Source organism: Giraffa tippelskirchi, chromosome 10, assembly GCF_054371585.1.
Source record: "Giraffa tippelskirchi isolate mGirTip1 chromosome 10, T2T-mGirTip1v1.2.pri, whole genome shotgun sequence".
NCBI classification, from domain to species: domain Eukaryota; kingdom Metazoa; phylum Chordata; class Mammalia; order Artiodactyla; family Giraffidae; genus Giraffa; species Giraffa tippelskirchi.
The window spans coordinates 114,299,750-114,550,000 of record NC_137284.1 but is presented as its reverse complement, the minus strand read 5'-3'; the positions used below and the strand labels follow the sequence as shown (position 1 = coordinate 114,550,000).

The following is a 250,251-nucleotide window of genomic DNA, read 5'->3' as shown; positions in this document are numbered from 1 at the left end:
GATGATCAGCACCACGCGCTGAAGCCACAGGGATGCGCGTGGATTTCCGAGCGCTTTGTAGAATACAAATGAATGATCCTCATTCTTTTCCTAGCAGAGCATATAGGCCAGGCCTCATTAGAATTCAATATCACTCTGCTTTTCTAATGTTAATGTACCAGCTATATAAGAAATACGGGGTGTGGGGGGTGCTTCCACAATTACGTTCAACATGATATCGTAATTCTGAAAACTGGACGTAATTTTTGTTAAAGGAAATTATTGCATTTTACCATTTTATCTTTTGCTTCTAATGTAACTTAAATTCCCATTCTAATAGTGGATTATAAGAAGCCTTAATTCTTTGTGTCTCTCTTAAAGTCACAGTGACTACCATACTGGCTTTATGGGTTTTGTTTTTTTTTTTTTAATGCCATGACTAAAGATCAGACTGTGAAGGCTCCAAGGCCATCTCCCTGTGAAAGGAAACACAGCACATTACATTAATAAACAACTGTAGGAGTTTTCTTCATCCAGGAATAACTCAGGGCATTAAGGCTTAAGGTCTTTTGTCTAGAGTGTGGCAAGAAGTGTAATGAAAACAAAAACACCAACACATAAAAATACAATTTATGCTCTTTTATCAAGCAAAGAAAAAGTTGGTTAACGTTTGAAAAGGGAGCAGTAATGTAAATTTATTGACAATTTTATTGTAATAATTAGATGTTTACACAGTCTGGACATTGTGGCTAAATCACTTCTAGCATGTTTATTTGCAGGGAGCTGTTTTCTGGGCATTGCAGCAGGTTCATTAAGAAGACATACTGTATTAGGATTCAAGGAAACACCCAGCTCCCATTCTCCCCTTCTCTGTTTTATATTTATAAAAAAAAAATCTACAAATAGTGAAGTAAAATACAGAATTCCCTTTGTAAGGAAAACAATTTCTCTCATGGCCCTGAAATAGCTTAAAAATAAATCTTGTATTGAATATCTCACTACACAGCATTAGACCACCTTTAATGACTGCAACTGGCTTTTAATATCTAGTGTGTACATGGCAATCTATTTTTGACTAAGAATAAATTACAGCAGAATATTAGGGAAACTCTTCCTTCACTTTTAAAGAAAAAAACCTCTTGAAAAACAAAATTTTAAAAGTAGTATTTGTTTTAGATGAGAGACTTTTCAATGTGTTTTGAAAGAGAAAAACCTCGTTTAGAGAGAAATCTCTCTCTTAAGCAGTCTCAAACCAGATTAATGGATTAAAATTGCACACTTGAATAATTTGACTAAATTTAAAATCTCTACATGGCTCTCTTCCATTAATTTTTTATCCTTCATACTAATCTTTAATGTGTTGCTCTGATATGGTTTTCATATTTCCAAACTGAGCTAAAATGGAAATGACAGATTTTCAGTTATATAAAAATAGCAATGAAGTGCCAGGAAAAATACATTGTGAACAAAATAATCTTTAGAAAAGATATGAAAGGAGAATATTTTTCAAAGCATAATATGGATCCAATAATAGAAGCATATTTGGGGCAATTATATAAATTTTTAAAATTTAAAAACTGTTTAAAAATTAAGGCACCAAATGCTAAGCTATAGTGTGTTTCCAGCCTTAGTATACTTCCATTAGAATTAAATAGTAATCAATATAGAGTATTTATTGCTATAAAACACAGCCTCAGAAGAAGTAAAGGAGGGTATGCTTAGAACTCAAAATTCTCTCCTATCTTTTAGGAAGGGGGAAAAAGTTTTAGGAATAGACTGATCTTTACTTTAATCACAGTTACTACAATATACCATATTCCTTTACCAAAAGAGTACAGTAATGAAAATATATTATGAAAGCAATAATTTTCTAGTAAAGTTTAAGGTGGCAAGAGAAACTTCTGTTGTAGGAAACAAATAATAACAGGTATGTAATATGACTGTTTTTAAGTTAATGGAACTGATTAATGGCTCAAAAGAATCAAGGAATATTACAAAGCACTATTTTAAAGAGAAGTGCTAAAAATTAACTCTATACCATAATGACATTATCAAATACACTATTGGAATTATATATAGCATAACACTACAGATGATAATTGCTAGGCTAAATAATGCAATCATCTATGATGCTGTATGATAACAAATATATTTAATAATCTTAAATAAACTCAAACTTACTCTGATATCCATACTTCTAAGTAATTCAAGACATGAGAAATGAATTTTTAAAAAATCAGATCATGAAAGCCATTATTATTTGAAGGAATATGCTCAATTTTTTTAGATAATTTTAATTATTTAAGAGTCCTTTGCATTTTTTATTAGCTTTGCCTAAAGTTATAACATTAAAGCATTAAGGTTACACATAATGAGGTTTCTGCTTTGCCCTTATTTCTAAGTCCTATATTTTCACAAACTACAAATGAACATTAGTGCTAAATTACAAGGCTAATTCAATCAAACAAAATCGTCTCATTCTTAGATATGGATCTGAAGAAAATATTTAACTACAAAGTATGTATTCATAGGCAAACAATCACATATAACATCTGGGAGAAACAGTTCATGGAGGGAGTGGATATTGGTCTAATGTACAAACATTTTCATTAAGGTGTCTGTTAAAAAAAATTTTCTGCTAATTCCAACCAACTACATACAATACTTAACCATAGTCTATTATTCAGATGGATGGTTTTAAATAGCAAAAGTTCATTTTAAAAATTCACAGACAGAAGTAACATCTCTGCTATTGAAACCTCCGGTAAAGAAAATGACCATAGAGACCTTGGAAACCAATCAATGGCTTGATTCAAAAATGTATTTAATATCATAGAGGAATTTAATCCCAAACTCCTCTAGGATGTCTGACATTAATGCTCATTAGAAAATAACGAAACCAACAGCTCACTAACATTACTCCAAGCAGCATTACAGCTAATACTGAGCATCAAAAAAAATTTTTTTTCCTTGCTTGCTTTTGGTGTGAGGGAGAAATTTTTATTTCCACCAATCGTTGCGTATCTGTTCTCATATCCTCCAATGCAGAAAAGCCATGTTTACACTGTTTTGGGGTTTTTAAGGCACCTTCAAATATAATCTCACTTAAGCGTAACCACCCCCTGTGAGGTAGAGAGAACAAGGCTGCTGGTATTTTGCAGGTGAGGAAACTTATTCTAGGGCACAATGCATTCTAGAACTGAAACTATAAATTTTGCTCGACTTCAGTTCCAGGGGTCTTCTACTACCCACTCTCAGCTGAACACCACTGGTACAGCCCTGTTCCTGACTAAAGGTAAAGGGTACTTTCTCCTAAAGGGATAGGGATATAATTTCTCCTAAAGGGATAGGATATAATTCCAGAATTATATTTACCATGATTGGCAGCAACTCTGTGAATATGCTCACATTACGCATGCACATCTCTTTGGTTGCCCTCGCAATTCAGTAGCTATAATCATTTCAGAAAATTTCAAAAAATGAATCTTTTTATCTGAACTAGCATTGAAACTCTTACACCTGCCTTCCCTTCTGCACATTAAAAGATACATATATGAGAAAGGATCCCAGTTTGCTTCCCAGGTAGTCTCCTGAGTTCAGATGTAACAAAGTCAGAGAATATTTTCTTTCATGTCTTGGGACACTGGTAGTGATCGAACTTGCTAAGAATCACACAAGGAGGAGGCTAACTGGGGCTATTCCTTTCCTGAGTTTATGTTCTGTCTATTTCTTTTAGGCTAAGAGTCTGCCTGGGAAAGACTGTGTCGAAGTCTATGCTTAAAATGCCCCTAGCACACTGTTGGCACTTAAATGTAATTATTCAAAATGGAATCATTTAATTAGATAGAAAGAGAAACAGAAAGCCTTGAGACAATAATAAAGAATAAAGCAAATATGCTGACCGACTGAAGCAAAGCAACAGATACATACCGACACACACACAAAACAGTTACATTTCAGCTTTTCAACTCAAGGTGCATATAACGAGATAAACATATGGTTATATGCCTTGCTTTTGCTGGGTTCATAGAAAACAGAGACCACGACTGATATCCATAACTTCCTAGAGGGATAAGAATTACCTGTCTCACGCCTCATGTGACTTAGGGAAGCCGGGGGAGGAGGAAAGTGGTGGAAGGCAATGGAAGCAGGGAGCGATGGAGACTCCACAGGCCACAGATGCTTGAACAGGGAATTAGGGATGAGTCGTGTATCCATCTAGATGGGACAGGTTACTTTACACCAGCAAAATCTACTTGGTGGGAGACCAGGACAAGGTGAAGTCATTTACTCCCCATCCCTTAGCAGCATGATATTTTGGGTACCAAGCATGGAAATATTTCAGGGTACTCTATAGAGTCAAATACACCTTGGAAATTGACCCTCAGTGCCCCCTCTACTTTTGGGTTATAAAACAGCCAATACCTCAGGATGCACTTTAGATAATGAGAAGGTCCAATCTTCCTCTGGCTAAATTCCAGAGCCCTCTAATGAATGTTAGTTCTTAACTTATTCTGCCCTCCCACTCCCAGCCCCCAACCACTGAGGTACAAAGACTTAAATTTTTTTGTTGTTCACAAAACACAACAGAACACTATCATGTTATGAAGGCTTGCACAAGGCACCATGGTAGATGCCTAAGTGATTAGACGTCATACTCAGGTGCCAGATATTCCAATAAAAGTTCTCCTTAAATAAATTCACATCTCAACAAGTAAAAAATGTCTTATGTCAGACACTGCCAGCATCTCAGTTACAAAATTACTTAAGTTTTATAATGAAATTTGCTTACTGATTGTAAAGGGCTGAACAATTTAATATTTTTTAAACTGGTTTTTAGAAAAACTTATCCATCTAAACACCACCTCACAAAAAGCAACTAACTGAAAACTTTGAGACAGAAGCCGCCAGCTTTGAAGTCCTCTCCAAGGCTTCCTTGCCTGCTCAGTATCCTTGGGCTTGACTTGAGGAGATGGAAAGAATAGAAAAGATTATTCAAAAAAGGTCTCTTCTTTTGGCATTGCGTCCTCTCTCAACTCTCTGCTGCCTTGACTTTCTAATTTGTAGACTGGAGGCTCACAGACAGAAATGTTTCAGCATTAAAGTTTCTTCTCCATTGTGGACTAACTGCTCTGGATTCAAAAGAGTCACCACGGTCTGCTTTACAACTACAGAAATAAATTCCAGCTGTCCAATTCTTGAACTATTCTTTTCACGCTCCAGACTATTTTATAAGAATGGTGCCATCATCAGTGGTCAATGGGTTTTAATGAGTGCCTACTATATGCAAAGATTAGAATTAAGTATTTGGTCTGAAATGACTGCAGTGTTTGGAAGCAGAATGGCACTGAATTCAAGTGAGGGAGGCTGGGTAACTTGTTAGTCCTGGACCTTGGGACAAATTGCTTAACCATAGTTTTCTAGTCAGGAAAATGGGAATAAACAACAGAACTTGCCTTCTAGGGTTTTTAGAAGGACTGGATGAAAAGGACACAGCATAACAAGTAGTAAACACTCAGTTCATATTAGTTGTTCCTATTACTATCTTAAATTATTTTCATCATTTTGACATGACAGTGAAAGAACACAGGTTTTCTAAGTGGACTCCCAAGGGAGCTGGGGAGGGGGAGACGGTGAATGGGAATCTGCTTATTTGTTGGATTTCTCTTCCTCTAAAGCAGTCACGTTTAATTGGCATACATTGGTAGCATTAATTTTCTCCTTTGAGAGTACCTGTGTAACACTTTTCTCAAACAAGAGCTAAATTGCTGCTCAAGCCTCAAAACGGCACCTGCTTTTACTCCAGCAGGAGTGATGTTTTTATATTACAAAGCTGAGGTCAATAAACAGAAAACACAAGTGCTGTTCTATATTACCTCTCTGAGTAATGGATAATAAAAAAAGGAGTTAAAATGGAAGAGAAACCTAAGGAAACACTTTCCAAGGTTCCAACACTAAGAAACACACTTACCAGATGGGCTTTTGGGGCAATTTCTATTTTCACATCTTCGCACATATTCACAAGATTTCTGACCGCTCAACTTCCAGCCCCTTTCCCAACCTTACAGACCTAAGCTGAGCACTGGTACGACTACAGCGACTCTCTGCACTTATGGTTCCTATCAGGACTCAGAGCACTCAAGTTAACATAACCATACAACTTAAAAGAAACAGAAATCAAAGTTTTTTAAAAAGACAAAAATTGAATTGTGGTTGGACCTGGCAACAACTGTGAAATTTCCCCCTTTCAGAAATTCCTTTTTGATTCATCCAAGGCAACAGCTAGAATGCTTCCAAGATCAGAAGGCTTCTCTGTTATTGCCCAAGTGGATGCAGGGCAGCAGTGATGTGGGGAGTGTAACTAGATCACTTGCCCCACGCTGCCCATGCTGCCTGTAACTTCTCTGAAAGAGTGAAAACATTGAACCTAGGAAAGGAACGGAGGAAACATCTCAAAACTGGCTGCTACGTTCAACTTTCCTGTTACTCACTATCTCGCTCAATTCTGTTACCAACAACCTAATCCAATTCGCTTATTGATGGTATAATGAGAACAATGAAATTGCTTTTAAAGAATCAGTACAAGGGACTGATTTTTTTTTTTTTTTGACTAAAAGAACGCTGTCAGTCAGAAAGTGGATGAACTAATGATAAAAGGATTTTTCTCCACCAGGTATAGAGAAGTCAAGCTCTTTTCTTCTTAAATCTCAGATACTGTGGGATGGCACACCAGTTAATTAATAAACATTTACTGGATACACACCATATACTATGAAGTACCCCGCCAGCAATAAATCATGTTTCTGATCAAGCAATGATAGAGCAGATTCTGCCAAGGAAAACAAGAAAAAGCCCCTGGAAAGTAGTGTTAATGAAATGTCATTGCAGGTTATAAAATTACAAATAGTAATTACAAATAAATTACAAATAAATAAATATTTATTTCATCATAAGCAAAATGTTACATTATCAGAGGTCCTAACAAACATTCTTGAAGAATTCAACTACAAGGCAGTGGATGACATTGTTGGCTGAAGCTGAGGATGTCCAGAAATTGCTTGTTCCCAATCCAGAGGATCAACTGTTTAAGTTATGCATTTGAATGTAGGTTACATCCGTAGAGAGATCATTTAATAATATATACCACTTATTTCTCTGAATTTCAGAATACTCAGGATTTTTCAAACTAAGCCATTTTAACAAATGTTTTTATGTTATGTATCGATTAGATTCCTTCAAGTTCTGAGTGAACCTATGTTTTCTATGGTATGGTCATATTTTAATCTTCACCACCTCTTCCTTTACCATATGATTGTTCTTCAATATTCCTGAGTCTACTGAACTCAAGAGAAGTAAAAGTGACCTCTATACAGTTTGTGTCTATAATTCTGTTTAGTGACTGAAATATAAATAACTGATTTATCTGAAATGTAGAAGTACTTTGCATGATTCAAAAATTCTTACAATGCTTTACTCAGTCTCATTGATGAAAGTTCAAGATTTTAAACTACATGTATGTTAGGGTAAGTTTTCTTATAGTGGCTGAACTTCAAATCTGGATCTTTAATATATAACATATATAACTCAGCTCTGGGTTCTATTTTTAATCATGACCCTGGCTAGGGGTAGGAACCAGACTCTATGAAGTGAGTAGCAATAGCTTACACTGAAGAAATCATAGGAAAAGTGAAATCATAAGAACTACAAGAGTTTTCTCTAGAAGTATTTTAGAAACAACTGAATGGAATCTCTGAGACTATATTCAATACTAATAGCAAAAAAACCTCCATATACAGAGATTTCACCTACAGATGGTTGAAAAGTGATTTTCTATGATCCCATAATACTTTATATAATTATCTGTAATTAAATTAGCACAAGATAAAAATAATCTACTTAAAATAATATAAAGTAGTCAAAACAATTGCTAGGCGAAACAACATTCTTTTTCATATAAGGAACTGTCATATATAACCAAGTGGCAAAAACAGAATGGAGTGAGCTGTGGTTAAATGTGAATCCTATAGCAATGAAGTCATCTGTATTATCCTTACTTCTTTGAATAAATTCAGATGACAGTCCTATTTCATTTCTTCATTCAGTTTGGAGGCCAGATGGCATCAGAATCATTTACTTCACCTTGTTGTGCTTAATTACTACAATCAACACACTATTTTCCAAATTAATCATAACAAAGTAATTTCATTAGTAACACAGCAGGCTGTTGAATTATTAGCATCATAACAGTTTGCAAACAATTAAACTTTATTTGAACCTTAAAAATTTGCAGAGTGGAACATTATTGTAAGATCTAATGGCAATAGAGTACAAATTCAGTACAGAGCAAATAATCAAGCAAAATGCTATGTAAAATATGACTTACAATCACCTTTGAAAAAAATTAGCTCTCTAAATGTTCATAGAAAAACAAATAAAAGCTAAGCAAACATAATGAGAACATAGCAATTAGCACATTTTCTAACAAGCAATGTTGTTTAAATTCACATTAATGATATTATGATGATCTTGAAAAGTGTGTGATATATTGTCAAGGGTGTAAAGAAAACTTTCTCCCTCCTATGATACAAATGACTTCACCAGATGAATACAAAGGAGTCATGAGTTGAAAGTAATGATTGTTTTTCCTGTCATTCCAGTTAAAATTTTTTTGTTTCTTTTCTTATCTCCCACCTATATGCAAGCAAAAAGGAACAAAGGCCAGAGGAGCTCTGGACACAAGTAACACTTGTTTTTTCTGTATTGTCACCATTCACAGAGACTATCTGGCATCAGTTGGCAAAGGACTCCCTCTCCTGGATTAACTGTAAAAGGAGGCAATAATCTTCTAAATACTTCATGTTTGGAGTGAGTCTGTGCCAGAGTGGGGGAGGGGTTTCCAAGTGGGTTCCTATGCAATGAAAAGCTGCTGCCATCTACTGGCCCAGGACTAAAATCTTCACTTGGATCAGAAGCACAAAACGTATACCTTACAAGGAAGTCTACATTTTCAGTGGAACCCACAATTGCTTTCACTTTTCAATCTCTCAGGTCTTGAAAACCAATCCACTACATTCATCCTCTGGAGTCTCACTTTTGCCAAGACGATTTCGATCTATTCTAATGGCTCTATATTAGAACAAGATTAACAAGTGCACAGATTAATTTCTGAAAGCTTTAACTTGACAATGTCTAATTTACATAACCTAGAATTTACCTACAATCTCCCAAATTGATAGATATATTTTTATATGTGAAATCAGATAATCACATGGAGGGGATAATCACATGGGTTAGGGAGGGGATAACAGTAAAATATAAACTCTGAAATATTACTTGTAGATAATTTTTATAAATACTAGAGGTTTTTAAATATTATCAACTCATTTGCATGTTTAGAATCTTTATCTTTAAAGCAAAGATCTGAAAAGTTCCATAAAAGTAGTATCTTCTAATTAAGGATTCATTATTAGCAGATTATATTTACTCCAAATAATTATCCAATCAGTAGTATATTTTGATATATATACATCATACTGGTACCTTGTAGACATTTAAAATACCTTTGATTTCAACCATACATAAAAAAGTAATAATATAACTCCACAAACCTTGCTCTGGAGTACAACGTACACCTCCTGTGTCAGACTGACATCACCCTTCCACTCACCTGTTGGTAGATGTTCCCACCATGATTTCCACACCCTCCTCTCTGAGCCTTCCTTCTCTTCTCATTGCTTTGAGAAGTTCAGAGTTGTACTTCTCAAGTCTGGAGTAGTAGTTTTGTGGCTGGACTTTAATAGCATAGTAAGGATCAGGCAGGGTAAAAGTACTCGGTTACGCCTTCTGATTTTGAGAATACGTTGAGATTCTTTATGCCATTTCATTCGTGGCAGAATGGGGCCTCTCATAAATTTTTTGTCTTATTAAATTTAAAGAAAACTACAGTAGAAAATGTTGGCAAGCCCATTATATAACCAGGGTATTTATTACCGGTAAAGGGCTTTGTACAAACCATGGTTCTGGTCTGCACATGTGTTGCAGAAGGTGATAGCAACTATCATTTGCAATTCTACCATTCTTCTTTCTCATGGCTATATTTAACATAAAGCAAAAATCAGTAAAATTTTTGCCAATCAGTAAAAATTCTTTCATGAAAACATGTTACTACTGTGTGAAAAATAAATACTAAGGTGACTCATCTGGAAAGTTTTAACAAAGCTACATTCTTTAGATAGCATTTATCAAAAACTTGTGAGATATATTCTATCAAATTTTCTTGAAATTCTATTTCACATTCTAAAAACACTGATATCCAGTATTAAGAGAAATTACAACTCATACTAGTAGTAGCAATGACTATGTGATACATACAAAATAGTGCTGAATTCCTCACATAAATCAAATGAGTAAATAAAAACTATCAATTTATTTCTTTGCAAAACAGCAACAGGTATAACTTTACTGCTTCCTTCTAATTTACATTAATATCCTTCATTTAATTTCACATCAGAGGAATATTATAATGAATGCATAAAACAACAAAGACAAATGATTCTCAACAAAACAAAGAAAGGCTATGAACTGTCATTCATATTTTTACAATGATTCTCAATCCAAAAGATTTGCAGATTAGCAGAGGAATCTTCCTTTTTTGCGAGCAGAAAGAGAAGGCTGCATTTTAATTTTTCTCTTCAGACAAAATGTTGATTTTCCCTGCCTAGAAAAAAATTACATGTTTAGCCAAGGAAAGAAAATGAATGTTTACTCAATATTTTGTCAATTCAGCTCCTCAGAAAGACCATAAAAGTAGTATTTTACTAAAGAGGAGGAGGTTGTGAAAACAGCTGGTTATTAACAAAGGGACTTTCTCTAAATAATCTATTTCCAAAGTAAATTCTATGAAGTTATTTTAAAAACTAAACCAGATTTTGTAAAAGAAGATAATGATTTGGAAGCATAATCTTTGTGTTATCAGAAAACTACAAAGAGTTTTAAAAAAGCAAAGACTCATGACGCAGAGACCAAGAGAACATATGAGCTATTATAGAATATTGGATTAAAATGTACTTACCCAGGACTCTCAAATATCATACATCTCCATTATGTAGGCTTTCGGCACCAGGCCAATGGCTCCCTTCATTTCTCCTACCCACCAGCCATATCTATTGTATTCCTAATTGAAAACAATATGCAATATTAACCTTTAGACTGGTGTAAGTACAATGTCATTTGTATGCAACTTCTTAGAAATGTTATTTCTTTTTATAAAGTTATAAGAGCTTTAGCTGCAAATTGAAACATTTTAATCTTTTTTGTTTTCGGACACTTTAAAAATGCTGTTAAGCAAAGGTTTAAATTAACATAGAAAACAAAGCCTGTTTATTTCACGGTGTAGAATAGAAACAGTCACTTAGGATAGGAACCTGGTAAATGAAATTACATAAGGAAGTCGGCTCTCTGGGCCCCTTTCCCTTCTCTCTCCCCATGTCTGTCTGTCTGTCTCTCTCGCTCACACACACACACAGCCTGGGGGACACCTTTTTATATGCAGACCACAGTGCTAGAGGCTCCAAGATCACTGCCAGAATCCTTAGGAAACTATCTTTGCCTTCAAGGAGCTTATCATCTAGCAAGGACAGTCTTTTTTTTTTTTCTTTCACAAAAAAAAGACTTAATTCCTAGGTAAATTCATACGACCAAAAATGATTTAGATTGTAAAGGTATGCTCTTTCTCAGGAAAATCTAATACATGAGAGTAGCCATTTTAAACAGATAAATTAGAGAATTAGGAAACACTAATAAGATATCCCCAAACCGTCTTTCCAACAGAATTCACAAAAGGGCTCCTTTTCAGAAGCTTCCTGCAGGCATTTATTGTTCCTCTGATTGATTACAAAGTACACTAGGTAAAGGATGAGTAGAAGGAATTTAAAGGTGGCATTAGATTCACCCTTACGGGGAGGATCAATAGGAAATAAAAGTATCTCAAGTTATAACGGCAAAATATTAATCCAGCTGTAAAAAAGAGTGACTGATGAGTCACTTTTGCGTTTATTTTGCTTGTGAGCTGAACCTGGGCCTCGTTTTCTTCCCTTTGCTAAACTGAAGACACACCACTGGCTCCAGGCATCGTGAAAACTGTACCTAACGTTCATTTGTCTGCCAGATTGACTAATGTATTTTTATCTCAAATTTATTTATGTTTAGTGAGATACAAACAAAGTAAAATGAATTACAAGTTTCAAGAATAATATCTTCCAAAAGCAACAGTCTGAAAAAGCACCGTAGGACCCAAATTTAATTTTTCATAGAAGATAGATTTTTAAAATCAATCCCCAAAGTAATTCAATAGGCAATGATTTCTAACATCTGAGTCATAGATAAATGTGCATATGCATATCAAGTTATATGTGGGGAGGGAATGTTAATACCCAGGACAGACTTAATGTTTGTATTGATGACTAACTATTATATTGTATTGTACTGATGACTAACTATGCTATTGACCATCAGAAAGGAAAATCATACAATTCTTCCACACAAATGTAGAAATTCCTAGGTGTGTACTGATATGTAGTCTATCAATAAAGAGATTACAGGATTAAAATTGATAAGTACTTTTAAAACAATGGGATGTATCAGAATCAGGTTTTTTCTGTAACAATAAGATGGAAGGAAAAGGCTGGGGAGAGGGAGGGAAGACCTGATTCTAATGAGGGCACAGTCTAATGAAACAGTAGACTCAAGATTTTCAGTTCAAAAGTTTCCTGATAGTGTGAACTTAGTTGACAAAATTCTCTAAACAATGAAAATAGTCTGAAGCCCAGAACTCAATGATGATGACTATAATCTGTGCAGAATATATTTATCAGAAGAAAATACCAACTTACTGAAAGCTATGATTAGCCATCATTATAGCAACCATTATATCCTAATAGGTACCTAATAAAACTGCCCTTTTCAATTTTTAAGGCAATGAATACAATTAGAGCCTAACGCTTAACAAAACAAATGTATTTCACCTTGCAGAGGCCAAAGGCCCACAGTGTAAGATTTCAAAATGAATACTTAACAGAGTAAGTCTAAGCGTGAAAGCTCTTATCCAATGCCCATCTAAGTTTTTTCCAACTGATTATTTGGAAAGTGTAAAGGAACTAGGCCTCCAAAGGGTGGAAACAGAAACAGAATACATTTAGTGAGACGGTACAGGACGACTCAATCCTGCCTTCAGAGAATAGCCTGCAATCTGGATTTCAATGTTTAGATTCAAGCTATAAACCAGAAAGTTCATATTACTTTATAATATTCTGCTTTGAAATTATAATCTGTACTCTCATTTAAGTACATATTATTGTTCTCAAAAAGCTCACTCACATTCAAATTTAAGAAGCTGATTTCCAACAAATCACTTCAACAAAGGACTTCACACATGAGAGAATTTTACATGACAGTAACTGAGAAGATTCATTCAATAGAGTATAGTAGTAAACATCAGAGGAGTTTATTCAGCTGTAAACATATCCCTTACAAGTCATATTCTAGAAAAAAATTAAGTTTTAGGCTAAAATAATCCTAAATGCTTCACTTAATTAATTTAAAATAATTGAAAAGCCTACGAAATACACACCTTGTAGAAGTACTCTAAAATATCACAGGTTTAAATCAGAAAAGAGTAAAAATAAAAAACCAGAATGTTTATTACTCTACATTTGTAAAGAATTCCATATAGCACTCCTGTGTGGAATTAAGAGGTAAGATAAAATATAGCGAGGTAAAAATCTAGTAGGCAAATTTATGGATTTACACTGCAGCCATTAGAGTATGTCGGTGAGACTGCAAACACAGAAGCTTTTACTTTTATCATTACTATCCTCTGTATGAGCCTCCTGAGCAACATGAATCCCAATTAAACCATTTGCAGCCTATAAATTGGAATGAAGATGCTTCTTGGAGTATGGTATCCTAAACTTCAGCCTGCAGATTCAATAGCACACATGATTTCCTTGGGAGGAAGAAAATATGCCTTCCTCTGCCTTCCCTGTTTGCTGCCCCCAAACAAATGTGATTATGAATGATATATTACTTACAGTGGAAAATAATGCAATCCATACAATGTTGTCTCGCTGTCCACATACTAACTGAAGTACTGGTTTAAAAGTCACAGGTGGGTCATGAAAAAAAAAACAACAGCCCTCAAACCTCACCTTGTTAATAAACAAAAAATAAAGAGACAAAAATCATACCAGGCTGCCATCTAAATCTCTGAAAGGTTAGGGAGCATCATGTCATCTTGATGGCACACGAACGAGATCTCAGGTACAAGAAGGTCTGCCATCTGGTATCCTTCACCCTCTGCAGCTCTTAATATCAACTGAAATGCTAACATAGGCAAGTGACTGTACTTCAGGAGGACTGATAAAATAATGAAGAGTCCTTTAATCTACAGGAAACCATTCTAGTCAATTTATAAGAAATATTGCATCCCTTTGTAGGACGTGTAATTATTTTCTATTAATCATGTGCTATAAAGCTACATTATGCGGTTATTCTGTTATCACTAGAAAGAGGCCTGCAGTCAGCTTCTGACAATGTTAGGTAATTACTAACACAAAGCTTCTTTCTCCTCCTGCGGTAATGCTATCAAGATCCAGAGGTGTAGTGATGCTTAGTGTATAAAAATAGTACTCAAAAGAAATTCAATATCTGTAAAACGGATGGCTTCAAGGCAAAAATGTAATGTGGCAGTCACAGAAGCAAAAGCACCAAACTTGCCCAATAATTCGAGAAAATAATGAGAAAGCAACACTGAACAGTTGTGATCCAATGCCTCTGTTTTCAGTTTTTGCATCATTAAAAGAGTTTTTATTTTGTAGTTAAAATTTTATGCCTCAAATAATCATTATTAAACAATAAATTAAAGTGATTATGTAGAAAGGTAGGAAAAAAGGACTAGTTTTGATAAAAAAAATAGAGACTTTATCCAACACAATAGCAAAGGTATGTCTGTGTTTAATTGTTAACTAAATCTTCTCTCTCTGCTGGTGTTTTATTTTACACTTAAATAAGGACACCATCAACCCCCCCTCCCCGCCCCAATAAGACCCCAGCATTTCCTTAAATCCTTTTCAGCACCATGATTCTCATTTCTCAAGCATGCTAATCCACTTTCTACAAACCATATGGTAAAAGAATTCTGTCTTAACAGAAACTTGGAACATTAATAAGATTTTGTGATGTACCACCCTTTTCAGAAGGAGTTACCAATCTGTCTGAAAGCAACAGGTGTTAGAAAGGTTAAAAGACTATATTCCTTTCTCCAAACATATATCTGTGCTTAAAAGCATACCAGTCTTCTGCAGAAATAAAGGTAATTTTATTCACAAAATATAAACTACACTGAGTTTCAGAACGAGTGGACTTTACCATCGTTTTCCAACTACTCACTGTGATACTTTCAATTTTTCAAATTGTTCATGAACACTGTAGTATCATGAAAACTAGATAACTATTTAAAATATGGAAACATTTTTTCTTCAAGGCTACCTCTTCAATCTCTTCCTTTTTACTGTTTCTGATTAGAAACTTTATAGGAATCATTTCTTGTACATCCATCATTTCAAAAGTTCTCTTAAAATGCACAACAGGAACTTGACAACCTCGACATTTTACTCTTATTATTTACACAGTAATTGCTTGACTCTCAGTCTCCTAACCTCATTCCTTAAATGAGGAAATGGACACTAACAATCTCTAAGCTCCTCCATTATGTTTGAAAATCACCATTCATGAACCTGCTTTAACACCCTAAGTCTCTTAGCAACTTACGGAAACCAACCTCATTACTTTATAATTTACTATGCAGCTGTGAGTCTGAGTTACTCTAACTCAAAGAATTCCTATTTTTTTCTCCAGGCACTGCAAATCCATTTTTAAAGCAAGAGAGATAGAAGATAAGCAAGAAAGGTGATAGTAAGGACTTAATTCCTGTGATCAATTTTAGTTTATGTTCCAGAGTCAAGACACATTTAATTCAAATTTCTACCCAGTCAACATTTACAATACCATAAAGCAATAACTGATACACAGACTGATGATTTGTAGATATTGTTAGGCAAAGAAAGAGCAAATCACGCTCAGCAGCAGGTGGCCTTGGTACTCAGTGTATACACTAACTAATACATGACTCTGTTAACTGTTCTAGTTCAGACCTTCATCACCTTACCCTGGATTACTGTGTCGTTGACTCTGCTTCTCTGTTCTTCCTAGAAATTGCTTTTGTCAGCTCACCTGGCTGCTCAAGAATGTATACTAACCACTGCCCCATCCAATGCATTAACTACAAACCCCTCAGCTTGCTTTCTTCCTACCCTGTGGGATGAAAGGGTGTGGATGTGGATGTAGCCACATCCTCCTCTCACCGCTCTGGTCCTGAAGCCCAACCTTCCATGCTGTACTCAGTTCCGCCTCTGTATGTGTTGCTCCCTTCCCAGGGGATGTCTCCCCTCCCTCATCTAAAACCTATCTAGCGACTAAAGCCTGACTCAGGTTATCAAGATTTCATCAATTTTTCTTTGAATTATCTAATCCATACTTACATCCCCCATTTCAAGCTGAGCATTTATTCCTCAGTGGAGTTTATATACTTTAGCTTTGTCCCTTCAACTAAAAAGTACAAACTCACTGAGATCATGGCAATGTTTTACACCTAGTCTGTGTGGCCCACACTCCAGGACATGTAAATGATGTTCAATAAATATTTACTGCATGATGAAACATGCTTTCCTTCATTGTGGATGACACACCAGTTGACTCTCCTACATGTTTTCTTAAGATGTGTCATTTCCAATAGGAGTATCGTTTCTTTGTGTACACAGGACATACTTGAATAAGTTTAGTGATGACTAAACAAATATCTGTTCTGAAGTATGTTTAGCTTCACAGTATGAAGTCTGTTGTTTCTACTTATGGCTGGCTGTTGCCTATGACATTTTCCAATGTGCTATATAGGATATCTTGTTTAAAGAGCCTAAATTTCACTTGCAGAAAGAAAGATACCAATTCCCCTGCAGAACTGAGACCACATAATTCTAGTTCTTTGAAGAAATAGCTTCAGTTGAATTTACTGTAAGTACTGAAGAGGTTAAAACAGAAGCCTAAAAGGCAGAAACAGTGTGGCACATCTGAGGGAAAGTCTGCTGTTTTTTCAGTTTCTTTTTCTTGTGATTATTTTTTCAGAAGATCCAGAGTCTCCAGCTTGTTACTAACTAGGTATGTGACCTTAGGCAATCTCCAAGTTGTTTAAGGGAAGATTTTTTTCACATATATATCACTTTTGAGACTCCACAATAATTCAGTTAGATACTTAACATAAATTAATGTCTATTTATTATACATTTGGACCCTCACAGAACTTTTTTTTTTTTGGTCGCTAAGTCATGTCCGACTCTTTTGCAACCCCATGAACTGTAGCTCTCCAGGCTCCTCCGTCCATGGGGTTTCCCAGGCAACAATACTGAAATGGGTTGCTGTTTCCTTCTCCAAGGGATCTTACCGACCTAGGGATCGATCTCACATCTCCTGCACTGGCAGGCGGATTCTTTACCACCAAGTCACCTGGGAAGCCCTTCACAGAATTACCTCTATGCAATCTCTTGTTATGTTATATTTACTATAAATTTTTTTGGTTGAGGGTAATATCTGACACTGTCATTCTTATTACATAAAGTTGTTGCAGTCAGATAATCAGTGAAGATTCTAGAAATTCGTCTGATTTTTTTAAAGTAGCCAGTGCTGGGAAAAGCCAAGCTTCCTCCTTTAGGATTAACATTAGCTCCTTGACTCTCCCCTTTCCAGTCTGACTGCCAAGAAGCTCAGGAAGTTCAAGTACAGAAACTCCATTGTCTTTTAAGATCTCCACAGAGGCAGTCTTTTTTCCATTCGTCTTTTATTTATTTTCCTCCAATTATGTGGAGCCTCAAGATCTATAAAGTTGGCACTAAGGTTCCCCTATCTCTACGATTCTATGATTCTAAATTCTTTCAAGAAGTTCAGGATTATTTCCTATTTTTAACTATATTTTCATAAACATATATTAAACATCTATCTGTCATGCTGTTAGATATTAGGATTCAAAAATACTTAAGACACAGTATCAACCTCAAGCAATTGAGAGAGGGAAATGAATAATCCCAGTCATGGCCCATTTACTCAGGTGGAGCAAAATGGAAAGAGAAAAGCCTTCAGAATCAGATCTGCATTGATTCCAGGAGAAGGTACTCCCTAGCTGCTATCCTTGGGTGATCTACATAATAAGCTTACTGAGCATTAGTTTTCTCATCTGCAAAATTATAATACTTTACCCTTCACAGGGTTATCATAGGAATCGGAGGGTATTGGAGGTATGCAACGAGTATTTTTTTATCCCCTCCCTCTGCCTTCCCACTAACTGGTACAGCAAAATACCAGGATAACAAAAAACAGCATTTTGGAGCATGCTCTAAGCAACCTAGGTTTCCCTGGTGGCTCAGACCGTAACGAATCTGCCTGCAATGCAGGAGACCTGGGTTCTATCCTTGGTTTGGGAAGATCCCCTTGGAGGAGGGCATGGCAACCCACTGCAGTATTCTTGCCTGAAGAATCCTCATGGACAGAGGAGCCTGGTGGGCTATAGTCCATGGGGTTGCAAAGAGTGGGACACAACTGAGCACAGCACACATAACTCAACCTGATTACTAAGGGCTGTTCCAAAGGGAATCGGACCTTTAAAGGGGTCAGGTGGGAGACATCTCAAAGAGTAAAAGTGTGCCATATAGACATTGAGTGGGCTCTTGATTTTTTTGTGTGCGGAGAGCAGAAGGGTGTAACAATTCATGGATTTTTCCATTTGAGTTTTTTTTTAATTAACAACATGGCACTTTGCTTTACTGTTGTTCTGTTTTGTCCTTGAAAAGCCTTTGCTTATTCCATGCAGAATTAAACCACGGCAGCCCTTCCACTGCCATCTCTGGGTACCCTGCCTCTCTGACATGGCCCTCTGGTTTCTCCTTTACCCCTCAAACCACTACTGGGGCCTGATGGCCTGCCTCCTGCAGGCACCTTCCCCTTTCATCTGTCAACATTTTCCTGGAATGAAGGATAAGAGAACATCAGGAAGTACTGGAGCATGGCTTTTGCAAGTCGGTAACAAGAGGAGTCCCATGAGTGGAATGAGAACATCTTCTGACGTAGTGTGTTTCCATACACTGCTGATCACCACTAGGGAGAGCTGGGCCTGCCCATGAGACAGCACGGTACCCCAGTCCACAAGATGCCCAGACGGACAGCACAGAAACTAAATGCCACCAGATCCAAACAACCAGCAACAAGTACAAATACTTCTCCTCCTTCCCCAAAGACTGTAAGACACGATAACATTTGGGGAACTAGCTCAATATCACCACATATATCCTATATTGAGATGTCCTAGTTACTCTTTGACAGATAACGTTTGGGGAACTGGCTCAGTATCACCATGTATATCCTATATTGAGATGTCCTAGTTACTCTTCAGCAGGAGTTTGCTATTTGTGGCACACCGGGTCAGATAGTCACAAAGGAAAAAACTAAGAATGCCAAAAAGTAACTCTGCATTTCCCTCTGCCAGTAGAGCTCAGCAAGACTTTCATTTTATTTATTTTTCTGGTAGGTCTAAAGCCAAAATAGCCCTAGTAACAGAATCTTTAAATTTTTACAATATAAAGCAAATGATCAGTGACAGTTACAATTCACCAATCACTGGAAAAAGTCATAGTTACAAAGGGAGGCAATGCTTGAAACTCTGAACAATGAATACTAAAAAACGCCCTTTTACTGTATATTAGTGAACACTGACAACCTACATTTCCTGTTTTTGACTTAATAAGAAATGTCTCAAAAAGCCCAAGTCACATGTGTCGTAAACAAGATGAAATATTCCAGGATTCTTAACTCTCTTATTTTTCTGTTAATAGCAGACAAAGCAGCATGCCTCTTTCCTGCTGAAGCATAGCTCTTCTGTCATTAAGTCTCCAAAAATAATTTATTGCCTTAAAAGTAAGAATAGGAATGTGGTTAGCAATTTACTGGTGAGTACAGATTGAAAGATAAACTAATAGCGATGTAAATCCAGAACAGCAAGTAGAATAACATAACCCAAGAGGTATGCAGGGCTATGGAATATGCTTACAGCTATATAACCTGGATCCTGCTATCAAAATTATAAAACTTTATATATAAATACAATTTTAGGATAAAACTATTAATTATGATATTATGTCTATTTAAGGTGATAACAAAATTGAAATGCAAACCAGTAGAAGGATTTAGCACAATTTTAAACAAACTGATTCATAAAAAATAATAAAAAACAAAAAGATTTTCAACCTCTAATATTATTTTCCCCATCTAATAAACCTGAATCTAGGCTTTGTGTTTCAGAATAACTTCACTAACAAGGCAGTTGTCACTGTTGTTGTCCAGTCGCTAAGTCGTGTCCTACTCTTTGTGACCCCATGGACTATAGCACTCCAGGCTCCTTGTCCTCCACTATCTCCCAGAGTTTGCTCAAGTTCATGTCCGTTGAGTTGGTCATGCTACCTAACCATCTCATAAAAATTACATATTTCACTTTCATTCATCCCTATAAATATCTTTCACTTTAGGGAGGAGGGAAAAAGATTTCTAAATCTCCACTGAACTACTGAAATATATAAAATGTTTTAACACATTAAAAAAACAGCAGTGATGTTATATGAAAAGAATTGTAAGCAATAAGTTATAGTCTTGTGTTTTTAGGCAAACAGTACTTGAATTTATTATTAGTGAGGTTCAAAGGTTAAAACTAAGAAAATGCCAGACACTTTGAAGGAGGGCTGGCTCAGCCAGGGGTCACGTGACAGCTACTAATTGGAAAATGTTAAAAAGGGAAGGGGGAAGGGCAGAGGATCTGCCTTCTCTTCCTTCTTTATTGTAACATTTTATTTTCACCAGAAGGAAAAAAGAAAGAAAGCTAAGATTTGTATAACTCTCAAAAGAGGCTTGAAATAAATAAATCACCCACAGCAGACTGAGCACAGCAGACACCCCATCAAGGCTTCCTTGCAGTAATAGGAAAAAAAAAAAACCCGAAAAGGCTGAATTTTAAAATCAAACTATATTAGAGAATTTTAATAAAGCAAGCCTGATTATCAAACTAGCTAAATTGTTTTGTCATTATATTTACAAAATTAAAATACTCTTTATTATAGTACATGCCATTTTATTTCTTGATTTGTCTAAATATTTATATCGAAAAGAATGAATCTTTTCTTAAACTACCTCGTGTGCCTTTTTTTAAAAGACTGTCTTCAGAACTGACAATCTACCAGAAAGTAAGTCAAATCATTGATAATTATTTATTACAAACTATAGATCAGTTAATTATAGAAAGCAACTTGTATTTCTTTGAAATCTTTTAAATGGTATTTTTTATTACACAAGTCATGGAACTAATTTTTTTAACTAAGTACACATTTTTTATGTCTCTATAAATATTGTTAGACCCCTTAAAATGCATTCTTCCTTAAGTATACAATTTTTACATTTAATTCAGAATGATGAGAAGAATTTTCATGATTAATGCTTATACTTTATTGACATGAGATAGGAAAGTAATAACCCATAGCTAGATTTAAAGTTGGATTTATGACATCATTTTGCTTGTGCACATTAGCTGCAATTACCTGCACCACTCATTCTGAGCCACTAGATGGTGTAAAAAAATAAATTTAATTGGTAAATTTCATTTCATCACCACGAAATCTAAATATAACTCTGAGAAAGATTAAACAAATTTCTAGGTATATAATAATGCTAGTGATTTGTATTATCTACTGTACTTAAAAAAAAAAAAACGATTAATTCATAGCATCAGCTCCACCTTGATCTAGAGACTAGTCCTTTCCAGCAATTTTTTCTCTCTACTAAGGACCTTGAGATCTGAATTTATAATGATACTTAGCACTCAAGCTGCTGTCATCGTTCACCTATTAAATAAATTTACGATATTAAATTATGGTCTATGCTTGCCAAAACTTTGATAAGAACTAGAAGACAAAGCAAATATAAAATTAGAGAATAATCAGAGGTTCCTATCTGAACTCATCGAAAGCCAAATGAGGAAGTAAAAGTCTTCACAAATATATCCTGAACCTCAAAGCAACCTGACAACAAATAGCTAAGATGCTCATTAATAGCCCTGAATGTGTTCAAATTCCATTGAGAGAAAACTAAGTGTCCTTTCCTTCACCCTCACTAAGACCAACCTGGTTGATTCTACTAGGTCCACAGCTGGGTAAATATGGATATTTACTCATCCAGCCAATGGTGACAATGTGCTAGCTAACGAAGTCTTGTCTCTTCTTTCAAAAACCAAAATGAGTTCCAGAAAAAATGCCCACCTTCAGAAGGCATCTCAGGAAATGCTGACAGTGGAACTTTAAACTGTGTGAAAGGTTGATAAAGGAAGTATTTTTGGTCAGCCCAAATAACAGCATTTAGAAATTTTAGATGGGAGTATATTCTCCCTATGCATGAGTTTGAGCAAACTCCAGGAGATAGTGAAAGACAGGGAAGCCTGGAGTGCTGCAGTCCATGGGGTCACAAAGAGTTGGACACGACGGAGAGACTGAACAACAACAACAATATTCTTATGAGCTGGACTTTAATCACCTAACAGCTTTACGACGTGAATGCGTGTGTGTGCTAAGTCGCTTCAGTCGTGTCCAACTCTATGCGACCCTTATGGATTGTAGCCCACCAGGCTCCTCCGTCCATGGGATTCTCCAGGCAAGAATACTGGAGTGGGTTGCTGTGTCCTCCTCCAGGGGAGTCTTGCCAACCCAGGGATGGAAACTGCGTCTCTTCTGTTTCCTGCATTGGCAGGCAGGCTCATTACCACTAACACTACCTAAAATTACCATCTGCACACCACAGGTTTGGGAGAAAAGGAATGACTTCCCCAGAATCCTAAATATATGATACACACCCATAACTGTACTTTCAATTTCACATTCACAGAAAATGATTTTCTGAGGCAATGGCAGAAATAAGACAAGCCTATGGGGGCGCTGCTTGCTTCACAGCCTGTCCCAGAGGCTGGTGCTCTGAGGCTTTCAGCAACAAAGACAACTTGATTCATAAAGAAAGCTTCAGGAACAAACCCACATGGGCTTTGTAAGTTTCATATTTTACCACACAAATATAATGGCTGCATGCCATTTATCCCTATAGTCTGAAATTCCAAGTGGAAGCTAATCAACCTTTTAATTTTATATGCAATTTTACACACAATTGAATTTTATGCAGCTAAATTGGTGAAAGAATCTGTGAGCTAAGTAAATTTGAGGAATGATTCCAAGAAAGTTTCTTGTCAAGAACTGAAACTAATCAGTTTGCTTTCTATATTAAGTAACTGACTCAAAAAGCTGTCATTTTAACACAGGACTATTGAATGCTCTGTAGTAGGCTTAATCCAACAGTTGTGACATGGCTGTTTATAGCTTCCAAGAACTGAAAGCATCCTTCTATAAAAACAAAAAACTTACACTAGTGAGCAGAGGACTGTGAGAAATAAGGAACAGGTCTTACTTGGGCACGTGAGCTAGCAATGATCACAGATGGCTGTATTTACTATTTTCATCCAGTAATCTACAAGTGTTTATATCTCATTTCTTTTGGATTCCGGGTGCCTAGAATGGGCCTTTGCATATTTTAGGTACTTTATGATGGTTACAAATTAAATACAAGTAAGGAAAGAAGGGGAGTGGGGGAGAAGAAAGAGGGAAAGGTAGGAAGATTGATAAAAGCGCAAGAAAAAAAACAAGAGCAGAAAGCCCTGGTCTGGGAGTCAAGACGCCTGGTTAAAGGACTGGCTCTGGCACTTTCTTGACGCAAGTTCACTTATCTGTGAAACCGAGGATAGACAGACGAGCCCAAAGGTCTCTCACTCAAATGTTCTATGATTCTCTGTGTATGATTTTACACACCAATCAACTAGTGTTTAAATTCAATAAGTGATCTTATTTCCAAATTCTCTTCTGTATCTAATAAGTCATACTACTACCTTGCCTAAAGGTTAAAAATATTTCTCCAATAGGGACCGATGTTGAAGCTGAAATTCCAATACTTCGGCCACCTGATGCGAAGAGCTGACTCATTTGAAAAGACCCTGATGCTGGGAAGGATTGGGGGCAGGAGGAGAAGGGGACAAAAGAGGAAGAAATGGTTGGATGGCATCACCGACTCAATGGACATGAGTTTGGGTAAACTCTGGGAGTTGGTGATGGACAGGGAGGCCTGGCGTGCTGCGGTTCGTGGGGTCGCAAAGAGTCGAACATGACTGAGCGACTGAACTGAACTGAATAAACAAAGAACACTAAACTTCTAAACTTCTAATTTATATAATATTTCTCTATCTATATTTAAATAGTTTCTATATATTGTTTGTTTCTAAAGTGGCCTCATGAAGCAGACTGTGGGAGATCATTTTAATCCCCATATTACAGCAGGCAAAGTTAAAATATGAAAACTAAAGGAACCCACGCATGTCTTTAGAAGTATAATCAATTAGGAAACTCGACTTTTAGATAGATCTAAGGACAGAAAGATTTTGAATAATCCAGTATCTTAAGAGACAGAAACAATGATTTTTTTTTAATACATAAGGATGAGTTCATAGCAATACACTTTGCTATTACGTTTACAAATACAATTATGCTAAACTTAAAAAAATTACCTACACCTGTCTGAATAGAAGAGTATTGCTTTTAAATTGTCGGAACACCCGATGTATTTACATAAAGATGAAAAACTTGTTCTATAAACACAGTGTTTCCAGTAGTGAATGGCAGACGAAATCAGAATAAGCACACATAAGAATAAAAAGGAAGAGAAAAGAAAAACATAATAAATAACCTAATACCTTACAATGTTAACTTTCACATAAGTATATTGTTTCTGGAGAAGGCAGTATGTGGATGGGAGCCAAAGGCTGAAGTGATAGGTAAACACACTGTTAAGTTGAATCCTGTTATCTGATTGTGTTTAAAACTTGATTATATTTCACTTGACAAAATAATTAATTATGGTGAACTCCCAATTGTTAACAGGGATCTAGAAGAATTCCAGTTGGCAATTTTCCCCAGTGTCCTCGATCCAAATGGATAAAAATCCAGCTTTGTATTCACCCTTTACAGTTGTCATACTGGTGTATCTGCTTACCTTGCTAAGAATGTAAATCACATCACCACGTTTAAATGACAGTTCATCAGAAAAAGCTCCTGTGCAGTCCCACAAACCCTGGTAAAAATTAGCATAATCGGTGCTTTTATCTCCTGGGAAGAAGAAAGAGAAAACAAGAGTTAGTTTTCCTGTAATGGGCCCTCATTTTTAAATGAACCAATAGTAACTAGAGGGCCAAAATGGTCTTAAAAAAAAAATCTGTCCTTATTCAAAGAACACTTTATTACATCCACACAAGAATCCTACTTCTTGCTCTCATCTAAGGACCCTTTTCAAAAAGATGTGATTTTGAATGTCTCTTTTTCCTCTCTCCCTCTCTTGTTCTTACCTAAAACTTGCAACTGCAGTAAGTTTCTTCAAACCAGCACCGAAGTCACTTCCCACTTATTTTCCATAACAAACCTAAGCCCACTTGCAACATGTTTTGAAGGTAAATCAGCCTCCCTGCATAATGAGCAATATGCATGAGATATGATAAACAGGCTGTGAAATAAGCACAGAATTTGTACTGAAACTGCAGAAATAAGCACTGGGCATAAGAACAATAATAATAAAGGAGATAAGATACAAATATAAACAAACAAGATAACACAACAAAATTTTTTTTAAGTTTTTTAAAATGCAAAGCTAGTTAAAGGAAGAGAATAAACTGAAAGTAGTCTAACAGATAATTCTGGCTCTTATCTTTGAGGACTTTTGTACCCAAAGCCTCTCAAAGTTATTTCCAAAATATTTTAGCAACTTTGAAATTGTCAGTGCTGAAGGTGCATTTTTCAAGATTTCTGTCAGCCCTAGTTTAGGACATTAGACTCTGAATAAACATGCAACATACACTGGAGTTATCAGCTCATCCTTCTCACAGCATAAGCACAATGGATGTGATGTGCTCAAACTGCCATACAGACCATTAACTGATTGATTATTTAGCGCTCTCCATTCTGTAATACCACAATAAACTGGGTAATAAATGCTTTGTCACTTATACAATGTGGGTTGCCTGAAATAGCGCAGAGTTAAATACACTGGCTGCTTTTGTTACACTGAGAACTGTTTCCTGTTTTTAATTTCATGATAATTGAGTTTTGATGAGTTAACGCAAAAAGAATGCAAGTAATATCAATAAGATGTCCGTGTATTCACTAACCAGGCAGAACATACACGTGCTGACAACTTCCATCACTGGAATGTCATCTTTGAATTCTGAGGGGATAACTGTGGAGATGCATGGTGGATCGGGGTTGTCATCTTAGTTTTGTTATATGACTCTCAAACAGCAGGCTCCCTGACAATTCCAACACAGTTGGTCATATTAGCATGTCATGAAGGCATTCATCTTATTACACAGAGTTTGTGATTTACACAAAGTCTTAGGTTTACTAGAAATTTAAAAAATTCTTTTTAGTATCTGAAACATTTTTTTCAAGCCCCAAAGAAAATCTGAATAATACGGAGTCTATTTAGGAAGTAAGACACTACTTTTCCATTATATTTATATTATAAATAAGGACCAGAATACACAACCAAAAAAACAATCCTCTTATTAAATTTTTTCCCTTGTTTTCTAAGGATTAAAAAAAGGGGAAAAGGAAAGGTGGGAGAGAAGGAAGAGGGAGACAGAGAAACAGACACCTTACTGACTTCTCTCTTGCATGGGGGCACTCATCACTGAAGCCAGCACGGGCGTACACGTGCCTAGGAATCCAACCAAGAACTAACCATGCTCTGTGGCCACCCTTATTACATTTTCCCCCTCAAAGCATGTATTAAGGAAATTCTATGAATGGACACTAGAGGGCACTCTGGCTGGACAGATCACTCCCAACATTGTCAAAATTTTTTTTTTAGAAAAAATTACTTAATAATAAAGTGACTGATTTCCTTTAAAAACCACTTATTTAGACAAATAGGGATTTAGAAGTTGAAACATTCTAGTCAGATTAAATCAACTGCTAACTGGGTCAAATGTTGCGCCCTGTGCAGTCCGTCAGTGTCAGTTTAAAAGTCAAGGAATTAGAGCAAAGAGAGGATGACATCATTTCACAGGCGAGGCCCTCCCCGACAGCCACTGGCCAGGAGGTAAAAGGATCTAAATAGCTGGTTACTCCTGTGGAGGCTCCTGTGCGTTCCCCATGCTGCTCAGCCTTAGGCTCAATCCCAAAAGGTTGAAGAAAGAAAACCTGGGCTAAAAACAAGAGAAATTTTGGCTTAGCTGGAGCATCCCAGTGGGTTCTTCAGCTGTTCAGCCTGCTGCCTGCTCTTTCCTTTTTCAGGTTCTCTCAGAGCTGTTTTTCATTCAGTAGATTTTCAAAAGGTGGGGTGGTGGGGAGAAGGAGGAAAAAAAAGTATATGGTGATTTCTAACACATAATCCTTATCACTTTGGGGTCTTTCTTCCCCTCGATGCACTTTGCGAAACCCCCATTAACACTAATGGGAGTTACAGGAGCGCAGGAGGGGAAGAGAGACCCCCACCGTGCGCAAGATGCATTGCTCCCGAGACGTGCATCATGGGCATTTCATTAAATCTCGCTGCTGTACAGAGGCAACAGAGCCAGCGATCTGGCAATCCTGGGAACAAGAGGCACCTTCTACTTTACTTTCTGCAATCTTGATGATGATGTTATCCAAAGACCAACCTCAATTCTGTGTCCCATATGTGAGCTCTGTTAAAGAATAATAAGTTGTTTATGTCACATGGCTACATGCACACACAATTGACTATTCTTTCTATTTCAGCATGCAATATTAGTTATGATGTAGAAGAATCACAACTGGGGAGAAAACCTGGCAGTGTATGTTAATTAGCCTTAGTCTCTTTAGGAAAGCAATGTCAAAATTCTTAGTATGAATTCTAGACATAAAAATTAAGAACTATGTTGTTCCTTAGAGAGCAGCAAGCTCCTCTGGTTTACTTTTCTAATTTTTTTTTCTGTACTAGATTTTTATTCATTTCCTCTTCAGTGCATTTTTTTCTTTTTATAATTTATTTATTTTTAATTGGACGATAATTGCTTTACAACATTGTGCTGGTTTCTGCCTACTATTCTAAATTTTAAGTGTGGCTAAACATACACAAAAAATTGCACATCAATATCCTTGGAAGCACTGTGGGTTCACAAAGGTTAACACCATTTGTACACTGAAAAAATAACCCATGTGAGATGTGTTTTTTACAAACAACAACAAAAAATGGAATGGAGTACAATGTCATAAACCACCAATAAGCTTACTTTCTGAATACAACTTAAATCTGTTTAGTTGTTTTTACTACATACATTAATTTTTATATTCTAAATTAGTTTTTCTATTCTATCTACGTCATGATCAACATCTTCAAAATTACCAAAAATAATCATCTCCTTATGTTTCTTGTCCTGAGAAGCATATATGGTTAAAAGAAGAAGGTAAAGAAAGAAAATAACATTCTAATCTAGCCAGCTTGTGAAAGATTTAAACAATGTACTTGCACCTGTAAGTTAAACTAGCAAAAACAGAACATTGGGCAATAAAAACAGAACTGTTATGAAAGTATAAGCTAAATATTGGAGATATTTAGTTTTGAAAAATGAAAAGATTTTTAAAACATGATGACAATAGATGAAACACACAATGATAGATAATGAATGTCTTCTTGAGTAGTGTTAAAGGTTTAAAAACTATTTTAGAAAAGTAAACATACAAAGTTCAAAAAAATCACATGGAATCTTTTTTTCATATATATAAAAATATATGCAAGCTCTATAAGTTTAAGCATGAAAGAACTTGTAAAAAATATAAGATTAGTTCTGTTTTTGCTTACATATTTCACATTAGTCTGATTTTTTTTTTTTTTTACTAAAATCAGTCAATGTGAAAAATATATAACATTCTTGAGTAAGGTTAGAAGTTCACATCATGTGATGCTCAGCAAGATAGTAATACCCTTGTCAACTCACTGCCCTGCACAGCAAACAAACTTCTAGTGTTACATCTTTGACAGCCTGGGGAGAGCAAAGGTCACTGCTATGCAAAAGCATTAAAACTGTTGCTTGAAAAGAATTTCGTGTCACTAAAGATAAGAATTATTGCAGGGCTTTACAGCTATTGCATGAAAAGCTAGATCTCCTTATTGCATTCCTTTGAGGAAAAACTGATTTGTTTTTCCTTCCCTCAAAGGAAAAAATTGGGGAGAGAGTTACTTTAAAAGGATTTTTGAAAAATACAATTGCTTTAAACCAAAACACTTATATTTATGGGAAGAATATCTGTATGTGTCCAGTTTCGACACCTGCACTGAAATTCAAAAAAAGAAGATGACATGCTTTTAGCAGAAGCTTCATAATAACAAAACATATGTACTTCCACTGCCATTGAATGTCATCCTCAAGGTTTTGCTCAGACATGGTGTTTATAGCTGCATTTTGCAGGAACAGAGGACTCACATCTAATGACTTCGTCCTCACTTCCTTTCTGAAAAAAGCACACCCAAACCTCATGCACCAACCTGTTCCTGCTTTCCTGTCCAGGTCCGGAAGTCAGGCCTGTTTCCTTTCCACATGTCACAGTAGGAAGGACTCTGGAAAGCTACTTCCTGAACACACACTTCTTGTCCACCCTGCCCCTGACAGCTTGAAAGAGTGATGTATGGCCGTATCAGCAAGGGGAGGCGACCCCCATCTATAGCTCTTTGCAGGACATGGGATGATATGGCAGACCTTGCCCCAGCTGACATGTGGCTATGAAGAGGTGTAAAGTCCTGATAAGAAGGCAGTCCTTCTCTTCTTTTCGTGTAAAATAATTGCTGATTTATCAAAACTAACCTCATGCCTGCACTACAGATACGGTTTATCTCCTGCTATTTGGAAATAACAACCAGCAAGAAAAGTTGCTTGTATCATGTGATTCTGTACAGAGCATATATAGCTATTTTTCCAGTCTCAGTCATAATTAGCACTTGGGGCCATGTGCCAAGTGGAAATGGATAAGTGGAATATCCTTCCTAGCCTTCTAGGCCACCAGTGTCCTTTTCCCATTTTTAAGCTGCTGTCACTGGACTCTGGCATTTCTTACCCAATTCATTTGCTTTCTGTGTTAATCATATGCAATGAAGATATGCATGGCCAACATTTAAACAGGCTGCAGATCAATTAGCGGTCTTAAGTTTATCTGATTTTTATCAAAGAAGACAGAGCTGTGGGTCGATTGTCAGAGCCTGTGTCAAGTTGACCTTTTCAGAGATGTCTACATTGCTAGTCCCCCGGGCAACTTGTTGTCCCCTGTTAGTCTCTGAATGGCAGAAGTCTGTTCTGCTCAAGCACAAAGTATACACAGATGTCTATATTACATTCTTATAGGTTTGACAGCAACTGCATGTTGTATCTATAAACTGTCCTTTAGCAGTGACACTTCCTCAATGATGATAAGCTAATTTATGCAACTAAATCTCCTTTGTGCAGAAATGAAAGCTAATTGAGTCATTACAAAGTAATTCAGGAAGGAATACCTTGTATAAATTGGCTTACTTTATAAATCCTTCTCAAGTGGTTTTCATGCATCCTAAATGGGTCTAAGCAGCTTATCAGCCATAAGGGATCCAGACCCAAGGACCCAACCTCAGGGAGCTGAGGACACATCTTTAGAGTAGGGAGAAAGTGATGAAAAGGAAAGTGAACAAGACCAAAATAAGCTTTTCCCATCAACTCATTACCTGTGATGTGGTGAACACTTTCCTGACTCATCTTCCTTTGTCCCTCCACTTTCACCAGAACTCCGTCCTCCTCCTCTTCTGTAAATAAACAACAAATGGAACACTGAAGTCCAGTACAAACAACACAGTACTCACCCCATCTTAAGAGCAAAACTAAAAGTTTATAACACATAAATATTCCTTTTCAAAGAATGAAACCACTCAACATCCGCATTCCTTTTTCAATAATCTAAAGTTGAACAAATGAACCTATAGCTATATCCAAATAGCAACCTGACCAGTTGACTTGATAAAATTTAAGGTATGTACTAAAGTTTCACATATTTTGTTTTAAATGCTCACAGAAATTCATCTGGAACAATCTTAAATCCAGAAAAGCCCTAAAAATCCAGTAAAATGATACCCAGCATTATATGGATTGATGACATTATACTGTGGCACGAATACCACACATAATAAAATCACTGTCCCTAAAACATCAACAGAACAGAGAAAATGTGTGATATAAAATAGTTAACTTATAAGTCATTTATTGAGTATCAGACACTTCATACTTCAGATACTTACAGAGAGATACTAGAATGATCTTCACCCTTCAAGGTAATTCCCCCCAAATTATACTCAGGACCTACTACGTGTCATACGCTATAACAGATGTCAAGATTTGGTAGACAAACCATTTTAAATCCTTATTTTACAGAGAAATAAATCAAGGCTCAAAAAAGGTAAAGAAACTTCCAATGTTTGTTATTCAAATTTAGATTTGTGATTCCAAAGTTCATATACTTTATCCTGATATGTTCATATATATCCTTATATTATTTCTACACTCCCCCACCACACTCCTTCTTCAAGTTATAGGAGGAAGAAAATGATATAAGATTAAATCAGAAGTGTTTTTTTTTTTTATTTTTTTATTTTATAAATTTATTTATTTTAGTTGGGGGCTAATTACTTTACAATATTGTAATAGTTTTTGCCATACATTGACATGAATCAGCCATGGGTTTTTAACAAAGTCAATAGACTATTTAATTCTTTAACTCACAAAGGAATATTTATTACATGACCACTTCCTTCACCGAAAGATTTATATGAAATTTAGAAATATTTAAGGCAGTATATAGGAACAAAATGGCATGTCAAGGAAAAAAATGGGGTTCAAAAAGAATCACAATTTCAAGAAAAATCAAAACTTTAAAGAAAAATATGCAAAAAATACAAATATAATCATTATCACTATTAAATAATTCAGCTAATAAATCTTCACTGAGCATTAAATACTTGTAAGAGAGAGGGTCTATCAGACAGAGGGAAAGGCATGAACAAAAAACAAGGAACTGACATATCCATTTTGGATAAAGACTGTGGTTCTTGTAGAGGAAGAGCAGGATAGGAGACAATGGTAGTCATTTGGGCAAATTGTTGAAAAGTTGCGAACATTCAACTACGGACTTTAGACGTTTCCATGTTTGGTGAGGAATAAGAGCCCCCTGCCATCCCCTCCCACCCCTCTACCAAATTTCTGAAGTGAGAAAGGGCAGGACTGAAATTGCTTGAGCGATGTCCATCTGATCTCATTGTCCCAGACAACCTAGAGAAGGGGCACGGAGAGAGACCAGTCCCAATCTGGCTGAAGGGGAAGTTAGTCCTGAATTGGAGGGGCAGAGAACATGCAGCGGAGATGATTACAAGAGGGGAAGGAACTAGAATAGACAAACTCTGCCTGACTGGATGTGGAGGGCTAAGGGAAAAGAACAAGCAATCAAGGATGACTCATGTTTTGAGTTTAGTTAACTGAGAAATGAAAACATCATTACTAAAAAGAGTATAGCCAAGATAATCTGTTGTGCTGGGTGGTGGGGAGGGGGGAACCACAAGGAGTTGTGTTTCTGACACTAGAGATTTAACACAGGGGCGGGGCAGCCCAGGGGAGACTGGAAAATTTGGTAAAGAGATCAAGAATGCATATGTGAATTGAGACAGCTCATGCAGATTTTAAAGTGGTGATAAATAAAAACCAGCATTTAAATCAAGCTTGAGAGTTACTACTATACAATTATAACTGTTTCAAATTTTTGTAACTCAATTCCAACTAAAGAATGAAAGGTCCAATATAGAACAGCTGGAAATCATTGGCACCATATACGTATTAATTTAAACCTAATATTGTCAATTTAATATAGTTCAGTCAAACAGTAATGAGTACACAAAAGACCTAATAAAAACTCTAATACTAAATCCTGTCTCTTTTCAACAATTGCCTCACTTATGCTAAACCTCAAGGACTAGCTAACATAAATGGATTAATAGGGTGTTTTAATATAAAATTTAAAGGTTTTAGGGACATTTACAGTCATTTAGTCCAAGCATCTCATTTTACAAATCATTCATGTTTTTAAGGTGAAGGAGAAGGCTTTCTGTACTCTTCACACTTTCTCTTTCCCCCAGTACTCTTTCTCTTCCAATTTGGTCACGAATTCAATAGTAAGAAGTAAATTGAAAAACAGTTAAGGGAGCTTATCCTGAAGTCAAAAGCTATAACCATATCAATATAGAAAGCACTATTCCTGGCTCTTAAGAAGACATTATGGGATTTAGAGTCACCACCCAAAGTTAGGGTCAAGATATTATAAAAACTAATTACAATAATTAAGCGGGGAAAAACTCTGCTCTTGGTGAAGTTGTCAATGAATTTAGAATTTACTACTAAGAACTGTTCTTATTTCATTAAAATGTGTCTATAATGTGTGCAATGTATTCTAAATTATCAGAATGATATTCAAAATATTTACTTAACTATCAATATTTTCTGTGAAGTATCCAAATTGAAATCCATGTGAGATGTTTAATAAGAAGTATTTTAGAGGACAGGATGCACATTAAAAACATTTCCTTTCTCCTTTTCAAATCTAGTACTGATAACTTCAGGGCAGAGCCTTCTGTGTTTCATATGTCAATTTTTCTTAACAATAGTCAAGCAACTCATTTTATCTTGGGCTAACAGTACAGTTTCCATATAAAAGACAACAAAATCAAATTTGGGGTGTGTGTGTTCTTTTCTAACCTTACAAAAAAACAACTCAGACTGAATCTTGAATAGAATCTGGTACAAGGGAGATGTTCAATAAATATCAAGTAAAAATATGGGTTCCAAAATCACAAAAATAAATCTTACTACTATAATCATTTACTAACAGAGCAAAACTCTCCACATAATCCAAAAAATATATACGGACAAGTGACCAAATTCTAGGTTATAATCAACTTTACAATATATTAGATATATACATGTTTTATTTAGGTTTATTATTAAACATATTTTATTTGAGGGTTGAGGCACAATGTCATTATACAATACTAATTAATATCTCAAATAGTCAATGTTTGTGGGTTAATATATTCCATTCAACATTTTAATAACAGTAAACAAAAACAGCTCAGCTATGCACTAAAATCCATCAAACCACACAGATGGTTATAAGGTTTTCATTAAGTGGTTTCCATAGCAATCATATTGCAAATCTGGAAGCTTCTTGCAAATAAGCAGCTTGTATTTACATGCCTTTCAGCTGCAGCACAAAACTCTTCAGCATGTGAAGTTATTATTCCAACCACACATTGTTAGAAGAATCATTGGGAGATTTTTTTTTCATCAGACAGGATGAAAATAATAATAAAGTGAACTAATTGCAGAAGATAACTCAAGCATGGTTATACATTTACTAAACTAACCAATGAGTCTTAAAAATATTCTGATATTGCTTCTCAGCCTTCTGGCTAAGATCAAGTGTAAAAATATTCTGATAGTCACTGAAAGGTTTTAACGTTAAACCCTGTCAAAAGTATGAGAACTCCAGGAACAACCAGACCCTAGTGAATCTAAGAGCTTGAACTCTACTCTCACTCTTTTTTTTTTTTTTTTTGATAGATATTTAGTCTTTTTTCTGAATTGAGCAAAAAAAGAAAGAATAGCAGAAAACTGAGTCATCCCAAATCTTTTTTTTAGGATGACTACCATTTGAGGAAATGCTTACTGTGGGAAAAGTCAAGACCCTTTTTTTTTCCCTGCTAGATTAATCAATTTAATTTACAAATTGATCCAGTTCTATAACAGATGGATTATTACCCTAATAAGGATCAAAGATCTGTCTAGCTATGCAGTTTTTACAAAATGGGCTATTTCTGGCTTGCTAATGTTCTTTTTTAACGTTAAATAACCAAAAAAGAAAAGTGATAAGCCAATGACATGTTTATCTGACATTGCTTGAAAAAGGCTAAAGACAATTTGTCAGCACCAAAACAGGGTGTGTGATGTTCACAGCAAGGCTATAGATTGATAGTATCACGTCTTCCAGGAAGAAGAGGGTAAGTCGACTTATCCTCTGAGTCAGTCCTGTCTGACTTTGCCATCCTATGGACTGTAGCCCGCAAGCTCCTCTGTCCCCGGGAGTTCCCAGGCAAAACTACTGGAGTGGGTTGCTATTCCCTTTTCCAGGGAATGTTCCCGACCCAAGGATCGAACCCGGGTCTCCTTCATTGCAGGCAGATTCTTTACTGTCTGAGCCACCAGGGAACACTATATACATTTATATCCATTATGTAACTAAATCCTCCTAACAATTCTATGAGGCAATAATAGGAACTTTCATCCTCTTCATGTATGCAAAAGCGACATGTACAGAGCTTAATTAACTTGTCCAGGTTCTAGCCAGTTAGAACAAGAGTTGGGATTTAAACTTCCACATCTGTCACTGAAGCCCCAGCTCTAAGCCATGGCACCATCGCCTTGATTTTCATTAAAATCTTTAGTTTATAGATATATTGTTTTGCTAAAATTTCATTTGAATATTGGCTGCTTAAGGCTATGGTTTTTCCAGTAGTCATGTATGGATGTGAGAGATGGACTGTGAAGAAAGCTGAGCGCCGAAGAATTGATGCTTTTGAACTGTGGTGTTGGAGAAGACTCTTGAGAGTCCCTTGGACTGCAAGGAGATCCAACCAGTCCATCCTAAAGGAGATCAGTCCTGGGTGTTCATTGGAAAGACTGCTGTAGAAGCTGCAACTCCAATCCTTTGGCCACCTCATGTGAAGAGTTGACTCATTGGAAAAGACCCTGATGCTGGGAAGGATTAGGGGCAGGAGGAGAAAGGGACGACAGAGGATGAGATGGTTGGATGGCATCACCGACATGATGGACATGAGTTTGGGTAAACTCTGGGAGCTGGTGATGGACAGGGAGGCCTGGCGTGCTGCAATTCATGGGGTTGCAAAGAGTCGGACACGACTGAGCGACTGAACTGACTGACTGAACTGAGATTTGGAAAACATTTTCACATAAGTGGGTAGGTTCTCTCCTACCATAGCACTGTATTTGAGGTACATCTTAGGTTAAGCAGTTCTCTCAGTGATGATTTAGAAACCAAATTGCAAGTTGGGATGCCCCAAACATGCATCTTTTCCATTCTCTTTCCCATTTCTTTCTAACCTTTAACATTCTACACACTCAACTGCCCCTAAAGCCAGCACACAGTATTTGATACTTTGTAAAGGTCTCTAAGGCAACTCACATATTTAGAAGGCTGGAGTAGGTACTCTTTCCCTTCTCCAGGGGATCTTCCCAACAAAGGGATCAAACCCAGGTCTCCTGCATTGCAGGCAGATTCTTTACCAGCTGAGCCACAAGGGAAGCCCCTTGTGCTTATTTAACTTATATGCAGAGTACATCATGCAAAATGCTGGGCTGGATGAAGCACAAGCTGGAATCAAGATTGCCGGGAGAAATATCAATAACCTCAGATACGCAGATGACACTACCCTTATGGCAGAAAGTAAAGAAGAACTAAAGAGCCTCTTGTTGAAAGTAAAAGAGGAGAGTGAAAAAGTTGGCTTAAAACTCAACATTCAGAAAACTAAGATCATGGCATCCGGTCTCATCACTTCATGGCCAATAGATGGGGGAACAATGGAAACAGTGTCAGACTTTATTATTTTGGGCTCCAAAATCACTGCAGATGGTGACTGCAGCCATGAAATTAAAAGCCACTTGCTCCTTGAAAGAAAAGTTATGACAAACCTAGGCAGCATATTAAAATACAGAGACATTACTTTGCCAATAAAGGTCCATCCAGGCAAAGTTTTGGTTTTTCCAGTAGTCATGTATGGATGTGACAGTTGGACTATAAAGAAAGCTGAGCGCCAAAGAATTGATGCTTTTGAACTGTAGTGTTGGAGAAGACTCCTGAGAGTCCCTTGCACTGCAAGATCAAACCAGTCAATCCTAAAGGAAATCAATCTTGAATATTCATTGGAAGGACTGATGCTGAAGCTGAAACTCCAATACTTTGGCCACCTGATGCGAAGAACTGATCCATTAGAAGAGACCCTGATGCTGGGCAAGATTGAAGGCAGGAGGAGAAGGGAACGACAGAGGATGAGATAGTTGGATGGTATCACTGATTTGATGGACATGAGTTTGAGCAAGCTCTGAGAGTTGGTGATGGACAGGAAAGCCTGGCATGCTGCTATCCATGGGGTCACAGAGTTGGACACGACTGAGCGACTGAAATGAACTGAAGGCAACTCACAAATGAAAATGGATTTATTTCTGAGGGCAGTCAGCTTTTCTTTTTCAATTCATTTCAGTAAGAAAAATGTGGTTAAATGTAGATGGTAAAGATAAGCCTTTCTACATAGAAGATCTGAAAGAGATTCACCTACATTTCAGAGCAACAGACTACCCTTCACATTTCATCAGGACTCAGGTTCCAGGGAGTTGCAAGCAAGATGCCCCAGAGTAGGAGGAGATGGAGCAGATGGGATGGGGAACTGGAGTCTAGTCCTAGCAGTAAGATGAAAATGCAGGAAGGATTTATACAAATGGCCCCTTACCCTCTCTTCTCTCTCAAGACCTGACCAAGTTCTGAAGTTGGTGGAAGAGCCAGAGAAGTAGAAGAGGAAACGCAAAGGGATATCAGTGAGGGAATTAAAAATTGTGACAATGCAGAAAAGTGAGCTCCTTAAGGGCCTATAGATCCTGGACTACTGAGAGCTTAAAATATGGCACTTCTAAAGGATTAGTCTATCTATTTAATAGCCTGACATCTAGTTTATAGCAATAAAAGATATACTTTGATAAAGATATAAGCAAGTGCCTTTTAGTAGTATCAGTCAGTTAAATGAACAGAAAGATAAAGATGCTTGAAATGGCATAAAATCATGTTTACTACCCTGGATATTAGGCAAACTAGGTCCTATGCTTAAATGTCTAGTTATTTATGCAACCTTGACACTGTTTCTTAATTCTCAATGTCTTCTCTGTAAAGTAGAAAGAATAATGTCTGTCCTATAGCACCCTGACAAGATTTGGGGAGGACAATGGGATAATCAAATTTCTCAGGGGAAAAAAATGCACAATTAGCATGCAGTATCAAGTTCACTACCTGAGGAGCTAGGTGTTTTACATCCACTTATTAATTTAGCGATATGATTAATTATGCTTATGGTTAATAATATATTAATTAATATGATTAATTATTAACATGGTTAATATCATATATGGTTAATATGATATAAAAGACAATAAAATAAGCAATGGTTGTCTAATCATACAATCTAATTTTCAACTCTGACATTCTATTCTCATGGTTTAACATGAAAAGGTTATCAAAAGTTATTGATATCAAAGGTCATTCAAAAGCAAAAAGAAATGCCATTAGAGTACAGGGAATTGCTTTACTAGAATATTAAAATTCACAATTTATATACAAACCTGAAAATGCAAAAATAATGATTTTTTTCACAGACATCAAACTTGTTAACATCATGGTTGGGATTTGGGGGGAAACCCTCAATTTCAGGCAAGGGTCTCTTTTGACAGAATTGGGGGAACTCTTAGAAAGGAAAGGTACCTTAGCTACCATCTAGTTCAATTTCCTTCTTTCATTAAAAGGGAACTGAACTGGGGTGCTGAATGTAGACCAAGGTCATGGCACCTCCTCCCTGCTCTTCTCTTCCTGCACTGCCTTCTATGCAACACACACTGCAGACATTTCTGCTGCTCTAGATGTACTTCTCTACTCAGGAGCAGAAGCAGTCTTACAGAGACTTGATCATCTACAGGCAACTACGGCAGGCAAAGAAAGCAAGTAGGTTAAAAATTAAGCTTTACTAAGCCAGATTCCATCAGTCCAAAGTGACTGTGAGTCAGAAAATGACTGCGCTCCTAAAGCATACCAGACATGGGGAAATTACAAAGGGTGACTCTGCCTCTTACTATAGTCAGTGATAGTCTTCTATTTCACAAAGTTCAAATCCTTAGCTTTTAATTAAAGTGTATAATAAATTCTGCAACATTAAAATTCTTTTAACCCTCAAAAGGTCCAAATTAAATTATTTCTCGGTTGTAGTAACCTCTACCTGGCTGTGGATTTCTGGTACAAATAAAGTTTGCGACATGTAAGTTCTTCTTTTACTTTAGATTAGATTTTTTTCTTATTATTCTTGCTACTAAAGCACTATCTGTTCATGGCTAGAAGCCAGAAAGTAGACATAAGCAAAAAAGAAAAAAAAATTTTAGTCACCGAAGATCTATCCATAAACACTATTAGCATCTCCTTTTAGACAACCTTTATTCAGTTTCTGCTTTTTCTTTATTCTCGTTTTTAATAAGAATATCCCAAATGTATACGTATTCATTATAAACTGTTTTGAAGCCATCTCATTTTTAGAAATTAAAATTTTTCATCTCAACTTAGATTTTGGTTTGTTTTAAATTTCATTCTGTAAAAAATGCTATCTAATATACATAAGCTGGTGTTAAGATCACTTAATTGTAACATGGCTGTTTTATAAGGAACTGTCTCCCATAGCCTCAGGAAAAGGCAAATCTATGACTGCAGAGCTCATTTGTTATAGGCTTGGCTCTGTTTCTGCTGCCTGCTTATGCAAATACACTCCTCCTCTTCAAGTGTGGTGCACCTTAACCTCATTTTCAAGAATCCAAGAAAGAAAAATCACAGGCCTGTAAGAGGAACCATCACCCAGTTGACTTATTGGTTCTATAATCCCTTATACCAGCAGTGGTTTCCAAGACCCTTTCAGGGCATAGAGGATCTATGAGGTCAAAACTATTTTCATAATAAAATTAAGATATTTGCTTTTTTTTATTGTGCTAACATTTGCACTGATGCTACAGAGCAATGATGGGTGGTAAACTGCTGACACCTCAGCATAAATCAACACAGTGGCACCAAGCTGTCACTGTATTCTTCACTGCCCTGCACTAGCATTAAAAACAAACAAAAAAGCCAGTTTCACCTAAGAATGTCCTTGATGATCAATTATTATTTTCAGTTAATGTCACCCTTGAGTACATGTCTCTTTAATATTCTGTGAGACAAAATCAGAAGACTGCATGAAACATGGCTGCTGCATCTCCAGATGGAAGAGTTCGACTAGTAAATGTAACTAGCTGTCTTTTTCATGGAACACCATTTTTACTTGAAAGAACGAATGACTGACAGACAAACTATGGTTACTCAGACTTAAGAATCTGGTAGACATTTTCCCAAAACTGAATCAAGTGAGTTTGTTATTTTAACAAAAACAACTGACATTTATTGCCGATGATAAAGCTTGAGCTTTCAAGCAAAAATTAGAATTTTAGAAACTTCTGTCTTGGGATATAGCTTGACCACTCCTAGTATTTAAGGAAACTTTTCTAATGAGATCAATGGTGATATTAATGAATGTGGTGTTTTAATTGTACCATAATTGTGTCAATATTTGGAAGTTCTGCATAATGTAATGAACCAGTATTTTCTAGCTGAGCAAAGCACACATGGGTAAAAGATCCATTCAAAGTACAAGACAGTCCTTTGAATTTTGCTGTAACACTGTATGAAAAGTTCATTGACACAGTTTTGGATTCTGCATTGCAACTAATCTTTACCACCTGTCAAGTTTGGGTATAGTATCAAAAAACAATCTCTATAATTACCTGCAAGGACTATTAAAATACGTTCTTTTCCCACTAGTATATATCTGTATGAGGCTGGATTTTCTTCACATGCTGATTGTACTTAAACTAAACAACATATAACAACAGAGTAAAGGCAGAAGCAGATATGATTGTTTAGACATCTCCTATTAAGATAGACATTGAAAAGATCTGCAAAAACATAAACCATGCCACTCTTCGCACTCGTATTTTGGGAAAATATATCTATTTTTCAAATAAAATATGGTATTTATGTTCACAGGTAGTGGGTTTATCATTCTAACTTTAAAATTCATTAATAAACATTTTTAACATTTCTCAGTTTTAATTTCTAACATGCGAAATATTAAGAGGCATAATCCTCATACACAAAAGTTTTTGGGAATCCTCAATAATTTTCAAGATTGAAAAGGGTTCCTCATTACAGGGGGCTTGAGTTCAATCCCTGGTTAAGGAACTAAGATCCTCCAGGCTGTGGTGTGGCAAAAAAAAAATACCACCAAAACAAACGAAAAAACAAACAGAAAAGGCCTCTTGAGATTAAAAATTATGAGAATCATTGTCTTGTACTTTCTAGGGTAGTTTTAGTTAAAAATCTAAATATTGTTGATACACAACATGAAAAATTGACATCTTGCTAACCCAGAACACTGGTTGCTAATTATCTTATATTTCCGAAGCACACAGTCTGAGAATTGAATCCAATTACTGTTGACTCATATTGAGCTATTGATGGAAATCCCTATGTGTTTTTCCCATTTTCTGTGGAGCCAAGTCTTTCAAATACTTCTGCAATTAGATTTTTAGAGCAAGTAGGATATCCTATTTTATCTTGTTAGATTTGATCCACCATTTTGGTCTACTGAGAGTATAAAGTGAAGTCGCTCAGTCATTTCCAACTCTTTGTGACCCTATGGACTGTAGCCTAACAGGCTCCTCCGTCCATGGAATTTTCCAGGCAAGAATACTGGAGTGGGTTGCCATTTCCTTCTCCAGAAGATCTTCCCAACCCAGGGACTGAACCCGGGTCTCCCGCGCGGTAGGCAGACGCTTTACCATCTGAGCCACCAGGGAAGTCCATAGCCTGTTTATATTTACTGAAGGCATTCATTCATGAATATGGGGGCTTCTCTGGTGGCTGAGACGGTAAAGAATCTGCCTGTAATGCCAGTGACTGGGGTTCAATCCTTGGGTCGAGAAGGTCCCCTGGAGAAGGGTATGGCAACCCACTCCAGTATTCTTGCCTGGGAAATCCCATGGACAGAGGAGCCTGGCAGGCAACAGTCCATGAGGTTGCAAAGAGTTGGACACAACTGAGCGACTAACACTTCATGAAAATGATAGTATGATGATGCTGAGAACTAAGCCCTAAGGTATTTACAAAATCAACTCGTCAACACCCTACGGCCACTGCTGTATATAGTCAGTTATCCAGTGGTCTTTAAACTACAAAGACTTCATAAGAATCCTGGCCAAATGCCTCACTGAAGGTATTATCTTTGTTATATGTCTGTCATTTCCTTGCAACCATGTTGGGTTCGAGTCTATAATCATTATTTCATCTTCTAGATGGCATAGAAAATTCTCTTTGACACCTTATTTTAGAAGCTTCTCTGGAGTCCACTTTAAAATATTATCTGGGTCAGAAGACAAACTAAATTCCTACTTATCTTGAAGACAGGGCTGAAGTGTGTCCCCCAATTTAGAATGCTTTTCCCAAACCTCTCCAGACAGCTGGCCACTCTCCCTTGTCTGCTCTCGCAGCCTTAGTTAGTACAGAGTACTACATATAAATATTTGTCTACTCATCTACTTTCCCCTAAGTGTGAACTCCCCAAGGGCATATTTACATTACAGCAGCCTAACACAGGGGCTGGAACAAAAAAAAAAAAATGTTTTCCATGAATATTTGTTGAGTAAAAACAACTGATTTTGGTTAGTTTTTCTAATAGAATCTCTTTGTATTATAGTAGGATCTCTTTGCCCATCCTGGGCTTTTGTTATCTCTTACCAATATTATCAATTAGAGGATATTTCTTGACAGAAAGGGAGCAAATAAAATAGAAATTAAATTGTTTTCTTTGAATTACTGCCCCTAATAAATTTCAAAAACAACAAAACCAGATAGCAATTATACATCTTTTGTTGTCTTTAGTATAATTTATACATTTTAACTATTTTCATATTTTCTTTGCTCGGAGCAGGCAATGGCAGCCCACTCAAGTACTCTCGCCTGGAAAATCCCATGGACGGAGGAGCCTGGTGGGCTGCAGTCCATGGGGTCGCTAAGAGTGGGACAAAACTGGGAGACTTCACTTTCACTTTTCACTTTCCTGCATTGGAGAAGGAAATGGCAACCCACTCCAGTGTTCTTTGCCTGGAGAACCCCAGGGATGGGGAGGCCTGGTGGGCTGCCGTCTGTGGGGTCGCACAGAGTCGGACACAACTGAAGCGACTTAGCAGCAGCAGCAGCATTTAGCCATTTCAATGGCTAATATATGTCCCTTTAAAAGTTATATTTGTTGGATAGATTCTAGCACAAGAACATGACATAGTTTTGTTTCTCTCACTTCTTTTCCCCACTGAGATCCTTTGAGATTAAATGGTCTTTTAAAATACTCATCTTTTTTAATATTTATTTGGTTGCATCAGTCTTGGTTGTGGCACACGGGCTCTTTGATCTCTGTTGCAGCATGCAGAATCTTTTTAGAAGCATGTGATGTGAGATCTAGTTCCCTGACCGAGGATCAAACCCAGGCCCCCTCCATTGGGAGCGCTGAGTCTTAGCCATTGGACCACAAGAAAAGTCCCTAAAATACTTATCTTTAATACCACACATTGTGTCTATTCTCTTCTCCGAGTTTTCTGAAATCTGCCTTCCAAAATTCCAGCCAAATATGTCTAGCAGAGGCCAGATTTTTCCCTCACTGGCTGTGATGAATTCAAAGATGACAACTACTTTTGTCTAATTTTTCCCCACCATTAAATCTGAGTATAGTAGCAGTTTCCCTATTTACTCCCTATGTCCTTCAGTCTTCCTCATTTTTAAATGTACTACTTCCACACTTAAACTATATCTGAAGAAAGAAAAAGAGGCAATGGTAATGATTGTTTATTGCTTTTCCTCCTGCTCCATATTCTTGATGTCAGTGCCTCTTCGTTGAAGATTCCTTATTGTTAAATACTCAAAATAAAACCAACCACCCTGGCCCCTGGCTCAGTGTATCCCAGGCCTAAGAAGCGGAGAGGCTGGGAAAAGAACCATCCTCAATCCCCCTCATCATTTGTCTTCAAATATCACTTGCCTTTTAAACTTCTAAATATAGGCGTATTTCACTAAATAATAATATAATTAACAAAATGAATTATAATGGAATCAGAAATTAACCCCGTATTAATCCCAGAAGATACAATGGAACTACAGAAATGCAAATAAAATTCATATTCCAGAAGGTTATATTCTCCTCTTTCACCAGCTATATAAATGGAGACAAGCTAATTAAACTCTGGGCCGCAATTCTCAATCTGGAAAATACAAATATAAAATATACTTTAGATAATTATTGTGAGAATGAAAAGCTGAAGTGACCAATACAATACTCATTGCATATTGATTTTTAATAACAATGATTATAATAAAAATCTAAGAATTTACTGTGTATGAAGCACCATGCTAGCCATGACACTATACACAGAAATCCCACTCATCTTTAAAACCCTGTGAGGAAGGTATTGCTGTTATTCCCATTTTCAGATGAAGAAACACAATCATAGAAATATTTAAGTTAATTTGCACAGCATAGCACAGCCATAAGAAGTTGCATCAGGGGATTTCCCTGGTGGTCCAGTGGTTAATGCTTCACTTTCCAACGCACAGAGATGGGGTTTGATCCCTGGTCGGGAAGCTGGGATCCCACATGCCTTGTGGCCAAAAAACCAAAGATAAACAACAGAAGCAATATTGTCAGAAAACTAAGGTCATGGCATCTGGTCCCATCACTTCGTGGCAAATAAATGGAGAAACAATGGAAACAGTGACAGACTTTATTTTTTGGGTTCCAAAATCATTGCAGATGTTGACTGCAGCCATGAAATTAAAAGCCACTTGCTCCTTGGAAGAAAAGTTATGACAAATCTAGACAGCATATTAAAAAGCAAAGACATTACTTTGCCAACAAAGGTCCACCTAGGCAAAGCTTTGGTTTTTCCAATAGTCATGTATGGATGTGAGAGTTGGACTATAAAGAAAGCCAAGCACCAAAGAATTGATGCTTTTGAACTGTGGTGTTGGAGAAGACTCTTGAGAGTCCCTTGGACTGCAAGGAGATCCAACCAGTCCATCCTAAAGGAGATCAGTCCTGGGTGTTCATTGGAAAGACTGCTGTAGAAGCTGCAACTCCAATCCTTTGGCCACCTCATGTGAAGAGTTGACTCATTGGAAAAGACCCTGATGCTGGGAAGGATTAGGGGCAGGAGGAGAAAGGGACGACAGAGGATGAGATGGTTGGATGGCATCACCAACTCAATGGATATGAGTTTGAGTAAGCTCTGGGAATCGGTAATGGACAGGGAAGCCTGGCGTACTGCAGTCCATGGGGTCACAAAGAGTTGGACACGACTGAGTGACTGAACTGAACTGAACTGAAATAAAAACTTAAAAAAAAAAAAAAGAATTAGTGTCAGGATGACACTTTGGACCCAGGCTGTCTTCCTCCAGAGCCCAAGTTCAGAAGCACCCTAAATGAGAAAAAGCACACTTTTTTGTCTCATTCAACAAAGACCTTGCAGACATCACTTCTTTCTGTATTTGTTAAACAGCACTTTAACATACTGCCTGTTACTGCATGTTATTGCAACTTCTGAGAAAGTTAATATTCATGATGTCATACAGACATATATGTTTACTTCAATGACAAAATAACTTGGCTAAGTCTGACATTCTAAAAAAAGAAAAAAAAAATAATTCCCTTGAAAAATAGTGTACACTGCTGAAAAACAGGAGAAGAGTCATGTTTGTTCACAGAAAGTGAAAAGCTTAGCATTTGCCTCCTCCATTTTTCTTTCAGTTGGAAGGCAGCTTGCAAATGGAAAAATCATTTCCCATCACCTCCCTCTCAGAGACTGAATATGATGAAAAAACAGAATAGGGCCAACCCCTGAAGCAAGCAGAGCTGAGAGTTGTTTCTGTCCTAGCCAGGAGTCCAAGAAGACTGATTAATCCTGAATAAGATAGCTATAGCTCCTCACCAGATCTGACTGTGATAATGAATGAAAAATGCAGCAAATTAAAGCACTTTACATTGTACAGACAGAATGACACTCCCAAAATACAAACTTTCATGTACCCATGAGGGGCTGTGCACAGACATTCAGAATTATGTTTTTAAAGCATTTTCAATTCTGAGGTAGGAGGGGTTTTTTTGACACACAAATTTATGATAAAATATGTTACAGGGTCTAGAAAAGAAGATATCTTCTAGAACTAGGATATTTCTATAGAGAGGAGTTGCCAGAAGAAGCAAGGTAGAACCTGCAGGGGAAAGAGAGGTGAGGCACACAAAGTTCAAGTCATGGAGGTCTTGATGTTCATTACTGCAAAATATTGATAGTATTTAGTGTTCCTCAAAGTACCTAAGAATAAAAACTTGAGCTTAAAAAAACAACATACTTGCTCAGTCTGCGCCTCCTAAAGGTATGAATGAACTCTCATTTGCAAAGTGTCTCTTACTGAGATTGCAAACCTAAGCCAGCATAAACAAGATGTCTGCTCTTATGTACAAGAGTCAGGGTGTTTTTAATGTACTTGTCAGACAAACCAGATCTTACTCTTTTAAGGTCTCACCCAACAGCATCCCAGCATAGCAGATGGAGTAACTATATCCATTCTGAAAAGACAAATCCCTGTCACTATAGGGGCCTAGAGGCCAGGCAGGCAGTGTCAGTGCTCCAAGACTAACTCCTAGCCTGTTCTCCAGTATGACAAAGTATTCTTGTTTTCTCATCCCCAATCTGCAACTACTCAGATTTTTTTAAAGTTAAATATGACATTTTATAAACTTTCGCTGGTGATTTTTAGTTAAGATTGATGTTATGCTGTAACTGTATATATTAATAAGGCAATTTAGGGTTTATTTCTATCTAATTAAATAATACAATCAAACATGTAAATTTAATGGCATACTCAACTATAGTACTTAAAGGGTCACTCAATGTCTGTTGTGCTTCCTTAAGAGTAAATCATTGATTTAAAGAGAGAGTACATGAAATGACATATGAACTTTCCTGAATGGTCTAATTAGGAGAATAATGTTAACTATCTAAATGAAGTTTAACTAAATGACTTATTTACATCTACTCTAACTAAAGAGAAGTAATTCTCAATCAGCTATTGTAGAATTCAGGTAGTTATACACAATTTTATCATATGATCCTCCCTTAGCTTTGAAAATAATTTCTGAATTTAAAAAATTCAAGAAGAAAAATTATCTCAATATAGTTCCCTTCAGTGAGGAAATACAATACACTACTTGGCATGTGTCCACAGGAAAAGTCTGGCTCCCAGATGCTTCTTGCCAGACCACAGTGGATTCAATAATGTTTAAACAACTGACAATGTACACTCATAGCACTGATGACACAGTGACCAAAAATTCAGCAGGAGCCTGTCTCATGGGTGTATTCATATATCGAAAACTAATATCAAAACAAAACAAATCCTAGACATACTTCACAAATGTAAAAGATTCAACTCAATTAAGTTAGGTTTTTAAAAAATATATGTCACCAAACTTACATAAAAATGTGTAAATAAGACTTTTTATGCCTCTGCAAGAGATGTAAATAAACAAATATCAATTTTTTATTGGTGTTCTTAAAAATGGGGAATATAAACTCTAATTTGCTTCCTATATCTAAAGTCCAACAACTCTTTCCAGCAATCAATTAGCTATTTCCAAAGCTCATTCATTATAATCACACAATTTAAATTAATATCCATGATTTCCTAAATCCATATCTGTTGGTAACAATTGTCTCCATTAGTTTGGTACCAAATGAAATTTCCAATAATTTACCACTTCTGATCTCCAAAAACAATAACTTTATAGGATTCAGGGGAAAAATAAAACTTCAAAATTTTGACACCAAAGTGGTAGCTCAATTTTCTTAGATACATAGCATCTATTGTCTTTATAACTGGCCTGCAAGTGTATCATTTATTGCAATGATACATTTTCTAACCAGAAAGTTTCTGAGTAAAATCTACATCCTACTGTAGCACATTCAAGCATAAATAAAATACTGTTAATATTTAATATGAAATCAGCTGTCACAAATGTAGCCAACAGTGAAAAAGCCATAATACAAATAAAATTACTTTGTGTGATTTTTCCTACTTCCAGACAACAAGTTACTGTGAGGTGATATCCTCTCTCTTAATAACAAACAACTTCTGTCACATAATGTTTATGTCATGTAAGTTTTGTAAATCAATAGTGTAAAAACTGGTTTGACTTTCTGGGAGAGAAAATGATTGATTGGCACAGGGAATAAAATACATTATTTAAATTAGAAGGACTTCATTTGACGGGAATGCCAACCCCATTTTTAAGTCATATCCTCATACAACCACATCAACCTCACTTGACATGACCTCAAATGCAAATATGTACTATTGTTAGCTTATGAAACCAAATTCTACATTTGGATCTTGATGGAAATCTACCTTGAGTACTTCTCCACGTATACAATTGTCATTTTTTCCCTAAATAAGAACAGGATCATTAACTTCATAGATTCAACAGCCATTTAAAATCTCTTTTGTCATATATTCAACAAAATTTCTTGTCAAGAAGTAATTAATATTGAGTATAAAGCCCAGAAGGCAGGATATTAGACTCCTGCATGGAATCTTGCCTACAGTATATACTCAGATTTTTGTTTATTCGACCTGAATTAGTCGATAAATCAAACACTTAAAATTAAGCTAAGTCTCTACTGTAGTGGTTTTGGAGTAACTGATTACTTATAACTGAGAATTCAACCTCTAATAACATGACCAACCAGGCTGAAACAGACCTGTCTCTCCCACTTGGTCAAAGGGGAATATTGACCCTCTACAGGGTGCAGTGGAGGCTGGAGTTTTAACCACTTCACAGATACAGGAGACACGGCCTTGGGCCCGTGGAAAGCAAGGAGCTGGAAGCAAGACCCCCACCAGTTTGGAGAAGCCACAAGGAAGCTTTTTGTCTTCCCAGGGCACTGGATGGCTGTGGTCAGAGGGGGAGGGGGAGGGTTTCCTGTGAGAAATCAAACCTCACGGCCTGTACAATGTGAGATCCAAACATATACTATCCTCAAGTAGTATTTTCAAGCCAAGAAATTTAACATAAAAACTGTGAAACTCCTGGGGCTCTGCAAAACCATTGTGTAGGAGCATTTCCACAACCCAGAGCACAGGGCATTCCTGCAGGGGCAGGAAGAAAAGCCGGTAAGCCCGCAATACTCGAAGTTAGCAGAAAGGACGCCCGAGTAAACAGGCAATCCTGGTGTCGCCGGCTCTGACACAAGCCAATACCGAGTGCTGCGGGAGCACGGAGGAGAGCTAAGAAATTAAGGAAAAGTTCAGAGAAAAATAAATCTCCTAGTGCTGCGGAACTAGAGATTCAAAACACAAACTGCAGTGGTCTGGTTCCTTTGCTTTCACCCAGTGAAGGATTAATCCCGCGTGAATATTTTCCAGGGCTTTGGACCATCTGGTTTTTAATGTCTCAAGCAATGGGGTTTCTTCTACCACTTCCTTTGAAAAGTCTTTTTTTGTTGTGGTTGGGGAAAAAAAAAAAAGTTTAAATGCTAGGGGAACTTGGCAATTGTTGTTAAAGGTCTTTTTATTTCTTGTTAACTCTTTCTAAATCCTTTCATGAATATAAATTCTCCTCTTTCCCTATGACATGAATACACTATAATCTGTCCTCTTCCAAATAAACCAAGTTACCCAACTGAACATTTTTTAAGAGTTTGTTTACGGTCTCCCTTACCGAAATCATTTTACTTTCATCTTCAGAATCTTCTTTAGGTGGTGTTCAAACCACGTTTTGCTCCTTGAGTTTGATAGCAACGAATGAAGGGGTGGGTCTTTTCTGATATTTCTTCTATTGGCATAGACTTTGATCTTTGCTTCTCATCAGTTTCTTTTTAGTCTCTGATTACTTTTCAAAATTAACCTTTATTGAATATTAGCTATATTTTATAGTTCTATTTAACAAACTCTGAGTTATACTGGTCAACACTGCACTCCCCAGTGCCAAGCACAGTGCCTGACATATAACAGCTGCTTAATTAATATCTGATGTACAAATAATTAACAATTTCTTGAAAGAATAATGACTAGCTTACATGAAAGTTGGAGGTGTTTTTTCTCCTTTCATGTTGCATTCTCTTCACCCTTTTCAGTTCTTTCATTAAAAATTTAAATGATTTGAAAGCTTCAGAATACCTCCAAATTAATGCTGGGCTCCCAAGAAATAATAAACAACTAGGCTAAAAATGCACATATTTTAAAGTGTCTACACATGTATATCTACATGCTTGGGGGTTACTGTCTCTTACAGTTATGTCTTAAGCCATATAGGGAGAGATAATGTTTTATTATGAGTATAGATGACCTTCACCTTGACCCATGTAATCAAGCTAGGTTTCCAGGAAGAACTGAGATGTAAGGTAATTTGTGAAAGAAAACATAAGCTGCCCAGGGAAGTGAAATGAGGTTATCTGGTGTATGAGAGAGCGTAATAGGCAATGTGAAATCGGGAGCAGGACATGTAAACAGTGGGCTGAGGAAAGGAGCTTGCTTAATTGAAGGAAAGGGTGTGGAATGGAGAAGGAAACAAGGGTAATGTAAGTCACAGCTGGGACTAGAAGTGAGCAAGCTGAATGCTGACCACAGCCGTCCTCTGGGTTCCTCCTCCAAATGCCCACTGAATCCAAGTAGTGGCTTGAAAGATAATTTTTAAACACTTTCCCCAAGCATCTGCCTAATCATTAATTCTTAACTTTTGTTCCCCCATCCTTTAAGCTGCTTGTGCAACTTTCCAGATCTGAGATTATTTTTAAACATGAAGCTCCTCATTTTTTTTTACCAGTTACTCTGGTTACCAGTCCTCTAGCTTTTTGTCTTTGTGGATGTCAGCTTTAAAAAAAAATCATAGTTACGATCCTGTGCTCTTTAGACCTACTTTACCTGTGGTCTTTAATGAATGAGTGCAAGCAAAGGAGAATGTCATTTCCTGGGAAATGTCTTGCTTAAGATGACTAACCTACCATAGGGAACTGGTAACTCAAGTTGGTCCTGTTGCTCACAGTAGATGATCTATCTTTAATGGCACAAAAGATGGATAATATTAGAGCTTTTCATCACTCAATGTATTACATTTCACAAGTTTATTTATTTGAGACCATGCTCACTGGAAAAGTAACGTTAGATTTTAATGAGGTTTTGGAAGATTGGTCATACTTCAATATACCATTGATAGTATTCCAAGTACAATCACTCTTAGGATTCTGTAGTCATTGGTGTTACTAGGAAAAGAATCATCACAGAGAAAGAATTTCTCTGACTTTAACTAATGGGCCCCTCTAACTGAAGACTACAGTATTCAGGTATTATTTATTGACTTTGAATGAGGAAAACACTGGCCTAAGTACTCTGGGGGATGTCAAGACACATGAGATTTGATCTCTGCCCTCGAGGAGTTTGTAAAGGTAAGTTATAATGATCCATCCATTTGCTTGTTTGCCAGATAAATAATCCCATGAAAAGTAAAATATGAATATAAGATTTACAGAACAGTAGATAACAACTTTGGGTAAACTTTGGGAGTTCGTGGTGGACAGGGAAACCTGGCGTGCTGCGGTCCACACGGTTGCAAAGAGTTGGACACGACTGAGTGACTGAACTGAACTAACAAGATTGTCACAAAGTTTAATGTCATTAATTTTCAAATGTATGGTGCTACAGTAATTCAGGGAAGCAGAGGCAACTTCATGCTGAGATGGACAGAAGAGGCTTTCTGGAGAGACAGGATTTGACATGGACCTGGAATGTGGCAAGGAACGACTCAGAAACTGAATTAAGAGCACTCCATACAGATGAAATATAAGAACAGAAACATGAGGCAGGAAAAGTAGTGGATATTTGGGAGAATGAAGAGTAAGTTGTCTGTTGAAGTAGGAGAGTTGGTGCAGTGTAATAGGGGCTGACCGAGAATGTTTCAGTGAGCCTGTAGAAGATCTTTGAATGTCCAGTTATGGAGCTTGGGCCTTATCTATCCTACAGAAAGTGAAGAGCTATTCAACATTTTGAAACAGTAGAAAGATATGACTTAAGAAACTTCTGAAATCTGTTTTTTTGAAAAATATTTTCTTCATTAAATGAAAAATGTATTAATTAGCTTAAAAAGGAGGTTTTGAATTCTTTTATAAACATTGTCTCTTAATATCAAATAAGATATTCCTGATAAAAGTATTAATGCTCAAAAAGGTGGAGGACATAATAATACTATATTGTGTTTAGTAATATACCATTCTATACTTATAAAAATACTGTACTGTGTCCAATAGATAGACATAACCTTCAAGGGTTTTTTGTTTTTTTATAGTTAAATATTCATATACCCATTTCTCTGATTAAATCACCACATATTTGAGGATGGCGGTGTTCATCATCTCACTATCCACTCTGCATCTTGTAGATAATGAAATATACTAGAAAATATGTTCAAGTTGATCATGGACTCTATGAATGGAAAAATGAAAAACTTAACCAAAAGTTTTGTCTATGTTATTTTTGTCCTTTAATTACTTCATTAGCTCAGCATATTGATTTAGACAAGGCATCTAATGCAATGTAGGTAATGAAGGCACTAAGATGGAGCACAGAGCATGAATAAGGTGTGGTTAAGAGTTCAGTTTGCCTGGAGCATATGGAGTCTGAGCAGCACTGAAAAGGTAAACATGAGTCAGATGAGAGAAGGGGTCTGGGACTGACCAAACTTGGCAGTGGAGACCCATAAAGGTTATTGATCAAGGGATTAATTTGACTATGCTGTGTTTTAGGAAGATCAATCTGCTGGCAGGGCACAGAACAGATTATTGGGTTAGTTGATGAGAGAGAGAGACACACACAGGAAGTGGGGAGAGCACTTAGGAACTTTATAACACTGCAAGCAAGAAATCATAAAAGCTTGATTGAGTGGAGAGCTGGGTATGAATGTGGCTTTAGAGAGAGAATCACTAGCTACTGAGTGAAGATGTTTCACTTTGCTCCAACTATACGCCTGTAAGTGTAGTCATACTTGAAGGTATAAAGTTGCCCAGGGAGAGAGTGTAAAGAGAGAAAGAACTTTCAAATCCAAATTTTTCATCATACGGGACTATTAAATGGCATTTGATGTACATGGACAACCTCACATAATTCAACACTGCAGCCTTATGTGAGTAACTCAGCACACATTTTCCAGGTGCCATTTGTGCACATAAGATCGCAATAAACATCAATTCTGGTATGCAGGGGTCCTGCTTACCAGAGACCTGGCTTTTGCCTAGCTCTCCAATTTCATTCTAACCTCTCTCTGCAGGGCTATCTTTGGCCTTCCTTTCTGGTTCCTGAACACCCCAGCATTCTCCAGCCTCAGGGTCTTGGCACTGTCTCCCTTGTGCCTAGAAGGTGCTTCGTTTAGCTTTTTGTATTAATATTTACCAGTTTTAGCCAAGAGTTTTCAGTTTAAATGTCACCTCTTCCTTGACCACAGAGTATTAAATAGTTCCTTTTTTCACAGATCCACTTATCTTTGTAGCATCTGTAATTATTTTACTAGAGACCAGGTCTGTTCCTTTTATGTCTAAACTCTCAACAGCCAGAACAGAATCAAGCATGTATTGGACTTTCAAAAAATATTTTTTCAATCAATTAATTAAATGCATAATAATAAGAACTTATAATGAGAAAATAAGAAAAGATAAGGTAGAAACAAAAAGCTCCTCCATTAAAGAAATAAAGGGTAAACAGGAAAACAATTTGAAACAATCAGCAAGCATTAGGAAATGAGGAAATCTAAAGTAGGGCCAAGAAGCTTAATTATAAATATTATATGTAACAAGAAAATATATTTTATTTATAATTATATAATAAGAAATTATATAAGAAAAGAATGGGAAAGGCCAAAGGATAAAACAGTTTCCAAAAGAAAGGAGTGTCCAGTCAAACAAAATTTCCAGTAATGCATTTGAGGACAGAGACTAATGACTGGGAGAGACTAGTGACTCTGAGGGAGCTGTTTAAGTTAAGGGACCAGAGCACATGAACTCAGTCCCCCAACTGTGTCCAACTCTTTGTGACCCCATGGACTGTAGCCCACCAGGCTCCTCTGTCCATGGAATTCTCTAGGCAAGAATATTAGAGCAGGTTACCATTTCCTACTCCAGGTGATCTTCCTGATCCAGGGATTGAACCCACGTCTCATGTGTCTCCTCCATTGGCAGGAAGAGAAAGAAATAGAGTTAAGTTGTGGCTCCTTGAACTGTGATCAGGAATGTGGAAAGAGGCCCAGACTAGGAGGCAGGAGATTTGGGATCCAGTTCCAGCAAGAGCTCCACAATACCACTCTGCAAATGCATTTTCTTATTCATCTATGAGAAAAGTTTTCTGCCTCATCTCAACTCCTGTAATAGGGGATAAAGGGGTTAATGGATAAATAGGTATAAGGAGTTGTCATTTCTTGGTAAGAATTCTAGTGCAGTTCTAAAAAGGAGGAAAAAATCTACAGAGGACTGTTTTATTTGAAACAAAATCAAGGTCAAATTTCACTTGAGCTTAATAAACTCAGACTGGATTTTTCCCCCTGGTTTGTTAAAGGCCTTGCATTGCTCAACTGCAGAAATTGTGAGGCCAGATATGAAGACTGCTTATATTTACCACTGACATTTTGTTGAACCTGTCCATTCTTATTAATCATAGCTTTAAACTAAGCAGCTGAGGGCTCTTAGGAAGTTGATTTTCCCAGCTGCTGCTGCTGCTGCTGCTAAGTTGCTTCAGTCGTGTCCGACTCGGTGCGACCCCATAGATGGCAGCCCACCAGGCTCCTCTGTCCCTGGGATTCTCCAGGCAAGAACACTGGAGTGGGTTGCCATTTCCTTCTCCAACGCATACATGCATGCTAAGTCGCTTCAGTCGTGTCCGACTATGCGACCCTATGGACAGCAGCCCACCAGGCTCCTCTGTCCACAGGATTCTCTAGGCAAGAATACTGGAGTGGGTTGCCATTTCCTTCTCCATTTCCCAGCTGACCTATCTGCAAAAGTAGTGAAGCCTGATGCTCTCCTGTGACAGACTGTCTCTACAGATGTGTGCCCATGGAGAAAAATGCTTGTGTGTGTATAGTTCCCTAGGCAATGGAAATATAAATAGATGAGTCTGAAAATTTGGTTGTTAAATATTCTAAAACATCAAGAATTTCTAGTAATTCTATTCGGTTCTTTAAAAAAGAAATCGGATCTTTTTAAATAGGGCCTTCTCTTGTTAAAAGTTTCTATTCCTTCATTTCTTTAATATTAATAATTTTAAATGATTCACTTTATAGTCTTTGTTTTTCAAATTGTTCTCTCATTTCCAGTTCACTAGGGATTCTCTCATTTGTCTTATTCCTCATCGTATCCCTCCAAATATGTGTTAAAGTACCATGCCACAAGTTTTTATCTGTACTGTTTTCATCATCTTTCTGAACTATATATTTTGTAATTTCCTTTGTGATTCTTTTAACTCAAGAGCTATTCAGAAATTTATTTTTTCACCTCAAAACATAGGAGCTTGGGTATTTTAAACTATCTTTTTAGTGCTGGTGTCTAATTAAATGTCATTGTAGTTAAAGAATATAGTCTATATGATACAGATTCATTGAAATTTCTTGAGATTTCAACTATGAACTTATATACTATAGTCAATTCCTACGAATATTCTATGTGCACTGAAAAGAACATATATCTTTACAGATAGATAAGTAAATCAAAATATTTTTTTGGTTCAAATCTTCCACATAGTTACTAACTTTTTGCCTCCTTGGTCTACCAGTTTCTAAGAGTGGTAAGTTAAAATCTCCCACAGCCGTTTAGGGTTTGTCAAGTAAGTTTTTTATTTATAGATTTCAAAGTTATGTAGTTAGAGATGCATTTAAACTTTATCTTCTTCTACTATTATTATACACTGACAACTGCAGTCCTAATATTGCTTTATGGCTTACATTCTATATTATCTGATGTTAACACTACTGTAGTAGCTTTCTTTGCCTAGGATTATCTGGTATATTCATTTTCATTCCCTTACTCTGAAAATTTTACATGGTTTGTTTCAGGAATATCTTCTCTAAAAATGCTGCTATATTTTTTAAAAAATTTGATGTGATAATTTCTTTTAATAGATTAGTTTAATCAAGCTACACTTTTATTATAATTATTTTTGTATTTGGGCTTTTTATATTTTATAAAATATACAACCATCTTTTTATTTTTATATTTTCTCTTTGTTCCTTTTTTTTTCCTGCCTTCTTCTGAACTAAAATATTTTTCTGTGATCACCTTTTATTTCCCTTCTGTTGCTTTGGGAACCCTAAGATTGTATTCCTAGGCTTCCCTGGTAGCTCATCTGGTAAAGAATCCCCCTGCAGTGCAGGAGACCCCAGTTCAATTCTGTGTCAGGAAGATCCCCTAGAGAAAGGATAGGCTACTCACTCCAGTATTCTTGGGCTTCCCTGGTGGCTCAGATGGTAAAGAATCCACCTGCAATGCGGGAGACCTGGGTTCGATCCCTGGGTTGGGAAGATCTCCTGGAGGAGGGCAAGGCAACCCACTCCAGTATTCTTGCCTGGAGAATCCCCATAAACAGAGGAGCCTTGCAAAGATATCCATGGGGTTGCAAAGAGTCAGACATGACTGAGGCACTAAGCATAGCACATTGTATTCCTACTTGTTTAGTACTTATTCTGAAATTTTAACACACATTTCCTAACAAGGACTACTGTTACTCAGTATTTATCTCCTCATTCCTCCTGAATGAAAGAATACTTCCCTGGTGGCTCAGATAGTAAAGAATCTGCCTGCAATGTGGGAGACCTGGGTTCAATCCCCGGAGAAGGGAATGGCAACCCACTCCAGTATTCTTGCCTAGAGAATTCCATGGACAGAGGAGCCTAGTGGCCTACAGTCCATGGGGTCTCAAAGAGTCAGACACGACTGAGCGACTAACACACTGGCAAACTTTCACTACCTCACATCTCTATCTTACCCCAGATAATTGCAAGCTAAATTTAGCTTTAACTCTTTTCAAATTAAAATACACTCATTTAAAAATAATAGTTAATTAACATTACTGATATATTTTACCTATTGCGATGTTCACTGTTGTTTCCTGGACTCTCCACCTTACCTCTGTGTTCACTTTTATTTTGGCTAAAGTCCATAGCAAGGAGCAGAGCCAGGATTCAAATCAATGTGTGTTCTCCAAAGTCCTTGCTCAACCACAACAATTTACTTTTCACAGATACAGAGAAAGATATTCTGTGTGTATGGGGCAGGGAGTGGAGCCAGCAGATAAGAAATAGATGGAGAGGAATAGGGGAAGTGAAGGACGCCTTAAGAGAAGGTGTCATGATAGTTTTGACACTGCCGGAAGACAGGATTCATATATCAGAAAAGCAAAGACAACTAACTCATGAGAATTGAATAATATATATATATACAAGGGTTTCCCTGGTGACTCAAATGGTAAAGAATCTGCCTGCAATGCAGGAGATCCAGGTTCAATCCATGAGTTGGGTAGATCGCCTGGAGAAGGGAACGGCAACCCACTCCAGTATTCTTGCCTGGAGAAATCCATATAAATATGTATGTATATGATATAAATAAACATGGGGAATTAGGGTGTAGGCATAAGTCAAGGGGCTTGGGCTAGAATAGGAGGGTGTAGCTGCACCCATTTAAGGCCTGTGTAAGAATGCATAGGGATTTCGAGGACCTAGGTACAGTATCTGCCACAAAACAGGTGTTCAAGGATATTTATGGAATGAAAGAAATAAAGCAAGGAGGAAAAAATGGAAACGCAAAAGGGAAGGCAGGAAAATAAAAGAATGAGAAAAAGAAGAAGGTAAAGAGGAAGCAAGAAGAAAAGGAAAGGAAAGCAATTAAAAGAAAAGGCAGAAGAAAGTAAATAAAAAGAAGGATCTCTTTTTTTAAATTGTAAGCACTGTATATTTGTAAATGGGCTAAAAAAACAAGACAAAAGATTTGTATCAAGCTGTTAACAATGTGTACTTAGGGTAGAAGGTGAATGATTTCTACTTATCAACTTTATGCCCATCAGAAATATTTAAGGTTTTTCCAGTGAGCATATACTGTCTGTAAGCAAAGATTTAAAAATTAAGGGAAATGTGCAGAGAATAATAAAGAACCACCTGATGCGGCATGGTATGACTCACCCTCAGGTGAGTGCATCTCCCCAGTTCCCCCAGCAGGGCTGCCTCAGTGGCTCCCTGATGACCTCCAGGAGCAGAGAACATTTTTCCTGCCATCTCAAGCCCATTAATCTCCTCAAAGTCCAGGTCCCAAAAGGGAAATCCCATTATTGGACTTCCTCTCCTCTTAAAGCCACCTGTCAAATTCCAGGTGGCCTTGGAATTGCTTAGCCCTGCATTCTCCCAGGTGGCCTGACTCCCTTTAAAAAGATGCAATCCTTTGCCCACAGGTCTTTCACTTCAGCCTCAAATGATAATAACCCTATCAGAACCGGATAAGCCAAGTGTCTATACAAGAAAGACACATATTTACAAGTCAAAAAAGCCTCTCCTGTCACAGACCGCAGCTCATGATAATAGAGAAAATGCTTCCTTTTTTTTTTTTTAAATCTTTCATGGTCTTCTCATTTTTCTCGGACTGAGAGTCTTGAAGACAATTCAGTCCCTTGATGAAAACTGTTAACAGACAAGTCCAGCTGATCCCTTATAACCTAGAACCATTCTATGTAATCCTAGTTTTACTTTTATAAGAAAACCTGTGTTTTGTCCATAAAAATAAACTCATGTCAAGCACGGGTGACGGGTTTTTACAACTCATGAGACATAGATAAAAAGGTGATAAACCAAAAGCCATCTATTATACCCTTGTAACAGTTTTTCAACCTCGGCACTATTGACATTTTGGGCCAGATAATTCTTTGTTGTGGAGGATGGCTGTCCTGTGCTTTGTAGGATGTTGAGCAGCATCCCTGGCACCTACCCACTAGATGCCTGTAACTAACACACACACACACACACACACACACACACACACACACACACACACAAACACACCCTAGTTGTGGCAACCAAAAATGCCTCCAGGAATTCAATCATTAAATGCACCTATGGGGCCAAAGTCTCCCCTGGTTGAGAACCACAGATGAACTACCAAATTGCAAAAATAGGTTAATTTATTTCTCTACAATTAGAAATATATGTTTTGCACACACACCAGTATTTGCAGTTTTAATATGTGTTAAAGCATCTCTTGTAATGAAAAGAATTTGTTTGCAATGCCAAAGGCAAAGTAGAAAAAAGCAACGTGACAGGCAAAATTATATCCCAAAGCTTCATGCTGTATTATGAAATAGGCAACATGAAGAATCCTAAAGTTACATTTATATTCAGCAAAGATAAAAATACAATTAGATGTGTGCAGTGACCTGAATTTATGGATGTTTTCCTTATATTCGATAACTTTAGATAATCCTCTCAGCACAGTTCAGAGCTTAAACAACACCAAAATTTGACTTTAGTTATGTATAATACCATATAACAGGACATCATATCACCACACTTTGTAATTCAGTACCATAGTTTAAGGAAAAAGAACGCCAGCAGGCTGTCTGGACTAATGATATTAAAATGTTGAATATATGTGATTCTATGAAAGTCAACTGGCATCTTTCCATTGCATTCCAAAGGAATGAGAAAAAATTGTTTGGTTAAATCAGGAATGATGTTAATACCAGAGACTCTAAGGTCCTCTATAACCTTATTAACTTGGTAATATGAGTAATAATTACCCAGCAAGAAAAGAAAGCTAAAATGTATTTGGGGGGGTAGGTTGTAATTAATTGATTAAGTTGACTCTCATTTCATTTTCTGGTGATTCCTTTAAATTTAAATACTCAAACACTTCTTTTTTATGTATATACATTAGCTTCATGGGGAAAAATTTTTAGCTGCATTTCACTTTATATTCCATTTTAGATGCAGATAGTTGGATTGAATAAATTTAAAATGTAATTGAATGACTAAAGAATAAAAACACCCTTTTCTGGCTTGGAATAGTTCAATCTATCACTACAATATTTAAAAAATGGAGTTTTTTTAAAAAATAGGTTAATGGGATTAGAAATTTATCTTCCTATTTTATGCTACCCTCTCTCCTCCAGTTCACTTGCCAGAAGAATTTCAAATGCAATTCCCCTGAAATCTACAGATTTGATAGGCTAACAAGCAGTTATCATTCTTGTTACTAGCTGATTCTATTGAGTCTACATCTTAAAAAGTCTTTTTGTTGTGCTGTTTCTGCAGAATGTCTTGATGTTTACAGAAAAAAAAAAAATCCGGTGACATGGTAACTAGAAGAGAAGAGCAAGCTGGGTTGATTTCTGCAGGAGTTTCCCAAGTATTGTTTTCCCCTTTCGAGATTCAAATTAAAACAAAACATTCTCCTATATTTCTAATGAAAAAATGAACAATAACTTCTGGAATTTGTGCTAAGCCAAATGAACTCATTACTGTGTTATGAAACAGTTAACACACTTTGATCAAATAATAATTTTGCAAATACAAAGATGCTATCGTAATATCATCACTTATTTAACATGACTGGCCTATGCTAATAGGTACTAAGACATAAATGATATCAAAGCATTAGGATATTCAAAGAAAAGCCAACTGTCTTCAATATTCCCCAGAAATGGCATTGTCTCAACTCTTCTTTACATATGTATAAATACCTTAAATGCAAAAAAAAACTTACAAATTTATTCTTATTCTTTTGTGAAGTTAAAATTTAACAAACAAGAAATTAAACAAAAGCTGCTGTAATAAAGTTAGAATATTCTAACTGAAAAACAATTACAATGAAACTATTTACATTCCCATAAATTTATAAACATTTTTCAAGGGATATTTTGCAATACAATTTTTAAACATGTTTTCTTATTATGATTCTTGAGACTAAACACTGTAGGTTTATTTCATATTTTAAAAAGACATTTGAGCAAGAGTTTTACTTTCTCAAAGGGCTCTGTGCTTTAAAGGAACATGTTGAATGCTTGGATTTTTCTCCAAAAACATGTTACGCTTCATCTTTCAACTAAGAGGATTAATTTTCAACTAATTGACAGAAAATCGTGTTGAAATGGTGAAAAGAAAGTGAAAGTCACTCAGCTGTGTCCAGCTCTTTGTGAGCCCATGGACTATACAGTCCATGGCATTCTCCAGGGCAGAATGCTGGAGTGGGTAGCCTTTCCCTTCTCCAAGGGATATTCCCAACCCAAGGATTGAACCTAGGTCTCCCGCATTGTGGGCGGATTCTTTACCAGCTGAGCCACAAGGGAAGCCCAAGAAATCTGGAGTGGGTAGCCTATCCCTTCTCCAGCGGATCTCCCCGACCCAGAAACAGAACCGGGGTCTCTTGCATTGCAGGCGGATTCTTTATCAACTAAACTATTATGGAAGCCCGTTGAAATGGTAGTATTAATTCTGGGAATTTACCAGTCAGATTTCTGATACATACAGCTTTTAGTACAGAGCTGGAAAAATACTAACAGTTTGTAAGTATGCTCACTGATTTTCCACTGTTTTAACCTCCTCTCAAACTTATATTCATAATTCATAATTCACAGAAGTGAAAGCAATTAGCTTAATTCTTCTCCTGAAAGAGACAGCATTTTTGAAAGAAAAAAAGTTACCTTCCTAGTTTTAGATATTTAATCCATCGAAAACTCTAAGAGCCAACTTTAGGGTTTTCACTAAAAAAAAAAATTCCCTCTGTAGTGGCTGGCTCAAGCTTGACAAACTTGAACTGTGTGGACACTGAAGTGGCTCTCGGTTACACTAGGGAAGAAAGAAGAACTAGACATTCCACAGCTGCCTACCCCAGCTTCTTCCCAGGGGTACAGTTGCAGTCTTTATCAAACTCAATCACTTTGTACAGCCACTGGGATCCCAGGCAGGGGCGAGGAATCCTAGAGCAGCTTAGATTTCTTCCAGTACCACAGCAAGAAGTAAGACTACTTCAAAAGTAACCTGTTATTTCCAATGATTATGTGGCCCCAGGCCAACAAAAAAAAATGTGATGAAGACCATCTGCAGTGAGGGAAAATAAAAGATGTTTCATATTTTTAAGATTTCAAGATACTTACAGGCGATCTTCCTTGGATCTTTAGCATGAAAATGCTATAAATATGTGTCCTTTATTCCTGACCAATTTTTTATTTGAGGTGTAGGGAGAGGATGATCAACTTGAAGAAACCCAGAACTTAACTGACAGTCGTTGCAGCATTTGTAATGAGACCCACTCACTGCAGGGTTTTAAAGGAATGAAGTATATATGACAACAGTATCATGTTTAAGGTACAATAAATAGTCTTCCATTTTACATCAGTACACATTCTCACTCACTCTTCTGAACTGTTTAAAGACTAATATGACAGTATTAGTGATATGGTGTGACTAAAAAAAAAGTAGTCAGAATAAATATTCTCTCCTACTTGAGGATAGCTGATGCTATGGCAGATGCCATTTCCTTGGGATAAATCAGAAAGGAAGGTGCTATAACCATGTAGTTCTATTAAAATAATAGAAATGTACAAATTACCATTGCCCATAAAATCATGCTTTTATACTAATCATCTTCTTCTAAGGTAGTAAAAGATAATACACAGATGCATATTTTGGTAATTTTTGTAATATCTTGGATTTATAATCCCATTACAATCATTAATTCTTACTTGGTCAGAAAACCATTACTGTAACTCCATATAAGCCTTTTCAGAATTTACCAGATATAATAATGAAAACAATAATGATGATGTTACAATTTATTATGGGCATGCTATGACTCAAGCACTGTGCTGAGAGCTTTTAGATACATGACCTCGTTTACCATCATCCCCCTCATGAAATTACCCTTATTTTATAGATGAAGAAATTGACTTTTAAGGTCACTGAGCTAGTAAATGGTATAGGCAGAACTTAAACTTTTTGACTCTAAAGTCTCTGTGCTAGTTATTGAAAATCACATTTGTATATTAATTTTGAACATTTTAGGTATTTTTAAATCATTTTTAAAGTTTATACTGTTGTTAAATTGTTCGAGTTAAAGAAAAATAGCTTCTCTATATGTGATGTCAGTTAAATATCACTTCTATTGCTTATAATCCCTTTTTCTTCTCCAATGGCTGATTTTTTTAATAACCAGAAAAAGGCTCATTTCAACCTAGAGTATTAGTAATGCAATAATTCCCTAAATGTTTTCATATTCTAAGTATCTAAAGTTCCATATGCCTATCTTTCTGTTTGAGGCTGTCAGATTGCAAGTCAAATTAAGACAATTAAACTTATATTAGATAACAGATATTGAGGCATATAAACACTGTATCATGCCTGAAAATGTAGAATGATAAAATATCAAGTAAGAAAACTTCAAGCCTCAAAAGGCCTTTGTTTACAGTTCAACAATATTCCTCCAAGACAGTGCAATACCCTACAGCAAGGAGGAATACACGAGGCAGAAGTTGTTGACATATGGGGTATGCACAGAACTTCTGGTTAATGGAAGTTCCAAGATGTATAAATAAAAAGTGATGTGTGAGTTGCTGGAAAAAACTGTAAGGCAAGTCAATTTTTTAATTAAAAAATTATGTAGCATAAACAATGCTAATGAGCCAAAAGTCCCATGAGATTAGGACTGTATCTGCTTCATTTTAACATTCCATTCACTTTTCATAAATGTACATCTACTCTAAACACTTCAAGCAGAACCTTTTGTAATATAGAGTTTTAAAGATTTTCTTTGTCCTCGTTTTTAATATTAATAGTTCACCATTTTCTTCTCAAGTTGTCAACTTGATGATATATGGCATTTTTTTTTAAAGCCCTAAAATCCTTAAATGAATCACCATAAATAAATACCTGGAAGTTCTTCATAAATTTCATCATCGATTGGCAGACTCCTTGTTGGTGAACTGCTTGGGAGAGGATGATCGACATCATCGTACAGTTCTCCTCTTTCCTCATCATCCTCAGGAATAACATCAGACCCCATATCTACAAAACACGTTTCAGGAAGTAAAACTTTAAAGAATGCGAAAGTAATTTTCCAAACCTTATTACCTAAATTAATGCAGCCCTACAGAGTCACAATATTGTTATATGTTACATCCTTAACTTGAACATTTTAGAAATTGATTGATGTATAAATATGTAAATTTAAAAGTTACTAAATGGTACTTGAAGAAAAGATGCTTTTATTAATCTGAAGTGATTGGTATGTATTACCAGTCATGTTCTGCCGGTCATTTCTCACAGAAGTCAATAAGCTTCTATATATGAAACTCCAACTTATTCAGTTATTCAGTACTCAAAGACTGTGATACCTTGTTCAATGGGTTGCTCTTACCTTGTAACACAAATTTCAGCTGCTGCACCCATTCTTCAGCATCTTTGGGAGAAGCTGCTGTGAACTAAGGAAAAACAAATAATAGCAATAAAAAAAAAAATCACCACAGTAATGAAAAGTATGTTGTCTCCTTTTCGTTTCTTTAAGACCATTAGTAATTCTTTTCATGTCTAGTACTACTTTTCTTGCAAGGATGCTTCTTATAATGTACAGTTAATTTTGACAAATTTACGTAATTGAAGCAGAGGATGATGGATTTGAAACTCTGATCAGCAGCTGGCAGCTGTGCAGGAAAAAAAGCTGCTTCTCTTCATCAATGTCAAAGACAGAACTGATGAACAAAATTTGCCCTTGACAATTAGAAGACACCCATGAATTTCTTTAGACTGCTGGGTACAGCTTTCTTAAAAATGTTCTTGTCAGATTCCAACACACTAACTGACAACTTAATTAACTGGCTTTCAACTGCAATCTCAGATATTTAAAACTTATTAAACATACATTCCATATTGATGCTAGCTGATAGCTCTTGACTTGCAGAGCTGATACATGTCTTTACTTTCATTTTCTCCCACAACCCTAAGCAATACAATATGCATTAACACTCTGATATTTTTCTCTTGATAATTTCACTCTTTCTGCCATGTAATCCTTTTAAAAAATCACTCAGTTCTATTAAAATAGGTATAAAATGCAACATGTGAAGTAATTGATAAATTACATATTCTCCTGTTCTGTTTCAAGAAGATATCACTTGAACTAATCTGAATTTTTAAAAAAATCTATTTCCTCTTATATGAATCTGTAATGTTTAAAACCCAGTGTTTTATTATTATTATTATTAACATGTCAGGAAGAGTTGTTTTAACAAAATGTTGATGTCTTCAAAAATGAAATCAGGAAGTCTTATCAACTTAATTTCAAGGCAACATAAAAACTCCAACCTGATAGATACGTTTATCAGGAGCAGAGATTTCAAAACAGCAATCTTTCTTTCCATCCTTCCTAAGAGAGTTATTCATCCTGACATTGTAGCCGTCTATTGCAAATTCACCTTTCTGTTGTTTGTCTGTTTAAGATGAAACAAAAGTTAGAATTTCATTTACTATAGTGAATATAAATGTCAAGTTGATTATATTTCAAGAATCACCTATCGTAAAATCATCTCGGATGCCTGTTAAAAATGTAGAAATGGCTACCACTCTGCACTTCCTGCACAGGATTCCCTGGGGGTGTATCCAGGAAAGCAAGTTTTTAGCAAATAACCCAGATGATTTTTGAAACACGATGAGATGGCTGGATGGCATCACCGACTTGACGGACATGAGTTTGGGTAAACTCCGGGAGTTGGTGATGGACAGGGAGGCCTGGAGTGCTGCGATTCATGGGGTCACAAAGAGTCGGACACGACTGAGCGACTGAACTGAACTGAACTGAGTGTTTGCAAAACCACTGTTCGAGGAGATAAAATTTATGAAGTCTCAGTTGATATGATAAGTGTTACAGCTTGCATTTCCTCCTGCAACATGGGCCCAACTTTCTCAGCTTGCTTTGCCCATCTCTTAAATAGCCATGATGGTTATCTGTAAATTCTGCTCTTTCCCTGCTTTAAGGTACTCACTGGGCAATCTCACCCAATCCCAGGGATTAAATTCCTATCAATATGCTTGTGACTCATAATTCTCTATTTTCAGTCCAGCTTCAGAACTGAATATCCAAATCTTCACCTTCTCATTATCCATGTTTTATCTCTTGAATGTCCTATAGCCACAATGTATATACCATGCCCATAACAGAAATCATCTTATCCTCATTCATGCTTTACTTGTGATCTTTCCTGTTGTGTCCTCCTACTCCATAAGCAGTACCTCCATTAAGTGAAGCCTCCAAACCAGAAAACTGAGCATCCTTCTTAATTTCTCCCTTTTCTTCATCAACTGTTGCCGTCTTGTCTCCCTCTACCTCACTGCCACCTCCCCAAAGCTAGCCAGTCCAATTTTTCTAGCAAATATGCTTGCTTTTTCTTTTTTGCTGGATCTCTAGAATATATGCTTAAAACACCAGCCACTCTCCTACCATTTAAAATACAGTATAAATATAGCAACTAAATAATTCTAAATCATTTAGCACCCCTATGAGTTGTGAGCATTTGTCATTTGAGGATCTCTAGCATCTAAGTATCTTTCCTATTTTTAGTCCTGAGATCTTTAGGGGGCAGAGCCCACTTCCTACCACAGAAGCTGGAGGGAGGTTAGATTTTCCCTCTTTCAGATCAGTCAAGCAGATGCGCCAGCCTGGGTCCTAAATCTGAACTGAATAACAAAAGAATCAGAGAGGAGCTCAGAATCCATTTCCATTAGCAGCGCCTTCATCAACTGGCAGCAGTGTACAACAGCAACATCACAAGTCCTGGCTGGCTGGGCCAGCAGTGTGTCCCAATCAACTTGCCCCTGGAGGTGCGGATTGGGCTGAAGTTCCAGCCACCTCACCTCATTTAGTCCCTGCCTGCTTTTCTGAGCCCAGTTGTTTAGCCTTCTCATTAACTCTGTCTGAGAGCTGATATTCTCCCAATAACTTATTTTCTTGTATAAACAGAGGTGGTTTCCACTGTTCATACCAAGAATGCTAATTTGGTACAAATGGTTAGGAAACAGAAAGATGTGACATGTGTTCAGAAATTTTTGATAATATTTGGTTGTTATGTTTAATAAGGCTTTTCCCTCTTAGTCAATAACTCATGCTATTTCCATAAGTATTAAGGAAAGAGGGAAATATACCCCTTAACACTGTGGAATTATGCCCACTAAACTTTATCCAACTGATTAGTAAGTTGTTCTATGCCCTCAGTTAAAGACATATGAACATTTTCTCTGTTTACACAGCTCACATAAATGAGTTATACCATGAGGAAATATCAAATTATACTATTTAAAGTGAAAAATACTATATGACATATATATTTATTACTTAAGGCCCCCAAATGGCTCTGAAAAACAAACACAGGCAATATGTATAGGTCCAAAGGGAAGTACTTTAGTTAGAATTATAAGTTTGACTCATATGGTCTGGTGGCAGGAAATTTTAGATATTTCTAAAACCTTTTTTTTTTCTTTAAAATAAAAGTACATTATAAGCATAAAGATCAAGTGGGTTTTGCATGCAGCCATACACTTTCAACCATAGCAATAAACCTGATTAAAAAAACAGTGCAGTATGAGGTAGCTGTTAATTGAGAATAAATAAATTACAGGCATTCTTGTAGACTGGAATTTAATGTTTCTATTTTTGGGGGGCTATTCCTACTTTTCCTCTATGGCTTCCCTGGTGGCTCAGTGGTAAAGAATTTGCCTGCCAAGGAGGACAAGCGGGTTCCATCCCTGGGTCAGAAATATCCCCTGGTGAAGGAAATGGGAACCCACTACAGTATCCTTGCCCGGGAAACCCCATGGATAGAGGAGCCTGGCGGCCTCCATGGGGTCGCAAAGAGTCGGATACAACACTTTTCCTCTACAACTGAAATTCAGATAAAATTATAGTCTATTAGACTACTGTAACATACAGGTATTGTTAAGATAAATATTATATAGGGAATATCTTAACATCCTATACATATTATCCTCTTAGAGCCTTCTATGATAGAGAATTAATGACACTGCTGCTACATAGACAACAGGAAAATGGCTAAGAACACCTGAGATAACTTGTGTCTCCTTCATGCACTTACAGTGGTAAACAACTCTCTGGATTCTCAGCCACTCTCAGCTTCAAAGCACATCTTGCCTCCAGTCTCACTTTTTCTGATAGCTGTCAACATGATCTTTCTAACATCCAATCAAAGTTTGTCATACCATCTACTCACCTGCAAGGCTTAGAAACATTAACTTAGATAAAAAAGGCCAAGCTCCTGACTAGGGAATTCACCAACTTGGTCCCACCCCTTCCCGGCTCACCGGCCCTCAGATACATACTCACATGTATCTTCAGTCTATGTGCAGACGAATGTGCTCAACTGCTCAGTTGTGTCCTACTCTTTGTGACCCCATGGACTGTCGTTCCTGTGTCCATGATATTATCATGGCAAGAATACTGCCGTGGTTGCCATTTCCTCCTCCAGATATACAGATGTATAGATATATTTTAAATCAAACCGTGTCCTATTTTACTGCAAACTGACCCATCATCATCAGACCTTTAATAAGACTTAATTTGTACATGAATATTTCCTCATATTGAAGAAATCCTACTAAATATCAGATGTACATTTTAACTTCTCTGTATTGCTACAGGGTAATACAGGTCTTTTATTTAACACTTATTTTGATAGATTTTAAGCTAGTATTGTATATCAAAATTATTTCAGTTCTATCAGGTCAAATTATTTCTATTTCTTAAGGAACAACAAAGATACCATCTTTCCTTATACAAACCACATTATAATATGAATTTTTAAATGCCAGATTTGATTTACACATTTTATATATATTCATGATATAATTATAAAATGCTAATGCTCTGACCCAACAATTTGCATCTATCAAATGAATCAGGAAGAAAGGTAAGCTTTTATGGCTGTTACTAAAGTTGTTGTTATAAAATAACAGAACTTCCAATTATACAAATAATATTCTAGCAATATTTTGTAAGTACTAAAAGAGAACTATGATGCTATTTCAACATCAAAACACTTTATAACTGTCATTCACACTGACTGAACAGCCATGTCCTATTTTTCCTATCAATGGTTAAATTGTAAGGGAAGTAAGAGAGCAGAGAGGTCAACTTCAGTGGAAAATTTTATTTCCCTGCCAAGATAAAAAATTTGTTATTTTAAATTATCTGTTAAAAGCCTGATTTGCTACTGACTTTCATTTTTATATTGAAAAGATACTAGAATGAAAAAGTTAAAACCACTGATACACTAAATAATTTTTGGTGTACATTTAGAATGACTCTTGTTTGAACGAAGGCTACCTGCAGCTGCCACATACTATATGGCGCTAGGGTTTTCTTTAACTGGGGAATGGGGGTAGAGAGAGCAAAGCCTCTTAGGTGGAAAGAAAAGAGATACTCTGTACAAACTAACTACTACCTCCTTAAAAGTGGGAGGAGATAGGTTCACAACACTGATCCATGATCTCATAGAGGTTAAACGGAAAAATTTGAGTGTGGAACAGGTTTCTAAATGAGCCATCACTTACAGGCATGTTGGAAGGGCTGGTAACTACCAAGTTAAGGAAAAGAGCATGGCTTTGGAGCGATAGGGACCTGCAGTAAGTCCTCAATGTGCCTCTCAGCAGCCTGTGATAACCTCTCTTGCCTGGACTAGTCCAGTGCTCCCCCACTAAAACCAATTCTGGTCATAGAGCCCTATGCTTAAAAGCCATATTCAAGATAAAACACTTAGCAGGGCCCTTATTCTCATAAGACTCTTGTCAATCTGATCCTAACCCACTTTTTTAGTCGTTTGTACTCCCTCCTTTCACTCTCTGTGACAGTCTTGATAAATGAGTTGAGCCATGACAATCAAATGAAGAGGAAAGAGATGAAAACGAGGATATGATTTCACAAAGTGAGAAAGTATGTTATATGAAAGTATGTTTTATATATATATATATGTATTATCTTAAATGTGTATATATGTATATATACCTCATAAAGCCCCCAAATGATCATGAATGATAAATACAGATAATATTTACGGGTACAAAGGTAATAGTATTATTCACCCTAGAGGCTAGAACTAGTCTTTCTAAGCCATGATTATCTTGATGGGTCCAAATGTTTTTTGGCACACAGTGAGTTAGAAAATGTGAACCACATAACTGTCAAAGAGTAACAAAGTACAGTTTAACCCAGTAAGTGGTATCAACTTCTCTGCGCCTCTGTAATCCATTTATCTAAATCCTACTTAGCTGGAGGATCATAGTTCTCATATATCTAAATAGCTCTTTCCAAAGTTTAGATTAATGGTTCAAACATACAGTAAGCACTGACATACAAATTAGCTATCTGATGTCACATATAAAAATAAAAATTTCATGTGACATATACATTTTCTTGGGAAGAAAACAACACTAAGGAAATTAGGATCATGTCAAACAAGTAATTAAAAACTGTCTGAAGATACCTACCTCCCAAGTCCCTAAAAGCCAGAAGTGGCTAAGAATTCCAAAGAACTGCTAGAAAAAGATCTGAAATCTCAGTGGAAACAGGAGGCTTCATCGCGACAGGGAAGAGCTTAAGGAAATGTAAACCAAATCTTCATAGATCCATAAAAAGGGAATGAGAGAATAGTAATTTTTAAAAAGCTATGGCAGTGGCTAGATGGATCACAAAGTACTTAAAACACAAATTAAAAAGAATGTTATTACCTGAGGCCTCATGAGTTAAGAATAGAAATGGGAATTTAACTAACCTGGGTTTGATGCCTGGGTTGGGAAGATCCCCTGGAGAAGGGAAAGGCTACCCATTCCAGTATTCTGGCCTAGAGAATTCCATGGACTGTATAGTCCATGGGGTTGCAAAGAGTCAGACACGATTGAGTGATTTTCACTATCACTTTCCCCTCAAATAACTAGATTTTATTTAGAGTTTTAGCTTTTGAAATAAATATAAACATGTCTTGGGGATTATATTTGGGGATAAATTATATTAGATTTGGGGAAGACTCTTGCTAATCTTTGACCTAACAGTTCAGTTCAGTTCAGTCGTTCAGCCGTGTCCGACTCTTTGCGACCCCATGAATCACAGCACGCCAGGCCTCCCTATCCATCACCAACTCCCAGAGTTTACCCAAACCCATGTCCATTGAGTCAGTGATGCCATCCAACCATCTCATCGTCTGTCGTCCCCTTCTCCTCCTGCCCCCAATCCTTTCCAGCATTAGGGTCTTTTCCAATGAGTCAACTCTTTGCATGAGGTGGCCAAAGTACTGGAGTTTCAGCTTCAACATCAGTCCTTCCAATGAACACCCAGGACTGATCTCCTTTAGGATGGACTGGTTGGATCTTCTTGCAGTCCAAGGGACTCTCAAGAGTCTTCTCCAACACCACAGTTCAAAAGCATCAATTCTGTGGTGCTCAGCTTTCTTCACCCTCCAACTCTCACATCCATACATACCACTGGAAAAACCATACCCTTGACTAGACAGACCTTTGTTGGCAAAGTAATGTCTCTGCTTTTAAATATGCTATCTAGGTTGGTCATAACTTTCTTTCCAAGGAGTAAGCGTCTTTTAATTTCCTGGCTGCAATCACCATCGGCAGTGATTTTGGAGCCCCCCAAAATAAAATCTGACACTGTTTCCACTGTTTCCCCATCTACTTCCCATGAAGTGATGGGACCAGATGCCATGATCTTAGTTTTCTGACTGTTGAGCTTTAAGCCAACTTTTTCACTCTCCTCTTTCATTTTCATCAAGAGGCTCTTTAGTTCTTCTTTGCTTTCTGCCATAAGGGTGGTGTCATCTGCATATCTGAGGTTATTGATATTTCTCCCGGCAATCTTGATTCCAGCTTGTGTTTCTTCCAGCCCAGCGTTTCTCATGATGTACTCTGCATATAAGTTAAATAAGCAGGGTGACAATATACAGCCTTGACGTACTCCTTTTCCTATTTGGAACCAGTCTGTTCCATGTCCAGTTCTAACTGTTGCTTCCTGACCTGCATACAGGTTTCTCAAGAGACAGGTCAGATGGTCTGGTATTCCCATCTCTTTCAGAATTTTCCACAGTTTATTGTGATCCTCACAGTCAAGGGCTTTGGCATAGTTAATAAAACAGAAATAGATGTTTTTCTGGAAGTCTCTTGCTTTTTCAATGATCCAGTGGATGTTGGCAATTTGAGCTCTGGTTCCTCTGCCTTTTCTAAAACCAGCTTAGTATATGCCAGTTAGGACTATGACTGATGGAAGCAGATATTAGTATTCATTGATTTTTACAGAAATTACAAATGAGAAGCCTAACTAACCGAAGTCACAAGGATTTGAAACCTCCCTCTCCTGGTCTTATGAAATAGAAAACATTTCTTCACAGAAAAGTAAAATCTTGATCTCAGTTCACACTACTGTACAAAATTATATTTCTATAACAGTGACACATTTATTATTTATGATAATCATAATTTAACATGGACTCTAAATTTTCTGATAAAATTATCTACTTAATTAAGACTTAGCAGAAGAAAGAAGACGTTGATAGTTGTTTATAGTTTATATTTCATGGATACCATTATTACATAGAACATGTAAATTAGTAACAGAATGCAAACTAGCCCCTAAATTAATTTATAACTTGATAATCCCACTAACCAAAAGGTAGGACCAATTTCTAGCATCATGCATTTATTTCAAATTTATCTGAAATATAATAATCATATCTGCCAATTTGATAAGGAAAAACCCTAAAAATTGCAAATAATGTTAAATGAAACATAAACTTTCAAACAACACTGATAAGTAACAATTTCATGAGAAAGTTTATATGCAGTGATATTGGACTTTTATGCTTTTTTTACTCCTTAAGTGTTCTTTCTGGAAATGAATGTTAGCTATTTATATACAACCCTTACTTTATAATATTCAACTTCTGACTTGTTTTTCCTAGATAAGAGCAAAACTAAGAAAGCTTACATTCTTTAAATTTTAGTATTTAATGGCTTTATTTGTTCAAATAATGAACTTAAAATTAAAATTATGTTAACTACGACTAAGATAGTTGTTAATCAGCAAATGAAGTTACAGAATGTTATTTTATTGTTTCTAAATTAACACAGTGATAATAGCAGTTAAGAGCATGGACTCTAAACATTATGCTTTAAGGTTCAAATTTCAAAACTGCCATTACCATCTCTGGGACCTTAAACAAGTTACTTAATCTCTCTGTCCTCGGTTTTCTAAAAACTAAAATAAGTGGGACTAATAATGGTAGCTATCTCACAGAGTTGTAGTTAAATGAGTTAATATAACTTAAGTGCTTAGACAGCTAAGGTGCTTAGAACAGTAACACACCAACGTTTGTTGTCACTTTAATCTGTAAAAGAAACTGAGAAAGGAGTTGCACAGGTTTCATTGTTATCTAAATTTTTCCTTAAAATATTTGAAGGACAAAACATATTTTCTTCCCTTCAAAACTTGGACAACCCTAATGGTCTTAACTTTTCAGATATTCTACAATTATAGCCTGGAGGTAAACAATTCCTGAGGTAAAAGGCCACACAGATGAAAGTTTTCTCTTTCCTAATTCGATTAAACACAGTTCTGTTAACTTTTAAGGCACTATGAAATTTAGAGCATTTGTCAAATAATAGAATTATTAATTACCCTTAGGCTGTAATATTACAATTCTCAGTTATTTCTTCTCTATTTGTCTTCAGCTTGTTCTGTACCAAAAAAGGGAGGTGGCATAAAATGTCCCCCAAAATCCTCATTCAATAGAAGTTTATATAACTGAACATCAATACTACCTTTATCACTTCCATAATAATAGAACACTGTTTTACTGAGAGCGCACCACCGTTTCTGCCATTCAAATCCCAGAAAACTGTGATCTACAATAAAGGGAGAAAAGAAACAGTTTAGATGATATACATTACCTTTATAAATACAATGTGATTTTCCTACTGTAAAAGGAAAAGTTAGTTAATATGATTTCTAAGGTTCCTTTTAGCTGTAAAATTCTATGATGAATTAGTTTGTGTCTTCTTTTCCAAGACATGAACAAAACATAAAACAAAGTTAAAAGGAATACACTGAAGCAGAGATGGGGCTGCTATATTTGTGGGATCAACTACATGGCTAACAAACTTTCCTGATAGGAACAGTCAAAAAGGCATTTGACTATAATGTCTTAAGATAATTGATTCATCTGGGTCACATTTTCTCATCTGTCATAAAAAGGAGGGAGGAGGAGTTGACCTAGATTATTTCTGTTATCTCTTTCGGCTTTAAAATTCAGCTAGGAAAGCTAAGAAAAGCAAATGGAATATATATAGGAAGGCCCAAAGGGACTTCCTGAGAGATAAACTGAATGGTAATGAAGAGGCTTTCTGCTTTTCATTTCTTATATCATAATACTACCTCCATATTTCATTTCTATTATATATTGGTGTCGAAAGAGTGAGACCATATGGTCAACTCTCAATTATCATAGCCAACAGAGAGGAACACTGAATGAATAACAGAAAATGGCAGAAAATATGCTAAGCTTGATCTGAATCATAGCAAACATGGCGTATGCCAGGTCAGGAAAAGGATAACCCGCTGCTCAGCCAGGTGGGATAACAGTGAGAAGTCCCATCCTGGAGATACAGTCAAGGCAGGAAGAGGCAGGAAACAGCTCCTGAATCATCTACAAATACCCAAGGTTGACAACAATAAACTTGATCAAATGTTTTATTTTTTCTTAGAAAGTACTCTGAGCTGAAAGCTGTATTTTGTAGTTGGGATAATGTCATTAGATTTTCTTAGAGTCTTAGATTTTTAGGTTTTTCATTAGAATCATATAATTTACCTTTTCTGCGTTTTTCAAGGTAGCCAGCCTTTAACACAAAAGGAAGGTCCTGGGCTGCAATTGGAGGAAACTGGTTTCCTACGGAAGGTAGGGAGCAAAAAAAGCAGTGAATAATCCCTTTTAGAAAAATCAAGTATCAGATCTCATTAGATTCAGTATACTTTTAATTACTCAAATTAATTAAATCCAAGTCTATTAGTTTTATTTCATATGTATTCTATAGACTAGTCCGTCTCCACCTCCTGTCAATCTCATGAGCAAAAAATTGTTCTGTACTGTTACCTCTTAATAGATTATGCTCCCAAATACACAATAATATTATATAACTGAATGATCTCTAAAGGGTAATACTCTTTGACCTGCATTCTATAAGGAATGGACTACGACACTGTTATAAATATTAGTGTTCAATATCTTTATAAATTCATTAGAAATATACTACAGTTGCTTCAGCATTTTACTAAAATGCTAACAAGTGAAAATAACCAGTTCATGACAGTTTCCATGGAACACACCAATAAAAATAGTCTTAAAATATTTATGATAAATGTTTTGATAGGAAGCTTATTATATACAAATTAATCACAGAATTACCAACTGGGTTTTTTGTAAATATTCAGTAGCTATAAAATGATGTTATTTTTCCTTAAGAAACAAAAATTCAAATTAAAGTACTAATTTCAGTTTCCTGGTGGGTCAATTTTGTTCAGTTAACACAAAACAATTATCACTAAAATATATTTAAAATGGAGTAATAATTCTGAAATACATAGAAAATTTTAAGGAAAGTCAGTGGGAAAGTTTGAACAACTGTCCAATCAATGTATCCATTTAATCCATTGAAGGTAAAAGTTATTTAGTATAGTATTTTTGTACATAAAATAAAAGTAACATTAAGAATCTTATCTCTGTGAGTAAGTCCTGGTTAACCACTAAATTAAAGATGGTGACTACAGTTTGACTTGTTTTTTTAAAAGAAAAGAAAAAATGATTAATAGCATCTTTAAATTAAACTAGGTTACACTGACAAACAGAAATATTATATCACATAGAAATATAAAATTTTAGCTAATATAAAACCATTTAGAAAAATTTTCTTTCTAAATAAGATTTCTGAAAACAAAGTATTTACCTCTTCACCTAAGCAAGATGATAGTTTAGTTTTTGTGGAAGTATGCTTGGACTCAGTCTTTTATGTAATTGGCACATAGAGTTCTTAAGTGAACTACACAAAATCCCTTTTCAGGAAGCATCATTTGGATGACATTTCAGAATGAGAAAGCAAACATATTAATTAAATATTTAATATGATTATTGTATGTCATGAAAAAATTTGTAAGTGGTTTGTGCACAGTGGTAAAAATAGAAAATTCACTGCAAACATCCCGTAAATAATTCTGAGTCTTTCAGATGGTGGAAACAAACTCTTAAGCACTCATTTATGGATGAAATTAAGCTACCCGAGGAAGAGGCAACTTTTCAGTCTTTAGGTCTAATACAAAAAGGTACAGGGAGGGATTCATTACCTCCACTTGGCTAGATAAGGCTCACTGAGAAGCAGTGCCATGACCCTCTCATATCCACTGGAGCATAAAATAAATGTTCTTTACATATAAAATAAATGCTCTAAATCTTAGGAAGAAACTTTATATTCTGAAGAGAAATGGGTACCCGTAGCATGGCTTTAAACTTTAAAAAGTTACTGGTTCAGAAAAAAGGAGGGGAAGAAGTGGAAGAGAAGAAAGGGAATTAGAATTAACAAAGGTGAATATATATAACCTGAAGCTCTTGCTTTAAGAAAAATGTTGATTAAATTTCCATCTGATAAATCAATAAAATTTGATGTTACAAGCAACACTTATTCTGAATTCTAAATTCATGTCTCTAATATAAAATCTTTTATTTCATTCCTAAAGGGGAAAAACAAATTTTCTGACTAAAATTTCATTTTTCTAAACTCCTTTTGTTATTTGTCCAACACCTAGGTTTTGCTTAATATACACATGAATTTTTTAAAAAGTAAAAGTAAAGTAATAGTAATCCCTTTAGATACTTCAGATTTTAAGTTCTTAGAAGAACCATTTGACTTGTATAACACCATAAACATATAAACACTTAATACTTTTTGATGGTAGAAATTGAAAATTTGTAACAAGATATAAAAAGTAGAAATTTCTCTTTAAAAAAATATGAACTCTCGCATCATTTAGACCTCATATCACTGTACCTACAATGATCAACAGTATGTCACCATTTAAGGAGATATACACTGATTCAAATAATTATTATTGTTGTTCAGTTGCTCAGTTGTGTCCAACTCTTTGCGACCCCACAGACTGCAACATGCTAGGCTTCCCTGTCCTTCGCTATCTTCCAGAGTATGCTTATGTCCATTGAGTTGGTGATGCCATGCAACCGTCGCATTCTCTGTTGCCCCCTTCTCCTCCTGCCTTCAATCCTTTCCAGCATCAGGGCCTTTTCCAATGGATCAGCTCTTTGCATCAGGTGGCCAAAATATTGGAGCTTCAGCTTCAGCATCAGTCCTTCCAATGAATACTGAGGACTGATTTCCTTTAGATTGACTGGTTTGATCTCCTTGCAGTCCAGGGGACTCAAGAGTCTTATCCAGCACCACAGTTTAGAAGCATCAGTTCTTCAGTACTCAGCCTTCTTTATGGTCCAAATAATTATTAATAAGACTATCACAGACAGAGGTGCCTGGCGGGCTATACAGTCCATGGGACTGCAAAGAGTCAGACAACCACTGTGCAAATAACACACACACACACACACACAAATGCAGGTATGCTGATACATGAAGAAAAGAAAGGTAAAGCTAATATAAATTTATCTGGCAGGTATCAACAAAGAGTTGCTGAAAATCTGCCAAACACAATTATATTATCTCACCAAGAGAAACTATGCATCACAGCCAATTACAACATTCCAACAAACTCACAATTATATTATCAACTCTGTTTCACTACCAAAATTTACACTCTTGTCTCAAAAATAAGTTTAGCACTAAGCTTTAATCCTTTGGCACAGGATTAGGCATTCAGTAAATGTTGGCTTTTATTAATTATAATTAAATATTATTATTATACTTCAGTTCAGTCACTCAGTCGTGCCCAACTCTTTGCAACCCCATGAACGGCAGCACGCCAGGCCTCCCTGTTCATCACCAAACCCATGTCCATTGAGTCGGTGATGCCATTCAACCATCTCACCCTCTGTTGTCCCCTTCTCCTCCTGCCCTCAATCTTTCCCAGCATCAGGGTCTTTTCAAAGGAGTCAGTTCTTCGCATCAAGTGGCCAAAGTATTGGAGTTTCAGCTTCAGCATCAGTGCTTCCAATGAATATTCTGGACTGATTTCCTTTAGGATGGACTGGTTGGATCTCCTTGCAGTCCAAGGGACTCTCAAGAGTATTCTTCAACACCACAGTTCAAAAGCATCAATTCTTCTGCACTCAGCTTTCTTTATAGCCAACTCTCACATCCATACATGACCACTGGAAAAACCTTTATTATACTTAATATAACTATTAATTCAAATGAATGGTTACCAATGTGAATACAAGACTATTTAATGTTGCCTAGGGAATTTTAATCAGACAAATGAAAAAAAGCATGATTTGGTAACTATATGAGTTAAGCATTACAGTTATTTTAAAAGCAACTTGAAGATTTCTTTCTGAATATATGAAAGTGGGTGATGGAGAAATTATATCCTAACTCAAAGGAGAAAAAATAATTAACCTATACTCCAGGGCAGCTTATTCATACTGAAGACTATTACCTCATAGTTTTCTAAAGTGGCCAAAAATTTTCACTACCGTGACAAAATAAACATATAATGACAAAGACAAGTCTTCTTTTTATAATATGAGCATGTATTTCTTATATAATAGTCCAACTTTTCTAAAGAAGATCAATATTAGACATTAAAACTAATACCCTATAAGAGCAGGCAAGGAATGGGTCTTCTTCCAATTTGACATTTTGGAATCTGAAATATGAAAAATGGTAACAATGTCACAGAAACTTCAAAGAAACAAGTATCGTGTACCTAATATATCCTACTAACTCAGTGGGAAAAAAGAAGCAGTGGAATCCAAATTTTCTTATAGTTAGGTAGGTATCAATATTTTATTCACAAGGCCACTGTTTTTAAAAGATAACTGAGGAATTCTAGATTGTATATGAAACTTTTGTCTTAAAATCAAACTGTGTTATATAGTGGACATAGTCCACCAGCAAGCTAAAGGAATGTATTCTAGAATACAGAAGAGTTCCAAAGCATGAAAATATTAAAAAAGAAATTACCTAAAACCGAAGTGAGGTATTACCCAATTTTAGTAATTTTACTAATCTACAGTTTTAATTTTTTCCCTTGAAACTAGGAGGAAAAATACTGAAATCTTTAAATATAGCCATGTATTTAAGAAATAAGTTCTATCTTTCAAAATGCTTTAAATATTAAAATATTTAATAACATTATTTAATAAAACATTAAATAATACCCTCATTCTAAGATCCCATGAAATATATACACATTGATATTTTTCTTGCACTTTCAATAACAAATGGCCAAGGATCAAGATGGGTTTAACTTTCAAAAATATCTAAACTGAAAACTGTTCACAACATATTTTCATAGAACAATGGATAACTGCCTTTAGATCTAGCATAGAATTGTTTTATGTCATTTCAAAGGTTTAATTTCTAACTGGAATCATGGCCTGGAATATCTGTGAAAGAAAATAAATACATAAATATTTTTCATAGTCTACTAAGTCAATTCACATGGAAAATTTGGAATCCCAAATCTTTTCATCGGTTTTTTTTTAGTGGCAACACGAAAATTATGTATTCAAAGGACACATGAAACAACAGTAACACTTAAGAAAAGAACTACTACAGTAACTAAAAGATTACTACTTGCGTTTCCTTAGCATAGTCCTTTTATAGTTTATTTTCTCACGTATCACTACTACTCTCTTCAGAAACGATTAACCAATGAATATACTAGTACTGGTGATCCCTAAATCTATCATAATACTTACATAAAAAAAAAAAAAAGGCTCATATTTGGTTAGACACAAAGATGGTCAGCTTCCAATTAGCAGGACCATAGAATCCCCAGAGGTAGGGGGCAAAAATAGAGGTTGCAACTCACAGGTTTGCCATCTGTTAGTCTCTCCACCCCCTCTATAAAGTGGCAAGTCATTTTGAAAGCTACTCAGCAAAAACTGAATAACTATTAGGGTAATTCACATTTGCCTTTATTAACACTGTTTCTTGATATGGAAATTCCAATAGCCTCATGAGAATCATCAACAGGTCTATCTGAAAACAAAGAAAATAATAACTCAATATTACAGCTCTATGCTCACAGGAAATGCTTCAATGAATATGGTCCAAAAGATATATTAAATGCTTGTTTAGAGTCCAATCAAAAGCTATATTATATCAAATATATATATGTAACTGTGGCTGATACTGATTTTCATGGAGATCTGTCAATATGTAAAATTCAAGTGGCAATAATAGAAAAATTAAGAATCAAAATTAAGAGAAATCTTAAATCATGGGGGTTCATCAATAACCACTAAAATAGCAGTCAAAAAGCCATAGATTGAAAGTATGTGTGGATTATGTTATCCATAAAATTATATTATCCTCATTCACTTAAAACTGCTTCTTTTATTTAAGAAGTATGGCCAGGATTTGAACTATCTAATTACATATCTTAAGACTGCTTTTTTAGATAAATTTTTAGTATAGGACTGCTGTCCTTAGCTCATAAATTTAGATGTAAAAATAATATCTCTTGAAGATTTCTGATTCTTTGGTCCAGTGATAGACCTTAAGCTGTCACATTTTTTAATACATTAAAATTATTGCTTATAGAATTTAAAAAATGCTTTTATCCAAAAATTCCAGACACACCAGTTTATGGAAATGCCTGCAAGACTCCTTCAGTTATTTATAGGGACAAAAGCATATCAATGTACTGAGCCCATCATTTTAAAATAAGGTTCAATATGAGCAATTTCACTTTATATACAAGACTTCTTTTTCATATATTTATAATACTGGGCACTCTTTATACTTTTATATTTTGGTAAAGGCTACTTTTTAATAATACATCATTAGATTCCACAGAAATAAGTTAAATTTCATCTCCTATATACAGTTACTTCTCAGCTACTTTATGTCTTGACTATATCTTTTTTTTTTTTATTAGTGGTTAAAAACAACACAAATTTCTAATCTTCCAGTTCTGGAGGTCAGAAGTCCAGAAAGTGTCTCATGGGCTAAAATCAAGGTATCAGCAGGACTGTGTTCCTTCTGGAGCCTGGAGGACAGACTCTGTTTCCTTCCCTTTCCAGCCCCTAAAGGTCGACCTATTTCACTGGCTATTGGCCTTCTTCCATCTTTAAAGCCAGCAATGGTCATTTGAGTCTTTTTCATAATGCCATTTTTCTGGTTCCAATTCTTTTGCCTCCTTCTTCTCATTTAAAGTGAAAGGTGAAAGTGAGGTCGCTCAGTCATGTTCAACTCTTTGAGAGCCTATGGACTGTAGCCTAGCGGACTCCTCTGTCCTTGGAATTTTCCAGGCAAGAGTACTGGAGTAGGTTGCAGTTTCCTTCTCCAGCTTCTCATTTAAAGGTCCTTGTATTTACATTATGGGCTTCCCTTGTAGCTCAGCTGGTAAAGAATCTGCCTGTAACGCAGGAGACCCAGGTTCAATTCCTCGGTTGGGAAGATTCCCTGGAGAAGGAAACGGCAACCCACTCCAGTATTCTCGCCTGGCCCACCTGGGTAATCTCCTTATTTTAAAGTCAGCTGATTAGCAATCTGACTCCAAAGGATTCGGATGTGGACTTCTCTGAGGCACTATTATTGTGCCTACTGTACCCCTCATTATCATATCAATTGGCTATTGATTTTTGCATATATTTGTAACGTATGTATCTGTCCACATCTTCTCTGTAACAAGAAATAAACTTAGCTAAATTCAGAAAACCAATTTTTTTTTAAAGTTTATTATACACAAGCACAGAGAAACTGTGGTACAAGCTTAAAATGGAATATATTTTTTTCCTTAAATTAAAAACAAAATTATAAATATATCAAACATTTAAGATATTCTAAATAATTAAGTATATATGGTTATGAATTGGATTTTAATGTTTTACTTTAACACAAAAACATGTCCCAATCTGACTTTTTTAAATATAATTCTTATTGAATTATAGTTGATCAAGGGCTTCTCTGGTGGTTCAGATGGTAAAGAATCTGCCTACAATGCAGGAGACCTGGGTTTCATCCCCAGGTATGGAAGATCCCCTGAAGAAGAAATGACAACCCACTCAAATATGCTTGCCTAGAGAATCCCATGGACAGAGGATCCTGGTGGGCTACAGCCATGGGGTCGCAAAGAGTCAGACTCAACTGAATCACTTTCACTTTTTCACATATAGTTGGGTCTACAATGCTATTGTAAGTTTAAGGTATACAGCAAAGTGATTCAGTGATTCATATATATATATATATATATATATCATTTTTCCCCCCCAGATCCTTTTTCCTTACAGGCTATTACAAAATATTGAGTATCTTCCCTATGTTATACAGGTGGAATGTGTTTGCAATCTGATTTGTGTTTTAGGATTGTGGTTAAAACCTTGAGTCTTAAACTCAAATTGTAGCTTGACTATTAGTTCCATGACTTAGGCAAGTTGCTTGATTTCACTGAATTTAGTTTTCAAATCTTTGAATGTAGGTATTAAGAGGGCACACTATGGAGAATTACCATGGAGATTTAGAAATATAATATTTGAGATAACTCTAAAACGTTACTTCTTCTCTTTAAATAGCAATGCAAATTTGCCAAGTCCATTGCTCCATACATAAGAAAACAAGAAAGCTAAAAAGAAAAACCACTACAATAAAGTCTGAAAGCCTTTTAATAATACAAATTACTCTCCAGATATAACTATTTGGCTATGGTTTTTCCAGCAGTCATGTATGGATGTGAGAGTTGGACTATAAAGAAAGCTGAGCGCAGAAGAATTGATGCTTTTGAACTGTGGTGTTGGAGAACACTCTTGAGAGTCCCTGGGACTGCAAGGAGATCCAACCAGTCCATCCTAAAGGAGATCAGTCCTGGGTGTTCATTGGAAGGACTGATGTTAAAGCTGAAACTCCAATACTTTAGCCACCTGATGCAAAGAGCTGACTCATTTGAAAAGACCCTGATGCTGGGAAAGATTGAGGGCAGGAGGGGAAGGGGACGACAGAGGATGAGATGGTTGGATGGCATCACCAACTCAATGGACATGAGTTTGGGTAAACTCTGGGAGTTGGTGATGGACAGGGAGGCCTGGAGTGCTGCGGTTCCTGGGATTGCAAAGAGTTGGACACAACTGAGCGATGGAACTGAACTGAACTGATAGCTATTTGGCCAAAATTTCTGATGCATGAAAAAAATTAATGGTATTGCACATGGTAAACTAGTATAAATGAAAAAGAACACAATTCATTTATAAAACAAATTATTAACTAGCTTATATTATGTGCAAGGCATTTTTCTAAATATTACCTAAAGCAGACAACTAGAAAATAAACTCAACTTCCTTGAAAATTTGTTGAAAATATTCTGAAAGAAATATCAAATAATTTATGCATAAAATTTCAAGAATAATTAATAATTGATTTTACTCCTTCCTTTCAGAATTTTCCACAGTTTATTGTGATCCACACAGTCAAAGGCTTTGGCATAGTCAATAAAGCAGAAATAGATGTTTTTCTGGAACTCTCTTGCTTTTTCGATGGTCCAGCGGATGTTGGCAATTTGATCTCTGGTTCCTTTGCCTTTTCTAAAACCAGCCTGAACATCTGGAATTTTACGGTTCACATATTGCTGAAGCCTGGCTTGGAGAATTTTGAGCATTACTTTACTAGTGTGTGAGATGAGTGCAATTGTGCGGTAGTTTGAGCATTCTTTGGCATTGCCTTTCTTTGGGATTGGGAATGAAAACTGACCTTTTCCAGTCCCATGGCCACTGCTGAGTTTTCCAAATTTGCTGGCATATTGAGTGCAGCGCTTTCACAGCATCATCTTTTAGGATTTGAAATAGCTCAGCTGGAATCCCATAACCTCCACTAGCTTTGTTTGTAGTGATGCTTCCTAAGGCCCACTTGACTTCACATTTCAGGATGTCTGGCTCTAGGTGAGTGACCACACCATCGTGATTATCTGGGTCATGAAGATCTTTTTTGTACAGTTCTGTGTATTCTTGCCACCTCTTCTTAATATCTTCTGCTTCTGTTAGGTCCATACCATTTCTGTCCTTTATTGAGCCCATCTTTGCATGAAATGTTCCCTTCTTATCACTACTTTTCTTGAAGAGATCTCTTGGGAAATCTATATGCAGGTGAGGAAGCAACAGTTAGAACTGGACATGAAACAACAGACTGGTTCTAAATCAGGAATGGAGTACGTTAAGGCTGTATGTTGTCACCCTGCTTATTTAACTTATATAGAGAGTACATCATGAGAAAAGCTGGGCTGGAAGAAACACAAGCTGGAATCAAGATTGCCGGGAGAAATATCAATAACCTCAGATATGCAGATGACACCACCCTTATTGCAGAAAGTGAAAAAGAACTAAAGAGCCTCTTGATGAAAGTGAAACAGTAGAGTGAAAAAGTTGATTTAAAGCTCAACATTCAGAAAACGAAGATCATGGCATCCAGTCCAATCACTTCATGGGAAATAGATGGGGAAACAGTGTCAGACTTTATTTTTGGGGGCTCCAAAATCACTGCTGATGGTGATTGCAGCCATGAAATTAAAAGACACTTACTCCTTGGAAGGAAGGTTATGACCAACCTAGATAGCATATTTAAAAGCAGAGACATTACTTTGTCAACAAAGGTCCATCTAGTCAAGGCTATGGTTTTTCCAGTAGTCATGTATGGATGTTAGAGTTGGACGATGAAGAAAGCTGAGTGCTGAAGAATTGATGCTTTTGAACTGTGGTGTTGGAGAAGACTCTTGAGAGTCCCTTGGACTGCAAGGAGATCCAACCAGCCCATCCTAAAGGAGATTAGTCCTGGGTGTTCATTGGAAGGACTGATGTTGAAGCTGAAACTCCAATACTTCGGCCACCTCATGCGAAGAGTTGACTCATTGGAAAAGACCCTAATGCTGGGAAGGATTGGGGGCAGGAGGAGAAGGGGACGACAGATGATGAGATGGTTGGATGGCATCACCGACTCAATGGACATGGGTTTGGGCAGACTCCGGGAGTTGCTGATGGACAGGGAGGCCTGGAGTGTTGTGATTCGTGGGGTCGCAGAGTCGGACACAACTGAGTGACTGCGCTGAACTGAAAAATGTCTTTTTAAAAGATTTCCATTTTGGTTTAAAAGCACATTCATACAAACATGAGACAAATTAGTAATGAGAAAACTGATAGCTATGGAAGGAAAAAGAGGCTCTTTTTGTATGTAGATTCCTCTAGCAAACTATATTAAATATGAAATAAATATAATTTAGACTGGATTCTTAAGCTCCTTTCCATTCAACTATGTTTTACTTTCGCATAGGCTATACAGTAATCTTATTTTTTTTCTCTTTTGTAACTGTTTTATGTTTTAAATTTAAGCTATAAATTTTTATAATTATTTTTAGAATAAAAGTAACATTTTTCTAATTTATAATATTCTTTAAGTTCATTTTCATTGATTTATTTTTCCTATTCTGTGTATAAAAAGTTTAGAGTCATTAACAATATAAGATCATATCTGAAGTATCTGAAATAGGAATCCACAGAATGTCTTCTATGTTGTACGACATAATAAAAGATACACTTTTGTTTCTGCCTTGAAGAAAGAACAGATAGATAAACATACATACATACATAAACATTCTATTCCCATCTCCCCAAAGAATCTATTATTGAGGGGTGGTTAAAATAAGTGAAAAATATTTAGTATGAAAATATCAACTGTGAAATCATTTTATGACTAACCTAAATTATTGAGTTCGGATTGATTCTGCCATTCAAAGTGTTACAAGGTTCCTCTTGAAATGCATGCATGCTATCTCTCTTTTCTCCCTCTCTCACGCAGACACACCACACACACTCACACACACACACAATTTATCTTCCTCTCATATGAAACATATTTTTCTGTAAGTCTCTTTTTTCAATATAAGTATGATTAACACATCCTTACCTATTAATTTAGTAATACACTGCTTTATTTCTCCCACAAAGCATTTCACAATCATTTTTTTTTACCGTGTTGTATGAATTCTTTTTTTAATTAATAAATTTATTTTAATTGGAGACATTACTTTATAATATTGTAGTGGTTTTTGCCATACACTGACATGAATCAGCCATGGGTGTACATGTGTTCCCCATCCTGAACCCCCCCTCCCACTTCCCTTCCCAGGCATTTGTATAGATATATTTGGTAAAGAAATTAAAAGCAAACAGGAGAAATTTGTATGTATGTGTGTGTGTGTGTGTGTATATATATATATATACATATATACACAAACATAGCAAGTACCTGTATAGAAAAATGTTAATATTAAGGGAATATGAGTAAAGGGTATACTTGGAATTCTTTGCACTATTCTTTTGACTTTTCTATAAATGACACTATTTCAAATTAAAAAAAATAAAACATAAGTAAAAAATTAAGACAAAACTAGGAATCAGGGTAGAACACAAAAGTTGGAAATGCAAAACTACTACTTAGCAGGAGTGGGGCAAAAATTCAGTTAAAAGTTTTATAATAATCAACATGAAGCAAGAAATAATGAATTATGTGATTCACCGCCCATAAGATAAATACAGATCATTGCTCAGGGAGGAACAAGCAGCAACTATTCTTGGTTCCCAGCACTGAGATAAGAAAGAAATTTCTCCCATGTGGTCACAATGTCCTCAATAATATTTTTACAGTAAGTAAAATAAAAGTTTCATAGGGTTGCTTTGTATAACATCACTCATATTGAGCCAACAGCATAATGCCACAGTAAGATTCAGTAAAAGCAATTCTACAGAGTACAAAACCAGGTAGCCCAAGTATATAACTCCCAAGCAGCTTTGTTAAACTTAAGGATAAAATCACAGAATTCCTATAGGAATAGGCACCCTGAACATTTTTCAGACAATCCCTCTAAAACACTACTTGTCTTGATCAAACTTTTGGTAAATATTAAATCCCAGGCAGAAGATATGACCCCTGCAAGAAGCTAAGACAGCTCTTTTCTGTTACTGCTTAAGAGTCATATCCCTTAACAAGCAGCCAAGCTGGGAGTAATGTTGATATATACTCTTATTTATAAATTTACATATAAATTTGTAAGGTTTAATAGCTTTGCAGGGCCTGGATGAAGATAACCTTAGCACAAAAACAAATCAGCAGCTGTCCTTAAAGTTCGCAGTGCCAGAATAATTCTAGCTTTCAAAACATTTGCACATGCCCACTTTACCTAAATAAAACATCCACAGAACAACATGTTACTGAGAATAAGAGTATGAGTCTACTCTACAATATGAACTGGTAATCTTATGCACATCTGGGTAACTGAAAGAATTAGAAAACATTGTTATTTATGTAACTGAGTAAATTACTACAGAATACAAATTGAAACTTCAATATTAGAACAGTTAATGCATAGCATGTTTTTTTCCTCTAGTACCTGAAAATAAAAGCATGCCATATGCTTAATCATCTTTCTGGTCATCAACTTTAGAATAACTGTTAACAGTCAAAAGTGGGACTGGCTCAGAAGAGAGACGTTCACATGGTACCTACAGTATTAGCCTAAAATAATGTGTTCACAAGTTTGTCTTTTCTACTAGGCTTTGAGCAAGGGATCATGACAGTGATTCTCAAACTTGAGTGTGCACCAAAATCACCAAGGGTATGTATTTAAAATGTAGAAGCACAACACTGAATCAAACAACATTGTTCTTGATGGTATATTTTAAAACCTCATCTAGTACTAGTTTATAGGATTTATAAAATATGTTCTAAAGATGTTTAATATAAAATTAAAAGAACATCAATAAGTAGATAAAATACACTTCTGCAGTCACAACACTGAAAACAGAGGGAAAATGCCAGACGTACAAACGCTCATGAGTGTAATGATTTTGTTTACAGCGTATCTAACTTTTGAGTCATTAAAATAATTCTATAGGAGAGCAGAAGATGGCGGAGGAATAGGACGGGGAGACCACTCTCTCCTCCACAAATTTATCGAAAGAACATCTGAACGCTGACCAAACTTCACAAAACTACTTCTGAAGGCTGGCTGAGGACGTCAGGCTTTCACAAAAACTGCGCATTATCTTCAAAAGAGGTAGGAGAAATTATAAAAGATAAAAAGAGAGACAAAAGAGTTAGGGACGGAGACCCGTCCCGGGGAGGGAGTCGTAAAAGAGGAGGAATTTCCAAGCACCAGGAAACCCTCTCACCGGCGGGTGTGGGGGAGGATTTTTTATCTCGGAGGGCAACGTAACTGGGAGGAAAAAATAAATAAAATCGACAGATTACGTGCCTAAAGCAACTCCCAGCAAAGAACCCCAGACGCTCGCATCATCCGCCACCAGCAAGTGGGGGCTGAACGGAGAGGAGCGGGCGGCATTGCCTAGGGTAAGGACCGGGCCCGAGTGCCCCGAGGGCAATCTGAGGGAGCTAACGTGAGATAGTAACCTAAACTGTGGGATAGCGAGAGAGAGAGAGAACTATCCCGCGAAAAGCCCAACTCTAAGGCACTGCCGGCCCGCTCACAGAACAAAGGACTGAGCGATACCAGAGGAGAGCTAGCCGGCTGCGGACCGCGCCATCCCCCGCCGGACACAGCGGGCAGGCGGGGCCCGCTAGAGCCGGAAAGGGGCAAACTCGGCTCCAGAGAGGGCACCCCCTACCAAACTGAAAACAGGCTCCCAGTTTTTAAGCAAAGACTGCCTGAGATCCCGGAGGGTCGACAGCAGCCGGGAGGGTCGCAGCCAGAGACCAGCTCCCCAGAACCGACACAAAGCACACCGGAGCCGGGCGCGCCCGTAAACCGAGGCGGGGACCAGGGAGGTGATAAGCCGCACCGCCCCAACAGGGGACAGCGCCCTCGCCAAACTCCTGGCCGCCTGGGCAGCTCCGACCGGGAACGGCACAAGCCGCGGGCAAAATCGAGTCTGCGCCTTTGTGGAGTAACCGGGAGCCTGAACCTGAGCGGCTTAGTCCTGGGAAGTGCACGCAGCTCAGGGCCCGCTCCCCGGCCGAGTAACCTGAAGCCTGAGCAGGGTAGACGGGGAAAGCACACACGCCGTGAGCGGGGGCGAACCCAGTGCGGCCGAGACACTGCGAGCTTACCACACACACGCCAGAATTGCAGTGTTCCTTCCTCCCCACAGCACGATTGAACAAGCGAACCTAAAGAGATCACCTCCACCGCTTTGTTGCAGGGCGGAAATTAGATACTGAAGAGATCTCCAAACAGAAGTCAAATAAACAGAGGGAAGTGCTTTGGAAGGGACAGGCCAACAGATTAAGATCCCTGTAGCTAATACCGACTGCATTAAAAAGGACCTACAGATCTTGAAAAGTATAAGCAGGAATAAGGATCTATCTAAAACTGAGCAGATCCCACACTGCTCACAACAGCTCCAGAGAAAGTCCGGGATATATATATTTTTTACTATTATTTTTTTTTTTTTAATTTTTTTTTTAATTAAAAAAAATTTTTTTTTTCTCTTCTTTCCTTTTTCTTCAAGTCCTCTATTACACCTTTAACTTTCATTTTCATAACACACTATTAACTTGCAAAAAAAAAAAAACCCCTATTTTTGAAGCAAACTACATACATATATCTTATACCTTTTGTGTTTTTTTTTTTTAATGTTTTTTTCCTGTTCTACATTTTTTTACTGTTTCTTTTTTTACTGTTTTACTGGTTTTTTTTTCTTTTTACACTGTTCCCTTTTTTCTTTTTTTTTTTTCTTTTTTTTTTTAGATTGTAAGTTTTATAAGAGTCTAACCTCTACTCTAGATTTTTAATCTGTGTTTTACATATTTGATATCAACTTTGTACATTTAAGAACCCAATCTTTAGGACCCATTTTTACTCAGGAGTGTGATCACTGGCCTGATCACTCTCTCCCCCTATTGATGCTCTTTCTTCTCCCCCAGGGAACCTCTATCTCCCACCCTCCTCCTTCTCTTCTCAACCCAATTCTGTGAATCTCTGAGGGTGTTCTGGGTACCGGAGAACACTTCAGGAACAGGATACTGCCCAGATCTCTCTCTCCCCTCTTAATTCCTCCCTTTCTACTCATGCTCACCTCTGTTACCTTCCTCCCCCCTCTCTATGTATCTCTGTGAATCACTCTGAGGGTTCCAAACTGTGGAAAGCACGGAGGGAAGTGCTTACTGGCTAGATTGCTCTCTCCACATTTGAATTCCCCTCTTCCCCTCCTGGTCACTTCAACCCACCCCCCCCACCTCATCTCTCCATGTAACTCAGTGAACCTTTCTGGGTATCCCTCACTGTGGAGAATCTTTTCACCATTAACCTAAAAGTTTTATTATTGAGGCTGTATGGAAGGAGAAGTCTTGAGGCTACTGCAAGAATAAGACTGAAAGCCAGGGGAAACATTAATTAATAAGAGACCATCCAATAGCCTCCATAAATTCACTGAAACCAAGCTCCACCCAAGAGATAATAAGTTCCAGAGCAAGACATACCACGCAAATTCTCCAGCAACGCAGGAACATAGACCTGAGCATCAATATACAGGCTGCCCAGAGGCACACCAAATCCATAGACATCTCAAAAATTAATACTGGTCACTCCATTACACTCAAGAGAGCAGAAATCCAGCTCCACCCACCAGAACACCGACACAAGCTCCCCCAACCAGGAAACCTTGACAAGCCACCTGTCCAACCCCAACCGCAGTGAGGAACCTCCACAACAAAGAGGAACTTCATACTACCAGAATACAGAAGGGCCACGCCTAACACAGCAATCTAAACAAGATGAAAAGGCAGAGAAATACTCAGCAAGTAAAGGAAAATGAGAAATGCCCACAAAGCCAAACAAAAGAGGAGGAGATAGGGAATCTATCCGAAAAAGAATTTAGAATAAGGATAATAAAAATGATCCAAAATCTTGAAAGCAAAATGGAGTTACAGATAAATAGCCTGGAGACAAAGATTGAGAAGATGCAAGAAATGTTTATCAAGGACTTAGAAGAAATAAAAAGGAATCAATATAGAATGAATAATGAAATAAAGGAGATAAAAGACACTCTGGAGGGAACCAACAGTAGAATAACGGAGGCAGAAGATAGGATAAGTGAGGTAGAAGATAGAATGATGGAAATAAACGAAGCAGAGAGGAAAAAAGAAAAAAGAATCAAAAGAAATGAGGAAAACCTCCGGGACCTCTGGGACAATATGAAACGCCCCAACATTCGAATCATAGGAGTCCCAGAAGAAGAAGATAAAAGGAAAGGCCATGAAAAAATACTCGAGGAGATAATAGTTGAGAATTTCCCTAAATTGAGGAAAGAAATAGTCACAGAAGTCCAAGAAACCCAGAGAGTTCCAAACAGGATAAACCCAAGGCGAAACACCCCAAGACACATATTAATCAAATTAACAAAGATCAAACACAAAGAACAAATATTAAAAGCAGCAAGGGAAAAACAACAAATAACACACAAGGGGATCCCCATAAGGATAACAGCTGATCTTTCAATAGAAACCCTTCAGGCTAGAAGGGAATGGCAGGACATACTTAAAGTAATGAAAGAGAATAATCTACAACCCAGATTACTGTACCCAGCAAGGATCTCATTCAGATATGAAGGAGAATTCAAAAGCTTTACAGACAAGCAAGAGCTGAGGGAATTCAGCACCACCAAACCAGCTCTCCAGCAAATGCTAAAGGATCTTCTCTAAACAGGAAACACAGAAAGGATGTTTCAACACGAACTCAAAACAACAAAGTAAATGGCAACGGGATCATACTTATCAATAATTACCTTAAATGTAAATGGGTTGAATGCCCCAACCAAAAGGCAAAGGGTTGCTGAATGGATACAAAAACAAGACCCCTATATATGCTGTCTACAAGAGACCCACCTCAAAACTAGGGACACACACAGGCTGAAAGTGAAAGGATGGAAAAACATATTCCATGCAAACGGAGACCAAAAGAAAGCAGGAGTCGCAATACTCATTTCAGATAAAATAGACTTTAAAATAAAGGATGTGAAAAGGGACAAAGAAGGACACTACATAAAGATCAAAGGATCAATTCAAGAAGAAGACGTAACAATCATAAATATATATGCACCCAACATAGGAGCACCACAATATATAAGGCAAATACTAACAAGTATGAAAGGGGAAATTAACAATAACACAATAATAGTGGGAGACTTTAATACTCCACTCACGCATATGGATAGATCAACTAAACAGAAAATTAACAAGGAAACACAAACTTTAAATGATACAATAGACAAATTAGATTTAATTGATATTTACAGGAGTTTCCACCCCAAAACAATCAATTTTACCTTTTTCTCAAGTGCACATGGAACTTTCTCCAGGATAGATCACATCCTGGGCCATAAATCTAGCCTTGGTAAATTCAAAAAAATTGAAATCATCCCAGCCATCTTCTCTGACCACAATGCAGTAAGATTAGACCTCAATTACAGGAAAAAAACTATTAAAAGTTCCAACATATGGAGGCTAAACAACACGCTTCTGAATAACCAACAAATCACAGAAGAAATCAAAAAAGAAATAAAATTATGCATAGAAACGAATGAAAATGAAAACACAACAACCCAAAACCTATGGGACACTGTAAAAGCAATACTAAGGGGAAGGTTCATAGCAATACAGGCGTACCTCAAGAAACAAGAAAAAAATCAAATAAATCAACTAACTCTACACCTAAAGCAACTAGAGAAGGAAGAAATGAAAAACCCCAGGGTCAGTAGAAGGAAAGAAATCTTAAAAATTAGGGCAGAAATAAATGCAAAAGAAACAAAAGAGACCATAGCAAAAATCAACAAAACTAAAAGCTGGTTTTTCGAGAAGATAAACAAAATTGATAAGCCATTAGCCAGACTCATCAAGAAACAAAGGGAGAAGAATCAGATCAACAAAATTAGAAATGAAAATGGAGAGATCACAACAGATTCCACAGAAATACAAAGGATCATAAGAGACTACTACCAACAGCTATATGCCAATAAAATGGACAACTTGGAAGAAATGGACAAATTCTTAGAAAAGTATAACTTTCCAAAACTGAACCAGGAAGAAATAGAAGATCTTAACAGACCCATCACAAGCACGGAAATCGAAAGTGTAATCAGAAATCTTCCAGCAAACAAAAGCCCAGGACCAGACGGCTTCACAGCGGAATTCTACCAAAAATTTAGAGAAGAGCTAACACCTATCCTGCTCAAACTCTTCCAGAAAATTGCAGAAGATGGTAAACTTCCAAACTCATTCTATGAGGCCACCATCACCCTAATTCCAAAACCAGACAAAGATGTCACAAAAAAGGAAAACTACAGGCCAATATCACTGATGAACATAGATGCAAAAATCCTTAATAAAATTCTAGCAAACAGAATCCAACATCATATTAAAAAGATCATACATCATGACCAAGTGGGCTTTATCCCAGGAATGCAAGGTTTTTTTAACATCCGCAAATCAATCAATGTAATACACCACATTAACAAATTGAAAGAAAAAAACCATATGGTTATCTCAATAGATGCAGAAAAAGCCTTTGACAAAATTCAGCATCCATTTATGATTAAAACCCTCCAGAAAGCAGGAATAGAAGGAACATATCTCAACATAATAAAAGCTATATATGACAAACCCACAGCAAACATTATCCTCAATGGTGAAAAATTGAAAGCATTTCCCCTAAAGTCAGGAACAAGGCAAGGATGCCCACTTTCACCACTACTATTCAACATAGTTTTGGAAGTTTTGGCCACAGCAATCAGAGCTGAAAAAGAAATAAAAGGAATACAGATAGGAAAAGAAGAAGTAAAACTCTCACTGTTTGCAGATGACATGATCCTCTACATAGAAAACCCTAAAGACTCTACTAGAAAATTACTAGAGTTGATCAATGAATATAGTAAAGTTGCAGGATATAAAATTAACACACAGAAATCCCTTGCATTCCTATACTCCAATAATGAGAAAACAGAAAGAGAAATTAAGGAAACAATACCATTCACCATTGCATCAAAAAGAATAAAATACTTAGGAATATATCTACCTAAAGAAACAAAAGACTTATATATAGAAAACTATAAAACACTGATGAAAGAAATCAAAGAGGACACAAACAGATGGAGAAATATACCGTGTTCATGGATTGGAAGAATTAATATAGTGAAAATGAGTATTCTACCCAAAGCAATCTACAGATTCAATGCAATCCCTATCAAGCTACCAATGGTATTTTTCACAGAACTAGAACAAATCATCTCACAATTTGTATGGAAATATAAGAAACCTCGAATAGCCAAAGCAATCTTGAGGAAGAAGAATGGAACTGGAGGAATCAACCTGCCTGACTTCAGACTCTACTACAAAGCCACAGTCATCAAGACAGTATGGTACTGGCACAAAGATAGAAATATAGATCAATGGAACAAAATAGAAAGCCCAGAGATAAACCCACGCACATATGGACACCTTATCTTCGACAAAGGAGGCAAGAATATACAATGGAGAAAAGACAACCTCTTTAACAAGTGGTGCTGGGAAAACTGGTCAACCACTTGTAAAAGAATGAAACTAGAACACTTCCTAACACCGTACACAAAAATAAACTCAAAATGGATTAAAGATCTAAACGTAAGACCAGAAACAATAAAACTCCTAGAGGAAAACATAGGCAAAACACTCTCCGACATAAATCACAGCAGGATCCTCCATGACCCACCTCCCAGAATATTGGAAATAAAAGCAAAAATAAACAAATGGGACCTAATTAAAATTAAAAGCTTTTGCACAACAAAGGAAACTATAAACAAGGTGAAAAGACAGCCTTCAGAATGGGAGAAAATAATAGCAAATGAAGCAACAGACAAACAATTAATCTCCAAAATATACAAGCAACTTCTGCAGCTGAATTCCCGAAAAATAAACGACCCAATCAAAAAATGGGCCAAAGAACTAAACAGACATTTCTCCAAAGAAGACATACAGATGGCTAACAAACACATGAAAAGATGCTCAACATCACTCATTATTAGAGAAATGCAAATCAAAACCACAATGAGGTATCATTTCACACCAGTCAGAATGGCTGCTATCCAAAAGTCTACAAGCAATAAATGCTGGAGAGGGTGTGGAGAAAAGGGAACCCTCTTACACTGTTGGTGGGAATGCAAACTAGTACAGCCACTATGGAGAACAGTGTGGAGATTCCTTAAAAAACTGGGAATAGAACTGCCATATGACCCAGCAATCCCACTGCTGGGCATATACACCGAGGAAACCAGAATTGAAAGAGACGCGTGTACCCCAATGTTCATCGCAGCACTGTTTACAATAGCCAGGACATGGAAGCAACCTAGATGTCCATCAGCAGATGAATGGATAAGGAAGCTGTGGTACATATACACAATGGAATATTACTCAGCCATTAAAAAAAATACATTTGAACCGGTTCTACTGAGATGGATGAAACTGGAGCCCATTATACAGAGTGAAGTAAGCCAGAAAGAAAAACAACAATACAGTATACTAATGCATATATATGGAATCTGAAAGATGGTAACGATAACCCTATATGCGGGACAGAATGAGAGACACAGATGCATGGAACAATTTTATGGACTCTGAGGGAGAAGGTGAGGGTGGGACGTTCTGGGAGAATGGCATTGAGACATGTGTATTGTCATATGTGAAACAGAGCACCATTCCATGTTCGATGCATGTGACAAGGGCTCGGGGCCGGGGCAGTGGGATGATCCAGAGGGATGGGAGGGGGAGGGAGGTGGGTGGGGGGTTCGGGAAGGGGAACACATGTAAACCCATGGCTGATTCTTGTCAATGTATGGCAAAAACTATTACAATATTGTAAAGTAATTAGCCCCCAAGTAAAATAAATAAATTTATAAAAAAAAAAAAAAAAATAATTCTATAAACATTTTATATGTGTTAACCATTGCCCATGTGGTCCCCCACTGCTAAAAAGAAGAGGAAGAGAAAACTGACAGGAAACACAAGAGTGAGGGGCAAGATAGCAGGTAAAGGGCTTTCATAACTGAACAGCAAAACGGGCATTCCATCTTAATACCCACTTTCACAGTTAATAACACTCCAATTCAGTTCTACACTTTATAACAACCAATATAAAGTAAGAGATACAGTGCAAAGGAAAAAAAAATAAATTGGAACTGCACATATAGTATTAAAATTGCCCATTTTTAACCATGTGATTTTAGCATATTTTTCAAAAATTAGTATCCATGATATAAAAAGTCAACTGCCAAATATTCTAACTGACATTTACCATGAGTTACACATCATAATGCAATCTAGTAATTTGTTCACTGTGTGGACTATCTCAGCCCCAGGTTCACAAGGTGACACAGTCCAACTGTCCATGGTCTCCTTTTCTCCTAATTAAGAGCTGTCATTACCAGAACAGTCACTACTAAAGTTTTTATTCAAACTAAAACTCAAAATTAAAACTTCAAAAAGAAGTTCATTGAATATTAAATGGAATAAAATGTTTGTCAGCAACATGCAACTATGGATTCAACTTCACATGACAAACAGTGCCTTTTAGCTACATGTGAACATCCACCAAGACAGTTCAGCTGTGGTATCTCATTGCAATATAAGGTGCTGGTAGATATCACAGGGGAGTTTAAGGCAGTGAAACTGTCTGAACTCAAAACCTTAGTTTGCTCATGAATATTTAAAATACACAATGACCTCTTAAAAACATGGAAGAGACTTAAAATCCAAAGGATATACATCCTACTCCATGTGAATAAATGATAAAACATAAAACAAAACTTATTCAAAATAAACCCAGATATGGTAAGCTCTTGTGGTAAGATATTCCATTACATGTCTTTCTCCACAAATTCAATCTGTAATTAAATCCTATCTGAATAGACCATGATGCATATTCTCATTGAAAAAATTTACATATATAATATTATATATATATATATATATATCTCCCTAAGAATACAATTATAGTTAGTAGCTAAATTAATTCCATTAAGTTCCCTTCATCTGGATAGCCTCATCTGCAAGATTCAAAGTTCTACTTTACTTTTTAAAATGATCAAAATACATTAAATTAGAGAAAAGAAATAACTCATAAACCCCTCAGATGACAGAAACCTACGGTAATTTGATACTTGGTCCAGTGATCTCTTACCAATCAAAGAAATCAGGTATGATATTAGAAATCTTTTTTGTCTTCAATCTTTCCCAGCATCAGACAAAATAAGAAGAGGGCAGCAGAGGATGAGATGGTTAGACAGCATTACCGACTTAATGGACATGAACTTAAGCAAACTTTGGGAGACAGTGGAGGAGAGGGAGGCCTGGCGTGCTGCAGTCCATGGGTTCACAAAGAGTCAGACCTGACTTACCAACTGGAACAACAACAACAAATTACAAATCCATACATGGATAAGAATTAGTATAATCACTAATTTGTCAAAGAATGACTTTCTCACGGGGTGAATAGGAAAAAATATTTGCATGGATGTCACAACAATGAACTTCTGCATATCACCAAGAAAAAGTTAACAGTTTAACAGAAAAAAAGGTAAAAACTATGAACCAGGCAATTCACAGAATAAGTACAAAAGCCAATAAACATGAGAAAAGACGAATGGTTACTGCTTTATTGTCTTTCCCCAGCTGTCCTTACCTCCCCTAGAATGTGAAATCAGAGACTACACTGTCTTACTGTATCTCCAGGGCCTAGATTAGCACCTGGGACACAGTAATACTCATTAAATTTTGCTGAATGAACAAACCTTACAAAAAATGAAAAATAACAAACTAACCCACCGACTCAACGTACATGAGTTTGAGTAAACTCCAGGAGTTGGTGATGAACAGGGAGGCCTGGCGTGCTGCAGTCCATGGGCTAGAAAATTCGGACACAATTAAGCAACTGAACTAAATTGAACTGAATGCAGGATAGAATTTTTAAATGAAAAACAAAAAAAAATGTCTCCAGATTTTTAAACAATTTAAATTAAGTCAATTTATATTATTAAATCACAGCCAGAAAAATTTCAACCACTGATCTAGAAGATTTCATTTAATCAATACAAGTGTACAACTTGAAAACAAACCTCTCAGTATGAAGATATACCCTTGAGAATGTGCAAACAGGCCAAGTCTCATGTATCCACACTAGCGTTCACTCTGCCTGGAATGTGTTACTCTTTACACCTTTCCTCACTTTATCATCTCTCTCTCTACCCTCACCGCCCAGAAAGCGTCCAGTTCATCCTTCAGGATAAAGCTCAGCTCTTTGAAATGCCTTTCTACAGTGACATAATAAAAACATTTGTAAGAAAGAAGATCAATTTCTCAAAAAGATTAAAGGAAGCTATCTTCGCTGATACTATTCTAATTATCACTGATTTTTTTAATATTCTAAAAAAGTCATTTCAGTGAAACAAAATTGTCATTGATTTTTAATTATCCAGATATTTCTATATTTTCCAAAACTCTCCACCTGATTACAGAAACAACCAAAGGATTCAAGATAAACCATATTCTGGGAAAAATACTGATGAATTTCTAGAAGTCCACAAGGGCTAGACATCCTCTTGGCCGCAAAAACAAGCATTTACAATAAATTCTTTTTTCAAAATGAAATAAATCTAAAGTTTTTAACATTACAATACTAACAGTGCATTTTTGTGTTAGGCCAACTTAGACGCTTTTAGACTGATTCACATAAAAATATGCACAAAAATAATTGTGCCAGGCTATAACTGGTATTCCAAATTCCACTTGGGAAATAAATTTTATGGCTACACTATAAACTTCCAAAATCCTGAAGTTTTAATAGATATGCTGACACAACTATAACCATAACATTTCTAGCAACTGCTGCTATAATAAATCTGTCAGTTTCTATAATGCCTATGACAAATCCATTAATATGAATGATGTTCACTTCAGATAGCACACCACACAGCAACTGCACAAGTATGTCATCTCCATTCTGAGTAGCAAATCAGTAATCAATATTTGTAAAAGCAGCAGCTAATCCTTTGTAAAATCACTGGTTCAGTGATTGAAGAGTTTGCTCAATCCACACAGTTAATCCCTCTTCATCTGCTTGAGCCCGCTATTTATCCCAGCCTCTCAGAGTGCTAGCTATGGCAGATTAATACATCTCCACACATTAAACATGACCTGACAATTGACACAGGATACTGCTGACAGGATAAGCTCTACAAACAGTGGCCTTCTAAAAAGGAAGCTGAAAATTAACATTCAGAAACTCAAAGTTTACAAATAGGCCCCCACTACCCCTTCCCAACTCCAGTCACTCCTGATTTATTAAGCCCACTCTTTATGAAATGTATCCTTATTTTTGGTTTGAAAAGTCTTCTGGCAGATTCTAGAATGCTTGTTTATAAAGTATGCTTTGTTATTAATCTAAGTCAAGGTAAATAGAAATTTTGTGGCCAAGAGAAGAGGCTCATTCATACAAAACCATTTGGAGAATTCTTACATATAAAGTAAAATTCTTATATGTAAAGTAGAATTCTTACATATAAAGTTCTCGGCTAATGGTACTTCAAAGTTCTACATTTGAAGAAAATATCAAGAAAGCATTTTAATATTTAAGGCTTTGAATAGAAAAAAAACATTCATTTTCACTCTAAAAAGTGATTGACAATATTACAAGTAAAGTGTTACGTACTAACACAAACTGATACTACACAGTTATAAAATAAAAAGTTTAATCATCCTTAACAATTAAATGATATGACATTCCTCTCTAGGAAAATATTAAATTTTATTTAAAGACCTAACAGAATTTTCCTTAACGAAGTTTATTGCAATTTAGATAGTCTTGATGCATCTTTGAGACTACAAAAGCAAATGCAAATTTTCATGTCAAATTAAGAGTAAAGAACAGGCATAGAAAAAAAATTCTTTCCTCACTCAATATGTTGAATAAAATTAATTTTTAAAAAGACAACATGCACTCTTGTACATGTACAACTTCTGGTTAGTTGTATTTAAAAAGGAATATCAAACAAACTATTAAATCTTGCATTTCTCATTCCTCCTGGGAGGAAGAGGAGGCCACAGAAAGACTGAGAAGAAACAATATGAGAAGACCAGGAGAGAATGGTTTCACCAGAAGCCAAAGAGAACAGGATTTTAAGAGAGGAATGGAAGACCAGTAGTATCAATTATTTCAGAAAAGCCAAGAAGGAGAAATGCTAAAACTTACTCACTGAAGATGCAAATTCAGAGGCTGCAGTGATCTTGCTGAGATATCAGGGAGTAGGTATTGTGGGCAGAAACCATAAGTAATTAAGAAATTAAATGGGAGAAAGGGGAGTCAGGAAAAGATAAGTGGTCTTTTAAAAAACCCAGTGGTGAAGGAAGAGATGAGAGGGAACAATAACAAGGAAGAGACGGATTTCCAAGTTCACTTTCTAATTCAATATTTGTAGAAATATTCCTTTTTCCATATAAAATTCCACTTTAGTGCAACATCTAGTCTTCAAAGTAACTAAAAGCCAGTACTGTAATTTTAAGAGTCTGATCATTTTAAACTTAAGTATAATATATTCATATGTAATGTTTAAAAATAAATGATAATAGGTTAAAAATGATAACTAGCATTTGAAAATTTAGGGTAACATTTGTAATGCAAAAATGTTTCCTATGGTATACTGCATATTTTAAGAATGCAATCTTAAAATCTAACAGCTCCTCAGATAGTAAGCAAAATAATTTGTTAGTTAGCTGCATTTGCTATATGAAGAATTATACACATCACCAATATAACTGGTTCTAATCAGCCTTACTGAAAGAAGCTGATGCACAGTGTAAATAAAACGACAATAATACTAGCTCAACATTATAGGTGATCTGTCCAAGTCAAGAATACAGCACATTAGACAAGTAGAGAAGTTTGCCAACAGCTAAAAAAAATAAATATCAAAACACTTTTAAACCACAAAAATTACTTAAAGACCAGAGTTATCAATGCCATTTCATACCATCTTGAAATAGTGGTATTTCTCTAGTACATTTAAATTATGATATTGCAAAGCACATAACCTTTAAAAATCTACTGTGCAAACTATACATTTACTCATATTGAAATCTTTTATGTCTACTATCAGTTGTCTTTAAAAATACTAAAGACATACCTTAAGACTCTAAACATGTGATTATTTTAATGAAATTTTAATGTAAAACGTGTGTATATGTGTGTATGCATGTATGCAAAATATATACACACACACAGTGTTGCCCAGTATATCCCAGAGAAGTTATTAATAATATCTGACTTATTTTTTAAGTCAGAGTAAAATGACTTGTTCAAAGTTCATAAGTAGCTTATACTTTTAATACAACTAAAATCATCTAAGAAACAGTGTTTTTTTTTGAAACAGTATTGTTTTAAGGTGAAGGTAACTGAATATTTCAAAGGAAGGCAACTTATAATTCCTTTCAAAGATCTTTCATACTTATTTAAAGCATCCAAATAACTAAAGTCTTAAACTTGCAAGCCAATTTGCCAATGTTACATGCACAGCCAGAGGAAAAAAATACACCCACATAAGATCAAACCTGTAACAGTGGCCTCTTAACAATGAATTTTAACTGAATTAACTTGCTAGTCAAGTATTAGTTGCTTCTTTAGGATATAATGAGGTGGCAGCAGTGTGTCATTGAGCAACTGAAGTCACATGTTTTGAAGAAACTGTTATCTGAGACTCCAGATTTCTTTAAATATTTTATTTCCTAGAGAAATACTTAAATATTGAAATATAAATATTTCATTTATATTTTAATAATAGCAAGTATTTATTTTCACTTCACTTTCTAGAGTGTCAATAAAGCCATTTTCTTGTATTTTTTAGTCACATTAATAAAATCATATAAGAAAACCTCAAAGAAAGAAAATTAGTGGTCACACTGAAAGTGATCTAGTAACACCACACACTTCTCTGTAGATTCAGACATAAAAGATATAAAGCCTGGGTTTTTTTATCCTAAAGATATAAAGCCTGGATTTTTTTATTCTAAGGAATTCCAAAAATACAAAGGCAGTAAGGATTATTTTTTTCAAAACTCATCCCATTACTCTGGCTTAGCACACATATCAGGAGGTGCCTGACATCGATTTGTCCCATTACACATGATGTTCCTTTCCCCTGCCTATGGAAGGTGATATCGGCCACATTTCTCCACCCTGTGATATTACTATTTTTCACTTTACAGTTAATAAGTATCTTATGGGAAGATTCTTTGCGATGATAGTAATGTCCTATTCTTCCTCAAGCTTTCCACTCATAAGTTTTAATATTCTTTTATGATTCTTGCCTGAATTATTTCTATCATGACTGCTGAAATGGTCATAGAAAATGGTGATTTTCTAACTTTTTCTCAATATTTTTAATAAGTGAAAATGTTGACTCCTCTTTATATGAATAAGTTGAAAGTCAGACAAACGACTACAATTTGGGGATTGAATAGTATAGAGAAATAGGTGCTCTGCCAACACGACAAGTGTGTGTGTGTGTGTGTGTTTTGTAACTGTACAGAAACCAGGTATAGTACCTCATATAATGCACATAAACTGTGCAATAAAAAAATAGCAATACCATAGTAATCCTTAGTAGAAGAAGAAGAAAAAAATAAATTAGGAGTCAGAAAACTACTCCTGTCAGCCTCTAAACTTCACTGTGGGTACCCAGAAGATTCAACCTTCCTAGACTTGTGGAATGACAGGCATCAGTTCAGCTCAGTCACTCAGTCGCTCAGTCGTGTCCGACTCTTTGTGACCCCATGAATCGCAGCACGCCAGGCCTCCCTGTCCATCACCAACTCCTGGAGTTTACCCAAACCCATGTCCATCGAGTCAGTGATGCCATCCAACCATCTCTGGATCATTTGTAAGCTTCAACTCTAATAATTCTAATAATATTCAAATACATAGATTTATTCAAAGGTGTTTTATAAAATCTTTATCACATACATTTTATACCCCATCAAAAAATAAATAACACTAAAACTGGAGGAAAGTATAACAACTGTTCAGGTAAAGCTTACCTAATAATATTCCAAAGGAAATAAAATCTTAACTCCTTTCAGGAACCTTCTGGTTACAACTTATAGTGAAACAGTCATTATTCTATTGTTTATATTAGATGGTATAAATTTCCTACAACAAAGAGAAAGAGGGAATTGTTTCTGCAAGATAAGTGTTAAGACTTACTAATATGCCAACTTATCCCTAGGTATAGCTAGTGATAGTAGGGGTTTTAAACAATAATCAGTCTGGGACCTGAGGCCTCAAACCAAAAGATTTGCCAACTTATTCTAATTAGCAGCCTGGTTTCTAAATCTCTTCTGTTAGACTTGACACAGAAAATAAATCCAAACTCTTAACCAAACTCTTATCTAAACTTGCCTGATGTTTAAAGGGAAGAGAAAGTAACAAGTAGAGTTCAACAATAAAATAGACCTCCTATATATCTAATGACAACTAGGTGATGTAACTGATATTCACAAAGTTACAGTGAACTTGTAATATCAGTGAAAAGTACAAAATTTAGGCTTGAGTTGGATATGCGTATGTACATTTTATACAGAATTTAGAGGAATATGCATGCTTGTGTCTCTGGGCTTCCCAGATGACTCAGTGGGTGAAGAATTTGTATGCCATGAAGGAGATGTGGGTTCAATTCCTGGGTTGGAAAGATCCCTGGGAGGAATGCATGACAACCCACTCCAGTATTCTTGCCTGGAGAATCCCATGGACAGAGGAGCCTGGCAGGCTACAGTCCACAGGGTTACAAAATGTTGGACACGACTGAAGTGACTGAGCACAGCACAGCACATGCTTGTGTACGTAATTAGTAAAAAACATATAGATATTTAGAGAATAAATATTTATTTACTAAGATGGAACAAATACTTATGTAGCTGTCTCCTTTATATTTGTAACTTAGTATTTACTTTCTTCAGTTATAAAGTGAAAATTAGCAAGCTGGTTGTCACTAAACGTACAAATCTGACAAAAGTACCCTAGATTTAGTACATTCTGAAAACAATGCATAAATACTACACATAAAGGAAAAGTAAATATTTTTATTAAAATAATTTAAATGATCAAGGTAAAAGTTGAATTACTTTCATGCAGGTTATTCTTTCAATGGGTGGCTAAAAGACGACATCATAAAAATAATGACATCATAAAACCAGCAAAAAGAAAGCTGCATTTGAAAACAAACAGGTTTGGGAAGATGCAGGTTTAGGCAAAAGCTACTTGAGGGCTGGACCACTCAAGTTTTATACATCTTCTTTTTCCCACTGCACAGTGCTTGAAACATAATCATTTAATAAATGCAGGTTGAATAAAGAAGATTTTAAAGTAAAGATTTTAATGCTTCCATATTATGGAAGCATTCTTTATATCTTTATATAAAGATTAACTTTACTTTTTATGTTGAAATTGAGTAACCAAAGTGGGCCATAAAGTCAAATTATGCCCTCCAAAAGAAATAAAACTCTAATTTAAGTCACTAAGCACTATATAAATATCAGAAAAACCAAGGCCTATTGAATTTTTTGTATGTGGTACTTCACAAAGCAGTTGGCAAACATTCAGCCAGCCAGAGGAAATTCCAAGTGAAACTAAATCCATGTGTGTGTTTGTTTTGTGGGAGCCGATTATTTTCATGGCATGTAAGTTTAATTGGTGTCAGATATAAAATGTCACTTTATAGTTACACTACATGCTCATTCAGTTACACATAGGGCCTAGAAAGATTGATGAATAAACTTTTAACACTAATCAGAAACTTCACTTCCTTTGGCTAATGCTGGGTGCAGTGATAATGCTTTGCCTGTATGTACTTTTTAGGCAAATCCACTTAAGGCTTCCCTGATGGCTCAGATGGTAAAGCGTCTGCCTACAATGTGGGAGACCCGGGTTTGATCCCTGGGTCAGGAAGATCCTCTGGAGAAGGAAGTGGCAACCCACTCCAGTACTCTTGCCTGGAAAATCCCATGGACAGAGGAGCGTGGTAGGCTAGAGTCCATGGGGTCACAAAGAGGTGGACACGACTGAGCTACTTCACTTTCACTTTTTCACTGACGGTCTTGGTGACTGTCTGTCACCCATCAAACACATCCCTGTTGGATAAGAATGCTATTCTCCAGAAGTACCTGTGGTGTGATCTGAAGATGAGACTCACCTTAAGCTCCCCCAGAGGGGCTAATTCAGGTATGTAACCACGCAAGCCCACAATTAGCAGCCACAAACATAACCTCCTGCACCCTCATATGGCTGTTCCTTACAGACTGGCCGAGGACACTAGAAGAATGGGATGAGGTGCCATTTTACATTTCTCTCTTCCTGTCTCCCCACTGAGGATATAAATGCCAAAACCCTCCTTTTCTTCTATTTCAGGTTATATGAATTGAGATTTATTGACCTCTTGAGGCAATTTATTGACCTCTCTGAAGGCAAGATCATGTGTCTTAAATGAGCATTCTCCGTAGGCATTTCTTGGCGTGCTACAGGCTCTTCTCAGTCCCATGTACTCTGCCTCTTCAAGTTAAATCATTTTCAAAGGAGCATAAACAAACACCAGTTTAATACAGTGATTCTGCAGTTGGATAGCAGGCTGTAGCGCTGGGCACTTGCCAACAATTTCTCACCTTTGCTTCTCCCTCTAAACCTCTTAACTTCAATTGTGAACTTTATTTCAAAGTAAAATATTTTTCACATAGTCTATATTCCATATTGATAATGTATGACAGTCATTATTCAATGGACAATAAACATTTATTATGAATCTGGTATACATCAAGAATCATGTTATACCCTGAGGAGACGTAAAAAACAGCACAGATTTTGCGTGTAAAGGGCTCGTGTTCTGCACCTAGAAAACAACATGTGATGAAACAGTAAGTTACTATATAATCTTAAAACACAAACCAAATCAAGTGCACTGAAGCACACCTCTCCTCTTCTTCCACATGCCAATCTTTTACAGGCACAAGTTTTTAAAAGTCCATCAGGAGCAACTCTGAAGAGAGAAAGTCTTCAAAAAGAGCAATATGTATCCTGAAAGGCAGGAAGGAGGGGAGAAATGGTTGTAGCTTCATCTTGCTGAAATGCACGTTGGTGGAGAAAAGGACAAGACAGTGTTGTGGAGTGGTAGATGTGTATATACATGCCTACATATGCTACCCATCAAGATGTTCTCTGCCAGTGAGTAGCCAGCCAATCCCTCAACATCTCAAAGCCTCCTTATTTCAGGGTGACCATCCTGATTCACTCTTTCTCTAAATGAATGTGTTTCATTCCACTGCTTCTTTTGCCTTGTCAGCAAGAAATACCATTTAAAAACTTTGGATTTCAAGATATGCTATAAATAGTAACACATGTACATGGTACTGATTTAAATTTCAGCTCAAAAAGAATATGGATAGCACCAAGAATCAGTATAGAATTTTTTTAACATTGTTGGAAATATTTTGGGTTAAATTAGATTGCAACTGCAAAAAAAAAAAAGCAAAGTACTACTAACATACGTTAACAAACACCTTTATTTTTTAAATTGCCTCTAATGGATAAATGGAGAAGGCACTGGCTACCCACTCTAGTATTCTTGCCTGGAGGATTCAATGGACAGAGGAACATGGTGGGCTACAGTCCATGGGGTCGTGAAGAGTCAGACACGACTGAGAGCACCTAACACTTTCACTTTCACATCAATGGATAAATGGCATCACATCACACATGTTGGTTTGGAATAAGGAGTTACTAAATACTATTCCAAAGGGAACTTTTGAAAGTGAGGGAGCCCAAACATCACAGCCATTGAATAAATAATTAGCAATAATTAGGACAGAGAGGCCTGGCGTGCTGCAATTCATGGGGTCGCAAAGAGTCGGACACAATTGAGCGACTGAACTGAACTGAACTGGAGAGTAATTTTTATGAATTACATAGAGAAAAGGGGAAGAAAGACAGATGACAGACAGACAGACACTATCGAGAGGGAACTTTCTCAGCTTTCCACATACACACACATTTATATTCATACCCATTCTTATACTTTCCCTCCTGATCCAGAGAAAGTTCTCTCTTCCCTGAATCTTGAGTCTATCCCTCTCCATTAATGCCTCCTCTGCAACACATAAACAGGATCAAGTCCCACCATAAACTTTGCAAACGCTTTCCTTCACTATATGAACATTCTAAATTTTTAACTGAGAAAATTACAGATTCACACGCAGTCATAAGAAATAATATAGAGAGTCCCTTAAACGCTTAGCCCAGTTCCCCTCCATGGTAACATTTCACAAAACTAGTATAATGTCACAACCTTATTGACATTGATACAACTCACCAATCTTGTTCAGATATTCCCAGTTTTACTTGTGTTCATTTGAGTGCGTGTATTAAGTTTTATACAACTTTATTATCCATGTACGTTAACATATATACTACAGTCAAAATACTGAACAGGTCCAACACCAAAAAGATGCCTCATGTCATCCATTTTTATAACTGCATCCTCCTCTATCCCTAAATTCTGTCAGCCACACTCTGTCCACCATTTCTATGACTGTCATTTCCAAACTGTTATATAAATGGAATCATACAGTAGGTAACCTTAAGGGAATAGCTTTTTTCATTTAAAAGAATTGCCTGGAGATTCAACTAAGTTGCCATTTGTATCAATAGTTCATTTCTTCCTACTGCTGAGTCCTTTTCCAGGGTAGGTATGTACCATAGTTTGTCACTCCCTAGATTTTTAAAGGGCTTCCTTGGTGGCTCAGAGGTAAAGAATCCACCTGCAATTAATGCAAGAGGCCCAAGTTCGATCCCTGGGTGGGGAAGATCCCCTGGAGGAAGAAATGGCACCCCACTCCAGTATTCTTGCCTGGGAAATCCCATGGACAGAGGAGCCTGGCGGGCTACACAGGGTCACAAAAGAGTCAGGTATGACTTAACGACTAAACAATAGCAAGCCTTTTTTAAAAAGAAGTTTGCTTCTCTAATTCTCACTTCTTAATCCTCAATCCACTACAATTTGAACTCTGCCCATATTGTTGAACAGTTATCTCATAAAATCACCATGCCCTCCTCATTTTTATTCAATAGACAATTTTTGGCATTTATGTTTCTTGGTCTTTCTGAAGCAACTGATACTATTGACCACTCACCCCTCCTCTAAAAATCTCTTCTCCCTTTGCTTCTAGTCAAACCATTCTCTCTTATTCCTCTTATACTGGTTATTTTCAGTCTACTTCTTTGGACTCTAATTCTCTTCTCAACAGTCCTTAATGTCAATATTCTCCCAGAACTCCATTTTAGTGTTATCACTTCTAAAATTCTACACATCCTCCTAGCATAATTTTAACCACACATATAACTCGCACTGATTCCTATATGTTGAAGATGCTAGCAAAGATCTATCTCCTAAATTCCAAATCCATATCTCCAGCTGACAATGTTTCACCTCCTAAATTTAGCGTGTCCAAAACTGAACTAGCACATTACTCACTTTCTGGTCACTATGACTGACCTAATCCTAACCATTCCTTCTCCTTATAACCTCTATCCCAATGAATGTCCTCACATTTATTTGGTCACAACAAAACTTCAAACTCATTTCAACTTCTTTTCCTTCACTTTCACATCACTAAATTTTACCAGCTCTTCAGTTCAGTCGTTCAGTCATGTCCGACTCATTGCAACCCCATGAACCGCAGCACGCCAGGCCTCCCTGTCCATCACCAACTCCTGGAGTCCACCCAAACCCATGTCCATTGAGTCGGTGATGCCATCCAACCATCTCATCCTCTGTCATTCCCTTCTCCTCCTGCCCTCAATCTTTCCCAGCATCAGGGTCTTTTCCAATGAGTCAGCTCTTAGCATCAGGTGGCCAAAGTATTGGAGTTTCAGCTTCAACATCAGTCCTTCCAATGAACACCCAGGACTGATCTCCTTTAAGATGCACTGGTTGGATCTCCTTGCAGTTCAAGGGACTCTCAAGAGTCTTCTCCAACACCACAGTTCAAAAGCATCAATTCTTCGGCACTCAGCTTTCTTTACAGTCCAACTCTTACATCCATACATGACCACTGGAAAAACCATAGCCTTGACTAGACAGACCTTTGTTGACAAAGTAATGTCTCTGCTTTTTAATATGCTGTCTAGGTTGGTCATAACTTTCCTTCCAAGGAGTAAGCGTCTTTGAAATTCATTGCTGCAATCACCATCTGCATTGATTCTGGAGCCCAGAAAAATAAAGTCAGCCACTGTTTCCCCATCTATTTTCCATGAAGTGATGGGACCGGATGCCATGATCTTAGTTTTCTGAATGTTGAGCTTTAAGCCAACTTTTTCACTCTCCTCTTTCACTTTCATCAAGAGGCTCTCTAGTTCTTCTTCACTTTCTGCCATAAGGGTGGTGTCATCTGCATGTCTGAGGTTATTGATATTTCTCCCAGCAATCTTGATTTCAGCTTGTGCTTCCTCCAGCCCAGAATTTCTCATGATGTACTCTACATATAAGTTAAATAAGCAGGGTGACAATATACAGCCTTGACGTACTCCTTTTCCTATTTGGAACCAGTCTGTTGTTCCATGTCCAGTTCTAACTGTTGCTTCCTGACCTGCATACAGGTTTCTCAAGAGGCAGGTCAGGTGATCTGGTATTCCCATCTCATTCAGAATCTTCCACAGTTTATTGTGATCCACACAGTCAAAGGCTTTGGCATAGTCAATAAAGCAGAAATAGATGTTTTTCTGGTGCTCTCTTGCTTTTTTGATGATCCAGCGGATGTTGGCAACTGAAATATCTCTTGAATTTATTCCCCCCACTTCCTCCCACACCATTTCTTTAGTTTAGGCTCATCATTTCTCACTTGAATCATCACAATAGCTTCTCCCTACTTTTGGTCTTTCCATTCTCTAAACTTCTGCTAAGTGTTCTTGCGTGTGCATGTGCTAACTTGGTTCAGTTGTATCTGACTCTTTGCGACTCTATGGACTGTAGCCCACCAGACTCCTCTATCTGTGGGATTCTCCAGGCAAGAATACCAAAGTGTGTTGCCCTCCTCTAGGGGATCATCCTGACCCAGGGATCAAAATCCAGTCTCTTAGTCTCCTGCATTGGCAGGCGGGTTCTTGACCACTAGCGCTACCTGGAAAGCCTGCTAAGTGCTCTTGAAGTGAAAGTGAAAGTTGCTCAGTCGTGTCCGACTCTTTGCGACCCCATGGACTATACAGTCCATGGAATTCTCTAGGCCAGAATACTGGAGTGGGTAGCCATTTTCTTCTCCAGGGGATCTTCCCAACCCAGGGTTTGAAACCAGGTCTCCCTCATTGCAGGCGGATTCTTTACCAGTTAAGCCACATACCTAGATACAGATCTGATATGTCATTCCTGCACTAAGATTTTACAATGGCTCCATGATGTCCACATGATAAAGCCTAAGTTCTTAGCATAATACATCAGCGCTTCAAAATCTATCCCTTGCCTGTCTCTCCATCTTCTTTCACCTTTCATACATCTGCATTCTATGCTCTCATCATGCCAAACTACTTACTGTTCCCAAATGTTCTGTCTCACAAACCAGTGATTCCAGCCTCCAAAGAATCTGGAAAGTTCTACAGGGGAACCGAAATGGTAGCAGGAACTTTTAGGAGGTCAAAAACGTTGAAATTACTAATTGATTTGATATTCAGAGAAAAGGAAATTTTAAATGTTTGGAAATGTCCTATATTTAAAGAAAAGAAAAAACACTTTAAACATTTAACATGAAATATATTTTCTAGAGATGGTGGCCACTTGGTTCCTTCAGCTCCAGAGGGTGAAATTCAAATACCTTCCCAAACAAGCCAGAAGAAGAAGTGAGGTGGTTGATAAAATCTTTCTAGATACTGGAATATAATACAAAATCAAGTCTAAATTATAGATTTTTCAGAGATAAAATGAGATATTTTGCTCTCCAATGAAACAAAATAACAGAAAAAAAACTTGCTTCTGATGAAATCTGCTAATATTAAATTGTACACATTAACAGTTCTTTGACTATTTAACATTTCCTCAGATGGGCAGGACTCCCAATGATATAGTTTTAATATTCTTTCATTATTCTTGAGACACCTTTTTAAGTACCAAGAATAGACTGATTGATCCACACCCCCCGGGAGTGTATTCTTCTGCTTATCCACAGGGTAGCAGTATGTTTCCAAGTGAGGTCACCACTGGGAATATAAATGAGTACACAAATGTCTGCAGAAAGCAGTTGTTCCTTTTTTGTACAGACACGAACATACAAATGCTAGATAACGAGAGTAACAGGCTGTCACAATAGTCCAGAGTGTGGTGTTGAGACCAGCAAACAACAACAAAATCTGTACCTGTAGGAATGAGTAATAAAGATGTCAAAGAGACACATGAATGGTATTTTGGGGGTAAAAACAGGAAAACAGACTAAGTTCTTGGTAAAATAATACATACATACCCATTGCTTTACAACTCCACATCTATAAATGAACTGATTTGTATGTATTTAAACTAATAAAATCTGGAAATATACAACTGTATGAGCTATCAATTTTGACATAGCAATCCCATTAATTACATTTTACATAAGTTCCATGGTAACAAAAGATAGTACAGAATCCATCTGATGACGCTGAATTGATCTCTGAACACAGAGAGACCTAAGCAAGAACACTGCCATGGTGTAAGAATTGTAGTGACAAGTGTAAAGCTGTTTGTTACAGAAAAATCACTACTGGTGAATAAGAAAGCCTTACTTTTAAGTGCTGGGGAAAAAAGCCTTTCAGGGAAGTAGAGTTCACAGTGCTTATAAGAAAAGTAATTATCTTCCAATTAAAATAAATTAATTAATTTAAAAAAAAAAGTAGAGGGCTGGGTGGAGTGTAGGCTCCCTGAGGAACAGTTATTTAACCTCTATTTAGCCTCAGTTTCCTAAGCTGCAGAAGTAGACAGTAAGAGCACAGATCTCATAGAATTGTTTTTAAGATTAAATAAGATAATCTTTGTAGAACAGTTAGAACAATATTTGACAGTTTTCCAAGCCCTTCTGGCTCCATATTCTATGATTCTGCTAACAATCAGTGCTATACACACACTCAGACTTTTAAGTTCATAAAAAGGACATTAAGACCAGCAAATAACTTTGAGTCAACAGTCATATTTCTATCACTGCATTCATTATTTTGCACTGTGATCATCATTATGTCTGTGAAGAGCACATTGGTCAAAGACATGACTCAGTAGTCAGACAGTGTTGTGTTTCCCAGTTCAAGTTCTTCCACTCAATAGATGGATGACCTTAGGCAAGTTACTTCACTGGGAAAGTAGGTAACACTTTATATCAAACATATATATTTCTTAATGGCTCTAAACATAATACACTTTGTGCTTACATAATATAAACATAAATCAAGTACTACATATATAAAATGCACTATTATATATGTATTATAAATGTAATTTATATTGTATTTATATATTATATATACATTTATATTATAACTGTATCATATACTATAGTATAAAAATAAATGTAAAACAAGAAGAAATTTATTTCATCTCTTTCAAATATGTGATATGATAAGAAAAGCAAGCAATGATTTGCCTTGTCAATGTTAAAAGCAGCTTTTTAGCTTTTAAGAATTTTTTAGACCATGTAATATCTGCCTTAATAGTTAACACATTCTAAATTTAAGTCTACAATTTTAAAAAAACTCAGAAGGTTAAACACACTAATCGAAATTATTTAAGAGGCAATAAATTTGAAAGGATAACAAAACTGAATTTTTTTAAAAACTTTATAAAACAGTGATGTTAACTGTTCTTAATTTTATTGACTAGAAATTTGAACCTATCAATTACTGCAAATAAAATTCTGATGGGGGTATCCTGCTTTTAAAAAGTTATTCAGAGTTATGTGTAATTGCTGTCATTAAATATCTGTTTATAAAATAGAAGGATGATTCTAATAATAATAATGCTTTGTAATAATTTATACTATATTATATAAATATATATTATATTTTATAATAATAATTTTCTCTTCAATGTTTTTGCATAGTGAATAAACTCACTTTTCCTTACAGAGAGAACACAACCTACTGTCCTTATTATCAAACAAATTCTGAATTAATGGAATGGAATACCATTAATTATATAAGCAGTTCCCTATATGACATAGATTAGAAAACTCTGAAGCCTAACTATACTCAAATAAATTTAATAAAGATAAATGCAACTTTGTTAATTGACATCAAATATCCTAATTAGTATCCAAGATAGAAATTATGTAAGTTTTGGATTTCTCTATCCCCAAATCAACAACCATACAACAAAGCACCTCCATTCATATCATTTTATAAAATATACTCTGCTGAAGTTAGAATTAGCTTCTTATTAGATGTTGAGGCAAAACTTTTACAACGGATTTTCAATATCATTATACAACCAAGATTTACATTGGAGAATCTATTAAAGGGCATGATCAAAATCTAAGTGTAGGTCAGGCAATAGTTACAATGGGACTTTAGGGATGAAGGACTGGGTTTACTGGAGGAGGCATGGAAACTGTAGGGCTTCTTCTATGAGTGTTGCAGACAGCAGCATTAAGGACAAATGCTGGTCTTATAAAAGAAGCCAGTCTAATAAACACAAAGAGTTATGGGGAAGAGAAATCAAAGATTATGATTATGAAGAGTCTTAAAACACAAGCAAAGGAATTTGGACTTGATTCAGAAGGCAATCTGCATCTACTGTAGGATCCTGAAGAAGGCAATGATTCTATCAAATTAGCATTTTTATAAAATCAACCTGGCAGGATGGAATTGGGAACATAAAAGGAACTTAGATTTTTTAGCTTAGGAGGCAACCACAGTAATTCTTTGTGATGAGGTCTCAGACTAAATAGTAGCACTGACAGTAGATCTCTTTCATTAATTCCTTTCACACAGAGAAATTGTTATATGTTGGGAACTGCATAAAAATTACAATGGTAAATAAGATTCATGGTCCCTTCTTTTACAAAGCTTACAATATAGTGAGGGAGGTGAACAAAAAAACAAGCAATAAAAAGTCACAAACATTACAAATTGTGATAAGTGCTCTCAGGAAATAAACAGGGATAGAAACTAATGCAGAGGGCAAGAAGGGAGACTTATTTTAGAAAGGATGCTTAAGGAAGCCTCTCTAAGATGACTTTTAAGCTGAAACTAAACAATGTGGAGGAACAAAGAACAGCAAGGATCAAGGCAGAAAGAAGAACGTTTGTTCAAGCTTATATAAGACCAGTGCAGCTCCAGCACACTGAGGGGAGGGAAGCCTGACATAAGAAGAGACTGGGGAGCAGGCAGGGATGTTAGCCTTGTTAAGAAACTAAAACATGATTTTAAGTGCAATGGGAAACCACTGGAGGATTTTGATCAGGAAAGTGACATAAAATGTTTTTTTAAAAAGAGAGAGAGAGGGGAAGAAAAAATATGGTCATAAATTTGATATAAACAAAGGAAAAGAACATTTGAAGTCCATTTTTAAAAAAATTTAAGTATTTGTGTTTTAAGACTAGAGAACCTATTATACGATAGCCCAATCTACTACAATCATTGAGAGCAGGTTGAAAAGATCTCAATTAGAAGTTAGATGAACTACACTGACTAAGCTTTTACTAGTACTGTAATATATTTATATTTATTTTACTGTAATATATTTATATTACAGCCCAAGAGTGCCCTGAGTGACAAGAATGGGCATCAACCTAAGGAAAATATCTCTTAGTTAAGAAATTTAATATCAAAGGAATATACTTATAAGATACATACTGGTAAGAAAACCACCGAGATAAATTTGAAAGCACACAACTAGCCTGTTTTCAGCACTGACTATGGACAAGTTGCTTAATCTCTCTGTGATGTTTCCTATAAAATGAGACATACTAACAGTCTGGAGAGGAGTCAATGCAATGTATATAAAGTGGTTAAAAGAGTATTTGGCTCAAAGCAAATGCTCTGCTGCAACTATCATTATGGTAGAGATGTTTTTTACTACTCAGTTCAATTCATACTTCTGTCATTCCTCTTTCAAAACCAAGTAATTTGTTTTGAATTACCTAAATAATTTCAATTCTTGCATAAGGGCTTTCTATACTGGGGTGGAGAGTAAATATTTTCGGCTTTTCAGGCCAGAGAGGATCTGTCACAGCTACTCAATCTACTGCTGCAGCTCAAACGTAGCCATAGATACCATGCAAATTAATGAGCATGGCTGTGTCCCACAAACTGGGCACCTAAATTTGAATTTCATATTATTTTCATGTGTCACAAAATATTATTCATTTGATTTTTTCACTCATTAAAAAATATAAAAACCACTCTCAGCTTACAGATTATATAAAAACAGGTGGCAGGCCACAGTTTGACAATCTAAGACACTTATAATATAAATATATGACCCTTTTGGTCATAATTTCTCCATATATAAAACCAAAGTGAATATAATCAGCTTTCCTAACTTCTCAATGTTGAAATAACAAAATTTATTTCCACATGAGGAATAATATCTAGCTCACGGGCTCAATTTTTTTCTCCAATTTGCTCCAGGGTAACACAACACATAAAAAAATCATGGCTAAAACAGTGCAAAAGGCTATTATACTAAGTTTTCTTTTGAGTTTGAAGATGAACTGTATTAAGGATATAGATACATATTGAAAGCTTATAGAGATCATTGTAACATAAAAATTTCTATTATGATGTTAAGTTTATCAATGCTTATTTTACAAGATAACTAGAGCTGTTGCCAGTTTTAACACAACAAAATAAGCTATTTATCCAATCCCACTAAATCTCTGCCAACAGAAATACTTTTAATAAAAGAGGAAGACAGAAGCTTATTCCTCAGCAATATACAGTCAATAAAAATGTGATCCTCTTACAGTGTGTAAAATAGTGTATCTTACATATTAACATTAGCTCTGAACGGAGTAAGATACATCAAATGGAAAAATAATGTTTTGTGGGGGTTTCTCCTTAAAAAAGATAAAATCTTTCTGGAAAAAATAGAAACATATGTATTTGTTCATTCTGTATATAATTACAATTTGTATCAGTAAAAATTCCATGTATCTCTCAGAAGAAGATGGAACTGTAAATGCCAACCTGGGTGCTACTGCTCCTGATAGAGATATTTGCATATTTACCTGCTACTAAAATAGTCAATGAGTCAATTTTGCAACAAATCCTTACTTCAACAGGAGATTTTATTAGTGAGGCCCTTTTAAAAAGAAGTTACAGATCCCTAGGCTTTGTGTAGCTGTCATTTTAATTTCATTTAAATACTGAATCAGTTACAACTCTTAAATAAAATACAAGATTTTAAATCAAAAGCTAAGGGACTTCCCTGGTGGTCCAGTGGTTAAGAATCCGCAGGGGACAAGGGTTCAATCCCTGGTCAGGAAACTAAGATTCCTCATGCTGAGGGGCAGCTAAGCCTGCATGCCACATCTAGAGAGAAGCCTGAGTGCCAAAACTCACTCGCTGCAATGGAAGATCCCGCATGCCACAACTAAGACCTGATGCAGCCAAATAAATAAAATAAATATTTAAAATAAAAAAAAAATCAAAAGCTAAGACTCAACTTTTGACACCTTCCTCTCTGCTCATCCATCACCAAATCCCAAAACTTAACCACATAAGGATCTCCATCTCTTCTGCCTTGGTCATCATCTTCTCTAGATTGAGCTAATGTCATCTCTTTCCCAAACCTCTGAAATAACTCTTAGCAGTATATACTCTGACTATTCTCCTCCACACTGGGCTTCATTCGCACTCTTTAAACCTCAGCCCAACTGTCTCTTTCTCAGGGAAGCTCTCCTGATCTCTCTGAGTAGGTTAGGTTCTCCTGTGAGCATCATGTACCTTTCCTTTGGGCTTCCCTTGTGGCTCAGCTGGTAAAGAATCTGCTTGCAATGCGGGAGACCTGGGTTCAATCCCTGAGTTTGGAAGATCCCCTGGAGAAGGGAAAGGCTACCCACTCCAGGATTCTGGCCTGGAGAATTCCATGGACTGTTGGCTTAAAACTCAACATTCAGAAAACTAAGATCATGGCATCTGGTCCCATCACTTCATGGCAAATAGATGGGGAAACAACAGAAACAGTGAGAGACTTTGTTTTTGGGGGGCTCCAAAATCACTGCAGATAGTGAATAAAGCCATGAAATTAAAGGACACTTGCTCCTAGAAGAAAAGCTATGACTAACCTAGGCAGCATATTAAAAAGCAGAGACATTACTTTGCCAACAAAGGTTTGTCTAGTCAAAGCTATGGTTTTTCCAGTAGTCACGTATGGATGTGAAAGTTGGACTATAAAGAAAGCTGAGCACTGAAGAATTGATGCTTTTGAACTGTGGTGTTGGAGAAGACTCTTGAGAGTTCCTTGGATGGCAAGGAGATCCAACCAGTCCATCCTAAAGGAAATCAGTCCAGAATATTCATTGGAAGCACTGATGCTGAAGCTGAAACTCCAATACTTTGGCCACCTGATGCAAAGAACTGACTCATTTGAAAAGACCCTGATGCTGGGAAAAATTGAAGGCAGGAGGAGAAGGGGACGACAGAGGATGAGATGGTTGGATGGCATCACCAACACGATGGATATGAGTTTGAGTAGGCTCTGGGAGTTGATGATGGACAGGGAAGCCTGGCGTGCTGAAGTCCATGGGGTCACAAAGAGTTGGACACAACTGAGTGACTGAACTGACTGACCTTTCCTTTATTCCATGTGAACTTATAGTTAACATTTTTATATGTTTCTATCCTTGTGTGATAAATGTCTATTTTTTCCCCTAGATTTTAAGCTTCATGGGTGGGGTTGATGAATTCTCAATACTTGGCACAATCCTGGCACATACCAGGATTCTGATGATTTTACTGATGACTATATATGCTGCAAGACATTATATCATTTGTAAATATGTTGAGGAACTTTTTGTTGGCACTGAAGAATCACTTTAACCTGGTAGCATGTGTCTAAATATTAAGAAGTTACCTGCCAAGCTAATAAAACTATTTTCTAAAACACGGTATATTCTTCAAACTTGACAAATATACACCATCATGATAACATAGAAGACCAGGGTAGAATATAGAATCTTGATTCCTAAGAGAGATATATATATATTTTTCCCACCCTTGGCTCCATCCTGCACCCTCAAGGAGGCTTGTGCATATACCCACCTTTTCATGCTCTGCCCACACTTCTTGAACAAAACTTATAGCTACTTCTTATGGGTGTCCACACTGGTAATAAGGCCACATACCAGAGGACAGATCCAGAGAAGAGGCCCACACAGGCCCTGAGAGCAAGCCTGGGGCCATCTGGGCATAGATTTCAGGGACCATGTGTACCCAGACCTTGGTTTAGAAGGTAAGGTGGGGTGAAATGAGATGTATTTAAGAGTTGGCTGGTTCCCCTCGAGCCCAATGACTGGACCTGTGGGGACGCGTACAACCAAGAAGGGCTGAGTTAGGGTCCTCTGGAGTACAGGATACAAAGCAGGGTCTCCTCTTGCCTGAGTCTAGGGGCTGCACTGGCAATACCATATACACTATCTAGTAATCATGACAGGAGAATCTTTCCCCAAAAGTGACAGTTCTAGAACATCTTATTTCCATGATCATATAATTCTTTTACTTTATTATTGCTACAGAGTTCTCTTTTTTTAATGTTAAGAAAATGACTCTTGAGAGTCCCTTGGACTGCAAGGAAACCCAACCAGTTCATCCTAAAGGAGATCAGTCCTGGGTGTTCACTGGAAGGGCTGATGTTGAAGCTGCAACTCCAATACTTTGGCCACCTGATGCAAAGAGCTGACTCATTTGAAAAGACCCTGATGCTGGGAAAGATTGGGGGCAGGAGGAGAAGGGGATGACAGAGGATGAGATGGTAGATGGCATCACCGACTCGATGGACATGGGTTTGAGTGGACTCCGGGAATTGGTGATGGACAGGGAGGCCTGGTGTACTGCAGTTCATGGGGTCACAAAGAGTTGGACATGACTGAGCAACTGAACTGAACTGAACTGAACTCCTCTCTTTCTGCAGATCATGATTTTTAGAGAACCATTATCTAATATGTAATTAACTTAATACTTTGTATCTCTTTTCCCCATAACTAATTAATTTTTGATCATGTGAACACTTACTATATATATCCACATGGGACAGGAAATGAAGTAAAGGTAGAATCCAAGGCCTTCAAGTAATCAATTATGCCCATTTTTAGTTTTTCATTTTCATTTACTCAATGTCCAGCTATCCCAGATTGTTTCTGCGTGTGCTCAGTCGTGCCCAACTCTTGACGACCCCATAGCCTGTAGCCTACCAGGGTAGCTGGTACCTGTAGCCTACCGTGGGATTTCCCAGGCAAGAATACTGGAGGGGGTTGCCACTTCTTACTCCAGGGGATCTTCCTGACCCAGGGATTAAACCCATGTTTCTTAGGTCTCCTGCATTGGCAGACTGGATCTTTACCACTAGTGTCACCTGGGAAACCCAAGATGAGTGTCCCAGATTAGTGTACATGTTAGAATGAAGCCAAGGTTGTTGGTTTGAGCTCAGAATTTTGATCTAATTTACAACCATAAATAACTTTTAACCACCTCTTTTCAAATGCATACTAACTGCAAGTTTTGTATAAATCAAGAAAGATTACTATGTATAGATAAATAAAAACAGTATCATCATAGCTTCAAGGAACAAAAAAAGAAAATGGTCTGAATATATATACTATTAAAGATGTTGCATTAGATTTCATTAAAGTTGACTGTGACCATCTTATATTGTTAAAAAGTTATAGTAACAGAAGAGTAGGTAGATAATTAGACACAAGTCCTGCTTCCTTACATCATCTGTGTCACTAGCTGTTAATCATGTGAACACTGAAAAAGCCACAGAAACTTTATATCCCTCAGTCTTCCCAGGGTTAAGAGAAGAAAAGAAAAGATGTTATAGGAAAAACCAGAAGCACTTAGAATTCTTAAGAAAAAAACATAGTTGTTATATAAATCCAGGTAATAATTAGCATATCTTTCTTTCATTACAAATTAAGAAATGTAGATGTATCATAAATTAAATGATTAACCCCAAACTTAACAGCATATAAATTGGCCCTATCTGCTTCTAACTGTAAATAAAGGAACATAGAAATACCAAACTGCATATTAGTCTTAGATCACTTTTTAATGATTTAGAAATGAGAAAAATCAGGTAAGAAAGTTGACTTATTATTACCATGAGTACAAAATGCAACTCTAGCTTCAATCAAGTGTGTAAGTTGGAGAAAAAATTCTAGTTATACAAATTTCTTGGAGTTTCTTCTAAATCTTAAATTTTTACATCCCTAAAACATATTCTTAATGCCATATATACGTATATACACACATACACATATATGTAGATATCCTTTGGAAATAATTATTAAGTTACATAGTATACTCAAGGACCTTGACAGCTTTATGAATGCAGCCTCTTTGAAGTAATTATGAACAGAATGTACAATGTCTCAGCACAGATAACACAGGTGTAGAAATAGTAAAATATGTACACTGTGAACCAAATGCCAGTATGGCAAATGCAATATGAACCACTATTAGTTAAGTAGTATGAAATCCAAAGATCACTATATATATATATGAAAGAGTTGGAAAGTTGAGAAATGATTTTTTTACAGTAGGCTGATATAATTAACACAAGGAAGCCTAATTTACATATCTAATGATTTCAAGGTAATTTTAGACAAAAAATGTTTAAACACAATTTTTTCTATATAGTTAAATTCTTAATAATAGTTGATGCTGACAAACCTTTTAGTTTAGCAAGATTTATAAGAGGCACTAAAAGCAGATGAGGCCCAATATATATCATAAAGTAAGAACAGAACTTCATGTTACCAATTTTGTTTTAAACAGGATCTGCTTTAAATGGATATATATATTGTATTAATAATAAAGATCAGTCACATAGAGATATTCAATTGTTTGTGTCACAGGTATTTATTGAGTTGTCATGCTGAATACTCTAACGGACTGGTGTATTTCAAATGTGCATTTTACATTATATTACCTAATCTTTTCTTTTTTTAAGTAGTCACTGTTCACTTTCAAGCTTTTTCATTTTCTCAGCAAAATAATAACTCTTGGTCATCATAGGCAGCCAAATATCAGGCCTTAACCATCTGTCAACTGGCTTGAATTCAGCAAGCATGCTCCTGTAGTTTTAGTTCTAATTGTGTTTAATGCTGCACTAATTATTTCAATGGGGAATAATTTTGTACAGTCAAAGTTGACTCATTTTATAAACTGGAAGCTCCTCAGCTATAAATTGGCAGGTCTCATCCTTCATTCCTCCTAAGCGTTGTGCCAAAGGGGAATAAGTATATGGTTGCTCTGTGACCAAATGTCATGTGCTGGGCAGAAACATTGATCCTGGCTATTAATCACTCTGCAAGCCCTCCCAGTAATCAAAGGGCACAGCTGCAATGATATATGACCAGTGTCAGAGTAGAAAGCCCTTTACAAGACTGCATGCTTACCAGCTGATGGCCAGTATGTACTACTGCATGCACACTGGCCAGCCCAAAGTGCCCAGGCTAATTAATCATCACTTCTAACTGTTCATTCTATCATTAAACACCTTTATTGGCTGAATTATCAGAGGATTCTTACCCCCCACCCCCAATTACTTAGGTCTGGAAGTGAAGAACCTTCTCACCTGGATACAAAAAGATTGCCTATTACCTGTTTCAGACCAGTATGCCCTTTCATTCTCTTCTCCATAAGTTTATTGACCTAGCAGTGAACTAGAGACCAGGAGAAAATTGGATGATATTGAGACTGATTTTGGTGAGGTTCACCTCAAATGACTGACAGAAGAGCTACATAACATGAAATCATCTAAATTTAATAAGGTGAACTTTTAGAAATCTCACATATGAATTTTACAACATAAGTTACAAAGCATTTTGATGCAGTTAACAATGAAGTACAGCTATTTAAGAGCAAACCAGTTTCCAGGAGAAATACTAAGAAAAAGTTTTACCAATTATAATTCAATTACTGATGTGATTTAATATATTGTTCTATTTGGTACTATCCAACATAAAACAATCAATGCTATGGTGAGATCTAAAAATTATCTTTGAACACTCTTATTGTTATATAAATAATTATCTCCCTTTCCAAACAGGGCCAATCCAAGTAAAGAAGCAGGAATCATTATTAGCAAGATCTTAAAATCATTACTAAATAGTGATGTTATATATTATAAAAAGCATTGAGTAGTAACACTTTCAATTATGCTAAGATACCAAGAGACTTCAAAACAGAGAATTATCAGTATTTTAATAATCAAATATGGTAAAAGTCTTCCTTAAAGATTTTTTAAAAATTTTCCTTACAGAGATTTAAGCTGTAGGACAGTGTAACTCTTGAACATTACCTTGAGATTTTTAAAAAATATTATCTTACTTTTTAAAAATTTCAGCATATATATAGTTGTCAAGGAAATTCAATAAAACGTTTCTTAACAGGACAAAAATCCAAGAGATAAAGAGTCATGTGCTGCTTTAACCAATATTATCATGTCACATGTTTAGGAATATGACCAATATTCTTGACAATAAAGGCTTTATTTCCATAATAACATAAGTGATTTGAATGTATTGAGCTCAATACAAGATTCTTTTTAACTAAGATGCTTATAATTGGTTTTAGAATCTTGAATCAAACCCATCTAGTATTTTTTAAATAGATTCAAATAATAAGCAGGTAGATGCTATGTTTTGGGCTTCCCACGTGGCTCAGTGGTAAAGAATCAACCTGCCAATACAGGAGATGCGGGTTCAATCCCCTGGATAAGGAAATGGCAACCCACTCCAGTATTCTTGCCTGGGAAATCCCATAGGCAGAGGAGCCTGGCAAGCTATAGATCATGGGGTTGCAAAAGAGTTGGACACAACTTAGTGACTAAACAACAACAAGATGCAATGTTTTACTTGTTTCTGATTTTAAATTCTTAGAATTCAAGAATTAAAATAAAGACAAGTAGGTGGAAGAATTAAAAGGCAGTACAATCATTAACATATCTACTTGAAGGACTAAAACGAAAGATGGACAATATCAAGTGCTAGTGAGGAGGCAAAGCAACTGCTACTCTCATTGTTGTGGGAATGCAAAATGATATAGCAATTACTGAAAGCAACTTGGGAGTTTCCTGTAAAGTTAAACATACTCGTTATCAGAGGACCCAATAATCTCACTCCTAAGAGAAATAAAAATATATCACAAAGACATCACAAACACTTATAGTAGTTTTATTCATATTGGTCAAAACTGAAAAGAATCAAAATATCCATCATTAGTGAATGCATAAACAAGCTGTAGTACATTCATACAATGGACTATTTTTCAATAATAAAAAAGAATGAATATAGATACTTGTAACAACATAGATACATTATAAAAGCACTATGATAAGTATAAGAAGCCAAACTCTCCTGGTCTCATATTGTATTATTTCATTTATATGACCTTCTGGAAAAGACAAAACTATAGGAGCAGAAACTGGATTAGTGATTGCCAGGAGCTGGAAATGCAGGCAAGGTATTGATTGCAAAGGTGGGTGAAAGGACTCTCTGATGTGATGGAAATATTCTATATCTTACCTTGATTGTGACTGGTTGTGGTTACCCAGACACATACAACTGTCAAAATTTGTCAAACTACTACACTTACAAATGAAATTTATTGTATGTAAATTATACCTCAATAAATCTGACTTAAAAATAAAACAAAAAGGAGTGAAAGTGGAGAAAGATCTCAAGAGTAAATTAGGTGATTCATTTCTACACAAGTCACAAACATTTATTTTGGAACCACTGACCTATAAAACCCAAATGCCTTAATAATTTAGACTAGTGAACTAAAGCCTTTTCATCTGAAAATAAGACTTTGGTCTACTTTTTAAGAACCATCCATTCTAACTCTGATAAAAATGGAAAACAATGAAACACCAAAATACCTTAAAAGGGAGATTACTTTTCTTAACATTTTATCATTCATAGAGTTGAAAAAATTATCTGATATAAATTATACAATCTGAAGATAACAGTGAGTGAGCTGCTCCAAGATCTACAGAAATAAGGCACTTTAGTTCAATTAAATGATTTCCCTGCAGGCAATGTCTTTTCAATCTGAGCTAATGACATCATTTAAGGAGGATGGTCCATTTAACTAAAAGGATCTTTTACAAGTCAGACAGACAGAAGGCAATCTAAGAATATTTGCAAGGACTTTCCATATTTCAAAATCATAATGGTGAAATGTCTACATAAAATTCTTAAAGTTAGATATTAATCAATATGCTGCAGAAATAATTTCATGAAAAAGAATGTAATAAAGCTCTTAGGAAGTTTTCCCATTATTTTTCCCTTTAAAGAAACCAATTCGTTTCTAATGGCAATTAGGCTACTCCAGACTAGCAATGACATGGAGTTTCTAGAAATTAGAACCTTATTTCTGAAATGTTAAACTTCTTTATCTACCTGCTGTTTCTAGGATAATCTTCCCTGGGTCCTACTGGCTTACCTTCATCTGACTTTATACTTCCGCATGTGAAATAAGCAGAAGCACAATTGTCAACCATCTTGAATTAAACTAGGTTGACCAGAAATTAGACTGTTCTCCAAGATGAGAAACGGTTTCAGGAACCCTCCAGAGGGCTCCTTCCTTAACCCTGTGCCCTAGAATCAGAAACTGAAAGTCTTAACTGGACTACCCTAACATAAAAATTCCCCACAGCTCAGGATCCAGACAAGAGAAAGAACTCTGCAACCTGGGGAGAAGACAGATGACTGAAATCACACAGTGGATGAAATCAATCAAGCTCCACAGGAAAGATTTCTTTTTCCTAATTCTGGGGTTTAAAATTATTTTTCACTCAACAGTATAAACAGTGATTACTATCCTATATACCTTGGCAAGGAAGTTAGGCCAATAAGGGCAAGAGATAGAACATCTTAACCCCAAATGAGGGACATACAATCTAAGTTATAGAAGCATTTCTGCCACTAACAGTTGTGTGACCTTGGATGAGTCATTAACACTCATTCGGTTTCCTCATCTGTAAAATAATCTCTGAGGACACTTCCAACTCATACAGTTGATAATTCTCTCACATATCAGAATAAAAATGGTTCATTTTTCAAAGCAGGTGAATAAAATATAGAGCTACTAGTAAATAAGTCAAATTTTACACTTGCAAATAGTGAAAGAAATAATAATAATAATATTGGAAAACCATCAAACATTATTATTCAAAAAAATAATAATAATAATATTGGGAAACTACTAGACCATTTAGATGCAACCTAAATCAAATCCCTTACAGCTATACAGTGGAAGTGAGAAATAGATTTAAGGGACTAGATCTGATAGACAGAGTGCCTGATGAACTATGGACAGAGGTTCGTGACACTGTACAGGAGACAGGGATCAAGACCATCCCCAAGAAAAAGAAATGCAAAAAAGCAAAATGGCTGTCTGAGGAGGGCTTACAAATAGCTGTGAAAATAAGAGAAGCAAAAAGCAAAGGAGAAAAGGAAAGATACACCCATTTGAATGCAGAGTTCCAAAGAATAGCAAGGAGAGATAAGAAAGCCTTCCTCAGTGATCAGTGCAAAGAAACAGGAAAACAACAGAATGGGAAAGACTAGAGGTCTCTTCAGGAAAATTAGAGATACCAAGGGAACATTTCATGCAAAGATGGGCTCAATAAAGGACAGAAATGGTATGGACCTAACAGAGGCAGAAGATATTAAGAAGAGGTGGCAAGAATACAGAGAAAGTGAAAGAAAGTAAAGTCGCTCAGTCATGTCTGACTCTTTGCAACCCCCATGGACTGTAGCCTACCAGGTTCCTCTGTCCATGGGATTTTCCAGGCAAGAATACTGGAGTGGGTTGCCATTTCCTTCTTCAGGAGATCTTCCCAATCCAGGGATTGAACCCAAGTCTCCCGCATCGTAGGCAGACGCTTTACTGTCTGAGGAAGAACTATACAAAAAAGATCTTCACAACCAGATAATCACGACGTTGTGATCACTCACTTAGAGCCAGACGTTCTGGAATGTGAAGTCAAGTGGGCTTTAGGAAGCTTCACTACGAACAAAGCTAGTGGAGGTGATGGAATTCCAGTTGAGCTATTTCAAATCCTTAAAGATGATGTTGTAAAAGTGCTGCACTCAATATGTCAGCAAATTTGGAACACTCAGCAGTGGCCACAGGACTGGAAAAGGTCAGTTTTCGTTCCAATCCCTAAGAAAGGCAATGCCAAAGAATGCTCAAACTACCACACAATTGCACTCATCTCACACGCTAGTAAAGTAATGCTCAAAATTCTCCAAGTCAGGCTTCAACAATACATGAACCATGAACTTACAGATGTTCAAGCTGGTTTTAGAAAAGGCAGAGGAACCAGAGATCAAATTGCCAACATCCACTGGATCATCGAAAAAGCAAGAGACTTCCAGAAAAACATCTATTTCTGCTTTATTGACTATGCCAAAGCCTTTGACTGTGTGGATCACCACAAACTATGGAAAATTCTGAAAGAGATGGGAATACCAGACCACCTTACCTACCTCTTGAGAAATCTGTATGCAGGTCAGGAAGCAACAGTTAGAACTGGACATGGAACAACAGACTGGTTCCAAATAGGAAAAGGAGTACGTCAAGGATATATACTGTCACCCTGCTTATTTAACTTATATGCAGAGTACATCATGAGAAATGCTGGGCTGGATGAAGCACAAGTTGGAATCAAGACTCCCGGGAGAAATATAATAAGCTCAGATGTGCAGATGACACCACCCTTATGGCAGAAAGTGAAGAACTAAAGAGCCTCTTGATGACAGTGAAAGAGGAGAGTGAAAAAGTTGGCTTAATGTTCAACATTCAGAAAACTAAGATCATGGCATCCGGTCCCATCACTTCATGGCAAATAGAATAGGAAACAGTGGAAACAGTGACAGACTTTATTTTTTGGGCTCCAAAATCACTGCAGATGGTGATTCAAGCCATGAAATTATGACACTTACTCCTTGAAAGAAGAGTTATGACCAACCTAGACAGTATATTAAAAAGCAGAGACATTATTTTGCCAACAAAGGTCCATATAGTCAAGGCTATGGTTTTTCCAGTAGTCATGTATAGATGTGAGAGTTGGACTATAAAGAAAGCTGAGCACTGAAGAATTGATGCTTTTGAACTGTGGTGTTGGAGAAGACTCTTGAGAGTCCCTTGGACTGCAAGGAGATCCAACCAGTCCATCCTAAAGGAGATCAGTCCTGAAATTTCATTGGAAGCACTGACGCTGAAGCTGAAACTCCAATACTTTGGCCACCTGATGGGAAGAACTGACTCATTTGTAAAGACCCTGATGCTGGGAAAAATTGAAGATGGGAGGAGAAGGGGACGACAGAGGATGAGATGATTGGATGGCATCACCGACTCAATGGATGTGAGTTTGAGCAAACTCCGGGAGTTGGTGATGGACAGGGAGGCCTGGTGCGCTGCAGTCCATGGTGTCCCAAAGAGTCGGACATGACTGAGCAACTGAACTAACTAACTAACTAATATTGACAGGATTTTGAAGTCAGCAAAATCTAGGCTTCAAAAACTATTAGTTGCCTGGCCATCAGGAAATGTGCCTGATCTAGGAAAATAGAAACCTAGAACAGAGTTAAGAGATTGGTTAAGCGTCTAAGAAGAATTTGATGTATTAACTGACGCTATTTCATCCAATCTTTCTATCCAGAAATGATCATAATAAGTCAAACGCAAAGAAGAAAATTTTCCAAAGTCATATGGTTCTATAGTCAACTGAGCCGCTATCCCTTCAAAAGCCCAATTTTTTAAAGTTGACCATTTTTTTCTTTGGGGGGGACAAGGGTATAATTCATACTCTTCTCTATTTTTTGATACAGGCATTAGTAAAATCTGTATTTTCATTTATAGAAACTACAGAACCAATACATATTATCTATAATAATTTGCCTCATACAATCCTAGGTGTAGGGAGAAATAGGTAAAAGAGTAGACAAAATAAGTCGATCATAAGTAGATAAATGTTTGTGTCCAAATTAAAGATATTTTACCATATAAACAGAAAAAGTCCTAAAGGCTTATGAGAACCACAGAAATTCAGTGCTATAGGATTTGCAATCAAATTCCTCCATCTTTGAAACTTCAGCCAAGTTCCTTATCCCTTGTGATAGATACACTTCAGTAATTATATACAGCCACAGAGGAAGAATGTAAAAGATTCAGATGCTGGTCCTTTCCAGTAAATAATTTATTCCTTTTGATGAATATTCTAATAGCAAGTCATATCACTTTTTCCCACCATAAAGCTCTAAGCTTTTTAGTAAGATTAAATTATCTAAGTATTAAATATTTTAACCTTATCTTAGATCACAAAATGGATAAATCCATAAGGAGACTTCTGAATTTTTCTTCATAAGTACTTTATTTCAATAACTTTAGAAGTAGCACGATTCAATCAACATTTATTAGCAAGATACAATTCTCAGTTCTCTACGTGAAATAACAAAATTCTAATCACCTCAAATCCATTTTGGAAAGAGATCAAGTATTAACAATGTTGTGTCATTTATGCCCCCTTAGTAAATCTGTTTAGATTTACTAAGTAACAACCAGATAATCAAGATATGATCCCATAAAAAGAGAGAGCAGTCATCTATAGAGTACCACTGGAGAAACCTAGGAAGGTACTTAACTCATCAAACCAAAATCTCTCCCATTACCCGATGGCTCTCACTTCATCAGTCCTTCATTGTTCAGGGTTATTAAGGAATACTCCTTTGTTAAATACAAACAGTAACTAAACAACCTTATTCTTTATTCATTTACCATGAGCAGAACATAAAATATGTGGGCCAGTGAGCTAATAGGTTAAGATTCAGTGGAAGGAGGTTAGAAAAAGGTCTGGAGAGATGGAGAGAAAATGAGACATTTTCATGTATAAGTCAGAAGTGTTAAACTAGATTTCCTTTGCTCCTTTCCAACTCTGAAATTCAATCATTTATTTTTCTTAAATCAACACTACAAATGATTAACAAGGAAGAAATTTTTATAACATACATGATGTTTTAGAATCCTTAAAATATAATGAATGTTTAACAAAGAAAAGACCATGCCAATGTTAAAAATGAGCAAATACATGACAAGTCAACTTATAAAACATACAAATAATTAGAAATAAATGAAAATATCCTAACTAGTCATAAAAGAAATACAACAAAGTTATATATATGAATGATACCTGAAAAAACTGGAAAAAGAAGGAATGCAAATTAAAACAACAATTAAATACTATTTTGGCAAATATTTTAAAAACTAACAACTAAAAACCTATAATTTCATGGAAAGATGTTTCCAGTATATAATATGGAAAAGTCAGGTTATAAAACAGTACATTGAATATGAAGTCAGATGTGTACAGAAAATGTCTCTAGACTGATATATACCAGAATTTTAGCAGGGATTATTTCTATTATTGATGACTTTCTTCTTCTTATGCTTACCAGTTGTGGTGATTTTAAAATATGTTCACAAATCCTTTGACACTCCTCCCTTCAAAATGTAGACTCTAATCCCTTTCCCCCTGAATGCAAGTCAACTTCAATGTTTCGTTTCTAATGAGTAGAATGTAGCTGAAGTGATACTATATGACTATAGCTTCCACTTGACTCTTTCTTGAATCACCGGCTCTGGGGGAAGAAGTCTACCATATCATGAGGATACTCAAACAGCCAATGGAAAAATCTACATGAGGAAGAACTAAGCCTTCTGACAATAGTCAGTACCAACTTGTAGCCACATGAGTGAGTTCCCTTGAAAATGGATTCTCTACCATCAAACTTTCAGATGACTGTGCCCTAGTTAACCTTTTGACTATAATCTTGTATGAGACCCCCAAGCCAAAAAACACAATGTTAAACTGTTTCCACATTCCTGACCCATAGAGAATGTGAGAATAATAAAGTGTTTATTGTTTAATAATAAACAAAAGGTCAGTTTTAATTCCAATCCCTAAGAAAGACAATGCCAAAGAAGGTTCAAACTACCACACAATTGCACTCATTTCACATGCTAGCAAAATAATGCTCAAAATTCTCCAAGCTAGGCTTCAACAGCACATGAACTGAGAACTTCCAGATGTTCAAGCTGGATTTAGAAAAGCAGAGGAATCAGAGATCAAATTGCCAACATCTGCTGGATCACAGAAAAAGCAAGAGAATTCGATAAAAACATCTACTTCTGCTTCCTGACTACGCTAAAGCCTTTGACTATGTGGATCACAGCAATCTGTGGAAAATTCTTAAAGAGATGGGAATACCAGACCACCTTACCTGCCTTCCAAGAAACCTGTATGCAGGTTAAGAAGCAACAGTTAGAACTGAACATGGAACAATAGACTGGTTCCAAATTGGGAAAGGAGTGCATCAAGGCTGTATATTGTCACCCTGCTGATTTAACTTACATGCAGAGTATATCATGAGAAATGCCGAGTTGGATGAAGCACAAGCTGGAATCAAGACTGCTGGGAGAAATATCAATAACGTCAGATATGCAGATGACACCACCCTTATGGGAGAAAGTGAAGAGGAACTAAAGAGCCTCTTGATGAAGGTAAAAGAGGAGAGTGAAAAAACTGGCTTAAAACAAAATTTAAAAAATGAAGATCATGGCATCTGGTCCCATCACTTCATGGCAAATAGATGGGGAAACAATGGAAAGAGTGACAGACTTTATTTTCTTGGGTTCCAAAATCACTGCAGATGGTGACTGCAGTCATGAAAGTAAAAGACATTTGCTCCTTGGAAGAAAAGCTATGACAAACCTATCAGTCAGTTCAGTTCAGTCGCTCAGTCATGTCCGACTCTTTGCAACCCCATGAACTGCAGCACGCCAGGCCTCCCTGTCCATCACCAACTCCCGGAGTTTACCCAAACTCATGTCCATCAAGTCGGTGATGCCATCCAGCCTCTGTCGTCCCCTTCTCCTCCTGCCCCCAATCCTTCCCAGCACCAGGGTCTTTTCCAATGAGTCAACTCTTCACATGAGGTGGCCAAAGTTATACAGCATATTAAAAAGCAGAGACATTACTTTGCCAAAAAAGGTCCGCATAGCCAAAGTTATGGTTTTTCCAGTAGTCATGTACGGATGTGAGAGTTGGACCATAAAGAAAGCTGAGTGCTGAAGAATTGATGCTTTTGATGTTGGAGAAGACTCTTTGAGAGTTCCTTGGACTGCAAGGCCACCTGATATGAAGAGCTGACTCATTAGAAAAGACCCTGATGCTGGGAAACATTGAAGGCAGGAGGATATGGGGATGACAGAGGATGAGATGGTTGGATGGCATCACCAACTCAATGGACATGAGTTAGAGCAGGCTCCAGGGGATGGTGAAGGACAGGGAAGCCTAGCATGCTGCACTCCATGGGGTCATAAAGAGTGAGACACGACTGAGCAGCTGAACAACAACAACAAAAATAACATATATGTTTTAGGTAATTTTCTGGTGGTGATGGCTTAGTTGTGTCTGACTCTTGTGATCCCATGGACTGTAGCCGTCCAGGCTCCTCTGTCCATGGGATTTTCCAGGCAAGAATACTGGAGTGGGTTGCCATTTCCTTCTCCAAAGAGGTAATCTGCTATGTAGCAATAAATAACTACACATCTCTATAGGGCTGTGATTAAAATTGCAGACTGCATTATTCATAAAAATTCCAAAAGGAGAAACAACTCAAGAGTCTATCAATAAATGGATAAGCATTTATTGGCACAGGTTAGCAATTCCGAATCTACATTCTTGGAATTATAGGCTTAAGCAAATGAGTAAATACACTGAGATTCATGGAAGCTTAGTTTCTTACTACTAGAGAAGAGAGTTACAAATACATAAAGGAAGAAGACCAGAATGTGGCTTGTGGTGTTGGATTGGAATTGGGGTTACCAGAGTGAATTAATGGTTACGGTTACTGGTAGGTAAACAGATAAGCAGATGGATCAGTGGATAGGTGGATGGATAGATAAATGAATGTTTTAGATACCTACTGTGCACAGCAAGCAATCTCAAAACTTAGTAGCTTAAAACAACAACTATTTCATTATCTCTCATAATGTGTTAATCTCGTAGTTTTCTGTTTTGATATCTGAGGCGTTACTGATTTTAGAGAGAGTGCCCCTCAGCGCTAGCCAATTCCATTGATGACTGGCTAATTCACATTGGTAGCACTTTGTATCTCAAGCTTTAGTGAACCCCCTTATTACAGCCCCATCATATGCATGAATAACTCCAAGCTTTGGCTCATGTGGTTATATTTCCACATAAGTCTACCAGCACACTTCATTTTTATATTTCTAGATCTTATAGTATCCATGAGGTTTGATTATGAATACAAATGCACGTGTGCTCAGTCACTCACTCATGTCTGACTCTTTTGCGACCCCATGGACTACAGCCTAATAGGCTCTTCTATCCATGGGGTCTTCCCAGCAAGAATATTGGAGAGTGTTACCATTTCCTCCTTCAGCATATCTTCCTGACCCAGGGATCAAACCCGCAACTCCTGCGTCTCCTGCATTGGCAGGCGAATTTTTTACCTCTGAGCCATCTGGGAAGGCCATAAATACAAATATTCTGTTATACAGTTAGCTATTGAGCTGACTATACACAAATTCCAAGCTATACCCAAAGAGAGCTTTTTAAACAATGTACTTAAATGAATTTGTCATTTTACCTAAAAATGGTATTGAAAAGAGAAACTGGTTAGTTGACTTCTGGTTTAAAAAAAGCTAACCATATATTTTATAGTTTATATTATATCACTATTAGCCTTTGTTCTATAGTTTCTAATGTATATGACCACAAGTAGGGAACTTGTCCTACTTTGTGTTCCCCTTACAGGATAAACATTAATACTTATTATATCCTATGGAAGCATTTTCCTTGAAATATTCACATATTCTAAGTTTTCTTATATTTTCTTTATTTATCTCAAAATTTTGTTACTTAAAAACTCTACCATAAAATAATAAAATAAAATGTCTACCATAAAAGTACAACTCTATATGCCAATTATATAATATTTGTACCCTTATTAAAACACCATTCACTATAAAATAAAATTCAACCATTAAAAGGTAGATGATGTTAAACACCAGAAAAAGAGATTTAGTTACTGAAGTAACAAAAGAACATCTTATTAAAGTAATCTCACTGTAAGACAGCCCCATTGTATAGACCCCTAAAGACTACACATTGAATAGGCATTTTCACAAGATACCACTTTCCTATTTTTGAAGGAGAAATTATAACGCCATTTTAGAAAAATAAATCAACTCAAAATTAGGTGTTTATTGTCTTACTCATTTTTAAAATATTTTATACTGGCCAGTTTCTCGCAATGCACTTTGAAGTTGCCATTACCTATTCCCCAGGCATTTTGTACTTTTCTTATACAAACTGATTTCACTATTAATCTAAGCAAAATTATGTTAAGAAGAGAAACCTTCCATGGAGAAAATAAAAATTATCTACTTTATCCTACTAGTTTTAGAATAGTCCACTGTATAGATTACCACTATTCTCTTCTTAAAAAAATAATAAATAGGTGATTATAGCTGTAAGATAAAATTTATTTTACTAATATCTATGTTAAGTAATATGCTTTCATATCTATCCTTCCAGAAGAATTCCATGAAAAAAAATGATTCTTATCACTTTAAAATTCTCTCACATAACTGAAAAAAAGAGTCAGACACGATTAAGCGACTGAACTGAACTGAAAAAAATTCTTTTTTTTCTAAACCAGATAAAGAAAAGGTTTTTAAATGATTCAAATTTTACAGTCGCTAATACTGACAGACTGTTTACAGAAAATATAGATGTGTGAGGAGATCACATTTCATTAATTGGAGTGAGGAGGCTAAAGTTAGGGACCTGGTATTTGGTGTGGTCACTAAGTCATGTCTGACTCTTTGTGACCCCATAGTCTGTAGCCCTCCACGCTCCTCTGTCCATGGTATTTCTCAGACAAGAATACTGGAGTGGGTTGCTATATCCTTCTCCAGAGGAACTTCCCAATTTAGGGATCAAACCTGGGTCTCCCGCACAGCAGGCAGATTCTTTACTGACTGAGCCACCAGGGATGCCTCAATACTAACAGACTCTTTACAGAAAATATAGATGTGTGAGGAGATCACATTTCATTAATTGGAGTGAGGATGCTAAAGTTTGGGACCTGATTTTAGGGAGGCAGATGACATTTTTCTAGGAACACAGAGTCTGGAGTCAGAGAGATTCTGGTGTGAATTCTGGTATTCCCACTTCCTGGCAATGTGATCACCCTAAATTTGTCTCTTTACCAGCAAAATGGGTATAATACTTCCTACACAAGGATGTTGTGAGAATTCAAAATAAAACACGGAAAATACTCAGCATAGTGCCTGGTATATAGAAGTCCAATAAAAGGGCCAGATGAGACATCTGACCTTGAGAAGCCAACTAACCATTCTAAGTCTTAAGTGTTCACCTGCAAGATGAGGAAGTAGCATGCTACATGACTTTCTAAGTACCTCATGGAACTAAAAGACTATATAATTCTCATGGTTAAAAATCAAGAAATATGAATTTGACTTCTTCAAATCACCTGGACATCAGATGTACCATTAGATTAGGGAAACAATAATTCTCCAAAGTATTTTCAGATTTATAAAGAAAATTCACATAGATTATCTCATTTGGGCTCCAAATAACTCCATCAGCCTCAAATAACCCCATGATACTATTATTGTTCAGTTCAGTTCAGTTCAGTCGCTCAGTCGTGTCCGACTCTTTGAGACACCATGGACTGCAGCACATCAGGCCTCCCTGTCCATCAACATCTCCCAGAGTTTACTCAAACTCATGTCCATTGAGTCGGTGATGCCATACAACCATCTCATCCTTTGTCATCCCCTTCTCCTCCTGCCTTCAATCTTTCCCAGCATCAGGGTCTTTTCAAATGAGTCAGTTCTTTGCATCAGGTGGCCAAAGTATTGGAGTTTCAGCTTCAGCATCAGTGCTTCCAATGAATATTCTGGACTGATTTCCTTTAGGATGGACTGGTTGGATCTCCTTGCTGTCCAAAGGACTCTCAAGAGTCTTCTCCAACACCACAGTTCAAAAGCATCAATTCTTCGGCGCTCAGCTTTCTTTACGGTCCAACTCTCACATCCGTTCATAACTACTGGAAAAACCATGGCTTTGACTAGATGGGCCTATGTTGGCAAAGTAATGTCTCTGCTTTTTAATATGCTATCTAGGTTGGTCATAACTTTTCTTCCAAGGAATGAACTTTAAAGAAGCCAACTGGTTTGGTCTGATCACAAAGCTAGTATCAAAGATTTCATTCCTTGTCTGTCAGCATCCAAAGTACATGTTCCTAAACACTACTAGCCTGTAGGTATTAGTGACCCATGAGAGAAAGATCATACGCTTTGGAGGAAAAAAGACCTAAATTTCCTCCTTAGCTTCACCGTTACTTGCTGTGTGGTGCTTAGTCGCTTAGTCATGTCCAACTCTTTGCGACCCCATGGACTGTAACCAATGGGATTCTCCAGACAAGAATACTGGAGCGGGAAACCATTCCCTTCTCCAGGGGATCTTCCCAAACCAGGGACTGAACCCATGTCGCCTGCATTGCAGGTAGATTCTTTTCTGTCTGAGCCACTACAGAAGCCTCTACTTGCTGTGTGGTGTTGGACAAATCACCTTATCTCTCTGGGCCATAGTTTCTTCAATAATAAAATAATAATTCACCACGCATGCCACTGAAATTTATTGATATATTTCTTAAGAGATTTTACCTTAAATATCTAAGGAAGTCACATGTGTATGAAAATTTCTGCTGAGCAGATGATAAAATTCCACCATTTTCCTCAATTCTACCAACTTGCTCCTTCACTACTCCTATATTCTCCTAAGCTAGAAGAAGAGCCAGAAACCTCTATTTGTCCCTGTTTATCTTCTTCACCAACAAATGAACCTATGTGTAAAACCCAAAGTCCAAAAACTATTACTTTGTACTTCTTATATTTGCAATGGGAGATGGAGGGAAGAACCTAGTTAATAGTACAACTGGTGCCCCTATCTCCAGGTGACAATTGTTACAATGTCCCACTAAGAAAACTAACTTTTACTATGTACCCTCAAATAAGTAATTGTTAATAGGGGAAAGGACACTTGGCAATAAATGCCACCTAATGATATAAGTTAATATATACAAGTAATTTTAGTGTAGTAGATTAGAGTTTTAAAATCCCATTTTTGAAACTAGTATTTGCAAGAGAGTTTAGTAATTTAAAGAACATTTTCCTTATTACATCAAAGTCCCATAATTTACCTTATAAATAAAATGTTCATAAAAGCCATAATCTTAATTTATATAACACCAAACTCACGTCCTAACTTTGGCAATTTTACTTACAGGCATGTTAATTTTTAACCAATTTAAAACCATTCTTAAAAGTATTTTCCATTTCCTCCTAGAGCTCCAATTTGTTTTTAAAGAAATTGTTTCAAAGATGTTAACTGAAATAGCAAAGGGACAGCTGCTTCATATGATGGGGCATATTACTGCTTTGCAATATCAAATTCTTTAGCCTCATTCCTTTCTCTTTTTGGGGCTCTAGTTTGCCACTAAAGTGGCTATTTATTAGTAAGTAAATACAGTGATGGTCATATTATGCATACTGATATGCCCTCAGGTCCTTTTATTGGGAAATCAGAGTATTTACCCATATACACTTAATGTAAATGTTAATGTCTGCACTTGCTTTAACTTTCCCTAAATCCCAAAATCAAGATTTGTTAACTGAAAATTTTCACACCAATGCACTTTTTTGTTGCTCATTTTAAACTACAGAAGTTTTCATATCTGTCAAGAACCTTAGGAGACAAAAACAGAACCTTAAATTGGAAAAAACTAATATGTTCTAAACATATCACAGAATATAATCTTATGTTAACCTTAAAATGTTAACCTTATAATAATCTTACATATGTATTTTCATTTTACCATGAATTATGTCAACAATTTATACAAGATAATGGATTTAAACTGTGCATGTCAAAATATATAGGCTCAAATGTTTTTTGCGTTATTTCTTTAAGGTATATAGGTATTTTTTTAATTATCAAAAAACAATGCAAGAGTAAAATTAACATCATCTAAGGTCATGTCACCTTTTATATCATCCTCTTTAAAATACTGAAACTTAAGTCCTAACTATATAGTTTGAATGAGAAAAATCATGTTTTAAAAAAAAAGATTTTCTGGTCCTGGTTTCCCAGGATCATAAAACTCAGATTTCCCTTCCCAAATTTATCTTGTCTCACTTGTTTCTTAACTGCTGGTTCATAAATACCTTTGTTTACTCTTAAAGACACATTTTGTTCTGCAGATTCATTGCTATGAGAAATACATTCCAAATTCTATACTTATATTTTATTAAATTTTAAATTTGACTTCTAACCTTTTATAAACACTTGTTTTTAAATTTTACAAAGCCTTCAAAACTCTACTAACAATTTATCTTTCAACATTATTTGTTCAATTTTTCTGTAGCATTAATTGTATTTGGAATATATAAACACCCAGAGTACAGATATATGTAAATACATATATTAGGGTCAGAATGGATTTCCTATCATTGAACCTGCTGGGCAAAAAAAAGGTAACAGTATCCAATTGTACTCATGCTGTGCAAACCTCCATGCTAATATGCATATTAAAATTCTAACACATTGGGGTTTTCCATGCTTATTTATACTATGCATACAATCTATTCTATACTTATTCAAAAATGTTATATGCAGGTGAAAATTTTTAAAGCCATCAACAACAAAAATGGCTACGAGCTTGCCTTGTATTAGAATCTCTTTTGTCCGTCAATCAACAATAAAGTATTATTCTACCATCACAAAAGGAAAACCTTTGGAGGCAGTAGAGGACTATGGGTTGCGCAAATGTGCAGTTGCTAAGAAGCAAATATGCCTCTCTTCTAATCAAATAGCCCAGCTCAGCAATGCCGCTGGCTTGGGGCAAGAAGCAAATTCCACCAGCCACAAACTTAGAAACAGTCTTGAATTATTTGTTGCTGACCGCTGGCTGAACCCTTCCTGATGAGCACCATCACCATTAGCCACTACTCAGTGTATTCCATCAACCAATGGCAATAGCAGCATGCTACAGCTCAGGCTACAAGAAATTGATCAAACAGGGTAATGAGACTATTTCTTCACGGAGGTTATTTTAAATGAATATAAATATTTTCTTTCTACATAATTTGCCACAGAAAGGTCACTGAACTCCCTGTGATTCCAAAGAAAAATGCTTCACTGTCCCCTTTACATATTTGAGTTAAGATAAAGCCAACAAACAATTCAGGGCATTTTTTGATATTAGGGGCAAATTCTAATGAGCTGGCATTTGTGACAACAGATTAGCTGCAATATTTTAGCTTCACATTACATTATAGCTAAAAACTGATCAAATAATGCTACTCTATAAAGAAAATTGATCATGATTGAACAATTAAAAACATTTATAAGAGTACATTTTTGTTTGAAGAAAGACAATTAATCTCTAATGTAGGTGATTGTGAGAACATGAATCATATATATGTCTTCTTAGCTGAAGTTATTAAAATTTGATATAATTGTTGTAAATAATTTAGTGAAGAATTCATTTTTCTATAGCCCACCTCCTCCTGCTAGATGGTAGAATAAGATGCATGTTAACTATTCCAGTTAGCACATGAATCATTTCACTGACATCTGATTAAGTTCTTTTTACAGAGTGACATTTATTGCTCTTTTTCTCTATATACTTTAAACTGAAACAATTATAAACAACTGGATTTAATATTACATGACCAAATTACAGCAATTTAGCTGTACATTTTCTCTAACATAAAATGAAAATGTTCTGCAAAGTCCAATTTTCAGTTAGTAGACTTCCACCTACGTTGGTGTTACAATAATCCCAGCTGAATCACTATTTAAGAACTTTATAAATACCCACATACCATCAGCAGTAAGAATGTGAAGTAAATACTTCTCACATGTTAGCATTCTGTAATTATTGTAACCAACATAGATTACATAATATCTAATTACAAGTTTAAACTCAGAAGAAACATTTTTATATGAATGGACACCTTTAAAAACTCTCTAAAACATATCTCGTACCATTAAAAATGAATGCAATCTAATACAATACAGTAAATACTTGTCAAAATGAACTGCTTTATATGCAGATTCTTTAAGAGTTTCAGCAGTAATTTTTGTTTATGGTCTTTACATCAGAAACAAATAGGTCAGATAATTCTTTGCCTTCATCAAAAATGTTTAGTTTACTATGTAATATGAAAAAACAGTTTCAGTGTATGGAAATGTGTGCTTAGGCAATTTTTTTTTAATTATTGAAACTCAAATGTGCTTTCAATACTATTTTAAAAAATCATTTATGGATACTGTTAGAAATGAGAGTAAAACTACCTCATCTACCAAAATATACAAAATGTACCTAAATGGCCATTTTTTAAAAAGAGGATAAAGCATCACTGGATGCAGTAAAACTATCTCATCTACCAAAATATACACAAAATGTACATAAACGGCCATTTTTAAAAAAGAGGATAAAGCATCGCTGGATGTTAGAAGGTTATTTATGCCACTGATAGGGATTTCTAAATATTCATTATTAGGAAATGATGGCAATCATAACAAGATTTTCAATACACATTCAAGTAATTTTTAACCAGAGATACAAGGCTTTGAATGAAACAGAAAACCTCCACAATTAAGTTTAAATTAATCTCTCTTGAAAGGGAGGGCCACTGAAGAACTAGATAGAATACAATACAGACAGGAGAGACTCAAGGCTTACACATATAATATTTGCTTAGGTGCATTCTCTTCTCAATAAAATTTTTCCATGCTCTACGAAATGGCTAAAGAAGATTCTCCAAATAAAAATCAATAATTAGTTAAAAGAAAATTAGGATCAAATAGCATGAAACACCCTATCAGCTGTCTAGCAATATGACGAATTCAGCAGCAACCACAAAGAACCAATATAACTTCTGGTGCCAAGGAGCCAGATGGTACTGCTGGAAAAAATTAAGTCTACAGATTGGCAGCTCGACCCTGTGATTATTGCCCAAGGGAGGACAAAGTGGAAGAAGAGCGGGAGGTTCAGCATGATGGGGATAAATCAATTACCACTAACTCACCACATCCTTCCTATCATATCCTAACAACAGATTCTAAATACCAAACCAGTGAACTGTTCAAAAGTTTACAGAATCTCAATCTTAGTTGGGAATGATAAACTAATTTATAGTAAAAAGTAAAAGATAATCTCAGATTTTCATCATAGACCCTAGAAAAGTACACCGATAACCTGATCCACAGACAACAAACACTAAAGTATTTTAGTTACAGCTTTGTTGTGAAAAATAAGGCTATTTTTTCTATTTTTTTATTTTGTGTTACATTCAATGATAACATCTGTTAAAATTCTGTATGTTTTCCAAAAACAGAATTATGGATAATGGTGACATATGACTGTCTCATGACTAAATAACTGACTTACGTGTTTTGTAAAAAATTATTTACAAAATAATTTTGTGTATTTCATACACACCCAAAAAAAGTACTTCCCACTTTGTGATATCTAAAGAATGCTAAAGAAACAGTAACATCTCAAGACATGTTCAAAGTCAAATCATGACAGGAAAAAGATAATGTACCTTGTCAATTTATGCAATTACTCAGTTAAGTCATACTTTTGAAATGTAAGACAGTTATACACTCAGTAACGTCTGGCAAAGCTTACGCTGAGAGAGCTTTTTTGCTTTTTTATTACTATCTTGCCTTGGCCTTTCATCACCTAATATATACAGCTGCTTTGTATTACTCCAGCTTGAGTAAGTCAAAAAAAAAAAGATAAGAAAACTAAGAATATTAAAACAGTAAAAATAAAAAATTGAGTATTGATATTTTAAATCCTAAGATATACAATTTTATAATATAAATATGTGTTGATTCATTTAATATATATTAGCAATGGCATAGGTAGATGGCCTTTGGATTTAGTCTCAAAACCCAATAGGTGACAGATCAATTAGATTTCATTAATAAATAAATTTGATAAAGCAAAAACACTTTTTGGTTAGTTAGCTTGTAAGTATAAAAGCAAGGACTGAATTTACACAGCTTCTAGAAAAGGAGTAGTCAAATCACAGGTACACACTAATTTGACCAATGTTCACTGAAACCTTTTCTAATACATTTTCTAGCACATTGCAGAAGGATAGGGAATGAATTGCTAACATGAGTTGCCCAATGCACTATTTGAATCCCTGTTGTGGGCACTAACAGCCACAGTGATAGAAAAATTAATCTCAAAGGACAAGCCCTACCTAAACTATACCTAATTGAAGTTTCCTATCTAACTAAACTTGTGTATATATACTTCCAATAGCTTGTTTGAAATATCATTACAAAACTTAAAATGGACATCACCATTTCAACTTCTGAGGACACATTCCATTGATATAATTTTGGAATAAATAGCTGTCCAACCTTCATATTTCTGTACTAAATAACAGACTAGCAATGTTTATATAGCCTCAGAGGAATACAGCTAGTTCACAGAAGTGTCTGTACTTACACAGGTCAATGGGTTCCTATACCGTTAAAGATTCATAAAAATACATTAAAATGTATTTCAAAGTTAGTAAAAAAAAGTCAATAGAAAAAACAGTTCATGATGAGAGACATTATATAAAAGCTCAATAAATAGCAAGAGCAAGAAATTTCTGAAAAAGTTTTAAACTAAAGAAGTTACTAGTAAATAAAATCCAAATATTTTACATATAATAGCAACACTAACTTTTATTTCATATATTTTTATCACCCAAAGGATAACTTCACAAATATCAGTATCAATTCCAGTTGATACAGTTCAAGATGACATTATTTCAACTTTAATTGTATTTAATTATGAAAGGTAGCTATATGATACAGGTTTATTTTTTTTTAAATATCTAATAAGATGATTTTAAAAATAGAGGACAACTGTCACAAAAATATTATTTATCCACTTACAAAATAGGATCCACTAACAGGTATTCTTAAAAGTTACCTCCTAGTACATTTAAAATGTAATTTTATTTATAAAATTTGGTCTTAGTTTTACTTTGTAGTAACCAATGTATCTATGTTTTTTTGGCCATCAAGTATGCAAATATCAAGCCAAAGAAGGAGCCATTTGGAATATCAAAAGAATCTACAGTTTGATTGCACTGGCATCTGTCTGACAAAATAATCCAGTTAATGGTTCTCAAGGTCAAGGTTTATTTTGATCAAATTCATATGCCACTGTTTCATTACTTTCCTATTGTCTGAAAATAGGAAGCTAAATGCAATTTCACTCAAATAAAAAAGAAATGGATCACTGAAATTTAACACAGGTTGTAACAAGTGACATTAAAATGCCTGCCATATTTATTTTTAAAAGTTGAATACTAAATTATTAAGACAGTCTTAGAGTTATCTACTCATTTTTTAGCTATTGAACAACACAACACGATCAATGAAATATCATCTAACATAATTAAACTATCAAATTTTAATTCAAAGATGAGTTAAAATTCCAGAGAATTTCACAATATAAACAGCAAGTCATTAAGTTGTACTCCTGAAACTACTATGATGTTATGTGCCAGTTACCCATCAATTAAGAAAACTTCCAGAGAAATTAGAAAAGAAACATGCATCTCAATGTTCATTGCTAAGTCACTTCAGTCGTGTCCGACTCTGTGCGACCCCACAGATGGCAGCCCACCAGGCTCCGCCGTCCCTGAGATTCTTCAGGCAGGAATACTGGAGTGGGCTGCCATTTCCTTCTCCAGTGCATGAAAGGGAAAAGCGAAAGTGAAGTCGCTCAGTCGTGTCCGACTCTTAGTGACCCCTTGGACTGCAGCCTACCAGGCTCCTCCATCCACGGGCTTTTCCAGGCAAGAGTACTGGAGTGGGGTGCCATTGCCTTCTCCTCTCAATGTTCATAGTAGCACTATTTAATACAATAGCCAAGACATGGAAGCAAACTAAAAGTCCATCAACCGATGAATGGATAAAGATGTGGTGTGTGTGTGTGTGTATATATATATATATTTGTATATATATATATGTGTGTGTGTGTATACATATATAATATTACTTGGCCATAAAAAAAATGAAATAATGCCATCTGAAGCAACATAAATGAACCTAGAGATTATCAAGATTATCATACTATGTGAAGTAAGAAAGAGAGAAAGACAAATATCACATGAGATCATTTATATGTGTAATCTAAAAAATAATAAAAATGAACTCATTTACAAAACAGAAATAGACTCAAAGACAAAGAAAAACTTATGATTACCAAAGGGGAAAGGAAAGGAGGGTTAAATTAGGACTGTGGGATTTTCAGATACAAACTACTATTAGGTGTAAAATAGATAAACAACAAGGTCTTACTGTATAGCACAGGGAACTATATCAGTATCTCATAATAAACTATAATGGAAAAGAAAATTCCCAGAGAAAATACATACTAAAACAAAGTTATTCATCTAATCACTTGGTCATCTTGTGACATTACAGTAGCCAAGAGCTAACAATGGGAATCTGAAGCTCCAATACTTGGGCCACCTGATGCGAAGAATGATTCATTGGAAAAGACCCTGAAGCTGGAAAGACTGAGGGCAAGAGAAGAAGGGGGCAACAGACAGTGAGATGGATGGCTGTCATCACTGACTCAATGGACATGAGTTTGAGCAAACTCTAGGAGATGGTGAAGGACAGGGAAGCCTCGTATGCTGCAGTCAACGGGGTAGTAAAGAGTTGGACACGACTGAGCAACTGAACAACAACAACAGTGGGAAATTCCTATGTTCCAGGTACTCATCCTTACAACAATCCTGTGAGATACTACAACTGTCCCTATTTTTATAAACCAAGAAACCAAGGCTTAGAGCAAAAATAATTTTTCTAAAGTCAATGTGAAACTAGGATTGAACCCAAATACATGTGATAGTATAGTCAGTGCACTTCAATACAATTTTAATCCTTGATACGATGAAGTATACATTTTTATCCTCTTTAAAGCCTTCAAAATTTAGTTTTCTAATACTAGAAATATATCTCATCTACCTTGAATAATGCTTAACACTGTTTAGGCTGCCAAGGCAAAACATAGTTAATAAATATGGTTCCTTAATTACAAGGAGAAATATAATTAGACAATAAAAATAAAGAGAAAAGAAAAGCCTAAAACATACCAGGATTCAAATGAATGGCAAAGAAAACTCAAGATAAAATGTATCCTCATATCTATATAATCACATGAAGGAATGAAAGTAATTAATGAGTTCTAACATTCTGTAAATTAAGAGCATATGTTTAGAAGCAAAAGCAACAATTTTTCTGGTTTACTGGGGAGAAAACTTGGGGCAGATGACTCTATTCTGAGCCTCCTAATCTATCTCTTTCTACAATCTCAGGCAAGTCTTATCTTTCTCGTGACATTCAACATGTTTAGGCAAATAAATCAATGAGTCTCCATATCTCTATCCCATATCTCAAACTCTCTCTTACATTTCTTTGAATAAATTTCTCAATACTCCTTCAAGTTTAACAGACTTCATCTTTATAGATGGCATTATTATATGTCCTTGAGAAAAGAATGTAAATGTCAGGATTCACCTCAGGTCTAACAATGAAATGTTGGTTCTTCCCCATACTGCCTCTGAGTACTTTCTCTCCCTTGTCCCTTTCCTCCATCATCAAAGTGACCAACAAGCCTCTAGTCAGGTCCTTCCCAGGCATGTACTTCCCAGAAGGTATACACTCCTGTCTCTCTTTTCTACTTTCAGCTGCCCTCCTCACAACAAACCAAATTTTTATTTGTCTTCTGATACATTCTTTATGGGCTTCCCTGGTGGGTCGTGGTAAAGGATCCATGTGCCAAGTAGGGGACATTGGTTCGATCCCTGGGTTGGGAAGATCCCCTGGAGAAGGGAATGGCTACCCAATCCAATACGCTTGCCTGAAGAATTCCATAGGCAGAGGAACCTGGTGGGCTACAGTCCATGGGGTTACAAAGAGTCAGACACGACTGAATGACAGACACTTTCACTTTCAAAGTACTAATATGGAGAGACTTCCAGGATATATTAAATTTTAAAAGGAAGATACAGCATCTGCTTGCAATGGATGAGACCTAGGTTTGATCCCTGGATGGGGAAGATCCCCTGGAGAAGGGAATGGCTACCCACTCCAGCATTCTTGCCTGGAGAATCCCATGGACAGAGGAGCTGGGCAGGCTACAGTCCGCGGGGTTGCAAACAGTTAGATACAACGGAGCAACTAAACAACAACAACCCATTATCTACGTTCTTTATACATTAATACCTTTGTTAAATATGACAACTAGTGACCCAAAGAAGCAGTAAGTTGGTCCTAAACTACCCAATTGTCTTTGTATTAGGATAGAACTAGAATTATTTTCAGAGGGAAACGCGAGTCAAATCCCTTAGCCTACTTTCATGTGTAGGTGTACTGATCTTCTACATAAGTATACAACTCCACAGGGCTGGCAAACCTTTTCAGTAAATATTCTGGGCTTTGTGAGATATACAGTCTCTGTTTTAACTATTTACTGCTGCTACTGAAGCAAAGAATGGCCATAGATAATAAGTAAACAAATGGGTGTGACTGCGTTTCAACAAAAAATTATTTATAAAAATAGCAGTAGGCCAGTTTTGGCATATGAGCCGTAGGTCACCAATCCCTAATTTAGGCCTACTGGAATAGTACTCCTTCATCCCTTTACCTGCCCCCACTTGCCTTGACCAGACCAAAGTGATTATTCAGAGGAAGCACATGACCTAAGCCAAGGACTTGTGCTACAACTACAGAGAGATATCTCCACTGGAGTTGCTAAGCTGGTAGAAAATATCTAAGCAGCTGCTAGTGGCTGGGAGCCATCGAAAAGAAAGCCAAGGAACCTTATAGTTCAAAATTGACAGACTGTGAACTTGAAATTTACTTATGTAAAAGGCTTAGGAAGTTAACTTTCAAAGTTTTCATAAAAATAAAAATATTGCAACTGAAAAAAAAAATAATAAAAATAAATAAATAAAAGAAAGCCAAAGGAAGGAAAGCAGGATACTCTTGCAATTTGAACACTCACCTGAGTCCAGGTGAGTACAAAGCAAGACTCTAACTCTGTCCTCCTTCGATAGGCAAACCAATCAATTACCCTTTCTCCTTTTTGCTTAAACTGGTCTCAACTGGGTTTCTTTTCTGTACCATGCACTGAAAGAGTCCTAGCTAATACATCCCTTTACCAGGTTGTTTCACAAATCTGAAATGCTATTCCCTCTGTGTTTCATATATCAGAAGCCTTCATATTCTCCCAGACGTGGCTTAAATGTCACCTCCACTATCAAGATTGTCTTCATTCCAACCATAATTATCTTCCTCTTTCTCCCTGTGTATGTCCTGCTGCTGCTGCTAAGTTGCTTCAGCCGTGTCCGACTCTGTGACCCCATAGACAGCAGCCCACCAGGCTCCGCCGTCCCAGGGATTCTCCAGGCAAGAACACTGGAGTGGGTTGCCATTTCCTTCTCTAATGCATGAAAGTGAAAAGTGAAAGTGAAGTCGCTCAGTCGTGTCCAACTCTTAGCGACCCCATGGACTGCAGCCTACCAGGCTCCTCTGTCCATGGGATTTTCCAGGCAAGAGTACTGGAGCGGGTTGCCATTGCCTTCTCCATATGTCCTGCAGTAGTGATTGTACCAATCTGCCTTGAATCAAAATTGTATTTATATCTCTTTCCTCTGCTAATTTGAAAACCAGTGAACATGTCTTAATAATCCCCCAATCTAACAAAATAAACTGTAAAATCTGTTGAATTAAACTTTTGTTCCATGTAGCACTCTATCTAAAATATATAACATTTTTACCCTCTTTCACTACCTGTATTTTAAAAAATCAATTCTTCATTTCTTAAAAGACACATTTTATTTTACAAAGAAGTCCTAGTGTAAGCATATTAGAAGTTTATAGCATACATTTCTCCCATGACAAAGGTCCCAGGATACCAACACCAACACAAGTCCTATTCAGTGAAAGAAATATATGTATATTTCTTTTTCCCTATGGTAAGATATTTTACTATTTTTGATATTATATATTATTTTTTTATTAACTTCCTTTGATGTTAAAAAAAAAGTGATGGGTATGTTCAAAATAGCATGGCTTACTGGTGGTATTAGAAAGTGAGAGGAGCTTTTGAGGACATTTAAATAAACTGACACAAGAGCACTTTTCTGAGAGTCTTTAAATATTACACTATCTTTTTCTGCTTTTTAGGCATGGAAAAGAACTAGACGGTATCCAATCTACATTAACATTTTCACTAGATATTCCAAATGAAAAGCTTTGAGGCAGCATCTTTGCTTCATGACAGCCAAACTTGGAGACTGCTCTCAGAACTCTCAAATGAAAATATAATTAAATATTTAATTATGACACTGAAGCTTAAAAGTAGATAAAGAAAAATAGAATTAGAATCCCTAAAATTTCCCCATAGTGAAAATAGACCTGATATATAAACTAAAACATGACCGTGATGATGGACAAAGATATAGAGAAAGATATAAGATACAAAACTTTCAAAAAAGTAACTAAAAATCAGAAGGATAGGAAATGAAGAGACTGAGATGGCTATAATTCTCTAACTCTAGTTCAATGCTTCTAACTGTGATAAAGGATCAGTCTCCCCCCATCCCAAATTTGTGGTGTGTTACAACACCACAAATTAATACTTAGGTTAAAAAAAATGTATATACATGTAGGTATATATGTATGTGGAGAAGGAAATGGCAACCCACTCCAGTATTCTTGACTGGAGAATCCTGTGGACAGGGGAGCCTGGTGGGCTGCCGTCTATGGGGTCGAACAGAGTCGGACATGACTGAAGTGACTTAGCAGCAGCAGCAGCAGCATACATGTATACATTTTATACATAATACGAATTACTAGAAAAAATAATGATCACATATTTGGATAATGTGGGAATATCAAAATGCTATAAACATTCCCAAGTGCTTAATCTCCGTTTCTGTACTTATATTGTTGCAGACCAGTGAGAAACATATCACAGACTCAGTCAGACCAGTCTGCAGATTACACATTGAATACCACTGCTTAGATATTAAATAATTCACGTTGCTTCCTTATGTCTCAGTTTCCTTATCTGGCAAGACTACTAAGTTTGGTGACTGACACATGGGGGAAAAAAAAACACAAAACACACACACACATCCATACAAAGGAGAAGAAACAAATCAACTTTCTTTTCTGAAACCTAAAAATAGTGACCATTTTTTCTGTTTCTTCTTTTTTTAAAACTTTTTATTTTCTATTGAGATATAGCCGATTGACAAACAATGTTGTGATAGTTTCAGGTGAACAGCAAAGGTACTCAGCCATACATACACATGTATCCATTCTTCCCCAAACAATGTTATGTGGCAACATGGATGAGAGGGGATTGTGGGTGACCATTTTTCTAAGATGATCACCCCAGTAACCCTTAGATCCTACCACAATAACTATATACTGACAAAATCTAGCCCAAAAGTCAGAATATCAACAAAATAATCTACTTGGACTATATGTCCCCTGAAATAATCCATTAAAACTGATGTGAAAGATGCATCAGGTGATTATTCATTTATATGCGTAAGGCAATAAACCTTATTGCACTTATATTTTAAAAGGCAAAGATGATATTGCTAAATGAAGGGAGTGATACCTAACTACACAAAGCAAGAATTCTTTTTTAAAAGTTATGTTAAAGACTACAGAATTCAAAGTTCACTGAGCTGCAAAAGGCACATGAAGAAAATTACTTTTTGCCATTTGCACAGTTTTTAAAGTATCCACTAAGCAACAATAACATTAAAGGTAGGCTAGGATATGTCCCTAAATGTAGAGAACAAGAAAAGGAAAGATATACTCATCTGAATGCAAAATTCCAAAGAATAGCAAGGAGAGATACGAAAGCTTTCCTCAGCGATCAATGCAAAGAAATAGAGGAAAACAATAGATGGGGCAAGACTAGAGATCTCTTCAAGAAAATTAGATACCAAGGGAACATTTCATGCAAAGATGAGCACAATAAAGGACAGAAATGTTATGGACCTAACAGAAGCAGAAGATATTAAGATGAGGTGGCAAGAACACATAGAAGAACTGTACAAAAAAGATCTTCATGACCCAGATAACCACGATGGTGTGATCACTCACCTAGAGCCACATCCTGGAATGTGAAGTCAAGTGGGCCTTAGGAAGCATCACTATGAACAAAGCTAGTGGAGGTTATGGGATTCCAGCTGAGCTATTTCAAATCCTAAAAGATGATGCTGTGAAAGTGCTACACTCAATATGCCAGCAAATTTGGAAAACTCAGCAGTGGTCACAGGACTGGAAAAGGTCAGTTTTCTTTCCAATCCCAAAGAAAGGCAAGGCCAAAGAATGTTAAAACTACCGCCCAATTGCACTCATCTCACACGCTAGTAAAGTAATGTTCAAAATTCTCCAAGCCAGGCTTCAATAGTACGTGAACCAATAACTTCCAGATGTTCAAACTGGATTGAGAAGGGGCAAAGGAACCAGAGATCAAATGGCCAATATCCATTGGATCATTGAAAAAGCGAGAGAGTTCCAGAAAAAACATCTACTTCTGCTTTATTGACTATGCCAAAGGCATAGATTCCTAAAGGGAATCAGTCCTGAATGTTCCTTGGAAGGACTGATGTTGAAGCTGAAACTCCAATATTTTGGCCACCTGATGCAAAGAACTGACTCATTGGAAAAGAAAGATCCTGATGCTGGGCAAGTATGAAGGCAGGAGGAGAAGGGGATGACAAAGGATGAAATGGTTGGATGGCATCACCAACTCGATAGACATATGAGTTTGAGCAAGCTTCAGGAGTTGGTGATGGACAGGGAAGCCTGGCGTGCTGCAGTCCATGGGGGTCACAAAGAGTCAGACACGACTGAGTGACTGAATTGGCTGACTCGTTAGAACTTACATTGCTGATTGCCTTATTTTAGGTGGCTATCTTCTCCTTCTAACTAGATTAGAAGTCTTTTGAAAATAGAACTTTATTTTCTTCATTTTGAATTCCCCACTGTCCCGCCAAGATTTCCTATTTCCTTCTTCATGAATTGTGTAAATAACTGCTAATTTACTGTATTAAAGATGCATAACTTTTTATAATGTTGAGTTTTATTACTTTTGCAATATTTCTTAAATAGCCCACTTCATTACAGTCTTATTTGCCTACTTTGTTTTATAGTGATGTATTTTCTCATTCAATGGCATAAAACTTAAAAAGATGACTCTCGATCATTCTGTGTTTTTATTTTATTCATATATGTCTTTGTATCATAAAAATATTTTACATCTGTGTATACCTTATATCAGAGAAGGCAATGGTACCCCACTCCAGTACTCTTGCCTGGAAAATCCCATGGACAGAGGAGCCTGGTAGGCTACAGTCCATGGGGTTGCTAAGAGTCGGACACGACTGAGCAACTTCACTTTCACTTTTCCCTTTCATGCACCGGAGAAGGAAATGGCAACCCACTCCAGTGTTCTTGCCTGGAGAATCCCAGGGACGGCGGAGCCTGGTGGGCTGCCGTCTACGGGGCCGCACAGAGTTGGACACGACTGAAGCGACTTAGCAGCATACCTTATATATTCAAATCCCAAAAGATGATGCTGTTATACTGCTGCACTCAATATGCCAGCAAATTTGGAAAACTCAGCAGTGGTTACAGGACTGGAAAAGGTCAGTTTTCATTCCAATCCCTAAGAAGGGCAATGCCAAAGAATGTTCAAACTACCATACAATTACACTCATTTCACGTGCTAGCAAAGTAATGCTCAAAATTCTCCAAGCTAGGCTTCAACAGTGTATGAACTGAGAACTCCCAGATGTTCAATCTGGATTTAGAAAAGGCAGAGGAACCAGAGATCAAACTGCCAATGCCTTTTGGATCACAGAAAAAACAAGAGAATTTCAGAAGTACATCGACTTCTGTTTCATTGACTACACTAAAGCCTTTGACTGTGTGGATCACAACAAACAGGGGAAAATTTTTAAAGAGCTGGAAATACCAGGCAACCTTACCTGCCTCCTGCGAAACCTGTAGGCAGGTCAAGAAGCAACAGTTAGAACCAGACATGGAACAACGGACTGGTTCAAAATTGGGAAAGGAGTATATCAAGGCTGTATATTGTCACCCTGTTTATTTAAGTTATATGCAGAGTACATCATGTGAAATGCTGGGCAAGCCAGAACCAAGATTTCCGGGAGAAATATCAATAACCTCAGATATGCAGATGACACCACACCACCCTTATGGCAGAAAATGAAGAGGAACTAAAGAGCCTCTTGATGAAGGTAAAAGAAGAGAGTGAAAAAACTGGCTTAAAACTCAACATTCAAAACACAAAGATCATGGCAGCTGGTTTCATCACTTCATGGCAAATAGATGGGGAAACAATGGAAACAGTGACAGGCTATTTTCTTGGGCTCCAAAATCACTGTAGATGGTGACTACAGCCATGATAGTAAAAAACACTTGCTCCTTGGCAGAAAAGCTATGACAAACCTAGACAGCATATTAAAAATCAGAGACATCAGTTTGCCAACAAAGGCATGTATAGTCAAAGCTATGGTTTTTCCAGTAGCTATGTATGGATGTGAGAGTCGGACCAGAAAGAAGACTGAGTGCTGAATCACTGATGTTTTTGAATTGTGGTGTTGGAGAAGACTCTTGAGAGTCCCTTGGACAGCAAGGAGATCCAACCAGTCAATCCTAAAGGAAATCAGTTCTGAATATTCATCAGAGGGACTGATGCCAAAGCTCCAATATTTGCCCACCTTATGTGAAGAGCCGACTCATTGGAAAAGACCCTGTTACTGGGAAAGATTGAAGGCAAGAAGAGAAGGGGACAACAGAGGATGAGATGGTTGTATGGCATCACCGACTCAATGGACATGAATTTGAGCAAGCTCAAGTCACAAAGAGTCAGATACAACTGAGTGACCGAACAACAATACTTTATATCTCCAAACACACAATATTGAGTGTAAAAATATGTTTTCTATTTTTTATCATTTCCCCAAACTATAACCCCCCACTTCTATCAAAGTACTTGAAGCTAGACTATACATATTACAGAAGGACTAAAATAATCATTGTTCTTATACTGCTATAACACAAGCTAGCAAATGGTATGTTAAAAGAACCCCCAGGGCTTCTCTGGTGGCTCAGTGGTAAAGAATACACCTGACAGTGCAAGAGACATGAGTTTAATTCAGGAAGATCCCACATGCCAAGAAGCAGCTAAGCCCACTGGCCACAACTATTGAGCCTGTGTTCTAGAGCCCAGGAATTCCAACTCCTGAGCCCTCATGCCACAACTACTGAAGCCTTCATGCCCGAGAGCCCATGCTCCACAACAAGAGAACAGCATGCAAGGAGAAGGCCATGCACCACAACTAGAGAGCAGCAATGAAGACTCAGCACAGTCAAAAACAGATAAATAAATACAACTGTAAAAAAAAACAAAGTAACAAAAATAAAAACACAAGTGCAACAATAGGTTATGTATACAAAGAAATGTGTAAGTTGCAAATTAATCTAAATTCTCAAGTTTGATTAAATTACATAGTATGATTTTTATTATTAAAAACCACATGACACTGTAGTTGGAAAACATTTACCCTAAATGGCCAGTTACTGAAAGAAATTTGTTGGACTTCATTGGTGGTCCAGTGCGTTAAAACTACACTCCCACTGAAGGAGGTATGGGTTCTATCCCTGGTTGGGCAGGATCCCGCAGGCTTCTTGGCCATAGAAAAGAACCTTGCTTTTTCTGGTTTTAAACATTCAGTTCAGTTCAGTTCAGTCGCTCAGTCGTGTCCGACTCTTTGTGACCCCATGAATTGCAGCACGCCAGGCCTCTCTGTCCATCACCAACTCCCGGAGTCTACCCAAACCCATGTCCATCGAGTCGGTTATGCCATCCAACCATCTCATCCTCTGTCGTCCCCTTTTCCTTCCACCCCCCATCCTACCCAGCATTAGGGTCTTTTCCAATGAGTCAACCCTTCGCATGAGGTGGCCAAAGTATTGGAGTTTCAGCTTCAACATCAGACCTTCCAATGAACACCCAGGATTGATCTCTTTTAGGATGGATTGATTGGATCTCCTTGCAGTCCAAGGGACTCTCAAGAGTCTTCTCCAACACCACAGTTCAAAAGCATCAATTCTTCGGCGCTCAGCTTTCTTCACCGTCCAACTCTCACATCCATACATGACCACTGGAAAAACCATAGCCTTGACTAGATGGACTTTTGTTGGCAAAGTAATGTCTCTGCTTTTAAATATGCTATCTAGGTTGGCCATAACCTTCCTTCCAAGGAGTAAGCGTCTTTTAATTTCATGGCTGCAATCACCATCTGCAGTGATTTTGGAGCCCAAAAAAATAAAGTCTGACACTGTTTCCCCATCTATTTCCCATGAAGTGATGGGACCAGATGCCATGATCTTAGTTTTCTGAACGTTGAGCTTTAAGCCAACTTTTTCACTCTCTTCTTTCACCTTCATCAAGAGGCTCTTTAGTTCTTCTTCACTTTCTGCCATAAGGGTGGTGTCATCTGCATATCTGAGGTTATTGATATTTCTCCCGGCAATCTTGATTCCAGCTTGTGTTTCTTCCAGCCCAGCGTTTCTCATGATGTACTCTGCATATAAGTTAAATAAGCAGGGTGACAATATATATATAGCCTTGACGTACTCCTTTTCCTATTTGGAACCAGTCTGTTGTTCCATGTCCAGTTCGAACTGTTGCTTCCTGACCTGCATACAGGTTTCTCAAGAGACAGGTCAGATGGTCTGGTATTCCCATCTCTTTCAGAATTTTCCACAGTTTATTGTGATCCACACAGTCAAAGGCTTTGGCATAGTCAATAAAGCAGAAATAGATGTTTTTCTGGAACTCTCTTGCTTTTTCGATGATCCAGCGGTTTTAAATATTACTTACATTCTATTGGAACTCAGAGAAAAATAACACATCTATTGCTTGGCTTTTATAAGAACTGACTAGTGCTACACCTAAACTTCACCTGAAAAAAAAAAATCTTTCTCAAAATATGGTGCATAATGTGTAAAAACTGACACATTAAATCTTGATTGTGCACATGGAAGTGTATATATCTAAGCTGGCTGTAGATGCATTATGAGAGTTCATTATTTATAGGCATCATAGAGATAATCCAAGTAATTCTTTGGAATAAATGATTTATATGCTTTATAAATTCAAATTTTCATATACTGATTTTTCTTAAAGAAAAACTATACCAAAAAACAAGAAAACATATTCTACTATTATAAATGATGATTAAAACAGCATAGCCTTTTTTCTTAATCCCAAACTTTTAAAATAGTTGCATACCTAAACAAGTATTTTTTTCATACAAACCTATGTTCTTGTAATGTCCACAGTTTCTAGTAACCTCTATTACTTGGGAATTTTTAGTTAAGAAAATACCAGGACAATGCATGACTATTTTATATCTTAAGCTTCATTTTGTCTCTTTCTATATGCATGCCCTAGAGGTTCCGGATTCTATCCACAAAGTGATTATGGTCTACGACTGAATCAGATTTGTAACAAATGTCCACTGGGATTCTTCGACCTAACATTGATGGTTGAGCCAATACACGTCTTCTAGCTCACTGAATCCTGTTACCTTACCTTAGGGACTTTCCACACTACACAGTTAGAAGCTTTCTTTCACAAATAATGGAAATGAATGAAAAATGGTTTCAGAATAGAAAAACAGAAACGCAAGTCATTATATGGTATCTAAAAGCTACCCTGCATCTACTATCTTAGTGCTAAACAAACATTTTAACATGTATGATAAGGAATATTCTTCAAGGTCTTAAGTTTCATTATCTCTAATTTTATACGATTACTGACATGCATCATTTCTATTAACACTTCAATATATCCAGCCATATGATAGCATTAAAATTCTAACAGTGACCTACAAAAACCTAGAAACCATTATGATTTAAGTTTTTCAGAAAAAATAAAAGCATAAAGTTAATAAAATGAAATTTCTAATAAACATAATTTTTATAAGTGTTACCAAATCAAAATGAAACTAACAGCAGTCATGAAATCATTTATGAAATGTATTTCCCTTAAAAAATAAAGTGTTTCTAAAGAGAGAGAAGAAAAATTACAAAGTACAATATTTTTAAGCTACAAGCTTTTCGAAAATCTGTCACCATTTATGTTACAATTCTGCTCATCAATAAGGTACTTTTTTCAAAGAACCATTCGAAAATCAATTATATCAACTCTTTTGTATAGAGAAGCAGCACACCTTTCAGGCAACTAGTATTAATGAGTAGACATGACTATAGAATCTCCATTTGTTTCTCTGACAAAGCTGTGGCTACTCTAGTCGCTCATTGAAATTCCATTAATCTAGTGTACCAAGGTCCAATGCGAAAATCAAAACTCCATCTAACCCTTTATCAGTTCACAATAACCTACAAGTGAACTCTGCCTGTTAGCATGCAGCAAGTTATGATTTTGCTATCAATCAGGCAGTTGGCCAATAAAAAAAAAGGGGGGGGGGGCAGGCTGGAAACGGTGTGTCTAGCAGGGTTTGAAGACTTTGTTTTTGTTTTCTGTTTTCATTCCCTTTCAATTTCTATAGGGCGTCTGGACCTTGTGAGAATATGCATTATTCTCCTTTGCTGTGATTTAATTGCTACCAGCAATCAAGTCGAAGCATCACTGAAGTGTGTGTGAATTTCATTAGAAGATATAACTTATGCTACTTTCCTACAGTACCTAATAAACCATAAAGAAACCAAAACACATATGGCTTGAGGGAATAACTGGTAAATTAGGTAGCCATTTGGGAACTGAGTGAACTTTTGAACCAGAGGAACAGAGAAAAAGAAATATTAAAGGAAAAGACAGACTTAGAATGCACAGAGATGGGCAGGTTTGACCTTTTCAGTACCTTGAAAATTACATTAGCATTATAAAAAATACATATCATGTTTGGAGTTTATAATCCATCAAAGTTGAGATACTTTGTTTAGTGCCTACCATAAGGTAAAAGTCAAAAGGACAAAACAACAATCTGATTTGACAAAAGGCCTTTTGGTGACCCATGCTAATTTAGTTACACTTATTGTTAAATGCATTATCATTTTATAATTAATATATCATTAGACTAAGGTCACACAATGAAGGAAAATTTATTCAGCAAAGGAAAGAGAACACATATAAAATCTAAGTTGCAGGGAGAAAAAACTAATATGATTAGATAATATTTTAGAGTAGAAATTAAAAGTTCAAGTAGTGGTTTTAAAATTATAACACTCAGGAGAAAATATAAAATTATCAAAAATAGCACTATTTATATACCAAAAATGAATAATACTAGAAGTTAAAATTTCAATCTAGGAATTGCTTATATAAACACTGATGAAAATGCAATATTTAACAAGCTAAAATTTAAATGTTACACATAAATATAATTTATTAAACAATATTCAAATATTGACAATGCTTTAACAATAAATCTTGTGCTATTAATATATTTCCATATATCTGGTTATGAAAACAAACATATGATAAATTATTTACCCATTAAAAAAAAATCATGTAAATGCACTATACAATAGCAATTCACTTTTCCTAACAAATCACTGGCTCTCACAGATATTTAATTGTTGGATTTCTTAGGTTGTTATTTTTTCAAGAAGGCACATAATGCTCTCTTGTACATCAAAATATTTATACTATTTTGAGAAAGCCTGAGCATATATATTCTATGAATATATTGTATGTATGTATATATATCTATATATTTTCATAAGATAAATATTTTTCATATATGTTTACATACAAACAAACTCATTTCTGTATACTAACATTATACAGACAAGCAAAACAAACCATTGTAATGTGTCTGAAAAACAGTTCAACTCAAACAATAATTCATTGTTTTGCCTGAAAATATTACTTCATCAATGATAAAACATTTTCTAGTAGAAATGCTTTTGAAGATACGTTAGAAAGGGTAATGCTCTGTTTCATATAATAAGTGTAACTGAAGAGAAATATGCATTTTTTTTTAAAAGTAGAGCCTCTAAGAGAAACAAATTCTTTCCTTTTAAAAATAGATATTAAATGTTTGCCAAAATGTAAAATTTGACACAAAATGGATATGATTATTGTTGCTACACATTGTACAAAGTTCTGAATATAAAAAAAGATTGTGTTGTTCTGAAACAGTGGTTAGAATGTTTATCACTTATGCATATACTTGACTTATCCCTGTTCTGCAATAGACATAATTTTATACCTCATAAAAGCAATTTATGTTTCCAAAGGGAATAATCTGGATAACATAAAATGTGGAGTGCTCTGTTGCAGGAAGCATATTTTCATTCAGCAATTGTATTTAGAGATAGAACTGCACAGTTTGATCATCATATAGTGGCAGACGGCATTATTCATTTCTATGTCTATGTGAAACTTTGAGTGCCACAAATTAATATGCATGGCTAATTTATCAATACGCATTCTTAATTTGTAACTATATATCACCCTCACAGGTCTCTATAGTTCAGATGCACTCAACTGGGTGGCACAACAAAGTACATGCTACAGTAAAAACAAGTTTCATAACTTTGGAAGTTTTTAAAAACTACTAAGAGATAAATAATCAATTGTATTACCATTTCAATTAATACAAAATACTATAATATTACTGTATAATATGGGATATTTTTAGATGATAATTAGAAAAATGAAAATGTATATAAAAGAAGCATTTGATGAAAACTTGTCTCAATGAGAGAGGGCAATGTAGGAATAATTAATTTAATATTTTATGAACTCATTTTGTATGATGTTTTCAGGAAAAAAGAGATCAAAAACCTTTTTAATTATTTATAAAATAAATAATATAACAAGCCATTAAGCAGCCCAATAAAATTAAACAAGAATCTGATAATATTAAATTAACCAACAAGTATACTAATAATATTTATATGATGATATGATACAAGTACTCTTCTCAAAATTCAAGTAAAGAAAATTTTCTAGGAGAAGAAGGAACTACATACTTAGGAAAACCACTAGAGAGAGCTCTTCTGTTCCTTAAAAGGTTCTGGTAAAGGTAAGTTAACTGAAGCTTCTGTGTTTATCTGCTTTCTGACAAGATCACCACCTTTACATATTGCACTGTTCTGTGTTAAGAATGTCAAGAGGTATATTCTACAGGAAAATGTAACATACCATCAGAGGGGGCTTCATCATCTTTATCGTATCTTTCTGAGGCTAATGAAATAGTGTCTGGAGGCCCAGCAAAAGGGTCATCATATTCTTCTCCATCTTCTGCATCACCTATAAAAGAATCAGAGATAAAAGAATGGATGCACATTATAACTGAACCACTCTGCTGTACACCATAAACTAACGTAACATTGTAAATCAACTATACCCCAATATAAAATAAAAAGTAAATTTAAAAATACTATTTAAAAAAACAAACAGAAAAGAATCAGAGAAAAGTCTTTTATAATTTAGCCATCTTTAAAAAGTGTTACTTTGTCAAAGAGGTAAATTGTACTATTAAATTCAGTCACTTTCATGGAAGAACAAAGAAAACTTTTTGAACTAGGAAAAAACAGATCCTATTTTAATGTATATCTGTTGTAATTTAGATAAAAGTAATAGTTTTTGAAAGTCAGTATACAACTGCTTCTTTCTGTTACAAAAGTGTACAAGTTACAAAATCATTACGGCCTCTACAAAGATGAATATAAAATACTAGAAGCAGGTTAAAACATGGTGTGTATCCAAAACAAACAAAACCAAAGTAACAATAACAGCAACCAAAAAAATCATGGCAAGCACAAGAAAAAATAATTCTAGTTAACTCCATTTACCTACTCAATAACTGGAAAAATGATGATGAGAAATTGATAAATCAAAGCCATATGAACATTTTACATTTTCAGTAAAAATCACACAATTACATTTGAATAGATTAAAGATACTCAGTTGCATTTTTAAGAGCAGGAATCTTTTATAGAAAAACTGCTTTAAAATCCATGTAAACCTTTTAAATTCAGACAAGGTGATTTACAAACTAGACACTTTCAATTTTTCATTCAGTGATATGCTATTTTTTTTACATTCTAGCTAGTTTTCTAGATGATTTCCAAACCTTAGGCTGATTGGGTGAAGTCATTTAATCTCCACAATAAAATCTTGTGGTTTGGGTTTTTCCATATACTCATTTAGAATAATTTTTTTAAAGAGTGATTCAAACATTTGCTATATACTAGCCATACCTAATCACTCATTCTTCATCTATATTCAACAAGAAAGAAAAAGGTATGCCTAATACCATATCAATGATCTGTCAACAATTCAAGCTACTTGTTAGAAATTCAAGAGAAAACTGGCCACCTCAGGTATTACCTAAAAACTATAGTGAAAAATCTCCGTAGGAACCCTCGAGTGCCTACAGGATCACTTTTTAGATCACAGTTGCTGGGCAGATCCAGATTAAAGCTACCGGACTCTCCAAAAGGATGTCTGTATTCTCTGACATCCTTCTGATGGGTTGCACCCTACTTTCACCATATTTTGGTAGAGAAAATAGCCTCTTTCAAGACAATACTTTCAAAATAATAAAAATCAATATTTGTATCTATTTTCTTAAAATTCTGACATTTTATCAACATTTATCATCCCTACCCTGAAAGTAAAGATAAGGACATCACCCACCAAGACAGTAAGAGTAGACTATAGAGATGACTACCTTATTGTCTTTAGTGATTACACCATTACGTGCACCATACATGGTGATGCTTCTTTCCCAATTAAAATTCCAAGAAACATGTACAAATACTGCTTCTTCTTCAGATCTTAATTTATCTTTCTTTCAAGATGATCAAAGTACTTCTCAGGACATTCAGTGATCCTTTATAATATTTCTCTTATGGAATAAAGAGTGGTCTGGTTTAAAATATGAGGCAAGACAGAACCTCATAAAATTCTAGTAAAAATATGTTTGAACATGAAATGATAGCTCATGGACTACACAGTTGTAAAGATCACAAAATTCTCCACTGTTCAAGATTGTTAGCATATCCTTCTATTCCTAACGAAGTGAGAATTTTTATGTTATAAATTTTCTAAGGTGTTTCATATCATGAACTATAAATCTTGCTGTGAAAAAAAGCATTAGGACATTTCAACCACATCACCATAACTTAGCAGTTAAGCACATTACACTATTAAGAATATATAAATATGACAATAAAACTAATGACTCATGGAAAAAATCTTTTTAAAAATTCAGATGCTCAGGCTTAAATCTATTAAATTCTATGTGGAAATAAAAAAAATTTTAAGTTTTAAAAATAAGAATTAGTTTATTATCTTTGGATAACATCCACTGTATATCTTGTGTATATATCCATGTATATACACATACACAGCAAAAAGATCACTATTAAAGCTATAAATACAATAATATTTAATATAAGGGAAGAATATTCTACACAAATTAGTTACTGACATGTTAAAGACCTCTGTGGGTTTTATTTTTGTTTTTTTTTTTTTTTTAAAAAGAACAGTTTTTGGATTGTAAAGTGAAATTATCTTCAATTTCCCCATTCTAAGAACTGCAGCTCATTTCAAAGGTTGGTCTTTTTAATTACTATGAAATTTACATTTGTCTAAGACAAAAATACATTACATACTGTTATTGGCCTTATTTCTTCCCTCCCAGCCCCCTTCCTCCCTTTTTTAAGCTTCTCTTGAATTCAATTCAGAAAGTAAAGAAGATGAATCTCTGTGGTATCTGTACAGTGTTATTCCCTTTTTAACTTGCATGAAGTTGAAAAAGCACATCATTTTTCAAAATGGTCTTCTTCATGTTACTGTTGTTCCAGTGATGATTCACCCTTTTCCCTGACTCTCTAAGTTTTTTTCAACTCAACAAAGAGCAGCTATATTATAAGGGGCCTTAATTGAACACAGGGGTCGCTGTTGAGTAGTACAAAGCGTTTTTTTCTCCCCAAGGGCTCAGTACTTGCAGCTATACCTACAAAGACTTCGATAAATTAAAAGGAAAATGTTCAACGTGTGTTTGTGTAATAGAAAACTGAACTCCAAAGCAACAATGAGCATCAGGTAAACGTATCCAATACAATTTACAGACATAATTGAAAGCATTACAGCTAATCAGACATCTAAAAGAAAAGCTTGCTCAAATGAAATGTCTACAGAATCATTAGTTGGCAGCCATTCTATTACAATCACACATAATGTCAGTGGTGCCTTGAGCCTGTGCCAATGACAACAGCATAAATTTTGCATCTCATTTCTATGGTCATAAAATTAATGATCAGTTTAAAAATACTTCTTTGTAAAAGTTATTGCGCAAAGAAAAGACATGAATGTGTCCCTGTTATGTACTCAGAAGGATAATTATAGGGTTGTTGCTCATTAATACTGTTTCTTGTTTCCCTAGAAAAGCATTTGATTTATCCCACAACTTTCGAAAGTTTAATTAACGATACAAAGTTAACAATCTAAAAGACAATGACCCAAGACTTCTCATCCTATAATTTCATTGGCGAGTTAAACAACACAGCAAAATCAAGGCTTAATCGTACCACAGCAACATATTTCTTTGAAAAACATTTTTAAATTTTTAATAGTTGGTTTCAAATCACTATTATCCCTTCTTTTTAATATAGCTCCATGATCAATTAATGTTTTCCTAAATGCCTGGTGATAAAGCCCAACAGCAATTGAACAGTCATGATCTCTCCCACTACGAAAGGTGATTTAACCAATCTACTGCTTGTTTTAGCAAATATCGTCCTATTTTAGATGCAATCAGGTAAACATTAAACTAAATTACATATCTAAAATTCAGATGATAACCATTCCCTTTCATAGAAAATGAAACACAAACTCAGTGGGGGAAATTACTTGAATGAAAAATATCAATTTCTAATTTTCTACTTAGTACATGTGTCCAAAATAATTTCTCAAGTAATAATACACAGCTAAATAGACATAATTAAGCATTTAACTTGTCACTTCTTAAGGGAATCTGTAGTTTAATTCTTAAAAATTTGGAAGATTTGATTCACCACAAGTAAGATTCTCTCCACAATCCTCCTACCACACAAGGGCTAATTTTTTTTTTTTTTTGGGGGGGGTTGAGAGGATCACTGCAACCTGTAATGCCAGTGATGCCTGTTTATTCTTTTTTTTTTTTTTTTCTGGAGTATTCTCAATTATTTTTAGGACCACAAAAGTGTTCTGAGACCAAAAAGCTGAATAACCACTGATACAATTATTATAAGTTTAGTCTGCATAGGATAGTAGTATTTAGAGGCACTTTGAAATCAAATAAACCTGGGTCTATCTCCTAGGTGTGCCATTTACTAGATGCCTAATATTGAACAAGTTACATAGTCCTTCCTAACTTTGTTTTACTTATCCAGAAAATGGGAATAACAATACCTAATTCATAGGATTTTTTTTTTTATAAATTTATTTATTTTAGTTGGGGGCTAATTACTTTACAATATTGTAATAGTTTTTGCCATACATTGACATGAATCTATAGCATGCAAATATAAGGCAGTTTTAAAGGAAGGATACCATTCCTCAAGCACTACCTTTGAAATAAACTTCTACTGCTATAGGCACCCAAACTCAAGTATGCTTAACACATTTGTATAACACCAGAGATGGGGTGGAGGAGCTGTAAGTTATTTGCACAGATTTCACTGGGGAGCTAACTTTCAACAGAACATATACTATGTTAGGAAGGGTAAAAGAAAGGAAATTTAACATGATCCAAAATGACTTTTCTGCTGTTCTCAAGGATTCCATCAGAACCAACTAAAATTGTTCTTACCTAACCGCCTTGTTACTCAAAAAAGCAGTTTAGTCTATTAATAAACTTAATAATACCAACGAGGTCAAAGGAAGTTGCTTTCTCAGTAAATCTATTCATATTCAACATCAATGGAGTTTTAGGACAAAATCCACTAAATAATTTTAATTTAAGGAAAAATATTTTAAAGGAGAAAATGAGAGTTTTTAGTTATGACATCTAAAGGGAATTGAAAACAATATATTCACATTTTTTAAAGCTGTAGACATCAATATTTGAAAACTATTCTCTTGAAAATATTTGTCTCATGTTAATAATGCATGCCCTTCTTTTAGTAATTTATGGTTTCCTTGAAATTTATTTGAAGATTGAATTATAAGTCAAGATTTACTAAATCTTCTTGATAATGAAGCTGAATCTGAGAATACACATTAATATAACACTGAACACTATGTGCCATGCATAGCTATCTTCACATTATCTTAATCATTCTGTAAAGAAAATAATAATACCAAAATCATCATTGGAGTAAAACAAGCCTGATATAAGAACAAGATACAACTACAAGTAAAACTTTTTTATTATATATCTAATATGTATTAGAAAATTCTATTTTATACTCAGTCAACAACACTGTTTACTCAAGTAGTAATGTATTTCAAGTCACATTGAAGAGTGCCATGACCTTGCCATGTGACAGAGAGCAAATTCTAAAACAATCACAATTCTAAAATTAATATAATTCTAGGGCATGAAGCCTATATACTTCATATTATGAGGCTATATTGCAACTAAGAATAAACAACTATGGTTAGATAGTTATATCATGTACAATATCTAAAGGTTATAAGAAGAGATGTGAGAGGAAAGCAAGGAAGGATGACAGACATCTGTGTACATTAGAGAAAGTAACAAATCATTTATTCAAGATGAATAAATGTGAATTAATTCACTTGATTTAAGAACACTCTTCCAGGTCCTTTTTTCTCCCAATATTATTAAAATGGTACTTAACCATCATGTAAAAAACAGTACATGAAACAAATAGGAATATAAAGGTAAAAAGGAGCAAAACAGCCTCTGGTCACTTCACTGTGATCCCATATTGACCTGAGAGAGAAGAAACAGCCAAAAGGAATTCTGCCCAGGTCTCCTTGGGTAAAGACAATCCAAAAACCCCAAGAAGAAAATGTAAGGAAAAAGAAGAAAAGCAGCATTATCAAAATATACTTAGATGAACTAAATTTATTCAATGTAGAGCTCTATTAATAAGTTCTTATTTTTTTAAAAAGATGTATTTTGAACAACTGCTTATTCAACAACTAAGCCTATACTAACATCCCTTTAATATTTCTAATAAACAACACGAGTAGTCTTTTTAGAACAGCTGAATTATACTTTAAGGGTAGAATGGCATAAAATTACTTAGCTTCTCATATTTCTCCAAGGTATAGATCTAATTTATCCACAGGCTTACTTTTGAGCAGGCACTCTTGGTGATTAGTTAACTCAATATAGCAGTATTGAACTACAAATGACTTATTCAGAGGAAAATGATTATGGGGCATCTCTGAATTCTGTGTTATTTGAACTCGTATTCTAGGCTCATTTTTCAATTTTTATCAAATACTATATAAACCTCCATTCTCTTTAGAGACAAAGAATGTATCTCAGTAATGTAATTTTAATATCCACACACCTGAACAAGTCCTAAACCAGGATACCAAAGGGAAAATTCCTATCCCATTATCGAATCATATGCAATTCTGCAATGACTTGATACTCTCACATTTTCTTAGCTTAAAAATGCTTAATGTACAAATAATGAAGTCACAATGAGAGTCCAATAGTCACTAGAACAAAACGTGTGTTTTAAGACAAAAAGGCAGAATCTGATATGTAATATTCCCCTATAAACAGTGCTTTGTATAAAAGTTATCATAATTAAAATGCATACATGCATTATTTCTATACTCAACTAAGCAAAATGCAACATGATTAAACCCACAGTTTAGGTTTCGTTGTAGAGTACAAATGAGTAGGCATTTGTGGAGAGAAGTTTCCTGCTCTTCCCTTTATTTAATAGTGTCTAAAAATTTAACATGAAAAAAAACCTTTTATTTCCTCCAATCACAGCAATCTTGATGACAATGTGAAAAGAAACTGTGGCTTCCTTTTAACTGTTTGATTTTAGGTTTGTCTGCTTAAGTACTTGGTTTATTGAAACTGTCATTATTTTCTCACTTATCAGTTAGCAGAGATATGAGTTACTCTGTGGTATCCGCTAACTAACCCCAGTTAGAAGATGCCACACTGCTCCTCCCAAACCCAGAGCCTAGTTCCACACAGTTAACTGACCTCATGTTTTGACCCTCATACCAGCATCCACAGGCTTCAGGTCATGACCCATGAATTAGCATCATGGAAGTAAGGACCATACCAAGTTTCTCTTACAGAACTGAAGATGTCAAAGGTAAAGACTTCCTACGCCTTTCTAAACTTGGTTTTCAGTACACTCAGTAGCGCCTCTCAATTCTAAAGGAAGACAATCAGCTTACCAGCACTCTCACATATTTCCAAAAAAGGAAACTAATTACGTTCTTCGAAAATGTCTATTGCATACATTTATTCATCTCAAAAGAAACACAAGAATAATAAAAACTAGCATGTGAAACAGATTTTACTCACATTCTCAAACAAAAATTGATAGTTTTCAAAACAATTATCCTTTAGAAATGTCACCTATGAGCACTCAGCCACAGGCCCTCCTGCTCCCATCACCACTATAAAGTAATCTTTACAGGATTAAATGGTGTTGGGTTGGTATCTTCTCTCTGCCTCACCAAAGTCTTCCATGTATAACTGCAGTTATATACCTTTCTTAACAAATTTCTGCCATAGTGAATTCTAAGAACAATAAAACCTAAGAATGTTAAACACAGATTTCTGTATCAAAAGACTGTGCAGGGTAGACTCCAGATAAGCTTTTTAATTTTATTCTCAGCAGGGGGAGCTAGCACTCTCATCTTGAAAGTCTAGGTATACAACACGGAAATTTAAATTTTGATTCCAACTATCAAATTTCAGCATGTGTCAGATTTTCCTACTGAAAATCTCTGCAAGAGAAAAAAAAATGACAGGTTTAACAAAACTTGAAAATTTACCTTTGTCTTGAGATTCCTGGAGATAACTGTAAAAGAAAGCAAGAACATTATATTTTAAAATAAAGGTTAACAAATCAAAACAAGATCTAATCAGTGGCAATGATCCAAATCTATTTAAAAATCTATACTATGAATATATATTTAGAGAAAAAAACTACTGCCTATCCTGAAATGGTAATTCCAAAAGGCTAACGAATTTATACTAAAGGTATTTTTAAAGACTCAAGTTACGGTAGTAAAATTAGAATATATTGTTAGTATATACAACTCAAATTACATTTATTCATTTGAGTATCTGGAGATATTTTCTATATTCATGTTAAAATTCTCAACCTACCTAAGCCTTTTCAGTGAAACCAAGTATTTTCTCAAGTAATCAAAATAAACAGTTGGATTTTGCAAAAATACTTAGAAAAATAGATAATCAAGAGCCTTCACAAAAAAGGGTATTATGATAAGCATGTCTGTTTTTAAAAATGATTATAGTAGAAATATAGTCTGTCCTTTAAAATACTTCAATTAGATTAGAATCTAAAAAATTTAATTCCAAAATTATCAGTCCTTCATTAAAATGTTAATTACATTTTTTCTAAGTAAGAAATAAGTAATAAAAGGCAAGTAAGTGACTTACATAGACTTTACATCTTTTATCTTCTTAACAAGGGAGTCTCTCTTTTCCTTTGCTTTCTTAGATAAATTTTCCCCTCTCAGTATGTCTGCTACAAATGTTTCAACATCTAAACCATGAGATATAAGAAAAAGGACACAAATTATAGGAAAGAATCATTTTTTTGTGAAGACAAATAGGATAATGATTGTTTCTACCCATAAGTGTTAATATCTGTACAATTTGTTACAGTTATTTGTCAATCCAAAGCATAACAGTTGAAGTATGCTTCAAACACTAAATTGGACAAATCTGTTCACCACTTAGCTAATAAAATGTGTATGTTCTATTTATGCTTAGCACAGCGAATGCTATTTGAATGTTTGGCATCATTAAACCAGGAAGAAACATGCAGGTTTTAATAAACTATGGTGCCCCATAAACAAATTCTCTTGTATAAAAGCAAGCACAGAGTTTACATGCATATGTTACTATCATTTTATAGTATTTTGTAAGTTCCTATATGAATAGGTCATTCACAATATTATACCAATAAAAGCTAATGTCTCTGGCAAAGGCTGCTTTTCCCAGTGTAATCAATTTTCAGTCATATGTCATGCTTAACCACTTTAAAGGAAAAAAAAAAAATCCCTTATTCTAGCCAGGATTTCCAAACCAAACCCTCCTCTTCCCTACCTGCCCCACCCACTCTGGCCAGCTATTCTCAAATAAAAAAGATAATCAGTTGTGTGGTTTTATGTGCTCCTGAATCCTGTCTTGGCATTACTACCTGGAAATACTTATTTAAATAAAGGAAAAAGTGGCAAAAATAGATTTATCCACTATTTTAAAATATAGTAACCAACAGATAAGATTTCTATGGCATCATGCAACATTTTTACATAGCCTTTTTTTTAATTTAATAAACTTTTACGCTGCTTTCTAATTCTAATATGCAATGCCGTCAAATTCTTACTGGTTTGATTTTATAATAGCCCCACTCTTATTGTTTATGAAATACTGCACAATTTTAACTTTATAATCAGAATTTCAAATCTCAATGAGATATTTAATATAGAGGATACCATTAAAATTTTTTCAATAGGTATGCCTATAAACCACCCATATTTCATATTGAAGAGATGTATATATGTTCTAATTTCTTTTTATTTAACTAATTTGTCTCCTAATTCACACTGATAAAAAGATGGTATCAAAACATACAATAATATATTTAATTAATTCAAAGCAGTATAACAAATAATCCTTCAACTGTACTTATAATTAGCAAGTTAAAACCTAGTATTTGAGATAGATGTTATAATTGATTTTAAATTCTTGATTACGAAAGTACCTTGATCCAATGAGCAAAGCTGATTAAACTGTTATTCTACACACTCATAATAAATTGTGTAAAGGTGAGTTTTCAATAAATCAATATGACAAGTGAAATAATTAAAATTTAGTCTTGGAATAATTTTTTTCAAATAGCTCTCTGGTTTGAAGTCCATTACTGACATGTTAAAAGTAAGTATCTAAAAAAACAAAAGCAAAATGTCACAGCTTCTCTCTCCTTGAGCTGCCCATGTGTTGAAGAGGGGGACACAGAGACATAATCCAGTACCAGTGCAAATTAGACCCACACCTCTAAATGAGTTCAAAACAACCAGACTTATAAAAAAGCACTCTCTTCCCAACTCTAAATTTTGTACCCAAAGGAGTAAGCAACCTCTGGACATTCAGATTATTAGCTGAAAAGGAAAAAATCATTGGCTTCTCTGAGATGACTCCAATAAATCTACTAAGTGAAGTAAGAAGAGTAGCACCTCTTACTCCAAGTACACTCAGTACTTGGGAGAATCACTGGCATAATGACTGGTAAATAGTGTGCTTAATTTAACTTTCACTCAGTATTTGTCTTTAATTCCCTCATCCACACGAGTATTTAATTGCCTATTTTACATTTTCATTATACAATCCAAGTTTAAACAAACGGGATCTATTTTCTATCTCCAGAAGCAATAACATAAGAATTGCAGCCCAAGAGTTATTCCTTTACAAGGTCTTTTCAGTTCTATAAAAAACTCAGAAAACAAAAAGCTGTAACGTTCTACATAGTGTTTCCTAACAGTGGCAAAAAACATTTTTAAATTATTGAGGCTATGCTATTTTGTGAGGAAATACTTGTTGAAAGAGTGTGAGACTGCAGGAAGAATCTGCCTCGTTTGTTTTCTTAGGGGGAGGCGATTCAGAGATTGCGCAAGGGGAAAATTCTGTATTTTTAGAGTAGTCAATGTATTTATTACTAAACTTATGCCAGAAAAGCGGTTTAAGGCAACACAAAAGATTTAATAAACATTGATTTTTTAAGATTACTTCACAAAGGAGATATGAAAAGCATAGAACCTGCTTTGGTTTCCCCCCACCTTTTTTTTCCATTTTTTTTTTTAAACAAGTAAGAACTTCAAAGTGGAAGTGATTCCTGCAATAATCTTAGTGTGTTGGTGCCCACAGACTCAACTGGGCTTCAAGTTTTTGAAATCTTTTTTTTCTTTCTGAAAATCCATACAGTGCCCATTTATTTTGAAATCGAACTAAACCAGCCTCTCGCAGACACAGGAGACCCCGTGGCCGTGCCCGCGGCCTTCGCCGAACACCGACCCGCTCCCACGGCGCAAAGACAGAGTGGGTGCTGAGAAGTTACTCCGGCTTCACCGTGAGATGCTTGAGCTCCGCAGTCCGAGACACTCGGAATGTTAAGTCCCAGGGCTCCCGTCACCAGAGCTGGGAGCAGAGAGCACTAGTTTGGGGCAGCGCCCTCGCTAGACAAATGGGACTGGTTCTGTGACTTTGTAGCTCAGAGCCAGGGTTATATTTCAAAAGCGAGCAATAAAAGTCCTAGGCGAATCAAGCACTTCTCTGGCAGGTTGGAAAAGAGATCTGAAGCTTTTTATTGTGCTCCGAATAGCCTTGCAAACGGTAAACTAGCAAGTCCTCTTCTGCCTTCCTTGAGGGGTCGTGTCCCTCTGTTAATATGTAGATTTCACTGACTCCAGACTGCCTGTAATTCGGGGAACAGCCGTAATTCGATTACAAGAAAAAAGGTCAGCCTGCGTCTTCGCTGGCCTCTTGGCCTGATGAGTTCGATAGAATTCCTCGTTCTCAGAGGAGGAAATCTCGGCTCACTCGCGTACTCCGCGGGAGAGGAGAAGCTTAGGGACCCACCCGGCCACGTGGAGAAAGCGCAGTTCCGGGGCCCCCTAAACACCAGGTCAACCCCTACCGCCGCTCTGCACAGTCACCTAGACCACAGGTCAGCGCCGCCCGCATTTAACCCCTTCTCCATCCTCTTCTGTCCCCAAGTCATTATCAAGGAAAAAGTTACTCAGCGAATACAAATGTGGTGGTGATTTTTGCTCCTGTTACACCTTAATACTGTCAAGCGAAAACCTGATCTCCTAGTATAACTGTAAAGATACGGGGGAGAGGGCCGCTGAAAATAATCTGATTTGCGACTGCTCCGTAGATAAATGTTAAGGTCTGAAAACAGAATTAAAAGATGATATCATGTCTTGGCTCAGCAATCCTCAAACAGTTTAAGTAGGAAACCTCTCAATAATCATCTCAATCTCTAACAGGCAAATACTTAACACACACCAAATCACCGCATGGTACTCCAATTTTCCTTTTCTTTTTTCTTTCTTTTCTTGTACATACCATCCCCCTAGAAAAACTGCCACTCATCTCCCCCTAGAGCCCCAGAGGCTAGGACAGGTATCTAACACACACACACATACATGCACATGCACACTCGCACACGCTAACCGTTTACTACCAATTTCCATACAGAGTGAAAAAGTGAAACCACACGAGGTTATAACAATTTTTAAATTCTTGCAAACTATAAACTGTCAGCTTCTCCAAGCTGAGTACATAGCACAGGTTCCTACCCTTAAACAAAGCCAGGGTTTGACCACTTGCCTTCACATCCTCCACAAGCAAACAGCCTAGAATATGATTTCCAGACTGGTGAGTGTAAACAAGTCACAGAGGTAACACCTGGTGTGTCTTCTGCCTAGTCCCCCAATCAACCAATACTTCACCTCCCTGGGCAGGCATGCAAGTGTGCAAACACACACACACACACACACACACACACACACGCACGCACAAAACCTCTGTGATGGCCGTAATTGTATAGAAGAGAGAGGCAAGAATTAGAGTGAATCCACTACCATGTGCTCAGCCCCATATCAACAAAATGAGTGTAAAACCAATCAAACCATACCCCATACCCTAAATGGCTTTACTACTTACTTCCACAACTTTCTCTACTTTATGAATTGGGCCAAGTTTCACTTTGTATTCACTGAGGTGCTATCACTAAACTTAATGTGGTAAGAATTCCAGCCTAGAATTGAAGTTGGCACCAAAACAAAAAGAGAAGCTTTTCATCTCTGGTAAAGGAGGGTATGGTCTCACCAAACACACACTGGTGAAAACATAAAATCTGTTCAGCTGGGTACATGTAGACCAATTAAGCTCAATGCCCAAAGTTGGAAAATGGCTAATTGAAAAGTTATTGATTTGTCTAATAAATGTCTTTCTCTTGATTACCCAAGCACTTTTATAGGTCATGGTTGAACTGTGGACTTTTCAAACACGGAAAAAGGGACATAAACAAGCACAAGAAGTGCTCATAGTATGATAAGTAAGACATACCTGAGTCTTACCATCCATTCATCTGACAAAATTTTCAAAACTGGCTTTGGAGGCTAAATGATTTATTTTGATAGAAAACTGGACTGTTGAAGAATAGAGATGAACATTTTTCGCCTCTAAAAGATGACTCTTGATAAATAGCACTTTAAAATGATCAAAATCGTATTTTCAAAGAAGCCAGAGTGAATAAAACATTAATCTGAGATTTACACTATATTCACTGTTAGGCAGCATCTATTGTAATGTGTTCACCATGTGATTGAAAAAGAAATGTAAACTCAGTGGAATGAAAAAGAGAGACTTGGCTTTAATTGAAAAAGACAAACTAAGTGAATAATGAGTATATAAAAACTAGCCTATGCCACTTTTATCACCCATATATGACACTTAATCTTAAATTTATGAGAGACAACTGAACTGTGTTTCAAATCACCAGAGGCTTTTCCTACTCTGTTGTTTCTACCTTCTTTCCAATAATGCTGGATAAAGTAGAGCTAAACTCATTTAGAAATTTTTAAATGTTTCTACTTCTCCTTTTTAGTATATTTAAATTTCTTTTTTTAAAAGAAAACCAGTGATAATTTGGATTGAGTAACTATAAAATTATGCATACAAGCATACTATCAAGAGCTTTGTTCAGTAATCGGAGATGAAAATACTTTAAAAGGAAAGTCGTGGGGGAAAAAAAAAGCCAATCAAAAATTCCTGCCAAGAAAAAGTAGGATATTGTATGCTTAACATGGGCAAATAATTTTCCTAACATCACATCTTAAGTCATCTATGTTATTTGACCCATATAAGAAACTATCAGTTTCTCGTCCCTTGATTTACAAACATATATTCATACTTCTAGAAGAGAAAATCTTAGAAGTGTCATGGACTGATTTCACTGTAAGATCAAATGTTCTTCTATCAACTTCAAACTCATTAGTTATTACTGTCAAAATGGGGCAGGCCTGTTCTTGCTCTATAGGAAAAACCAGGTGCTAAGGAAGTAGGTGACCATTGGTGACTCAGTAGGTGGCACTCTTCCCTTTACATACTTGGCCAATGCCCCAGAAGGAAGTTACAGGGCACTAGATATACTAAAAATGATTCTCAGAAGACAAACAAAACCAAAATATTGACCAAATTTTAAATGGAACTTGAAAGGTAGAAATCAAACCATACTATTCTTAGCATTCGAAAAGAAAAGTCTACCTCTATCTCAGCTGAATTGCATTACTTATCTAGTGTCCCTAAAGGGATTATCAATTATGTGTGAAGGTTTTTTAAAATGTCCTAGAAATTCCCAATAGAGGAAAATGCAATATTTCTAATCAAGACTGCCAAGTGAACAAACTCGCAGGGTCACTTTGCAGACACCACTCTCTTTATTTTTTGCTTTGGGTTTGATTTTTTTCAGAGTACATACTGACAGCCACCATTTTCTTCCTTCAACACTGGTTTCATTTTCTATCTCAATAAAAAGAAACTAGCATTTTCCTACAGCTTTCCTTTTTTAAATGTGCTGTCCTAATACAAATGAATGAGAATATCAGACTGCAAACCACAAACAGACCAGTATTCAAAGGGAGATTAAACAAGATTTGGGGGGGAGGGGTTAATTCTTCTCACTTTCTTGTCTGCCTGGAGGAAAAACTCACATAAATCAAGATTATTCTTGCTGTTCATCCTAGTCAAAATATTTGGATGTGGGAGAAGATTATATGGACAAAATTTGGATTATCTTTTGTTTCTATTTATCCAAGCTAAACTTGTTCTTCCATCGCTGTGAAAAAAAAAATTAAAGGTTGCCTTTATTGCATGTGGCAGTTCGCAACTTGCTTTTAACAAAAATCTGTAAATCTTTTTCTACTTACAGAACAAGAAAATAATTCAACATTTTTTATAAAAAGTATAGATTTTCAACATTGAATATACTGATTCCATGGAAATATAAATAAATACAAACTATACAGCCACTTTCTAAAGAGCATCATCAAATGTGGGTTAAGCATGATAACCTCTATGGATTTTTGCTTTTCTACAGCACTTTTTTAAGGAAAGGAATAGGAAGGAGGGGGAACAAACATTGAAAAGAAAGACTAAAATTACTATAATCAGAAGGAAAAATAAAAGAGAAAGAAAATAATAAATTGATAAGAATACATTTGAGCACCTACCTCTATCAAGCAGTTGAAATGTCAAACATTTAATACATCTGAGTGACATAATAATTTGGATAAAGGGAACATAGAACATAATGGGAGCTAGCCAAACATTTTTTTTATAGACATATCTTTTGACTTTGATTCTTTCTTTCTGAAGGGATTTTAAATGCTTGAAAAGTTTAGTTCTTTATTATTCCTGCCTTGGAATTCTAGCATAGTGCCATGCATTCTAAGAGCACTCAACTGTTAATACAACCACCACTGCCAACATGTCCTTAGTTTCAAAGAACAAACCAGGTAAGCCAGCAATATCTTTAAAATTCAAACCAATGCTAACTCTTCTTCTATAGTTTTAATAATTTTAAATCTAACCATATCCTATTAGTCAAACACTTGAATAAAACAAAATGTGAATAAAACTGCTGATCTCACTTATTCTTGAAAACTTCTCTACAAAAATAGATTTTGATTAAAGTCAGCCATAAAACATTAACTATTTTTCTTCAAATGGCTAGTTTAAAAAGAAAACTGAGAAACACTGGTTCACTTGTTTCATTTCTTTAAAGTATATCTCATCATAGATATTTATATTTCCTCATAGCCATACTTCTTGAAAATATCCTCTGAAAATACAGTATAAGCCAAATTTGTAATCGCTAGAATTTTAATGTCTTAATATTTGTTCTTAATGTTTCATGTGTTTTAATATGTGATTTACTTCAATAATGTGAAATACTAAAAATTTCAAGATTATTTTTGAAATGCTAATGTCAGATATTATGTATTATCTGACTACAGAGCAGAGAAATGGCTAAAGTATATACGAAGTTAGCAATGGCAGATAACTTAAATATTATTTAATTCTGAGCTTTCAATTAAATTACACAAATAAGGGCTACATGAAATACTTGTAATCCATGGGGATCAGAAAATAAAGAGTTTCATAACCTATATATCATACTATCTGCAAATTATGCCTGTGGATCCAGTTTACAAACTGTCTACTGTGGAGCTGTCAAGCTTTAAAAGCAGTATCCAGGGGTCTATGCTTTACTTCTTAAACTCAAAAATTCAGACCTAAAATATCCTGAAAATAACTTCTCTTTTTAGAGTTATGATAAACAGTTCTTTAACCTGGTAAAACAATATTCTAAGCAAGGAATCCCAGCATGGTAACAACAAACATGTTAACTGTAGAAAAACAAAATCAGCAGTCACTTGAAACTCTCACAGAATGGAATAAAAGCTGCCTTGCCTCAGACTCTACAGTTCTTTCAGTATATCCCATAATAGTACCCAGTAACAACAAGCATTTCTTAGAGTCAAACACTACCCCACCACAAATGCATTCATAACACTGCAATCATGTTCACAAAACATGTCTGCATTCATACACTATTAGGTTTATTTTCTCTAACAGCATATTAAGAGATTTAGTCTCACAGTGCTCTAACAGTAACTACATATAATGCCACATTTTAAATATTGCTTTGAGAGTTAAAATAAGCAAATTGTATCATAGGCATCTAAGAGAAACTTTTAACCCAGTTTTTCATGACCAATATTGAAAGATACTTAAAAATTCTAGATCAAAATTCAATATTCAGAATTCTTATGTACACATGACAAAGTGAATAATGGGAAGAATTCCAGAGCATCAGGATAGGTAAAATTTTTGCTACCCCAGAAAAGGATGTATTTTCTACTTTGTGCAGAAATATAAGTTTTTATTGGCCCCTAGCGAAAATACACATCTCCCATACTAGATAATGAACTAGCAGTGGATTTGTAACAGCCTTGAAGAATGCATCTTTAATTCCTAAGTTCCTACAAACGGTCACTTAAGACTGAAAAGGGGAAGATGGGGGTGCAAATATGAAATACTGTACATTCATTGTCACAGGAAGCTGGACTTGAACACATCCTTCCTTTTTTGCTGTAACATGTTACTCAGGCTGAAGACAAGTGGTCATTTGAGAGTCAGGCCCCCTTTGAAAGTCTCAAATATGGGTGGGCTGAATGTTTAAGAAAAATGGGAGTTTTATAAATGACAAACCCTGTGGTCCCATAACCCCTAACTCCTAACCCCTGTAGCTCAGAAATCTCTTTCTCTTCTATCGGCCAGGGGACCAAAGAACAAGTTCTTTGACTTCTCTCTCCTTCCCCATCTCTTTCTCTCTCTCTGTGTCACACACACACACACACACACACACCCCTTCCCCATCTCTTTCTCTCTGTGACCCCCCCCACACACACACAGTCTTCACGATACCCTGATGGCGCGCGCATACACACACACACAATCTTCACAATAACCTGATTGCGTTAGTAAAGCCCACCAAGAAGGGCTTCCCCACCATCCTCGCACCAAATTTCAACACACACGCCCACTCCCATTCTCACATCCCACTTCCCCACTCCCAGTCCCGCTCCCACTGGGCAGGAGGCGGGGGGAGAGCCAGGAGGGAGGGTAGAGACTCCGAATGCTTCTGTCCCCACCGGCTCGCCGTCCCAGCGCCCCCTCCCCCGCCACGTTACCCGCCCCCTTCCCGCTTTTTACCTGCCAACAGGTTCCTAATTTCCTCGGGGAGGGGGTAGGGAGAGGAGGTGCTGCTGGGGTTGGGCATGTTAGGGAGCTCGGGGCGTGAGGGAAAAGGATCTGTGCTGAAAGGGGAACCGATCCGCTAGGGTTGCGGCTGCGATCTAGACTCGGACTCTCCCAGTAAGGACAGCGGGGCTAAGAGTCCGGACACTGCCAAGCCGAGGCTCATAACAAGGAAGTCACTGAAGCCCCAGCCACAGCTGCTGGACTCTCGGCCCAGCCCCGCCCGGCAATTCGGGGCGGGGAGATGGGAGGGGCGGGGGGCGGGGAGGAGGCCCGAAGGGCCCGAGGGGCCTTAACTGCGCTTGTGTAATCCCTAGGTTTTCCTGGCCTCCGTAAAGAGCCTCAGGGCAGGCCACACCCACCGCTACGTTGGGGAGCGGGAGGAGGAGCGGCTGGTGGGAAAGAGCGGACTGGGGCTGCATCACCTGATCCAGCGCCTGAAGCGCTTTGCGGCCATTTTGGTCACTGGTAGCGGCGCAAGTGCTGACCATTTCTGCACGGTCCCGGAAAATAAGGACTCTGCGGTGCTTCCAGGTTTTCCAATTGAGAGACTTTCTGGTCTTAATAAGTCACCCCAAGGTTTAATACTTTGCGCAGTACCCCAGATGAAATTTTCTACCGCCCTAACTATTGAGGCCTTCTTTGTCCGATTGCATGATGGCATCAAAGTCCCATCTTCCGCCAGTCCTCCCTGAGAGGCCAGTCCGGAGCTGCTCCAGAGAGCGCTCCGATTGGCTCTTACACTACTCTTCTACGTAATTCAGATTTGGAGGGTGACCGATCTCGCCTACTAGGAAGCGCAGAGAGTTCTAGCTGCAAACAGACATAGATAGCACCGTCTACCTATAAGCATCAAAGAGAAAATTGCTATAATTCCATTAAAACGGAATTATAAAATTTGTTCATTGCAACCTGATCGTTTAATCATCAGATACTGAGTGTCTCCTAGCTCTAAATCTTTTTACAGAGTTTCTCTAAAACGCAAGAAGACACATTCTGGTAGGCAAGAAGACACATTCTGGTGCCTTTATTGTGTGTGTGTGTAGAAGAAAATAAATATTATTTTTTTCTTCAGATAGGAAACTAAAGATTTTATTGTGGCTCCAATTGCAATATAAATTGTTTATTCCTCTACCGTCCAATCTTCACTAGATCAACGGTCCTTAGACTTTAGTTTGCGTTAGAATCACAGACAGAACCTATTACAGTGCAGTCTCTAAAGTCCCACTCCCAGAAATTCTGATTCTGTTTAGGATGGAACTTGATTGATTGCATTTTAAACAAGCCCCATTGGTGATTCTACTACTAGACATCCTGAGATTTTATTTTGAGAATCACTTTACTACCTTTGAGCTCCTATAGGACACAAAATTTGTCATAACTTACCTTTCATCCCCACCTGGAACCCACAACCTGACACAGAGTAATGGCTCTATTAATATTTCACACCAAATAAATCTCACACAGTAATAAAAAATAAGTAGTCAAATACAAGTCATTTATGTATAATTCTCTAAGAAATACACCAAACACTAACTGTGAAAAGTGAAAATTGCTCAATTGTGTCCAACTCTTTGCAACCCCATATAATCTAGGCCAGAATACTGGAGTGGGTAGCCTTTCCCTTCTCCAGGGGGTCTTCCCAACCCAGGAATTGAACTGGGGTCTCCTGCATTGCAGGTGGCTTCTTTACCAACTGAGCTATCAAACACTAACTGTAAAAGGAAAAATTAAAACATTTTGGAGTTCTCTCCAAACAAAAACCAAGACAAAAACTTTAGAATTGAAGTATAAAATGCAAAATAACAAAAAGACACCCCAAAACGGAACCTGAAATTACTATTCAGAACTGTGATGAATTATAGAAAAACTGTTGAAAATCAGAATTCTTTCTGGTGGAGTTGTAAAAGCGAACAAAAAGTCATTTCACAACATAAGTCCTCCAACTTCAAAGAATTGAGAATTATTATTCTTAAACTACCAAGTTATCTTCCTAAAGAAGGAAAAAACAATTTTATTGACATACATTAGTGAGGATTCTTCCTCCTTATACAGCTATCACACACAAGTCTTTGTCTTGTCACATTTTTTTTCATTAAACCAGGCCTCCAAATGTTCTTACCCTTTGTTTCTTTCTGATAGAACTGACCAGATTTTTTTTTATTCTTGGGTCTCATTTATTTATTTACACTCCATTCATTGCACAAAGGAATTGAGGTGATTTACTCTTGTATCAAATAGACAGCTTTCTGGAGTGGATCAAATGGACACTGTCTACACTACTCATTATGACAAGTCATTCTTGTTAGTGAGAGACAGGAAACTATTAAGATTGCCTTAAAATATATAGCATCTAGTAGTCCAAATAAAAAAGGCAATAACAGAAAATGGACTCTTCATATAAAACACATTTTCCCTATTTAGGAAACCATTCTCAGACACAGCTTTGTGATGGATTCACTTGGGCAATGCTTTGTATACTCTATCATTTTTACTGTTTATTGTTAAAGTTACTGAAATTGATTATAAGACACAAAGAAAAATAAAGAGAGGCTAGAAGAAATGTATTCTTATTTCTCCTTTCCAAATGTTTCCACAACAAAAAATAGGAAGGAAATCAAACTATACTTTACATTTTAAACTAGTCATATTAGGTAAAAAGGAATAATAAATGAAACTTTAAGTCTCAACCTGAGATTCAACAGCTTCTCTACCATTCTGCAAAGCCTAGATTCTGGAAAAATCTCAAAATTTGACTTCTCAAAAGTACATCCTTTAGTTCAAAGAAGATGCGTGTGTGTGTGTGTGTGTATACATACATATTTCCTTATTACTAAAGCTAACCCCCTTCCTTACATCTTTCAAATTTAGCTTAGCTGAATAACTATTTGTCCACAGGCTTAGTTTTAAAAGAATCTAAATGAACAATGAAAAAAAAACAGTGAGCTAAAACAGTTTACGTTTCCCTGCCTCTCATCTTTATCTGGCTTTCATAGGCATGTGGAAGAAAAATTATAATTTGTAAGAAAAGGGACAGAGAAAGCTTCTGACACAGACATCAGAACAGGATGGGGAATGCCCCCCTAGCTAGTCTTATCAAGGCCTTATGTACTTTTTTCAGACCCACTCCCACAATATACATCTTAAATTAACAAGATTAGAACAAACAATAGAAAGATCTTACCAGACCCACTCCCATAATACACATTTTAAAATGACAGGATTAGTCAGAAGGTTCTTATTAAGGAGAAACATGTCCTTGAGCAAGATACATTGTTATATCGACTGCTGCTGCAGCTGCTGCTGCTGCTGCTAAGTCGCTTCAGTCGTGTCCGACTCTGTGCGACCCCAGAGATGGCCGCCCACCAGGCTCCCCCATCCCTGGGATTCTCCAGGCAAGAGTACAGGAGTGGGTTGCCATTGCCTTCTCCAACGCATGAAAGTGAAAAGTGAAAGTGAAATCGCTCAGTCGTGTCCTACTCCCAGCGACCCCATGGACTGCAGCCTACCAGGCTCCTCCATCCATGGGATTTTCCAGGCAAGAGGACTGGAGTGGGTTGCCATTGCCTTCTCCAGCTGCAGCTGCTAAGTCGCCTCAATTGTGTCCAACTCTGTGCGACCCCATAGACAGCAGCCCACCATGCTCCTCCGTCCCTGGGATTCTCCAGGCAAGAATACTGGAGTGGGTCGCTATTTCCTTCTCCAATGCATGCTAAGTCACTTCAGTCATGTCCGACTCTGTGTGACCCTATGGACAGCAGCCCACCAGCCTCCTCTGTCCACAGGATTCTCTAGGCAAGAATACTGGAGTGGGTTGCCATTTCCTTCTCCAAAGTTATATTGACTAAGACAAAGCAATGTAGAAAAGAACATTTGTCCGAGAAAAGGACAGACCCTTTTCTCCTTCTCAGGGGCTCCGGACCCCTTTCTTCTCCTCAGGGACCCTGGACTTTTTATCAACCTACCTAGGAATTGACTCTCTCAGCACTGTATTAGTTATCTGTTGCTACATAACAAAACTTAGCTTAAAACAGACATTTAGTATCTCACACAGTTTCTGATGGTCAAGAATCCATGATCAGTAAAGCTGTATGGCTCTAGTGACAGTCAAGCTGGGTTGCAGTTATCTAAAGACTTGTCAATAGCCAGATTAGCTTTGAAGAAGGTTCACCCACAGTTCTATTGGTTGGAGCCCTTCATTCCTCTTTGATGTTGACAAAAGGCATCAGTTCATCACTACATGGACCTTACGGGGCTGGTTGAGTGTCTTCTTGACCTGGTAAGGTAGCACAACCAAGACAGAATCTGCAATGTGTTTATAAATTAATATCAGAAGAGGCATAATTGACTACTGCCACATTCTACTGGTCCCAGAGACCACGTCTGGGATGGAAGAAAAGGCTGTGAACACCAGGAAGCAAGAATCACTGAAGCCATATTGGAAGCTGGCTACCATAATCAGCCCTTTGGTTCCCAATGATTCACATCTATCCCAGTGTAAAACACACCCATCCCTTCCCAAAGCCCTGTGCAGTCTCTTCCCATTACTACATCGGCTCAAAGTCCAGAATCTCATCTAAATCAAGTTCAGGTGTGGATGATGCTTCTAAAATAAAGCTCCTTGAGCATATTTTTCTCGATCTAAAGACCTATCGAGTAAAATGACAAGTTATCTGCTCCCCACATAACATACAACAATGGGATAGGCCTAGGATAACCACTATAGACATACCTGTTCAAAGAGGGTGGGAACAATAAGAAATGCACAGAGATTACTGGTGCATAGCAATTCTGAAGTCACAAGTTCTTTGATTAGGACAAAATCTACTCCCACCTGGATTAACTTCTCCACAGATCTCAGTTCTGCCCTCTGAATCATTCTTCTTTTTTCATGGAAAGTAGTCTAGTCTTCATCTGAATAGTTTTCTCAACCTGCCTCCTGCCAGTGGTCTTAGTGACTCCAAAGACCTCTTTTCATTTTATACTGTCACTATCCCAATTTCTATCAGGGTTCAATCAGAGAAGCAAAACCACTAGAATGGAAATAGAGATAGATGGATTGGAGAAGGCAATGGCAACCCACTCCAGTACTCTTGCCTGGAAAATTCCAAGGACAGAGGAGCCTGGTAGGCTGCAGTCCATGGGGTCGCTAAGACACCACTGAGCTGACACGACTGAGTGACTTCACTTTCACTTTCATGCATTGGAGAAGGAAATGGCAACCCACTCCAGTGTTCTTGCCTGGAGAATCCCAGGGACAGGGGAGCCTGGTGGGCTGCTGTCTATGGGGTCCCACAGAGTCGGACACGACTGAAGCGACTTAGCAGCAGCAGCAGCAGCAGATAGATGGATAGGTAGATAGATAATATAAAGCAATTTGTTACAGAGATTTGACCCTACACAATTGTGGAAGGTGGTTAAACTGCCTTTGTAAGGCTGTTATTTTTGCATCTAATGCTGGAGCTTGAACCTGAAATCCAACAGAGCAGAGTCAGGAAGGGAAGATGAAGGCAATTCATGACAAACTGGAATGCAGAAGCATGGTTTATGAGGACAACTTAAACCCCCAAGTTAGCTGCCTCTGACCTTTGTAGTACTTACGCCCTGCAGAAGATGGGGTCCTTCATTGCAGAGTTAAACACACTGGACTCCTGAGTCAGAGAGCTGACAGAAGGATCCAGCAGAAGATGGAGTAATTGCAGATCTGGCTGCGGCCTCGAGGCAATTAAGTGAGCCAGAAGATAAGCAACAATGTCTGTGAGCCACAAAATAATATATGTGTTGCTTCCCTTCTGCAAGTCTCACATAAGAATCTCTTTTCTGGTGCACCCTAACCAGAAATAGACAGAAAAAGGAATCCCAGGAAATAGAGGTGGACAGATTGCAAAGCCACCAAGCATACACTTGTATTTATAAGAGTGGAGTAGATAAAAGAAGCAATTGGAATTTTGCATTTATTTTGAAGCCTAATAACATTTTTAAAACTTTTTAAACCTTTTATGTCTTTTAAGTCAAACAGTAACAGCTTTTTCAAAGTTTTTAGAAATGAAGACTTGCTTTTTACTTTCTAAATTTTTAATTCCTGTCTTCATTTGAATATTCTAGGACTGATAGGTAAGAGTTTATCATTGTGAGTCAGGCAGCATGGAAAAAAATCATATTCTCACCGGAATTCTGGAATATGAAGTCATTTACCCTTAAAAGATGTGGAGACTTCCCTGGCAGTCTAGTGGTTAGGGCTGCGTGGTTCCACTGCTTGGGACTCCAGTAAAGGACTAAGGTACCACAAGTCACAAGGCGCAGCCAAATAAATAAAATAAAATAAATTTTTTAAAACAGGTGTGATACAGAACCTGACCTGAACCAAAAGGTTCTGATAGATATGACTCACTAACTTGTCTTTTGAATTTTTAAGTCACAGTCATTAATCCTATTAGTATAATTTATGAATTTAACAAGATAAGGAAACTCATTCTCTTTTGCTTTCCATCTCATTTGCATACACACAAACATACGCTGAGGCATTTTGCTACTCCATTCAATCATTTTAATATGAGAAAAATAAGCAATTTTATGTAGACTGAATTTGAGGTTCTTAACAAAATGCTGCATATCCTTAGGTTTCTACAAATTAGGAATAAGGTAAGAGAACTGTCCATCCCTTTTCGGACTTGTTAGAGGCTACCCGATTCTCTGGCCAGGTAAAAGCCCTCTTTTCTCCTTTTAACTGAAATTGGTTTCCCTTATCCAGACTCTGAACACTCAGATACCTTATGATTGTAAGGTCAGTCCTGATAATCTCACTCTGATCTTATATCCTATCTAGTAACTGAGTTTCTCCTGCCTGGGTTCTGAAACCAAGTCTTTTACCTGGCCTACTTTTAGTAAAAGAACATATTTGTTTTGATTCCTTCTAGCCCTCATAGACTATGGATTCTGCCTTACTCTTACAGTGTTGATTTATAGGCTGGAATTATATTCCAGGTGGATCTCCAGAGAAGTTCAGTTCAGTTGCTCAGCCGTGTCCGATTCTTTGCGACCCCATGGACTGCAGCACGCCAGAGAAGAGGTGGACACAAATCCCTTTCTGGCCTTCCACTAATCAGGCCTGACCCCAGAGTATGGTCACTAGGAGCATGCTAAGAAAATGCTTATTCTTTTTGACTCTGTAAAACAGGTGAACTGTTCTACTACTCTGTGATTTGTTAATGTTATCCTGAACTCTGAGCAGTACATAAAAAAACAAGAACTTTTGATTCTCCCCCTTAATTCTTGTCATGAATATCTCTACTTTCTACTTCAGAGGCCCAACTGTGTGACCTTGAAGAGAGGTATTCTTATGCTTAACCTGAGATGTAGCATGCCAAGTCACAGGTGTAATGTAAGCATCCCCAGTTCACCCTGTTCTCAAGCATGATCCTGATATGCACTCCCTGAAATTCTACCAGTTAGAGACTTGGCAGAGTTATCTGTTCACTCTCTAGATTGGTTTTAGAAGTTGTCTTATATACTACATGAATTAAGCACAATGTGGTTTGTATGAATGATAACAGTATTTTTAGAATTCAAAACATCCTGAGAGAGGGCAGGCTGCATAGTCTTACCAAGGAATAGTTTCAGGACTAGTCATGTAAAGCAAGCAATGTTTTCATGGGCACGTTTTATGCTGTATGCCCTCCACTTTCTTTAGGATAGCTCTGGTCCCCACCACATCCTTACCAACACTTATTGAGAAGACAGTCTTCTAGAAGGATGAAACTGGAAAGCATAACTGTCTTATTCTTAACTTTGATGGACTCACATTTGAACTCTGATTGAAGTAGTCAGAGTTCAGTCATTGACTCCATATGAACTATTTACTCCAATTTTCTTTACCCTTCCCTATAATAATTATTTTTGTTACAGGAATTTTATTTTTGTTTTGTTATTCCAGCCATTAAAAACATGACTTTAGATGAAGCATAATTTTCTAATACATTTCTAGAAATCATAGCTAAGTTGGCAGAAACTTTAGGACATTAAATAATTAGAAACAAGTCTAGGTTTCTTTCTATATGTAAAGACAAAATAGTTCATAGTGATCACAGTCTTTCCTCTTATTATAGTACACTTATTCTCACTAGGCAATTTTAAAATACCAAGCTGTCTTCAGCAACTGTAATTCAGTGGGTTTGTGCCTAACATATTCATGAAGGGCTTTGATGGATTTGATAACCATAAGCAGCTGTTAACATTAAATTGCCATTTAATTCTTTCAGTGACTTTCAAAGTTGTCAATATTAAACAGGCATGTTTTATCAATGATTATTTTAAGATCAATAAGAACAAATTAAATAAAATTTAAAAGGCTCAAACAAATTCTCCCTTTTTTCTGTAGTGTTCCGCTACTAGTAAACAAATAAAAAAATTTTTACAGAATTTTAAGCACTACCTTATCATATTTACCAAGGATTTATATTGTATATCACTATATTCAGATATTCTTCCATTCTTTCCCACCTCATCCCCTCCCATTTAATTTTTCTCCCATTTTAATAAATCTCGACTTTGGTTGGAAAAAAATAACCTGGGAAACTACTGGGTAGGTCCACATAAGTATAAATGCCCTTAACTGTAGTGACAAAAAATATTAAGTACATTTGTGCTCATTCTCCTACAAGCAGGTAAACAAAACTTGTGGAGTTTTGCTGTTATTGTTGTTTTAATTTTTCCAACTTTAATCAGATATAATTGACATATAACATTGGGTAGGTTTAAGGTGTACAATGTTATGATTTGATATATGTATATAATGCAAAATATTCACAATAAGTTTAGTTAACATATCAAGGCATGTGCTTCTTAATGATCTAGACACATTGAAAAAGCAATTATTTATTTATATATAATTGTAAAACAGCCAGTAAAATAAACATAGGTGGAGAATAAGAACAGGAAAGAGGAAAACCCAAGATCTCTATTGTATCAGTTAGCTACTGCCACAAAAAATGAAGCATAAATTCTCAAAATTCACCGACTTAACAGTAATTCTCAGAGATCTGTTGAGTGGCCAATGGTTAGATGAAGGTTACTTAATCTAGGCTGAGTTCAGCTAGGACTATTCAGCTCTACTCCACTTGAATCAGTCTTGGGCATGTTCTTCTTATAACAATGACAGAGGCATAAGAGAGCATGCCCAGAAACATAAGTACTTTTCAAGCCTTTGACTGAATCACAACTGCTAAGATCTCATTGGTCACATGGTCAGTCCCAGAGCCAAGAGGTGGGGAAATACTCCTTAACCACAAGTGAGAAGACAGTGCAAAATTACTGCAAAGGATATGGATGTATAGTCCTATTTTGGGGGTGGGAATGAAGAGTTGGAATAGTAATCCATTCTACCATAATGAAGTAGGCAGAATAAGGGCTGTCCCCTAAAGACGTCCACATCATAATCCTTAGAACCTGTAAGTACATTATCTTACATGGCCAAAAAGGGATTTTGTATAGGTGAATAAATAAGGATCTTGAAATAAGGAGATTATCCAAGTGGACCCAATATAATCTCTAGAATCCTTATAAAAGGGAGGTAGAAGGGTCAGAATAAGAGAAAGAGATGTGATGTCAGAAGTATAGAGATTTCAAGATGCTTTGAAGATAGAGGGAGGGGCCACAAACAAGGAATGCAGGTGGCCTCTAGAAGCTAAAAAAGGCAAGGAAAAGGATTCTCTTTTGGAGCCTCTAGAAGGAATACAACCCTGCTGACACCTCCATTTTAGCCTAGTGAAAGCCGTTTCGAACATCTGACCTCCAGAACTGTAAGATAATACACTGGTGTTATTTCAAGCCCCTACAAATACATTTATAGTAATTTGTTATAGCAGCAATTGGAAACTAATACATCTACAAAATCCATTATCTGAATAAGAGATTTCTAAATCAATAGAACCAGTATATGTAATCTTACTACCAACTAAATATCATTTTAGTAAATAAAGCTATTTGTAGAACATACACAAATGCCTATGACTTCAGTTTCCTTATCCCTGTATACAATTGTTAAACAGCTCTTCATACATCAAACACATATTCCCTCAACAAAAACTACTAAGACCATGATTCCTAAATCCCAGGCTTGAATAATAAATCCTGCCTGACAACATCACATTTACAAAGGCAGTAACTATGGCAGTCCAGCCTTGATGAAACTCTGTGGGTTTCTTTCCAGTTTCAAATTCATGCCAGTCTGCCTTCCAGTCAGTCTGCTTCTTAGATCTCACCATCTACTCACCAAACTTTTTTCAATGCAGCACTGATATTCATTCCCTTACTGAGAATCTGAGGTCAGAGGGCACTAATTCCTTTATTAGAGGTACAGAAATCTCTAAAATTCTCCCTGATCGCCAAAATGGTTTCATTTTTCCCTATTTATACTTTGAGTAAAATTTTTGTAGGTGAGGTTTCAACTGCATTGTTCAAGATGGCAACATCTGTGTTCCGGGCAGAAAGATGGGGTAGTGTCAAAGAAGGGTGACAGAAGACACGTAGTAGCCTTCTCTTTTAGGAAGGCACTCAGGCTGCCACAGGACAGTTCCACGTACATCTCACTGTCCCGAACTTGGTTACATGGCAACGCTAGCTGAAAGGGTTCTGAAAAGTATTTATTCAAGGTGATCTCATGCTCAGCTCAGAATTCTATTAGTCTAAGAAGAATGGCTAAGAAGCCATTAAAAACTGACCAGTAGTCTGCCACAAATGTTGCCTATGATTCTTCTTACTGAATAACAGCAGAACAAAATTTACGTCAGCACTAAGCTTTGAAATCTTAGAGAATTTGTTAAAAAAAAAAAAAAAACTTTTAGGGAATAGGTCTCCTTTCCACCTGTCACATGCTGCTAGCACCTCATCTTCCCTTATGTGTATTAAAGTCTAGTATCTTGTTTCTCCATTTCTTCACAAATGTAATTGTGGCATTTTATGAACTTGAAAGATTAGCAAACTGTTTCAAGCTCCAGATAATGAGAAAGTTAATCTACATCTGGTTGAGTGGTTGTCTTTTTTTTTCTTTCCTATTTGCCAGGAAGCTCAGAAATGGGTTTGCAATATTTAAAAAACTAAATAGTTAAATTATTACTACTGCATTTTCTTAGAAGGTCTTAAGCGTACAATCTGTTCTCTGTTAACTAAAAGCAGAGCATTAGCTGATCAACCAACCAAAGAAAATCTATTAATCATAACTTTAACTGCAATTGATTTGAACTTTCACCTTTTCTTAATAGAATCTAGCTTTGCATTTTGAATGTATTATGCAAAATGACTGGATAAAGTGTTTGTTTGTAAAAATATTTTTATTTATTTATTTATTTATTAATCAGCTGAGCCACACAGCTCTCAGGTTTTCAGTTCTCTGACCAGGGAATGAACCAGCACCATGGCAGTGAAAGCCTGGAATCCTAACCACTAGGCCACCAGGGAACTCCCCACAAAACATTTTATTTTAAACTAGAAAACAAAGTTATAAAGTTTTTTACATGAAAATTTAATTCAGTGCTACTGATGAGGGACAATTTAGGCCTTTAGTATACTCAAAGTTAAAGTGGAATTTTCCAGCATGAAGTATTTTCAGAGAACAAAACTGAAGCAGAGATTTAAAACATCTTATTACTGCCATATTGCTAAGGCTGGTCTTTTGTTAGATTGGTTTTAATTTCTTCTTTTTTTCCCCCTTTCCTCTCAAGATTTTCCAAAAATTCCTGTAATAATAGATACTTTTGGAAGGTTATTGATCAGTGTGCTAATGAAGATTTGGGAGCAATTTTTACTCTGGTTCTCTTGTTGCCCTCCCTGGCATTAGCAGCTAGAGTGCAACTTGAAGGAATCTGAGATGGAAAGACGTAGACATTCGAAGATTTCTTTTAGCATTCATAGCGCTATTAGGCTGACCAGAGGTATTTTTATTTGAACTTTCACATCCTATGCTCAGAATACAAAATATGATGGTCTATGTTGAAACTGTTCTCATGGGACACTGAGCCCACTTAGAATAGGTTACATTCTAAAATAAAAAATTAAGACTAAACTATGAAACTGATTGGTCACCACTTGCTCTTAGGAATAAAGACAAACATTAATGATTCACTTTCCTTTAAGCGTTCCTCCTTCAAAAAGAGCACAGTATTCTTTATTTTAAATTATTTAATTAAAAATGATAATGCAACATTCTCAAGCAAAAATTATCAGACTGGTATAAAGTGAAAAGTAAAAGTACATTTCCCTAATATTACTATTCTGAATTTTAATAGGGATTTTTCAAAATGCCTTCTAAAAGGTTTGTACTAATTTACATTCCAGTATCCCTTAACTATAAACAAATATACTTAATAATTCTTTATTCATTTGCTCAGACCCTTTCCACATTTACTGGTTATTAATCTAATTTAGTTTCACAGCTTTCCTATGAGATCAACATATTAATCTCCCAGGTTTACAAATCAAAAGACAAAAATAAAGAGACTCTAAGTTGCTCACAGTAACTTTATGGTGTGTTAGGAACTGAACTTAAACTTCCTACATTGTGATAATATTATCTAGCCACTGGCTCTCCAGCCAATTGGGAAAGAAAAAAAAACAGAAGTCTACAGAAAATTATTTTTTAATGTTTGAACATTGAGACCCTGATAAATATCAAATATCACCCAACTAATCTGGTCGCCTAATATTTTTGTCTGACTTTAAGTAAAAGTCATATTTATGACCATTTTGGTATCCTTTCTATATATGTGTCAACTGGGACTCATTAGCCCACAGTTTTGAAGATTAATAAAGGTATTCACTAATAAAAGGCATATCATCCTGGAAAAAATGCAGTTCCTATATTTCAGAGATTCTAGGAAATGCTTTATCTTCAGTTTCGTATCTTACCACAAAATCTCTGTGGTACCTGGGCAAGCACTCTGCCTAGTTGTGTATTATTACTTGAGAGACAAAAAAGCAACCGTGGTGCAGGGCAGTTCTGACTCTGGAAATCTCAGTCCTGAATTCAAGTGTGACAGTCACTCTGTGGAGTATCCCAAAACTAGCTGAAGCTTATATGAGAATTGAAGTTACTTCTCTGCTCTCTCATACAAAGCTGATGGCCACACCAATCTCTCCTAACGTCCCTTAGGCTGTCAAATCAAATTGGACCCATAGTTCTCACTCAAGGGCTTTAAGAGAGGCCTCTTCCCTGCTGCTATTAGTGCTTATATTCACACTTGGCCTTCACAAAAGTGACTTAGGACAGGAATTCATAGTACAGGGACACCTTTGAGTAAGAAAAATGGATATCCTCTTTGTTAAACTAAATAATAATCCTGTTCTAGCAACAGCTTTAGAACTAGGTTGTCAGATTCCCATTAAATTTAATTCTCTAAGTCTAAACCTCCAGGACTGGAATTGTCTTTGTTCAACTGATGTTCATAGTTTTCTGCAAGGCTATCTGTGGATGAGAAATGAAAATGTTAGGTAAACATCTTGAAGGCTAAAAATAAATCTGGTTATTTTGGGAATATTCAGGTAACAAATTCAAATTCACTTTGAAAGTTTAAGGTCATGTAGGCACAAGCTCTACATCCTATGAATATGTAAGAAGCAAGAAAAAGACTGAATTTAGAGACTGAGCTTTCATATCAATTTTGTTTACCTTATGAAATTTCATTTTTCATTAACAGCTCTGTATTCTCTCATTTTGATGCCTCTCAATCGCTTTTATTAAATCCTGATGGTTTCTGCAGAATTTGATTAGGCTGGATTCAAGGTATACAATGGAGATTTAGCTTTTCTGGTTTGTTTGCTTGTTTAATTGTACATATGGATAAAGAGTAGCTTTCCTGGCAGAACTTGGAATAAAGTCAGGACAAACTGACGTATAGATGAGCAGATAGGAATCTGACCTTGTCTGGATGAACTGGGGAAAAAAAACCCAGTATCCTGATATCAAGCCTTCTTGATATCAAGTATTTCAACCTTAACCTTGTCCTGTATGGCCTTGGATAAAAACACCAAGTCTGGAATTTGAGTTCTGTCAATTTATGGGGGAATTGGGGCAAGTTATTTACCTGAAGTAGTGGTTTACTCTTCCTTTCTAAGAATGAGATGATTGCTGAAGGAGTTGCAAGTTGTATTTGTTTGTCTGGCACATGACAGGTATTCAGTACAGTTATACCTCACGTTATTGTGTTTTGCTGTATTTCACTTCACAGAAAATGGGTTTTTCTTTTTTTAAACAAATTGAGGGTTTGTGGCAATCCTATAATAAGCAAGTCTGTCAGTACCATTTTTCCAGCAGCATTCACTCACTTCATGTCTCTGGATCACATTTTGGTAATTCTCACATTTCAAATTTCTTCATTACTATTATATTTATTATGGTGACTTGTGGTCAGTGATCTTTGATGTTACTATTGCAAAAAGATTACAACTTGTTGAAGGCTCAGATGATGGTTAACATTTTTAGCAATGAAGTATTTTTAAATTAATGTATATACATTGTTTTTTAAGACCTAATGATATTGCACACTTAATAGACTATAGTACAATGTAGACATAACTTTTATATGCCCTAGGAAACCACAGAGTTCATGTCACTCACTTTACTGCGACAGTCACTTTATCATGGTGGTCTGGAACTGAACTCAATATCTCCAAGGTATGCCTGTAATCATGAGTTTGATCAAACTCCTGGAGATAATGAAGGACAAGGAAGCCTGGCGTGCTACCGTCCATAGGGTCGCAATGAGTTGGATACAACTCAGCAACTGAATAACAACAAATATGCCTGTAAATAGTAACTGTGGAACTAGTCAAAAAATAGTTAAACATTATCACACTGCCAGCTGAGACATAAGACAGACATTTTATCACTAAGTCTCTCTTATTAAACTTTTTCAAGTGGTCTGGAATCATAGAAACATGTGAACTGGTCTAAAGTTCATAAGGAGAAGAAACTGGGAAGTTCATTCATCCATTCAACAAATAAAAGCGAAGAGAAGAATGCAAAGATGTCAGTCTATAAAATCTCATACATACATCACCATATTGCACAGTAGAACAAAATACATGCCACATGATAAATTGAGTTAAAGTTCTATGGAACTTTGAGAAACAGAGTATTTCTTCTAGCTGAATTATGAGAAAATATTACAGGATTCCCTCACTCCCCAAGAGTAGAGTATTCCTATGAAACCTTTCCTAAGCCACAGTTGTGTAAAGCAAAGACACAATTATCTTAGGACACATCTTGCTAATGGAGGCAAAAAATAAACCGAGATAAAGCACAGATGTTCACAGACACAGTTCAAAGCTATGGCTGCCTGATGCTGAGATGTTGAGTGTCATTCCTGGGGAACTCTCACTGACTGGGGTATGCACTGCCTCCATAAAGGGTGACTGTGAAACACACGACACACATTATTTTTGCTTTTTGCCTTTTTTCTTCAGTTAAATGTAAAAATCCTCTTTGAATTTCTTTCAGTTAGCAAAAACTGGTACTAATGTAAACCTTTCATAAAAAGTGTCATAATGTGAATTTTCAAAAAGTAGGAGAGATACTTGTATTTGTAAAAGTTAAGTAAGCAGGATGGTAGTTTAGTCCCTAAGTTGTGTCCGACTCTTGTGATCCCATGGACTGTAGCTTGCTAGGCTCCTCTGTCTATGGGATTTTCCAGGCAACAATACTAGAGTGGTTTGCCATTTCCTTCTCCTGGGGATCTTCCCAACCCAGGAATCGAACCCAAGTCTCCTGCATTGCAGGCAGATTCTTTACCAAGTGAGCTACCGGGGAAGTCCTTTAAGCAGGATGTTAATGAGTAAATAGGCAAAGTGTGTGTATGAAGTATCATGATATTCAATTCGGCTAAAGCATGGTGTGAATAAAAGACAGTGTGAAATGAGACCAAAAAAAGGTATATTTGGACCATACTGAAGAGGCATTAGAATGCCAAGCAAAGGAATTTGAGATTTTTTTTTTAAGTAAAAGGAGAATATTACTGATATGATAATAGCTTTACTAAGAGACAGTTCATTTGGAAGCTTTGTGAAAGAGAGTGCAAGGAAGAAATATCAAATGCAGCTAGGAGACTCTGCAGTGATACTGGTGAAAGATTGTGATGTGCCGATATAAGGTAAGAACAGTGGGATAGAGGAAAGGAGTGGATTCAAAAGTTGGGGCAACTAGCAAGTACAAAGACTGGCAAATATGCTGTTAATTAGTAAAGAAAGGAGGGTAACATAGTATAGGTATTTCTCATTCCTTATTTTTGTTATCACTGTAAAAATGTATGTTGTCTGATTTTGCCTTTATTTTCATTAAAAAAATATTTTAACCTTATGTTAATTAAACTGCTTAATAAACGTGAGATGTTTATGATGATGATGATGATTATCTCATTAGGAATTAAAATAAAACTTACTCTTATGTTTGACTTCTCTGTTTTATTCTTCCTAAGAGTGCTGGACTTCTTTCAATCCTATAAGATGGTTCTCAGTTCTGGCTACTTGTTAGAATAGACTCCCCTGAAGAACATTTTTGAAATTCTAATATCTGTGCTCCAACCCTGGACAAACCAATCAGAATCACTGGGAATTAGACTCGGGCATCAATATTTTCAATTTTAACCTCCCCACTGATTCCAATATGCAGCTTCAATTGACCTTGCACCCCTGATCTTGAGTAAGATACACTGTAGTCTCTAAAAAGACACACTTGCTCACATTGCTCTTTATCCATTCATTATAAAGCTCATCAAGTGCACACATTCCTGAATCTCAGCTGAGGGGCAGTTACCCAGAATCCCCTGATGCTCAGTATTCCTTGCTGGCCTTCTCCCACTCCACACAACTCCATCTCAGAAAAGTGAATAATCCCAATTCCTACGGGAAGTACAGATGTGAGAAAAATCAATCTGAAGTTAATGTCAACACCATTGATAGCAGAGTGTAAAGACAGAAAGAACATGCATCCTTGGTGAATTGAATTATTATATCAACCCAGAAGCTTAATCTACCAATGGGACTTCGGGTTATATGAACCAAGAAATTTTATGTATCATTTAAACTACTTCATGTTGGGGTGTCTGTTACTGGCAAGAGTACCATATTATACTATAGTTCTTTAAGCTCTTAAATGGTTTTAGATCTTAACTGAATGATATCAGATTTGAAAGAAATGACAAAGTACAAGCCTGAAATGTGAAATCTTTTATAGGGTACCCAGCAAGAATATTCATACCTTAGTGACAAACACTTGGGCTGTAAGTACTGCACAGCTGTGAAAACCTGGACTTTGAAATCTGATATATGTTCCAGCTGTATCCTGACCATTTGACTGTGTTCTTTTGTTTTAACAGCATAAAGTATATTACATGAAATTTTCTTATAGTGTTATTTCAATGAATTTTCAAAGAAAAAAATTTCAAATCCTAGGCTCTGAATATGCCCTTGAAATGTAATCACACTTATACTATTACCAGAAACTACTATTATCTATTAAACCTTACTTGTTGAGAATACATTGAAAATCTGTTTCTTCAAAAGATGCTTCTAAAGATACAGGGAAGCATGAAAAAACAGGGAAAATATATTTATATTTGCTTACATATACATCAACAAACTCTGTAAGCAAGAAAAGTATGAATGAACAATGGTTCATTCCAAGGGGAATAGGGGGACTGGACAAATGAGAATGTTGGGAGGAGACATAACTATATACATTTTTATACTCTTTAGTCTTTGAAATAATGTGATTATATTACCTATGGACAATATTAATTATTGTCCATATCACTCGAATAAAAATTAATTTTAAAATTCTAAAATATATTTTTTACCATAAGTACCCCCAAATTAATTGATTATTCTGCCATCAAGAACCCACAAACATGAGAAATTCTACCACCTCCATTCAATGTTATATTAGACTTTTGGCTAAAACAATACTAAAGTGAGAAATTAAAAAGTTTTTCTGTGAAATGCTCTTCTTAGTGATACAGATCCATTTCTATTCAGTTGAGTTCAGTTCAGTCGCTCTGTCGTGTCCGACTCTTTGTGACCCCATGAACCACAGCATGCCAGGCCTCCCTGTCCATCACCAACTCCTGGAGTTTACCCAAACCCATGTCCATTGAGTGGTGATGCCATCCAACCATCTCATCCTCTGTCATCCCCTTCTTCTCCTGCTCTCAATCTTTCCCAACAACAGAGTCTTTTCCAATGAGTCAGTTCTTCGCATCAGATGGCCAAAATACTGGAGCTTCAGCTTCAACAAAAGTCCTTCCAATGAACACCCAGGACTGATTTCCTTTAGGATGGACTGGTTGGATCTCCTTGCAGTCCAAGGGATTCTCAAGAGTCTTCTCCAACACCACAGTTCAAAAGCATCAATTCTTCAGCACTCAGCTTTCTTTATAGTCCAACTCGCACATCCATACATGACTACAAGAAAAAACACAGCCTTGACTAGATGGACCTTTGTTGACAAGGCAATGTCTCTGCTTTTTAATATGCTGTCTAGGTTGGTCATAACTTTCCTTCCAAGGAGTAAACATCTTTTAATTTCATGGCTGCAGTCACCATCTGCTGTGATTTTGGAGCCCAGAAAAATAAAGTCAGCCACTGTTTCTACTGTTTCCCCATCTATTTCCCATGAAGTGATGGAACCAGATGCCATGATCTTAGTTTTCTGAATGTTGAGCTTTAAGCCAACTTTTCACTCTCCTCTTTCACTTTCATCAAGAGGCTCTCCAGTTCTTTTCTTCTTCACTTTCTGCCATAAGGGTGGTGTCATCTGCATATCTGAGGTTATTGATATTTCTCCCAGCAATTTTGATTCCAGCTTGTGCTTCATCCAGCCCAGAGGTTTTCATGATGTACTCTGCATATAAGTTAAATAAGTAGGGTGACAATATACAGCTTTGATGTACTCCTTTTCCTATTTGGAACCAGTCTGTTGTTCCATGTCCAGTTCTAACTGTTGCTTCCTGACCTGGTGTTGTTTGCATTATTGTCCTCCAACTTGCCCCAACTGCCATTTCAAACCAGATCTTGTTATTGACTTTCCTATCGCTAGGGATAGACAATGGAGTCGAATTCTAATAACAATAATAACAATGCCAGTGAAATGTGGTCCACTGGAGAAGGCAATGGCAAACCACTTCAGTATTCTTGCCTTGAGAACCCCATGAACAGTATGAAAAGGCAGAAAGATAGGACACTGAAAGATGAGCTCCCCAGGCTGGTAGGTGCCCAATATGCTACTGGAGATCAGTGGAGAAATAACTCCAGAAAGAATGAAGAGATGGAGCCAAAGCAAAAAAACACCCAGTTGTGGATGTGACTGGTGATGAAAGCAAGGTTCAATGCTGTAAAGAGCAATATTGCACAGGAACCTGGAATGTTAGGTCCATGAATCAAGGCAAATTGGAAGTGGTCAAACAGGAGATGGCAAGAGTGAACATTGAGATTTTAGGAATCAGCAAACTAAAATGGACTGTAAAGGGGGAATTTAACTCAGATGACCATTATATCTACTACTGTGGGCAGGAATCCCTTAGAAGAAATGGAGTAGCCATCATAGTCAACAAAAGAGTCCAAAATGCAGTCCTTGGATGCAATCTCAAAAAAGACAGAATGATCTCTGTTCGTTTCCAAGGCAAACCATTCAATGTGACAGTAATCCAAGTCTATGCCCTGACCAGTAATGCTGAAGAAGCGGAAGTTGAACGGGTCTATGAAGACCTACAAGACCTTTTAGAACTAACACCCCAAGAAGATGTCCTTTTCATTATAGGAGACTGGAATGCAAACGTAGGAAGTCAAAAAATGCCTGGAATAACAGGCAAATTAGGCCTTGGAGCACAGAATGAAGCAGGGCAAAGGCTAATAGAGTTTTGCCAAGAGAACACACTGGTCATAGCAAACACCCTCTTCTAACAACACAAGAGAAGACTCTACACATGGACATCACCAGATGGCCAACACTGAAATCAGTGTTGAAATCATCTTTGCAGCCAAAGATGGAGAAGCCCTATACAGTTAACAAAAACAAGACCAGGAGCTGACTGTGGCTCATATCATGAACTCCTTATTGCAAAATTCAGATATAAATTGAAGAAAGTAGGGAAAACCACTAGACCATTCAGATATGACCTAAATCATATCCCTTACGATTATACAGTAGAAGTGAGAAATAGATTTAAGGGACTAGATCTGATAGGCAGAGTGCCTGATGAACTATGAACGGAGGTTCGTGACATTGTACAAGAGACAAGGAGCAAGACCATCCCCAGGAAAAAGAAATGCAAAAAAGCAAAATGGCTGTCTGAGGAGGCCTTACAAATAGCTGTGAAAAGAAGGGAAGTGAAAGGCAAAGGAGAAAAGGAAAGATATACCCATTTGAATGCACAGTTCCAAAGAATAGCAAGGACAGATAAGAAAGCCTTCCTCAGTGATCAGTGCAAAGAAATAGAGGAAAACAATAGAATGGGAAAGACTAAAGATCTCTTCAAGAAAATTAGAGATACCAAGGCAATATTTCATGCAAAGATGGGCTCAATAAAGGACAGAAATGGTAGGGACCTAGCAGAAGCAGAAGATATTAAGAAGAGGTGGCAAGAATACACAGAAGAATTGTGCAAAAAAGATCTTCACGACGCAGATAATCACGATGGTGTGATCACTCACCTAGAGCCAGACATCCTGGAATGTGAAGTCAAGTGGGCCTTAGGAAGCATCACTACGAACAAAGCTAGTGGAGGTGATGGAATTCCAGTTGAGCTATTTCAAATCCTGAAAGATGATGCTGTGAAAGTGCTGCACTCAATATGCCAGGAAATATGGAAAACTCAGCAGTGGCCACAGGACTGGAAAAGCTCAGTGTTCATTCCAGTCCCAAAGAAAGGCAATGCCAAAGAATGCTCAAACTACCACACAATTGCACTCATCTCACATGCTAGTAAAGTAATGCTCAAAATTCTCCAAGCCAGGCTTCAGCAATGCATGAACCGTGAACTTCCAGATGTTCAAGCTCGTTTTAGAAAAGGCAGAGGAACCAGAGATCAAATAGCCAACATCCGCTGGATCAATAAAGAAGAGAGTTCCAGAAAAACATCTATTTCTGCTTTATTGACTATGCCAAAGCCTTTGACTCTGTGGATCACAATAAACTGTGGAATATTCTGAAAGAGGTGGGAATACCAGATCACCTGACCTGCCTCTTGAGAAATCTGTATGCAGGTCAGGAAGCAACAGTTAGAACTGGACATGGAAAAACAGACTGGTTCCAAATAGGAAAAGGAGTACATCAAGGCTGTATATTGTCACCTTGCTTATTTAACTTATATGCAGAGTACATCATGAGAAACGCTGGGCTGAAGGAAGCACAAGCTGGAATCAAGATTGCCGGGAGAAACATCAATAACCTCAGATATGCAGATGACACCACCCTTATGGCAGAAAGTGAAGAAGAACTAAAGAGCCTCTTGATGAAAGTGAAAGAGGACAGTGAAAAAGTTGGCTTAAAGCTCAACATTCGGAAAACAAGATCATGGCATCCGGTCCCATCACTTCACGGCAAATAGATGGGGAAACAGTGGAAACAGTGTCAAACTTTATTTTTCTGGGCATCAAAATCACAGCAGATGGTGATTGCAGCCATGAAATTCAAAGACACTTATTCCTTGGAAGGAAAGTTATGACCAACCTAGACAGCATATTAAAAAGCAGAGACATTACTTTGCCGACAAAGGTCTGTCTCATCAAGGCTATGGCTTTTCCAGTAGTCATGTATGGATGTGAGACTTGGACTGTGAAGAAAGCTAAGTGCTGAAGAATTGATGCTTTTGAACTGTGGTGTTGGAGAAGACTCTTGAGAGTCCCTTGGACTGCAAGGAGATCCAACCAGTCCATCCTAAAGGAAATCAGTCCTGGGTGTTCATTGGAAGGACTGTTGTTGAAGCTGAAACTCCAGTATTTTGGCCATCTGATGCGAAGAATTGACTCATTGGAAAAGACCCTGATGCTGGGAAAGATTGAGGGCAGGAGGAGAAGGGGACGACAGAGGATGAGATGGTTGAATGGCATCGCCGACTCAATGGAGATAAGTTTGAGTGACTCCGGGACTTGGTGATGGACAGGGAGACTTGGCATGCTGTGGTCGATGGCATCACAAAGAGTCAGACAGGACTGAGTGACTGAACTGATCTGAACTGACTGATCTGACAGCTAACACTTATTGTTTATTATACTTATCTCCTACCAAGTACATATTTCAGGCTCAAATTAAGCATTTAAGAGACTCTCACAGACCATCAAAAAATCACCAGCTAGATTACCAATAAATCTAAGTTTTTAAAATGTATCCCATGAATGGATTTGTAATTTATAGTACAGCAACACTTTATAATAGTATAAAGCTGCTAAAAATAATTATGACCACTATGTTAAAACATAATAATATGTATGTAACATATAAGATTAAATCTGAAAAAGCAGAATGTCAAATGGTATGTAAATTCATTACAATTGTGTTAAAATGTGCACGCAGATGAGCCTCAGAAGATAATATACAAGTTTTAAGATAGTTGTATGTCGAAAGTTAGATGACAAGTGGGTTTTTTTCCTTTTCTCTAGGTTTCTTTCAATCTTATCTTTACCCCATGCATTATTTTAACCTATATTAGCCTATAGATCATATGCATAACAAGATTCAACATATTGGCAAATTAAACAAGATTGCAATTTATTTCTCTCTCATATTACAGTCCAAATATAAGCCATGCAGAATGGAATGAAATGCCGGTTCTGGAACTGATATCATATTTGGAACTGATATGTTGATTCCAAAGTATGTTTCTACCTAGAAATTCTATGACTAAGAATAGGAGAAAAGGATGTTTTTTGCTTCACTACTCCATATTTTCCCTGAGGGCATGGAAACAGCTGCCTGCAGGTAGTTTATGTTTTTACACACACACACACACACACACCCATGCTCAGTCATGTCTGACTCTGAGACCTCATGGACTGTAACCTGCCAGGCTCCTCTCTCCATGGGATTTCCCAAGCAAGAATACTGGAGTGGGTTGCCATTTCCTCCTTCAGGGGACCTTCACGACCCAGGATCTAACTTGTGTCTCCTGTGTATTCTGCATTGCAGGCAGATTCTTTACTGATGAGCCACTGGGGAAACTCATATTAACTGCAAGTTCTCTACCCATCCTTATCTAGTAACTAGTTCCTTAAATCAATGATGCACTGCTTCTTAACCAAGCAGATACTACTGCTCTTGTCACCAAATTAAGTTTTATATTTTCCCAAATTCACTGGTGGCGCTGGTGGTAAAGAACCTGCCTCCAAGTGCAGGAGGCGTAAGAGACAGTGGTTTGACCCCGGGGTCAGGAAGATCCCCTGGAGGAGGGCATGGCAACCCATTCCAGCATTCTTGTCTGGAGAATCCCATGGACAGAGGAACCTGGCAGGCTACAGTACATGGGATTGCAAAGAGTCAGACACAACTGAAGCAACTTAGCACACAGCAGCACAAATGCTCATATAACTGGCTCTTAAGAGAGATCTTATTCAGGTCTCTACTCAAATGCTGCCGCCTAGTATAATGCCATTTGTGAATTTCCCTATCTAAAACAGCCTCTTATCCAATCACTCTTACTTTATTTTTTTTCATAGTCTTTAAAAGCATTTATTTGATTTTATCATTTGCCTTCCCCCAGTAGAATTTAAGCTCCATGAGAGCAGAGATCATTTTAAACTCTGTATCCTCAGAAACTGGTTTATAGTACCTATCACAGTGCCTGACTCACAAGAAGAGAACAAAAAATGTTGAATGAATGAATGGCAAACACTGAAGTAACTCTAGCGTTGAAAGAGCCCAGCAGGGAAACAAAAGATAATTGACAATTACCAGATATAGGCCTCTGACATCATCTTATTAACCTTAGAAAATACCGCGTGGGAAGTAAGCTGTTTTGCAAGCTAATGGGGAAATATTTGATTGTTATCTAAACTCATTTAATCTTGGAGGACTGATTCAAGGTGCAGGCAAATGCTTCTCAAAAGGAATGGTGTATCACTCAGATCCATTAAATCCCTTCATCCAAACTCCCGGCCAGCTTGTCTTTTTTTAGCCCTCAGAGTTCTAGGTCACAGCTGATGGTATTAACAGAAATCACCAACTGGGGCCATAATAATGACTATCAAAAAGAATTTTAAGTGAATTGTTATTTCCCTTTCTTGCAGCCTGAGTACAATACCCACTGAATTCAAGGGTACATCCCAAGGGTAAATCTATGGATGAGAATAAAAGTGCTGCCATCCAAAAGGGAGATCTTGTTTTAAATTCAATTCGCTGACTTTCAACCAAATTTAGCATTATGTGAATGTATAACAACAGCTCTTGATGCCCGCGTTATAGATAAGCCAATAACAAATTCTTTAAATATGTATAGGAGGTAACTCTAGCAAATGTAAAGCTAAATGAACACAACTGTGAAGAGATATTCTTCCTGCTAAATGATCAGCAATTATATCTTAGATGCTATACTTCCTGCTAAAGTGTGAAGGGATGTTGGGAGTTGCAGAGAGTATCTAACGTTAATATTGCTAATGGATTCTTGTGCTGAAAGCATGTAACATAATTCATTATACATTATATGACTTCCTGGCATGGCACATGGGCCACTTGAAAGTCGAATTATTCATATGTTATTGCCTCTGAGGCTACACAAAACTTTAGCTTTTATATAATCATTGATTTAAGCAATCTTTTCTTGAGAAAATAATTTTTTTAGAAGTTTGAAGACTAAAACAACCACCAGTTTCAAAAACAGAAGTCATTATTTTCCTTATAAACCAGATGTTCCTCTTGGGTTCCACCTTAGTTAACGGCAGGACGATCCTCGCAGGCGGTTAGCAGTATCCTTGGTTTTTCCCACATTCCCAGTGTCCACAGAGAAGCTCACAAGTGCTCTTCTCTTCTTTCAACTAGGTAACAACTAACAGCTTCTTCTCTCTCTACCAACAGCATACAATTTGAATCCCTTTCCTATGGCATTCCAGGTACCGCCCAATCTAGATTCATTTCACTTTCAAGCATTGCCTCTCACTACAAATCCCCCAAGCAAACCTGATTCCTGAATAAGTTAAAAATATTAGGATCCCTGTATCATTGTTCACACCATTTCCTGATTGTCCAAATGCTGAAATACTATCCCCTTCCATCTGTTCCTTCTTCCTTTTCATCCTCTTGTGCTCAGCTCAGTTGCCACTTTCTTAGTAAATTATCCCAATAAGAACTCCTTCCACCTTGCTTCCATGACATTTTGCGTGCTCAGTCATTTTAGTTGTGTCTGACTCTTTGTGACCCTATGGACTGTAGCCTGCCAGGCTCCTCTGTCCATGGGATTCTCCAAGCAAGAATACTAGAGCGGGTTGCCATGCCCTCCTCCAGGGTATCTTCCCAACCCAGGGATCGCATGGAAGGTAGATTCTTTTTTTTTTTTAATTTTTATTTATTTATTTATATGTTTTAATATAAATTTATTTATTTTAATTAGAGGCTAATTACTTTACAATATTGTAGTGGTTTTGCCACATGTTGACATGAATCCGCCATGGGTGTACATGTATTCCCAACCCTGAACCCTGCTCCTACCTCTCTCCCCATCCCATCCTTCTGAGTCATCCCGGTGCACCAGCCCCGAGCACCCTGTCTCATGCATCGAACCTGGACTGGCGATTCATTTCACATATGATAATATACATATTTCAATGCCATTCTCCCAAATCATCCCACCCTCACCCTCTCCCACAGAGTTCAAAAGACTGTTTATATATCTGTGTCTCTTTTGCTGTCTCGTATATAGGGTTATCATTACCATCTTTCTAAATTCCATATATATGTGTTAGTATACTGTATTGATGTTTTTCTTTCTGGCTTACTTCACTCTGTATAATAGGCTCCAGTTTCATCCACCTCATTAGAACTCATTCAAATGTATTCTTTTTAATGGCTGAGTAATATTGCATTGTGTATATGTACCACAGCTTTCTTATCCATTTGTCTGCTGATGGACATCTAGGTTGGGAAGGCAGATTCTTAACCACTGAGCTGACATTTTACTTCTTTATAATAAAATTTTAAATATTACTATTGAGACCTCACTATGTGCCAGACACTTTGCTAAGGAAGCATTAACTCATTTAATCATCAGTTTCCCAGGTGGTGCTTGTGGTAAAGAATCCACCTGCCCACAATGCAGGAGATGTAAGAGATGCCTGTCTCGGGAAGATCCCCTGGATAAGGGCATGGCAACTCACTCCAGTATTCTGGACACAAATGAAGCAACTTAGCGTGCATTATTATCCTACCTTACAGAGGCCTCTACAAGGTTAACTTGTTTAAACCACATAGTTAGCAAGTGGGGAATTGGAATCCGGCTCCTCTAACCCTAGAGATATTCTCTTTTTGAGCATTCTGGCTGATAATATAATTAGTATTCATAACTCTGTCTCTCCATTAAAACTGTACACTCCTTGAAATGTGGGGTTGTGTCTCTGCAGCTGTGTAGTTCCAACCTAGCATTGTGTTTTGTGCATAATAGCTGCTCAAATTCCTTAATGAATTAACAGAAAAGAGAATGCAGAAGTCTGATAACACTTAATAGAGTATAGTTTTCTTACACCACTCCTTTCTTTCCTACTACTCAAGTCCCCAGCTCATTAGTACAGATTACAAAAACTGCATATAATCCATAGAGCAAAAACTGTAGCTATCTCAGAGCTCTGAGACCCACATCAGCTGAACTGTCCTGAGACGTAAAGTGGTAGAAGCACTATACAATGAGCTGCCTAACGCAGGCTCAGCACTTGAGAGTCAGCTAGAAATACGACCACAGTTTGAGCTCATTTCAACACATCTGGCAACAGTTTTATTTAAGCTGCAAGTATCCCAGCCCTCCAAGCATTACTACTATAATGTTTATTGAGCAATAACAATTGCTAGATGCAATTCAGAATGCTGAATTGAACATCATCTTTACCCAGGAGACTGGTAATTTAAATTCAACAGACCTACAGAAACATCTCCTGCCGATACATGTATTCAATAAGCAATGCAGCAGTATTCCTCCAGTGAGTCAAAGCATCCCTGGATACTGAGTGAGACACTCAGCAAAGATGCATTAACTCACCCAGGCTGAGAAAAGAGCATTTAGTGTGCTAGAGAAGTGACTTGTTATACAGACCTTAGTCCCATGGAAGTTAGTACAGTCTCTCAATGTGATTAATGCTCTAACACAGTTTATGATATGAGATCAAAGATGTAGCCAAGACTGGCCCTAGGAAAAAAATGCAAAAGAACTAGAAATATAAATCTCACCTCTCCTAATAGCATCACTGTCCGCTTTCTGGTATGTGCCTTTATTCCACAAGGTCCATCCCATTTCTAGTTTAACTAATCTCTGCTAAACATTTAACTGGCAATGGGCCAATCAATGCATTATGTTTTAAAGTTAAATTTAATTTTGATCAAAGTAATTCACACACATCATTTTAAAAGTAAAACATGACAAAAAGCAGTCCTTTAGCCCACCCTTTCCCAATCCCTATTTCTGTTTCCTTGTAGTAACCACTTTCAGTTGTTTTAGCCACTTCTTTTGGTGTTTACATCAACTTTATAAAAAATGTGTTTATACAGTTATTTCTTGATTTTTAATACTTAAACATTATTTGCTTCCTTCTGTAGGAGAAACTACCTGTCAACATATCCCAAATATACATGTATTTCCCCTTTGCCATTCTCCCAACATAAGTACAACATACTTTTAGGTTAAATCTATAATTGAAGCTTACTTAATTATGCACCTATTAATATTGTTCACAAGTTCAGTCGTGTAATATGATTATAGTTCTTGATAAACATTTTATTTCCTAAATGTTCATACTTTCCTCTGTTTTTGGTTGCTTACTTTTCTATACACCTATCAACAGCTCATTCTCAAACGCTTCATTAGAACTGAAAATTTCACTCAGTGTAGTCAAACACCTCATGTGAGCTGTGAGTTTAATTTGTTTCTTGGAGACCTCCCTATAGACTCCTCTGTCTTTCCATTATAATCTCGACTAATTGTTTTTGAGACTGCTGGACACGTACCACGTACCACACGTAGCACTGAGGCTTCCCTGTGCCATCATCAAGAGAATTCTCTTTGCCTCGCTCCTGTGTCATTAGACTCATCTTTTTTTATTTCATGCCTTCCTCTCTCTTATTTTACTTATTCTTTCATGGAGCATATCCTTCCATGTTTTTTTTTTAAAAAAAGGTACAGTGGCGGTAACTCTGTGGAGACTTCACATATCTGTTAATGCATTTACCCTGATGTTTACAAGGCTATAGAACTTTAGTTTGGTGAGCATTTTCTCTCAGAATTTTTATGGCATTTCTCCCCTGTTTTCTAGTTTTCAATATTTAATAGAGAAACTGAGGGCCAGTGTAGTTAGTCAATGGTAAAACCAGGTCTCAAGATAACATCTCTCTAATTCTAAGCCCAGGAATATTTATCCCCTATAACACCCAGCCTCCATTTACCAAAGTATGGAGGGGGAAAATGGAACTACCTCCGACTATTTGAAATTAGATAAAGGGCCCAAGAAAAGCAAATGCAAAAAAAGCAAAATGGCTGTCTGAGGAGGCCTTACAAATAGCTGTGAAAAGAAGGGAAGTGAAAAGCAAAGGAGAAAAGGAAAGATATACCCATTTGAATGCACAGTTCCAAAGAATAGCAAGGACAGATAAGAAAGCCTTCCTCAGTGATCAGTGCAAAGAAATAGAGGAAAATAATAGAGTGGGAAAGACTAGAGATCTCTTCAAGAAAATTAGAGATACCAAGGGAACATTTCATGCAAAGATGGGCTCAATAAAGGACAGAAATGGTAGGGACCTAACAGAAGCAGAAGACATTAAGAAGAGATGGCAAGAATACACAGAAGAATTGTGCAAAAAAGATCTTCATGACCCAGATAATCACGATGGTGTGATCATTCACCTAGAGCCAGACATCCTGGAATGTGAAGTCAAGTGGGCCTTAGGAAGCATCACTACGAACAAAGCTAGTGGAGGTGATGGAATTCCAGTTGAGCTATTTCAAATCCTGAAAGATGATGCTGTGAAAGTGCTGCACTCAATATGCCAGGAAATATGGAAAACTCAGCAGTGGTCACAGGACTGGAAAAGCTCAGTGTTCATTCCAATCCGAAAGAAAGGAAATGCCAAAGAATGCTCAAACTACCACATAATTGCACTCATCTCACATGCTAGTAAAGTAACGCTCAAAATTCTCCAAGCCAGGCTTCAGTAATACGTGAACCGTGAACTTCCAGATATTCAAGCTGGTTTTAGAAAAGGCAGAGGAACCAGAGATCAAATAGCCAACATCCTCTGGATCATCAAAAAAGCAAGAGAGTTCCAGAAAAACATCTATTTTTGCTTTATTGACTACAGCAAAGCCTTTGACTGTGTGGATCACAATAAACTGTGGAAAATTCTGAAAGAGATGGGAATACCAGACCATCTGATCTGTCTCTTGAGAAACCTGTATGCAGGTCAGGAAGCAACAGTTAGAACTGGACATGGAACAACATACTGGTTCCAAACAGGAAAAGGAGTACGTCAAGGCTGTATATTGTCACCCTGCTTATTTAACTTATATGCAGAATACATCATGAGAAACGCTGGGCTGGAAGAAGCACAAGCTGGAATCAAGATTGCCGGGAGAAATATCAATAACCTCAGATATGCAGATGACACCACCCTTATGGCAGAAAGTGAAGAAGAACTAAAGAGCCTCTTGATGAAAGTGAAAGAGGACAGTGAAAAAGTTGGCTTAAAGCTCAACATTCAGAAAACTAAGATCATGGCATCTGGTCCCATCACTTCATGGGAAATAGATGGGGAAACAGTGGAAACAGTGTCAGACTTTATTGTTTTGGGCTCCAAAATCACTGCTGATGGTGATTGCAGCCATGAAATTAAATGACGCTTACTCCTTAGAAGGAAGGTTATGACCAACCTAGATAGCATATTTAAAAGCAGAGACATTACTTTGCCAGCAAAGGTCCATCTAGTCAAGGCTATGGTTTTTCCAGTGGTCATGTATGGATGTGAGAGTTGGACGATGAAGAAAGCTGAGCGCTGAAGAATTGATGCTTTTGAACTGTGGTGTTGGAGAAGACTCTTGAGAGTCCCTTGGACTGCAAGGAGATCCAACCAGTCCATCCTAAAGGAAATCAGTCCTGGGTGTTCATTGGAAGGAGTGATGTTGAAGCTGAAACTCCAATACTTTGGCCACCTCATGCGAAGAGTTGACTCATTGGAAAAGACCCTAATGCTGGGAAGCATTGGGGGCAGGAGGAGAAAGGGACGACAGAGGATGAGATGGTTAGATGGCATCACTAACTCAATGGACATGGGTTTGGGTAAATTCCGAGAATTGGTTATGGACAGGGAGGCCTGGTGTGCTGCGATTCATGGGGTTGCAAAGAGTCGGACCCGACTGAGCGACTGAACTGAACTGAACTGAACTGAATAAATATTCATTGAATCCAAATTGCAGAGTAGACCTGGAGCAGTCCTAGGTTTTCCAGATTAAAATGATATAGGATCCTCAGACTCTGTCTACCTAAAATAAGAGACAATTTTTCCTTATATCAAGTGTTTCCTTAAGCAGGCTATGAGGAAACAGTTAATGTTTCTAAACTAGGGAGTGACAGCTTAAGGAAAATCACTCTAATGGCAAAGAATAAAACAACTTGGTGGCAGTTAGGGAGTGCAGCAAGAAAGACCAGTTAGGAGGCGATTTAAATATTTCAGAGCATAAGCATCAGACATTCAAGTAATGGGGATAGTAGTGATGGACCCGATAAGAAGTCAAAAAAAATCTCTGGCTGATGATTAACCGCTCAGGGAAAGAGAGTTTACCCTTAAGATGATAGTGTGTTTATTACACATTAGTCCCAGTAACCAGTCCACAGAATAATTCTTTCAGGTAGATAAGTTGATATGTTTACCTACTGTTCCCAATACCATGTATCTAAAAATGCATTTTGGTTTAAAACAGACACTTTTAAGTAAAGTTTATTTATTTATTGTAACACAAACTCCTCAGTTCTGAGGGAGGGGAATAGAAAAATTATCATGAAAGGACAAGATATGGGGAGTTTAGTGCAACAAAGTCAATGTTTTGGCTTCAGCTTTTAGTTAATAAATGTGGTTTAGTTTATAAGCATGTTAATAAATTTTTACACAATTAAAATAGGAAATGGACTAAGAACAGGAATACAGTGAGTTTTCTGTTACAGGTTTGTATGACTGCCCACCAGTTGCAGAGAATCGTGGCTAACGTTTCAGTTTATACAGGACAGAAGAAATCAGCTCGTTATTTGTCTCACTTATGACTGGAAACTCATCCTCTCAAATACTGCCATGATTTTCAGAAAGCAAGACCATTTAGGTTTGCCATCTCAGGGGCTATTAAGAAATATTGGGTGGATATTACTAGGCTCAAGTGCTTGTTTACTTCTTTCATTTTTCTCTTTGCTGACCAAGGGAAATTACAAATCATTATGTGCAACTGTGCCATCATTACAGATTTATGAGAGAAATAAATGACTTATTTGATGGGTTTAAGAATATAGCCTTAAGTAGATGCTTTCTGCAAAACGTTAGTCCATTTCTCACTTCCAAATCTGATCTCTAGCAAGCTCTCTCTTTCCTTTGGAACCCCTAATCCTGATGCAGAGAAAGCAGCTTTTTTTAAAGTTTGTTTCGTATAACCTACTACTACAATATAAAATTCTTCAAAGAAACCATAACTGTACTTGATATTCATTTTCTTAAGGGCAAAGTAAGTTTCATGGAAACTGTCAGCTCCCTAATGATAAAACAAGGAGTACAAAAGCTCATGAATGGTAAACCATGCCCCCAGAGTATGACAGTTTTAATCAACTATATCTCAAACAGTGAGGAATAACTAAACATTTTTAAATATGGAATTCTCAAACAGAAATTGGGAAGAGTTCCACCTAACAAGATCCAAAGAAACATATTTCAACTGAATGACTATTATGCATGGTTGTAGTAAATTTTTACACAGTCTTGATCATGTAGCATAAGAAAGCCAGTGATTGGTAAGGCAACCAATCAAGCTTGCCAACAAAGCCAAGTCTTCTCATTACTAGAATAAAGATGAGAGAAATTGATATGAAAAGAGGAGGAATATGGTAGATTGTTCCTTTCTGCTGGGTCCTGTTTCTGACCCAAACACACACAGTTCTGTTTGTGTCCTCCAAGAGTCTGTTTTCCGACTCCTGTGTAAGTTCTGGTGGCTCTGTGGTGGGGTTAATGGCGATCTCCTCCAAGAGCGCTTATGCCATACCCAGGTCTGCTGCACCCAGAGCCTCTGCCCCAGCCCCTCACCCTGTGGCAGTCCACTGCTGACCTGCACCTCCTCAGGAGACACTCAGACATAGTTCTGTCTCAGTCTCTGTGGGGTTTCTGGGTCCTGGTACACACAAGTTATGTTTGAGCCCCCTGAGCATCTCTGGCAGGTATGGGGTTTGATTCTAAAAGTGATTTCACCCCTACTACCATCTTGCTGGGGCTTCTCCTTTGCCCTTGGATGTGGGGTATCTCCTCAAAGTTGCTCCAGCACTGCGCAGCTGCCACTCCAGTGCCTACCATCTTGCTAAGTCTTCTCTGCCCTTGGACATAGGGTATGAACAAAGCAGGGCAAAGGCTAATAGAGTTTTGCCAAGAAAACGCACTGGTCATAGCAAACACACTCTTCCAACAGCACAAGAGAAGACCCTACACATGGACATCACCAGATGGTCAATACCAAAAACATATTGATTATATTCTTTGTGGCCAGAGATGGAGAAGCTCTATACAGTCAGCAAAAACAAGACCAGGAGCTGACTGTAGCTCAGATCATGACCTCTTTATTGCCAAATTCAGACTTAAATTGAAGAAAGTAGGGAAAATCACTAAACCATTCAGGTATGACCTAAATCAAATCACTTATGACTATACAGTGGAAATGAGAAATAGATTCAAGAGATTATATCTGATAGACAGAGTGCCTGAAGAACTATGGACAGAGGTTCATGACATTGTATAGGAGGCAGTGATCAAGACCATCCCCAAGAAAAAGAAATGCAAAAAGGCAAAATGGTTGTCTGAGGAGGCCTTACAAATAGCTGTAAAAAGAAGAGAAGTGAAAAGCAAAGGAGAAAAGGAAAGATATACCCATTTGAATGCACAGTTCCAAAGAATAGCAAGGACAGATAAGAAAGCCTTCCTCAGTGATCAGTGCAAAGAAATAGAGGAAAATAATAGAATGGGAATGACTAGAGATCTCTTCAAGAAAATTAGAGATACCAAGGGAATATTTCATTCAAAGATGGTCACAACAAAGGACAGAAATGGTAGGGACCTAACAGAAGCAGAAGATATTAAGACGAGGTGGCAAGAATACACAGAAGAATTATTCAAAAAAGATCTTCACGACTCAGATAATCACGATGGTGTGATCACTCACCTAGAGCCAGACATCCTGGAATGTGAAGTCAAGTGGGCCTTAGGAAGCATCACTACGAACAAAGCTAGTGGAGGTGATGGAATTCCAGTTGAACTATTTCAAATCCTGAAAGATGATGCTATGAAAGTCATGCACTCAATATGCCAGCAAATTTGGAAAACTCAGCAGGGGTCACAGGACTGGAAAAGCTCAGTTTTCATTCCAATCCCAAAGAAAAGCAAGGCCAAGGAATGCTCAAACTACCACACAATTGCATTCATCTCACATGTTAGCAAAGTGATGCTCAAAATTCTCTAAGCCAGGCTTCAGTAGTACATGAACCATGAACTTCCAGATGTTCAAGCTGGTTTTAGAAAAGGCAGAGGAACCAGAGATCAAATTGCCAACATCCATTGGATCATCGAAAAAGCAAGACAGTTCCAGAAAAACATCTACTTCTGCTTTATTGACTATGCCAAAGCCTTTGACTGTGTGGATCACCACAAACTATGGAAAATTCTGAGAGATAGGAGTAGCAGACCACCTGACCTGCCTCTTGAGAAATCTGTATGCAGGTCAGGAAGCAACAGTCAAAACTGGACATGGAACAACAGACTGGTTCCAAACAGGGAAAGGAATACATCAAGGCTGTATATTGTCACCCTGCTTATTTAACTTATATGCAGAGTACATCATGAGAAACACTGGGCTGAAGGAAGCACAAGCTGGAATCAAGATTGCCAGGATAAATATCAATAACCTCAGATATGCAGATGACACCACACTTACAGCAGAAAGCGAAGAAGAACTAAAGAGCCTCTTGATGAAAGTGAAAGAGGAGAGTGAAAAAGTTAGCTTAAAGCTCAACATTCAGAAAACTAAGATCATGGCATCTGGTCCCATCACTTCATGGCAAATAGATGGGGAAACAGTGGAAGCAGTGACAGACTTTATTTTGGGGGGCTGCAAAATCACTGCAGATGGTGACTACAGCCATGAAATTAAAAGATGCTTGCTCCTTGGAAGAAAAGTTACGACTAACCTAGACAGCATATTAAAAAACAGAGACATTACTTTGCCAACAAAGGTCCATCTAATCAAAGCTATGGTTTTTCCAGTAGTCTTGTATAGAGATGACAGTTGGACCATAAAGAAAGCTGAGCACCAAAGAATCGATGCTTTTGAACTGTGGTGTTGGAGAAGACTCTTGAGAGTCCCTTGGACAGCAAGGAGATCCTACCAGTCCATCCTAAACTATTCATTGGAAGGACTGATGCTGAAGCTGAAATTCCAATACTTTGGCCACAGGATGAGAAGAACTTACTCATTAGAAAAGACCCTGATGCTGGGAAAGATTGAAGGCGGGAGGAGAAGGGGATGACAGAGGATGAGATGGTTGGATGGCATCACTAAGTCAGTGGACATGAGTTTGAGTAAACTCTGGGAGTTGGTGATGGACAAGGAGGCCTGGCTGCTGCATCCATGGGGTCGCAAAGATTCTGTAAAGACTGAGTGACTGAACTGAACTGACGGTAGATTGTAAAAGGTGGCACAGAAACTCGTCTCATTCTTGTACATGTGCCCCTGTGCACTAAGACTTTATATCATGTGAATGAGCCTGGGCAAGCCTAGTGATGATGATAAAAGTGTGGCTATTGCTCCCAACAGATGCAGAGTCAGCAGACATGTGTAGAGCCATCCTAGACCTACTAGCTGAGCAAATTTTGATGAGAAAGAAACACCCAGCCAACCCACAAAACTGTGAGAAACATGGATATTACTGTTTCAATCCAAAGCTTTGGACAGTTTTGTTATAAGGCAAAAGCTGATACAGAAAGTGGTGCTCAGATGGGAACAATGACGTAACAGCAACTTAAAATATGCAGCATTCGCTTTAGGACAAGCTGGTAGACAGAGGCTGGAAAAGTGGCAAAAAAAGAAAAAAAAGTAGCCAAAACTGAAAGTGTAAATATGTTAGTTGCTCAGTCATGTCTGATTCTTTGCGACTCCATGGACTGTACCCCTCTAGGCTCCTCTGTCCATGGGATTTCCCAGGCAAGAATACTGAAGTGGGTTGCCATTCCCTTCTCCAGGGGATCTTCCTGACTCAGGGATAGAACCCAGGTCTCCTGCATTGCAGACAGATTCTTTACCATCTGAGCCACCAGGAAAACCAAAATTGGGAAATTATAAATAAGTTGGTAGCAGAGGCTAGAACATGGTTGAAGACATGGCTGTAGCACCCTGGAAAAATGGTCATCTCTGTTATATAACAGCAGAATGATGGCCAAACTGTTGTCTATGAAAATTCATAAGACAGAAAATTTACCTAAAGACTTTGTTGATTTACCACAGCAGAGTCCTAGGAAAAATATTAAACTCACAGGCAATATAAAGGAGCCAGGACTTGAGAGCCTGGAAAATAAAACAATTTCATATTGATGGTCTCTCTGGACATTAAAAGATTCTCAAAGTGAGAACCAACATCAGGGTAAAGATCCAAATCAAGGGTGTGGCTGAGGAACTCTTCGTTAAACCACTGAACAGTGTAAGGTGCTGCCTAGAAGCATAAGGATGTTTGATCACAGCAGGCCGACACGCCAACCAAAGTCAAAAGCAAGCTTCTAAAAAGAGTTTGGGGGCATTTAGGGGAGAAGGGATACATATATATGTGTGGCTGAGTCCCTTCACTGTTCGCCTGAAACTATCACAACATTGTTAATCAGCTATACCCCAACACAAAATTAAAAGTTAAAAAAAAAAAAGAGTTGGGCATAGAGTGGGCCCAACCTAGGTTCACAGAAAGCCCACATGTTTTTAAGAGTTGGACTAATAAAATCGCAGACAGCTTGAACTAAAACAGAAAGAGTTCAAAATGAAAAGATTTATCTGGGCCCCCAACTTTCTACATGCAAGAAGCAGACTGAGAAAGCAACCCAGCTACAAACATGAGCTGTAGAGGAGGGAGGAAAGGGCTCAGAGGGCAGTAAATTCCCTTCCTCTGAGAAGAATCTCAAAGGACAATAAACCAGGGAGTCAATCCTACGAAGAAGAACTGGACCCGCAACAAGAAAACTTACATGCTTCTTGAGTAGAGGGAATCTGGCAACAGGTGCCAGGCTACACTTCAGAATTGTTATGGACAATTATTTTTCAGGTTTTAGAAAAAGTTTATTATTCTGACTATTACTTCCTTAAGAACTTTGGTATATAATGTGTTCTAGGACTGATGGCTTTGCTTCCCCTAGAACCACAAAAAACAGTACAGCCAAAATAGCAGTTATACTCTTTCTTGGATCTTAGGAAGGCGGCAATTTCCACATTAGAAACTATGTCAACTTACTCATTTTAATCAGCAACCTTTGAATTATAGATTATCAGAATGATAAGTTTTGATGAAAAGCTTCCAGAATTTCACTGACTTGAATTTCAGTTTCTTCTCCCCTGAGCACAGCACAGCACAGCATACAAATTTTACTAAAGTTTATAATAATGCACGTGTTTAAAGTGTACAATTTTTACATGTGTACACACCCATGAAATCATCACTACAATCAAAATAGTGAAAATATCTATCACCTTCAAGAATTTTCACTGTGTGTTTGTAATCCCTCCCTCCCAAGCAGTCACCAATTCCCTTTCTGTCACTATGTGCTGTGCTTAGTCGCTCAGTTGTGTCTGACTCTTTGCGACCCCACGTACTGCAGCCCACCAGGCTCCTCTGTCCCTGGGGATTCTCCAGGCAAGAATACTGGAGTGGGTTGCCATGCCCTCCTCCAGGGGATCTTCCCAAACCAGGGATCAAACCCAGGTTTCCCACATTGCAGGTAGATTCTTTACCAACTAAGCCCTTTCTATCACTATAGATTAGTTTTGAATTTTCTAGTTCAATCATATAGTATATACTCTTTTTTTTTTGGCTGGCTTCTTTCACTCCACACGATAATTTTAAGATTCATCCATGTTATTATATGTTCAATTTTTACAACTGCTGTGTAGTACTGCATTTTGTGGACATGCCATAGCTACTTTATCTTTTATATAGAATAGAAAGGGATTTGTGCAAGTAGTTTCTTGGGTGGGAAAATTAGGGGGGAATAGGCTCTCTAAAACTAGTATTTACTAACTAAAAAAAGAAATATCTCAGTTCTTCCTGGAATTGTACCTCCCTAATTTGTTCAAAGTCACTTCTATTGTACACTTCAAAGGGCCACTGAGAAAAAAAGAAGTAAATCATGTTGATCTGGCCTCCCAGTGCAGCGGGTGTGGGCTGGGGAGCTAAAATCCCACAGGCCTCATGGCCAGAAGACCAAAACCCACAAAACAGAAACAATGCTGTAACAAATTTAATGAAGGCTTTAGAAATGGTCCACATCAAAAAAAAAAACAAAAAACCACTTTTTTTTTAAAAAAAAAGGATATATTTTAATTAATAGGTTACTTTCAACAGGCCTCAGGACCTTTCTACTTGTTCTTCTGTCTGTCTGGAACACTCTTGTCTCACACATTCCCATGCTTTCAATGTCCCCTTTTGGTGATGTCCTTCCTGAGCACTTTTATTAAAATATAAGTTGTTTCCTTTTCCCTTTCCTGCTTTATTTTTCTCCATACTTAAAATCTTCAAACGTACTATATAACTGACTTGTTCAGCTTACTACCTCCCACTCCCTATTAGAATGTAAGTTTCATAAAAGCAGACATTTTCCTCTGTTTTTCTCATTGCTGTATCCAAACACTCAAAAGAGTGACAGGTTCATGTTAGGCCCTCAATAAATATATTCATTGAATGGAGGAAGAAATTATTTTGTTGTTTCACTGTTCTTTGGTATCATATTAGCAGACACTTGTGGTTTTCATTGCCAAAAAACAAACAGAAAATGTGACAAAAGTGTGGCATCCTGTTCACAACAGTATTCAGTACTGCCAAGCAGAGGTAAACTTCAATATGAATCAAGTCACTTGCTCAGAGCATGTTAAGGAAATTAGAGAACTCCTGCAAATCTCCTAAGATGATCAACTTGGGTCCCAAAGCATAAGATATCATTACCTTTTTCTTAGTATTCATAACCACAGTATTACAACTGGGCCATAAAATTATTTATCTTCCTAATTCATCCCTTGACTAAATCTATCACCTCCCAGGATACAGAGTAGTAAATTCCACAGGTTGGCTATACACTAGGCGAAGAACTCTTTTTCTTTGCACTTTTTTTATTCTAAATTCACATCAGCCATTAATTCTGCAAAACGAGTGACCCTTGTCATAATAGTTGGAAGATATAAAATTAAGTAAATTGAGCTTTCAATAAGGATGTCACGTTAGTCATTTTGTATGGTCATGCTCCATTTGTCATGTGAACATGTGACTGTGTCAGAAAGTAAGAATAGCTAACTAACTATTTTCATTTTAGGTTTTTACCTTCATGGGAGGATAGAGATTAAGGAGAAAGGAAGAAAAGAGAGACAAACAAGGGACACCTGAGACTGTCCAGATCAGGGACTGCCATCATTCTACTTGAGTTTTGTTTTTTTAACTGCTATGGTCTAAGATAATAACATTTGGACTATAAAGAAAGCTGAGCACCACAGAATTGATGCTTTTGAACTGTAGTGTTGGAGAAGACTCTTGAGAGTCCCTTGGACTGCAAGGAGATCCAATCAGTCCATACTAAAGGAGATCAGTCCTGAGTGTTCATTGGAAGGACTCATGTTGAAGCTGAAACTCCAATACTTTGGCCACTTGATAGGAAGAGCTGACTCATTTGAAAAGACCCTGATTCTGGGAAAGATTGAGGGCACGAGGAGAAGGGGACGACAGGGGATGAGATGGTTGGAAGGAATCACCAACTCAATGGAGATGAGTTTGAGTAAACTCCGGGAGTTGGTGATGGACAGGGAGGCCTGGTGTGCTGTGGTCCATGGGGTCGCAAAGAGTCGGACATGACTGAACGACTGAACTGAACTGAACTGAACTGAAGATAATAACATAAAGGAAATTGATTCAATCAGTTTTAGGGTTGAATTTTTCCTGGGTAATCATAACAAGCATTTGACTACTTCTATTCCTTAGGTTAGAAGCCACTGAAAGAAGAAGGGATTTGCTCTTGACATAATCTTATTCTTAAGGCTAAGATCATCTTTAAAACCTGTCAACAAAGTATTTTCTAATATCATTACTGCATGGAATTTAGGCATGTGCATCATTTTTCACAGGCTGTAGTCCATTTCATTGAAGTGCCTAAGGTCTGCCAATAAGGGCAGTTTGCTGCATGCTACATGATTAATCAGGTTGGAGGCTTCAGTAGAATTAAGCCTTGGAATAAATTGGGATTGTCTGTTTGTTTAACTTCAGTAATTCAGGAGAGTGTTACTCATTGTACTAATTACAAATTTTGGTATGAGCACAAAATGCTCCATTATTTAAGGTTAGACTTCCATTTAACTCTTTTAAGGATAATACACAATTTTAATACACAGAAAGAAATGATGGACATAAGGTGTCAAAAAGAAAAGCCTTTTCCACCAATGGTTTTTAGGGAATGAAAAGTATGCATGCTGATAAGCAATTAATATTGCAAATCGCAGACTGCAGTTCAGGGGGTCACAAAGATTTGGAAATGACTGAAGCAACTTAGCATACATCATAATATATTTATCAGTATCTATGTATGCTGACACACATGCATTAGGAAAAAAATCATCATAGCTAGGAAAGATTTTACAATAATACCATACATCATGAACATTTTGCAGAAGAAGAAATGTGGCCCTGAGAAGTGATACATTCAAGATAACAGAGCTACTCAGTGGAAGACAGGTCGGCAATCGGGCTGGGTTTCATCAATGGCCAACAATTCTGCCTAGGTTACAACATTCTGAAAGAGGAGGACCCTCTGATATGTGGCCAAAGGCTGGTCATTTTAAGATTTCATTCCAGGCCTTATTTTCCCAAACCCGGAGCAATCTGTTCCTCTTTCTCCAGGTCTGGAAAACTAGAAAGACTATTTCACCTTGGGCTTGATCAAGGGAAAGCAACCTAACAAATTTACAGGCAAAGAGTGGCAGGGGTGCTGCTTCCCCTGTGATTCCCCTGCTGAGAGATGAGTAGAATAAAGTATTTTCAGCAGTGTACCCTTTGAAGCATATGACAACACTGAAGAGGATGTTGATCTAATATATACTATTATAAAATATTATTTCCCCAAACATATGATTCTAGCTTTCTTTATATTACAGAACATAATTATAACTTTGGGTCACATATTATGGGTCTGGCCTGAGGCATGGAATCATGCCACTACAATTCTACAATTACTAATTCTCTATTCTTTAGAGATATTTTTATGCTTTGTGTGTCATTCTGTCACATGGAGCATGTTATAATGAGTATATTTATGAGTTCAGCCACTGGCAGTGGGAACTGATATATTATGTAGTCTTGCACCTCATGTGTAGCTGAATTATAACGGAGACCTTAGAAGCCAAGAAGTCTGGTTCAGAGAAAAAAAGAATTTCAAACATAAACCATGTTCTTGGCACTAGCCTCGAATACTGGACATTCATAACCCACAAATGCCCAGACTATAAATTTGCAAGTTGCGTTAATATGGCAGTAAAAGTCACTCTTCTGAAAGCTGCACTTGTAAAATATTTATAAATTCACATGGTTGTTCCTAGCAAATAACTACATCTGTCAGTTCTGTCTTTTTGTTCCCAAAGCAGCAGGGTTGGTTGTCCTATGTAATTCACAATATGTTCATAAAAAATTATTTTGGAAAAAGTAAGATGGAAGATATTTTGTTCTAAGGGGAAATATATCTGCTCCCCCAACAGTCTGGTGTTACTATTTGATCTCCTGAGATTTTTTTCTCATCAAGGCTTTTTCTCTGAGAAAGTTTTCCTTTTATTGGATTTATCTAGTTTCCAAATTAGCAAGCTAACTCCTGTGGAGCTGTCTCAAAAATTCCACATTAATATGTACAACATAGTGGACTTTGCCAGTCTCAAGGTCAATATGTATCAATGTCACACCATGAAGGAATTTTCAATGTATATTGCTATCTCCCTATAATATTTAGGAGACCTTTTCCATAGGGGGCTCTTAAGATAGAACTGTCTAAACTGTTTATTTTTTAAGATGGGAGAAAAATAAAAAGAGATGACACCTGATTACATTTTCTTATAGGTCTATATCATCTAGCGTTATTCTTTTTGCCCACTATCTGTAAAACACAGACGCACAAAACAATTGCCCCCCAAAATCATACCTACTAGCAAAGAGGCTGAGTACTTGACAACAAAATGTGCTATTTTATTTGTGCTTTTATTTATAATTTTTACTGTTCTCTAGCTGTTTCTTCCCTTTCTCCCACAAAAAAAAAAAAGTGACTTAGATTATTTATAATTGAAATGTATTTGTTATCTAGATAGAAGAGTTATAGGTGAGACCAAAGATGTAAAACACCACAAAGTACTATGGGCCTTAACTTCTGAGTAATCAGACCCTTGAGAATCTGATGAAAACTTTGGGCTCTTTACCCAGAAAAGTGAAAGTAAGTACACATATAAACACAATACACACTTTTGCAAGCACATCCAAGTGTTCAGAGACCACCAATACCATTTCACAGACCACCACAGAGGAAGGGGAAAGAAAATGTGTGTCAAGAAACTGGAATAAAATTATCAGTATAATTAAGCATGGAATTTAGCTCTAATCTTTGTAATCAAAAGACAAGAGAGACCCTATGGGTCGTATAGATCTCAATGTTTAATAGACAAACACACACCAGGTTTTCAGGATACATATTTTAAAAGAAATTTTAAGGTGGATGGATCTCTGATTAATTATTAAATATTCAATGAAAATTGTCTTTAACAGCAGTTTTGCAAAGGTGCAAAACTATTTCTCATGTAGCCATTTTTACATTGGTCCCTTAATAAATCTTGAGGATGTTCTTATTAGATAGTAATGTTTATGAGCAGTTCCACCAATTGAGAACCTATGTGTCTGACCGACATAGTAGCAAACGATTTTCCTCTAGAGAAAGCTCCAATATTCATAAGGCACAATGTGCCTGCAGGCCTTGTCTGAGCTACAACTTAGAAGTTGCAACATCAGTGGGGCCTCCTGGGAAATTATGTGGACTCACACACCCACCCACCTGGTGGGCTTCATGTGGAAAAGGGGGACTATAAGCAAGGCACCAAGAAATGACATGACTTTAAGAGGCAGAACTATAAACTATAAATAGATTACACTGGGACTGAAGTCTTGCCTGATTTGAGTTCCACCAACTGTAAAGAATCCTTTGGTTTCTGTGTTGATCTTTTTCAACCATAAGGTTGTTCTGGTCAGGCATATCGCCTGAAAATGGGAAGAAACTGATTCCATACCAACTAGTCCATAACAAAGGAAAAGAAGAACTGACTGGGGAAACCCAAAGCTAAGGAAGGAAGAGGATTATTAGATCACTAGATGGAAATGAATTGCCTATTATTTTCATCCACAAAATGCTATTCTGGTGATTAGCAACCCAAATCATATAATATACTTTTTTTTTTTCAAAGAAACTATCTTATAAGCTTCTTTAAAGCACTATGGAATGATGTCCTACCAAGCCAGAAGAGCAAAATTTCTTTTTTTTCTTTTTTTTTTTTTTTAATACAAAATTTCTTGTTAAGATGTTCAGGGCAGAAAGACCTGGAATCATTTGTATAAATAATGTTAAAATAGCCATTGTTTTCCCCACAAATGGAAGAGGGAGATTGGGGATTTACTTCTGGGATTCAGTTAATTTTGCACTTGGCATACATAGTATATGAAAAGAGTTTCCAACATGTAGGCTTGTTAGAATATATTCATACCACTGCCTGGGACATATTCAGTGGCTAGAAAATTCTAAGCATGGCAGCCTTTCTCCAGAACTTTCTTTGGAGTGACATCTGGGGTGAATTAAGTTTCTGTTCAGTCCTGGCTTTAGCTACAGATGTGGAGGTGTAAATGTGCTTTCCGGGAACTGTAGATTATATGGTCATGATGTAGACCACTTTTATTAGGAGCTCAAGTACCGCATTTCCAGAAATATGAAGAATGACAGCAAGAAAAAAAGCCTTTAGAGCTTGAATTACAACCACATCTAATGAACTCAGAGGTGTTTTTCACTTACTAGGGTATTGCTTTTCAACTCCTATAGCTTAAATGAATCTAGTGATCATAACAGCAAATATGGGTTCCAAAGGTATCCCAAGAGGTATCATTAGTCACATACTACATCCTTTTCTAATTTGTACACTTTCCATGTTTCAGGGCTTCACAGGACTGCTGAAACCTCCAGAATTTCATGTTTCCCTCAGCAGTCTACAATAACCCTTAGTCTGAATGACATGTATTATTTCCGCAGCAAACATGTGATGCGGGGAGCTTAGTAAAAGATTTATTATACGAAACGGCTCAATGTTTTATTTCCTCCCTTAATTGAATACATTATTGCTCTGTGTTTAGAAATGCTGTGTTGATGTATTACACCCCAGAACAACTATGCACATGCCATCTGCAGCAAGAAGGTTTATTAGACTACAAATCAGGATACAGATGTTGGAGGGAAAGCTATGGATTCTAAGTCATAATACATTACAGCACATTTTAAATCTATAAATCATGATGTTCAAGCAGGTTTTTACTCTTAAAAAAATTAGATATCAGTACTTATGAAAATGAAGGAACTAGAAGCCCTCTCTTTCATCATATGTGTATGATAGGTAAAGTGAGAAGCTGCTAAGGTGGTAGTTATGTCCCTATAGATGGGAAAAAGGACTACGTAACTTCAAAAGAAAAATCTCACCTTCTTAGTCCTTAATACTAGTGTAATAGATCCATATTTAAAGTCAACATTATGAAGCAAATAAGCAGATAAATCTTCTGGGAGTGCAAATGAACACATCTTTATTGATCTATTTCACAAAGTTAGATTTTCATCTGTTTATTCAAAGAGCACTTATTGAGTACCTGCTGCTTACTAAGTGATACTATGCTCCATGGTTTTATTAAAATAAGACCCGCTTATATTATTTTGATGCAGGATGAGCTGTTGAATTTCCCTTTCTTTCTCCAGCTATTTCAAATTCAGGCCTAATAGTGGACAAATTGTCTCCAGAAAGTTTCCAAGAATAAACCAACTACTTTATTGGTCAAAAGGATTAACAGATGAAGCTTAGCCAGTACAACTGAGATGATTGCTTTCCTGAAAGATGATGTGATTTTCTTCCATTAGATTCTCAAAAATATAACTCAGTTGTATCAATCTTAAATAAATAAAATCCAGGATGTTCACACTTTCAGGAAAGATTAGTGTTCTGCAGATCTATTGATCTTCTGCACATCTTAAAGCATCGGGGGGAATCATTAGCCACACTTTGTTCTGGTCTACTTGTTTGTCATCAGAGGCTCTCCCAGCTCTCTACAAATACATTTGCACTGTATTCATCATGCTTATTCTATAGATAATAAAGAACTAGCATTACTGGCATTCACAACTGGGAGGCTTATGATTTTTAAAAATTAGATTAGTTATGCCTTTTATTTTTTTTATTTTTTTTTTTTGAGATTTAATTTTTATTTGAGTCTTACGTCTATGTACTATTGTGTGCTGTATTTTGCCTCTATTTGGTGGTTAGAATGCCTTTTAAATAGTGTGTAGATTTTCAAGACAAAGTGTTCTTCTCTTTCCCTGAAAATATTCAGAAAAGAGTCTGCCTTTGATAGAGTAGCACAGGCAAGGGCAATGATTCAAGCAACTGCTGTAAAAATACACGTCACCAGGAAAAGGAAAACATCTTTCTTCCTATTAAGCAGAGTTGAACAGGTAAATTTTATTAACTATATATCATATGTGTATGATAATTAAGTTGCATGGCATAATCACATACACTGGCTCATTTGCCATATGAAGGAGTTATGTACTCACTCATTCATCAAGTATTTCATGAATGCCTACTGGGTGCCAGGCAGCTTACTCTGTACAAAGGACATGAAGGTAAATAAGACATATTCTCAGCAAGCTTACTATCTAGTTGAAGAGTAAGATGGAAGCCACTAGATCATTCTGACATGTTGTAATGCAGACATGATGACGTACTGGGGCAATATGGGGTTGCTCGGATAACTGGTATTGAAGCCTAATTTTATAGAAAAGGAAAATGTTCAATAGTATTAAGAGTATAGGGTATATACTATGTTACTTCAGTCATGTCAGACTCTTTGCGACCCTATGGACTGTGGTGCACCAGGTTCCTCTGTCCATGGGATTCTCTAGGCAAGAATATTGGGAGTATGTTGCCTCACCCTTCTCCAGAGGATCTTCCCAGCCTAGGGATGGAACCCACATAGTTTTAATAATTAAGTAAAAAACTGTATTAAAATTCTTAGTCAGCCCATAGCAAGACTTCCATAAATATGTTACTGAATAGATAGCAGAGTAACAGTTAGGAGCAGGGACTCTATCAAACTTTTGGCCCAGATCCCCGCTGTAATACTTCTTAGCTGTGTGGCCTTGGGAGAGTAATATGATCAAGCTAAATCTCAGCTTCCCCAGGACTAAGATGCTAAACCAATTGTAACCATTTCCTAGAGTTGTTATTGTGAGAATTTTATATATTCAAAAAACCCATTTTCAACCATTATCATACATATTCAAAATACCATTTATCCATGGTAAAGAGCAAAGCTGGGAAGAAGTCCAAAAACTTTTTTTTCTTGGCTATTCCCTGCAGGCTGTGGGATCTTAGTTCCCCAACCAAGGATCAAACCTGAGCCTATGGCAGTGAGAGCACTGAGTCCTAACCACTGGATTGCAAGAGAATTACCTGAAAACTTTAAATCATGCCAAACTTCTAGCTGACTTCTCATAAAACATAGATATCGTAGCCTAAAGAGTGAGATACCCTTAATTCTCACTATGGGGAAGAGAGCCACCTATGAAGAGTTCAAGGTAGGAGAAGACAGACAAGGATATCTGGCATCTTGTATAGATGGAACCAGCCCAAAGGAGTGGGCCCAGAAGAGAGGGAGATATGGAGCCTGGTGAGGTGGGAGAATGGGGCTTGGATAGGGACTGGAGTGGACAGTGGCTTCAGAAGAGAAGAGGGATATGTCATCCACACTTACTGTACTTTTTCTAGCACTAAATGAAAGATAATCTTTCCAATATATCTGATCCACATTTTGCTAAATGGAGGGATTACTTTTCTATTAAATAATTCTTAAAATGTTATGAATAGAACCTAAGTAAGTAAGAGTATCCTAAAGAGTTCAATAATGACCTTTGGAGATGTCTGGTAGAAATATACGCTCTTTTTACTCATTTGGATTCTCACAAGGAAACTGCTAGGCATGAAACTGAGGCAGCTATTGCTCCACATTAAGTCTTATGATACTGAGAGTGTTTTCATATCTGCTGTTTTTCATTCATTTTTTTTTAAAATGAGTGATTTAAATGTTTCTTCTCTAAATAATGGGATAGGAAGTAGCTGAAAACAGAGTCCATATATGGTCCTAAAAGTGAACATGACCTAAAGATATTACTAATAAGAGCAGTAGTAATGTAATTATGAGAATTCCATTGTCTGCTCAGCAGTGGCTACTATAATAATCCCTCAAAACACCTTGCTCTGTTATTTTTGAAATATGTCTTCTTTTGATCAGGAAGCAATAAAGAAACATAGTTTAGAGGTTGAAAGGGGAGTTCAAGTAATTTAATCCAATCACATCCTTTTAGAGTTGGCAAAATTAAGACCTTTAAACACTTATTGCCTTGACAGTATTTAACAGTCAGATATAGTAAGGGCATTTCTGCCTTAATTCAGAAACAAGAGAACAATAATAATTATTGTAAACTGTGATTGAACATTTACAATGGGTCAAACACTAGTTGTTTCACATGTATTATTTCTTTCCTCCCTCGCAACAACCCTGTAAGAAAAGTTCTATTGTAAGAAATTCCTGTGGTAAGAAAAGTCCCTGTTTTGCCAAGAAGGAAACATGAGCTCTAGAGATGTTATTTTACTCACCCTAGATCACACAGATAAAAGAGCCAGAAATTAATAAAAATCCTAATGAAATCAAGTCTGAGTGAAATCAAAGCCCAAGTCCATAATTACTAACACTGCCTGTGGTGACTCAGTGGAAAGGGTGCTTGGGTTCTAGTGTCAACTTTATTAATAACTTGAAATGTAGCCTTACAAAGTCATAGCTTTCTAGTTCTCAATTCTTAATACTAGAAAGAGGGGTTATTTCTGTTCTGTTTGTCCCGTAATTGTATGAGTAAGATGAGATAATAGATATTAGAGTTATTTTTTAAGTGTTTTACAAATTTAAGGAGACATCTAAAGCTGGAGAATAAAACAGTGGTGTACAAAGAAACATATAGCTCTCTACAAGCAAAAAGTATAGATTAAAAATATACAAATAGCTCATACAACTCAACAACAGAAAAACAAACAACCCAATTGAAAAATGGACAGAAGACCTAAAGAGACATTTCTCCAAAGAAGAAATATATATGGCCAACAGGAACATGGAAAGATGTTCAACATCACTAATTACTAGCAAGAAATGCAAATCAAAACTACAGTGAGGTACCACCTCATGCCTGTCAGAATGCCTACCATCAAGTCTACAAATAACAAATTCTAGATAACGAATAACAAATTCACCCACACTCTAGAGTATGGAGAAGGGGGAACCGTCCTACACTGTTGGTAGGATTGTAATTTGGTGTAGTCACTACAGAAGAGAGTGTGGAGGTTTCTCAGAAAACTAAAAATAGAACTACCACATGATCCAGCAATCCCACCCCAGACATATATCCAGACAAAACTGTAATTCAAAAAGATATATGCCACTAAGCACAGCACAGAACAGCAGCATTCACAGCATCACTATTCACAACAGTCAAGACATGGGAACAACTTAAATGTCCACCAACAGACAAATGCATAAAGAAGATACGGTACATATATACAATGGACTATTACTCAGCCATAAAAAAGAATGAAATAATGCCCCTGGCAGCAACATGGATGCAACTAGAGACTATATGCTCAGTGAAGTAAATCAGAGAAAGAAAGACAAGTACCATACGATATTACATATATTTATGATCTAAAATATGACACAAATGAACTTATTTATGAAACAAACAGACACAAATGAACTTATTTATAAAACAAACAGACTTAAAGCCATAGAGAACAGATAGGTGGTTGCCAAGGGAAGGGGGTGTGGGAGAGGGATCAATTAGGAGTTTGGAATTAACATATACACACTATTATATATAAAATAGATAAACAAAAAGCTCCTGCTGTATAGCACAGGGAACTATATTCAATACTCTGTGATATACCTTAATGGAAAAGAATATTGAAAATAATGTATATATAGGTATAGCTGAGTCACTTTGCTGTACAGTATTAATCAATACAATATTGTAAATCAACTAATATTTCAACTTTTTAAAGAAGGAAAAAAAGAAGTATAGGTTAACAGAAGAAAGTCAATCCATTTATGTATTAACATTTTTACTCATGAGTTTTTTAGCCTGTTGATGTAATGGATAACTGTATGGCTGTTAGTGTAGCTGACATCATTTTGGGCCCCTCTAGTTTCGCCTGTCCTCCTGCTGACCTTAAGCAGGATTGTACTGTGTCTTATTTTCAAGCCCCTGCCCCCTCCTACGGAGAAGGCAATGGCAACCCACTCCAGTACTCTTGCCTGGAAAATCCCATGGATGGAGGAGCCTGGTAGGCTGCAGTCCATGGGGTCACGAAGAGTCGGACATGACTGAGCGACTTCACTCTCCCTTTCCACTTTCATGCATTGGAGAAGGAAATGGCAACCCACTCCAGGGTTCTTGCCTGGAGAATCCCAAGGATGGGGGAACCTGGTGGGCTGCCATCTATGGGGTCACACAGAGTCGGACACGACTGAAGCGACTTAGCAGCAGCAGCAGGGCATGGAAATGTCACCTGTGACCCCAGTATGAAAACTGTTGTCATGTAAGAACAGGGAGCTTGGTCTTCTGGATAACTAAGATACACCATGAGGGAGTTCAGAATTAGATCTCAGTTTATCCACAACACAAATAGCTCCAGCTAGCTTCTCTACAATAGGATTTGTCAACCTCAGCACGTCTGACGTTTTGGACTAGAAGCTTTATGTGGGAAGCTGTTCTGTGCATTACAGGATGTTTAGCAGTATCTCTGACCTATACCCACTCCATGGCAGTAGCATCCCACACACAAATTCCAACAGCCAAAAATACCTTCACATAATGGCATTGCCCTTCCTCTGCTCAACAGAGATCATGGCACAAAAACATTATCTCAAGGTAACTCCACATTAATGAAAGTGAACTGAAGAGATAAAACAAATAAGCACACTGTTTTAAATACAAAGAAATGATGACTAGAAAAAAATATGCCCAAATAGCCAAGTAACTCATTATCAACTTTCAAGGTGAAACCAGTCAGTACAAAATTACAGTGTTGCACAGCAGCAATATTAACAAGCAGAGAGAAAAAAGAGACTAGGAGACAGAGGACAGTCCAACAAAAAACAATGACTTCCATTTTGTGAAAATGACAGAGAGTTTTTAAGCAGATTTATTAATGTACAATTACATATCATACAACTAACCCATTTGATACGTACAATTCATAGAGCTATACAACTAACACTACAATTCAATTTTAGAACAGCTTCAGAGAATGAAGGAGTTTTAACCTGTGATTAAATGCTGCCAGTATAATGGGACTCTATCCTTATATTAGAGATTAGCAAAGCATCTCCCCAGAAGTAAAACATCCTAACCAACAATCATCAAGTGGCTGATTAAAACATGAGCATTGTTTCCTCTTTGAGTGGGTAGCTTCCTGTGAAAGAATATATACATTGCCTCTCCCCTTTTATTACCCCTCTAATAATATTGATTATGGTGTAGACCAATTTATTGCATTTGAGAATACTTAGAGTAAAAAGTTCTTTAAATTAAGGCTCTTTGTCTCTAATTGCTTCTGTACATTATCACTGAAATGACTCATAACTATAGTAGCATGTCCCTGATAGCTCAGTTGGTAAACAATCCGCCTGCAATGCAGGAGACCCTGGTTCGATGCCTGGGTCAGGAAGATCCACTGGAGAAGGGATAGGCTACTCACTCTAGTATTCTTGGACTTTCCCTGTGGTTCAGCTGGTAAAGAACCTGCCCGCAATGTGGGAGACCTGGGTTCTATCCCTGGGTTGGGAAGGTCCCCTGGAGAAGGGAAAAGCTACCCACTCCAGTATTCTGGCCTGGAGAATTCCATGGACTATACAGTCCATGGGGTTGCAAAGAGTCGGACACGACTGAGCAACTTTCACTTTTCACTTTCATAGTAGCATGTCTAAGCTAGCTCAGATCTTTGGCAGTTATAACACAATTCTTTTAATGCCCAAGTTCCAATAGGAAACCCTTAGAAAAAGGCATTCATTGTTTGTTCTGCTAGCAACCGAACCAGTCTTTGCATACTTGGATGCATAAGCATGCAAAATGGAAATTTTTATTCTAAGTTATGTGCTATACTTTGCATACAGAACAAAAGTTGTTTAAATATATGTGGGGAATTCAAACGTATTTCCTCCATGAAGAAAATAATCTTAAACAAGGGTCTAGTTTGAGATTGTATAGAAAAAATAAGACATTCCTCTCATAGGCTGTTCAGTCCTATCCCCCATTGCACCCCATCCCAATCCCCTCGTTAACAAAATGTTGTCACAGTACTTGAACATGATGCAATAAGAATGGCATTTCAACAAACACTGAAACACTAAAAAATTCCCTCCATAAAAACAGGTTATTTATTCATTTATTCCTAAATCAATAAGCCAGTGAAAGCAAGATCATATTTGATCTGGCAAAACCTCCTGTGCTTTTAGAGTCTATGAAAAAGGAACAGGAAAAAAAGAATTCTTCTATATGTTTTATGTATAATAAGAACACTCACTAAAAGATGTTTATGTATGATGATGACAGAGTAGTTAGATTGGTTCATTGCTTGGCATTGGAAGCGCAGTGCCCTCCGGTCTTCCCCCAGTTCAACCTTAAATAAACAACAGTCCTTTTAGTTTTCATTGTACAACTTGGCTCAAATCACACCAGGAATTACTTTTGTATGAAGGCTGCCACAAAACAATTACTATGGAACGCTCCACTGGCAGTTAGAGCCAGCACAAGCTATTGCAAGCAAGTTACACAATTTAAAATAAACAGCACAATATTGAGTGTGAAAAAATGTTAATCAGGTATGTCCATCTGACTGCTGTAACTTTAAAACATGTAACTTTAAAACACCTTCTCTGAGGGAGAAGGTGAGGGTGGGACGTTCTGGGAGAATAGCATTGAAACATGTATATTATCATATGTGAAACAGAACACCATTCCATGTTCGATGCATGAGACAAGGGCTCAGGGCCGGGGCAATGGGATGACCCAGAGGGATGGGATGGGGAGGGAGGTGGGTGGGGGGTCCAAGAAGGGGAACACATGTAAACCCATGGCTGATTCATGTCAATGTATGGCAAAAACTATTACAATATTGTAAAGTAATTAGCCCCCAACTAAAATAAATAAATTTATAAAAAAATAAAAATAAAAAAATAAAACATGCAGAGTAAAGTTAGTTTTGTGCCAAAGTCACTTACTATTCAGAAAAAGCTTTTCAAAAATACCCAAGAAGTAAAATGAAGGCAAAAGTAACATTCAAGTAGATTGTTTTAATTTATGCCACTTGTAAGAGACTTAAAAGAAAAAATAAGAAGCAGGGTTTTCAGTCTAATGTGATTCCTAAGTCTTTATTCTTCCCTATGAGCTTCCCAGGTGGCTCAATGGTAAAGAATCTGCCTGCCAATGCAGGAGATGTGGGTTCGATCCCTGGGTCAGGAAGATTCCCTAGAGGAGGAAATGGCAACCCGCTCTGTATTCTTGCCTGAAAAATTCCATGGACAGAGAAGCTTGGAGGGTTATAGTCCACGAGGTCTTACAGAGTTGGACACGACTGAGCACACACGCACAGAGGCACTGTACTGGTAAGTTCAAGGGCTTCAAAGAAAGAAGACACAGGACTCCCCCACTATCCAAAAGGAGTGCATTCCTATGAAACCATTCTTAAGCTGAAATGGCATAAATGAAAGCAGCAATTACGTTAAGACACATCTTGCCAACAGAGGTACAAAATAAATTGAGATCAAGCACAGATGGTCACAGACACAGTTTGAAGCTATACCAGTTTTATGCTGAGTGTGGTTCCAGGGGAAGGAGCTTGGCGGTGCTGCTCTCACTTAGGATGTGTGCTGCCTCTGTAATGCTGCTGCTAAGTCGCTTCAGTCGTGTCCGACTCTGTGCGACCCCATAGACGGCAGCCACCAGGCTCCGCCGTCCCTGGGATTCTCCAGGCAAGAATACTGGAGTGGGTTGCCATTTCCTTCTCCGGTGCATGAAAGGGAAAAGTGAAAGTGAAGTCGCTCAGTCGTGTCCGACTCTTAACGACCCCATGGACTGTAGCCTACCAGGCTCCTCCATCCATGGGATTTTCCAGGCAAGAGTACTGGAGTGGGGTGCCATTGCCTTCTCCGCCTCTGTAATGGTTCACTACAAGACAAATGCTGACCCTTATTTTTGTTTTTCACTTTTCTTATAAAAGCAGAAATCCTCTCAGATTTCTTTTGATTAGCAAAAACAGGTGCTCATGTATGTCTTTCATAAAAGTGAAGTGGTATAAAGCAAACTTTCAACAGCAGGGCATACCTGTATTTAGAAAATGAATGCTTACCCATATCATCAACATTTCTTTGAGAACTAATGGGCTATTATTGGAAGACATCACTTGTCCCCCAGACAGTTTCTCCATGAGAATGCCTCAGAATATGGGAACACTTCAATTTGTATTATACTGGGGCATTACGCAAATCAAAATTATAATGAGGTATCATCTCACGCCAGTCAGAATGGTCATCGTTAAAAAGTCTACAGATAACAAATGCTGGAGATGGTGTGGAGAAAGGGAACACTCCTACACTGTTGATGCTAATATAAGTTGGCTCAGTCACTGTGGAAAACAGTATGGAGGTTTCTCCAAAGACTAAAAATAGAACTACCATATGATCTAGCAACCCAACTCCTGGGCATATATCCAGGCAAAACTATAATTCAAAGATACATGCACTCCAGGGTTCATGGCAGCACTAATTACAATAGCCAAGATACAGAAACAACCTAAACGTCCATTGACAGATGAATGGATAAAGAATATGTGGTACATATATACAACGGAATAATACTCAGCCATGAAAAAGAATGAAATAATGCCATTTTCAGCAACATGGATGAACCTAGAGATTATCATACTAAATGAAATCAGACAGAGAAAAACAAGCACCATATAACATCACTTATATGTGGAATCTAAAATATGACACAAATGAACTTATCTACAAAACAGAAACATACAGACATACAAAACAACCTATGGTTACCACAGGGTGGTGTGGAGGAGGGATGGAGTGGGAGTTTGAGTTTAGCAAAAGAGTGGATAAACAAAAAGGTCCTACTGTATAGCGCAAGAAACTGTATTCAATTTCATGTGACAAATCATAATGGAAAAAATATAAAAAAGAAAGTATAGGGAATTCCCTGGTGGTCCAGTGGTTAAGACTACATGCTTCCACAGCAGGGGACATAGATTTGCTCCCTGGTCTGGGAACTAAGATCCCACATGCTCTCCCCCAAAAAAAGGGAAAAAAAGAATGTGTGTGTATGTGTGTGTGTGTGTATACATGTATAACTGAACTACTTACTATACACCAGAAATGAACACAACATTGTAAACCATCTACGCTTCAATAAAAAAAAAAAAAGCCCTAAATAAACTGGGCATTATATATTCAGAAAGCCCTTGTTATATATACATATGCTATTCTGTAAGGATTAATACCACATGCTAGGTATTAAGTTGAGCCCTCTCAGTCTCCATTATATTCACCTTCTATTTGGGGAGATTAGAGAGCTAATCACATTTCTTGAGCACAGACTCTGGAGTCAAAACCTGGCCTTGACACTTACTAGTTGTGTCACTCTGATCAGTTTATACTTACACAGTAGCCTTTTCCAGGACACTGTGAGAAAGACTTAACAATGACAGACACAGAAGTCAAGTTTATTAGAAATGTAAGAACAAGATGACGGGCTGGTAAACTCTAACAGGGAACCGGAGCAGTCTCCAGTTTCCAGGTATTTGTGGCCCTAGGCAAGGAAAGTCAACTTAGAGTTTCTCAACTACAAAATAAAGAGGATACTAACAGTACATACTTCAAAGGACTTTTAGGAGGATTAAATTAGATAAAGAATATAAAGTACTCAGCACAAGCCTGGCACACAATAAGACCCTAAGAGCAAGTTCCCCCCCCCCCCGCCCCTTAGGTGCCTATGAGGCTCTGACAGCAGAAAAACAATGAAAAAGGGATAGATGGCCACCCAAGGCAGTGGGGCATTTACTGATTGAAAAATGCTTTATCTTTAATTTATAGTGAGAAGAAAAAGAACCACATAAGACTCTGCAGTGAAGGCACCAGAGCACAAGATTGTCCAGGGACATCTCTCTAATTTAATGTGACAAAGTTTTGCGGATTGTGTTGCATTAGGTTTCCAGGAGTGCCCCTCCTCCCTGCCCCCACCGCCAATCTGGGTGTACGGTCACTTTTGGATCCACTGGCACGTGGGCCAGGTACTGAGCCTTGTTTATGCTACAACTATATCTTCTCTGGTAACAAAGCTACTACTTGTATTCAGGTTGTTAGCAGAAATTCTTTGATTTCAGGAAGTTTAGGCCCTTACCTCAACCACAAGGAATGAGCTGGAATTGTCTACATCACTCATAGCAATATACATCACTCATAGCAATATCCTTCCCTTTCTTCAGAGATTGGTCAAAAAGTGGTCACATGACCCAACTCTGGCCAATGAGATACTGTTTAAGTCCACTAGGGAAGACTTTTCTACTAAAAGACAAGACTTCACAAGGAGAAAGGCTCCACCTGTCCACCCTTTTCTGTCTTAAACATGGATGTGGTGGTTAAAGCCACAGCATTTATATTCTGCCAGGAAAATGACAAAGAAGTTGGCCCAGAAATCATTAGATAACACAGTCAACTGCCTATCTCCAGACTTTTTGTTAGGTAAAAAATAGGAAATCCTATCTGTTTAGGCCTCCACAGATGAGTTTTCTATCTCTTACAGCCAGATGCATTCTGATACAGTGTTTCCTCTGCTTATTTCTTAACTCTTGCTCAAATATCTGAGAGATGAGATCCACAGTCCCTCAAAATGTTGAACAGAGACTTACCATATGACCCAGTAATTCCACTCCTAGGTATATACTCAAGAGAAATGAAAACATCTGTCCATATAAACTCTGCATAAATGCTTACAGCAGCATTATTCATAACCGCATATAAGTGGAAACAATGAAAATGTCTATGAACTGAGGGACAGATAAACAAAATGAGGTATACCCATAAATGGAATGTTACTCAGCAATAAAAAGGAATGAAGGCAGCTTCTGGGAAAATGACAGAGTAAGAGGCACCAGAAATCTGTCTCCCCACCTAGACAACAATTAAAGTGGCACAATCTACCTGATATAACTACTTTGGAACTCTGGAGTCTATTGAAGGCTTGTAACATCTGGGGGAAGACTGGAATTACTTGGATGGTAAATTGCAGTTAATTCAGCTCTTAGCACAGTAGTAGCTACCCAGCCAACACCTCTCAGCCCAGTGGTAGGCAGCTGTGCAAGTGTTACTAGAGCAACTTACCTGCAGCTTGTTGGATTCAGGACAGGCCAAAGAACCTTGTCCTCCAAATATCAGGGATCTGTGTTCCACTCACTAATCGTTGCTTCTGATCACAGAGGTGCAAAGAGGTTGTTACCACTGTTGCTGCACCTTCCCCCACTGTTATAAGCCCCTCTTCCCTGGCTGATGTGACTTCCGGAGGGGTGGGAGGGCAGTTAAAGCCAGTGCCTGTTTCCCCCTTCATTTTTCTTTTTCCCTTTCTGGGAGCCGAACATTGAAGAGTAGGATATTTAAAACCCAGTTGCGTACACAGGTGAAATTAGGAAGTCACTGTGCATGCCCAGGGGAAGGCTTAGTCTCTGAAAAGATCTGAGAAAACCTTAAGTTTACATCTCAGGCTGATCCATGGAACAGACAAGACGACAACAATTGAAAAAAAAAAAAAAAGAATACCCTTGGGATGGGGGAGACTCTGATTTCCAGAGTCTCCTCATTATTAGGTTTAAAAATTCAGTTTTCATTTAAAAACCACAAGGCATACAAAGAAACAAGAAAATATGGCCCATTCAGAGGAAAAAAATAAACCAACAGAAACTCTACCTGCAAAAAGACAAGCAGATCTACTAGATGAAGATTTTTAAAACAAAACAACTATCTTAAAAATGTTCAAAAACTAAAAGACATGGAGAAAATCTAGAAAACAATATATAAACAAAATGGAGATATCAATAAAGCTGTAGAAAACTTAAAAAGAAAGCAAAAATAAAATTTGAAGCTAAACAGTACAATAAACTGAAATGAAAACTTCACTGGAGGGACTCAAAGACAGATTCGAGCAGGCAGAAGAATCAGTGAACTTCAAGATAAGAGAATGAGAATTATAAAATCTGAGTAACGGAAAGAACAAAAAATGAAGAAAAGTCAAGACATCCCCTGGTTGTGGGGTGCATCAACCAGAGCAACATACTTATTGTGGGAGTCCAAGAGAAGCAGTTCATGGGAAATAGATGGGAAAACAGTGGAAACAGTGTCAGACTTTATTTTTTTGGGCTCCAAAATCACTGCTGATGGTGATTGCAGCCATGAAATTAAAAGACGCTCACTCCTTGAAAGGAAGGTTATGACCAACCTAGATAGCATATTTAAAAGCAGAGACATTACTTTGCCAACAAAGGTCCATCTAGTCAAGGCTATGGTTTTTCCAGTAGTCATGTATGGATGTGAGAGTTGGACGGTGAAGAAAGCTGAGCGCCAAAGAATTGATGCTTTTGAACTGTGGTGTTGGAGAAGACTCTTGAGAGTCCCTTGGACTGCAAGGAGACCCAACCAGTCCATCCTAAAGGAGATCAGTCCTGGGTGTTCATTGGAAGGACTGATGTTGAAGCTGAAATTCCAATACTTTGGCCACCTCATGCGAAGAGTTGACTCATTGGAAAAGACCCTGATGCTGGGAAGGATTGGGGGCAGGAGGAGAAGGGGACGACAGAGGATGAGATGGTTGGATGGCATCACTGACGCGATGGACATGGGTTTGGGTAAACTCCGGGAGTTGGTGATGGACAGGGAGGCCTGGCGTGCTGCGATTCATGGGGTCGCAGAGTCGGACACAACTGAGCGACTGAACTGAACTGAACTGAAGAGAAGCCGAGAGAGAGAAAGGAGCAGAGAGAGTATCTGAAGAAATAATGGTTTAAAACTTCCCGAATTTGATGAAATACGTGAATATAAGCATCTGAGAAATTCAACAAATTCCAAGTAGAATGAATTCAAAAAGACCCACACTGAGACATTATAATCAGGCTGTTGAAAGATAAAGAGAGAATTTTAAAAGCAAGAGAAGAAACTCATCACATAAAAGGGGTCCTCAATAAGATTATCAGCAGATTTCTTATCAGAAGCTTTGGAGGCCAGAAGTCAGTGGGCTAATACACTCAAAGTGCTAAAAGGAAACAAACAAACAAACAAAAAACTGGTAACCAAGAATCCTATATCTGGCAAACTGAAAAGTGGAACTGTTAGTCACTCAGTTGTGTCCGACTCTTTGTAACCCCATGGACTGTTGTCTCTGTCCCTAGAATTCTCCAGGCAAGAACACTGGAGTGAGTAGCCATTCCCTTCTCCAGGGGATCTTCCTGACCCAGGGATCAAACCCCAGTTTCCCGTATTGCAGGCAGATTCTTTACTGTCTGAGCCATCAGGGAAGCCCATATCTGGCAAAACTATTGTCTAAAAGTGATGGAGAAATTAGAACATTTTCAGATAAACAGAAACTGAGGAAGTTTGTTACCATTAGACCTGCCCTGCAAGAAATACTAAAGAAAATCCTGAAAAAAAACAAAAACAAACAAACAACAAAAAAAAGAAAATCCTGCAGGGCTAAATGAAAGGACACTAGACAGTAACTCAAAGCTGTATGAAGAAATAAAGATCTCAGTAAAGGTAAACACAAAGACAGTTATAAAAGCTAGTATTATTGTAACAATGATATGTGATTCCACTTTTTGTTTTCTATATGATTTAAGAAACCAATACTTAAAAAAAAAATTATTAGCCTGAAAGTGAAAGTGATAGTTGTTCAGTTGTGTCCAATTCTTTGCCACCCAATGGACTGTAGCCTACCAGGCTCCTCTGTCCATGGAATTCTCCAGGCAAGAATACTAGAGTGGGTAGCCATTCCCTTCTCCAGGAGATCTTCCCAACCCAGGAATCAAACTCAGGTCTCCTGCATTGCAGGCAAATTCTTCACCATCTGAGTCACCAGGGAAGCCCAATTATTAGCCAAAAAATTAGTATGATTGTAACTTTGATTCATACCTCAACATATTGTTTTCTACATAATTTAGGAGACTGATGCATTAGAAAAATATTAGGTTATTTTTTTGTCACATAATGTATGGTGGTGGTGGTTTAGTTGCTAAGTCGTGTCCGACTCTTGTGATCCCTGGACTGTGCCCGCCAGGCTCCTCTGCCCATGGGATTCTCCAGGCAAGAGTACTGGAGTGGGTTGCCATTTCCTTCTTCAGGGGATCTTCCCAACCCGGGAATCGAACCCGGGTCTCCTGCACTGTAGGCAGATGATTTACCAGCTGAGCTATTTTTATGACATCAACAACCAACAGGGGTGGGGATGAACATGTTAAAGAAGTACAGTTTTTGTATGTGATTGAAGTTAAGCTGATATAAATTCAAATTAGAATGTTATAAATATAGGATGTTAAATGTACTCCCCTGGGTATCCACAAAGAAAATAGCTAGAGAATATATACAAATGAAAATCAGAAAGTAGTTAAAGCATCTAACTACAAAAAAAGTCAACTAAACACAAAAGAAGACAGTAATACAGAAAATGAAAGCCAAAAAAGTTATAAGGCATATAAAAAACAAACAGCAAAATGATAGAAATCCCTCCATATTAGTAATTACTTTAAATGTAAATGAGCTGTTTAATCAACACAGATTGGCAGAATAGATTAAAAACAAAACATAACAAAACAAACATGATTCAACTCTATGATGTGTACAAGAGACAAAGGAGTTGCAGTTTAATGGGTATAGAGGTTTAGTTTTGAAGATGAAGAGTTCTGGTGATGGATGGTGGCAACCGTTGCATAGCAATAAGTGGTACTTACTACCACTGAAATGTAAACTTTAAAATGGTTAAGATAGTAAATTTTATGTTATGTGTATTTTGCCACAACAAAAAAAAAAATTGGGGGAAAAAAGAAACAAAGTATTGATACATAATACTGCAACATGGATGAACCCTGAAAACATCCTGCTAAGTGGAAAAAAGTCAAACACAATCAACAACAGCTTGTATGATTTTGTTCATATGAAATGTCTAATACAGGCAACATAAGAGACAGAAAATAAATTAGGGGTTGTCAGGGCCTGGAGGGAGGAGGAATGGAGAATGACTACTAATGGGTACAAGATTTCTTCTCAAGGTGACAGAAATGATCTAAAATTAGATAGTGATGATCATTGCACAGCTCTGTAAATGTACTGAACACCACTAACTGTGCCCTTTAAAAGAATGAATTTTATGATATGTGAATTACAGCTCAACATGTCTGTTACATTAACACACACACAAAAAAAAAACCTTCTCCCTCTACAATTTTCTCAGGGTTAGAAGACTATTATAAGATGAGACTGAGATGAAAACTTGGGTCTTCAGCTTCCTCCCCCAGTGGTTTTCCTACTACTCAACCACTCTGTCACTGCTGCTCCCAGGCACTCACATGCTCCATCAACCCACAGAAAGAGTAACAGATACAAAAGCAGCAGAAAATCAAGTATCCACTAGAGACCAAGTCTGCCTGCTTCCAGAACAGCTGCCTCTGCCTTGGCTTTGTCTTAGGACAGATTCTTGTCCATGAACTAAAACAAAAAATTTTTTTCCTTTGACATTTAAGACATTTTTAAAGACAAAGGCATTCTGAATTATGTTTCACTTTCTTACTATTCAAACCATATCACTCCCATTGTCTTCTTCTTATTACTGAACAGAGAAAATTCCTTTCTTACAAAATATAAATGTGTCATTGCCATGTTCCTTTTATATCTTAACTTTCAGAACTGCTATACACTCCATCTTTGCTTTTCAACAACTAATCCTCAGTCTAAAGGGGGGAAACAAGATAATCCCTTATTTAAATGATCAATAGGAAGGAATTAGTCCAGAATAGCAGACAACTCTCACAACTCTATCATTCAGAGCTTGCACAATTTTTAAAATAATACTTCAGAAACAGAAGAGCTTCCCAGGTGGCACTAGTGGTAAAGAACCCCTCGGCCAATGCAGGAGACTTAAGAGATGTGGGTTCTATCCCTGGGTGGGGAAGATCTCCTGGAGGAGGGCATGGCAACCCACTCTCTAAGCACACATGCACCTCAGAAACAGAAATATGTTATTTTTTTAAAAGCAAGTTTTCTTACCTCTCCTAGGCTTCTGGCATGTATATATCTGTTGTTGAACCCGTGCAGGCACTTCACAATACATTTTCTCATTTCATTCTCATTACACTTCTCTCTGTCACCTTATGAGACTTCTCATCTGGGACAAGGGTCAACCAAAGGAAAAGAGCATGGTCAACTGAAGAATTAAGTAAAACATGACTGCTCCAAAATATCTTCCTTTTGGTTTGTTACACTGCCGGAAATCCTACCATTAGGTTTTGACGACTCTTCTGTCTGGTTTTAAAAAGTAGATCCTCTTGAAGCCATAATCAAACATGACCTCAGTCTATAGATTCTGAGAGCTCAGACTTAAAAGAAGTGGGGTAAGGATAGGCAGGTAAAACCAGAGAAACCAATGCTGAATCCAGCATGTTGGCCCAAGAGATTGGCCCCATGTGCCACTATATGATCATGCTGCTGCTAAGTCGCTTCAGTCGTGTCCAACTCTGTGCGACCCCATAGACGGCAACCCACTAGGCTCCCCTGTCTCTGGGATTCTCCAGGCAAGAATACTGGAGTGGGTTGTCATTTCCTTCTCCAATGCATGAAAGTGAAAAGTGAAAGTGAAGTCTCTCAGTCGTGTCTGACTCTTCGCGACCCCATGGACTGCAGCCTACCAGGCTCCTCCATCCATGGGATTTTCCAGGCAAGAGTACTAGAGTGGGGTGCCATTGCCTTCTCCATATGATCATGGGTCACAACTAACTCCTAAAAGACCCCGGCAGGTCTGCACTGTACAAGGACAAGGTGGGTTTTTTCAGGGTCCCTGATTTTTCAGCTAGTTCATCTCTTACCTGCTAGGAGTTCACTCATTGACTTGACAATAGACTGTCTTACGTAAAAAATACCATCCATCCCCTCAGAAGGCTCAGAATATTTAAGTAACTTTCCCAATATTACCGAGTAAGTGGCAAACCACTTACTGAACTGATCTGAACTCTCACAAAGTTGCTGTTCTTAATTACTATTCAGTATTTTCCCCTCGTTACCAATACAATTCCAAGCAGAGTTAGGAGGTAACCCCAATAATGTTTTGTGTTCAGTACTCTCAACCACTTACTTACTTTACTTTCCAAATACCATTTCTACAATGCCTTCTCAAACCTGACTTTCAGACAGCTTTCTTTATACTAGGGTAAAAAGTGGCTAAGTTGCTGGCTTTCCCAGAATACCTTCAGTTTAACAGAAACCGGTAATTTAAACAATGAAAATTTCCTCTTAGAATTTCAAGTATCACTGAGGATTGAGGCTAGTCCTAAGAATGACTAATTGGATTTAGAAGAAACAGCTTAAGCTTGAAAAATATGAAAGACCCTACAGCAAACCAAAACATATTTTCAGCATTATATTACTATAAATAGAACTGTGGCTCAAAGAGGATCCTAATTTAAATAAGCAAATGAATGGTTTCAAGAACTCATAATACAGACAAACCATTTGGTGGGATATTTTATCAAAACTGTGAAAAAAACAACATTGCTATGATTCTTCAGAGCAGGATATAAAAAGAATGGTTGCTAGCTGAAGGTTTTATTCTTGATTTAAAGAAAGGAAAAGGGAAGAAAGCCCTGCTTTTTAAATTATTCTCAGTCTACTTCCCTGACAAACCTGTTTGATGGGCATCAGGGACCTGAAGCAGAGCTTCCAGGGAAAAAGTAGCCATCATTCATGCTTCATTGGATTTCTATGACAGAATGATCACATTCTGTAGAACCTGGCATAAGCACATCATTATTAAGCCTTGCTTTAGCATTTCTTAACTGATCATGGATGCTGTCGTCCTTGGTGGCTCCTCTCTGCTGGCACTGTTTGTAGTTATTTGACCTTTTCTCAGTGGATAATCCACACAAAAAGCCCTAATTACTTCCCCAGCTTTGACCAGCCAGCAGTGTGAATAATCAATGACACTCATTTAGGTATTGCACAATCAGATGCTTATGGTGTTTAAAGAACATTTTTCCATTGACCTGCCACAGCTGTAGGACAATTACAAGGAGTAAAGCTGCTGTTGTAATCACAAGATGACCAAGTGACCTTGGGGTTTAAAGTTGATGACTGGGGCCTTGACTGGGGCACAGTCATGATACAGAACATACTTTGGGAGAGAACGGAGGCTTCATTGTATGCTAATGTGACATGCTAAGCCCCAAGAGCAATGTTCTGAAGTATTGACAAATCAGAAGACTCATATTGGCAGGTAAAATTCAGTATTTGCATCCATGGCTTCAGTTACTTCTTCCTATTGTACACAAAATAGTAAATATATAATATTAGGAAAAAAATTGAATTCTAGCCATACTGTTTTCCCACACTTTTCCTTAAAATAAACATGAAAATAAAACTGAAGCAAAAAGATTTCCTATTTAATTAGATATTTAAAGATTCCTAGGATATTAAAAACTTTCAACATATTAAAGGTACAATAAATCCTTATCTACTCTCAGGCCAAATTTCCCACAGAAAAATCACTAATAAAATTTCACTATTAAAAAGTCTGTAGTTCTTTGAAATTATGATTAGTTACTAAATTACATATAAAGCTGAATTATAAAGTAAGTTGCAGGAAAATGGAACATGACAACATTTCCAAGAGTGTGTTCTTGGAAACACTTACTCCACTGAAAATCTTTTGTAAATAAGGATTCATCATCTAGTAAGTTCAGGAAATGCAGTCTACACTCTTCTCTTGAAGGTTTAAAATGCATGTTAGCATCAAAGTTTCTGGAATATGTTTCTCAAGACAACTTTGGGTAATTCTAACATACAGGGGTCTTTTTCCTTATCGACATCTTATAGAAAATTGAATTTGTAAATACTGGTTCTTGGCTCAGAAATGTCAATGAATAGACTTTTACTTTACTTTTGAAACGTTCATAAGATTTCACACTTATTTGTTAAAAGGAACACAAAGTAAAATCAGTAAAAACAACAAGGAAGCAAATTGGCAGGGCAATGTAACGGTTATGTTCCTGACAGAAAACATGAAGGAAAGAAAGTATCCTAAACTGAGGACATAACAGAAGAGAGTTTGGTTGTGGAAAGAGTCCCAGATAAGAGAAGAAAGGAAAGGTCAGAAGTAATGGCAAGACCATCCTCTCCTTTCCCAAACTTGAAGGCTGTCCTGAATTAATCTGGCAAAAGAAGGGAAACCAGCTCATCAGCATGCAACTGATGATTTACTCAGCCTGCTGTCAGTGACAGCACTGTCTAAAGACACAGTGGAGAATGAGGAAAAACAGGCAAAACCCAGTGGGTAAGCCAAGAAGGCAAATCACTGAAAAAACATACACAGCAAAAAGACTGCACATTTTGATGGTGTGATCTCAATTAATCCCAAAATTGCTAACGCTTTCATGTTTGGGGCTCCTAGGATGTATGATTCAAGTTTTTACTGATATTGGCAGAATTCAATTCATAATGTTGTAGAGAATTAGCTGTTGTTTTAAACATTACTTATAGTTTCAGCAGGCATCTCTGCATTTTCCTTTAATGGAAGGCATGCTGGGGTAATATTTATAACTCTTTCCTCATTCACGTTTATTGCTTTGTTAGAAACGGAGACCTACATTTTTCTGGCTTTGGCAGTATCGCAGGATTAAAGGCAGGTCTTACTCCTTACTCTGCAGTACTTTCAAGGACCTAGTAACTCCATGCAACTTGTTCCAGCTTTTAATATGTCTGGAATTTTTTCAGGCTTTTAAGAGCCACTGATTTTCTTAAGAATTAATGTGTTAAACAGTAACATTTTTACCAGTTTCTAAATTGTCAAGGATGTTTTGTTGTTGTTGTTCAGTTGCTAAGTCGTGCCTGACTTTTTACGACCCTGTGGACTACAGCACACCAGGCTTCCCTGTCCTTCACTATCTCCCAGAGTTTGCTCAAACACACGTCCATGGAGTCAGCGATGCCATCCAACCATCTCATCCTCCCACACCAGGCAGCTTGCCGGATCTTATTTCTCCAACCAGTGATTGAACCGAGGTCCTCAGCAGTGTAAGCATGGAATCCTCACCACTAGGCTGCCAGGGAATTTCCTGAAAGTAATCCTCTAAATTGAGTGCTTTGTATTTTCACTGTATCATATTCCTCCTTAAAAACTGTCTATTCAATATAGGGTATATAAACATGTTTGGCTTCCCAGAATCCACCTGCAGTGCAGGGGAAACAGGAGACATGGGTTCAATCCCTGAGTCGAGAGGATCCCCCAGAGGAGGGCATGGCAACCTACTCCAGTTTCTTGCCTGGGGAATCCCCATGGACAGAGGAACCTGGCGGGCTACAGTCCATCACAAAGAGTTGGACATGACTGAAGTGACTGAGCATGTATGCACACTTATATACATGTTAAACATGTAACAAGATATCTGCAGATAAATCAATTAAATTTTCATATCATTCTCTTTAGCATAAGACAATATCAGGTTTACTATAAGTATCAAAATAGAAATCTCAGGAAAAATTAAAGTTATAAGTGAGAAACATCATCTGAACCCCATTAATGTATAATAAAAATTAATCTTAGCCACATTCATTCAGCTGAGAAAAGAATTTCAGCCCGGAATCAAAACTGGAGGATGGTCATGTTGAAAGAATTTGCCCTACATTTGTGTCTTCTTAGTGTTGCACTATCCAAATCTGCTGGACATTATTTGGAAAATCTGGAAAAGGACACCTAATTTCATTTTTTCATGATTAAACTACTCTATACAACAGAGCAGCTTCTACATTCAGGATGAGTTACTGCATGATTAAGAAACCAATTCAAAGGAATGCTTCTTAAACTGAGAGCAACTTAGCAACTCATTATTGTTAATATTCTCAACAAACCATTCAAAACTTTCTTGACATAAACAAAATTTCCTATTTCTAATCAGTCAGCATATCTGAACATTAAAGCCTGTTTGATTTTCCCAGAGTTTTGATTGGTTGTTTGCTCTGGGGATTTGGCTACTTTTATAAAGTTAGTAGAGTTTGGGAAAGCTGCTGAAAGAAAGCTTCTGATGATGCAATAAGTTTGTTTACCAAATATTTCCAAGAAAAGATTTTGGTCAGTCACTTGGGTGTTTTATCTACAGGATGCCAAAAATCTGAATGTCACAAGTATATTCTTGCACATTTGATAAATGCTAAAATTGGACTGGTTAAACTATACAAAATATTCACAACATTATTTCCTACAAAACTGAATTCCAAGTTCCAGTTCAGCTTGCCAAAAACAAATCTCTGCTCATCCTTTTGGCTGAGAGTCTGTCTCATGATCCAGTAAGACAGGTCCTTCAGCAAGAGGCAGGTATTCTAAGAGCCAATAACCTAACTCTAAATTTGAAAAAGATAAGGAAAATCTTTAAGGCATGTGCTCTCCTAAGATAATACAAAAAAGAATAGGTAATAGCCCCATTTATTAAGTAGTTAGACCCAAACACTTAATAAGTATTTATTTCCTTAAAATTAGTAGTTGTTTCATTAAATATACAAATTAAAAGAAAATGATATTTTTATTTAATTATTAAACAACCACAATTACTTCCTAATGAGTGTACTTGTTCACCACTACACATCTCAAACCTTGGAATCAAACTGGACACCATCACCCTCTTTACCTGTTCTATACTGATTTTCACATAGGACTCGCTTCTTATTACAACAATGTACAAAAACTCAGCTTTACAAAGCTATGACATCAAAAGAAATGTAGCATGAGCTAATGTGTGAACTATCTCAAGCTAGCATTTTGCCTGGTATCCAAAAGACGGATGTCAAGTAGCCCTGGACTGCCCTTAAAAATGTAAGATATCCTACGACTCTCCTGGGAATTTACTGTACACGTCAAGGCACTGTAGTGCCTAGTTTGGGAACTGTGAGTCTAGACTAATAACTCATTTTACGAATTAGCAAACTGAGGTTAAAAGTAATTAAAGAACTTTTCCAAGATTATATATCTAATTATAAACTAAGTCAAAACAAGGAGTTGAGTTTAAAATACTGAGAATTTAGCCCATGTTCTTAGATTTAATTAAATGTCACAGATCTTGAATCTGAAGAGTAAGCCCATGTATATGGAACTCATTCCCAGGACATTGCTATCTTTGCTTTTACTACTATATAATCTCCAACATACAGAGAAAGAAACAAGGCCTGAAGAGGTAAGGGACTTGCCTAAGAGAATAGAATTAATTAAAGGACCAAAAGTAGCACCTTATCTTCAGACCTGTTGTCCGGGGCTGTTTTATTGGGTTATCTAAAATGAGGGGATGGGAGGAGAAGGGGACGACAGAGGATGAGATGGTTGGATGGCATCACCGACTCGATGAACATGGGTTTGGATAGACTCCGGGAGTTGGTGATGGACAGGGAGGCCTGGAGTGCTGCAATTCATGGGGTCGCAGAGAGTCAGACATGACTGAGCGACTGAACTGAACTGAAAATGAGGGTTACGTTTTCCAGACTCCTCTGCAACTAGATATAGCCATATGATTAATTTCTGGCCAATGGGATATAATTAGGAGCAATACATGTAATTTCTGGAAGTGTCCTTAAAGACAAAGTGTGTGCTCTTCTACCTGATGAGTAAAATGAAAACAAACTGATAAAACTGCTGAAATGCTTGAGTATACTGAAAGGAGATTTGTACAACCTGGGAAAGATTAGGGGATTAATTGATTATCACACACAGAAAATTAAATGAAAAACAAGCATTTTTTAAAAACTGGGGTGTAATTGCTCTACAATGCTGTATTAGTTTCTGGTGTATAATAAAGTAAATAAACTATATGTATACATATACCTGTCTGTGTCTCTATTCCTGCCCTGCAAATAGGTCCACCTGTACCACTTTTCTAGATTACACATAAATGCGTTAATATACTGTATTTGTTTTTCTCTTTCTGGCTTACTTCACTCTGTATGACAGACTCAAGGCCCATCCATTTCTCTACAAATGACTTAATTTCATTCATTTTTATGATGAGCATTATTAAAATAAATTATTTTTTAATAGTGGTACAGGAAGAAAAACTATTATAGTTTACTACATGGTTCAGCTGTGTGAATGGCATTTTTTAGTCATAATAATGTAGGCACTGCATTAAACAAAATTACAGTATAATTACATGAAGAAAACAGGGAAAGTAGAAAGGTATGAAACAGGAATGAGAATACTGATGGCAAAAAGAGAGAAAAATAAATTCTTATCTTCCACAATGGGATATCAACAGATAGGGGCTAAAAATTAAGTCAAGAAGTATCAGTATAAAAATAAGTGACATGAGGTAAATACCAAGAGAAACAGCCAATAGAGTTAAAAGTGATTGACTCTGGAAATTGGGAAATGGAAACATGGCAGTAGAAAGGGAGGGACAGATCTGCCCTTAATCAAAGTAAGGTTTGCAGAACTATTTAATTTTTTAAACCATGTGCATGTATAACCTTGATTCAAATAAGAATTAAGTTTGATATATAAACCCCTAAAAGAAAATTTCTCACATAGATTTCTGATTGTTTGGCTTGCTTTACCAGCTATGTTTTTCAAATAATGTTTATGGACACACCAGATATGAAAATTTTAAACTATTTAAGAAATAAATATTTTATCTTACTTACCAACACAGGATTGATAAGTAAAAGTGAAGAGATTTTTTAAAATTATTTTTTAAGTGCTCCAACTTCCTTCATGCCGTTCTACACTGTTTAGATCATTACTACTGAGAACTTATCTAAATACTAACCACTTTGCTTGATCACATAAAAGTACTTAAAAGATCTAATGGAAGGATGTTTATATTGTGAAAGATAATATGGTAAGATAGTTAATGTAAGAATAAGCTATCTTATTAAATAGTTATTCCAAAGAAGGGCATGTACTAAGTACTTCTGTGTACTAGCTAAAAATGTAAACAAATATAAAATGAACACATTAATGTTATAAATAAATAAAACAATGAAAATATTGCTAGTAATTAGACACTCAACATATCCCAAATTTGTTTTTCAGTATTATCATTCAGTCAGTCAAATCTGGCACTTACCTTTTAAATGTCCTAGATCTTGTATGAATTGTACAAAGGACTTTTGAGAATTTATACTGATGCTTGATAGCCAATTTAAAGCTGGCTTAATTCACAATTTTATTCCTTAATATACTTACACTTACTCTGTTTTTCAGTTTTAACACTCTTCATCCAAATGATGATCAGTTTGTGGCAAACTAGCATTTTAGCCAGGGAAATGACTTACAAACTATTCCCTTTTGCATCTACTTTCTAAAGAGGAAAAAAATGCTATTGAGTTTAATACTAACTGTAGTTTAAAATTATGCCTTGAATTCATTTAGAAAATAACTTCGAAAAATCAGAATGGCTAGGTGTATTTACCTGCATCCCTGATTAGACTAGAATGGCTTTCTCTAAGACTGCAGACAGTTCCCCCTGTTCTAAATGAAATGTAGCAACTGCCTCTCAAATCACCGTCATGAGAGCATTACACAATTTTATCTGTCTATATTCTATTCCTGTTTTATGTTATTGTTATATGGGAGCTCTACAGAAGTGTGTATTCTATCACTGCAAAGGCCAGATAAAATAGTTTAACTACTATATCAAATTGGGGAATTATACATATAAATTGTTTGCTGCTGTCTGTAGATTACGTCTGTGAAAGATAAAAGCATTTTTCTCCTTTTAGAGAGAACACTCCCAATGCCTTCTTTGCCCCACAAATAAATTATCTTTTAAGGGACCAGGTGCACTAGGCAAAGAATTGGCTGTCTTCCCAACGCAGCTTTGAGTTTTGATTTCTAAATGTACTTGTCGAGTTAGGAATCACAGAAATGCAGAATTTAAAGACCAAGTCATGAAATTCTCCTTGCACCTTTTGCCTTAGGGGATAGAAAAGGCGGGGTTAGTGCTTTAGGAGAAGTCACCTGCATGGAAATGAACTTAATTGCTTTTACAGTGGATCTCTCTGCCACAGCAGGTGGCTCTGAGACTCCTCAGTTGTCCCCAATGATCCACATCAGTGTGAACATAAGAGAAAACTGTAATCTGGGAATCAGGTTAGACATGCAGGCAGCTCTCCAGCTTTGGTCCAAATGCAGGATGAACATGATTCCATTGGAAGCATTTGTGTGGTGTGATTATTAATATCTGGCAGATGACCAGTGCGATAATGGCACATACTTCTCTAGTCAGTTAGGAGGCAATCCCTGAAAAGTGTAGGTCCGCATTGATGTGGAACCTCTAGGTAGAGCTGACACTCCACAAGTATTTTTTCGTTGATACAGTTTTTAACTCTGAGAGGCCGGCTCCAGAATACTCTTGGGAGCAGAACAAATTTTTAACCAACTAGGAAGTGGCTAACAGTGGAGGAGTATTGCTCAGAGAAAGTAAAACTACCCTTTACTCTGGTTTGTGTGCTTCCCACCATTATCTCTTCTATACCCCTATGCCTAGCATGCGATAATTCAATGAGAAAATGCTTTTTAGATTCTGCTTACTTAAGGAAGGCAGTACAATCCCATGCTTTACTGATGGGTTAAACTCAGGTCTATCTCCTGAAGTGACTTATAGCACAGTCTCTCAGAAAGCTATTGTCTTTTAGATACCAGTCAAGCTGGAAGTTGGAAGAATGAGACAGAGCCTTTGCGTTTGTTGTTCCCTGATCCAGAATGCTCTTTCTATAGCGAGTTTCTCATTCTTCAGGTTTTGTTTAAATGTCACTTTCTTAAAAATGTCTATCATGACCACACTTTATAAAGTAGATTCCTTCAACCTCCATCTCTACTTGTTATTTCATACCACTTTGTTTATCTCCTGTATGAAATTATTACAGCCATAGTTATTTTAATTGTGTACTTTTATCTCTTGTCTCTCTCTTACTTGGAAATTTTCCCTACTAGAAGCATCATGAAGCACTGTATTTCCAGCACGTAGCAAGTACCTGGAACACAGGAAGTCCTGAATAAAATTTATGAATGGCTACTGAAGATTACAAAAGGAACTTTACTTAAAGTTTAACATATTTAAAGTATTTTATTTTTGATCAGTACCTTTTACCATATTATTCAGCTGTAACAACTCCAAAAAAAGCCTCAGGATTTAAAAGAAGAAAAAGTGTTTCTTGCTCCCTTATTTATTTATTTATATATTTTTTGCTGGGTCATCTCATTTTCATGGCAGAGGGAAAAGGGCAACAGCTACTAGAAATATAGTGTGGCTTTTTTTTTTTACTTTATTTTATTGAAGTATAGTTGATTTACAATATTGCATTAGTTTCAGGTGTATAGCAAAGTGATTCGGTTTTATAACATTTTTTTTTTCAGATTCTTTTCCTTTATAGGTTTCTACAAGATATTGAATATAATTCTCTGTAAATCTTTGTTATTTATCTACATACAAGGTATCTTAAACTAAGATCTGGCAAATAGCGCTCTGCTTACAGAAAGACATTCTCCTATAATAGAAGTTACTGTGAAAAGTAATACAGTTGACCACAATACCATATTACTCAGAAACTCATTCACTAATAATCTGTACCCTAAATTTGTTTATATAGCTGTCCTTTCACTCTTTATTCACTTGGTTTCCTGAATTACAAACAGTCTCATCAGAGATGCTCCATATGCTAAAAATAAGACTTGTTGGTGAATAGTACTTTTATTCTCTTGTCTTGCCTGAATAACCCCTTGCAATTCCTGGGCCACAGCCTGAGTATTTCCTAGGTATTTACATCTGCATAATAGAAAGCCAAAGGTCTTGAACTCCCAAGTCACTTCAGTCTTCCAGGAGGACCAAAGGAAGCTGGTATGAGCTTCCTTCCCCAGGAAAAAAGTTCTTCCCCAGCCAGAGTATATGACTGGGATAGATGAAGAAAGGTCAGTCCTTTTGGGGACATTTAAGTAATAAACTTCATCTTACACACAATGCATTACTGTGAGGCTCACTACTTACATAAACTAGTATGTGTTCAATTTGGGCAGCTAACTTAGGAAACTGTCTCCTTAATTTCAATACTTATAATAGATTCTGCAAAAAGTTTTCAGCATTACATTGGTAGAATTGTCAAGGGATATTTCCTACCCATACGCCTTTTCGGTAAAATCCATTTTGGCTAAGAGATGCTTGCGCACATTTGGGAGGATCCTGAGATATACTAAATATAAACTGTGAACAAGGCAAACCAAAATGATTAGCCAGAGGAAACCTGGAAGAAACACCTCATAAAAGTACTTCAAACTGCCACAAGGGCGCAGCTCAGGGACTCTCCCTCTGAGTCTGCCCATGTGCCTATCTACACATATTGTACTCTTTTCCACTTAATAAACACTTCACTTTTTTCACTACTTTCCATCTTTGTGGGAATTCTTTTATGCATAGCCGAAGGGCCAGGGCCTTTGTCGCTGACCGCTGGCCTAGTGACTAGGATCTGGTGGTTTCACTGCCGCGACCCAACCCCAATTTCTGGCTGGGAACCAGAGGACGCTGCAAGCCGTTGCAGGCTGAGGCCACCCAAGATCAGAATTATTAGGATTGCCAATTTAAAATGGAAGTTTTGAATTATGGTTTTAGGCAAGGTTAAAAAGAAAATTAAAACTGAAATAACTCTCAGCTGTGAACTGCTATGTTGAAAGGCTGTATCTTTTTTGTGTCCTTCTTCCA

General features: G+C 36.8%; 1 protein-coding gene across 1 annotated transcript; it reads right to left on the bottom strand.

Annotated features, from left to right (window-relative positions):
- Positions 1 to 8,226: 8,226 nt before the first annotated feature.
- On the bottom strand, positions 8,227 to 177,382 carry SKAP2 (src kinase associated phosphoprotein 2). The gene is made up of 13 exons (XM_081536337.1): positions 177,113 to 177,382; positions 167,702 to 167,807; positions 167,071 to 167,096; positions 159,268 to 159,375; positions 75,204 to 75,281; positions 74,158 to 74,241; positions 65,641 to 65,765; positions 64,697 to 64,760; positions 64,210 to 64,344; positions 30,961 to 31,038; positions 25,255 to 25,367; positions 11,051 to 11,152; positions 8,227 to 10,696 (listed from the first exon to the last, which is right to left on the bottom strand). Exons 1-12 carry the CDS (start codon positions 177,177 to 177,179, stop codon positions 11,060 to 11,062), a joined length of 1,077 nt encoding a protein of 358 aa, XP_081392463.1. The 5' UTR covers positions 177,180 to 177,382; the 3' UTR covers positions 8,227 to 10,696; positions 11,051 to 11,059.
- Positions 177,383 to 250,251: the final 72,869 nt, after the last annotated feature.

What these genes read in the sequence shown, in the direction of transcription:
- SKAP2 (XM_081536337.1), bottom strand. Translation starts at nt 177,179, where the DNA reads ATGCCCAACCCCAGCAGCACCTCCTCTCCCTACCCCCTCCCCGAGGAA. An exon ending in GCTGAAATTTGTGTTACAAG is followed by an intron (nt 64,345 to 64,696) that starts GTAAGAGCAACC and finishes CGTGTTTTGTAG; the next exon opens with ATATGGGGTCTGATGTTATT. An exon ending in AAGTGTTCACCACATCACAG is followed by an intron (nt 25,368 to 30,960) that starts GTAATGAGTTGA and finishes TCTTCTTCCCAG; the next exon opens with GAGATAAAAGCACCGATTAT.